Source organism: Cervus elaphus, chromosome 15 (genome assembly GCF_910594005.1).
Source record: "Cervus elaphus chromosome 15, mCerEla1.1, whole genome shotgun sequence".
In the NCBI taxonomy this organism is placed as follows: domain Eukaryota; kingdom Metazoa; phylum Chordata; class Mammalia; order Artiodactyla; family Cervidae; genus Cervus; species Cervus elaphus.
The window spans coordinates 6,193,061-6,481,418 of NC_057829.1; the positions used below are offsets into that span (position 1 = coordinate 6,193,061).

A 288,358-nucleotide genomic window follows, 5' to 3' on the forward strand; every position below is an offset into this window, starting at 1 on the left:
CTTAGGTACGTGATGAGGGATATAGTTCCCTGACCAGGGATCCAACCCAGACCCCCTGCATTGGGAGCACAAATTCTTAGTCACTGGACCACTGGGGAACTCCCCTCAAAGTATCTTATTGTAGTATATTCACCATTCTTCTGCTTGTGATGATGTGAGATGGTAAGATGCCTGCATGATGAGATGAAGTGAGCCAGTAGAATTTCCTAGAATAAGGGCATTTCAGGGAGTCTTGCAGAGACAGCAGACACTTCTTATTCGTTGTCAAAGCCGTTAGTGACTCTGGCTTTGCCAATTCCAGATTGGCCAAAGGATACATCTCAACATCCATGACCTCTAATGTTAACAGGGCGTTGGTATGGGGTAGACCCCTTTAGCACTGAGACCACCACCCATGAAATTCGATATGGTTGATATTGTGGATGGCATTTAGCATTTCCATGAAGCTGAAGAGGAAGTGGAGGACAGGACAGAGCAATACAATTCATTAAGTTTAAGAAAGGCAGAGGACTCACCACTAGGTGTTTGAATTCTGGCCCTAATCAAAACGTTGCAATTTTTTGTCCCCATGTTCCCTTGTAGGAAACTTCTTACTAAGTAATTGGGATTGAGTTGTAAAGTTGAAAAAAAACAAGTTATGTCCAGTCCTTTTGGGAGTTTTATTGTTTGTTTGCTTGTTTTAAAGCAACTGTTAGAATTTCATTTTCTTAATCTTTGTGATATATTTTCTAAGAGTTAAAATTGTAATAGCCTCATTTTAGTCTAGCTGTCTTCATGTTTAGAGGAGAGCAGGAAACATTTATCGACTTTACTCTTATGTTTTCTACTTTATTAATTAACTAATTTATTTCTTTTATTATTTTTGGCTGCAGTGGGTCTTCGTTACCGCATGAGCGCTCTCTCTAGTTGTGGCGAGCAGGGGCTCCTCTCGGGCTGTGGCTCGTGGACGTCTCACTGCCGTGGCTTCTCTTGTTGCAGAGCATAGACTCTAAGCGCGAGGCCTCCAGGGAGGCTTCCAGGGAGGCCGTATGCTGGGGAGCCGCAGCATACGGAATCTTCCCAGACCAGGGATGGAGCCCGTGTCCTCTGCATTGGCAGGCAGATCCTTATCCACTATACCGCCTGGGAAGTCCACCCATATGTTTTCTTATTCCATGTTCAAATCAATTTAATGTTCAAAGTATGCCCTGTGAGCCTCATTTCACAGATTAGGAATCTGAGACCTGAAGAGGTTATGTATTTTCCTTGCGCAAGGTCACATAACTCACAAATATGAATCTGGGTTTTGAACTCAGCTTTGATGGGCCTGCAAAGAATATTCTAATTCTGTCTTTTTCTCTTACATTTGTTTTCTGAATTTTAAGTCTTAAATTCTGCCAAGATGACTTAATGTGTGCTCTTTCACTTTATCATTTTCAACTTCTAAAATGTTTAATCTTTGGCTATCTCTTGTCTTATTTTTGATAAAAATTATTTTGGTATCATCTGTAATCATTTTGAAACATTTGTAGCCTCTCAATAGCCAGGTCCCCCAAGATCTATCCAAATTGGACTTGACTAAAAATTTATATGTACAAATAAGAAATGTATTCATATAAGCAATGCATGTACTGAATGGAACTGATGGCATTGATAGAAATTACTCTGTATTAGGAGAAAGAGAGAAGTTCATATTTTAAAGGTCAAATGACTCACTAAGAAAACACAACTAACATATTTTATAATTGCTCAGAGATTATTTCCTCTTTGAGGGCTGAGAGAGATGTTTCTTTTCATAAAAAGGTACAAAATCAATTTTCCCAATTTTTGAAATCTCCTGTTTGGAGCATATGCCTGGGGCTAAAGTAACCTTTCAGTTCAGTTCAGTCGCTCAGTTGTGTCCGACTCTTTGCAACCCCATGAATCACAGCACACCAGGCCTCCCTGTCCATCACCAGCTCCTGGAGTTTACTCAAACCCATGTCCATCGAATCGGTGATGCCATCCAGCCATCTCTTCCTCTGTCATCCCCTTCTCCTCCTGCCCCCAATCCCTCCCAGCATCAGGGTCTTTTCCAGTGAGTCAGCTCTTCGCATGAGGTGGCCAAAGTACTGGAGTTTCAGCTTCAGCATCAGTCCTTCCAATGAACACCCAGGACTGATCTCCTTTAGGATGGACTGGTTGGATCTCCTTGCAGTCCAAGGGACTCTCAAGAGTCTTCTCCAACACCACAGTTCAAAAGCTTCAATTTTTTCGGCCTTTACCAATACTTAGTTGCCTTTTCAAAAAATAATCTTTTTAAAGCTGCAAGCTCTTTACTGCCACCTACCGGTAGAAAATGCAATCGACTGCCAAGTGCACAGAGGACTGCCTTCAATAGAGAACCGGAGCTTTGGATGGAGCTCTGCCCCTGGTGGTTCAGCTGGTGAAGAATCCGCCTGCAGGGCAGGAGGGCCCGGTTCGATTCCTGGGTCAGTAAGATCCGCTGCAGAAGGAATAAGCTACCCACTCCAGTATTCTTGGGCTTCCCTGGTGGTTCAGACGGTAAAGAATCCGCCTGCAATGCTGGAGACCTGGGTTCAATCCCTGGGTTGGGAAGCTCCCCTGGAGGAGGGCCTGGCAACCCACTCCAGTATTCTTGCCTGGAGAATCCCATGGACAGAGGAGCCGGGCAGGCTACAGTCCGTGGGGTCACAAAGAGTTGGACACGACTGAGTGACTAAGCATAGCACAGCACATATCCGTGTTTATTACAAGTCCCAGGTGTCCTGGCATCTATCCAATTAACACTTGTCTGGTGTCCTTTTTCTCGCAAAACTCTGAAGTGGATGATAAATTATATGGTTATTACTGGATCTTTCCATACATCATATAAAATACTTGAGTTAGTCTGATCTCTCCCAACTAAGTACCCACACAGGTCGTTAATCTGAGCCTTCCTCCTAGCTCCCATTCTCTTTCCTGCCTTCACAATCAAGCTTCTTGAAAAGGTAATCTGTACACCATTTCTACTTAATTGCATTTTATTCTTCCCTCAACTCACAGGACACTCCCTTCTGCCCTAAGTAGCTCAAAATACTGCCGCTTACTTAAAACATCAAATCAGTAGGCCCCTTTCTGTCTTTGTCTTAATTAGTTCTGGCTGCTTTAACAAAGTACCATAGACAGAGCGGTTTATAGGCAGCAGTTTATGTCTCACAGTTATGAAGACTGGACTCTGAAATCAAGGTGCCAGCATGATTGGATTTTGATGAGAACCCTCTGCTGGGTTGCAGATGGCAAATTTCTTGTTCTAGAAATTGGTAGAAGGTTATGACCTAGCTCTCTAGTCTCTTCTTATAAGGGCACTAATCTTACCATGCGGGCTCCACCCTCGTGACCTTACTACCTTACAAAGGCCCCACCTCCAAATCCCATCACTGTTGGGAGTGAGATTTCAGTATATGAATGTGGGGGACACATTCACCCTTTCTTTTTAACATTTATTTATTTATCTGGCTGTGTTGGGTCTTAGTTGCAGCACGCAGGATCTTCCATCTTCCTTGCCACATGCAGGACCTTTTAGTTACAGCATGTGGGATCTAGTTTCCTGACCAGGAATTGAACCCAGGGCCCCTGCATTGGGAGCTCAAAGTCTTAGCCACTGGACCCTAGGGAAGTCCCCAGTCTATAAGTCTTTACCTTGCCTCGTATATGGACAGCACTGTTCTCAGTTGCTTGTCCTCCCTCCCCACCTCACTCTCATCTGTGACACTTTCTCCTGCTCTCCTCCTGTATTCTGACTTTCTTTCAGCATCCTTTGTAATCCCCTCTTCCTCTGCTTGTAGCTAAAACCTTGTGTCTCTATTAGACTATCCCTGGGTAATCACACATCATCATGGATTCTACTGCAGTCAAGTTGCTAAGGACTTCTTAACTCATCCACTCAGTCATTCATTCAGAAATATTTATGGAATGCCTACAAGTGTGTGTCTTGGGACATGGCAGCAAAAAAAAAAAAAAAATGGAAGAGGGAAGTTCTTGCTCTGTGTGGGAAAATAAAAATAAGTAGACTGGACAGTATATTAGAGGGTGATAAGTGATGTAGAATAGAATAATAGAGATTAGGAGTGGGGGGAGGTTGTATTAATACTTTTCAGTGGAAGGGATGGAGAAGGCTTCCTTGAGAAGGTAGCAATTTAGCTGAGTTGAAGGAAGAGAAAGAGTGAGTTATGAAGGAAATTGGAGACAGAGCCGAAGTGCAAAGATCCTGAGGCAAGAATGTACGTGTCATTCTCAAGGGACGGCAAAGAAACAAGTATGGCCCCGGAACAAAGGCAAGAGGCGGAGGGTAATAGGGATGAGGTTAGAGGACCCTAAAGGCCATTGTGAGGACTTTAGCTTCCCTGTGAGTGAACTGATAAGCCATTGTAGGCTTTTAGGTTGAGAAGTGGGATAGTCTTATTTATGTATTTTTTTCTTTAACTTATTTATTTGGCTGTGCTGGTATGCAGGATATTTAGTTGTGGCATGCAGGATATTTAGTTGCAGCATGTGGGATCTAGTTCCCTGACCAGGGATCAAACCTGGGCCCCCTGTATTGGGAACCCAGAGTCTTAGCCACTGGACTACCAGGAAAGTCCTTTATTTATGTTTTAATAGACTCACTCTGTTAGATCAGGTTTCCTGGGAAACAGACTTGAACTCAGAGTGTGCACAAGAGGTTTATTGGTTATTGGAGACACCTATAATGGAGTGCCTGTCTGTACTCACTCATGTCTGACCTTTGCAACCCTATGGACTGTAGCCCACCAGTCTCCTCTGTCCATGGAATTTTCCAGGTAGGAATACTGGAGTGGGTTGCCATGCCCTCCTCCAGGGGATCTTCCTGATCTAGGGATTGAACTCACATCTCCTGCATTGCAGACAGATTCTTAACTGCTGAGCCCTCAGGGAAGCCCTGTAAGTGTGACAGGGAAGCCGAATTGGGCAGGGGAAGAAGTTGAATTGGGATGCAATTGCAACAGAGGCCATGGGATGGCTTTTCAGAATGACCCCAGATCTCTTTACCATACTTAACTAGTCACTGTATGCAGGTGGCTTCTTGGAAGACAGCTGTACCCTTGGGCAAGGCAGCACCCTTTGTCTCAGAGTTATTTCCAAAAGGAGATTCAGTTGAGAGTCATTAGCAGTCCTCTCTCCATCCAGAAAGGGGGATCTTGAGGTATACCACTGCATCCTCTTAGCTCTACCTGGTCTATTTGGTTCAAGTCTAGAAACATCCCTCCACCTCCTGGTTGGCCCTTGCAGCTGCAGCCTGCCTCAAAGTGCAAACGATACTCATCATCATCCCCCTCTGCTACTCCTGGTAGGTACCCCCCGCCCAGTCCATTCTCAACACAGCAATGTGGATGATCCTGCTAAAACACAAGTCAGATCATGTTACTCCTCTTCTCAAAACCATCAAGTAACTACTTTTCATTTCAGAGTAAAAGTGAGAATCCCTTTCATGATTTATATCATATTCTCACTTGAGACTACATCTCTAATCTCATCCTGTATTCTTCTCCTCCTTATTCATTCTGCTCCCATTACACCAGCCTTCTTCCTCTTCCTTGAACATGTTTTGTGAAACAGTTTGGCAGTATCTGTTTTCCTACTCATCTTGGAGAAGCCTTAAACAAGTAGGACAATCAAAACACAAGATGCTTCAGACTGAAATGTTAAGAATTCCATCTGGTGGTATAAAAAAAGTTGTCTTCTACAAAGATTGTGTGATTGTTTATTATCATTTAAGCTAATTCTTAATTTAAAAGAATTCAACTATTGGCTGAAAAAAGAAAGAGATTCTAAAAAGAATCATTTAAATAGTACACATTATTTGAGCAGTGTGTGCCCTAGGCAAAGGCTGCCTAGTAGTCCTGAAACCCTTGAAAAGAACATCTGACTAGTTTTAAAGGTTTCCTAGCTATTAGCCTGGGCTTCCCAGGTGGCTCAGTGGTTGAGAACCCACCTGCCAACCAGGAGACGCAGGTCCAACCCCTGGTCCAGGAAGACCCCCTGAAGAAGGAAATGGCAGCCCACTCCAGTATTCTTGTTGGGAAATCCCATGGAGAGAGGAGCTTGGCAGACCATGGGGTTGCAAACAGTCAGACATGACTTAGTGAGTGAAAGCAGCAGCAGCAACTATAAGCCCAAAGAATTAAACTTATTGTTTAAGTGACTAAGCAAGATGGTTTCCTTAGGGAAGAAAGTGAATGAAGAGCTACAGAGAAACATTAATGATAAAGAATTAGAAGAAAAAATCCACAGATTTTTGCATACACAAAATCACACATACTATTTTGGCTATTTAAGAGATTTTCAAGGGTAATTTTTACTTCATTGGTTGGCAAATAAGAACTAGACTCTATTCAAAGGATCTGAATAGACAATTTTTTCCAAAGAAGACAAAAAGATGGCCAGTAGGTACCTGAAAACATGACCAATATGACTGATCATCAGGGAAATGCAAATCAAAACCACAATGACATGTCACCTGACACATGTTAGATGGTTATCATCAAAAAGACAAGAAAAAAAAAAAAGACAAGAAATAGCAAGTGTTGGTGAGGATATGGAGAAAAGGAACCCTTGTGCGCTATTGGTAAGAGTGTAAATTGATGAAAGTGAAGTCGTTTAGTCGTGTCCAACTCTTTGCGACCCCGTGGACTGTAGCCCACCAGGCTCCTCTGTCCATGGGATTCTCCAGGCAAGAATACTGGAGTGGATTGCCATTTCCTTCTCCAGGGGATCTTCCCGACCCAGGGATCAAACCTGGGTCTCCCACATTGCAGGCAGACGCTTTAACCTCTGAGCCGCCAGGGAAGCCCCAAGTCACTATGAAAAGCAGTATAGTTTCCTCAAAAAATTAAAAATAGAAGTATCATATGATCCAGCAATTCCACTTCCGGGTATTTATCCAAACCCTAAGTTGTGAGATGATAGTTTGCATTTTATAGCAACAAAATATTTGTTAATTAAACTATGAATATTCTTTTAGAGATAATACATTGCATGCTTAATAGGCTACAGCATAGTATAAACATAACTTTTATATGCACTGGGAACCCAAAACATATGTGTGACTTGCTTTATTGCAATATGAGCGGTCTGAGACAGAACCCACAACATTTCTGAGATACGCCTATATTGATCAGATCTTATGGTTAGAAATGTCCTAAAATATGGGAAAATGAAAATATTGATGATTTGAATTCATAAAAGTTTTAAATGTTTTATATATCAAAAGTCATTAAAAGACAATAAGAAAACTATTTTTAACAAATGTAAATAAAAAGGGTTAATATCATTAATATATAAAGGGCTCTTACAAATAGATTAAAGGCAAAATACACAGGTAATTTACAAAGAAATAGAAGCACCTAATAAACATAAAAATATTTAATTTCATTGATGAAAAAATACTTTGCTCCTTGAATTAAAAATTTTTTTAATGCTAATGTAGGTAGAATGAGATAGAAATGTACTTATTAAAGGAAGACATACATGTTGATACAATGCCAGCATGAACAAAGAGCCTTAAAATAATATTTAAAAAAGAAATCATCCAAAATGTGGGTGAAGTATTATGCACAGAAGTGCCAATATCATTTATTATAGGAGAAAAGTGGGTGTTACCTGTATGTCCAATAATAGGGGACCAGGTAGTGTAGACAAATGATTACTCAATTAAGTTATATTTTCTAAGACTCCTAATTAAATATGAAAATGTTTATATGTTAGGTGAAAATAAGTGGATGTAAATTTGTTATTTATAGTATGATAGCAAAATTTTAATGGAAAAAGCAATATATGATTTGTATTTGGTGTGATATAATTTCTTCTCTTAAAAAAAAACAGAAAAAGGAACTTTCTTTAACCAGTGGTTAAGACTCTGAGCTTCCACTTCAGGGGGCATGGGTTTGATTCCTGGTTGGGGAACTAAGATCCTGAATGCTTTGTAGTGCAGTGGGAAAAAAAAAGAATCTCTTCCTTATATTTTTCTGTATTTTCCAAACTCCCTTTTATAATTTTGTGCAACTTTTTGTAGTCAGAAAAAAATTCTTCCCCAGAGCCTTCAGGATAAAATCCAAATTCCTTAGCATAGCGTATAATCATGATCTAGCCTGGGCCTTCTCTTCACTTTCTCACCATTTCCTAGTCCAAACTTTCCTATGGTCCTGCCAAATTGCTTGCATTTGCCTAATTGCCATGTCAACACTGTCTTGGGGTTGTTTTCTTGCTGTTTTGTTTATTTTTGCCTGGGATGCTCCTGAATGCCCTTCTCCCCCTCTGGCCTGGCTAACTGGTCTCTTCAAGGCCCAGCCCTATGTTTTCAAGGGATAGCCTCCTCCGGGGTGCCTTGGGGTGGGCCCAATGCCTCCTCCTTTTTGCTGCCATCACAGTCCGGGTTCCCTTCTCGTAGCACTGCTCACTTGCTCACTCTGAATTGCAGTCAGAGTGAGCAAGCCTCGCTGGTCTGCCTCTCCCTAACTCTTATTCTCTGTTATCTTGTTCCCATCTTAGACGAGGAGCACCTTAACTCCACAGACTGTCCACATCATCTCTGCGTTTGACATTTTTTGTTCTTCCCAGTATACAGATTGTCTCTCTCATGATCTTTTTTTGACCAATTTTTTTTTTCAATTTAGAAAAATACTTATTTATTTTTGGCTGCACTGGGTCTTGGGTGCAGCGTGGGGGCTTTCTCTAGTTGCAGCAAGCTGGGGCTCCTCTCCAGCTGTGGGGCACGGGCTTCTCATCGTGGCGGCTTCTCTTGCTGTGGAGCATGGCCTCTAGGGCGCTCAGCCTCAGTAGTTGCTGCGTGTGGGCCCAGTTGTTGCAGCTCACAGGCTTAGCTGCCCTGTGGCATGTGGGATCTTCCTGGACTGGGGATCTGCTGGTGTCCCCTGCATTGCAAGCTGGATTCTTAACCAGTGAACTACCAGGGAAGCCCTTTTGTCAGGGCTTTTTGTTTTTTTTTAATTGAAGTATAGTTGATTTACAATGTTGCGTTACTTTCTCTTTTTAAAAAATATTTACTTATTTGGCTGCATGAGGTCTTAGTTGCAGCACTCAAAATCTTCCATCTTCGTTGGGGCATGGGAACTCTAAGCTGCTGCATGCACACTCTTAGCTGTGGCATGCGGGGACTCAGTTCTGTGGCCGGGAGCCGGAGTCTTAGCCACTGGACCACCAGGGAAGTCCCTGTTGTGTTAATTTCCGCTGTACGGCAGTGTGATTCAGTTATACATAAATAGGCATTCTTTTCTCAATGTTCTTTTCCATTGTAGTTTATCATCTCTTATGCGCTTTACTCACTTTAGTCTTAAGTTTATCAGGTGATAAAAGATAACGAGGAGGTAGAAGGGTGACTGGTCCTGTCAACAGGTGATACAGGCCACTCTCACTGTGGTGATATCTGAAGATGCTAAAAAGTTACTCATAACTCTGTTATAGGCCTGCCAGACACCAGTGACGTTTCCCCTGTAGGTTAAAGCATCTTGGTAGTTGGAAGGAACATGGTGATTAGTTAATATATTAGGATGCTTTGGTTTATTCCTCCCTTTAATGCTCACTAATTCTGAACAGCTGTTTAAATACTGCTATTTAATACTACAATCCGCCCCATTTCAGTCCCACATTCCCAATTTCCTGTCCCTGTTCTACTTTTCATATTTTCTGTAGCGCATGCTGGTAAAATGTGTTTCTTGATTATATCTATAGTCTGTCTTCTGCCCCCCGCCCCCACCATCACAGGACAGGGACCTTTGTTTTTGTTCATAAATTTATTGCAAGCACCTACAAAATTGCCTGGCACATAGTAGGTGCTAAGTAAGTATTTGATGAATTAATAGATCTACCTAAATTGGGGATTATACCTCTTTTGGGGTTAGCTCATTATAATTCTTTAATCACACAATGAAAATTTTAGGATTTTAAGAGAGGCATTTTACTGACTTTCTGAAGATTAAAAAGCAGGACGCCCTTAGTAACAACCAATTGTTACTTTCTGACAATTTCCTTAATTAAAATATAGAAAGCAGGTAAGCATAGTAGGGACTTACTTGGTGGTCTAGTGGTTAGGACTCTGCGCATCCACTGCAGGGGGCACAGGTTCAATCCCTGGTCTGGGAACTAAGATTCCATGGGTTGTGAGGAGCGACCAAAAAAAAAAAGAAATTCTAGACATGACATTATCTCCTTCCTTATTCTGGGACAAGGGCACACTGATATTGGTGACAATGATCACACCCTACTAATTCCATGTTTCCCACAGGATGACAAATTGTTCTTTCTTGTCTTTAGGGCTTTTAGGGGCCATGAAGAATATGTTGGTGCCCTGAAGCCTGGAGAATCCTATGAACAGAGGAGCCTGGCGGACTACACTCCATAGCGTTGCAAAGAGTCAGACACGTCTGAGTAACACACACACACAAAGACTCCCCGGACTGTTTAGAATCAGAGTGTGTGTGCGTGTGCGCGCGCACATTCAGTCGGGTACAACTCTTTACAACCCCAAGAACTGTAGCCTGCCAGGCTCCTCTGTCCATGGAATTTTCCAGGCAAGAACATGGAGCAGGTTGCCATTTCCTACTCCAAGAGATCTTCCTGACCCAGTGACTGAACCCATGTCTCTTGCATCACCTGCATTGGCAGGCAGATTCTTCACCACTGCATGACCTTAGAAATAGTAGTGTTTCTCAGATTTGCCCAGTATATTGCAGTACCCTGCATCTAAGGTGACCCTGTGGAAAATTCTTAAAAGAGATGGGAATGCCAGACCACCTTACCTGTCTCTTGAGATACCTGTATGCAGGGTAAGAAGCAACAGTTAGAACCAGACATGGAACAATGGACTGGTTCAAAATTGGGAAAGGAGTACATCAAGGCTGTATATTGTCATCCTGCTTATTTAATTTATATGCAGAGTACATCATGCAAAATGCTGGACTGGATGACTCACAAGCTGGAATCAAGATTGCCAGGAGAAATATCAACAACCTCAGAAATGTAGATGTTACCACTCTAATGGCAGAAGGCAAAGAGGAACTATCTTGATGAGGGTGAAGGAGAGTGAAAAAGCTGACTTAAAACTCAACATTCAGAAAACGAAGATCATGGCATTCCCATCCCACCACTTCATGGCAAACAGATGGAGAAAAAGTGGAAACTGATAGATTTTATTTTCTTGGGCTCCAAAATCACTGCAGACGGTGAACACAGCCATGAAATTAAAAGTCACTTGCTCCTTGGAAAAAAGCTATGACAAAACTAGGCAGCATATTAAGAAGCTAAGAAGCAGAGATATCACTTTGCCAACAAAGATCCATATAGTCAAAACCTAGCACATACATGCCCACTTGGTTTTTCCAGTAGTTATATATAGAATGTGAGATTTGAACCATAAAGAAGGCTGAGTGCCGAAGAATTGATGCTTTCAAACTAATGGTGCTGGAGAAGACTCTTGAGAGTCACTTGGACAGCAAGAAGATCAAATTAGTCAATCCTAAAGGCAATCAATCCTGAATATTCACTGGAAGGACTGATGCTGAAGCTGAAGCTCCAATACTTTGACCACCTGATTTGTGAAGAACTGACTCACTGGAAAAGATCCTGATGCTGGGAAAGACTGAGGGCAAGAGGGGAAGAGGGTAACAGAGGATGAGATGGTTGGTTGGCATCATTGACTGAATGGACATGAATCTGAGCAAACTCTGGGAGATAGTGAAGGACAGGGAAGTCTGGCATGCTACAGTTCATGGGGTCGTAAAGAGTAAGCAACAACTTAGCAACCGAACAACAACAAAGGTGACCCCCAGTCATCCTTGCCTCCTGGTCTCCACACTCATGTGGTCACTCCCACAGTGAATCAAGGCTGGTTTGTGTGACCAATAGAATCTTGCAGAAGTGACCGTGCATGTCATCCAGCACTCATCATAAAAGGCACTGTGCCATCTACACTGGTCTCTCGGGTCTCCAGCTCTTAGGAAGCAAGCTGCCATGGTGTGGAGACTCTGAGGCAGCTCGTTGGAAAGACCCACTTAGAAAGGTCAAAAGAGAGCACCAACTTGCCAGGCATGGAAGTGAGCAACCCAGGAAGTGGGTTCTCCAGCACCAGTCAGGCCTTCAGATGATCACAGCCCCAGCTGACCTCTGCCTGCAACTTTATGGGAGATCCTGAAGCAAAATTTAGTTCCTCAATTCCTGACCCACAGAAACTGTTCAGTTCAGTTCAGTCGCTCAGTCGTGTCCGACTCTTTGCGACCCCGTGAATCACAGCACGCCAGGCCTCCCTGTCCATCACAAACTCCTGGAGTTTACTCAGACTCATGCCCATCGAGTCGGTGATGCCATCCAGCCATCTCATCCTCTGTTGTCCCCTTCTCCTCCCGCCTGTGAGGCATAAGAAATGACTGTTGTCTTTTAAGAGTTTTGGAGTAATTTGTTAGGTAGCAAGAGATGACTGCTGCTAAGTCACTTCAGTCGTGTCAGACTCTGCGCGACCCCATAGGCGGTAGATGACTCATGAAGTGAAAGTCGCTCAGTTGTGTCCGACTCTGCGACCCCATGGACTATACAGTCCATGGAATTCTCCAGGCCAGCATACTGGAGTGGGTAGCTGTCACCTTCTCCAGGGGATCTTCCAACCCAGGGATCGAACCCAGGTCTCCCTCACTGCAGGCTGATTTTTTTACCAGCTGAGTCACAAGGAAAGCCCAAGAATACTGGAATGGGTAGCCTATCCCTTCTCCAGTGGATCTTCCCGACCCAGGAATCGAACTGGGTCTCCTGCATTGCAGACAGATTCTTTACCAACTGAGCTATCAGGGAAGCCCTTAATAAATAGAGATATAATAAAATAAGACAACTAACAAATATACAAATTCCTTTAAGATGAAAAAATTACTTCTGACCCTATATTAATTAAATTATTTTTATTATTTTACTTAAATAGTACAAACATACAGTATAAACTCCTTAGGCTTATAGCTTTTATACAACAATTAAAACAAATTTTAAACGTAATACAGACCATATTACAAGACAATCAAATAAAAAGTAATTTTAATTACTGAAGTTAAATTGCCACTCAGTGAGACTATGGTACTGACGGTGCCTAAGACCTCTCCTCCTGGCCTGTTCAGTGACTTGAATAAATTACCCTTTATCCCTTAAGCCTGTTTGAGTGGATTTTCTGTGGCTTTCAACCAAGGCTTTTTCCAACAATATATTGGGTTGGCCAAAATGTTCCTTTGGTTAGTGAGAATGTTTAATAGAGTCCTTGGTAGAAATGAAAAACGCGTCTTTTATTTTTACTTAAACCGAAATTTTTGGTCAACCCCGTAGTTATCTTCTGTTTCCACAATGTGGGAAACCTTAAACACAAATAAACGGAACACCATAAGCCAGGCGCTCGTTTTCACCCTCTCCTTCTTAACATCGGTAGCTTAACCCTCTCGCCCCTTCACTCACTGCTTCAACCACGGCACTCGTGCGTTTGACCAGAGGCGAGCCGGAGGGGCCAAGCCCTCAGGCCGACGGGCAGCACTTCGTCCCTAGGGAGCGCGGCAGGGGTCCTGCGCACAGGGGTCTCGGAGCCCGCGTTCTCCCGGCTCACGCACTGCAGCAGCTGTGCTTGCCTGCACCTCGTTCTACTTGCAACTTCCCAGCGCCAGTGGAATTTTACCGGGGCACGTGGAATTTTACCCTCGATTGGACCGTCACTGTCGTACTCCACAACTGAACTCCTAGGCGCGATCTTAGTCATACGGAGTTCCTAGAGGACAGGACAGGGCAAAGAGCCGGGGACACGCTGCACCAGGACTAAAACTGGATGATTCACAGCTGATGGCAACTGGGCTGCCTCGCCCCGATCTCCGCGCCCAGGAGACGTCAGCAAGATCCCATCGCCCACTCAAGGCTAGCATTCGGCATAAGGAAGCCCTGTGTGATTTAAAGGAAGAGTCTTAAGCCTCTACACCTTAGGCTGTCAGCACACTTCACCTCAGCTGTGTTTCCCTCTCTGGTTAAGGGCGGTCCCGCACTACCTCTGCTCGGCCATCGGGGGGCAGTAGGCCTCGAGGAAGGTTACGGGCATGCTCTATGTGGGCATGCTCGCGCTTCGCCTTCGCGACGGCCGAGTGACGGAAGCGAGCTCTTAGGATTATGGGAAATATGGTTTATCAGCCCCGGAATGATTGGTGCACTCCTTTCTTGAGCCCAGGGTGGGACTTCAACTCCCGGCTAGCTGTGGGAGCGGGTGGGGCTGAGAGAAGGGGGCGGGGCAAGCGAGAGAAAAGGTAGGCGGGGCTGGGGGAAGGCCCAGCGGAGGAGGCGGGGCTCCGACCGGCTGATCCTCCGCCGCCCGCGGTCGGAGGAACGTGAGTCGCGGGCCCTGGAGCCGAGAGGAACCTAGACGGCGGCGGGCGCGAGGGCGGGTGTCCCCGGAGTGGTCGTGCGGGAGTCGGCCGCTGCGCCTGGGCCTCCCGACTTGCAGGTCCCCTCTCTCTCCACCGGGACGCGGGAGAGCCCGGCGCGCGGCGGGGGCGCGAGGTGGAGCCGGCGGGGGCGGCCAATGCGAAACTGGCTGGTGCTGCTGTGCCCGTGTGTGCTCGGGGCCGCGCTGCACCTCTGGCTGCGGCTGCGCTCCCCGCCGCCCGCCCGCGCCTCGGGGGCTGGCCCGGCAGGTGAGGACCTGGGGCCGGGCCGGGCAGCCCCGAGGCGGGGAGGCCAGCTCCGAGCCTCCCGGCGGCTTCCTTCGCGGGTCCCGGACTGGGGGGAGGGCGGCCCGACGCGAAGGTCCGCAGATGAAACAAATAACCCTCTTTATCCGCGGGGTGTTAACATCGGGCAAATTTGAGGGCGCTTCCCACCTCCCCGCGTTTCTCAATGGCCACAAGGCCGGTGCACGCGACCGCGAGTCCTCCGGCTGTCCCCAGGCCTGGCCCGGGCCGCCCGGCGCCTGTCCGGGAGCAATGTCCCATGGGTCCTTCTGCCCCGAGCGGCTGCTGGTCAGCCCATCGAGGGGCTACCAGGTTGCTTTTTTCCTGCCCAAATTGTTGGTCTTATTCGGTCAAGACTTTGAGGTCTTCGGGCCAGGGATCACTTTTGTGCGTGTTTTAAAAGGTGGCTGGGTTTTGCTTTTAAGGAATAAGTTTGCTTTAAAAAGGTATTGCAGTTTGTATTCTTTGAAAACTCTGATGTAAGTCTGTTGAACAAATTTAGGCATGAAGTAGGGAATGGCTGTGAGTGGAGTTGTTCCTGGGAGTTTCCTTTGCAAAGCCTGCTAATGAAACATACACGATAGTATCGAGTTCTTTAACTATGTTAACCGTTTGCTCTAAAAGTTTTTCTTTCGTGGGAAAACCTTTATGTTCGCTTCACAGCCTGATAAATAGAATGCTTTGCCCACAGCCCAGTGGATTTGCTGTTAATGAATTCCACCGCTCCTAAGACTTAAGGTTTCTTTTTTTTTTTCTTGTCTTCTTTTTTAAGGGCTTGCCCTAGGACATATTATATAAAAAAGCCTGGAAGGCTGTTGTAAAGATGAGATAATAGTCATTTTGGTTTTTAACTACATTGGGAATTTTTTTCTTACCACTTCTTCCCAAGACAGTTGTTTGCTTGTGCAGTATTTTTAAGGATTAGAATTGAATATTTGCAATCCTGAGATGGCTCTGTGCCTTAACTTAGAAGTAGAAAGTATAGAAACTAATTTGGCAATCCTCAAAGCAGTCTCATTGTTATAATTGGAGTTCTTTATTCTGGTAACACTCTCTTAAAATCCTTTTCTCTTAGACAAGCTACAAGCTCTTTGAAAAGACTGTTTGTGTGACCTGAATAGAATTAAGATACTATTTAAATGATTTAATGAAAGAGCAGCATTTCAGGACATTTTACTTAACAGGTTAGGATTTTGTTTTTGTTTTCTTTTTTTAGACTTTTGTAAATGGGCCTGAGGAAAGAGTGCTATATATATAGAGCACATATATATATATATATAATGCTCTGTAAGATTCATTGTGTTTGTATTTTACAAGTTTTTTTTTTTTTTTTTTTTTGGTTTGATGAGTGAGCTCTACTGGAATTTATTTTTAGAGTGTACTTGGGATATTTATGACCTAAATATCTTTTAGGGTCCATAAACATGCAAAAACACTGTATTCTTTTAGATGATAGCCTTTCTGACAAGTGTGGAGTGATATCTCTATGTGATTTTGATTTGCAGTTCCCTAATGATTAGGGATCTTGAGCATCTTTTCATGTGCCTGTTGGCCATCTGCATTTCCTCTTTGGAAAAGTGTCTCCAGTTCTTCTGCCCATTTTTTAATTGGGTTGCTTTTTGATGGTGAATTGTATGAGCTGTTTATATATGTTGGATGTCAATCACTCATTGGTCATATTGTTTGTAAATATTTTCTCCTATTCAGTAGATTGGCTTTTTGTTTCTGTCAGTGGTTTCCTTTGGTGTGCAAAAGCTTTTAAGTTTAATTAGATCCCATTTGTTTATTTCTGCTTTTATTTCCTTTAGGAGATGGATTCAAAAACATATTGCTGTGATTTATGGCAAAGAGTGTTCTGCCTGTTTTTTCCTCAAAGAGTTTTATAGTATCTAATCTTACATTAGATTATATGTAAGATTATATACTGTGGTGTCGGAGAAGTCTCTTGAGATCCCTTGGACTGCAAGGAGATTCAACCAGTCAATCCTAAAGGAAATCAGTCCTGAATTTTCATTGGAAGGACTGATGTTGAAGCTGAAACGCCAATACTTTGGCCACCTGATACGAAGAACTGACTCATTTGAAAAGACCCTGATGCTGGGAAAGATTAAGGGCGGGAGGAGAAGGGGATGACAGAGGATGAGATGGTTGGATGGCATCTCCAACTCGATGGACATGAGTTTGAGTACACTCCGGGAGTTGGTGATGGACAAGGAGGCCTGGTGTGCTGCGGTCCATGAGGTGGCAAAGAGTCACACACAACTGAGCGACTGAACTGAATCTTACATTAGGTCTTTAATCCATTCTGAGTTTATTTTTGTTTATGGTGTTAGAGAATGTTCTGATTTTGTTCTTTTACATGTGGCTGTGCGATTTTCCCAGCACCACTTACTGAAGAGATTTTTTTCCCATTGTCTCATCTTGCCTCCTTTGTCATAGATTATGGACCATAAGTGTGTGCGTTTATTTCTGGGCTCTCTCTTCCCACTGATGCATGTGTCTGTTTTTGTCCCACTACCATACTATTTTGATGACTGTAGCTTTGTAGTGTAGTCTGAAGTCAGGGAGCCTCATTCCTCCAGCTCTGTTCTTCTTTCTTAAGATTGTTTTGGCTATTTGGGGTCTTTTGTGTTAAAAATTATTTGCTCCAGTCTGTAAGTTTTATGGCTTCATATCCAACCCTCTTGATGCTTGTCTTTGTTCCTGGAACTTGTCCCACCATGCTCACATTTTCTCATAGTGCTCCCAGCCCCAAAGGCACGCCCTTTGCCCTGAGTCTACACTGGGTCTCTCTTGTCTCTCTTGTGGTACCTTCCACTCAAGAAGCCAGTCTTCCCTGGACCACTCTTGGGGGTAAAGGGGTTACTCCTTCCTAGTTTTTTTTTTGTTTTTTTTTTTTAATTCCTGTGGGCTCACCTCAAAGTATTAAAAGTAACTTTGTAAACAGTTTTTTTCGTTTTAAGAGTTAAGTTTTACCCCCCTCCATTAGTTTTGATGCTGCCTTATCTGTCATCTTGTGAGACCAGGCTAGATTAAGGAAAGGAGGAAGGGGACCTTGGAAAGGGACACAGCTCTCAGTGAGGAGTTCAGTACTAGCTGTGTAAGTTAACTTTGACTTTAAATGGATATTGTACATCCAGTCAAATAGTAAATAGAGTATTTTAATCTAAGTGAAACCTTGGAGAGTCCTAACTTTTCCTTTTGCACTTTTGGTACTTTTGAAACTAAAAACAATAGAAGCATCTCAATTGCTAAAATTTCCCACAGATCCTTTTCTCATCATGTTGTCACCAGTTCAAACTAAAACATTTGAGCATTTTTACATTTCAGCCCTTATCCCTTAAGCCTAAAGTGAGAGAGAAAACCCAAAAGTTTGTTAGTATTCGTCCCTTGTATTTACATTTTAAGTTTCATTTTTGTTCTCTTTTCTGCCTCTTTGTCTGTCTTCAGTTTCATTAAGTCATGGCAGTATTTTTCAAAAGGGAGATTTATCTCCCCTGAATATTAAAAAAGCCTCTCTAACTTGCAGCTGACCCTGCAAATGTTTGAGAGCTGCCTCACTGCCAACTCCTGTTGTAGGTGTGGAATTTAAGCAGTAATCAAGATAATGTCCCTGCCCTCATGCAGTTTACAATTTTGAAGGGAAGACAGAACATAGGAAAGTAATTATTCACTGTCATAGGGGAGAGTGATGAGTGTGGTGGCAAAAATAAAGCAGCGCAAGAGGACAGAATGGTGTGCTCTTGTGTTAAGGAGAGCGGTCAGGGGAGGTCGCTCGTGGTCACAGTCCGGCAGGAAGCTGAATGCAGTGACTCAGTGGGTTAGTGTCTGGTGCTGTTCTAATGTGGGGCTTTCTAGGTGGTGCTGGTGGTAAAGACCCCGCCTGCCGATGCAGTAGACTTAAGAGACCCGGGTATGATCCCTGGGTCGGGAAGGTTCCCTGGAGGAGGGCACGACAACCCACTCCAGTGTTCGTGCCTGGGGAATCCTCCCATGGACAGTGGAGCCTGGCGGGCTGCAGTCCATAGGGTCGCAAAGAGTCAGACACGACTGAAGTGACTTAGCACATAGGCACGCTGTTCTAGAGGACCTTGAACAGGTGAAACCTGGTCAGGAGAACAGCTGATGAAGAGCAAGCAGCTCTTCTGTTGTGAAATCCCATGCATCTGGGGTGAGGAGAGGACTATGGAGGCACAGCCAGCCATTTGAGCTGGAGAAGAACGATACAGGATATCTCGATTTTCATGTGCTGCTTTTGGGTTGTGCCTTAGCAGGAATTAATTTAGCAGTTAACTTAGAAAAATGATGTGACAAAAGAAGTCTTCTCTCTCTAGGATATTTGGGAAGAAGGAAACCAAGAAAGGAAAGAAGCATAGCCGTTCAACAAATCCTTAGAGCGCTGGGTTTTTAGTCTCAGCCCTCAAGGTATTCATAGTTTGTTAAATGGAAACTGACATGGGGCAAGTAGAAGGTCAAAGACAAATTGAGCTTGCTTAGTAGTTTCACCTAGGGCTGGTTCATCTGAAATGATCCCTAAATGCTAATCTTGTCTCAGCGCTTCTGTGGTTTCCTTATTTATAAGATGATGACCTCATAGGGTTATTGTGAAGATTCTGTTAATAAAACACCCAGAACACTGCCTGATTTATGGTGAACACTCCGTGAATGTTAGAGAGGAGTGGTAGTTTGATGGAGGCTAATGCCCATGCTAGTGAGGTGGTTTTTTTGCAGGGGGAGGGGGGTGTCGTCTGAAATTGGTGAGAGCATGCTGGTAGTGTGTATAATGATTGTCCTAATCAGTAGATCTGTGGTGGACTTGCACGTTTTCTTCATTTTCTAGGTTTCTGCCTGTCTGTGGTTGATGTCATCTGAGAGCATGCACATAAGAGTGGAAATTTCAATCTCAGTTTTAAGGATCTTTGAGCTTATTTTGAACACTCAGTTTTGAATTCTACCTCCACTGGTCTTCAATAAAATTTCCGATGTCCACTTTCATTGCAGAGGCTAGCAGATTGCCAGACTCTCAGGGTATACTACATATTAAAGAAGAGAAATGGTCATTGCCTTTGGGGAGCTTTGTATAGTTTTAATGATTCTTGACATTATGAAGATTTGTTTATTGCTATATGTTTGCCATCTAAAGCAGTGAATGTAGGAAGTGCTCAGTAATTTAAAGGAATGGATCAAGAGGATAAAACTGGCAAAGTATGAATGGATTTGTCGTTCATGGACCATCTGTTCACATTCCATGATTTAAATTTTTTACTTATAAAAGTAAAACAAGCTTCTTATAGAAAATTTTGAAATTAGTTTTAAAAAAAAGAAAGAAAAATGATCTATACTGGGCAGTTTTTGAATGTACATACATAAAACAAGTTTGGGGAATTATTTAGTATTAAAATTTTTTTGATATATAATGTACATTCAGGAAAGTGCACATAAATGTAAACTTGATGTAATTTCACAAACCGGATTTGTTGTTCAGTTGCTCAGTTGTGTCCGACTTTGCACCCTCATGGACTGCAGCATGTCAGGCTTCCCTGTCCTTCACCATCTCCCGGAGCTTGCTCAAACTCAGGTCCTTCGAGTCCGTGATGCCATCCAACCATCTCGTCCTCTGTTGTCCCCTCTCCTCCTGCCTTCAGTCTTTCCCAGCATCACGGTCTTTTCCAGTGACTCGGCTTTTTGCATCAGGTGGCCGAAGTATTGGAGCTTCAGCATCAGTCCTTCCAATGAATATTCAGGAGTGATTTCCTTTAGGATGGACTGATTGGATCTCCTTGCAGTCCAAGGGACTCTCAAGAGTCTTCTCCAACACCACAGTTCAAAAGCATCAGTTCTTCGGTGCTCAGTCTTCTTCATGGTCCAGCTCTCACATCCATACATGACTCCTGGAAAAAACAACTTTACTAGACGAACCTTTGTTGGCAAAGTAATGTCTCTGCTCTTTATTATGCTTTCTAGGTTTGTCATAGCTTTTCTTCCAAGGAGCAAGTGTCTTTTAATTTCATGACTGAAGTCACCATCTGCAGTGATTTTGGAGCCCAAGAAAATAAAGTCTGTCACTGTTTCCATTGTTTCTCCAGCTATTTGCTCAGAAGTGATGGGACCAGATGCCATGATCTTAGTTTTCTGAATGTTGAGCTTTAAGCCAGCTTTTTCACTCTCCTCTTTAACTTTCATCAAGAGGCTCTTTAGTTCCTCTTCACTTTCTGCCATAGGGGTGGTGTCACCTGCATATCTAACGTTATTGAGACTTCTCCTGGCAATCTTGATTCCAGCTTGTGCTTCATCCAGCCCGGCATTTTGCATGATGTACTCTGCATATAAGTTAAGTAAACAGGGTGACAGTATACAGCCTTGACGTACTCCGTTCCCAGGCTGTAACCAGTGCGTTGTTCTGTGTCCAGCACCCAGATTAAAGACAGGAAGACTGCCGACACCTTAGAGGCTTCCTTCGTGCTCCCATGGCCAGGAGTGGTAACAGGATCCTGATCTTTAATGCAGAGATTTGCCGGCTTTATGTGCTTTATGTAAACGGAATCATGTAGTACATAGGGCTTCCCTGGTGGCTAAGGTGGTAAAGAATTTGCGTGCGGTGCAGGAGCCATGGGTTTGATTCCGGGGTCAGGAAGACCCCCTGGAGAAGGAAATGGCTCCAGTAGGAAGGAAGTTTCCACTCCGGTATTCTTGCCTGGAGAGTTCCATGGACAGAGGAGCCTGGCAGACTATAGTCAGGGAGTCACAAAGAGCTGGACACTGCTGCAACTAACACACTCTATGTACACATGTACATAGATCTCATATGTACATAGATCTCATAACCTGCTTCTCTTAATAAGATGTAGACAATATTGAATGATATGTTTAAAGCATAATGTCAGTGGCTGTGTAGTATTCTGGCATATGGATACACCATTATTTAACTAGTGCCTTGTTTGTTGTATTCATGTAGTTTGCAGTTTTTCATTATTAAGAAATGACTCTGTGATGAATAGAGATCTTTTAATGCATCACTGGTTATTTCTTTAAAATGTATTTTTAGCTAAGGACAACAGTTACAGAGTTCTGAGGTATTTGATGTATCCTGGGGAAATTTCCCGCAGAATACTGTACCAGAGTACATTCCCGTCAGCAGCATAGGAGAGTAGCCTTTTCCTGGTAATAACTGCCTGTATGAAAATACCAACCATCAGGGCATTGTCATTTAAGAAGATATTTGTCCGTTTGAATGTGAGAGAAGACTAGTGTCTTATTGCTGTCCTTCACACTTGACTTCCAGTGACGTTGAGCTGTTTTTCATAAGTTTGTTGGCTCTTTACATTTCTTTTTCTGTGCATTATCTTATTTTGCCTGTGTTTACTTTTTAGTTTGGGGTTTTTTTTGTTGTTGTTTTTTTTTTCCAATTTTCAGATGTGAGACTCGGACAAGCCACCCTGTGCTTGTAACAGTGAGCAGAGGGTGATGAAAAGTGCAGAAGGGAACTGGAAAGGGGCTGTGTTCTCACGTAGCGTCCACTTGGAGGGGTTTGTGTGTTTAATCTTGGTTGCGCCATGCAGCCTGGGCCACAGCAGTGAAAGCACTGAATCCTAACCCCTAGGCCACCAGGGAGCTGTCTACTTTGAGTTTTATACTGTCTAACACAGTATTCGCAGATCTGTTGCACTGATACACAGTGATGATATGTGGTAGAAGAAACCACAGGCTTTTTTTAAAATTGAGGTATAATTGACCAACAAACCTTAGTTTCAGTTGTGCAGCTGAATGATTTGATACATGTGTATATTCTGAAATATATATAGTAAGCCATAATATATTTAGTTAACATCTGTCACCACTCTTTTTCCTGTGATGAGAACTTTGAAGACCTACTCTGTTTAGCAGCATTTAAATACAATACAGTTTTGTTTTGCTTTTTTTTGACCCTCTTTGTGGAATCTGTTTTCTGACGAGGGTTTGAACCCAGGCCCCAGCAGTGAAAGCCTGGAATCCTAACCACTAGGCCACCAGGCAACTCTCCACAATACAGTATTATTAACTATTGTCATCATGCTGTACTTTACAACCCTGGAACTTAATTATTTTATAGCTGGATGTTTGTACCTTATACCATTATGCCTGCCCCCATCCTCTGGTGAACACCAATCTGTTCTCTATGAATTTCGTGTTTTGTTTTATTAGTCTGTCTTTGTCTGACTTACTTCACTTAGCATAATGTCTGCAGGATCTTGAGTGTTGTTGCAAATGGCAAGATTTCCTTCTTTTTTGTGGCTGAGGAACATTCCTTCGTGTATAAAGAATCCATTTTCTTCATTCATCCATCAGTGGACACTTAGGTTGCTTCCATATCTTGACTATAGCAAATAATGCTGCAGTGAGCATCCCCGTGTTCACTGTCATGCATATCATCTCCATTCATATGTCTTTTCTAGTGGAAGTTTTCATTTTCTTCAGATAAATATCCAGTAGTGGTTTTGCTGGATCGATTGGGAGTTCTATCTTTAATTTTTTGAGGAACCACCATACTATTTTTCATAGTGGCTGCATCAGTTTACATTCCCACCAGCAGTGCACGAGAGTTCCCTCTCCCCCACATCCTCTCCAACATGTATTATTTCTTACCTTTTTTATAATAGCCATGCCAGGAAGTGTGGTGATATTTCCTTGTGGTTTTGATTTGCATTTCCCTGATGATTAGTGATTTTTGAGCATCGTTTCCCATACCTGATGGCAGGCTGTATGTCTTCTTTGGAAAAATGTCTATTCAGATCCTCTGCCCAATTTTAACTAGGATCCTTTGTTTTTTTGCTGTTGAGTTGTATGAGTTCCTAATGTGTTTTGGATATTAATCAGATATATGATTTGTAAATATCTTCTGTTCAGTTGGTTGCCTGTTCATTTTGTTGATGGTTTCCTTTGCTGTGCAGAAGCTTTTTAGTACGATGTAGTCTTATTTACTTATTTTTGTTTTTGTTACATTTGCTTTTAGTGTCACATCTAAAAAAAATTATTGCAAAGATCACCGTCAAGGAGCTTACTTGCCTGTGTTTTGTTATAGGACTTTTATGGTGTCTGGTCTTACATTCAAGTTTTTAATCCATTTCGAGTTGATTTTTGTGTATGGTGGTAAGTTAGTGGTTCAGTTTCATTCCTTTGCATGTGGCTGTCCAGTTTTCCCAATATCATTTACTTAAGAGACTGTCCTTTCCTTGTGGTATATTCTTGGCTCCTTTGTTGTAATTGAATGGACCATATATGTGTGGGTTTATTTTGGGGCTCTCTGTTGTGTTCCATTGATCTGTGTGTCTGTTTTAATGCCAGTACTGTACTGTGTTGATTCCCGTAGCTTTATAATACGGTTTGAAACCAGGCAGTATGGTGTTTCCAGCATCATTCTTCTTTCTCTAGGTTGCTTTGGCTATTCAAGGTCTTTGTGGTTCCATACAAATTTTAGGATTTTTTTTTCTGTTTCTGTGAAAAAATGTCCTTGACATTTTAATAGAGATTGCACTGAATCTGTTGATTGCTTTAGCTAGTATGGACATCTTAACAGTACTAATGCTTCTGATCCATTAGCATGGGATATCTTTTGGTTTTATGTTTTTCAGTTGATTTCATTAATATCTTATACTTTTCAGTGTACAGATCTTTTGCCACCTTGGTTAAATTTATTCCTAGGTATTTTATTCTTTTTGATGCAATTAAAATTGGGTTTGTTTTCTTAATTTCTCTTTCTGATAGTTTGATATTGAATAGAAATACAGTTGACTTTCGTATATTATATATCCTGTAATCTTACTGAATTTGTTAATTAGTTGTAACAGTTTTTCGGTTGAGTCTTTAGAAAACTGTTTTCCTGGAAGTAGAAGTTCTCTAAAGGCCAAAATCTGCCGTGTACTTCTCTTCTGCAAGAAAAAGAGAAATGTATATGAAGTTACACAGTTCAATAGAAGCAACTTAGACATGGATTAGAAGCAGAGAGGATTGGCAGTGGCAGAGAGAGGTGAAATAAGATCAAAAAGTACTTTACAGTGATAATCTGTGAGATTTTCACATACCACATGGTTATCTTCGCGTCTGTTTGTTTATTTTTAGAAAAATCTCAAGAGGTCTGGGTGAAACCATTAGGATACCCTTGTAGGTCCAAGTGAAAGATAAGGAACTGAGTTGATGCTTCAGCTAGAATTAATGTCGAGAAAGAGAGATTTGAGAACAATTTTAAGGAGATTTTGTTACCAAGAAAAGGTTGAATTATGCCTCATGTAATCCATCAATAAAAGATCTATTTTGATTACTGATCCAAAATAAGGTAGTGGTGTTTGGCATTTAAAGAGATGTTTCAGTTATGTTGAAATTTTTGTGCAGCAGCTTTGTTTTCTCATGATGTCAATGATAGGCATTTGGGATACATTTAATTTTTCCTCTAATCTTTTAAAGCTTTTTAATCTTTTGAGAAGACATTTTGAAACAGATGAAACAGAGCATCTAAAGGCTTTTTGGTGTCAGTTTTCTCTGATTAGGAAACTGAGGCACAAGGATTTGAATAGCTTCTTACTGATACTGTGCAGCATATCAGCTATAGAATCAGTCAGTTATGTGTGGATGACTGCATTTGCCTCACTGCTGTCGATAAAATGTACTTACTACCAGTATTTCTCTGATAAAGGAGGAGGAGGGAATGGGTTGTCATTGCTAATTTTACATAAGCATTTAAATCATTCTCCCTTGAAGAAGTAACATAGTTTTGTTGTCTTTTGAATAACTAGATCCTATAGGATATAAAACATTGTGTTTAGTATAGTAACACTCTCTGGCCTTCAATGATTTATTTTTGAACACATTTTGGATCAGTTTTCACCACTGGAGAAAGATGAGATGGGATCCCTAATCAGAGCTATATATAGGCTTTTAGCTTACAAGCTTTGAAACTGCTGATGATAAATAGGGACAAAATATCTTTCTATCTTTTTCTGAGGACAGATTTTTAAAATGTAATCTTGTCCATTAAATGACAATAGAAAATGAGTCATAAATATGACAGTAAAAAAAAAAGACTTGTCACTTGATTTTTTTTTTTTTCAAACTAGAAGCATTTCAGGGACTTCCCTGGCAGTCCAGTGGTTAGGATTCCTGACTTCCATTGTAGGGGGTGTGGGTTCAATCCTTGGTCAAGGAAGATCCCATTTGCTCTGTGGTGCAGCCAAAAAGTAAAAGAAAAAAAGAAATGTTATTTCCCCTCTTCGTTCTTTAGACTATTAAGTGATAAATGTTTGCTGCCTGTAGAATTTATTGGCATAAATAAGGGTTCTGATTCTTTCCAGCATGGTAGTCCTTCAACTGTATCTCCCACACTTAGTCACCAATGTTCATGTGTGGCTGCACCTTTGGAAGCACACCTGTTGTTAGTTGCTTGATTGCTGCGGTTTGCCTGGTACCAAAGCAGGACCTTTATACACATTCTCTCGTTTAATTTTTACAACAGCTGTGTGAGAAGTATTAGTACACCCATTCCTGCTTAAGGAAACTAAAGCATAAGAAGTTAAATAACTTTTATAGCTAAAGAGCCAGGATTCTGACCGTAGCTTAATTGGCTCTTGCTGCTTGCTGTTGTGCGGTTTATGCCATATTGACCTTCTGAACTGATTCTCATGAGAAACATCTCACTTGTTTTTAAGAATTTACACACGTGCTGTGCTGTGCTTAGGGGCTCAGTCGTGTCCGACTCTTCTGTGACCCCACAGACTGTAGCCCACCAGCTCCTCTGTCCATGGGATTCTCCAGGCAAGAATACTGGAGTAGGTTGCTATGCCCTCCTCCTGGGGATCTTCTGAACCCAGGGATCGAACCTGGGTCTCCTGCATTGCAGGCGGATTCTTTACCAGCTGAGCTGCCAGGGAAGCGCATGAATACTGGAGTGGGTAGCCAATCCCTTCTCCAGGGGATCTTCCTGACCCAGGGATCGAACCCAGGTCTCCTGCATTGCAGGCAGATTCTTTACCAGCTGAGCTGCCAGGGAAGCCCTACATACATACAGTGTGAGCACAAATACATGTATAGGTATGGAAACACAAAGGCTACACCAAAATGTTAGCAGCGGATATCATGGTGAGTTTACGAGTGCTTTAAAAATGTTTTTCTTTGTATTTCTTTGTCTTTTTTTTTTTTTACAAGCATCAACATATATTTATATTATTTGTAATAAACATTTGTATGCTACATGTTGGACTTAACAGTAATTGAGACATGACATTTCAGCTTATTGTTGCTTATTTCTAGATCAGTTGGCCTTATTTCCTCAGTGGAAAGCTAATCACTATGACGTGGTGGTTGGTGTGCTGTCAGCCCGCAATAACCATCAACTTCGCAATGTGATAAGAAGCACCTGGCTGAAGCATTTAATACAACATCCAGCGTTAAGTCAACGGTAGGTTTCTTGAGTTCACACCTTGCCTGCCGTATTGAGTAAGTGTTCTGAAAAACCTCTTCTTGGATAGTCAGAGCTATTAATTCAGATATGTGGCCTCTTTTTCCCGGGAGAGAGGACTATCCCATTTTGCTTTTTCTCCACATAGTTGAGCCCCAAAAGTAAACTTAACCAGGATTTTAGGCCAAAAGATAGTTGGAGAGGATTATATTCCATATTTAGTGGTTCACATACCTAGTTTTTATAGATACCTAGTTTGGTTAGTTTGTTTGCTTTTTGTTTATTGGCTTTGGGGGTTTTTTGCTTTTATTTAGAAGACTAGTCCTTAAAAGGTTCTGTTTCAGAGTAGTTTTCTATTAGATGAATTTGTGTCTAAATATGCTTTTGACTGACTTCACAGAGATGCACTTAGTTTATTCTGTTCTGCGGTGGTGTTGAGTTGTGTGTGGTCTACAATTTGTATAGTTTGCCATCCTCTTTTTTTCTCAGCCACCCTTCCAGACTTGAGCTTTGATAGCACGTCACATGTTGCATTTTTTTTTATTTCATTTTATATTGGAGTACAGTTGCTATATCTGTTTTTTTAAATATTTACTTATTTGGCTGTTGGGTCTTAGTTGCATTACGCAGGGTCTTTTGTTGCAGTGTGCAGGTTCTCTCGTTGTGGTGCACAGTTTAGTTTAGTTGCCCCATGGCGTGTGGGATCTTCGTTCCCCAACCAGGCATCGAACCCGAGCGCCTTCCAATGCAAGGCGGATTCTTGGACCACTGGACCGTCAGGGAAGTACCAGCATGTCACGTGTTGGCATTAGATGGCTCAGTAATTGGTTAGGAGCCCAAGGTCTTTGAGTCTTCTCAGGGAAAGCAGCCTCTGAAGGTTGTACAGTGAGGGGCTAGTGAAGGAGAGGCAGAGAAGCCTGGACTCCTGGTGACTTCTCGTCAGTGAGAAGCAGAGAAGGCCCTCAGGATCGCACGCAGCTGGCATGCGTGTGACCGAGCAGCTCTACCAGGGAGCTGTGGTTGTGAATTTTCTCATCACCGGTAGTGACATTCATAGATTTCCTATCTTACTCACAGCAGCTTCCATTTCTTTTCAAGACAGGTGTCTCTAGTTCATGATCAAAATGCTAATAGAAGGGCCTCGGAATCATCACTGCTATAGAACCACCTTGGAAACCTGCACTTCTGATTGCCTTTCCCAGCTCAGAAAATAATGACCCCTCTCTCCCAGTTTCTCAGACCAAAAACTTTGGTGTTTATGTTGTGAATGGAGGCGTAAGTCTCCCTTGTGGGGTCTTTAAGGATCATTCCAATACAGCTGTGGAAATTACACTGGGAATTTCCTGAGGCATCGGAAATGAAAGGATTTATTATGCTCACAGGTCTTAGAGAGAGAGGTCCAACACCCCAATGCAGGGAACCATGTAGGAGGAGCGTCCAGGGAATGGACTCACCCAAGCAGGTGGGGAGCCAAGAGAGAGGGAGGACCCAGCAGCAGGCGCCTTTATTTGGGGTCAGGGAGGAGAGTACAAGCAAAAGGCGTGAGGGCGTTTCATTGCTGGGTTTGAATGTCAGTAGGTCACTGTTGGGGTCGGGGGTGGCAAGAGGGCGAATTGGTGGCAGGACCAACCTCGTCACCCGAGTGTACCTGGTCATCTGGGCAGGATGCGCACAGCCTGTTGGTGGGAATGTCGAAGCATCAGAAAAATAGGTTTTTGCAATTCATAGTACAGTGTTATCTTGACCCACATCCAGTCTACTAGCGTATCTTCTCAGTGTTTCCTTTCCATCAAATCTGGAACCCAGCCTCTCCCCACCTGTACCACTGCCGTCAGAACCACTACACTGGTCCAGGCCACCATCACCCCTCACCTAGGTTATTGCAGGAGCCTCTGTGTCTGAACTTTTCTGCTTCCACCTTTGATCCTTTATGTTCTATTTTCCAGACTGTAGCTAGAGTGAGCCTTTTAAAAATAGTCAAATTATGCCAATTTTCTGCTCATGCGCCTCCGCTAACTTCTCTTCTTGCTCAGAGTGAAGTCCCAGGCCTCTGTTGTGGCCTTTGGCCTTGTCTGTGTCTGCTCCCCCTGCACTGGGCACATTACTGTCTTGAATACCTTAAATGTGCTCCTGCCTCAGGGCCTTTGCACTTGCCATGCCCGTCGGTGCCGTTCTTCCGCTGCACGTCCTCGTGGCTCACTGCCTCACTGTCTTCAGGCCTCTGCTTAGAGGTCACCTCAGCAGGCCGTGCCGTGTTAAACAGTCCATTCCAGCTCTGTCCTCACTTACTGGACTTAATTTTTTTTTATAATACATATTACAAGCTGGCATGTTTATTATACTTAGCTGTATATTTACAAATTTTGTCTTGCCCCACTAGACTATGTTTTATGAGCATAGGGGCATCAGCTTTTTTCACTGGTGTATTTCCAGCACCTGGAACCTAACTTGGCAGAATAAGACACTCAGCTACTATTGAGGGGATGATTGAGAGCTACATATAATGAGTAGGTTTAACATTCAGGCTCTCATCAATAGTTTATTTGATATCATAGCATTAGTGCTTTAAATTAAGTAAGCTTGGTGATTTGTTTTATTAAAATGATGGGATATCTATATAAAAATAGATATTAGCTAAATGCTTTTTCCTGGGGCAGAGTAATTTTGTGGACCTGGTAAGACTAGGGTAGCTTAAATTCGGTAAATATCTGCGATAATTTAGCACATTTGTTCATTTCTGTTTATACCTTTATTCTAAACAACTATATCCTAGTTTGTAAAAAGGATTCTGGCATAATTGGCTGTTAGTAAAAGAAAGCCTTTGCGTTTCTGTGGTTATGGCTTACTTTCAAATCTTGTATTTTGCTGAAGGAGCCAGACTCCACATACATTTCAAGGACCCTATTTAATTAAAAACCTTTGTAGTGAAGCTGTAAATTGTCAATTTCTCAAGTGTTTATTACCCTGTGTGGAGGTGGCGTGCTGTGTATAGATAAATCCAGTCTAGCCCGAGTCTTTATGGGGGCTTGGAGTTTAGTAGAAGGAAAGAGATGTAGTAGTATAATAAAATGTTATGTGTGCTGTGATGTAAGTAAATGTAGAGTAGCTTGGAGTGTTTGGGAAACTCCGTACATTTCTGTGTGGTTCTGTAACGCTGGCATGCAGAGATTATGGAGGAGGGGGTGTATGTGTTTGTGAATGAGTGTGAGAGAGAGCACTGGGGAGGGAAAGAGGGGCAGAGAGAGTGAATATCATGTAAAAAGGGGAGGAGGGAGGGCTTATAACTGAGAGGTGGGCAGCAGCCAGTGTGTTGAGAGTTCGGGGGTGGGGGAGACCCATTTAGACAAGGACTGCTAAGGGCTGAGCTAAAGTGGTGACTTTTTAAGAAAATAAGGCTATGGAATGTAGAAAGAGAAGGAGAATGCTAGGATAATTGCTAGCTTTCTAACTTGGAGAATAATGAAATCATCCATCGAGACAAAGAGTACTAGTTGCGAGGAGCAGGTTTCATGAGAAAGGAGCTCAGGTGTAGACTGGTTGAGTTTGAGGTACCTGCAGTCAGGGGTGTGCTGTTAAATGTTTATCCACCGGCTGTCTGAAGAAAAGCATGCTTATTTGTATGTATATGTTTGTTATAAATTTTACTGACACAAAGGCTGTGTAGCATATCATTGACAGAAACTAATGTTTATGAAAGTCTCTGACTTCATATAGCCAGTTGATTCTCAGAGTGTTTTCATCATTTGCTAGACTTTTGTATCTGTAACCAGCTTGTTGCTGCAGTTGACAAGAGTATAATTCTGACATGAATATTTAAAGTGTAAAACTAAAATGGCAACTATGGTATGTGACAAAACTCTGAGTCAATGAAGTGAGTGACCTCTTTGCTGAATCAGATCATACATTTTGAACAATGGAAGATTATTTCCTCAATTTTTTGTACTGTTCACTGTGGAATGGCCACAAGTTTTCTGTGTGTGGTTTTGTTTTTTTTTTTTTTGAGGCTTTTTATTTTATCTTGGAGGATGAGATGGTTGGATGACATCACTGACTCGATGGACATGAGTTTGAGCAAGCTCCGGGAGTTGGTGATGGTCAAAGAAGCCTGGCATGCTTTAGTCCATGGGGTTGCAAAGCATTGGACACAACTGAGCAACTGAACTGAATCTTTATTGGGAGTATAGTTGATTTACAATGTAGTGTTACTCTGTTATACAGCAAAGTGAATCAGTTATACGTGTATCCACAAGTTTTAAGTGTAATCTGCATTACTAACATTTTCTCCATCACTTTAACTCTGGACAGTCAACAGAACAATAAATCAAACCTTTATTTGTAGTGCGTGCCAGTTTCCATGGTGTAAATATTACCACTGTGGCCAGTTCCAAGCTATGTATGTCTCTAGACACAGACTTGGGGAAGGTAAGCAGCGGCACAGCATCGTAATACCCCCGCCACACAGGTACAGCAGATAGGCATGACCTCAGGAGCAGAGGTGATAGTGAGACAGTGAAGACATGATGAATCTGAGCATTGGTTTCATTTGTTCTTAATATAATGTATTTAATTGTAACTTTATATAATTTAATTTTTAGTAAAATCTGTGCTTAATAACCAGCTCACAAAATTCTTGAAAATTTTACAGTTGGCCCTCATGGTACAATGGGAACAGGCTGTAGCACACAGCTGTTTGTGGGCCGTCTAGCTGAAAATGTACGATGAATTTGTGAATCTCTTCCTTAGAAGATGGGTCCAAGCTAGAGATGCTAATTCAGGAATCACTCCCAGGCTGGTTGAAGCCTTAGGAATAAATATTGTCCAGGGAGGGACTTCCCTGGTGGTGCAGTAGTTAAGACTTTACGCTTCCACTACGGAGGGCTTGGGTTTGATCCCTAGTCGGGGAATTAAAATCCCAAATGCTGTGTGACGAGGCCAGAAAAAAATGTCCAAAGAGAGCAAGGAAAAAGAGTTGAGTAAGAAGTGGTCCATGGGCAAAGCCCTGGGGTGAGGTCCACGCGGTGGACAGGCTGGGCTGGGAGAGCTGGGGAGCCACCTAGCAGGGCCACGGGAAAAAGGAGGAGACCTCTCTAAGGAGACCTGCCCCGTCCAGGCCCAGGAAGGCCAAGTAGGGGGGGGTAAGGAGTGTGGATCGAGCAGCAGGTCGCTAGTTCTACTCGTAGTAGACATCTCTGTGGGAGTGGTGCATGCTGAAACTAAAATTTTTGTGGTATAAAATGAGAAGGGAAAACCAGAGTCTGCAATTTTAGTTATTCCCTTATAGGACTTCACTGTAAAGGAAAGAAAGGATGGGGACACGGAGGGAAGGAAGGTGGATAAAGATTAACGTCAGGACTTCATTATATTTATTATGTGTAGGGAAGGAACCGTGGGTTACAGGTGGCTAGTGAAGCAAGATCTCAGAGAGGAGAAGTCCTCTCCTGGGATAGAAAGACTGCTTTTATTATTATTTTTTTTAATTTATTTATTTTTTGGCGGTGCTGGGTCTTTGTTGCTGCACGTGGGCTTTCTCTAGTTGTGGTGAGCAGGAGCTAATTTCTAGTTGTGGTGCACAGGCATCTCATTGCGTTGGCTTCTCTTGTTGCGACTCATGTGGGATCTTATTGGACCAGGGATCGAATCCGTGTTCCCTGCCATGGCCTAGAAAGGCTACTCTTGAGTAAAAGGAACACTTTCTGAAAGAGAAGGAAGTGAGTGAAGAAGCGTACTGATAGAGACAAGTTTTTAGGTGTGGGCATGAGAAGTTGTCTTTACCATGGCTTGCAGTTATATGGCCTGAATGTGTGCTGGTTGCCTGGCTTGCTCTAACATAGTCCTGTGGTAGAGGGCTTCCACGTCAGTCGCTTGGCAGTTAGCAACTTCTGATTTGCCTGTTCCCCCTTTTTGCTAGACCAGAAGAATAAAGTTAGAATTAATCCTAATAAATACAAGTTGTCTCAAAGTAAAAGCTCTGAAATGGGCGTGAAGAAGCATGCATGTGCGAGGTGAAGATCAGTAACTGATGTTAATGCTAACACATCTCTCAGTGTCCTTGTGAAGTTCATAATAGGTGCTCATGGCTGCAATGTGCCCGTGGAGGACAGGGAGGATCCTTATTCCTGCAAACTACTCAACATCACGAATCCAGGTAAGTCTTTTCCTCAGCCCTACCATTGCTGTATACAGTGGTCCTCCCTTACCCACGGGTGATACATTCCATGACCTCCCCCCAGCCCATGGATGCCTGAAATCTTGCATAGAACCAAATCCTATGTGTGCTGTTTTTCCCTGTTCATCCATACCTGTGATACAGTTTAATTTATGAATTAAGCACAGTAAGAGGTTAACAACAGTAAGTAGTAACAGAACAGTTATAACAGCATACTATAATAAAAGTTACGTGAGTATGATCTGTCTCCCAGAGTATCTTACTGTGCAAATTTAATGCTTTTTCCATATAACTAAGCACTGACCACACATGGCCGTAACTTTGGCAGTTTGAATTGTGACAGCAAAATTAACACAGATTTCTTTTTCCTTCTTCACAGTTTCACAGATAGACTATTGTTCTTATGGTAGATCTTAAGCAACTTCAACTATGACGTTTTTTTCTTCCCTTATTCAGTGGAGAGCTTTCACTCTTTCCCTTAAAGGAAGCACTTCTGCTCTGGCTTCTGTTCGGCACATCTGAGTTGCCAGCATCACCACTCTTGCCCTTGGAGGCCTTATTTACATAAAACAAGGGTCCCCTGAACACAAGCACTGCAATGCGTGGATGGTTGATCAGATAACCCAGACGGCTGCGGAGTGACTAATGGGTGGGGTGTGCTGGACAGAGGGATGATCACATACCAGGCAGGACCAAGCCTGATGGCTCAGAATTTCATCATGCTGCTCAGAAGGGCCCGCAGTTTAAAGCTCGCGAATTATTTCTGGAATTTTTCATTTAATGTTTTTGGACCGTAGTTAAATGTAGATAACTGAAAACTTGGGAAAGCGGAACTGCAGTTAAGGGGCGGCGGGGGGGCGGGGGGAACTACCGTACAAATTTGATGTTAAGAAGAGTTGTTGAGATGAATAGTATGGCAGTCTGTTTTTGGCAGACTAAAATCAAACTTTCATCGAAATTTATCTTTCATCCTTTCTGACAGACTAACCACCTTGCGCATCTGTGAAGATTCCTTATGAATATATATATGATTTTAGGATCCAGGAGAGTTTATTTTTCAGTATGGTTCCCACGCATTTCGAAATTCCTTGTGTGTAGATAAATCCTGAGTTAGAAAAGTTTGAACTTACAGAAAACTGCTGATTTCACCAGCCTGTTGATTTATAATAGCCTTGATACAGATCTTATGAATCACCTTTCTCTAAGAACTATTGCCTAAGCTACAAAAGAAACAAATAGTAAAAAAAAAAAAAGAAAAGAAAACAATAATATTTTTTTATTCCTTAGAGTTAAAAATTTGTGGGAGCTCTGATGAGATTAAAGACAGGTGGTCCTAATTAGGTTCTCTCTGTTGCCAGGGAAGCAATTTTAGGAAGGTGATAACTTTATACCTTTATTTATTAGCATTTCCTATTATGTTCAGCTCTGGTTCTGAGGGAGATGAAAGTTCCCCACATCTTGAATCTACTGGTTATGACTTCAGGTGTTTTAAGAGCTGTCATGTGTGTATAATTACGTGCACCTTGCTTGTGTAGGTAGCAGCACAGTAATGGTCAGGAGTAAGGGCTCTGGAGTCAGGCTTCCTGGCTTTAAATCGAGGCTGTGCCATTTCCTAGCTGTATGACCTTCAAACAGTTATTTACCACTTGCAACCTCAGTGTCCTGATCTGTAGACTGGAGGTAAAAGTGTTATACTGTCAGTATCAGGACTGACTTGAGCATGAAATAAGTTGATACATATGAAGTATTTAGTTCTGGGATATGTTCAGTGTTTAATACTGTTATGTTTTTAAAACCCACCTTTTTATAAAATTGGGTTGTAATCAGCTTTTCAAATAAATTGGACCATATTTTCAGGTCTGTATTGTAAAACAGAGGTTTCTTACTTAGGATGTCTATGAATTTAGTTAACATTGTAAGTAAAGTTTTATGTATAATTGTGTTTTCCTGGGGAGAGGGTCCTTTAACTTTCACTGAGGGCCCAAAGGGACCATGAACCTAACAAAATATTGTATTACTGATGATGTAAGAGAACAGATTAGGTTTGAAATTCAAATCCAGACCAAGCCAAATTTAAAGACACCTTTAACCAGACTTTCTATTATTTCAAGTGCTATTATTCATTAATAGTAAAGGAGTGGAGATTTTCATTAATAGAAAATTTTCACGTATGTAATATATAGGTTACCAATTTGTAAAAATAGGTATAGCTAAATTAGTTTTTCAGAATCTGATTTTATCGCTTTGATTTAAATGGCATTTAGATTTATTTCAGTACCTTAAAGTCATCATGAACATTAATCTTCATAATACCCTGGATGTGTAGAAGTTTGATTAATAGGATTATCAAAGCAGCAGGCTATCCTGTGTCCAGGTGGCTTGAAGTTCAAGGTACATTTGTTTTAGATAGAAAATAATTTTTCTAGATGGTTATAATTTTATTTACACATTCTCATTTATAAAATATATACATATTGTCAGTATATTCAGTATTAAGATTACATTTTATTTTCAGATAAACAGAAATTCTATTTTCTTCCCACAGGCTAACGGATCATTTGGGTAAATGTGGGAAGAAAACACTTTGTTTATCCAAAAATAAAATGTAATTTTTATTAAATATTGAATGTCTTGACTGACAATATGTGTATATTTTATAAATATATGTATGTTATAATCTTTAAATTTAATAGATGTGCTTCACTTTGGATGTCCTGTTTACTGAAAATATTAAAGAAAAAAATTTTTGTTACTGTCTAGTGTATTTGGAGTCTAGACTCTCTGGCCAGTGCTTGCCCCAACCCATGACAAAATCTGTACCCTCCTTTTTTCCCACCTGCTCATGTTTGTAAGTGGGTAGGAGCCAACACGACTGAAGTGACTTAGCAGCAGCAGCAGGAGCCAACAATTCCACTTAGTCATATTTTATTGAGCACCTACTAAGCATAAAATAGCACACTAGGAACTCTAAGGTAGGGATCCAAATGATCCTCTGGAGTGTGGGAAGGAAACGGAATTTCAGCTTATCTGAAAATAAAATGTAACCTTAATTAATATTGAATACATTGACTGACAATGCATGTATGTTTTATAAATATGAATAAATATGTTTATAAAATATTTTATAAACAATGCAAATGTTTTTAACTAATGGAACCTGTATCAGGGACTGTGTGACCTGCAGAGTTGGAAAATCATAGCTCTAAAACATACAAAGAATGTAGAATAATCTTTTAAAATAAGTTTTCAAATTATTTCTCAAGCTGGCATTGATATTTTCAGCCGTATTAACTATTTCCTGTAGTCTATCCTGATTCATTTATGGTAGCTGAGAAGGTTATCCCAAAAGGCCTGCTTTTGTCATTGATTAGACTCTGGGGAAATAGAAAGAGCCCTGAATCTGAAGTCAGTAGATATGGGTTTGATTTCTGCTCTGTCACTTTCTGTGACCTTAATCAGATACATCTCTGGAGTTCATTTTCTGAATCTGTAAACTGGAGATAATGCCACAAGCACATAGGGTAGTTGTAAAGATTAAATTTGATGGTATGTGGCACATAGGTGGTGGTCAGAAATGCTGTGTTTAATGTGTTTATCTTTGTCAGTACTATATGGCTAGAATTTTTTGGTGCTATTTGAATTGATTTCAGTTACTTCTGTATGGTGATAACTGCCCAACATCACAGAAATTGCTCATCGTGCAGTAGGATTTTTGGAATTTGCAGAGCAAGACTAAATGTACTCATTATTTATGACTACAGTTAGTACTGTATTTAATATCCCCATTTATCCAACCTTTAATATTCCCCTATAGTGTTTATACATACAGAGGCACATATGCATATGCAAAAGTTTATTAAAGTACCTCTAATAATTATTTTGCTAAGATGTGGCTGAAAATTTTGTTGTTAAAAAATAAAGTTTTTTTTTTTCTTTCTGAAAGCAGTAGTATTTCTGAAGCACTTAAAAAATGTATTGCCATTTGTGAAAGAATTATATAACAAATCTAGATTTTGCTATCAAGCGTACTTCATATTGGTAAAGTAAAAGATTGTGTTTGATTGTGTAAAACTCCTTTTCTCATTATTACTTCCTTAGTTCTAAATCAGGAGATTGAAGCATTCAGTCTTTCGGAAGACGCTTCATCAGGGCTTTCTGAGGACCGAGTTGTCAGCGTGAGCTTCCGGGTTCTCTATCCAATCGTTATTACGAGTCTCGGGGTGTTTTACGATGCCAGTGATGTGGGTTTCCAGAGGAACATCACTGTCAAGCTTTATCAGGCAGAACAGGAGGTATGCACTGCTTCGAACATGCTTTTCCCCATTTTTATTTTTCAAAATCATCAGCTTTTTCCTTGTGGCAGTGCTTAGGTTGGGAGACTTCCACCTGTTTTCCCTTATGATTAGATACATTGTAGTGTAATGTGTCATAATGCTGGTTTGAGAAGAGACTACTGATGAATAAACATGTTATACCTGGGAAAGGAGGAGTTGGACCAGATTAGAAATTTCCAACCTAAAATCCCTGAAAGCCTAAGGAATTTAAAAAGCTGTTGATGACTATTAAATATTTGGGACTCGTAGGTGTAAGCAAGTATGATTGCCTCTTCCTTCCAACCCTAAAAGTCTATCACCATAATACAGGCTAACAGATACGTCAGATCTTTTTTATAATAAGAGCATAGAGGAAATAAAAGTTTAAGACAGCTGGGGTTACTGTTTCTGATATTTGAGGAAACCCATTTGTTTCCTCAGATTTGTTCAGAGTTTGTCTGAAGGAGTGTAGCAAGGCATTATATTTGAAAAGATCTGTCCCTGGACTTTAAGCTATAAAAATCTTGAAAGAATTATACAGTGAGTGCCATATATCCAGAGAAGGAAATGGCAACCCATTCCAGTACTCTTGCCTGGAAAATCCCATGGACGGAGGAGCCTGGTAGGCTACAGTCCACTGGGTCACAGAGTCGGACACGACTGAGTGACTTCACTTCACTCACCACTTCAACTCACTTCATACTTTATCACTGGAGAAGGAAATGGCAACCCACTCCAGTATTCTTGCCTGGAGAATCCCACGGACAGAGGAGCCTGGCGGGCCATGGTCCATGGGGTCGCAGAGAGTCAGACACGACTGGAGTGACTAAGCACGCACACACGCCATATATCTACCAAGTAAATTCTACAGTAGTTAACATTTTGCCGTATTTGCTTTATGACATCTATAGTCATTCATCCATCTATCATCTTAAAAAATACGTATATTTTAGGGACTTTCCTAAAAAGTGGTGGTCTAGTTGCTAAGACTGTGCACTTCCAAGGCAGGGCACACAGGTTTCATCCCCGGTCAGGTAACTAAGATCCCACACACTGCAGAGCACAGCCAAAAAAAAAAAAAGTGTGTTTTAGATTAACTCGCAGGCGTCAGTAATATTTCAGCCCTAAACACTTCAGTGTGCTTATCATTAACTAGATTTTAATATTTGTTTATGGTTTGAAAAAATCACAGAGTGTAATGTGCATAAACTACATAAACCTTTGTAATCCAGCCTCCTGTCACCCTGCCCCATTCCCTAGAGGCAATCACTGTTCTCATTTCTTTTTTTTTTTAAACCACGGGCTAGTGTTGCCTATTGTAGAAGTTCATTTATAAATAGAAGCATATACTAAGCACTCTTCAGAGTAAGGCTTTCACTCAACATGATGTTTTTGAAACTCATCCATGTTATTGTATGTATCAGCAGATTTTTCCTCTTCCTTCTTTTAATTGCTGAGTTGTATTCCAACAATACATGGTATTTATCTGTTCTGTTGATGGGCAACAGGGATGTTTCCGGGGTTTTTCTCCTTTATTATTTTATTGTGGTTGAGTTACATTTATTAACTTTGGAGTATTAAAGCAACTTGCTATTCTTCTTGATCATGATGTATTAATCCCTTTTATATATGGCTGGAAATTGTGTTTCTTATGGGCAGCATATAGTTAGGTATTCCTTTTTATCCAGTCTGAGAATCCCTGCTATTTACAAGGGCTATTTATTCCATTTACACTTAAGGCAATTACTAAAGTGGTTGGATTTCAGTTTTTCTTTTTGTTATTTGTTTTCTGTTTATCCTGTGTTTTTTGTTTCTCTTTTCTTCCTTTTCTACCTCTTTTGGGTTGAGTATTTTTTAGAATTCCATTTTAATATTTCTATTTTCCTTTTACAGAGAAGGCAATGGCAGCCCACTCCAGTACTCTTGCCTGGAAAATCCCATGGACGGAGGAGCCTGGTGGGCTGCAGTCCATGGGGTCACTAAGAGTCGGACATGACTGAGTGACCTCATTTTCACTTTTCACTTTCATGCATTGGAGAAGGAAATGGCAACCCACTCCAGTGTTCTTGCCTGGAGAATCCCAGGGACGGAGGGTCCGTCTGTGGGGTCGCTCAGAGTCGGACACGACTGAAGTGACTTAGCATAGCATTTTCCTTTTAGCTACAGCTCTTTGTGTTATTTTGTGTCAGTCTGGTTGACATAAGAATTACAATGTATGTCCTGAACTTTTTTCAGTCTTCTTTAGCATTGTACCCCTTTGTGTAAAATATAAGAACCTTGCAACTATATAATTCCATTTACTGTTCCCCATCTTTTTGTTCTAATTGCCATATACCTTATATCCATGTATGCTATAAATCACACAACACAGTATTGTAATTTGTGCTCTAAACAGCTAAGTGTATGTTAGAGGAGAAGGCCGTCCTGGCTACTTTAAAGACTTTCTCCTTATACATACTTGGTTTTATGCTGTTTGGCTGTGTTATATCTTGGTGTGGTTTTTCTCTGTGTATTCTGCTCAGGGTTTGCCAAGTTTCTTCAACCTGTGAATTTATGTCTTTTAACAAATTTAGAGAACTTTCAGCTCTTTTTCCTAAAGAAAATTTTTTCCCAGCCCCATTTCTGTCTGTTCCTTCTGGGATTTCAGTTACGTGTAGTTTCCTTTTCTCCAAAATAACCCATTTTTGTAAGTTTCTTATTTTTCTAAATTCATGTTGAGCATATTTTCTCTGTGGCTTTGAGCTAGAGTATTAATGACTGCTTTAAAATCTGGTCTGCTATACTAAATTTGAGTCATTTTGGCTTGTCTTTGTTGATTATCATCTTTTCTCTTGCATACAGCAACATTTTCCTGTTTTATCTTACATCGCGTAACTGGATTGTATCCTAGATACTGTGAATAATTCATTGTAGGATTGTGGGTCCTGTTATAGTCTTTGAGGAGAGTTGCTTTGTTTGTTCCTTTTAGCTGTCAGTTAAATTGCTGGGCATAGATTCTGAACCCTCTCTCCCTTGCGGTGAGCAGCAGCTGACGTCTCTGGTCGGTTCTCTTGGACTTAGATGGGCTGCTCAGATTCTGCTTCAAATGTGTATTTCCTGACTCAGCCGCAGTCTAGGACAGGGTTCGTAGGAAGGACTGAGAACTCTGTGACCCTTTCCTTTCTGGGTTCTTCTTCCTCACTTGTTAGCCAGTGTGTTTGCCTCCACTCTGTCTTCTGATTTGCAACCAGAAAGACTGCAGTTCTTATTTCAGAATTATTTGCCCCCTGAGGTATGCCTCAGACAGAGAGCCATTAAAAAAAAAATAGGGGAAGCAGATCCAGTGACTTTCTCACCTTCTGGGTATTGCTTTTCCGCCAGTGTGTGTCCTTTGTGTATGTTCCAGTGCCTTCAGATCTTTTCTTTTTTTTTAATGTATTGTCTGCTATTCGTAATTGTTATCTATAGGAGACTTGGCTTGTTGTCACTGGAAGCAGAACACTGTACAGTTTTTTTAGGCATGTTTAAAAAATTTTTGTGTGTTAAGTTTGATTGTTATTAACATACAATGTCAGAGTCACCAATAAACACCCAGATCAATTTAATATTAGATTTTTTGTTTGTTGTATTCCTTCATCCTCTAAAGAACTTGTTTAGTTTGTAAATGTGTTTAATGACATGAATATAAGAGAGGGAGCAAATCTTAATGACGGTTCCAGCCATTATGATTCTAGTGAAGAGAGCTTTATTGCTTAAGTATAGGAGTTCATATATCATTGTGGTTAAAGGTTGCATTGATACTGAAGCTCAAATAGGTAACTGCAAGAGCAGTACTCTGAATTCCACTGTCAACCTTACCTAGAAATTAGGATCAATCCTGAATTTTTTTCATGATTAATTGTCTTAGTATATGTAGTGGGTTTTTTTTTTTTTAAACTTCTTTTATTTCTTTATCTATTTGGCTGCACCGGGCCTTAATTGAAGTCTGTGGGATCTAGTTCCCTGACCAGGGATCAGACCTGAACCCCCAGCACTGGGAGCATGGAGTCTTAGCCACTGAACCACCAGGGAAGCCCCTATAGTCTTTTTGAGTTGTCACTCAAGTAGTTTGATTCAGATGTACAATATTTTTATCATGTTGATTTAATTTTTAGTTGCCATATTTTTTTACCCAAAGAGAGGTTAAGGACTCTCCAAAGAGTCCAAAGAGTCTCTCCAAAGAGACTGAGATCTGGTGGACTGCAGTGGGTTCACAGTTAGTCACGGTATATAAAGTATTGCCACTGCATTGCCATAGACTGATGTTGATGAAAGAAATAGGCTTAATTCATTTAAACTCCCTTCATTCTGAACTTCTGCATGGTCTTGATAGCTTTAACAGAAGCATCTCCTGTAGCAAATTGGTATCTAAGAATAGCTATGAGAAGAAGGAAATGTTCTTGCCTAAAACAAAAAGGAAGGACCCAAAGAAAACAATAGACACAATGAGAATCAGTCTTTTTTTAATGTTCCCATTTTTGTTTCTGTTTGTTCTTCTAAAGGTTCTTTTTGAAGGGTGATTCCTGAGTACCTCTGTTCTATGTGGAAGTCTATGATCTTTCAGTTTATTCTTAACCCTTTGGAGTTAAGTTTACTAAGTTGGAGTTAACTAAGTTAAGTTAAGTTATGTTGGCTTAACTTAACACCTTACATTTTCCTTGATGCTCCTTATTTCAAGGTGTCATTTTTATTTTTTTAAGATTATGTGGCTTATATTTAGCGTTTTAGAACTTCATGACAGCCTTGGTGATCTTAAATAGCTTTACTTAATAACCATGACTGCCCTGGAAAGCCCAAATGATGTCTACGCCACAGTAGTTCAATGTTAGTAGCCATGGTTGGGGCCACTGAGAATTTAGAATGTCCGCTGTGTGAAAACTTGCTGCGTCTGATGTGAAGTATTTCTCCTTGTCTTCTCCCCACCCACCCTGTAGGAGGCCCTCTTCACTGCCCGCTTCAGCCCTCCGAGCTGTGGTGTGCAGGTGAACAAGCTGTGGTACAAACCCGTGGAGCAGTTCATCTTACCTGAGGTACTGTAACGGGGAGACTCTGGTCTTGCCGTGGGCCGTGACGCCCTGGGGATGTGCTTAGAGGCGGGCCTTTGATGCTCTCCCGCCAGGACAGCTCTCCAGCATGACAGATGCCACTACAGCAGGGGTGTACTAAGCCGCAGCCCTCTGCATTCCTCCCACCAACCAGAGAGCTTCATGGCGCCCCAAAGGTTCCCCACCACGCTTTGAGAAGCATTGCATGTCACCATGGCTGCTTCAGCGGAACCTGCATGACTGCCTTAGTGACAAAGGCCAGTAGTAGGTGTGGTTGTTAGAGAGACACTGATACTGTTCATGGTTGCTTATCTAAACAACAAGGAGGTGGAGGGAAGTGCGGACAGGCTAATGGCAAGGTTGGAACCGTAACTGTTCCTCTGCTGCCAGGGCCTCATCAGCCCTGGAGTTAAGCCCATATGTGGCTGTATCACATTGTGTACGACACAGTTAGACATGAACAGACCGTTAGCTGCCAGCCTCAGCCTTTCCAGGCTATTCCAGTCTGTCTTTCTGAGCAGAGTGTTTTGGAACCGCTGTGCAGGGCTCAGTTTCCCAGTCCTCTCTGGCAGACACTGTCTGTCAACTTCGGTGTTCACCCAGTGACACCAAAGCTGAGTTAAGATGTGGAAGCTGGATGATTGACCAGCCCTGCTGGCTAACCAGGGAGCCTTTTTCTGCCACTGGTCACGTGGGTGCTGTTCACACTTGAGCAACAGCAAAGTCACGCATTTTATAATGTGCTGCGGATCTTTGGAGCTGAGTACTGGTAATCAAACTGTGTATGTTAATTCCATGACAGTCAAAGCGAGCTCCTTTATCTCACCTATATGTGAACTTCTGTTGAAAAACATGTAAAGAAAAACAAAACTGAAACAGAAAAAATTTCCAAGTTTTTAGTGTTATAAAAAAGACTGTAGTGAACATCATTACACTCTCTTTTGGGTACCAAACTGCTTGTTTTCTTAGGATGAATTGTGGGTTCAAATTTCTACATATTTTTGAGGCGTATGATTTTCTTTTGGAGAATAGTTTAGCAGTTTGTATCCATTTGAATAGTCATCAGCATTATATGAGTGTACCTGTTTGTGTCCTTTTTAAAATTCATATATGAACTTTTTCCCTATTTAAAGGAAGTATGCACCATCAAAGGTATCTCTTAATTAAGAATAGTGGTTCAACTAAGGATTGGCCAAGTGTTGGATCTCAGTTTTTATTTTTTTGAGACATTGTTCATTTTCACCAAGAACTTAATTTTTTTTAGTTTTTAAAAATATTTGTTAATTTGTCTGGGTCAGGTCTTAGTTGCAGCACAGGGGACCCCTGTTGCATCATGCGCGGTCTTTCACTGCAGCGTGGGGACTCTAGCTGTGGCGTGTGGCCTCAGTAGCTGCAGGGCACAGGCTTAGTTGCTCTGCTGCATGTAAGATCATAGTTCGCTGACCAGGGAGCAAACCCACATCACTTGCCTTAGAAGTACGGACCCAAACCACTGTACTACCAGGGAAATGCCGGATTTCAGTTTTTGAAGGAAGTCATTCTTTGATCTGTTAACTCATTTACTCAGAAAATATTTTTTGAGCACTTAGTGTATGCCAAGCGCTGGGTCTGCTTGAGGACATAGTACAACAATCCCTACCCTTGAGGCAGCTTGTGTACTGGTGAGGGCTGTTGTTTAGTCGCTCAGTTGTGTCTACGGCCATACCACCCTGAACGCTCCCGATCTCGTCTGGATGAATTTTATTTTCTTCTATATATCTGTTTTTTAAATGTCCTGAAATAGCCTTATTAGCCTTATTGAAATAAAAAACTTTAAAAAAATAAAATACTTTCCTTTTATACAAAATCCTGGTTTTATTGCAAGCCTGTTTAATTTCACGTATATATTCATTTTTGCCGCATCAAGCCCTCGTTGGACTTAGTTGCACAGAAAAAAGTGATAGTGATGTAGGTTTGCCTATATATCATCAGCAGAGAATAACCAAAGAAAAACAGATCATTGATCCCAGTTGCGAGGGAGAAGTAGATAATTTGTTCATCATCATATTCTCTCTAGACTTCACAGTCTGCTGGAGTAACATGTCAGCAGTGTGGCTTGTCAGCTAATAAGCAGGGTTCTTGCAGAATTTTTGTTGTGTGACTCACTAAAGCAGAATTCTTAGTGGCGGGGGGCGTTGCACATTTAAATAGAGACTGCTGTGTGTTCCTCTTAAAGTATTTCTCTAATTTCATATTTCTCTTGGTAGTGCACCTGAACCTGGAAACTAATTGCAATAAAAAGACTGTTCATTAAACCCAAGTCACTAGAGACAGTATTGTCAGTATCATGGGTACTTACATACTTATTTTTTATGGACGTTGAAATTCTTCAGCGGTAGTCATCTCTGCAGGCCATAAGAAATTGTTAATGGTTACAGGCGCAAAAATACTGTGTATGTTTAAGCTACTCTGTTGGTTTGCATGATGAGTTAGAAATAGGACACAGAAGAAGGACCACATGGGTTGCAGATAGCTCACTTATGTTACAGGTGAGAGAACTTGAGAGCTCTTTTTTACAGTCTGCACTGTGCTGTTCTTTCCCACCTTTTACTTTTGTAATTATGTTTTTATTTTCAGAAGCAATTGCATATTTGATATGCGCTTTCAAGGGATACTTGTTTTGGGTCATGCTGTGCAGCATGTGGAATCTTAGTTTCCTGACCAGGGATTGAACCCAGGCCCCCGATTGGGAGCACAGGTTCTTAACCACTGGACCTCAAGTCCAATAGTCTCAAGACTCAAGTCTCAAGTCCAATAGACCTCAAGACCAGAAGTCTCCCTACCTTTTACTTTAATTTCTTGATCTTAGCAGGGAATTGTCATAAATAAGGTGTTACACATCTGTAGAGATTCCTAGCTTAGTGATTACTTTGTGTCAGAGAGTAGGAAGAAGGCGTTTGAGAGAAGTGGGGAACAGAAATGTAACAGTGACATGGAGCAGGTATAGGAGAGGTGGAGAAGGTAGAGCTCTTCCCTTCCCTCATAACAAAACAACTGGCAGGTTCTGTAAGTTGAGTGAATGAACCAGGATCACTTTTTGAGCCAATGAGTGTTTATGGTAACTACTCAATTTAACATGTTTAATATTTATTCATTTGGCCGCCCCAGGTCTTAGTTGCAGCATCAGGCAGGATCTTTCATTGCGACATGCAAACTCTTAGTTTCGGCCTGCGGGATCTAGTTCTCTGATCAAGGGTTTACCCTGGGCCCCCCTGCATCGGGAGCACTGAGCCGTAGCCACTGGACCACCAGGGAAGTCCCTGCTCAATATTACGGATCTTATACTGGGGCCCAGTCGAGGAAGATGGAGTTGGGCGCCAGGCGGGAGAAATAGCAGTCAGGTGCCAAGCGTCAGTCGAATGGACTGGACAAGAGAATTACTTGCTTTGTCATATTTGCCAGATTTCTATTTTCAAGCTGAAGCTTTTTGGGGTTACCATAGCTTTTTACTTTGATATGGTTCATTTGGAACTACAATCACAAAGATTCCTGGTGACCTAATTGCTACCTCCAGGGGACACTTTGAGTCCTTACCTGAGTTGACTGCCGTTTTCTCTTAGCTTATGTTGGGTTGGGCCAAAAAGTTTGCTGGGTTTTTCCGTAACGTCTTTTGGGAAAACCAGAGTGAACATATTGGCCAACCCAATATGATATACATCCTTCTGGTTCTGCTTGATCCGACCCTGTCCTTCTTCCCTATTCCTCATTTTTTTTCCTCTTAAACATTAATCATTAAGAGCTGATATCCAGCCTTCTGTTTATTTTATTCATTCTTCTAGGCAGTTTCATCTGTTACCACCTGTTTGTTACTGTCTGCAGCCCATATTTCTTATGAACTCTGTATGCACTTCAGCTGAACGCCTCCACTTGGAAGTTCCCCTGGGTGTTCTAGTGGTGATAGCATCTCCATCCACCCATTCTCACCTCCTGTATTTTCAGTCCTGGGTCATAGTATCTCCTTTTGTTTTTCAGGTATCCAAACCAGAATCATGAAATTTATCCTCAGCTTTCATATCCAAGCATTCACTAAGCCCTGTCAATTCTTTATCCTAAACATATTTGGTTTTCCCCATTTTCTTCAATTTAAGTCTGAATTTGGCAATTAGGAGTTCATGATCTGAGCCACAGTCAGCTCCCCATCTTGTTTTTGCTGACTGTATAGAGCTTCTCCATCTTTGGCTGCAAAGAATATAATCAGTCTGATTTCAGTGTTTGCCATCTGGTGATGTCCATGTGTAGAGCCTTCTCTTGTGTTGTTGGAAGAGGGTGTTTGCTATGACCAGTGCATTCTCTTGGCAAAATGCTATTAGCCTTTGCCCTGCTTCATTCTGTACTCCAAGGCCAAATTTGCCTGTTACTCCAGGTGTTTCTTGACTTCCTACTTTTGCATTCCACTCCCCTATAATGAAAAGAATATCATTCTTTGGGTGTTAGTTCTAAAAGGTCTTGTAGGTCTTCATAGAACCGTTCTATAAAGAAAGCTGAGCACGGAAGAATTGATGCTTTTGAACTGTGGTGTTGGAGAAGACTCTTGAGAGTCCCTTGGACTGCAAGGAGATGCAACCAGTCCATCCTAAAGGAGATCAGTCCTGGGTGTTCATTGGAAGGACTGATGAAGCTGAAACTCTATGCGAAGAGCTGACTCATTTGAAAAGACCCTGATGCTGGTAAAGATTGAAGGCAGGAGGAGAAGGAGATGACAGAGGATGAGATGATTGGATGGCATCACCAACTCAATGGACATGAGTTTGAGTAAACTCCAGGAGTTAGTGATGGACAGGGAGGCCTGGTGTGCTGTGGTCCATGGGGTCGCAAAGAGTCGGACACGACTGAGTGAACTGAACTGAACTGAAACATATTTGGTGTCAGTCCTTCCAAATTTTATCACTGTTTTATAAGAGCGTGATATATTCCAAGGGGAAGAGGTGGTTGTTTCCAGGAGAAAGACTCAGGATTAACCCAAAGCAGCCTCATATAGTTAAGAGTCTAGGACTTAGCTTTCAGGTCCTGTCGTTGACCTTGTAGAGTGTATAAACCCGAGTGTCTGTTGATTCATGTTTAATGGGTGTTAGCACATTAAAGTGGTTTGCATGCTTAAGGCCACTAGCTGGGAACCTTCTTCCTGGTATGTCAAGGCACCTAAAAAACAATCTGAACTGTTAGTTTGGGCGTTGAATTTGATTACAGCAGTGGGAGGTGGGTGTTTTTGAGAACTTTCTCATTCAAGTGGGATGTGACCAGAAGGCTTCATATCTTCTAGTTATTGTATCTTTCTCCCCTTAGACATAGCTGCAGTGCCAGAATTCTCTCTGAAACCAGCTTTCCTTTAGTGTTATAAGGTATTGATTTTACTAATTAAGCTTCAACCTTAGAGCTCTTCCCAGTTACTAGGAACATTTTTTTCTTTACTATTAGGATTTAATTAGTTCAACTCAGAGGGCAGTCTCTTTAAATTTATTTTTTAATCGAGATATAACTGACATTCATTTTATTAAAGTATATAGTATAATGATTCAATGGTTATATATGTTGCAAAATGATCAATGCAAGTCTAGATAATACCCGCGACCAGACAGAGTTATAAAGTTTTTTTGTGATGAGAACTTTTAAGATCTGCCTCGGTGTTTAGTCACTAAGTCATGTCCAACTCTGTGACATGGACTGTAGCCCCCCAGGCTCCCCTGTCCATGGGATTTCAAGGGCAAGAATCTCTTAGCAACTTTTAAATATGTAATACGGCATTATTAACTATAGTCACTGTGCTGTACATTACATCCCAAGACTTCTTTTTTTGTAACTGGAAGTTTGCACCTCTTGATCACCTTTACCCATTTTAGCTACCTCCTACCCCCCACCTCTAGCAGCCACCCATCTATTCTGTGTGTGTATGAATTCTGGTTGTTTTTGTTTGTTTTAGATAAATGAGATAGTATTTGTCTTTTTCTGTCTGACTTATTTCACTTAGCGTAATGCCCTCGGGATTTATCCGTGTTGTTGCAAATGACAAGACTTATTCTTTTTTATGGCTGAATAATATTCCATTGTATATAAATACCTTATCTTCTTTATCCATTCATCCCTTGATGAACACTTAGGTTGCCTACATGTCTTAGCTGTTACAAATAAAGCTGCAGTGAACATGCGGGCACATACATCTTTTCAAGTTAGTATTTTCATTTCTTTTGAATAGGTACCCAGAAGTGGAATTGTTGGATCATATAATAGTTCAAACCTTTTTTCACAATGGTTGCAACAATTTACATTTCTACCAAGAGTACCCAAGGATTCCCTTTTCTACACATCACATCAGCAGCACTTGTTATTTTTTGTCTTTGATACTAGCCATTCTAACATGTATGAGGTTATATTTTACTGTGATTCTGATTTGCATTTCCCTCATAATTTGGTAATATTGAGCACCTTTTCATGTACCTATTGGCCATTTGAATGTCTTCTCTGGAAAAATGTCAGATACTCTGCCCTTTCTTTAATTTGGATTCTTTGGGTTTTTGGCTACAGAGGTGTGTGGGTTCTTACATATTTTATGATTTGCAAATACTTTCTCTCATTTGGTAGGTTGTCTTTTTATTTTGTTGATAGTTTCCCTTGCTGTCTAGAGTTTTTTAGTTGGATGTAGTCCTACATGTTTATTTTTGCCTTTGCTTTGGTGTCAAATTAAAAAAATCATACCTAAGGCTGATGGCAAGTAGCTTACTGCCTGTTTTCTTATAGGAGTCTCACGGTGTCAGGTCTTAGGTTCAAGTGTTTAACCCTTTTGGGGTTGAGTTTTGTGTGCAGCGTCAGCGGTCCAGTTTTCCCAATGCCATTCCTTTTGGCACTTCCCGATTTCAGAGGTTAAGACTCCACACTCCCAATGCAGGGAGCACAGGTTCAGTCCCTGGTCAGGAAACAAAAAGCATGCATGCTGCATGGCATGACCTAAACATTTTTTTAAAAGACTGTCTTAGCTACCTATGAATCAGGAAGCTGGCTCTTATCAGACACCTTAATGTGCTGGTGACTTGATTTTGGACTTTCCAGCCTCCAGAACTGTGAGAAATAAATGTTTGTTCAGCTCAGTCGCTCAGTCATGTCTGACTCTTTGCGACCCCATGGACCTCAGCACACCAGGCCTCCCTGTCCATCACCAACTCCCAGAGTCCACCCAAACCCATGTCGATCGAGTCAGTGATGCCATCCAACCATCTCATCCTCTGTTGTCCCCTTCTCCTCCCACCTTCAGTCTTTCCCAACATCAGGGTCTTTTCAAATGAGTCAGTTCCTCACATCAGGTGGCCAAAGTATTGGAGTTTCAGCTTCAGCATCAGTCCTTCCAGTGAACACCCAGGACTGATTTCCTTTATGATGGACTGGTTGGATCTCCTTGCAGTCCCAGGGACTCTCAAGAGTCTTCTCCAACACCATAGTTCAAAAGCATCAATTCTTCGGAGCTCAGCTTTCTTTATAGTCCAAGTCTCACATCCATACATGACCACTGGAAAAACCATAGCCTTGACTAGACGGATCTTTGTTGGCAAAGTAATGTCTCTGCTTTTTAATATGCTTAGGTTGGTCATAACTTTCCTTCTAAGTAGTAAGCGTCTTTTAGTTTCATGGCTGCAGTCACCATCTGCAGTGATTTTGGAGCCCCCAAAAATGAAGTCTCTCACTATTTCCATTGTTTCTCCATCTATTTCCCATGAAGTGATGGGACCAGATGCCATGATCTTAGTTTTCTGAATGTTGAGCTTTAAGCCAACTTTTCCATTCTCTTCTTTCACTTTCATCAAGAGGCTCTTTAGTTCTTCACTCTCTGCCATAAGGGTGGTGTCATCTGCATATCTGAGGTTATTGCTATTTCTCCTGGCAATCTTGATTCCAGCTTGTGCTTCATCCATACCAGTGTTTGTTATTTAACCAAATAAAAAAAGAAAGACTGTCCTTTTCCCATTGTATATTCTTAGTCCCTTGGTTGTGAATTAAGTGACGGTGTATGTGTAGGTTTATTTCTGAGCTCTATTCTGTTCCATTGAGCTATGTGTCTGTTTTTAATGCCAGTACTATACTGTTTTGATTACTATAGCTTTGTAACATAGTTTGAAATCAGGAAGTGTGAGGCCTCCAATTTTGTTCTTCTTTCTCTAGATTGCTTTGGCTATTCAAGGTCTTTCATGAGTCCTTACAAGCTTTAGGGTTGTTTGTTTTATTTCTGTGAGAATTGCTATTGGGATTTTGATAGGGATTGCACTGAACAGTATTGACATTTTAACATTTTTAATTCTTCCAATCAATGATCATGGAATATCTTCACATTTATTTGTGAGTTTGAGTTTCTCAGCAGTCTTAATTCCTAAGATAGGTGTTTGCTTATTCTCACCTGGATTTTTGAAATAACTCGGTTACCACTCTCCGTACGAACCTCCACTCTCTTGCCTCTCTGAGACTGGAGTGACCTTTCTAAAACTGCAAATACGATTGTGTCACTCTTGTTGTTGTAACCGTCTGTGCGCCCCACTGCCTTCGGTAAAGAACAGACTCTGCTGTAGCAGACAGAGCTGACCTCAGCCTGTCTTTTATTCTCTTTCCTCAGCCTTGTGCTTTAGCAGTAGTGCACTGCTTAATATTTTTCTGACTATCTAGTGCTGTTTCAAGTCTCCCCTTTCATTTGTTATTTTATCTGCCTCCTTCCTATTTTTCTGGACTCAAACTCCTTTAAGATGTAGCTCAGCTCTCATAGTCGTTGAAGTTCTGTCTGACCTCCCCAGACAGTGACTTTCCTTTGTTATTGAGCATGTTATGGCATATTATGCTTGCTTAAAGATGTGGCTATTTCTTTTTTTCTCCTAATCTTCAAATACATAGCCCACAGCCTGGTACATAGTAGACATTGAGAAGTTTAAATAATGGCTCATGTCTGAGAGAAGATGGACCCCAAGTTCACTTAGTTTTATACATGTGTTTAGTTACAAAAAAAACTTTTCCTGATTATAAAAATATGAAAATGTTTGAAAGTAATACTTGTTCAGTGTTGAAAACCTGACAAAAATATAGAAAAGTTAAAAGAATATGATGTCATTCATCTGTTGTACAGCATAGTAGGCGTATTTCTTCACAGTCTTTTTTAAACTGCATAGGGGGTCTCTTAGTTGTGGCACACATGCTGTAGAGCATGCGGGCTTCAGCAGCTGCAGTGTGCAGACTTAGTTGCTCCATGGCAGGTGGGATCTTAGATCCCCAAGCAGAGATCAAATCCGCACCCCCTGCTTTGGAAGGCAGACGCTCAACCAGTGGGCCACCAGGGAAGTCCTCTTCCTCGGCTTTTAAGAATGCTTCTGTGTACATTATCTATTTGTGAGGACATTTTCTTGTTTTTACAGAAAGGATCGAGGTTAATGAACATCAAGTTTAATAAAGAGCTAAGGTCACCCGGGGAAGTGTAGAAGTGAGCAGGACCTAAGTAAGGACCTAAGAAAGTAAGCAGGACCTAAGAAAGTAAGATGAGGAAATGGAATCTTTTAGAAAGGCAATGCATTGTGTACTATACGCTTTATCACTGATCCTCCAGCAGCCCTTTTACATAGGCCCCATCTTCTCTGCTTTAAAGGCTGGGAAATGATGACACAGGCTATGTCTGCAGAGTCTGCTCTGAGGAGCCCTAAGGCTCTGCAACGCACACCAGGAGTTTCAGAGATAATGAAATTTAAGGATACATTTGCAAAATATAAAATGACACACTGCCCGAGGAATCCAGATTCTTTCAATGTTCTTATCTTTTGTGGTAGAGAAGTTTTATTGTCTTTTTTTTAAAAAAAGCTTGCAAATCATTGCCCTAGCTTATGGGACAAGTTCAGTTCTGTCTACTTCCCTTATAATGCTGGTTGAATGAAACACTACCATAAAGTATTTTATCTTTTAATTTTAATACATGAAATGTTTTTAGGATGCTAAAACTGTATCTTTTATGTCCTATTGTATACCAGAATTCTACTTGCTTTTGAGTTCAGTGTCATTCACCTACTTACTTGAGTAATGCCTGGTATCAGACATTCTAGATGCCGGTTGATAAGACAGACAAGATCGCTGCTCTCTGCTGTTTGCAGTCTAGTGGGAGGAGCAGTTAGATGGGCAATAGAAAAATAAATATCAAGAGTGGTAAGTGGTTTTAAGAAAATAAGACAGGCTGGGGACTTCCCTGATGGTCCAATAGCTAAGACTGGACCACAGTCGTAATGCAGGGACCTGGGTTCATCCCTGGTCAGGGAACTAGATCCCATACGCTGCAGCTAAGACTTCACATGCCACAACTAAGACCCGGTGCAGCCAAAGTAAATATTAAGAAAAGAAGACAGGCTGATGTGATAGAATTTGGGAATTGGCTGCCTTCTGTTCAGTCTCTAGAGAAAGCCTTCCTGGGGAGACGACCATGGAGCTGAGACCTGGGCAGGACCGAGGAGCTAGCTATGCACAGATACTAAAAACAGGAATTGTAGAGAGATTAAAAGACACTAGAATTCAAAAGAGGGACGGGAGCGTAATTTCCTAAGTTCCAATTTTAATAGTAATGATTACTAAGGAAAAGCTTGTCTGATTTGACAAGATAAAAATTACGGATTTTTTTTTTTTTAAACCTGGGAATCCCCTGGCGGTCCAGTGGCTAGGACTCGGCACTTTCACTGTGGTGGCCCAGGTTCAACCCCCTGGTTGGGGAACTGAGATCCACAAGCCTTGTGCCATGGCCAAAGAAAGAAAAAACAAAGAAACCTATAATATGAAGTGGCAAACAATTCTGGAAAAATAGTATATAAAATATTACAGGATTAAGGTAATTTATTACAGGCTCATACAGATTAATAAGAAATATATAAAACTCAGTGGTTAAATGGTAAAGAAGCATGACAAGGCAGTTCCCAGAAGAGATGGTATAATTGATACACATCATTAAAAATCAAAAGGAACAGGGATTTCCCTGGCGGTCCAGTGGTTAAGACTTCGTGCTTCCATTGCAGGGGGTGCAGGTTCGATCCCTGGTCAGGGGACTCGATGCCACATGGCACCCCTCCCAAAAATCAAAAGAACGCCAATTAAAAAATCATTTCTTTAAATCTACTAAATTAGCTTAAACTTCTCTTCTTTTACTAATATCCCATACTGGGAAAAGGAGAGTGAAACCAGGCATTCTTATAAATTGCTAATGACAGGCAATTTGGCTCTCTGTTATTGTCCTAGTAACTTCATCTCTTTATAGTTGGAGAATAATCACTTTACAGTATTGTGATTGTTTCTACCTTTCATCAACATGAATCAGCCATAGGTACACACGTCTGTCTCCTCCCTCTTAAAACCTTCCTCCCATCCCATCCCTCTAGTTGTCACAGGGCACCAGCTTTGGGTTCCCTGTGTCATACAGAAAATTGGGGATTTATTTTCAACAACAAAAAAAAACAGATTTATTGGGGAAAATAAACATTTACACCAGAACACGCCTCATGTTGTTTGAGTAGGTATTTGATAGGGTCCAAAAATGTGTGACGGTAGGGAGATGTCGGAGTGACTCAGGATGCACTTGCTCCGTGGCGCTGGAACCAGCCCTTGAAGAAGAGCAGTCGTAACAGCTGCAGTCACAGAAGGAAAAGCCTTTGATGCAGTGGGAAATGACAGAACAGCAGCATGTAAAACTGTCAGAGAAAGGTCTTTGAAAGTGTTGATTTAGATGTGCATAAAAAAAGACTCCAAGATATATACTAAAATGTTACTATTGGTGTGTTGGAGTGCACAATAAAAGTTCTAACTGTGTCTTAGAAAAACTTTTCCCCAGAAACTTACTTAAGACCTAAATGACAGCAATAAAGAAACTGACTCTGTGTTCATCTTTCTACAAAAGAGCTTTGAAGGTACGATCGTGTGGGAGAGCCAAGACCTCCAAGGCCTCGTGTCAAGAAATCTCCACAGAGTGACAGTTAATGATGGAGGAGGGGTTCTCAGAGTCATTACAGTAAGTCCTTCCTTTTTTAATTTAGGTTATTGAGCATACCTTAGCGTTCTTTAATACCCTAAAATGTTTTTAAGTTTATTTTGACACCAACTCATATGGAACAATGAATCTTATGTTTAGAATGTATGTAATAGAAAGTGTTGTTGAGTCACCAATAGTAAAAGATGAAAAACTGAAATGTTCCGGGATTTTATAGCTTCAACCTTCATAGACAGTTTGCCTTAAGATTAGTGCATTTTAGGAAGTATGATGTTTTATTTTCGCATTAGTTTTTAGGTTAACATCTTTTTAAGTTCACTTCCTCAGTATTTAGAGTATTCAGTCTCACTTAACATCAGTACGATGTCAGTTAGAATACTATGGATAAAAGTGTTAGAAGGTAAGATTGAATATTCACCGCCATTTATATTGCTGGGCTTTGTGGTTTTCCTTTTTCATTTGCCAGATTTTCTTAAAACTTAAAACAGACAGGTAGATTTCTCAGAGTAAGTGTAGGATGATAAAAAGGTATAAGCAGACTTAAAATGATGAACTTTAAATAAATAAGTGATGGTGTGGTGCGGTTATAGAATTGTTCTCCTTGAATTCTGGCCTAATGATTAGGAAAGCACTTGGCGTTTAAATTCACAGGCTTAGTACATTTCATTAAATATTAACCTTATTCACATAAATTAATCCTTGAATTTGAAATGAAAATCATGAGGTTTGTTATTATACATTATACATTCAGGAAACATTTATGGCATACTCATTGTGAGGCAAGCACAATCTTGGGAGATCCATAACTGTCCCACAGGGGAATTTACAGTCCAGTGAGGAAGAAAGACGTTAAACAGACAGACCCACACATTCAAGTGTAATTACAGCCTTAGCCTTGTAGGCCATGTTTAGGATTTCATCCTTGATTATGAAATGTCCCCTATTTAATATACAGTGTTTCATGGATTTGTAGGGTTTTTTCCTTATTTTCAAAGCAAGTGCCTTGAATTTCTTGTCTCCTTTTCTGTGTGTGAAACTTAAATATGCAAAACATCACAGAATTCTATACTATTCAGTTGATTGCACAAAAGGAAATCAGTTTACTTCTGAGTTTTGGGCTAGATTTAAGGTAAAGATTCACATGATCTGCTTTGGGAATAAATATGATTGTGGAGGGCTGTGAAAGCTCAGTCGTGTCCAACACTTTGTGATCCCATGGACTATACCCCGCCAGGCTTCCCTATCCATGGAATTCTCCAGGCAAGAATACTGGAGTGGGTACCCATTCCTTTCTCCAGGGGATCTTCTCGACACAGGGGATTGAACCTGGGTCGCCTGCATTGCAGGCAGGTTCTTTACCATCTGAGCCAACAGGAAGCCTTGTGGAGGGTTAACAGTAGCTTAAACACTCAGCTAACTGGAGGAAAAAAAGAAAAATTTGACTGCTTAGGAGCCTATTCTAAGGAACCCATGTGCAAATAAAGGTTTTCATCATAAATGCACAGAGCTGTAAGTTTTCCTAAGTCTTGCTCCCTTGCCAGCAAGTAATAACCTCAGAAAATTTTCAAAGGCAAAATAAAAGCCAAGATGTGACATTTTAGATAGAAGTTAATAAAGTACTGTCAAGTTCTACACAAAACAGTATAGTGTGTAGTTTTTAAAAAGAAGAAATAACCAACCCCCCCCAAAAAAGTGTGCAATCTTTTGAAAAAGATTTTTTTTTTCCTTTGAAAAAGAAAAAAACAACTCCTCCCACTCCCCGCAAAAAAAAAACCAAGAGTGTACAATCTTTTCTACAAAGTTGGAATCTGTAGCATTCACCTCTAGAAATTTTCTGCACGTTCAGCTACAAATCATATTCTGAATTAAATGGTGATTTACCTCAGTCACCCCAGAACACTTGTGTCTCTGCTGGCCTTAAAACATTACTTTGTATAGTAGAGCTCTGCTAGAAGGATCTGTTCAAAAAGGGACTAGGCAGGCAGTAAGGCCTCTTGATCGGGTGAGTATGTAGAAAAAATGCTGTAGATGTGCTGAGGCATGACCGACAGTCTGATCCAGCCTTCAGCAGCTGGTAGACATGCTGGGGGGTAACACCCAAAGGTGAGGCCCCTCACTTCAAGTAAGGGCCTTGGGTAACCTATGAGGTGAAAAGAGGCATATTTCTAAAAACAACAGCTCCTCCAAAGCTGAGAGGTAGATAGGACTGTTGTTGGCTGTTGGCACAGTAATCTCTGGGCACCTTCAACATCAGTAGTCTGGTTCAACTATTGGCTTAGACAGCTTTTCACTATATGGTAGCAGACACTTTAAAATGTGCCTGGTGTATTTGAACTCACGGGCATTTTCAATCTCCAAGTACTCAAACATGATAGTAATTTTATTTTTAAGTGTGGGAGTTTGGGGATGTAAAATAAAGCTGGTTTTGGTAATAATGTTGGTAGCAAGTTCAAGAATATGATTCTGTGTAAGCTGGAATTCTGAACACCAGTCTGGAGATTATTCGGTATACCTGTCTTGGACATTGTAATAATTAGACAACAACAGCAAAAGTGGAATGCTGATATCCTGATAGCATCTTAGATGGATTCATGTGCCGTGGAGTCACATTATGAATTTTGCAAAATTAATTTTCAAGTGTAAGGAATGTATTTATAGTCATGAAGCTTCAAGCACTTATATTCTCGTCTCTTTCAGACTGGGGAGGGTGCCTTGCCTCATGAATTCATGGAAGGTGTGGAGGGAGTTGCAGGTGGTTTTATTTATACTATTCAGGGTAAGTCAGCTGGTTGAAAGTTGAAAAGCATACGGAATCTCACCTACTTCATCTTCATACTTTAGTCATGAAAGGTAATCTTTTCCTTTTTTAGTTATCAAAAATAGTTTTTATTGACAAATAATTCACATACCATATAGTTTATCAAGTGTTTGATTCCATACTTTTTAGTATATCCTGCATTCTGCTATCATCTCCACTAATTCCAGACCATTTCTATCACCCTCAAAAAGGAGTCGCTGTGTGTGTCTTCAGTGATGCTTCTGGAAATACCCACATTTGTGAACTTCTGAGAATTCTGCATCAGTGACCCCTAAGAACAGCTGTTGTAGCTGCTGGTGGTCACTTGTCCTGATCATCACTTACAGATCAAAGGTGCCCAGTGGTGGTCCTGCCTGATTTCTCAGAGCTCTGCAGATCAGGCATTTCTAGGAAAGGATTTGGACCCAGCTCCCCTGAAGTCACCCTGAGGTGACTGAGCAAAGCAGAGTCCATACTCTGAGAGGCAGTTCTTCAGGGGGACTCCTTTAATGTGCAGGACTGAGGATGAGACAGAACGCTCTATTTGAGGCCACTGCATGTACTTTGAAGATGTGAGCAGGCTGTGGCACCTTTTTTTTTTTTTCTCTAGCATCTTTATTTATACAGTGTCCCCTCACTGTATTTACATCACCCCTAAGGGAAAGTCAGAACAGGTACATAGGTTTTGCCCACAAACTTGCCATTAAACATCAAGATGTAAAGTTTAGGGATCCTTAATTTTAGTCCAGAGATTTTTCATAAAACTATGAGACCGCTCTGCCAGGGGTGGTACCAACTTAGCTCACCAGAGACTAGCTAATGGGTCACCTGGGGGAAACTCAGGTCAGGAGGCCAGGTTCATAAAACAGCTCACACTTGGGGGCGGGTACAAGTGTACACACCATCTGACTTAATGTCTAGCAACTTTCTTTCTTGTGCCAGTTATGTCAACTCTGTACCGTCAGGAGACTTTAAAAACTTGAGGGGCCCATGAGACTTCTGGCACCGAACTATTCCACAGGGAGCAGCTACTGTGCCTTGAACAACTGGTTATCTTAAATTTTCTCTCTGAGGCCAAAGGATTAAGGTTTGGGTGAGAAAAACCCCTTTCAGACAAGAGAAAAATACCTCAATTTTAGGGTAAAGGAATTAGAATGAATAGATTTTACTTCTCATGTACTGGATATATCTGAAAAGCTGACTATAATTTTTTTTTTTTTAATCTGAGAATTTATGCACTGTTTACAAGAATCACATGCTACACAAATTCTCAAATTTTGTTGGGCGTTAGCATCTCTGGCTGGGCCCTGCCTCAGGTTGGAGAGTTAAGAATCTTCAGGATTGGAGCTCAGATACCTGTATTTTAACAGGCTTGCTAGATGGATTTAATGCCTCTAAAGTTTGAGAGGCTGTAAACTGTATGATTCTTGTAGATAGCACCTAGACAGATGGTCAGATTTAAAACACACAGATAGTATACTAGTTTCCAGATACATGCAATATAAGCCAAATTGTACAATCTGTTACTGGAAAAGCCTGTATTTAATTTCTGCTCTTGTTACCAACCGTTTTCCTACTGCCATAACTTTATAACACTTCTACTTTCCTCCAAGTGTTAAATTGTGTATATTTATCCTTACCTTTAAAGTGACAGGATGTTACAGTAAGAATTGAGAAGGGACCCAAGATCATTTAGGCCTATGCTTCTCAAAGGGTCCTTTGTGGTCCACCTACATCAAAGTTACAGGAAGTCACAGGTTAGAAACACAGATTCCTGGGCTCCGCTGGCTCTCTAGGCTTGGGGCTTAGACATCTGTATTCCATAAGCTTTCCTGAGAACCACAGACTTAGTCCAGCTCCCCCTTTTACAGATGAGAATGCTGAGGCCCAGAAACGTGCAGTGTGTCCAGGATCCCACAGACAGTGGCAGAATCAGAAACAGATCTCAGCCCCACCCCCAGGCTCTCTGTCTGCAGTTACAGAGTGGAGCACTAAATACTGCTCAGTTTACTTCCCTGCTGCTCAGCCACCCATTTGTCATTTTTCAGAGATTTTCTAATTTTCTAAGTTGACAAAATCCTGTGCCAGTGAAAGAATTGCTGCCTTATTTGAGGACAGTCCGTGCACAAATGTGACAAATGATTCATTAGCTTGTGAGATGGTAATTAAAATGTCTTTTAAGCACATTGGTAATCATTTTTATTATGGAATAGCACAGATAATCCAGAAATAGTGCTATAAGAAACACTCATGTCCTTGTTGCTTAGAACTAACATGTTTACATTTTTTCATATTTGCTTTTTTTTTTTTTTTGAGAAATGAAGCATTTTAGATAGAGTTGAAGCCCCTCCCTCCTAGGACTCCCTACCCCTGCTCCTCCTGCTCCCCTCAGAGAGGACACCACTGTCCTAAAGCTCATGTGCATCCTTCCCAGTCTTACTATCCTACTTTCTACTACATATGTACGTAACTCCTATGACATATAGTTTTGATTAAGTATTTCATAATTTATACCTATGGTATATATAGCAATTGGCAAAATACTTGTTTTCACTCAGCATTATTTTTTAGTGCTGTTCCTCTTAACATCCAAGATCAGTTTGATTTTTTTAAAATTTATTTTATTGAAGTATAGTTGATTTATAATGTGTTAATTTCTGCTGTACAGAAAGTGTTTCAGTTAGATATGTGTGTGTGTGTGTGTGTATGCTTCTTTTTCATATTCCCTTCCATTGTGGTTTATTACAGGATATTGAATATAGTTCCTTGTGCTACACAGTAGGACCTTGTTGTTTATCTATTCTATGTATGAAATGTTTGCATCTGTAACCCCAAACTCACAGTCTATCCCACTCTCTGCTCCCTTTCCCTTTTGGCAACCTCAGTTCTGTTTTCTGTGTCTGTGAATGTTTCTGTTTTGTAAATAATTTCATTTGTCCTGTTTCTAGTCTACATACAAGTCATGCTGTGTGGGATTTGTCCTTTGCTTTCTTACTTCGCTTAGAATGATAATCTCGAGGTCCGTCCATGGTGCTGCAAGTGGCTATATCCTTCTTTTCTGTGGCAGAGTAGCACTCCATTGTACATATGTACCACGCCTTCTTTACCCTTCACCCGTCAGTGGGCATTGGGTCGTTCCCCTGGCTTGGCCGTTGTGAGCAGTGCTGCTCTGCAGGTTAACTTTTTAACTGCTATATCCCATTATGTGAACATACCATGATTCAGCCATTCTCTTATCGGTAGGCATTTAGACTGGTTCCATTTTTCACTGTCACAAACAGTGCTGCCATAAATACCCTTGTGAGCGTGTGAAATAATGTCTCTGGGGATGTATCTACAATTGGACTTACACAGTCGGACACCTTCAGCCTAACCAGGTGTTCCTGAGTTGCTCCTCACAGTGAGTCCGTGGGTTTATCCTCCCACCAGCAGTGTGTGGGAGTTCCGGTTTCTCTCCCTCAAATTTCCTAACACATGTTTTCTGTTAGGTTGCCTTGGGAGGAGTGCTAGTGTGGCAATATTACAAGTTCTGGGTCTTACGCTTGCAGTAGCTCTTTTCTCCAACTCTTTTTAGAAGGCGACGCTCTTTTAAAAACCCTTCATTCTCGCCCTCGAAGACTTCTCGATCATATACATAATCTCCACGAGGAGGATGCCTTACTAAAGGAAGAAAGCAGCCTCTATGATGATATTGTGTTTGTGGATGTTGTCGACACTTATCGAAATGTTCCTGCAAAATTACTGAACTTCTATAGATGGTATGTTATAAAAATGTTGGGTAGGTGCTGTTTTATTTTTCTTTTGATGTAGAAGCAGTTTATCAATAACATCAAACCACTGAGATTTATTTTTATTTTTATTTTTTTCACTGAGATTTTTTAAACTAACCTAAGAGCCCTGAGCACCTGTGATGTGTTCTATCATACCCTAGTTCTTTGTGAGGACTAATTTTCTGAAATGCTGCTGCCTTGTTTCTCTTAGCAGATCCATAATGTGAGTGCTGTTAATCAAAAGCAAGGTAAAAGATGGTTCACTTTGCGTCATTCCTACTTTCCCATAGTTGTCGGGAGCCAACATTAGGTGAAAATCAGTGAGTTTGAAAGTGGTTTTCATCCCCACCCACCCAATATCTCCCACTGACAGTCACTCACACCCAGGTTACTGATCTGAGTTCTGTTCAGCTGAACATCCACATTGTATTTCTGTTCTGTCCTCCACTCATTGAAAAACTACCTGCCCTGATTCCAAAACTTTTAATACGATGAAACTCAACAACCCTTAGAGTCTACCATATTGTTACTTCCCAGACCCTCCAGTATTTCTTGGGTCTTGGTTGTAACTCCTTTTAATACCAACAATAAGTATACAGTAACTTATTAATTGAACACAAGTAGTTGTTAATATTACTGTTACTCTCGAGTCCGTAACTTTCTGTTGAGCCTCTGATACTGTCTACCCTGACTGTAGATGTAAAACCTTCAAACTCTGTCTAGATCAAACACATTAAGTATACTCACATCTTTTGTCTTTTTTAAAAAACTTTATCAGAGAGCTTGTTGCTTGATGAGCCCCAAAGTCTGTCCCTTCTGTTCTTCTCTGTTGCTCATGAGAAATTACCAACTTCTGGTCCTGAGGGGTAGACAGTTAAATTCATTTATGTAGGTTCATAGCTGGGGCAAGTCAGTATAATTTTGGGGTCCTCTTGTGGATAGAGGGGAGATATAAGTAAGAGTTGGAAGTGTGGGTATGCCCAGAATGCCAGGATTAAGTTTGACAGCTGCAGCAAGAACATTCTTTTAGCTTGAGGCCACTGATGGGGCTTCTGCTGGTTGGGCCAAGGTGAGGACATAAACAGGGGAGGAGGGGTAATGGAGGTCCAGGTGGGGATCAGGACTGCGGAGTTCTAGGGCTTTCTATAGGGAGCCGATTCTCAACTGTAGAAGTTCAGGTTTTGTCTCTTCTGCTTGCATCTCTCTGTGATCTTAGTCTCTCTGCCACTGTCTCTTCTGGGCCTTCATGTCTGCCAGGACACTGCAGGGACCTATTAACAGGCTGTGCGTCCAGACCTGCTTCCCAGAAGTCAGTCCCCAGTCTACCCTCCACACTGTAAATGACATCTTTGTTATTCACTCATCTTTATCCAGGGGCTCCATCAGTGACCCCAGTGTCCTTCATCACGGAAGTTTATTTTTGATTAGCAAGTAAATAGTATCTATATCTTCTGCTGTTAACTGAAAATAAAACTTTAGAAACATAGGGTTATGCTTTTGGTTGTGGATCTGTTGTTAAAATTCACCATTCTGTGACCTAATGAAACTTTTTCTCCAGATTTCTTTAGCTCAAATTTCTGTCATTTTACTGGTTCTTATAAAGACTGGGTTTTTTAACAAAGAGGTACAGGGGTTGGCAGTGTGAAATTGAAGAGTCAGTTTTGTCTGTAGTTGCCATTATATACTTTATAATGTGTAGATAAATGAAATCACCCTCTTGTGCCGTCCAGAAGTCATTTGTGATGGCTGAATTACTGAAGATCATTTCTAAGGGAAAATGTATTTCAGTGTTTTGACTCAGCCTTTTAAACACCATAAAACACCTGTGTATGGTACAGATAGCAGCAAAGGACATTCTCCTGTGTGCCAGTGTTCTGTGAAAGGCACCTGTCTGCTCACGCAGGCCTCCTGTTAGGAATGCAAGGGGCAGAGTCCTGCTGCTTGACAGACATGCTGGCCTGTCCTGCGCAAGGCCTAAGAAGCATTTGATCGTATGCTCCATCTAAGCCAAAGCTTTTCCCCACCGTGTTCTTTTTCCTTAACGCCTTTGCAGATTGGCTCGGCACCCGTCTGCTAGGCCACTCTGCTAGCACCAAGTGAGGACTGTAGCTGGCGGCAGTCTCCTCTTAGGGCAGAGGCTCTTGATGTTGGAGGGGCGCCCTGACGCCGTATCCCTTTTTTCGCCAACAGGACTGTGGAAACAACCAGCTTTGATTTGTTGCTCAAGACGGATGATGACTGTTACATAGACTTGGAAGCTGTGTTTAATAGAATCGCCCTCAAGAATCTGGATGGGCCTAATTTTTGGTGGGGAAAGTAAGTTAAACATTGTTAGCCCATCAATGTTCATTTCATGTACTGAGCACATGTAGTTAAGAAAAAAATGTGGTTGAGATAGGAAATTTCCTTGTTAGGCTCCAAAGTTACTATGTTTTATTAATTTACAATTAAAGGGGAAAAAACTATTTTAAATGGAAAACCTCAGGCTAATGTAATGAAGGGGGAAATTAATGTGACTTTTTATCACCATGCCCTACTACTGAAATTAGAAACTGCTATTCCTTAAATGTATGATACGTTTCTGAAACCATTTGCTGTGTCTCTAAATATGGAGTGGTAATTTATTTTTCATTTATTTTTTAATATATCTATGCAAGATGATTCAGAAACTCCATGAGAGAATTTAACATACCAGTCTTCTTTATAAAAACACCACTAGATACTTAATTCCTCAGGCCAAAAAATAAGCTTTTTCCTTTCTTTGCTTCTGTAACTTGTTCCTTTGTAGCATCAATTAAGGACTCGGGTTTAACCAGTGGTAGGTAGGGCCCGTGTCCGAACAACGCAAGCCGGCTTACTTTGAGTCTCAGTTTCAGGTTGAACTGGGCAGTTGATCGGACCGGGAAGTGGCAGGAGCTGGAGTACCCCAGCCCCGCATACCCCGCTTTTGCATGTGGGTCGGGGTATGTTATCTCCAGGGACATCGTCCACTGGCTGGCTGGCAACTCGGGGAGACTGAAGACCTACCAGGTAATTAAGGACTTCTGACCTAAAAGTACACTCATCAAGCAGGTTTCTTTTTTTTTTTTAAACTCGACCTAGTATTTCAGCCCTAAAAGCAGAGCAGCTTCCCTTGGAGAAAGTATGGTATTCCTTCTGTATAGGAATCAGCAGCCCTCAGAGGTTAGGGATACACTTCTATCCCTTAAACCTTGGCTGTAAATTTTATTCCTGTCGTCTTTGAATGTACTTCTTATGTTTTCAGCCTGTATTTAAAGGCATCGTCCCTGGAGGAGTGTAAAGATTTAGTCTTCGGCTTGCTTAGTCTTCCTTCTTATGAATAAAAGCTTTTTATTTTTGCTGATTCTGGTGACAGTATCAATAAAACAGCTCTGCCTGGGCCTTAGATCCACAGTATCTTTCCTGCTGTTGGTGCTGGAAGTTTAAGGTCCATGCAAAGAGGGGCTGGCCGCCTGCTTAGTATGTGGTCTCACTTCATTGTGGTGTGTGTGCTTCATGTTAATAATGGTCACTAGCTTGTACTTTGTGTATCCGTGTTACAACATGCAGCACTTCATAGTAGAGTAATCAGAAAACAAGTACAAAGAGTTCATGTGGGGGTGAGTGTGGCACTGTTCACCGACCAGACAGCACTGGAATTTTTACTTTCTGAACCTTCTGGGGCATGTGTAGGGTGAAGATGTAAGCATGGGCATTTGGATGGCAGCCATAGGACCTAAAAGATACCAGGTGAGCAAGCCTGAGCAGGGCTGGCCGCAGGGCTCGGAAGAGGTGAGTGAGGTTTCTCTTATCCAACCTTGGGCAGAAAGTGTGAATGGAAAGTCTTCTAGTGTCATCATAACTGTGCACTTGATTTAATTCACTATCACTGACCAGGGTCTCATAAACCAAAAAGGAAATGTTTTAAATGGAAGTTCTCCTACCCACAAAGAGTAAAGTGTTTATACATTTTTATACATTTCATTAAATTCTTTGCAGCTTTAAAACTTACAGGAATTGGCTGACTTCAGACCCTGGCTGTGCGACGGCTCCACAGAATGTGACTCCAGCAGTGTACCCACCTAAGTGGGGTCTCCCCTGAGACCCACCTGGGGTCAGGGCGGAGACAGAAGGCCTCCCATTTCCTTTACTACCCCTGGAGGTGCTCAGCCATCAGGGCCACAGCTCTCTGTGGGAAGGAGTCTGATTATTATGTCCCACCTCTTTATGTTCTTGAATTGAACGGACTCTGTACTCTGCGATATTCCTGGAAGCAGGAGCCAGTCCATGGAGCTGGGAAGTAGGCTGGTGGGTGAGAACCTGGACTCTGGGGTCTGATAAGACTCCATTTTAATCCTTCCTACTCAGCCTACCAGCATGAACGTCACTGTAACCTGGAGCAGGTTTCTTCACTCTTAGTTTCTCACTCATAACAAGGAAATAATTGCTAGCTCACAGGTTATCGTGAGAACTAAACTGGATAATACTTAGAAAGCCCTGGTACTGTCCCCACAAATACCGTAAACGGTTCTCCAGAGCACTTGCTGCTGTTCCCAGTACTGTCTGGCCAGCTTTTCTCCAGTAGCAGATACGAGACTGCGTTTATGGTTCCCACAGAGTCTCAGGCTCACTGCCCCACAGACACGCTCGTCTTTGAAATGACCGCCACCTTACTGGGCTCTGGAAGCGCCCGTGAACACCCGTTCTGTCTGCAGCAGAGGGTCAGCTTGCATTTTGTGTTTCGACAGGACAGCCTGTGGCTTTGTGAGAAGACCTGTGAACCAGGAATGCTGTCTTCCCCGCAGTATTCTCCGCAGGAACTCACGCAGCTGTGGAGACTAAAGGAGCTTTGCGGTGACCCCTGTCGGTGTGAAGCAAGAGGATGATGAGGTCGATCTGCTGTGTTAAAGGTCAGGGTGGGTGAATGACCGGCTGAGCAGAAGCCTGAGGTTTGGCCGCAGATTATATGGTCTTTCAGGGTAATTCTCAGCTGACACTTTCACTTCTCACCAATGTGGTATTTGACATTTGCGCAAAATTTCCTTTTTAAAAAACAACAGATAGCTATAGTGAAAGAAAAACTTATTTATATATTGGAAGGTGACTTGAAAAATACCAAACTGTTTGTAAAAACAAAAAATATTCCTGGGTCCTATTGCATCATTTCTAGTTTGTAATTCATTACCTATCATTTTGGTTAAAAGTCGGCCTCATTCAGAAATCTTGAGTATGCTAGTCTGAATTTCAGCTTGGAATGCAGACTAGCTCTGGATAGCTAAGTAGGATAATTACAGGCCAAAAAGAACTCATGCTGTGTGACCTGTGGTCACTTACACCAAAGTGGGGGTTTCTGGAAATCAGGTCAGATTTTGTAAATCTCTGAATGAAGTGGGCAACCTGAAAAGGAACCACTGTAATTCTCAGTTCTGTACCTTGGTTTTAAATTCATTTATTAAGTAGACTAAATTTCAAGTATTCTTTTGCCATTTAACATAAATCCTGAAGATCAAGCTATATTAATACTCCTTTTTTTAATGCTAAAGTTTTATGAATCTAAGTAAAATCGTACCTCTCAGGGTTTTAATGCCATAGGAAAGGATATTTCTAAACAGATGAAACTGAAATAATGTTGCTTTCTTCCATTGTAAAATGTTTACCTAATATAAGTGAATTTCAGTCAGAGCTGGAAATCTTCCTGAGAAAGAATGTATGCTCATTAGGGTATAACTGTAGGGAAAAGCACATAATTTTTGTGAGTACTCTAAAAACAGTGCAACTAAGAAGAGAGATCATAGCATACATATTACATAGAGGATATGCGTTCTTCAGTTTAAAGGAGACTTTCCCAAATCAGCCAAATCATTTTAACAATCTTTTAAACCAATAGTATGAATAGAGGATTCCATTAATACTGATCTTATGAATACATCATTAACTCACTTCAGATTTTTAGAGTAGTGAGGTTCTATTTAGTACCTACATCATCTCATAATGAAATATAGTCATGAACTATGAAATAAAATCTAAAAATCATTAGTAGGTGCAAAGCCTTTATTATTGCTGTTATATACATGCCTAGAAATGTTTTCTTCTCTAAGAAAAATACAGCTATTCTATACTTAGGGCAAGTTGTAAACTTCTTTTTTTTTTGGGGGTGGGGGGAGAATTGTCCCAATAAGTCATTTATTTGCAGTGAAACCCAGTCATGATACATTATCAAACCTCTGAATTTTATTAGTTGGCTATTACCATCGCACTAACAGACAGTCTCCATTTTCCACAGAATAGAACTGTAATGACTGTAGGTCATTTTCTAGTTCAATCTCTTTGCCCGGCATCTAAAATTAGAGCAAAGAGGTGGGGGTGATTAAGACAGATGTGACAAAACATATATACCCACACACACCCCAACAAAGATATATGGTTTCTATTCAGAATCAAAACATGTTACGTGAAGACTTAGCTTAACAGTGCGTCATACTGTGGGGAGCTCAGCTTGACTTTGCGTTTTTTTCTGGGCAACTTACTTTGGGACTTTCGTAGGACAACAGAAGTTCTGACACAGGAACTTTGAGGAGACGTGACAGCAAGCCTTTCACCTTTTGAACTGTCATGGATTCTGTCAAGGAAAAGAAAGAACATCAGTTCCCTCAGGCGACGGCCACGTGTAAGACGCGCTCACGCGCCGAGACCACACTGGCCATGCGCGCTGTCACCGTCGTCGCGTGCTCAGTCTGCCCAAGGGACGCCCAGGCGACGGCTCACCCCCAACGCGGGCCACCAGGTCAGGCTGTCACGCCACTTAGGGGCTTGCTTGGGAGGCTGTGGGAGAACGGAGCTGATGTCAGACCTAAGTGCCCTTTGATGACGACTTTTCATACCATGTCCGTGGTGTTTAATATTTCCTCCTTATTCTGAATAAACCAGAAATCATTCTCAGCACAGAAATAAATGTGAGTGAAATCGTTCACTTTTTACACCTGTGATGACTTGCTTAAAGGACGCTGGCGTCAGGTTTGGGCGCAGTGAGGACTTGTGCCAGTCTCTCTGGCCGTAGTTTCCTCCTCTGTGAAGTGAGGGGTGTAGACTAACGACCCACAGGCCCCACTTTCCAGGGCTCCCAGGCTGTAATCACTGTGGTGTGTGACGTGTGCAGCACACACACGCCGGGGACCGCTGGGCCCAGGGGTAGCTGAATGAGGAAATGCTTCCGTTTGTTCAGAAAGCAGTATGAACTTCTTTCCAAAGATGGGTTGTGATAAATATTGGGTATTTTGATTATGAGAAATAGTTTTTCTGGAGCTTTAGCTGGAGGTACAGCAATAGTGTGGTGTTCCTACAGATATCACATGTATTCAGAAAAATATTTTTTCTATCAAACATTTTTGTAAAAGCTGCGTCTTTATGCAACTTGTGATAATAAATGTTATCTTTATTTTAGAATAAAAACTTGCCTTTTCTTGTTTATGTATTGAATACTGACACTAAATGAACATCTATAATGTCAGTTAACAGTTTGTGCTTTGATTTGTGAATATGTGACAATCTTGTCCTTTCAAAGGGTTTAGGTGGACTGGCTTTCCTTGTTCAGAGGGTGGTTAGTGATGGGTTAATAACTCCGACTGCTGAGTTTAGAGAATATACAACTCAGATTTAAATTGCTTATAGCATAATTATTACATATATTTTCTCCATATTAGTCTAATCTGTTAATTCTACTTGAAGGTGAATAAAGCTCAGCCCATGAGCACGGTGAGTGTTCCAGGGGAAAGGACTGCCCCAATTAGATGAACACAGACCTAATAAGAGCATTCCTGAGCATTCCTGCAAGTTGAGTTCATGTAAAAGGAGAAGGAAAAATGCAAACATGTCCAAAATCAATTATATTAATTGATGGTCCTCTTCCACTTGTCTGTTCCCATTAGAGTCCTTACTGGCAAGTATTTAAGTTTGAAAACAGAAAAAAGAAGGGGAACCACTAACTTTAATTCAGCGTTATGTAACAGTAGCAAAGTCACGTGTTGCAGGAGTGGAAACTGGGCTGCTGGTAAGGAAAAGTGGATGATACTGTGAGCTGCTATCCGATGATGGCTTTCAGTCGTAAAGGTGCTTCTTGGGGCACAACAAAAGCCCTCCATAAGCAATACCAGGATAACCTTGTTTTATTTGATAAAAATGAATTAAAAAATCAATGTGAATTCACTGCACTGACAGGCAAATAGAAAGGTATTTCACTAGAGTCATTTATGATATTTTATTTCTTCAAATCCTCACTGTGCTAAATTTGAGCTGTTTATATTTTAGTATTTAACTGTGAATCAATTTTAATCTTACGATTCAGACTCTATTTCTCTCTTGAGTGAACAGTGAGTTACACTGATCTTTTGACAGAAAACTATTTCAAATGTGTCCATTAAACAGTGTCGACGAGCTGTCTCTGCAGGGGCTCCTGACTGGTAAGCAGAAGCAAGCACTCAAGCCAATGCCACTGTTGCTCTGGCCCAGAAAAGCCCCCAGAGCAGGCTTGTGAGAACCAGCCAGCAGAGGGCCTGTGGGAGCCCTGAAGGGCAAGCCCTAGGCTCCTGCCTCGGGTAAAGAAGTAACCACACATGGGCTCCTGATGCCAACAAAGATGTTTTCTAGAAAAGCCAAGAGGTTACAGGAGACTCGAACTTTCGGGGGGGAGGCAGGCGCAGGAGGAGTAGTTTTAGCATGATCAGTTGTATTTTAGAATGTAGAAGACTAGTGAAAGCCCACACTTTGAACTGTTCTACTTCAGCTGCCTCACGGGAGGGCCAGCGATTCAAAAGCAGAAAGAGAGGAGAGAGACATTCATTCTTACCCGGCAGTTGTTTCTCTGTGACTTTCTGATCAAGTTGATTGGGATATTTTATCTTCAGTGCTTGAAAATAAAAAGATTAACTGACATTAATTGAGCCCTGCTGGAGGAAGGGCTCCTAAATATCATACATATATTAACAGCACTGACCGAAGAATGCAGCTCAAATCCCACTAAAGGAACAGGACTTACTGATATTTAAAATTCCTTCTGTTACTACTTCACTGAATTACAGCAACAAAAATAGCTGGACCAACATTCTGCTGCTTTCCCTTTTCTCTTAAGTACTTCTTTCTTGACAGTTACCTAGGTTTTTAAGTTCATGAATTTCCAAATCACTATTAAGATACTTCCCACACTTAAAACACTGTTAAAAAAGTTTAAAGCATGGGGATTGCTAACATGTTCAACATTAGAATTTAGGTATGTTTGAGATCATTTCTTTAAAAAGTAAAGTGCATGTCTAGGTATTTACTTAAGAGAAACAAACAATCCTTATTAGGTCATCATCAGGGCTTCCCTGGTGACTCAGCTGGTAAAGAATCCACCGGCAATGCAGGAGACCTGGGTTCCATCCCTGGGCTGGGAAGATCCCCTGGAGAAGGGAACGGCTCCCCACTCCAGTATTCTGGCCTGGAGAATTCCTTGGACTGAATCCATGGGGTCACAAAGAGTCAGACATAACTGAGCGACTTTCACTCATCACCATCAGTTTTAGCATCTAAGGACTCGAATATAAATAAGCGGTCTTTGAATGTGGGGTTCTTACTTAGTAGCTGGTTTTTGAGCAAAAATGGTTGTTGTGTTTTCAGTTCCCCGTCTTCAGGTGCACCATATTCTGTTTAAGAAGAAATAAAAAAAGAAAAAGAAGGATGATAAACCAAAAAGGCCACTCTGGGAGGGTGGGAAGAAATGTATAGGTAAGTGTCAGCCTAGCCTTTTCTTTTCCCAGGATGAACCCAGCTGCGGCTGGGATGCGAACCTGGGCTCTGCTTCCGTTTATCTGGTTACTTGGTTAGTGCATTTTTTGGAGGGAAGGACAGACGGCAACCACTTCCAAGCCTGGAACCGTCCTGTCATCTGTGAATCACATCACTGATCCAGGGAGACACCATCCCGATAGACTGGTGACATAAGGCTGTGCCTGCAGATACTTAGATGCAAAATTTCACCTTTGGTCACAGTTCCTTTCCTTCTGGGTCCTGAGAAAAACTCCAGTCATGGACACTGTCACCAGGTTTCAGCCAGCATGCGCAGTGCTGGCTTGGGTGCTCAGAACCACCACTGGAAGCCAGGTACACTGCCAAGAAGAGCAGCCTCTACGCAAGGCAGGAGGAGGAGGAGGAGGGACTGCCGTCCACCTCTGGCCAGACCACGGCAGGAGACAAAAGGCCTATAAACACCCTGTGAGCGTCTGCCGTGTCTTCTGTGTTATTAGTCGGGAGACCTGAGCCATACCTGCAGGGCAGCTTTAGATCCTTCACCTCTCTGCCCCCGACTGATTTAGAATTCACCTCAAGTGGCCAGGAAATCGGGCCAGCTAATGGAGTAATTTGAAAGCAATTCCCACAGGCAGCTTTTCTTCCTCAAAGATGTTTCAGCCTGAAGCGTTTATGCAGTGAGCTCATATTAGGAAAGATGTAAAAGAGAAAATTGCATAAAAGTGAAATTTGGAATAAAAATGAAGTCAAAACAAAATGGTAAGTCCATCAGGGACAAGGAGTGCTGGAGTCAGCGCCAGTGTCCAGGGAGCCAGGCTGGAGCAGGTCAGGAAGCGCCGCGCACACCAGGGGCCAGGGCGGGCGTGCGCTCAGGAAGACCACGTGCGACTCTCAGGAACATTCAAGCTACCCGCAGAGCTTCAGAGAATGCCAGTGCCTAGGCTCCACAGTAAATGCTCTTCATTAAAAACACTCCCCAGGGTACAGCCAGGCTTGGGATGACCTGGAGTCCTTCCTGCCCTTCCTAAAAGGAGGAAGTGGTGCCCACCTCCTGAAACTGAAAGCTGGATGAGTACGTGGAGAGACGAGCTTCTGGTGAAGAGCTGCTCTCCCCTCCCCCTGCTGAGGTGCTGCAGATGTAAGTCTCTAAAGACAACTGTCTAGTTAATTATCTGTTCCCCGCGAGCTGCAGGAGCCCCTCTTGTCCATTTAGATGCCCAGCGGAGAATAGCAACAACACGGAGGACCTCCTCTAACACCCACGGGAAGCCCTGTCCCACTGGGGACTTCCCCAGCCCCAGGCCGGGGCCCTGGCACCCAGTACGTACTGAGGCAGAGTGCCTGGTATCTAGGATGGGCTTCGAGAAATTCCTTGTTTGGCCTGTTCTTCTCTGGATCCTGATGTCCGCCGGCCTTTTTCCATTCATTTCCAAATGCTTTTCGGTAATCAAGCTCAGCCCCACGCCTCTCCTCTGGTTCAATCTACAAGGATGTGAGAAAAAAGCAAATCTATCAAAGCAGTTTTCTCTGTGCCTGGCACCCTGTCCTCCACTGCCTACCCAGAGAGAATCATCAAACTGAGGCAACGAGACAAATTTCTACCTTTCCTTTTTAACATTCACAGATCCACGAGTGTATTCAAAAAGAACAATGGATTTCAGTTTTATCCTCTTCTTCATGAATGAATCTGCCCATGAACCAGTCTCTGGACGGTGCCTGCCTGAGGCCCAAGGCCACGGCATGAGGTGGCTGGGCTGGAGTAGCTGACTTCTGAGAGAGCACCTAGTGTTCTGCCCCCCAGCGCTGCTCAAGTGACAATAAATTGGACCGGGGCAGCTGAACAGTGGTTTCCCCTGCAGGCATCCAAGCGTAACCCCACCTGCTAGGCCGGAAAGAACTGCCACGACTCAAGTGCACACGGCTAGTACCATTTGAAGGAAACGATATCTGACTGCCTTTACGATCCTCAGCTCCAACGTCTCTTTGCACTGGACCGTGTCGTTTCCAGTTTAAGAAGCACCTCCCCAGGACACTGGCCCTCACCGCACACTTGTTCAGGGTCCTCAGCTGACCGATCCTGGCGATGATGAACTGCCGTGTGGTCTGGGCATCTTTGCTGCCTTCAGTCAGGGGGTTTCTCGTGCACGACAGCGCGTGCAGACTCTGCAGCTTATCCAGCTCGTTCATAAAGGACCACTGAAATCCAAAACACGTGAAGGCAAACATGTTTCAGGCTAACTTCTCAACAGATTATTTGAACCAGTAGCAGAAAAGCAAGCCCCCAGTTCCATCGGAGCCAAGGAATTTCATCACACAGCGAGCACCCACCAGGAAGACCACGTACTTCACAACTGTGCCATGGAAACTGGCATATGAGCTGCTTAAGTGAGAAGCTAATTCTTAATGTTTTGGGGTTTATGTGAGGAGCTTTACTCTGAGGAAGTGTTTCTCTTTCAACTTAAACTACTCCTTAAGAGCAGGAGCCTGCAAACAGCATCCTGAGAGTAGAAATAAGTAAAGATGTAGTGCACATGTTCTAAAGACACTCTTACCTGTGCTATCTGATTGTCATTTAGTACAAGGTACTGCAAGGAAGGAAACATGGAGGTTTTGCACCCTAGAAGAAAGAGAAGTAAATTACACTGCAGAAGGGAGAGAAAGCGGAAATGTGGGGAAGCTGGGGGAGGGGTGACTGAATAATCCTAGGTACCAATTCCAGCGTCCGGAAAATGTATAGAAGAAATTCCAATGTCAGAGAGGATTAGTTGTTCTAATCTGAAATGTAAAAGCATTCAATTTGATTACACAGAACAAACATAAAATGCTGAACAATATAAAATGCCGTGCTATCCGAGCCGACTAGATCTGCACATTTCTTCCCACACCCTAGGTTTTCATCCTGTGTGAACTGCTTAGGAACCATAAAGTCCCATGGAGGGCACACGAAGCAGACCTGCCGTGCTACATTCAGATGGATTCTGAGGCATCAGAACAACGCCTGGGGCCTCCTGCTGTGCTGGGGCTAACTGGGTCTCAGAGAGGAAAGGGACATGGACTTCCCCAAGCGTACTGGATGAAAACTTCTGATACTAGTATCAGGGCCAAAATATTCATCCTTCAAGTATCTGTTACAGTACAGGCATAGACTACATTGTACGTGGTTCACGAGTCAATTCTTGAATTCAAATAAAACTTTCCCAAAGGGAATTAACTGAATTTGGGATTTCCATCATCACTATCATATTTCCACTGAGAAAGTATATACAGCATAGGATTCATTCACTGAAAATCTACTAAATTCTATTGTAATAGGCATTTTAGGAGCAGGTTACCTGGGCAGATACGCTATGAGAAATAGCTGGTTTTCATCAATTAATTGATTAGAGGAAAGGTCTAACAACTTCACTGTCTGTAGAACATCAGTTGGCCTGTATGAAAGATAAAAATTTTTTCACACAGATTTGTTTTCAAAGATACAGCCTTAAAATACCTGCCTCTGGTGTTAAGGAGAGATCAGGGGTGCGGGGGTGGGGTGGGAGGCAAGTGTATGATATGACTATAAAAGGCACCATGAAGGATCCTGGCGGTGACGGGAATGTTCTTATCTTGACCGGGCCAGTGTCCTAGCTGTGATACTGACCGGAGCTCTGCAAGATGTTACCAGTGGGGGAAACGGGGGAATGGCTACAGGTGATCTCTGGCTGCTATTTCTTATAAATGTATATGAATCCAAAATTGAAAGTTTTTTATGAAACTGTGTTTGCCTATATAATAAATAAATAGAATCATTCTGAACAGTAATTTCATTTGACTCCTTGGAGAATTTGCTATAAACTTGTCCATGTTTATTTTACACACTAATGATATCAACAAAAGAGGAGGATTATGCAACAACCTATTTAACTGACGTAAGAGAACAAGCTTTTTTTACATACAGGGTCATCCCTAGGTATCCCTGGGGAATTAGTTTCAGGACCCCTAGGGATACCACAACCTGAAGATGCTAAGTCCCTTATATAAGATGACACAGTCTTTGCATATAACCGACATATATCGTCCCTATATTGTAAATCACCTGTAGAGTACTTAAAACACCTAATACAATGAAAACAGTTCCAATTCATGGCAAACTCAAGTTTGGCTTTTAAGGAACTTCCTGGAATTTTTTTTTCCTGAGTATTTTCGATCCGTGGTTGGTTGGATCTGTGGACGCAAAACTGGGGGTGTGGAGAGTTGTACATTGGTCCACTGAACTTGAACAGATAATGCTAATATAAAGTCCATTATTTAATCCTTACAGGTCATCCTGCAGAACTTCCACTTAGAAATTACATATGTTTATGTAAAACTAACACAATTCAAAGCTTAAAAGTATTTAACTTAAAACTTTTACTCTGATGGGGTTTCCCCAGTTAGAACCTCTTAGTGAAGTTTGAGTTGACATTCTAATTTGGGGGGGCAATGAATAGTATAAGTGTTTTTCTTATTTGAAAATTCTTCTAAAAATTAGTTAGGTATAATTAGCATTTATTTATTCAGAATGACTAAGTGATATATAGCTACTTCTCAGAGAACGTGATTACATCTCTTTACCCTTGATGTTTGGAAAAACTAGTATTTCAATAAACACAAATGTTTTGAACCAAAAAAAAAATAAAAAGAATGACTACATGGTGACAGATGCATTGATGTAAACCCTGGTTACCTTTCCGAAATGACGATATTGTTAGACTCAAGGTAGAGTTTCTCCAGGACAGGCCAGCCAGAGGCACAGCAGAGCACCTGGGGGGAAACTCGAGTCAGGGTGAAGAGGCCTCAGTCATTCCCCCCTGTGTTTATTACTAGAACTTCCACGTGAATTCAGTTTGGCTCCTGTTTTAGAAATAAATGCCTTTGGACATTTTGTTAAAGATTCTGTCTCAGGCCAGGAGTGCTGGTGGACAGCTGATAAAACTATGGTGTTAAGGGACCGAGCTTCAGTAACATGGGAGCACACACTTCAGGCAGCCGGAACCCATCAGGGTAGGCACCCACCCATCATCCAGGCAGATCCTGACCTGTACAAAGCAGAACCGGAGATGGTGACAGCACATTCTCATTATTGGACGCAGTTCACTTAACCAAAGAAGGAAACTGACGTTGAACACCTTTCCTCACTTCTCGATGCCAATCTGGGTTTACAGAGAATGTGCTAATAGGACAAACTTTCTCCGTAACTATTTTTACATTTTCTCACTGGATGCTGACTGCCACTTCCACTGTGCCCTTCCTTCCTGTTCTGCATGGAGAAGCTCTTGAGGAAGAGGTCAGGTGGTGGAGACACGGACGGCCCAAGGGCAAGGCCGCTTGTCTCTCCAGAGGTCCCCTGGTGGGACTTCACAGATGTACACCTTGGCTGGGGTGCACTTATCCACACTTGGTTGGAAATTGGAGTGTTCTGGGTGTGTGGAGTCAGTCAGCCTCTGACTGAGCCAAGCAGTACCAGATCTAGATTCCAGAGGCTGCCCTGCCCAGGACTCACAAGTCCGCTTTCAAACCCAGCCGTGTCCCTGAGCAGTGGCTTCTAGGAGCTGAACCCCAAACAAGAAAAGGGTATGAGAACCTTTCTGCGGCTCAGCCTCAGCCCTGAGAACACTCAGGGGTGTGTTCTCGCCCTGAGTGGGGAACACGTGGGGAAATGCGGGCAGCTGAAAGGCTTTTCCAAGCTTGGCATGCACTTGGTGCAGACTGCTCAGGGGACACCAGAACTAATCAGAAGAGCCAAGAAAGAGAAAGCAGGTTCAGAGAGAGAAAATTCCACTAACTACGAGGACTCTGTAACCCCTTTCTCTTAGGCTGTTTAAAAGAACCTTATTATCTGGATAACAGGATGATTAAAATGAAGCCACCACTGGGCTTCACTCCCTCATTTAACCAAGAATTTAAAACTACTTATAACTGGGTAAAAAGCAGAGAGTCAGACACAGCTGAGCAACTGAACAACAAAACCAAAGATACATAATTACCTCTGCCCATGTTATTCCTGTCCGGTTAAGGACTAAAACCTTCAGCGTAGAAAATGTTCCAGCTGGAGATGGTGAGCTCGAGGGAAATGTAAGTTTATTTTCACTGTGTAGAAAAAAAGACACAATGAGCTTATTGTGACAGCGGAGGCCCAACTGAGAAGGTCACTGAAGGCAACAGTTTGGGATTTAACATGAAGGGTCTGGTTTGTTTCAACCTTAAAATGCAATTGTATTAAAAACAAAATGCATCAAGACTACCTGATTTTTAATAGTTACAATACACAATTCACTGGTATCTGACATGAAAAGGTGCGTTCATAGGGTTAGTCTGCTGGGTGAGGCTGCAGATTATCTGAAACACAAGGCTCAGGCATCAATCTGTGAGGTCAGCTGCTGTTCTGGATGCTGTAAAATTCAGTCCTGCTCTCAAGAGTCTTACAGATGTGGATTGTGGGCTAGAATTTTGCTTCTGAACAGAGCCTGCTGTCAGTATGGATGAAATAAATTGCCGCCCTTTAAGTTCCCTCTCAAGATCCTAACCTCAAAAGTTACCTGACATCTTTTCCAGAAGGTACCCAGTATCTTGTCATTTTGAAGGAAAATACCACTAAATAAATCACATTAACCCTTATTTCTAGAGGAGGTGATACCATGGGTCAAAAATATACTCTCTGCTCTGTTTGGAAGAATAATTAATTTAGGCCTGTCTATCTGCTCTGCTGAACCTGCCTGAGTCAGGAACAACTCACCTGTATGTGTGGGGCTGGCTCAGACGTGAAAGGAGTAGCCTGGCTGAGGCTCAGTTAGCTCCTGAGCTTAAAACTCAGATACTCAAAATATACTTACTTAAATATACTTTAAATACTTAAATGCTTAAAAATCAGATACTCAAGAAGACTTAGCAAACATTATTTTACTAATGTTTGCTCGGAGAAAAGCCCTTATCAGAAGTGAATTATACAGTACCCCCACTGAAATAACTCATTCCTAAAGCAATTGAAGGCTAGAGGGTTCAGAATGAACAAGCACTTTTAATCACATCGCTTTCTCCCCAGTTTAATACCAAGGTACCCAGATGGCCCATCTTCTATGGTCAGGCTTGTAAAAAACCATGAAGACCTTCCAGTTTGCCATGGTAACCTAATGTTCTGTCTAATCAAAAGTAAAACACATTCCCTATTAATGAATCACCTCATGCGACCATTTAGAAAGCTAGAGTCAAAGAATATTAAAGAATACGTTAAACTTAGATAAATTCAACTCGGCTATCCTCCCCATCTCACTCCCACAGAGATGCTGTGAGGGAGCAGGAGAGATTAGGACTTTATATCATGTGCAGTTAGGCAACCACCAGTTCATACCTGAGATTAAGGACTTCCAGGTGCTTGAGCTGATTGGCAATATCTGTAACTTCTTCCCATGATGACAACAGGTTTTTTGACAAATCGATGCTTCTAATATCTAAATGCACATGTTAAGAAACAGTAATATGGAAAGATGCATAAAAGACAGGACAGTTGTTACCTCGGTTCTGGAACATGGGATTTTTACCTTTTCACTTTATTCTTCCTAGTCTGCTTGAAATTTTTTTCATGAGCACATATTACTTTTACCCCCTTTTAGTCATCCAGGTGTTCATCTAGAAACTAAAAGGTTCACTGTCACATACTGCACACTTGAGGCAGACGCAATCAAGTGAGTGGGAACCAAATGTCATTAACACTAAACCATTCCAGCGTTACTCCCCCATCAAAAAAAACGAAAAAGGAAAAGACCAGGAAAAAACCCAACAGTGATGGTAACTGATTTGTCCAGCACCCAAGGTGCACCCACATATATTGCCTTTGGTACTGTGGAGCCCCTGTAGCCTTACATCAAGCACACAAGTCTCCTCCCAGGGGGTACTGCTGAACTCTGCACCCCAGGAACCCCCAAATAAGGAGAGGTGCCTCCAGGGGGTCAATAGCAGTTACTTTGGAGACATGTTCAAAAGGGCTAAGAATGACCTGGAATTCTGAGGGTCTCCTGTAGACTGGATGGAGTCGATGTGATACCCACCATCCCTGGTACAGGAGTCCAGAGTGGGTAACCCAGCACAGAGAAAGGCCCCGGATGCCACAGGGGATGGCGGAAGCGCGTGCCATCACGAGGCAGAGGAAAGCCTGAAGGACCGGACCAGCTCAAGGACGACTGTACACACGACCCCAGTATGTATGGAGACTTCCTCTATCCTGCAAATAACGACTGGACACCAAGTGTCTAGCAGTGAACACGCCCATCAGGAAGCACGTGCATCTCTGGTGTGCCAGTCACAGACATGCCTCGGAGTAACAGAGCTGGGCCTGCAGCAGAGGAGGTGTGGGGGGATTTATACACAGTGCTCACGAAGGCCACCTTCCCGAGAAGCTGACCTGTGAGCAGGGCCGAAGGAAGTGAGGGAATGCCAGCCTGGAGGAGAGCATCAGGGCAGAGGGGACGACAGGAGCAAACGCCCTGAGTTGGAATGGGTTTGGCCTATGGCGGGGGACAGCAAGCTTGTGTCTGCCGGGGCAGGCAGGGTGGAGGCACGGGACGGCAGGCCCCAGAGGCCAGGTCAGATCAGAAGGGCTAAGTCTCTGCTCGTCTCTGCCCACAAGGGGAGCTGCTGACGTGGGCTGACCCGGGCCATTCTGCTGCCCTGCTGAGGCACACACTGCAAGGAAATGAAGACAGAGCAGAAAGGGGAGGCAGGAGGTTCCCGAGCCAGAGGGGCAGCAGAGGGAAGGAGCGGACGGGCCTTGTCAATGGATTCAGACGAGATTTGAGAAAAGGACGAGTTAAATTAACCCTGAGGGTTTTGGCTGGTGTCACTGCAACTGCCCTTTATGGAGAAAGACTAGAGAGGAGCAGGTTTGAGGGGACACACTCAGCGTGAGATGACCGCAGACACCCCAGCAGAGGCAGCACACGGCAGGCAGACAGGACGGGGACAGAGGCGGAGCGCAGGAGCCTGGCGTCTACAGGCGGGACGCGTCTCATCAGGAGGGGCCAAGGGTCAGAGGTCTGAGCCTGGGGCGTGCTGACCTCTGGCACCTCAGTCTGCCAGAGAGACTGAGGGGGGCAGCGACGGAGGGAAAGAACCAGAATCAAAGACCAGCCGCCCACGCCCCAGGTGGGCCACGAGGTGCAGCGAGCACTTTGCTTTTTCACTGAAGAAAAACCCGCGCAGTCAGTGACCGTGCTGCCCGGCGCGGACCACGGGTGTGAGTTAGATGCCAATCAGCCTCAGCCCCAAGCCATTTTCTTACAGCCCCCAATGCAACACGGCATCATTGCCCATAAAGCATGGTGACTGTCTCTCTTAATACAGATAGTGGTGTCCATCGACAGGGCTGGTTGGTGAGGAAAGACTTGCCAATGAGGAAGCTCCACGAGGAGGCAGGAAGAGGGGAAGGCAGGTGGAGAGAAGGCCCAGAAGGGGATGAACCCAGCGGGGCTGGCAAATCAGAGCCTGTGTCCTGCTCCAGCTGCTGTGGGCGTACTGAGGCCAGAGAGCTAAGGACGGTGTTCACGGTTTTAAACGGTCACCTCTGAGGTGGTCATGGAGGCATCCACACAATATCCCAGTTTGCTGGTTGGCCACAGGCCTAAGGTATTTATACCCTGGCTCTTTAGGGGACAGCCTGGCAGCTCCTGACCTAAGGAGATGTGAAAGAACAGAGTGCAGGAGGGCTCGGGAATAACCCTCAGAAAACCGGGGCAGGATTCTCACACCCTGACGATGAGACGCGGAGCGGTGCTTGTGCATGCGCCAGGGCTTGCCGCCAGCAGGGCGGAGGAAGCAGCAGGGAAAGCTGGGCCGCTACCCCTGGGAGAGCAGGGCCACCGAAGGTGTCCATCCATGTGGAAGGGGAAGGGCTACCGTGTGGGCCAGCTGGACGCCGCCTGGACACAGGGCGCCCCCAGCCCCCCGGCTCCTGCCCCGCCACTGGCCACTGCTCGCTCTGAGGGTCTCACCCCGATACGGGCCCTTCCTCCGGCCCCTGCACTGCAGCCCCTCAAGCTGCCCTGTCCCCACCGCTGCGCCACCCCGGACGCGGACCCGCCTGCAAGGGCTGGGCTGGGCCCTCTGTGCCTGGGGGTCAAACCCCACTGCCCTCCATTCTCAGCAGTCCTGCTAACTCCGGGCCAGCAGGCTGGTTGGAAAGGGTCACGTCCAGTCATTCTCCACTGGCTTGTGCTTCCCACTGTGAAGCTAGAGCCACACGTATTTCTACTAGCCTGTACAGGGCACAAGGACCTCCTGTATTCTGACTTCAGCCTGATGTGGTGGCCCCACACCTATACATGTGTGTGCGCGCGCACACACAGTCCTGGGAGCTCTGTCACGCTCGCTCCTGTGGGCAGAGGGTCCTCCCCAAGTTCAGAGACACCTCTTCCCAGCCAAGCTCTCCAACCTGACGTGCTCCCACCACCGTCAGTCCCAGCTCAGCGAAGGACCTGAGAGAAGGATCAGTCTAGAAACGATGACTGGATTAAATACACCAGGCAATCCTTCAACTTCGGGCAAGAATTCAATCAGCAAGCGCAAGGCATTCATCACTGGGTCTGCAAATATAGGCCGTGACTTGATTATCTCAGCAAACCTCACTGCCTCGTGTCCTGGGGGACGTTCTTGCCCAGGAGGAAGCGGCATAAACAAGCGAGATGCTGACTGCCCGGCACACTGCCGACAGCTCCAGTCAGCTGGTCTGCACACGGACACCCCTCTGCTGGCGAGGGCTGCTCTGTGCTGAAAGTGAGCCTCGGACCACCCAATTCCCAGTCTCCCGAAACCGTTAGGAGGAGGCCAGGCAGATGATGGAATGCGCCACGCACTTCTGTGGCACTTTGCCCCTTACCTAGCTCCGTTCCACACCCACCTCAATGCCCTGACTCTGCTGCCTACCTGCAGGGGGAACGACCACATCTGGGGCAAAGGTGGAGTGGGGGCGCTACTCACGGGCAGAAACGACCAGTGGTCGCAAGTCCCGGCAGACCCCCAGGGCCACGGGGCTGCACCTCTGAAACACTGGCTTGGGGAGCTATGCTTCAATTCTATCACCAGGTAGGTAGCGTCAGGGTGTTTAGAAATATTTTGCTAAAAGAAAGCTCTTCATCAGCCATCTCCTCAGTCGAGAAACCTATGAGCTGCTGTCTTTTGCATAAACTATTATGCAGAGATGAAGCAGACTTAAGGAATTGGGAGAAGACCCTTTAAAGTTAGAGAAAGTCAGTTTGACTTGCCCCTTTTTGTTTTTAACGCATTTACTTGGGGTTTGTTAGTACTGTAGCAGATCCAAGAAGCACCTGAACTATGCTCTACCAGACTACAAAATGGAGAAAGTTTATTATGATTTTTCTTTTAGACTGACCTCCTCTATTTTCAGGTGTGGGTGTAAGAGAAACACAGGGCAAAAAACAAAGAGCACACTTATAAGAGATAGATGACAAATTTGGAAAAGCTTGTTTCTGAGGTATGATTTCAAACCGCATTGCTGCATGAGCAGGAACCTTAATAAAGGAAAGAATTTACTTCCCTCCCTCTCAGGAAGGCCGTCGGGGCTGGTGCAGGGGCCCCGGGTACCAGCCAAGGCACCAGTCCCTCCCCAAGCCTTCCCTCCCAGTTACCCTGGGCGGCATCCATCCCACAGCCTGGCTGCCGAGCCCTGGGCCCTCTGTCTGTGCTCAGAGGCGGCAGGCAGGGTGGCGGGCAATGGAGAGAGGCTGGTCCAGCCACGTCTGACCCCCATGAAGAAGCGCCGTCCAGAAACTCCCATTTTACCTCTCCCCGGTCCGGGTGAGTCACACTTGAAAGCAAATGGTCTAGGAAGGTAATAATTTACCCGAGCGGTGACAACCTCAGGTGAAACCAAGTCCCCGTTAGGAGAACGGACACTGCATAGGGAACCAGGGTGTCTGGCGCAAGTGTCCAATCCAGCCCGACCCCAGTGACGAGTCCTCGTTGGAAAGGATACTAGGACAAGCTTTGGCAATTCCTCCTTTGTCACCAGCACCATTTACTGCGCAGTTCCTCAAAGAAACGTCTTGCAACTTGCTCAGCTGACTGTATGAAAAACACATAGTTCACATGCAGACATAAACATGTACGCTATCCATCGGCCCTTTAAAAAATTAAAAAGCGTTTTAGACACATAAAAAGGCACCAAAAATAACAGTATCCACCACCCAACTTAAAAAATAAAGCCTTACTGAAAAAAAAGAAAGCCTTGCAAACATCATACCCAACACCGAGATCCTCTCGAGTCCCTTTCCGTTGCTCTCTTCTCTCGTCCTCCACTCCCAGCCAGGGCACCGGGGTCAGTGGTGACTTAACCGTAAGCATTTCTTAATAGTTTTACTATTTTTCTATCGTTTACTATTTTATCCTTCTAACAGTTTTACGATATTTCCATGTCCCTAAACAGTTACTGCAGTTTTGAATATTATCAAATTTGGCACAAACAGTAGTGTACGGTGTTTAACTTTCTCCTCCTGTGACCAACTTTCTCCCTCAACACCACCTTGCTCAGCACTGAGATGGGACTCCATGGACACATGCTCTAGAATACACATGTTCACACCTGTAATCTGTCAGCACAGAGAGACACCACAGCTGATTTATTTGCTCCTCTGGTGACAAACAGATTATTCCCAACAGTGCTAAAGGACACACTACTGTATACTTTTTGCACTCATGTGGCAAAATCTCTCTAGGGATCTAGCCTAGAGAGCATGTGTGTGTATCTTTAGCCTTTTTAGATACTCTCAGAAGACACTTTAAGTGTAGAGAATCTGTGTTCTATTCATTCAAACAGCCCACGTGTTACAGCACTGGAGGGTGTTTAGAACACAGGATCTGGAGCCAGACTGCCTGCGTTCAGTCCTGATTCCACCCTTCCTCTGGCCTTGGGTGTGTTAACATCTCTACACGTCAGATGCCACATCCACACGCCCATGATCATGATGGCATTATTCACAATGGTCACATGTAAGCAAACCGAGTGCCCACTGACCAAGGAATAAAGTGCGGTCAATCCATACAATGGAGTATTATTCAGTCTTAAAAAAGAAGGAACAAGACTTGTGAACCTGGAAGACATTATGCTATATGAAAGAGGCCAGGCACAAAAGGACAAATACCATATGCCTGCATTTATATGAGGTACCTGGGTGAGAGTCAGCTTCACAGACACAGAAGTAGAATGGGGGCTGCCATGGGCTGGGGGAGGGAGAGATGCAGAGCTGCACTGTTTAAGGGCTGCAAGGTTTCAGTCTGGGAAGAAGAGAAGGTTCTAAAGATGGACAGCGCTGTTGGTTACACAACAGTGGGAATGTACCTAACCCTACCGAACTCTTACACTTAAAGTTAAGATGGGATTTCCCTGTTGGTCCAGTGGTTAAGAATCTGCCACGCAATTCAGGGGATGCAGGCTCAATCCCTGGTCCAGGAACTAAGATCCCACATGCCTCAGAGCAACTAAGCTTATGTACCACAACTGAGTCTGTATACAGCAACAAAAAGATCCCACATGCTGCAACTAAGACTCGATGCAGCCAAATTAAAAAAAAAAAAAAAAAAAAAGGTTAAGATGGTAAATTTTACATTATGTATATTTTACAACTTTTATATGCTATAATTTAGAGGGTTGGTATTTGTGAAACCCTCAGAATACAGTGTGACATACAGTAAGTCATTTTACAAGCACTTATAAAAGTAAACACAAAACTGACAACCTCTGGGGGAATACTAAGACCAACCTGCAAGGCATGAGCTTTTACAGTCACAGAAACTTGAGGGAAAGGCAGCAGCCAAGTCCTAGGGCATAGGCTGCCAAACTTTCTCAGTTCACGGGGCCCTCAGCACTTCAGTAATTTTCCAAAGTGCCCCGAGGCCAAAAGAAAGTACCATTTAGTAAGCAATTAGGGCCAAACAACTTTATAATTATTTATGTCCTGTCAAACTAGTGCCAGCTGGGCACTATACAATTTCTCAAACCCTGGAGTCTGAAAGGACCCCACCCTTCCTTTTCCTGTTCCATGATGATTCTCAGGAGATACAATACTGCTTTTCTTTCAGCACAAGAGTGACCAAAAACCCAGCTTTACAGGTATGTGACACCATGGAAAGAAGAGTAGGAATATCATGAAACTACCTGCAACTAGCAGTTCACGCCATGTCCGGCAGATGTCACTGTTTCCCTCTAAAATAAAAACGATCCTGCTGGACCCCAGTGAGTTCCACGTGGTGCCTGGAAGCTTAGGGACCCAGGTCTCAATTCAGACCTCAGTCAGAGCCACCGTCATCTCCAAAGAGAAACCATACACAGTGGTTTCCATTTGGTTTTGCTTCCCTCATTATAAGTCTTTTCTCAGTGCTGCAAACTCAAAGCTGGTCAGCTGTAATTATTAAGGAGATAATACAACGGCTTAAAGTTGAGGTTGAGTCGAGTGGTTAAGACTCCACACTCCCAATGCAGGGCGCACGGGTTGATCCCACATAAGATCCCATGCACGGCACAGCATGGTCAAATTAAAAAAAAAAAAAGAAAGAAAGAAAGCATCACTCCAACAGTGATGCCTACCACTTGTTATTCCCAAGAGTTCTAACAGCTTAGGTATTACTTTGGAAATAAGGAAACTGAAGCTTAGAAACCAAAGCTCTAACTGGTGTCAGGACTAGAAAGAAAGTGGCTGAGCTGACATCTGAAGCCAGCCTGACTGATTTCAACACTGGGTCCTTTCCAGAAAGACACTAGCTAATTAGTGAACCTGTTGATATGCAAGCAGTAGTCATTCACTAAAAAACTGAGTTATGCAGCTGTTCATAAACCAGGAGAGAAAAATCTGTTGGCAATTTGTTAACACTCACAGTGCCCACGATGTTCTCTGAAAGAGATCAACCAACAGGAGGAAAAAGTACCTCCTCTAGTGTAAAAAAAAAAAAAAATTAATATTTGTATTTTAAATGGAAAAAATTAAGCAAAGAACTTTAACCCTATGAAGGATACAGTTCTGTAAGTGTTAGTCACTCAGTTGTGTCCAACTCTTTAGGACTCCATGGATGGCAGCCCGCCAGGCTCCTCTGTCCATGGGATTTTCGGGACAAGAATGCTAAAGAGTAGCCATTCCCTTCTCCAAGGGATCTCCATGACCCAAGGATCAAACTCGGGTCTCCTGCACTGCAGGCAGATTCCTCACCATCTGAGCCACCAGGGAAGCCCCACAGTTCCATAAATCAACAGCAAAAATCATCCACATTAGTTGCCTCTCAGTGGTTCATCAGTCACGACTCTCTCCTTCAATGTTTATTTTCTAAATCCTCAACAATGACTGTATATTGTTTCGAATTAACAGTCAAGTTACTGCTTTTTCAAAAATCTTGATTTCTTTTGTGTGTGTGTGTTCTTTTTAAATGCTAAAAAGCAGAGGTATCGAGAAATGAATTTACTAGGAGTTCCTTCATGGTTTAGTGGTGAGGACTCCGGGCTCTCACAGTCATGGCCTAGATTCAATCCCTGCTCAGGGAACTGAGATTCTGCAAGCCACATGTTGTAGCCAAAATCTAAAAAAAAATTTTTTTTTAAATTTTAAAAAAGGAAATGTATTTACTCTTCAACCTTGTGCCCATGTGCAGCTAAATTCTGTATCATGTTAAATCATAATAATAACAAGAACAATAAAAAGATGGCAAAGAATTTAATTTTGAACAGAATCGCAGTTTAACTCTTTCAGAGACCGAAGGTGTCAATAGCAGCAAATCTACTCTCCAGCATATTAAAAAGCAGAGACATTACTTTGTCAACAAAGGTCTGCCTAGTCAAGGCTATGGTTTTTCCAGTGGTCATGTATGGATGTGAGAGTTGGACTATAAAGAAAGCTGAGTGCAGAAGAATTGATGCTTTTGAACTGTGATGTTGGAGAAGACTCTTGAGATTCCCTTGGACTGCAAGGAGATCCAACCACTCCATCCTAAAGGAGACCAGTCCTGAGTGTTCATTGGAAGGACTGATGCTGAAGCTGAAACTCCAATACTTCGGCCACCTGATGCGAAGAGTTGACTCATTGCAAAAGACCCTGATGCTGGGAGGGATTGGGGGCAGGAGGAGAAGGGGACGACAGAGGATGCAGAGGATGAGACGGCTGGATGGCATCACTGACTCGATTGACATGAGTTTGAGTAAACTCTGGGAGTTGGTGATGGATAGGGAGGCCTGGTGTGCTGCGATTCATGGGGTTGCCAAGAGTCAGACACGACTGAGCGACTGAACTGAACTCCAGAGTGGCCACCAGGGGTCACTACGAGGATGCCTCATCCAGGTCAGGGTCGCACACCACACACTGACCATCACTAAAGAAGGGCAACTTGGGAAGTCACACAAAACCACACAGCTGTGCATGGCTTTGTGTGAATATCAGTTTCCACTCTGGTTCACATGGTGCATCAGAATAAGCAATGAGGCTCTCTGCAGGGCACCACTGTGTTCAAAAGACTTTGAAAGTACAGAGAAAGTTCAAACACAGCAGTTTAAAAATGCATTTAGTGCCCCTTAGACACAGTCACTTCAGGGTACATTTTAAAAGCAAGAGCCCGGGAGGAGCCAAGATGGCGGAGGAGTAGGACGGGGAGACCACTTTCTCTCCTACAAATTCATCAAAAGAATAACTGAACGCAGAGCAAACTTCGCAAAACAACTTCGGATCGCTAGCTGAGGTCATCAGGCGCCCAGAAAAGCAGCCCATTGTCTTCGAAAGGAGGTAGGACAAAATATAAAAGATAAAAAGTGAGACAAAAGAGCTAAGGACGGAGATCCATCCCGGGAGCTCTTAGGCGCCATTGCTTGGGGTAGGGTCCGGGCCCAAGTGCCCTGAGGACAATCGGAGGGAACTTCTGTGAGTTCCCAACTTGAACTGTGGGAGACCAAAAGAGAGAGTAAATTAACCGGCCCGAACACACTGCCGGCCGCTCGCAGAACAAAGAGACCGAGAAAGTCCAGAGAAGAGCTCGCAGGCTGCGGACCGGCCCAGCCCCGCCGGAGGCAGGAGGCAGGGGGGAGAGGAAGGTCGCGGCGAGACACAGGGCGCAGGCACCCGACCGGCGCGGGCGGGGACTGGGGCTGGGGACGCGGAGGGCGGAAGGCGCGCGCACCCGACTGGCGCCAGCGGAAACTGAGACTGGGTCCGCGGAAGGGAGTGGGCGCGCCACACCTGGGGAGAGTGCGCCCACCAAGCCCCTGGCTGCCTGGACCGCTCTGACGGGGAAGGCACAGAGAGCAGGCGCAGCTTTACGTTCCGCGCTTTTGTGGAACACCCGAGGGCTGGAACCTCGCGCAGCGCGGGGCGCGCTCCATATAGAGCAGCCGGAAGCCTGAGCAGCGCAGACGGAGAAAGCAGCGTCAGCCCCTCCCGGCAGCGCCAGCCCGCCCCCGCAGGGCCAGCCCCTCCCCGCAGCGTCAGCCCCGCCCGGCAGCCCCAGCCCATCCCCGCGGCGCAAGCCCGTCCCCACAGCGCCAGCCACTCCCGACAGCGCAAGCCCCTCCCTGCCCGCAGAGCGACGGAACTAGCTACCTGAATAAGAGTCCACCTCCGCCCGCCTGTGTCAGGGCGGAAATGAGGCTCTGAAGAGACCGGCAAACAGAAGCCAAATAAACAAAGGGAACCGCTTCAGAAGGGACTGGTGCAACAGATTAAAATCCCTCTAGGAAACACTGACTACACCGGAGGGGCCTGTAGATATCGAGAAGCGTAAGCTGGAACGAGGAGCTATCTGAAACTGAGCCGAACCCACACTGACCGCAACAGCTCCAGAGAAACTCCTAGATATAATTTTACTTTTTTCTCTTTTTTTTTTAAATTTTTTATTTTTTATTTTTTTTTCTTTTTTCTTTTTTTTTCTTTTTTCTTTCTTCTTTTTTATTTTCCTTTAAAATCCCCTATTACTCCCCCATTACTCCTTAACTTTCATTTCCACAGACTTTTACGATTTTTTTAATTAGGGGGAAAAAAAAAATTTTTTTTTTTTTCTTTTTCTTTCTTTTTTTTTCTTTTTTTTCTTTCCTTTTTCTCTTCTATTTTCTATTTTTCTTTTTCTCTTATTTCTTTTAAAGTCCTCTAGTACTCCTCTACTACTCCTTAATTTTCATTTTCAATACACTATAACCTTACAAAAAAAAAAGAAGAGAAGCCCTATTTTTAAACCGAAGATTATTCTCTCCCAATCTTGACTCTCTGTTTTCTACCTCAGAACACCTCTATTTCCTCCTTTCCCCTTCTCTTCCCAACCCAATTCTGTGAATCCTTGTAGGTGACTGGGCTACGGAGAACACTCTGGGAACAGACAGCTGCGTAGATCTGTCTCTCTCCTCTTGAGTCCCCCTTTTTCTCCTCCTGTTCATCTCTATCTCCCTCCTCCCTCTCCTCTTCTTCATGTAACTCTGTGAACCTCTCTGGGTGTCCCTAACGGGGGGAGAATCTTTTAGCCATTAACCTAGAAGTTTTCTTATCAGGGCTGTATAGTTGGAGAGTCCTGAGACTACAGGAAGAAGAAAACTGAAATCCAGAGGCAGGAGACTTAAGCCCAAAACCTGAGAACACCAGAAAACTCCTGACTACATGGAACTTTAAGTAATAAGTGACCGTCCAAAAGCCTCCATACCTACACTGAAACCAACCACCACCCAAGAGCCAATAAGTTTTAGAGCAAGACATACCACGCAAATTCTCCAGCAACACAGGAACATAGCCCTGAACATCAACATACAGGCTGCCCAAGGACACACCTAACACATAGACCCATCTCAAAACTCATTACTGGGCACTCCATTGCTCTCCAAAGAAAAGAAATCAAGTTCCACGCACCAGAACACTGACGCAAGCTCCCCTAACCAGGAAATCTTGACAAGCCAATCGTCTAACCCCACCCACTGGGTTAATCCTCCACAATAAAAAGGAACCACAGACCTCCAGAATACAGAAAGCCCACTCCAGATACAGCAATCTAAACAAGATGAAAAGGCAAAGAAATACCCAACAGGTAAAGGAACATGAAAAATGCCCACCAAGTCAAACAAAAGAGGAGGAGATAGGGAATCTACCTGAAAAAGAATTTAGAATAATGATAATAAAAATGATCCAAAATCTTGAAAACAAAATGGAGTTACAGATAAATAGCCTGGAAACAAAGATTGAAAAGATTCAAGAACTGTTTAATAAAGACCTAGAAGAAATAAAAAAGAGTCAATTAAAAATGAATAATGCAATGAATGAGACCAAAAACACTTTGGAGGGAACCAAGAGTAGAATAACGGAGGCAGAAGATAGGATAAGTGAGGTAGAAGATAAAATGGTGGAAATAAATGAAGCAGAGAGGAAAAAAGAAAAAAGGATCAAAAGAAATAAGGACAATCTCAGGGACCTCTGGGACACTGTGAAACGCCCCAACATTCGAATCATAGGAGTTCCAGAAGAAGAAGACAAAAAGAAAGGCCATGAGAAAATACTCGAGGAGATAATAGCTGAAAACTTCCCTAAAATGGGGAAGGAAATAGCCACCCAAGTCCAAGAAACCCAGAGAGTCCCAAACAGGATAAACCCAAGGCGAAACACCCCAAGACACATATTAATCAAATTAACAAAGATCAAACACAAAGAACAAATATTAAAAGCAGCAAGGGAAAAACAACAAATAACACACAAAGGGATTCCCATAAGGATAACAGCTGATCTATCAATAGAAACCCTCCAGGCCAGAAGGGAATGGCAGGACGTACTGAAAGTAATGAAAGAGAATAACCTACAACCTAGATTACTGTATCCAGCAAGGATCTCACTCAGATATGAAGGAGAAATCAAAAGCTTTACAGATAAGCAAAAGCTGAGAGAATTCAGCACCACCAAACCAGCTCTTCAACAAATGCTAAAGGATCGTCTCTAGACAGGAAATACAGAAAGGTTGTATAAACGTGAACCCAAAACAACAAAGTAAATGGCAACGGGACCACACCTATCAATAATTACCCTAAATGTAAATGGGTTGAATGCCCCAACCAAAAGACAAAGATTGGCTGAATGGATACAAAAACAAGACCCCTATATATGCTGTCTACAAGAGACCCACCTCAAAACAAGAGACACATACAGACTAAAAGTGAAGGGCTGGAAAAAAATATTTCATGCAAACGGAGACCAAAAGAAAGCAGGAGTCGCAATACTCATATCAGATAAAATAGACTTTCAAATAAAGGATGTGAAAAGAGACAAAGAAGGACACTACATAATGATCAAAGGATCAATCAAAGAAGAAGATATAACAATTATATATGCACCCAACATAGGAGCACCGCAATATGTACGGCAAACGCTAACGAGTATGAAAGAGGAAATTAATAGTAACACAATAATAGTGGGAGACTTTAATACCCCACTCACAACTATGGATAGATCAACTAAACAGAAAATTAACAAGGAAACACAAACCTTAAATGACACAATGGACCAGCTAGACCTAATTGATATCTATAGGACATTTCACCCCAAAACAATCAACTTCACCTTCTTCTCAAGTGCACACGGAACATTCTCCAGAATAGATCACATCCTGGGCCATAAATCTGGTCTTGGAAAATTCAAAAAAATTGAAATCATTCCAGTCATCTTTTCTGACCACAGTGCAGTAAGATTAGATCTCAATTACAGGAAAAAAATTGTTAAAACTTCAAACATATGGAGGCTAAATAACACGCTTCTGAATAACCAACAAATCATAGAAGAAATCAAAAAAGAAATCAAAATATGTATAGAAATGAATGAAAATGAAAACACAACAACCCAAAACCTATGGGACACTGTAAAAGCAGTGCTAAGGGGAAGGTTCATAGCATTACAGGCTTACATCAAGAAACAAGAAAAAAACCAAATAAATAACCTAACTCTACACCTAAAGCAATTAGAGAAGGAAGAAATGAAGAACCCCAGAGTTAGCAGAAGGAAAGAAACCTTAAAAATCAGGGCAGAAATAAATGCAAAAGAAACTAAAGAGACCATAGCAAAAATCAACAAAGCTAAAAGCTGGTTTTTTGAAAAAATAAACAAAATTGACAAACCATTAGCAAGACTCATTAAGAAACAAAGAGAGAAAAACCAAATTAACAAAATTAGAAATGAAAATGGAGAGATCACAACAGACAACACTGAAATACAAAGGATCATAAGAGACTACTACCAGCAGCTCTATGCCAATAAAATGGACAACTTGGATGAGATGGACAAATTCTTAGAAAAGTATAACTTTCCAAAACTGAACCAGGAAGAAATAGAAGATCTTAACAGACCCATCACAAGCAAGGAAATCGAAACTGTCATCAAAAATCTTCCAGCAAACAAAAGCCCAGGACCAGATGGCTTCACAGCTGAATTCTACCAAAAATTTAGAGAAGAGCTAACACCTATCTTACTCAAACTCTTCCAGAAAATTGCAGATGAAGGTAAGCTTCCAAACTCATTCTATGAGGCCACCATCACCCTAATTCCAAAACCAGACAAAGATGCCACAAAAAAAGAAAACTACAGGCCAATATCACTGATGAACATAGATGCAAAAATCCTTAACAAAATTCTAGCAAACAGAATCCAACAACATATTAAAAAAATCATACACCACGACCAAGTGGGCTTTATCCCAGGAATGCAAGGATTCTTCAATATCCGCAAATCAATCAATGTAATACACCACATTAACAAATTGAAAGATAAAAACCATATGATTATCTCAATAGATGCAGAGAAAGCCTTTGACAAAATTCAACACTCATTTATGATTAAAACTCTCCAAAAAGCAGGAATAGAAGGAACATACCTCAACATAATAAAAGCTATATATGACAAACCCACAGCAAGCATCACCCTCAATGGTGAAAAATTGAAGGCATTTCCCCTGAAATCAGGAACAAGACAAGGGTGCCCACTCTCACCACTACTATTCAACATAGTGTTGGAAGTTCTGGCCACAGCAATCAGAGCAGAAAAAGAAGTAAAAGGAATCCAGATAGGAAAAGAAGAAGTAAAACTCTCACTGTTTGCAGATGACATGATCCTCTATATAGAAAACCCTAAAGACTCTACCAGAAAATTACTAGAGCTAATCAATGAATATAGTAAAGTTGCAGGATATAAAATTAACACACAGAAATCCCTTGCATTCCTATATACTAACAATGAAAAAACAGAAAGAGAAATTAAGGAAACAATACCATTCACCATTGCAACAAAAAGAATAAAATACTTAGGAGTATATCTACCTAAAGAAACAAAGGACCTATACATAGAAAACTATAAAACACTGATGAAAGAAATCAAAGAGGACACAAACAGATGGAGAAACATACCGTGTTCATGGATTGGAAGAATCAATATTGTCAAAATGGCTATTCTACCCAAAGCAGTCTATAGATTCAATGCAATCCCTATCAAGCTACCAACGGTATTTTTCACAGAACTAGACCAAAGAATTTCACAATTTGTATGGAAATACAAAAAACCTCGAATAGCCAAAATAATCTTGAGAAAGAAGAATGGAACTGGAGGAATCAACCTGCCTGACTTCAGACTCTACTACAAAGCCACAGTCATCAAGACAGTATGGTACTGGCACAAAGACAGAAATATAGATCAATGGAACAGAATAGAAAGCCCAGAGATAAATCCACGAACCTATGGACACCTTATCTTTGACAAAGGAGGCAAGGATATACAATGGAAAAAAGACAACCTCTTTAACAAGTGGTGCTGGGAAAACTGGTCAACCACTTGTAAAAGAATGAAACTAGAACACTTTCTAACACCATACACAAAAATAAACTCAAAATGGATTAAAGATCTAAATGTAAGACCAGAAACTATAAAACTCCTAGAGGAGAACATAGGCAAAACACTCTCCGACATAAATCACAGCAAGATCCTCTATGACCCACCTCCCAGAATATTGGAAATAAAAGCAAAACTAAACAAATGGGACCTAATGAAACTTAAAAGCTTTTGCACTACAAAGGAAACTATAAGCAAGGTGAAAAGACAGCCCTCAGATTGGGAGAAAATAATAGCAAATGAAGCAACAGACAAAGAATTAATCTCAAAAATATACAAGCAACTCCTGCAGCTCAATTCCAGAAAAATAAATGACCCAATCAAAAAATGGGCCAAAGAACTAAACAGACATTTCTCCAAAGAAGACATACAGACGGCTAACAAACACATGAAAAGATGCTCAACATCACTCATTATTAGAGAAATGCAAATCAAAACCACAATGAGGTACCATTACACGCCAGTCAGAATGGCTGCTATCCAAAAGTCTACAAGCAATAAATGCTGGAGAGGGTGTGGAGAAAAGGGAACCCTCTTACACTGTTGGTGGGAATGCAAACTAGTACAGCCGCTATGGAAAACAGTGTGGAGATTTCTTAAAAAACTGGAAATAGAACTGCCATATGACCCAGCAATACCACTTCTGGGCATACACACTGAGGAAACCAGATCTGAAAGAGACACGTGCACCCCAATGTTCATCGCAGCACTGTTTATAATAGCCAGGACATGGAAGCAACCTAGATGCCCATCAGCAGATGAATGGATAAGGAAGCTGTGGTACATATACACCATGGAATATTACTCAGCCATTAAAAAGAATTCATTTGAACCAGTCCTAATGAGATGGATGAAGCTGGAGCCCATTATACAGAGTGAAGTAAGCCAGAAAGATAAAGAACATTACAGCATACTAACACATATATATGGAATTTAGAAAGGTGATAACGATAACCCTATATGCAAAACAGAAAAAGAGACACAGAAATACAGAACAGACTTTTGAACTTTGTGGGAGAATGTGAGGGTGGGATATTTCAAAAGAACAGCATGTATACTATCTATGGTGAAACAGATCACCAGCCCAGGTGGGATGCATGAGACAAGTGCTCCGGCCTGGTGCACTGGGAAGACCCAGAGGAATCGGGTGGAGAGGGAGGTGGGAGGGGGGATTGGGATTGGGAATACATGTAAATCCATGGCTGATTCATATCAATGTATGACAAAACCCACTGGAAAAAAAAATAATAATAAAAAAAAATAAAATAAAAGCAAGAGCCCATGGTATTCTGATCCAGTAGGTCTCGGATGGGACCCAGAATTCGGCATGTTTCAAAAGCAGCCCAGGTGATGAGGGTGTGCAGAGACGGGAACTACTGGATTTTAGAAAGTGCCATTGTGCTACAGGGCACAGGTAACAAAGCAGACTTCTGTTTCCATTCCTGACTCATCAAATGTCCAACCTTAGCTCCTTAATAATTAGTCACTACAGTAGAGTATGGTATAAATAATAACAGGCAAATCAATGCTTTTCTTTCAATCTAGAAAAGTCCTGTGCTAAAATAAGAACTTTAATTTCCATAAATATTCAATCCTTGGATCCCTCTGATTGCAATCTGGTGATCTGCAGAAAAGAGACCAGCCTGGGAGCAAAGTTCTCAGCACTGACACACGGTCAAGTGAACTTAAATCCTGAACTTGGATGAAACTGTCAAAGTCAGCTCTACCATTATCAGTTTCACTTACCTTTGCTGTTTTATAACAGAGTCAAAACCAATGGTTTCTACAGGTTTATTTCCAATTATAACAATCTGCTCTGTTTCCTCTTCCTTTGGTTCATCTTCTAGCACATAGCGGTTCTTAATTGCCGTGAGAAAGTCTACTCCAAAATTTACTTTGTTTGGACGAATAAAGGATCCGCCTGTTGGGTGCCTGGAAATGGAGATAAACAGAACAGAAAAAATATCATCCGTGGGGACATTTAAATAAGATCATACGCACAAAAATCCTTTATAAATTGTCAGTCTGCCACAAATGTAAAATGCCTGCATTTACAAATATATTAGCAAATAAAAGCAAGTAAACAATTTTTATTTTTATTTTTCATTTATTTTTATTAGTTGGAGGCGAATTACTTTACAATAACAATTTTTAAAAAGAAGGAAAAAGCAAGTATCATCCACCAAGAATGGCCATAAAGCAATGTTCTGAAGGTTTTCAAAATTTTCCATATGCTAAAAAAGTAAAAACAGCATAAAAGGGAATATTAAAAAAAAAAAGTATAACTGATACAATTGATCATAAAGGGTTGACGGCTGACGCAAGCAAGTAAAATCCCAATAGATAAACAGATAAGAAATATAGAACAGACAATTCATGAAACAGGAAAGAATATTAAAACCATGGGGGAAAGTTTCATCTTGCTAATGATTATGAAATGCAGATTTGGGGCTTCCCTGGTGGCTCAGCGGGAAAGAATCCGCCTGCCAATGCAAGAGACACGGATTCGATCCCTGGTCTGGGAAGACCCCATATGCTGCAGGGCAACAAAGCCCATGCTCCACAACTACTGAGCCTGTGCTCTAGCCCAGAAGCCACAACTACTGAACCACAGGCCACAACCATTAACGCCTGCACGCCCAGAGCCCACGCTCCACATTAAGAGAAGCCACAGCAATGAGAAGCCCATGTACTGTAACTAGAGAGTGCCCGCCCCTCGCCGCCACAGCTAGAGAAGACGCTCACAGCGCAAGGAACACCCAGCACAGCCAAAAATTTAAAATTTAAAAAAGTAAATTCACACAATGAAACTATTTTCAACAAAACTGGCAAAAAATAAAGTCCTAATATTCAAAGACTGCAAGATTGAGTTAGTGTTTGATTGTACAATCATACTCCTGGGAATCTGTCAGCAGGCAATAATTTAAAAATAAAAACAAAACTGCATTTACAAAGATTCTATATAATAGCATTTTTTATAACTGAGGAATTCTGGAAACCATAAAAATGTCCAGCTGGACAGGAACTATTAAGTAAACCAGATAGATGAGGTCATTAAAATATTCTAGCTGTAATACTTAAGAGAACTACTTACAGAATAATGCTGAGATTTCTAAAAACTGATACAAATTGTAAATGACACAACTACAGAAGAATCTTATCTATGGCTAGACAAAGATTGAATAAGGACACAAAGAAATGAAAACATTTGTGGATAACAGGATTACGTACAAAATCTTTTAAATTATAACCTGAACTAAATGAAAGTTCAAATATGGTGATAAAATTAGAGCAAGAATATTCTATATTCTACAGAAGTATAGGATATTTTATCATAATTTATATTTACCACCATTTATATATTTTATATAAATTTATATTTACCATAATTCACATAATTTTAAATTATAAAATTGTTTTATAGCAATTTTTAGCAGTAATCTCTAGAATAATTTAATAAAAATATTAATCATATTGCCATATGTAAGGACTATTGTCAGGCTTTTCAAGAGACTCAAAACAGATCTTTATAGACATATTACATCTCACCATCAGCACAGGATCACAGCAACAAGACCTGTCAGGGAAATCCAAGTATGCTTATAAAACAGCTGAAAATGGTAGTATCATTTGATCACAGTAGAGAATAAATGATGAAATACACGAATCGCCGAAAATTATACAATAAACACTATTTTGGCTTATACCCTTTTAACTCTTAGGGAACTCAAACTTCCCTAGAAATCACCATAATTAAAGGGGATGAGACGATAAATTTTGTCAATATAAACATATATACATTTTCTTCTGGAATGTGGCTCTGGAGAGATTACCAGATTCTGAAAGGTATTTGTAACCCCAGAGTCAGAAGTGATGCCTCAGGCAAAAAGTGGCCCAGAGGTCGTGAGAACCCCAGAGAGGGAGGCATCCCAGAAGGCAATGGAGACTGGACAATCATGTCCAGGGCTTCTGGACACAGAATCTAGAAACTGGAAAGTGAGCCTGGAAGAAGTGGCTGGGGTGGGGCCGTGAGGCGAGTTCCAAACAGTGAGAGGAGGCTGGGCTTAGATTACTCTCACTCCCAGGAGTTTTATTGGAAAGGGGAGATGTTTTAAGACAGGACAAGGTATCAAACTTATACGCTGATGAAGATAACCCTACAGAGAGGGGGAAACTGTTGATGCAGGAAATTAAATTCTCTGTTGCAGCAAAATCACGTTCTGAATCTGTGTTGTCTGCTGGGATATCAGAGGATCACGGTCTACCAGATGCTGCCTAGAAAATCCTTTGGTTTTTTGTTTTTTCTCCCATGTTTCTTCATTGTGGTAAAAGTCACATAATATAAAGCATACTATTTTAACAAATTTAACTGTACACAACATTCACACTGTTGTATGGCTCTCACCACACCCATCTCCCAGATTTTTCTCCTTCCTAAACTGAAACTCTGTCCCCATTAAACACTAACTCCCCACCCACTCTCATCTGGCCCCTGGCATCTACCAGCGTCCTTTCTGACTCCATGAATTTGACTATTCTAGGTACCTCGTATAAGTGAAATTAAACAGTATTTGTCCACACCTAATGTAGTTTGATGGGGAAGGCAATGGCACCCCACTCCAGTACTCTTGCCTGGAAAATCCCATGGACGGAGGAGCCTGGTAGGCTGCAGTCCATGCGGTCGCTGAGTCGGATACGACTGAGCGACTTCACTTTCACTTTTCACTTTCATGCACTGGAGAAGGCAATGGCAACCCACTCCAGTGTTCTTGCCTAGAGAATCCCAGGGACGGGGGAGCCTAGTGGGCTGCTGTCTATGGGGTCACACAGAGTCGGACACGACTGAAGTGACTTAGCAATGTAGTTTGGAATGCAGAAATAATATTGCTTTAACTGTAGGAATTTAAGAGATTAGATCTGATAGACAGAGTGCCTGAAAAACTATGGATGGAGGTTCGTGACACTGTACAGGAGGCAGTGATCAAGACCATCCCCAGTAAAAAGAAATGCAAAACAGCAAAATGGTTGTCTGAGGAGGCCTTACAAATAGCTGAGAAAAGAAGAGAAGCGAAAGGCAAAGGAGAAAAGGAAAGATATATCCATTTGAATGCAGAATTCCAAAGAATAGCAAGGAGAGAGAAAAAAGCCTTCTTCAGTGATCAATGCAAAGAAACAGAGGGGAAAAAATAGAATGGAAACTCTAGAGATCTCTTCAAGAAAATTAGATACCAAAGGAATACTTCATGCAAAAATGGGCACAATAAAGGACAGAAATGGTATGGACCTAACAGAAGCAGAAGATATTAAGAGGTGGTAAGAACACACAGAAGAACTACACAAAAAAGATCATGACCCAGATAACCACGATCATGTGAATCACTCACCTAGAGCAATCCTGGAATGCGAAGTCAAGTGGGTCTTGGGAAGCATCACTACAAACAAAGCTGGTGGAGGTGATGGAATTCCAGTTAAGCTATTTCAAATTCTAAAAGATGATGTTAAAAGTGTTGCGCTCAATATGCCAGCAAATTTGGAAAACTCAGCAGTGGCCACAGGACTGGAAAAGGTCTGTTTTCATTCTGATCCCAAAGATAATCAATGTCAAATAATGTTCAAACTACTGCACTATTGCAATCATCTCACAAACTAGCAAAGTAATGCTCAAAATTCTCCAAGTCAGGCTTCAACAGTACATGAACCGAGAACTGCCAGATGTTCAGCTGGATTTAGAAAAGGCAGGGGAATCAGAGATCAAATTGTCAACATCGAAATAGCAAGAGAATACTGGAAAAGCATCTACCTCTGCTTTGTTGACTATGCCAAAGCCTTTGACTGTGTAGATCACAAACTGTGGAAAATTCTTCAAGAGATGGGAATACCAGACCACTCTACCTGCCTCCTGAGAAACCTGTATGCAGGTCAAGAAGCAACAGTTAGAACCAGACATGGAACAACAGACTGGTTCAAAATTGGGAAAGAAGTATGTCAAGGCTGAATATTGTCACCCTGCTTATTTAACTTATATGCAGAGTACATCATGTGAAATGCCTGGCTGGATGAAGCACAAGCTGGAGTCAAAATTGCTGGGAGAAATATCAATAACCTCAGAAACGCAGATGACACCACCCTATGGCAAAAAGCAAAGAACTAAAGAGCCTCTTGATGAAAGTGAAAGAGGAGAGTGAAAAAGCTTAAAATTCAACAATCAGAAAACAAAGATCATGGCATCCGGTCCCATCACTGCTTGGCAAATAGATGGGGAACAATGGAAACAGTGACAAACATTATTTTTTTGGGCTCCAAAATCACTGCAGATGGTGACTGCAGCCATGAAATTAAAAGACGCTTGCTCCTTGCAAGAAAAGTTATGACCAACCTAAACAGCATATTAAAAAGCAGAGACATTACTTTATCAACAAAGATCCGTCTAGTCAAGGCTATGGTTTTTCCAGCAGTCATGTATGGATTTGAGAATTGGACTATAAAGAAAGCTGAGCATCAAAGAATTGATGCTTTTGAACTGCGGTGTTGAAGAAAACTCTTGAAGGTCCCTTGGACTGCAAGAAGATCCAACCAGTCCATCCTAAAGGAAATCAGTCCTGAATATTCAGTGGAAGGACTGATGCTGAAGCTGAAACTCCAATACTTTGGCCACCTGATGCAAAGAACTGACTACTTCGAAAAGACCCTGATGCTGGGAAAGATTGAAGGCAGGAGAAGGGGACGACAAAGGATGACGGTTGGATGGCATCACCAACTCAACGAACATGAGTTTGAGTAAACTCTGGGAGTTGGTGATGGGCAGGGAAGCCTGGCATGCTGCAGTCCATGGGGTCACAAAGAGTTGGACACGACTGAGCGACTGAATTGAACTGAACTGAACTAAAGGATCCTAGTGTAAAGAACACAGTTCTGTTTAAATAAAATACATTTCTATCACTTGGCTAAAGAGATTAAATGTAGCTAGCCTCATTTTTAAAGGTTCAAAGGAATCTACCTAAGAGATGATCTAATGCAGGACTTCTCAAACTCAACCCAGTCAGTCACCTGGAAAACTTGCAACCCCATGGACTGTAGGTCACCAGGCTCCTCTGTCCATGGGACTCTCCAGGCAAGAATACTGGAGAAGCTGTGCTCTCTTCCAAGGGGATCTTCCACAGAGGTGCACAACCAAGACCAAACATCGTGGCGTCCTGATGACTAGTGCACTATCCTTTCCTGCATCTCTATCTCTCCTCTCCTCACTATCACAAATTTTAGTAGTTAGTAGATCTGTTAGTAGGTATTATTATTTAATGCTGTTTAGTAAAGAAATAAAACAAGCACTTTTATAATAAATGAGAAAACAACAATGCAAAACAAATACCATGGTTTTCATTTCTGTCCTTAATTTATACTTTTAAAAACTGTGGTAATGAACAATTCCATGGTATAGTCAAAGCTATGGTTTTTCCAGTAGTCATGTATGGATGTGAGAGTTGGACCATAAAGAAGGCTGAGCACCAAAGAATTGATGCTTTTGAACTGTGGTATTGGGGAAGACTCCAGAGAGTCCCTTGGACTGCAAGGAGATCAAACTAGTCAATCCTAAAGGAAATCAACACTAAGTATTCACTGAAGGACTGATGCTGAAACTGAAGCTCCAGTACTCTGGACATCTGATGCAAAGAACTGACTCATCAGAAAAGACCCTGAAGCTGCGAAAGGTTGAAGTCAGGAGGGAAAGGGGATGACAGAGGACGAGATTGTTGAATGGCATCACCAACTCAATGGACAAGAGTTTGAGCAAGCTCCGGGAGATAGTGAAGGACAGTGAAGCCTGGCGTGCTGCAGTCCAGGGGCTTGCAAAGAGTTGGATACAACTGAGTGACTAACAACAACGAACAATTCAAGAATAGACCTTTACTAGAGCGTAGTTTGGCTGCAGGCAGAGGAAAGGAGTCAGGAATGGTGTTGGATGGTTGCAAAGTAGACTCTGTGCCTTTTTCAGATCAAGGATAACATCCAAGGTCAGTCTCCTCTGCAACATTACTGGCAGGTCTCTCAGAAAATAAGACAGTGCTGCAAATACTGAAAAATACCAGCTGAATGAGTGCCCATCAATAACCATAAATCTCCAAAGGTAAACTAGTAATTCATAAAGATTCCAGTGAAATAGATTACTATCAAGATGTTGCATCTGAACACTGAAATACTGAACCCTGTCTAAAGAGAAAAAACTGGGGGAGGGGAGGGAGTGAAGGGGGAAGAGAACAAAATTTTTTGTCTTATAAACACTCAGCATGGTTCAAGCATGCCTGCTTCTGCCCACCAATTACAGAATGCAGGTAGCAAAATTCACATCCTGACCATGGCCCTTGCAGAAATGGAAGACTCTCACAAAGCACTGTAATCAAGATTAGGTCTGCCCAACAGAGTTCTCAGATAAAATTCAAGTGCCCAGTTAAATCTGGATTTCAGATAAACAATGGTATGTATGATGCATGTCCCATGCTTACACTAAAAAATGATTTCCTGCTTATCTGCAATCCAAATTTCACCTGGATTTTCTGTTTTTATTTAGTGAATCCAGCAACACTACTCAAAGGTAAAGGGAGACCAACAGAGCCCAAAAGTCCCATAGTAAACATTTTTTTTTAAACTGGGGATGGTTTAAATGCTGGGTGCTGGGAAAGACTGGGTCCCTGGGGCGTATCAGATAAATGTTGATCTCGATATCTTGCTTGTTACAAGCTTGCCCAGAGCCTACTCACCAAGATTGCATAACTAACCATTCACCCTGAGAGAACTATTCACTCATTTAACGTATAGGGAGACTTGACCTGGTGAACTCATTTTCCCAGCAGGGGGGAAAAAAAAAGGCCAGTAGATGGGCATCTTTTTGCACCTTCCTTCTGAACGTCACAATTTCTATTTTGCCCTGATTCATGGAAAGCTTCCAAAAATGAAATCTCTCTCTTCACCTTTTATGGAGGTTCACCCTACCTGTAACCTATTAGCACATTTAGTGATTATTTTATTTTATTTATTTTTTTTTTTTAGTGATTATTTTAAAAATTCTTCTATTCACTTTATACCACGTGCTCAGTCATTCAGCTGTATCCGACTCTTTGCGGCCCCATGGCCTATAGCCTATATCCTATAGAATCCGATATCCACGGGATTTTCCGGGTAAGAACAATTGGAGCAAGTTGCCATTTCCTACTCCAGGGCATCTTCACAACCCAGGGATCAAACCAGCGTCTTTTATGTCTCCTGCATTGGCAGACTGGTTCTTTACCAGTGGTATGGAAGCATTTTATACCATACCAGTAGAATATTTTACTTATTTTTTAATTAATTTTTATTGCAATAGAGTTGCTTTACAGTGTATATAGTCAATTCTCATTAGTTATCTATTTTATACAGAGTATCAATAGTATACATATATGTCAATCCCCATCTCCCAATTGATCCCAGTGCCCAGGGAGAATATTTTATACTGATTTATTAATGCTCATTCAAGAACTTCAAAATACTTTATGACAATCTTAGGCTACACACAGTAAATAAAGGGGTTTCCATTTGTTAACTAGTATCATGGATAAAGTTTGAGACACCATGTCCCCTCTGATGCCAAGTATAAATTCTATTTATGGTGCTGAAGAACACATTTTAAGATTTCTTGATCACCAGAAAAATCATATAATTACCTAGAAAGTGAACATTTTCAATAATAGCTGAGGGTAAAATACTGACCCAAACAGTTCTAAGAGTTTAGAGTATAGGTTGTTTAGGTTGAGAAAAAAGCACTGAAAATCCACCCACAGAGAACTTCAGGGTTCATCAGCTTAACTGACCACTCAGCTCCTCCAAAGACAAGAGACGGAGAAAAAGGAGCGGCCGAGAGAGACATTGATGACTGGTTCACAGTCGTTCATTTGGGGTAAACCTGTAGACTGCTCCTGTATACTGACAAAGTCACAGATATTAACTATGGGCACTTAATACTGTAAATAAGAGACTGCCACAAACTGAAACTAAAGATGACGTGAAATTACCAGCACCCACGTTCAGAGGGAAGAATGTACGCCCTGAGCTGGGCTTTGAAAACCACCCTATCTGCTCCCAAGGTCTGCTCTCAAGCGGCAGGGTGTCACCCCAGTAACCTGAGATGCTGGGGAGACTCAAGAAGTGGGGGGTTCAATATACCCAGTTCAATATACCCTGATATCCTGTTTACAATGCAGAGGCCGGCAAACTATAGTCTTCACAAGACATGTGTGCTACAGCACATAACCGCACTGTTAAACACCATGTCTGACACAGTTGGCCGCTTGATAGTAACACATGCTTCTGAAGAGATGGAGATCTGAGTTCTGCTATCAAGACGGCACTTCTGACTCACTTGCCTCATTTAAAATGGGTATGCCACCCTTTTTGTCATTTACTTATTTCACAAGTCTAAGATGAGAACATTTATCATCTGGCAACGTTAAACTGCTCTGGCTTCATGAAAACAGCATCAAAGCATTAGAATGCTTACTGTGGTTAAAAAAAAAACTTACTGTAATTATGGTTTTCCAAGTAAAATTGAAATATGAAAGAAGACTCCAATAAAGTTAGTAAGAGATCTGAATTAACTTAATAACAAGTACATGTGATATAATCTGTTTTGTCTGATTTAGAGATTCCAAGATACTGACATAATCTTTACTAGTTGAAGCCATGTTCAAACGAATATTCACATCAGTATTAACAACTATAAAGGAAAAGGTCATTCCTTTAGTTTAGATCAGTGGTTATCCACCATATCAGAGCCAATGCACCCTTTTACACTGCCCCCAAAACAACCTGAAATGGAATTACCTACCCATATAGGATTTCAAAGTCAAGAAAAATGCCCATTTCATTGAAACAAAAGTAATTTATAGTAAGATAATATGTATTTCGACATGCAGATGCTCAGGCAAGGCTGTGAGTAGGAGACACAATAAAACAAGGAGATGCATTTCAAGAGGAAGAATGGAACACCAAGCCCACTCCCTTCAGCACTTCAGGGCAAACACCACATCTGCCGGGACTGACGCCATCCTCAGGTCACTACTCAGAGACCGAGAGTATCATCACATCCAGAGACGACCGCGGACACGCAGCCGTGGGTGATTGGGAGGCAGTGGAGCAGGCGCCACAGGAAACATTCCCTCCACTGGAGGCTTGTGAGGCCATGGCCCAGGTAAGCCATCAACAGGCCCAGCTAAGAAATTTCTATTCCCACACCTTTCTAAACACATAAATGGCTCCCTTCATCTCCATAAACTTGAAAGATTCTGAGCTGGCCTTGTGACATATGTGTCATCACCACTGGCCTCTAGGAACATGCCAATACTTCCATCCTGACTTTTCAAAATTACAGACTGCTAAACTAGCAAACAGTTTGCGATTATCTAATTCTGACCTTCATTTTAGAGGTCAGTAAAGTTAGATTTGTTTAGGGTTCTAAAGATTGTTAAAACCAAAGCATGAAGCTGCTTGATTTCCAGGAATGTGTTCACTGTACAACATTTAAAGAATGATAAGCTTAATATTCCCCTTCAGGGATGACAGCCTTTCCATGGTGAAGGGGCTTGCGAAACTCAATGAAGCTATGAGCTATGTCATGCAAGGCCACCCAAGACGGACAGGTGACAGGGAAGAGCTCTGACAAAACATGGTCCACTGGAGGAGGAGATGGCAAACCACTCCAGGACTCTTGCTGCAAGAATTTCATGAACAGTATAAAAAGGGAAAAAGATATGACACCGTAAAATGAGTCCACCAGGTTGGAAGGTGTCCAATATGCTACTGGGAAAGAGCAGATGGAAATTACTAATATCTCCAGAAAGAATGAAGCAGCTGGGCCAAAGCAGAAATGATGCTCAGTTATGGATGTGTCTGGTGGTGAAAGTAAAGTCTGATGCTATAAAGAACAATACTGCATAGAAACCTGGAACAGTTAGGTCCATGAATTAAAGTAAATTGGACATGGTCAACCAGGAGATGACAAGAGTGAACATCGACTTCTTAGCAACCAGTGAACTAAAATGGATGGGAATGGGTGAATTTAATTCAGATGACCATTATATCTACTACGGTGGGCAAGATTACCTTAGAAGAAATGGAGTAGCCCTCATAGTAAACAAAAGAGTCCAAAATACAGTACTTGGGTTCAATTTAAAAAATGACAAACTATTCAATATCACAGTAATCTAAGCCTATGCTCCAACTACCAAGGCCAAAGAAGCTGAAGTTAAACAATTCAGCTACAGCTCAGCTACAGCTAAAGACCTACAAGACCTTCTAGAACTAACACACAAAAAAAGATGTCCTTTTCATCACAGGGGATTGGAACTCAAAAGCAGGAAGTCAAAAGATACCTGGAGTAACAGGCAAGTTTGGCCTTGGAGTACAAAATGAAGCAGGGCAAAGACTAACAGAGCTTTGCTAAGAGAATACACTGGTCATAGAAAACAGCTTCTTTCAACAACACAAGAGATGACTCTACACATGGACACTACGAGATGGTCAATACAAAATTAGGCTGATTATGTTCTTTGCAGCCAAAGATAGAGAAGCTCTACACAGTCATAAAAAACAAACAAACAAACAAACAAACACCTGGAGCTGACTGTGGCTCAGATCATCAGCTCCTTACTGAAAAATTCAGGCTTAACTTGAAGTAAGTTGGGAAAACCACTAGGCCATTCAGGTATGACAAATCAAATCCCTTATGATTATATAGTGGAGGTGACAAATATACTTGAGGGACTGAATTTATTCAATCCCAGATCTGGTAGACAGAGTGCCTAAAGAACTATGGATGGAGATTCATAACATTGTACAGGAGGCAGTGGTCGAAACCACCCCAAAGAAAAAGAAATGCTAAGAAGGCAAAATGGTTGTCTGAGGAGGCCTTAGAAATAGCTGAGGAAAGAAGAGAAATAAAAGACAAGGGAGAATAGGAAAGATACACCCAACTGGATGCAGAGTTTCAGAGAATAGCAAGGAGAGATAAGAAGGCCTTCTTAAATGAACAATGCAAACAGAATGGCAAAGATTAGAGATCTCCTCAAGAAAATTGGAGGTATCTAGGGAACATTTCATGCGAAGATGGGCACAATAAAGGACAGAAACACTAAGGATCTAACAGAACCAGAAGAGATCAAGAAGAGGTGGTAAGAATACACAGAAGAACTATACAAAAAAGGTCTTCAAGATCCAGATAACCATGATGGTGTGGTCACTCATCTAGACCAGAAAACTTGGAGTGTGAAGTCAAGTGGGTCTTAGGAAGCATTACTATGAACAAAGCTGGTGGAGGTGATGGAATTTCATCTGAGCTATTTAAAATCCTAAAAGATGATGCTGTTAAAGTGCTGCACTCAATACATCAGCAAATCTAGAAAACTCAGCAGTGGCCACTGGACTGGGAAAGGTCAATTTTCATTCTAATCCCAAAGAAGAGCAACCCCAAAGAATGTTCAAAGTACCGTACAATTGCATTCATTTCACATGTTAGTAAGGTTATCCTCAAAATCCATCAAGCTAGGCTTCTACAGCACATGAACAGAGAACTTCCAGATGTACAAGCTGGGTTTAGAAAAGGCAGAGGAACTAGAGATTAAAATTCCAACACTTTGATTATAGAGAAAAGAAGGGAATCCCAGAAAAATATCTACTATTGCTTCCTTGACTACACTAAAGCTTTTGACTATGTGGATCACAACAAACTATGGAAACATCTTAAAGAGGTGACAGTACCAGATCACTTTACCTGTCTCCTGAGAAACCTGTACGCAGGTCAAGAAGCAACAGTGAGAATCGGACAAGGAATAATGGACTGGTTCAAAACTGGGAAAGGAGTACAATAAGGCTGTATATTGTTACTCTGCTTATTTAATTTATATTCAAAGTACATCATGTGAAATGCTGGGCTGGATGAATCACAAGCTGGAATCAAGACTGCTGGGAGAAATATCAACAACCTCAGAAATGCAGATGATACCACTCCGACTGCAGAACGTGAACAGGAACTAAAGAGCCTCTTGACGAGGATGAAAGAGGAGAGTGAAGAAGCTGGCTTGAAACTCAACATTCAAAAAACTAAGATCATGGCATCCGGTCCCATCACTTCACGGCAAACAGAAGGAGAAAAAGTGGAAGCAGTGATGGATTTTATTTTCTTGGGCTCCAAAATCACTGCAGACAGTGACTGCAGCCACGAAATTAAAAGATGCTTGCTCCTTGGAAGGAAAACTATGACAAACCCAGAGTATAAAAAAGCAGAGACATCACTTTGCTGACAAAGGTCCATATAATCAAAGCTATGGTTTTTTTCAGGACTTATGTACGGATGTGAGAATTGGACCATAAAGAAGGCTGAGTGCAGAAAAATTGAGGTGTTCAAACTGTGGTGATGGAGATGACTCATGAGAGTCCCTTAGACCGCAAGGAGATCAAACCGGTCAACCCTAAACATTCAATGGATGCTGAAACTCCAACAGTTTGGCCAACAGTCGGCTGATGTGAAGAGCCGACTCACTGGAAAAGCTTGCAGACAAAAGGAGAAGGGGGTGACAGAGGATGAGATGGTTAGATAGCATCACTGACTTGATGGGCATGAATTTGAGCAAACTCTAGGGGATAGTGAAGGACAGGGAAGCCTGTTATACTGCAGTCCATGGTGATGCAAAGAGTTGTGCAAGACTTAGCAACTGAACAATAACAAAGCTTAATATTAAAAGATTCTTGCAAGAAATTGAAGCTTAGGGAAAATAAACACCAATAAAAATTTGAAAGACTGGCTGAAATTCCCCACCATCCTTTTCAGAGCTTCACATAGTTTCTCTGAAATCAAACAGGTAAAAATATCAGGAGCACTATAATGCATAATTATTTTCATGACAAGAGCTTTTAAAAATAGTGGCCTAGCATTCCACTATTTGGATGTTCTGTATTTCGTTTAATTACCTAGTTCTTATACGTTATCTTGTTAATGAATCAATAAGAAATGTTTATATCCATTCAATAAAAAAAGAAAAAATTGTCACAAAACAAAAACACAAAAAAAAAAGACAAAGAAAGCAATCCCACTTGTAAGGTTAAAACTGAGAGTCTTAAAAACAAGGAAAAAGGACTTCCCTGGTGGTTGAGCAGTTAAGAATCCTCCTGCCATGCAGGAGACACGGATCCAATCCCTGGTCCAAGAAGATTCCACATGCTTCGGGGCAACTAAGCTCCCATGAGCTGCAACTACTGAACCACACACGCCCTAGAACCTCCACTGCAAAGAGAAATCTGCGCGCCACAACTAGAGCGTAGCCCCCACTTGCCACAGAGAGAGAAAGCCCGCCCTCAGCACGAAGACTCAGCACAGCCAAAAATAAATAAACAAAAAGCATAACAAATTAAAAAGATAATAAAAACAAGGAAAAAATTCTACAAATAGTATGGGCTTTTTAGAATACACCAAATTCTACATTTTAACCACCCCAAGAGTCAAATGCCTCTTCTTCTCCATCCCCCTTTATTCAATATAACCATGTCAGGGACTTCCCTGGGGTTCAGACCCCCTTCCAATTCAGGGAACTTGGGCTCAGCTTCTGGCTGAGGAACTAAGATCCCACATGGCTGGGGGCAAATAAGCCTGGGTGCTGCAACTAGACGGCTTCGAGAGCGCCAAAACGAAGATCCCAGGAGCTGCAGCTGAGAGCTGACGCAGCCAAATAAACACATAAACAGTTTAAAGATAAATAAAGACAGACAACCAGGCCAATTCAAAATGGAAAGTTACCTGCATTTAAAATACACAGTCCCTTCGTGGCTTCCATCGTGCTTTCCCCGCTCAGGATTGTCCCATTCTACTCCTAACCAGAGTCCTGGCAGAACAAGAAAACCCAAATGAGAAATTAGAACAAGGTGAGGCTCCATTTTTCTGCAAGCAAATACAGTTTGCAATGGAAACCATATCACACAGACACCACTGGGGAAGAAAGAAGTCTTAAAAAAGTAACCTTGGACTCAGGACTTAAACAGCAAAGGCAAACAGTAAGTTTGGTTCAAAAAAATCAACAAAAAATACAACTGCAGAAAATAACTATAGCTACTGAGCACTTATGTGCCAGGAACTTTGCTTTATTTCATGTTATCCTTACAACAGACATTTCATCTTTACAAATGAGATATTATTATCTTTTTTTAACAGTTTCTGAACAAATACACACTTTTTTGAGTTCTAGCCTAGCAATATGCTGTTCATAAAGTAAAATTATATATATATAACTAGTATTCTTCTTCAATTTATGTAAAATAACACCCAAAGTCACACATCTTCACGTCATTCTAACTGCAGAAGCCAATACTTACTCACCATACTATGCCATGTATAACTCATATCTTCTATTTGCAAACCACATTCAGTTTTCAGAGCATTTTCTTACCTTCCCCTCTCCCTTCTACCTGTATTTATTAAGTACCCACTATCCCATGGACAGAGGAGCCTGGTAGGTTATGGTCCAAGGCAGTGCAAAGAAACGGACACAACTGAAGTGACTTAGTGCACACACACATGCACACAGAACTGTGCTGGGTGCAGAAGTATGTGAGGCAGAGTTTCACTTCTGGATCTACCCTCCTGTGGAGAACTAGAAAATCTACATAAGCAATTTTTAAAAATCACTTTACACCAATTAGAATGGCTTGTGTCAACAAAACAAAAGAGAAAATAAGTGTTGGCAGGGATATGTAGAAAGTGTTCATCTTATGCATTGCTAGTAGGAATGTAAAATGGTGTAGCCACTCTGGAAAACAGCACAGTGATTCCTCAGCAAGCTACACACAGAACTATCACCTAATCGAGCAATTCTACTTCTGGGCAAACACCCAAAGAACTGACAGCAGGAACTCAAATAGGTATTAGTATACTTGTCTTCATAGCAGCATTATTCAAAATAGCCAAAAGTGAACTGATGAGTAGATACAGTGTCCAACGACGGATCAATTACTAAACAAAATGTGGTCTGTCCATACAATGGACTATTATTCAGTCTTAAAAAGGAATGAAATTCTGACACATTCTACAACATGGATGAACCCTAAAGACTTTATGCTAAGTGAACTAAGCCAGACACACAAAAACAAACAATACATGCATGCTAAGTCATTTCAGTCATATCTGATTCTTTGCGACTCCATGGACTGCAGCCCACCAGGCTCCTCTGTCCCTGGGATGCTCCAAGAGAGAATAATGGAGTGGGTTGCCATTTCCTCCTTTAAGGGATCTTCTGGACCCAAGGACTGAACCCACACCTCTTACGTCTCCTGCACTGGCAGGCGGGTTCTTTACCACTAGTGCCACCTGGATTTTCTTCAGAAAGAGAGAAATGTTCAGTCCTTCACCCCAAAGTCCATGCACTCACCACCTGGTCCCCCCCATCACCTGGCACTTTAGACCCAGGTCCACCTGGCACCTGCCTGCCACTATGGGCCGGCGCACCTGAAGCTGACGCCCCCAAGGCACGTTCCCTAGGCAGCTGGCACACCGCCAAAGCAGTCTGCTTTATCTGTGTGCAAGCAGCTGTCCAGTGGTGGTGTGGCAGGGCACTGGGCTTGGCTTATTTGAAGTTGAATAAAATTGTATAAACTGAGTCATTTCTGATTAACTCTGCTAAAACCACATCATGAAACTAGAGCATAGGAAAGAACTGTTTTCAGAAAGAAACCCAGGTCTCTAGATAATAGGTTCATACCCAATACTGATGACTAGGCATCATAACTGGGGCTGATAAAAATTAACTCAAATACAGAAATCATGTCCTACAATTAAAATAAACCCCAATGCCCCTGCTATGGACTTGCGGTGGGGGAGGGGGGAACACTGAGTATTCTGATTCATAATGTATTCTGACTCCCATTGAAGTTAAAGGGGTCATACTGAAAACCTTGAAAACACGTGTGTTTACACCTCAGCTCATTAGGGCAAAACTGAGACCAAAGTTAGGTCCGAGTAGAAAAAACCTAGACATGTGGGAGAAGTGTAACCAGGTTTCCTTCGGAGTGAGGTCCCACGCTCAGCCCAGTCCAACCCAGAACAGACCATGGCCATGGAAAGGGAGCCAGCTGACCACATCTCGAGGTCATACACAAAGAAGAGGGGACGTGGTGTAGAATCAGGGTGGTCAATGGGACCCCCGCAGCCTCCAACCCCAGAGCCCCTGCCCCAAACCACGGAATCTGTCAGGATTTCTAACTTGGGGTGTTTCCACTTCCACACCCCCACTAGGCAATGGGGACAGAGGGGCCTGAGAACTTCTGGCTCCGTTTCCTGGGCCGTGATGGGGGAAGGCATCCTCGGCCACCCAGATAGGACCTCATCCCACCCCCAGTCCCTCCCCCCGCACAAAGGCAGCTGAATGTGGGGGGTAGGACTCAGCACTCCAGGTTCAGTGGGGTGTCCCGGGCCCCTGCTCTGGAAACCCAACTGTGTGTGTCGTTCAGCAGAGACGAAGTCTGGGGCCACCTATATGAGATGCCTAGAATACTCAAATTCATAGAAACAGAAAGTAGAATGATGTTTGCCAGGAGCTGAGGGGAGGATAGAACAGGAAGTTATTGCTTAATGGCTACAGGGTTTCACTTCCATGAAATGAAGCGGGTTCTGGATATGAATGGTGGTGATGACTGTACAACGTTATTCTACTTAAAATCACTGAATTAAAAGTGACTAAAATGTTCAGTTCAGTTATGTATAACTTACCACAATTTAAAATACACACACACACACACATATATCTTTCAAACCACCAGGGAGCTAAAAAGGCACTGAAGAATTATAAGGCCAAAATCTGAGAGAAGAGGGAAACCTGGAGTTAAGTGAAGCCTTGGAGCAACTTTTTTCCCTTGGGCATCTGCTGATTCTGGCAGAAAGGCTGAAAAGCTAAAAAGCTGAACAAAGCTTTGTTCAGCTTTGGATAGAGCTTTCGAGGGACTAAGGCTTCCCCAGTGGCTCAGTTGGTAAAGAATCTGCCTGTATTGCAGAAGACCCGGGTTTGATCCTTGGGTCGGAAAGACTCCCTGGAGAAGGAAATGACAACCCACTCCAGTATTCTTGCCTGGAGAATTCCATGGACAGAGGAGCCAGGCAGGCTACAGTCCATGATCACAGAGTTGGACACAAGTGTGTGACTAACTTTCACTTTTGAAGGAGTAAGAGATAAATAATGAAAATCAGAGTCTCCCAAGGAAGGTGGAGGTTGCCAGAAACTCTCTAGGTTTTGTTCTGGGCCTTGAAATACTTTCAACCTAAGAGCAAGAAGGAATCAACCTAAATAGTCTATCCCCTGTAGTGACTGAAGGTTAACGTCAAACAATCACATTCCCAGATGTGCTTAGGTGACCTGGGATTGCTGGGACCTTCTGCATCTGCCAGAGTTCACTTCAGTCCTCTCTGGAAGAAGACACCACCACTGCAAAGCTCAAATTATAACTTCACAACCAATACCTGGCACTCAAAGAAAAACAACTAAGCACAGAAAAAGACAAGCGTCTATGACTAGAAACCAAGAAAAACGACAGCCAAGAGAGACTGACTAAGAGATTGCACCCAACTGTGTCAAAAGAGGCTGCAACTTTGTAAAGAACTTGAACTTCATCCTGCTTCTCCAGAGAAACTTACAAGCATGGAGAAAAGAAGACATAACAGATGGGCAACAGGCACACAAAAAGATGCACATCATCACTAACTGTTAGAGAAATGCAAATGAAAACTGCAATGAGGTACCATTTCACACCAGTCAGAACGACAATCATTAAAAAGTCTACAAATAACAAATACTGGAGAGGGTATGGGGAAAGGGAAACCCTCTTACACTGTTGGTGGGAATGTAAATTGGTGCAGCTACTATGGAAAACAATATGGAGGTTTCTCAAAAAATTAAAAATAGAGCTCACATATGACCCAGCAATCCCACTCCTAGACATGTATCCAGACAAGAATTAAAGAATTTAAAAAACTCTTAATTCAAAAAAATACATGACCCCTATGTTCACAGCAGCACTACTTACAATAGTCAAGACATAGAAGCAACCTAAATGTCCATCAACAGATGAATGGATAGAGACGGTATACGTACACAATGAAATATTACTCAGCCATTACAAAGAATGAAGTAATGCCATCTGCAGGAACATGGATGAATCCAGAGATTATCACACTAAGCAAAGTAAATTAGAGAAAGACAAATACCATATGACATCACCTATATGTGGAAGCTACAACATGATACAAATGAACATATCTAAAAAACGAAAACTCACAGATGAAGAGAACAGACTTATGGTTGCCAGGCATGGGGGCGGAGTGGCAGATTGGGAAGGATTAGGAGTTTGGGTTTAGCAGTTGCAAACTATCATATGTAAGATGGATAAGCAACAAGGTCTTACTGTATAGAATGGGGAACCATGTTCAATATCCTGTGAGAATTAAGCCATAATAGAAAAAAATATACATATATATATGTAAAGCTGAATCACTTTTCTGTAGAGTAGAAAATAAACACAACATTGTAAATCAACTATAATTCAATAACATTTTTTAAAAATTCAGAAGAAAGAAAACTGGATACTGAAAGACCAAAAATCACTAACAGCAGCAACAACAACAAAAAAGCTGAAGGAGGGTAGATAAGAAGCATTAAAAGAGGACAGGAGAGAATAACTGAAAAAGTACTAGTCAAGTAGCTTTGAGTTTCCTTGCAGCAAAAAGAAAAAGATGCAATCTTCTTGGTCAGTAGTAAAACCATCTCAGTTTTTTCCTGTTCCCTGAGCTAACAGTAATTTGTCACGGAGTGTTTGTTTGTATAAAGGGCATTAAGATAATGAAGAACACATCTCACTTGATAGCATCTTTATAACATATTCACTGGTGTTTCAGAAGTGGCTATTTCTTAATTGAAGCCTCAGCCGAAGTCCAGGATAGAAAGCTTGGTTTTGTAAAGGCAGTTATACTAAGGGCTCAGATGGTTTTATTTTGCTTTCTGGTGGCTTCCTAGTGCAACCAAGGGAATAAAAACTTAATCTCAAAATGGGACATCAGAATCATCTAGGGAGCACATTTTATTTGTTTATTTTTAGCTCTACCACTTTATTGCTACCAACCCACCTCCCTCCACCCTCGTGCACACATGCTCAGTCATGTGACCCCATGGACTGCAGCCCGCCAGGCTCCTCTGTCCATGGACTTTTCCAGGCAAGAATACTGGAGTGGGTTGCCATTTCCTTCTCCATAGGGAGCACATTTTAAATGATGAGTCCTAGAACTTAACTCTGAAATAGTGAATTAGAATCTCTGCATGTCCAACCTGAGAATTCATATTTCTAACAAGACTCCAGGAACGCTGCATTAGCCTCCCTTTGCTAGACATATTACCTTGGCTAGACTTCTTTCTACAGTGAAATCACAGTGATTCAAAACTGAAGTCACTTATAATAAACTGAACAACAGATATTCTATTTATCTGTTACTAGTCCTACAACACATGGTTGATAAGGGCAATAGTTTAGCCAAACAAAGAACACATTTTCTGTCATTGAAGGCCAGTAATTACAGATTTTTATATTCATCACACTGATGACTGCAAAGTATTATGCTCTAAAAAAAAAAATATTATGATTTTCCTATAGATGAAAATTAACTGTTCTAAGAACACTTTAAAAAGTACTTTTTCCTAATTCATTGTAATAACAACAATAATCAGTCAGTCAGTTCAGTCACTCAGTCATGACTGACTCTTTGCAACCCACTGGACTGTAGCACGCCAGCCCTCCCTGTCCATCACCAACTCCTGGAGCTTGCTCAAACTCATGTCCATTGAGTTGGTGATGCCATTCAACCATCTCATCCTCTGTCATCCCCTTCTCCTCCTGCCTTCAGTCTTTCCCAGCATCAGGGTCTTTTCCAAGTAGTCAGTTCTTTGCATCAGGTGGCCAAAGTACTGGAGTTTCAGCTTCAGCATCGGTCCTTTCAATAAATATTTAGGACTGATTTCATTTAGGATTGACTAGTTTGATCTCCTTGCTGTCCAAGGGACTCTCAAGAGTTTTCTCCAGCACCACAGTTCAAAAGCACCAATTCTTCAGGGCTCAGCTTTCTTTATAGTCCAATTCTCACATGCATACATGACTACTGGAAAAACCATAGCCTTGACTAGATGGACCTTTGGTGGCAAAGTAATGTCTCTGCTTTTTAACATGCTTTCTAGGTTGGTCATAGCTTTTCTTCCAAGGAACTGGCGTCTTTTAATTTCATGGCTGCAGTCACCATCTGCAGTGATTTTGGAGCCCAAGAAAATAAAGTCAGCCACTGTTTCCATTGTTTCCCATCTATTTGCCACGAAGTGATGGGACCGGATGCCATGATCTTTGTTTTTTGAATGTTGAGTTTTAAGCTTTTCCATTCTCCTCTTTCACTTTCATCAAAAGGCTCTTTAGTTGCTCTTTGCTTTCTGCCATAGGGTGGTGTCATCTGCATATCTGAGATTATTAATATTTCTCCCAGCAATCTTGATTCCAGCTTGTGCTTCATCCAGCCTGGCATTTCTCATGATGTACTCTGCATATAAGTTAAATAAGCAGGGTTGACAATATACAGCTTGATGTACTCCTTTCCTAATTTGGAACCAGTCTGTTGATCCATGTCTGGTTCTAACTGTTGCTTCTTGACCTGCCTACAGGTTTCTCAGGAGGCAGGTCAAGTGGTCTGGTATTCCCATCTCTTGAGGAATTTTCCAGTTTGCTGTGATCCACACAGTCAAAGGTGTTGGCATAGTCAATAAAGCAGAAGGAGATGTTTTTTTGGAATGCTCTTGCTTTTTCTATGAACTAACGGATGTTGGCAATTTAATCTCTGGTTCCTCTGCTTTTTCTAAATCCAGTTGAATATCTGGAAATTCTTGGTACACGTACTGTTGAAGCCTGACTTGGAGAATTTTGAGCATTACTTTGCTAGTTTGTGAGATGAGTGCAATAGTGCAGTAGTTTGAACATTCTTTGGCATTGCCTGTCTTTGGGATTGGAATGAAAATTGACCTTTTCCAGTCCTGTGGCCACTGCTGAGTTTTCCAAATTTGCTGGCATATTGAGTGCAGCACTTTGACAGCATCATCTTTTAGGATCTGAAATAATTCAACTGGAATTCCATCACCTCCACTAGCTATGTTCGTAGTGATGCTTCCTAAGACCCACTTGACTTCACATTCCAGGATGTCTGGCTCTAGGTGAGTGATCACACCATTGTGGTTATCTGGGTCATGAAGATCTTTTTTGTATAGTTCTTCTGTGTGTTCTTGTCACCTTTTCTTAATATCTTCTGCTCTATTAGATCCAAACCATTTCTGTCCTTTATCGAGCCTGTCTTTGCATGAAGTGTTCCCTTGGTATCTCTAATTTTCTTGAAGAGATCTCTAGTCTTTCCCATTCTATTGTTTTCCTCTATTTCTTTGCATTGATCGCTGAGGAAGGCTTTCTTATCTCTCCTTGCTATTCTTTCGAACTCTGCATTCGGGATACTAAGAAACTCATATCTAACATAAATCAAGAAAAAAGTTAGTGTAAAATTTTGATGACACAAGCAGTACATTAAAAGACCTCTAACTACTATATCAAAACCTCCTGGTAACCACAAACCAGAAATGCACTATAAATATATAGTATATTTATATATATACATATATATATGTATATACATATACACACACACATATACATATAAACATATATGCATACATATATACATGGGCTTCTCTGATGGCTCAGTGGTAAAGAATCTGTCTGCAGTGCAGGAGACGGAGGAGAATTGGGTTTGATCCCTAGTTCAGGAAGATCCCCTGGAGGAGGAGATGGCAACCTATCCAGGATTCCTGCCTGGAAAATCCCATGGACAAAGGAGCCTGGCAGATTACAGTCCATAGGGTTGCAGAGTCAGACATGACCGAGCATGCATGCATGCATATATAAACACACACATAGAAAAAGGAATACAACCTCAACACTAAAGACAGTCATAAAATCATAAGAGAAAAAAAAGAAAAAAGATCTACAAAAGCACATCCAAAACAATGAGCAAAATGGCAAGAAGAACATACATATTGGTAATTACCTTAAATGTAAATGGATTGACTACTCCAACCAAAAGACACAGACTGGCTGAATGGATACAAAAATAAGACCCATATATATGCTGTCTTCAAGAGACCCACTTCAGATTAGGGACACAAAGAGTCTGAAAGTGAGGGGATGGAAGAAGGTATTCCAAAGAAAGTTGGAGTAACAATATTCTTATCAGAAAAAAAGGTCTTTAAAATAAAGACTGTTACAAGAGTCAAAGGAGGACACTACAAAATGATCAAGAAGTCAACCCAAGAAGACATTAACAATTGTAAATATAGACGAACACAGCATAGAAGCACCTCAATACAGAAAATAAATGTTAACAGACATAAAAGGAGAAATTGACAGCAACACAATAATAGTGCGTGATTTTAGCACTCCACTTACATCAATCGACAGATCATTCAGACATAAAATCAACAAGGAAACACAGGCCTTAAGTGACACATCAGACCAGATGGACTTAATTGGTATTTACAGAGCATTCCATCCTAAAGCAGCAGGATGCACATTTTTTTCAAGTACACATGGAATATTCACTAGGATAAATCACATCTTGGGTCACAAAGTGAGCCTTGGTAAATTTAACAAAATTGAAATAATATCAAGTATCTTTTCTGACCACAATGCCTGCAGATTCTAATCTAATCTTCAATTACAAGGAAGAATTACAAAATCTGAAAAAAAACCACAAAAATGTGGAGGCTAAACAACATGCTACTTAACAACCAACGGATCACTGAAGATGTTCAAAGAAACCAAAAAACACCTAGGGCTTCTCTGGTGGTCGAGTGGTTAAGAATCCATCTGCCAGTGCTCGCGACATGGGATCACTCCCTGGTCAGGGAAGACCTCACACGCTGTGGAACAACTAAGCCCATGCACCTCAACGACTGAGCCACCAAACCACAAGTACTGAGCCCACGCGCCCCAGAGCTGGTTCCACAACAAGAGAAGCCACTGCAAAGAGAAGCTCATGCACCACAATGAAAAGTAGCTCTCACTCTCTGCAACCAGGGAAAACCCACAGGCAGCAATGAAGACCTAGTGCAGCCAAATAAATCAACAATTTTTTTAAAAAAGAAAAAAACAATCTTCCAAGACTGAACCACGAAGATATAGAAAACAGGAACAGATCAATCACAAGTACTGACATTGAAACCATGAATTAAAAAAAAACTCCCAACAAACAAAAGTCCAGGAACAGATGGCTTCACAGGTGAATTTTGGCAAACATTTAGAGAAGAGTTAACACCTATCCTTCTGAAACTCTTCCAAAAAATTGCAGGGGAAGGAACACTCCCAAAGTCATTCTATGAAACCACCATCACTCTGATATCAAAACCAAGGATATCACACACACAAAAAGAAAATAGCAGGTCAGTATCACTGATGAACATAGATGCAAAATCCTCAAGAAAATACCACCAAACCGAATCTAACAATATATTAAAAGGATCATACACCATGATCAAGCAGAAATTATTCCAGGGATAGAACTTTTTCAACATCCCCTAGTCAATGAGTGTGATACACATTAACAAAGTGAAGAATAAAAATCATATTATCATCCCAACAGATGCAAAAAATGCTTCTGACAAAATTCAACATCTATTTCTGCAAACAACTCTCCAGAAAGTGTGAACAGAAGGAACATACCTCAACATAGTAAAGGCTACATATGAAAAACCCACAGCTAACAACATACTCAATGGTGAAAAGCGGAAAGCATTCCCTCTAAGATCAGGAACAAGACAAGGATGTCCACTCTCACCACTTCTATTCAACACTGTTTTGGAAGTCCTAGTCATAGCCATCAGAGAAGAAGAAACAAAAGGAATCCAAATTGGAAAAGAAGATGTAAAACTGTCACTGTTTGCAGATGACATGATACCATGCAAAGAAAATTCTAAAAAAAGAAAATTCTAATGATGCTACCAGAAAACTACTAGAGCTCATCAATGAATTTGGTAAAGTTGCAGGATACAAAATTATATACAGAAATCTACTGCATGTCTATACACCAACAATGAAAGGTCAGAAAGAGAAATTAAGAAAACAATCTCATTTATCATTGCATCAAAAAGAACAAAATACCTAGGAAAAAAACCTTCCTAAGGAGGCAGAAGACCTGTACTCTGAAAACTGTTAAGAGACTGATGAAAGAAATCAAAGATGACACAAACAGATGGAAACATACACCATGTTTCTGGACTGGAAGAATCAATATTGTCAAAATGAGTATACTATCCAAAGTAATCCAGAGATTCAGTGCAATCCCTATTAAATTACTAATGGTATTTTTTGCAGATCTAGAACAAAAAATCTTCACACATACACTGACTAGGGGATTTTTGCAGAAACTAATGGCTGTGGCCAGTGATTTGTTATGCAAGGGAATATTGAGATGTCACCAGTCAATAATGTTTGGGTAACAGATGTATTAATATAGCTCTGGTCTTTAAACTGTTAAGATTTGTATGGAAACACAACAGACCCTGAAGAGTCAAAAAAAAAAAAAATAGAGCTGGAGTAATCAGATTCCCTGACTTCAGACTATACTATAAAGCTATAATAAAACAATATGGTACTGGTATAAAAACACAAACACAGACCAATGGAAAAGGATAGAAAGCCCAGAATAAATCCACACAGCTCTTTGCAAACAATACAACTGACAAGGGCTTAATTTCCAAAATATACAAATAGCTCATACAACTCAGTAACAAAAAAACCCCAAGCAATCCAACTGAAAAATGGGCAGAAGATCTAAATAGACACATCTCCAAAGATGACATACAGAAAGCCAACAGACACATGAGAAGATTCTTGACACTGCTAATTATTAAAGAAATGCAAGTCAAAACTACAATGATATATCACCTCACAGTGGGCAGAATAACCATCATCGAATAGAAGTCTACAAACAAATGCTGGAGAGGGTGTAAAGAAAAGGGAACCCTCCTACACTGTTGATGGGAATGTAAATTGGTACAGTCATTACAGAGAACAGTATGGAGTTTCCTTGAAAAAGTAAAAATAGAGAATTCCCTCGTGATCCAGTGGTTAGGACTAGGCACTTTCATCGCTGGGGCCCAAGTTCAATCCCTGGTTGGGGAACTAAGATCCTGCAAGCCCCTGGGGAGCTAAGATCCTGCAAGCACCAGAAACAAACAAACAAAAAAAATTGTTTTTGTCTGACTGGCAGCCAGAAACAAAAATTTTTTTAAAAAATATTTAAAAATAGAACTTTACCATATGATCCAGCAATTTCACTCCCGGGCATATATACAAACAAAACCATAATCCAAAAAATACATGAGGACTTTTCTGGTGGTCCAGTGCTTAAGAATCTGCCTGACAATGCAGGGGACAAGGATTAGATCCCTGGTCTGGGAAGATTTCACATACTAAAGGGCAACTAAGCCCGTGTACCACAACTACTCAGCCCTTGGGCCCTAGAGCCCATGCTCTGTAACAACAGAAGCCACTGCAATGAGAAGCCTCACACCACAGCTAGAGAGTAGCCCCCACTTGCTGCAACTAGAGAAAGCTCATGCACAGCAATGAAAAACCAGCATAGTCAAAAATAAATAAATAAAAATTTTTAATTCAGAAAAATTGTTTAAAAAAATACATACACGCAAATATTCACTGCAGGACTATTTACAACAGCCAAGACACAGAAACAACCTACTGTATATATGTAGGAGCATATATAAATGGAATATTCCTCCGCCATAAGAACAATGACATAATGCCATTCACAGTGACATGGATAGACCTTATCATACTAAGTCAGAGAAAGACAAATATCATATGATATCGCATATGGAATCTAAAAAATGATACGAGGGGGTGGGAGGGAGACTTCAGAAGAAGAGGATACAATATATACTTATGGCTGATTTGCGTTATTGTAGGCAGAAACCAACACAACATTAAAGCAATTATCATTTTAAAATTTTTAAAAAAGAAAAAATAAACAAAAAATGAAAGGAATGAACTTATTAACAAAACAGAAACAAACTCACAGACTTAGAAAACCAACTTATGGTTTCCCAAGGGGAGAAGTGGGTGGGGAGGGATAAATTAGGAGGTTGGGATTAACATATGCACACAACTATATATAAAATAGATAATCAACAAGGACCAACAGTAGAGCGCAAGGAACTCTTACTCAATAGTCTGTAATAACCTATATGGGGAAAGCATCTGAAAAAGAATTGATATATGTATATGAATAACTGAATGACTTTGCCATACACCTGAAATTAACATAATAATGTAAATCAACTATACTTCAATATAAAAGAATTTTTTTTTACAAAAGAAAAAAGCTAGGGTAGAAGTCCGATGGCATCAACAGCAGATTAAAAGACCTATAATGCTGAAGGATCATGTGTGTGTGCTTAGTCGCTCAGCCGTGTCCTACTCTTTGCGACCCCACGGACTGCAGCCCAATAGGCTCCTCTGTCCATGGGGATTCCCCAGGCAAGAATACTAGAGTGGGCTGCCATGCCCTCCTCCAGGGGATCTTCCCAACCCAGGGATCAAACCCAGGTCTCCCACATTTCAGGCGGATTCTTTACCAACTGAGCCACCTGGGAAGCCCTGAAAAATCATATTATATGTAATTTTGAAGGACTATATGATTATCCATATTAAAGAATGTACCTACTCTACCTTGTGTCTTCAACGACTGTAAACCAAGAAGTTAATAAGAACACAGTTTTTCAATAACCTGACTTATTGGTTTAAAAGAACTCTATTCACCAATATAACAAAATGAATTGAAATTAAAGTTTAAAGTATACATACTGTTTTTAAGAAAATGTGTTTATGTTTTAGAGAAGCAGAGTGAAGCATCAAGGGAACATTTCATGAAAGGATGGGCAAGATAAAGGACAGAAATGGTGAGGACCTAATAAAAGCAGAAGAGATTAAGAAGAGATGGCAAGAATACACAGAAGAACTATACAAAAAAGGTCTTAATGACTCAGATAACCAAAGGTGGGTCACTCACCTAGAGCCTGGACATTCTGGAGTGTGAAGTCAAGTGGGCCTTAGGAAGCATCACTATGACTGTGGAGGTGATGGAATTCTAGTTAAGCTATTTAAAATCCTAAAGGATGATGCTGTTGAAGTGCTGCACTCAAAATGTTAGCAAATTTGGAAAGTTCAGCAGTGGCCACAGGACTGGAAAAAGTCAGCTTTCATCCCAATCCCAAAGAAAAGCAGTGCCAAAGAATGGTGAAACTACCGAACAACTGAGCTCATTTCACATGGCTTCAATAGTACATGAACCAAGAAATTCCACATGTTCAAGCTGAATTTAGAAAAGGCAGAGGAACCAGAGACCAAATTGTCAACATTTGTTGGATCATAGAGAAAGCAAGAGAAATCCAGAAAAACATCTACTTCTGCTTCATTGCCTACGCTAAAGCCTTTGACTGTGTGGGTCACAGCTAACTGTGGAAAATTCTTAAAGAAATGGGAATACCAGACCACATTACCTGTCTCCTGAGAAACCTATATACAGGTCAAAAAGCAACAGTTAGAATTGGACATGGAACAACTGACTGGTTCAAAATTGGGAAAGGAGTACAACAAGGCTGTATATATTTTTATTCTGTTTACAGAGTACATGATGCAAAATGTCAGGCTGGATGAATCCACAAGCTGGAATCACAAGATTACCGGGAGAAACATCAAGAACCTCAGATATGGAGATGATACCACTCTAATGGCATAAGGTGAGGAGAAACTAAAGAGCTTCTTGATGAGGGTGAAAGAGAAGAGTAACAAACCTGGCTTAAAACTCAACATTCAAAAATTTAAGATCATGGCCTCTGGTCCCATCACTTCATAACAAAGAGATGGAGAAAAATTGGTAACAATGATAGATTTTATTTTCTTGGGCTCCATGGGGTTGCAAAGAGTCAGACATGACTTAGCAACTAAACAACAACATAAAGTATCTGTAGAAAAAATAAAATATCAAACCTGAACCTGATCAAGCCTATATGTAACTACCAACCTACAGGGAATGTAGGGGACAGAAAAACTAAATATTAATGACTTCATGGGATGCAATCTAAAAAGTTCAGAATATGGGAAATTTTATAAGACAATTTTTTTCAACAAATAAATGGTAAGGAAGAAAAATAGAGAATCAATCCAGGAAATCCAATATCTAACCAAAGGATCACCGGCAGGGGGGAAGGTGGAGCAAGCAGGTAATATGCAAGGGTTAAATTATCAAAGGTAGCCTAGAAGAAAACGTCTCATCACTGAAGAAACTGCCTCAAACTGAGCAGGATTAACCAAGAAAACACACCAGGCAATGAGTCAAGAAACCCACAGCTGGACACAGCTGCTCTCATCATAAGGCTTTCTGTCCTATATTGTTACCATGGTCACATATTATGTTAATAAATACTAAGAAAGGAGAAAGAAAACACAGCAGCAAGGCTTCCAGAATGTCTCACAAGATCCGACACTCCCCACGAGGCCCACGTACTCTACTTTGCAGTAGCTATGAGATGCCCAAGGTGTCAGTCCCTGCTTTCTTGAGGTGAAGTGGGTTTGTGGAGTTTCACAGTTTAATAAGGGCTGCCTGGGAGGTGGCCCTCTGAGCATCAGGACCACCCTGGGGAGTGCAGAGAGGGGCTGGGATGAAGTCCTCCCCAAGTGGGTGGTCAGGGAGCTCACTCTTAGCTTGAGAGAAGGGTACAGCTGGCTGTTCACACTGGGGTGAAGGGAGGGGTTAAGGGCGTCACTCCCAGTCCCCTGGCATGAGGGGCTAGAGGGCCACTACCCATGCCAAACATGGGGGTCTTCCAGGGGCCTCGTTACTCTTCTGGGTTCCAGAGTTGACAAGAGAGCATGTCCCTGGCTCCTGAACAGTCTCATTTCCCCCCACCCTTCTTCCTCCTCATCCGTCCTCAATACTGAAGCTGGACTCGCCCAAGAAAAGAAGGCAAAGAAGTCTCTATCTACCAGCTGCAGACAACTGACCTCCCTCAGCTCCTGTTTCAATGGCAAGCTGAACAAAATCAGTTCCCCAGAGAAAGTGGCCTCACCGAGCAGGCAGGGAGGATATGGGTGGACTGAAGAAGGGGTCCCCTCAGCTCTCGCGCCCTCCTTCCATGGGCCTGGGTGCTCCTGGCTCCTCCTCTAAATTATGGAGCCACCATTTGTTAAATGTTCAGATTCTGGGTCTTTAGCAGGAGACGAACTGAAGCAAAGGAGTGAAGCTCTTTTTTGTGAACAGTGATTATTCCCCCAAATGACAGCCAGATGCAGGCAGGGCCACCTGGAGATCTTACCTGCGGATACCAGTGGGAGCCACCCCCTTGGACTTAACTGGACTCCATGTTAACAAGATTCATGCAGGTCGACCCTGCTCCCCAACACCGTGGCCTGAAGGAGAGGCCTGGGGAGGAACTGAGGATCAGCCGAGGCAGATGGAGCTGAGCTGCTTCAGCAATCAGCCCGGGTTGCGCTAGAGGCCCTGCCCAGATCCTCTGCGGGAGTTCCCGGCCCTGCCACCACCTGGGGAACCAGGTGTAGAGTGCTGGAATCTGAGCTCACAGGTCTGCCCACTGCAGCCCTAAAGCAGAGAAAACAAATAAAGCCCTAAAGCAGCAGAGCCCAGAAATCGGTAGCACAGAGCAGCAGATCAAATTCCACTCCATGGTTCATTCCTTCCCCCGAACTGATGCCTCCCTTCACAGCTCCAAATATGCCCTGACTTTGTGTTTCTTTCACACTCAGCACAGGGAGGGCAAGAATCTGCTTGCAATGCAGGAGACCTGGGTTTGATCCCTGGGTCGGGAAGATCTCCAGGCATAGGAAATGGCAACCCACTCCAGTATGCGTGCCTGGAGAATTCTGTGGACCAGAGGAGCCTGCGGGGCTACAGTCCATGGGGTCCCAAAAAGTAGGACACGATTGAGCAAGTAACACTTTCACTTCAGGGGTTAAGAGTCAGAATAATTCCTCATGGATTCCTCACCAGGTGAGCTCAGGTCTACTTAACCTTTCTGTGCCTCAGTGTCCTTGTTCAGAAAACAGGGATGATGCTGTCGACATCACTGGATGAGATCATCCTGTCATTCAACAAACGAACTGAGCACCTAACAAGCACTCTGAGGGCTAGTGTGGCTATTCCGGGTGCTCAGCAAACACCAGTGACTGGTCTAAGTGCTTCTAAGCTTTTAACTCACTGAGTTGTCACAACAGCCCTACAGCCACATCCAGTGAAATAAAATAACCCAGGAGTAAATACTAAATCTGTGTTCCATTTCTCTGCATCTTTGTACCTATCCCAGAGATGAGTTCTACAAGAAATCCAAAAGTAGCACCAGTTGAAGTAATGGAAAGAATGCTGCATACAATGATATAATTAATAAAAAGTAAACACACAGAAGCTCCCTCTTGGCAGAATTATAATTTTCTGGGGGAAAAATGCCCGATAATACATACATGAAAAAAGTGTCAAAGTCACAGGCAACTTAATAAGTGAAAATAATGTACATCCCTTCATATTGTTAAACTACCATTAAAAAGCTTCCACCTAACTTACTGTACTTGTGAGATGCCACTCCAACCTGCCTTTAGGGACTGAAATGAACTCCCCCCGGGTGCTGGCAGTACTGGCTTTTGGCAGTTGGCACTCAGCCGCAGGCCCTCTTTTAGAACTGTCTCCGCTGAAAAAAAAACCTTGTCCCAGAGCACACCTCCTTCCTAAGGCAGCCACAACCCAAAGATAGATCATCACATCTCAACTATGAAAGACTCTGCAGGGCCATCCTATCTTCAGAGTTCCCCCACAAGATGAGATAAATCCTTTATTTAGAATAATCATGGCACCTGGACTTTCCTGGCTCAGTGGATAAGAGTCCGTCTGACAATACAGGAGACATGGGTCTGATCCCTGGTCCAGGAAGATCCCACATGCCATGGAGTCACTAAGCCCATGTGCCACAACTACTAGCCTGAGCTCCAGGGCCTACGGCCACAGCGACTGAAGCCCGCTCACCCGGAGTCCCTGCTCGGCAACAAGAGAAGCCATCCACCACAATAAAGGGTATCACCCATGCTTGCTGCAACTAGCGAAAGCCCACGTGAAAAAATGAAGACCCAGCACGGCCAAAAACAAACAAAAATTAAAAATAAATAAAAGACTAGAACAATCATGGCCCAACTCTCCCTCTACCCAGTCCAGCTCCCTTCCTTTCCCTTGCATTACTATCAATTCTAAGAGGACTACCTGATACACTTTTTTGAATAGTAAACTTCCTAAATGTGAATCTCCATCTCCGGCTACTTCCCAGAGAACTAGGGCATTCGAAATTTCCAAGAATTGGACACTGATCCAATACTTTCAGACAGCAACTTGGCAATAAATATCAAGAATCTTCAACTATTCGTAGTCTTGAGAAGCAATAGAACAGAAAGGGTATGAGCTCTAAAGCACAGTTTCAAATCCCAGCTTTTTACAGGAAATCTTAGAGACCTAAGTCTCGGTCTCCTCATCTGTAGAAATAACATCTATATTCTAGAGCTGTTATAATTTTGGAGTTGTAATAATGTTCTTGTTCAAAGTAGAGAGCATATAAAAGCAACTGGTACACAATGCTGCTTAATTAGCCATGAAGGTTGCTAATCAGCTGACTTTAATGTTGTGCTCGCTTCGGCAGCACATATACTAAAATTGGAACAATACAGAGAAGATTAGCATGGCCCCTGCACAAGGATGACACGCAAATTCGTGAAGTGTTCCATATTTAAAAAAGAAAAAAAAAAAAGATTAATGTTACTTTCTCTTTCAATTTACCAATAATCGAAGTAAAACAAGAGAAGAAACCCTCTCCATACTAAATATTCTGGTAAATCTTAGGTCCATGAAGGCAGAGTCCATGTCTATCTAGTTCAGTGGTTCTCAGCCTTAATGAACCTAGTAAAATGCCCTGGAGAGCTTCTCAAAACACAGATGGCTGGGTCTCACCTCCAGAGTTTCTGATTCAGTAGTTCTGGGGTGGAGCCCAAGAATGTACATTGCTAACAAGTAATCAAGTGATGCTGATACTCCTGAGTGACCATATTTTGAGACCCTCTGGTGTAAATTTACCACTGAATACCTTGTATACATTTAAGCCAATTCCTAATATATAGAAGGCACTTAAATATTTGCTGATTAAGACATATAAATAAGTCTACTATACTACTGTCACTGACAAAAGTAAAAAAAAAAACAGAAATTAATGTCTAAAAAGGAGGAATGATTAAACAAACTATGTACTATACTAAATGTAACTATTAGGAAATATAAATACAGGAGTGCTCTGGGGGCCTTGTGGTTAGGACTTTGGGCTTTCACTGCCATGACTAGGGTTCAGTCCCTGGTCAGGGACCTGAGATCTCACAAGCCAAATACGAGTCAATCCATTTCTATACACTAACAATGCCAGATCAGAAAGAGAAACTCACTTACCACCTTATCACAAAGAATAAAATACCAAAGACTAAACCTAAGGAGACAAAAGAGCTATACTCTGGAAACTGTAAGATGCTGATGAAAGAAACCGAAGACGACACAACCAATGGAAACCCTGTTCATGGACTGGAAGACTCAATATTGTCAAAACGACCATACTACCCAAGGCAATCTGCAGATTCAATGCAATCCCCACCAAGTCACCAATGCCATTTTCCACAGAACTAGAAAATAATCTTAAAATTTGTATGGAGACACAAAAGATCCCAAACAGCAAAAGCAATCTTAAGAAAGAAAAACAGAACTGGAGGAACCAGGTTCCCTGATTTCAGACTATACTACAGAGCTACAGTCATCAAAACAGTATGGTACTGGCACAAAAACAGGAATATAGATCAATGGAACAGGATCGACAGTCCAGAAATAAACCCATGGACCCATGGTCAATTAATCTTCTCTTCAACAAATGGTGCTGGGAAAAACAGACAGTTATATGTAAAAAAATGAAATTAGATCATTCTTTAACATCATACAAAAAAATAAACTCAAAATGCATTAAAGATCTAAATGTGAGACCAGGTACTACAGAATTCCTAGAGGAAAACATAAGCAGAACACTCTCCAATGTAAACTGCAGCAATATCTTTTCTCAATCTTTCTCCCAGAATAATGGGAATAAAAACAAAAATAAACAAATGGGACCTACTTAAACGCAAAAGCTTTTGTAAGCAAAGGAAACAATAAACAAAATGAAAGGTCAACACACAGACTGGGAGAAAATATTTGCAAAGAGGACCTATAGGTGGCCAAGAGGCAACATATATAAACACTGAATCATTATACTGTATACCTGAAACTAATATGTTAATTAAATCTCAATAAAAAAGGAAATATGAGTAAAATAATGCTATAGAGTTTGGTAGATATATACCAAATCATAAGTGAAAAATGGTAACCCAAAATTGTATTCAGATCAATTTGAATTACATGTACATGTGGATTAATGATAATAGAAATTTCAAAAATATTACTTCAGTTTTGAGCTTAGGATTATGGGAATTCAAGTTTTGTTATGGTTTAAAGTTTACACTGAAGATATTTTAAGACTGACTTAATATAAAATAGTAACATTAAATAATTAGATAAGTGTATAATCAAATTAAGTCATGGATACCACAGGATATTGTCCCTGAAGTAAAACTGTATCAGAGCATATATAACTTGGTTGTCAGCATCCTCAAACTGGCATTATAGACCTCTACTGAGACACCTACCAGAAACAACTACAAAATAAACACGCACACACAAAATCATAAATTACCTGCCACAGGAGGGACAATGCCAGAAAAACGCACTGTTGCATGTTCCCCGTTAACTTCAACCCTCCGACCAATGACATCTGATGTCAAAGTGCTGTTCATTATAACATAGCCAGAATCCAAAATATGAGACCTAGGGAAAAAACACGACATTGACAAGAACTTAGTAAAATTCTTTAAAACAAATTTTTTTTTAACTGTATGCAGATGCTTACTAGGTCAACACTTCTACCTAATTTAGCCTTCCTATTTTGGTGAAGAGAAGAACCTAAGGGTTTATGTACCAGACTCTCAGATGTGATTTTGCTTTACTCTCCGTTTTGATAATTTAATGCATTAAAAAAAAAATCTTGCTTAACTCTAGTTAGTTCACATCACATGACTGTGTACTTTTACTAAGGATGGGAAGGGAAGGAAAAGAGGGGGATCAAGGTGACAGAGAAAAGGGAAAGGGAACATGCAACACAGGCATCATTCTCTGCCCAGGAAGTAGAAACACACAGATCTACAGAGGCAGGAAGGAACACATATAATGACAAATTCAGAATCCTAACAATAGGGAGCCCAAGAGAAAAGCATCATCTCTCAAGGAATCATCACTAGATCCAACTTCCACTTCAACAAGTCAGTTTCTTCAACAGATAAAAAAGAAAGAGATGGTAGGGGGAAAAAAAAGATTAAAGGAAATGTAAGAGATGTCAACTAATTGCAATGTATGAACATTATTTGGAACCTGAATGCTTAAAAAACTATAAATAATTTTCAAAATAAATTATGAGAAAATTGAACATTTGAATGCTGACTAGATAGCTGATGATATTCAAGAATAATTGTCTCCAGTAGGCTATTACAAAATCAATTTATTTTGGGGAAAAAATGGAAAGGGGAATTCCCTGGACCAGAGGTTAGGATTCCACGCTTTCACTGAAGGGGGCACGGCCTCAATCTCTGGTCAAGGAACTAAAGATCCCAAATGCTACACAGTGAGGCCAAAAAATAAAATTTAAAAAGTCAAAGAATAACTGTGAAATTTTTAGCTATGATAATGGCATAGTGGTTATGACTTTTTAAAAGATCTTATCTTTCAGAAATATACATTAAATTATTTACAGATTTTTAAAAGTCGTACTTTAGACATGTCACACAGTGGTGGTATAGACAACACACTGAAAGGAAGTAAAAAGCAGAGTGGCCAGTTAGGGAAATAGTGCTGTAATTCAGGAGAAAACCAGCAAAGAATGAACCAAGACACTGGCCTCCATCCGTTCATTTGACACATACCAGGCACTAACCACATGCGAGCTAAAACGCTGGACCCCACGTGACAAACAGTAAACCCTGCATGTATGATTCCTGCCTCAGAGCATAAGTGCAGTGAGTTAGACCTGAGAGAGGGTATGCGTTTTAGAGAAAGCTAAGAGCTAGAACAGGGTCTGGAGATTAAATGGATAGAAATGGTAAAACTGAAGACTAGGAAGACAAGATTGTGTCTGGGGTAGATGGTGGCACCAAAGACCAACATAAGTAATTCAAGAGGAGATTCAAGTGTGGGAGGGAAAACAACTTGTTTGAGGTGTCTATCGAATGTCATGATGGATGTAGGTCTCTAGTTCAAAGGACATGTTTTCACTAGAATTGTGTATTTGGGAGTCATCACCTCAGTGTAACAGTGGATGAGATCGGAAGTGTACTAGGTGAAAAGAAAAGAGATCACTGACAGAACTCTGGGGAAATATAATATTTAAAAGAGAAAGGGAAGAAACCTCTAAGAAAGAATCAGAGGAAAACCTGGTTTTCCTTTATTCTTTCTGGCTTTTCCTTCTGACTCTGCAGGTGGTGTTGGGAAAGTTGGACAGCCGCATATGAATCAGTGAAGTTAGCACACACAGTCTCATCATCTACAAAAATAAACACAAAATGACTTAAAGACTTAAATATAAGATATGACACCACAAAACTCGTACAAGAGATCACAGGCAAAACATTCTTTGACATAACTGTACCAATGTTTTCTTTCAGTCTCCCAAGGCATTAGAAATAAAAGCAAAAATAAACAACTAGAACCTAATCAAATTTACAAGCTTTTGCACAGCAAAGGAAATCACAAACAAAACAAAAAGACAACCTCCAGAATGCGAGAAAATATTTGCAAATGATGTGACCAACAAGGGCCTAATTTCCAAAGTACAAAAACAGCTCATAAAACTCAACAACAAAAACAAACCACCCAATCAAAAACTGGGCAGAAGACCTAAAGAGATATTTCTCCAAAGAAATACAGATGGCCAGTAAACACATGAAAAGATGCTCAGCATCACTAATTATTAGAGAAAAGCATATCAAAATTACAATGAGGTACCACCTCCCATCTGTTAGAATGACCATTATTAAAAAGTCTACATGGAGAAGGAAATGGCAACCCACTCCAGTATTCTTGCCTGGAAAAGTCCATGGACAGAGGAGTCTGGCGGGCTGAAGTCCATGGGATTACATGACTGAGCATGTGTGCACAAGGGTGGAGGGAAATGGGTTGGTAGCAATAAAGTGGTAGAACTAAAAAAAAAAAAAAAAAAGTCTACAAATAATAAATGCTGGAGAGGATGTGGAGAAAAGGGAACCCTCCTACACTGTTGGTGGGAATGTAAGTTGGTGCAGTCACTGTGGAAAAAACAGTATGAAGGTTCCTCAGAGAACTAAAAATAGGCTTATCATATGATCCAGCAATCCCACTCTGGGACATACAACCAAACAAACCTCTAAGTCAAAAAGTTACATGCACCCCTGTGTTCACGGCAGCACTGTTCAAAACAGCCAAGACATGGAGACAACCTAAATGTCCATTAACAGATGAACAGATAAAGAAGATGTGGTACACATATGCGATGGAATACTACTCGGCCCAGAAGAAGGAAATAATGCTCTTTGCAGCAACATGGATGATTATCCATGAGGTTATCATAACAAGAGATCATCATACTAAGAGAAGTCAGTCAGAAAGAGGAAAATAAACACCATATGATATCACTTATATGTGGAATCCAAAATATGACATACACGAACTTATCTATGAAACAGAATCACAGACACAGAGAACAAGTTGGTGGTGGCCAAGGAGGAGGCATGGAGTGGAATCCTTGGGTTAGCAGATGTAAGTTTTTATATACAGAATGGATAAACAACAAGGTCCTACTGGTATAGCACAAAGAGCTATATTCAATATCCTATGATAAACCATAATGAAAAAAAATTTTTTTAAAGTATGCATGTACATGTATGTGTGTGTGTGTGTGTTTAACTGAACCACTTTGCTGTACTGCAGAAATTAACACAACACTGTAAAACAACTATAGTCCAATTTAGTAAAAATAATAAATAAATGACAAAAAAAAATGATAGGCAAACCTCTTGAGATGTTGTGTTTGATTCCAGAACACTGTAATGAGGTGAGTACTGCAGGGAAAAAAAAACGGTGCAGGGGCAGGGAGGCTGAATTTTGATGGTTTGATCATCAAAGGGCAACAAACAAAACCAAAGTACGAAAGATAAATATGGGCGGACACGGCAGTCAGGAAGGGGCCAACATCTAGATCTAAACTTGCCTGGCAGGGTTGGAAAGCAAAAGAGAAATCAGCCCAGAGCCTCATATTGGTGGGGAGAATCAAAACAGTTCAGATAATTCGAAGAAAAGTCAAAGCACTGTTTATAATAGCCAGGACATGGAAGCAACCTAGATGCCCATCAGCAGATGAATGGATAAGGAAGCTGTGGTACATATACACCATGGAATTTTACTCAGCCGTCAAAAAGAATTCATTTGAACCAGTCCTAATGAGATGGATGAAACTGGAGCCCCTTATACAGAGTGAAGTAAGCCAGAAAGATAAAGAACATTACAGCATACTAACACATATATATGGAATTTAGAAAGATGGTAATGATAACCCTATATGCAAAACAGAAAAAGAGACACAGAAATACAGAACAGACTTTTGAACTCTGTGGGAGAAGGTGAGGGTGGGATGTTTCAAAAGAACAGCATGTATACTATCTATGGTGAAACAGATCACCAGCCCAGGTGGGATGCATGAGACAAGTGCTCGGGCCTGGTACACTGGGAAGACCCAGAGGAATCGGGTGGAGAGGGAGGTGGGAGGGGGGATCGGGATGGGGAATAAGTGTAAATCTATGGCTGATTCATATCAATGTATGACAAAACCCACTGAAATGTTGTGAAGTAATTAGCCTCCAACTAATAAAAAAATTAAAAAAAAAAAAAAAGTCAATAGGAAGATGAGGGTAGGTGTGGGCAAGCCATGGTTTAGCAAGCTCAGACACACGTGGAGTCCTGCAGCTAAGAGGTCTAGTCAGTAGGTAGGGCCCTGAAGTGAAGTTCTAGTCCCCAAGGAGAAAAACTAGTAAGGTCACTATCGACCACCATTCCTATAAGAAGTTACAGCAGAAGTCCGAATCCTGGTTCCTTGAACTAGAGTGCATGGGGGCTATCCAAACCCAGACACTCACAGCTAAGCCTCACAATCAGTCTGAGGTTCTTGATGGGGCTTGGCCTGAGACCACCTTAGAGATCATGCTCACAGCAAGGCTGTCTGGAAAAGAAGAAAGGGGCAGTAGTCAACTGGTGAGCAGGAAACCAAGGGGCATAAATGGTAAAAGTGAGAAAAGGAGACATCAGGAAGTCATCCTTATTTTCCTTTAATATATATAATTAATTTATAAAAGTTTAAAGTTCCTTCACCTGCTCAATTCTACTTGATCTCTAATAACAATTCTTTTCATTCCCATCTGTATGCTGTGCCCACAGGATCTGAGATCATTAGGAATATGGTATCAAAGGTCAGTTAAAAGCTGGTTCTACATCATGATTTTTTCTTTTTGGCAGCATCCTGCACCTTGTGGGATCTTAGTTCCCCAACCAGGGATTGATTCTGGGCCATCAGAAGTGAAAGCGTGGAGTTCTAACCACTGGACCACCAGAGAATTCCCCGCATTATGTATTTTCGATGATTCTGTCTAGTCTCTTAACTCTTTTAGTAATTGGTTCTTTATACTGTGACCTTCTGTAAGGAACTAGAAACTGGCTCCTTGTCTTGGTGACCTATGCCTTGGTTTCTCCCCACTCTGGCCAGTCACCCAATCAGTCGCTGTATCCTGTTGCCAGACCCGCTGGACATTAGTTACTGGTCCACCCTGGACCTCCACAGCCTGTTGCTGTCATTTCCACCCACTGATTTTAGTACTGCCCTCTGCAGCTAGAAAGAAACAACTATTCCCTTTTCCAGCTGACATTTAAATATTTGAAGGCCCCATTATGTTATTACTTCCCCTTTCTCCTCTTCCTGTCCCAACCTTCTAAAACCCATTAACCGGGTAAACATTCCCACCTCCATCCTCATGTGAATTCCAAGATCTCCTCCATAATTAATTTACGGATTCTTTTCTTAATATTATAACGCCTGTACGCCGGAAACTAACACAACGTTGTAAACTAATTACACTACAGTAAAAACAAAAGCAAAACACCTAAAACTGAAAACCATATTCCAAATGTGATGACTTGTGTGGGTTAAATGGTCTGAACGTCACACCTCTAATAATATAGCCTAATACTACATTTCACTTTTTCTCCTTTTCATGGGAAACACTGCTGCTTGCTATTAAGACTGCAATGAAATAAACTATACTTTCTAACCATAAAATTAAAATGCTTACATTTCACTATTTAATTATTACTTTCCGTGTAATAGGAAATGGCAACCCACTCCAGTATTCTTGGCTGGAAAATCCCATCGACTCCTAGGAGCCTGGAGGATATACTCCACAGGGTTGCAAAGAGTCGAACACAACTGAGTGACTGAGCATACATGAATTATTACATTACCCTAAAAAACAGCTTTCAATAGTTTTAAAAGTCCTTTCAAGTCTCATTAACGTGTAAATAGAATTTCATTATAATAGAAACAGATATATAATTTCTGTTCTATTACTTTTAACATTCTGCAAACAGTTTTCTATACAGCCACAGAATCATAGTAACTAATTTACTCTTGACACGTAGAAAACACAATTTAATCATTTTTCTGTTGCTATGTTTTTATTATTTACTATTCCAAAGAAAACAGCTAAAAATATCTTTTATTTTAAAAGCATTAGTATCCTCTTAAATATTTTCATAGGACAAATTCTTGAAACAATTATTCCAAGTAAATAAATACTCTTAAGATTCTAGAAAGCCATGACCAACTTATTCATCAAAAAAGAAATACTAACACTGACACCAAAAGAAAATCTACTTGTTTATTTCTCAGGAATTCTCATCAAGAGCTTTCAAATCAGGCCTTCTCTATTCTCTCTTTGTATAACTAATGTTTGAGGTAGGTGTTTAACACACTATATCATTATTATAAATGTAGAACTTTACATTCATATATAGTAAACATGAAATAATCCAACATATTAACTATCTCTCCTGTGTAGTTTTGTAAAAATGAAGACAAAAAAGAATATGACTCTAACCAAAGACAGAAACCATGGGTAACACTTTCCAGTTACAAGCCTTTCGATTACCCACCTCACATTCAAGAATGTCATGAACTTTGTGAAATGTTTCACTGAAATAAAAAAACACTGTCAGTCAGGAGATATAATCCTGTCAATCAAACAGAGGAGGAATGGGGTAGAACAAGGCTTCAGATCAATTCAGTCGCTCAGTTATGTCCGACTCTTTGGGACCCCATGGACTGCAGCATACCAGGCTTCCCTGTCCATCATTAACTCCTGGAGCCTACTCAAACTCACATCCATCACGTCAGTGATGCCATCCAACTATTTCATCCTCTGTCATCCCCTTCTCCTCCCACCTTCAACCTTTCTCAGCATCAGGATCTTTTCCAATGAGATGGTTCTTCGCATCAGGTGGCCAAAGCATTGGAGTTTTAGCTTCAGCATCAGTCCTTCCAATGAATATTCAGGACTGATTTCCTTTAGGATGGACTGGCTGGATCTCCTTACAGTCCAAGGGACTCTAAAGAGTCTTTTCCAACACCACAGTTCAAAAGCATCAATTCTTCAGCACTCAGCTTTCTTTATAGTCCTACTCTCACTTCCATATGCGACTACTGGAAAAACCACAGCTTTGACCAGATGGACTTTTGTTTGTAAAATAATGTCTCTGCTTTTTAATATGCTGTCTAGGTTGGTCATAGCTTTTCTTCCAAGGAGCAACTGTCTTTTAATTTCATGGTTGCAGTCACCATCTGCAGTGATTTTGGAGCCCCCAAAATAAAGTCTGACACTGTTTTCATTGTTTCCCCATCTACTTGCCATGAAGTGATGGGACCGGATGCCATGAACTTAGTTTTCTGAATGTTGAGCTTTAAGCCAACTTTTTCACTCTTCGCTTTTAGTTTCATCAAGGGGCTCTTTAGTTCTTCTTCACTTTCTGCAATAAGGGTGGTGTCATCTGCACATATTTCTCCCAGCAATTTTGATTCCAGCTTGTGCTTTGTCCAGCCCAGCATTTCACATGATGTACTCTGTATAGAAGTTAAAGAAGCAGCATGACAATATACTGCCTTGACATACTCCTTTCCCAATTTGGAACCAGTCTGTTGGACCAGGTCTGGTTCTAACTAGTGCTTCTTGACCTTCATTCAGGTTTCTCAGTAGGCAGCTAAGGTGGTCTGGTATTCCCATCTCTTTTAAGAATTTTCCAGAGTTTGTTGTGGTCCACACAGTCAAAGGTTTTAGTGTAGTCAATGAAGCAGAAGTAGCTGTTTTTCTAAAATTCTCTTGCTTTTTCATGATCCAACAGATGTTGACAATTTGACCACATGCATGATAAGTGCTTAAATGAAAAAGGCATTAAACTTTTACACTAATAAGATATCTTGAGACTGAGAAACTACATTCACACAACTTTTATTACTTTCATATGACTACAGTTGTTCTATTTTATCATTATTGTTAATATTTTACCGTGTCTAATTCTTAAATAACTTGAGGGAGAAACAATATAATTAGAGGTACTATCTGCAGCTTCAGGAATCCACTGGGGGTTTTGGAACATAACCTCCACAGATAAGGAAGACTGTTGCATTTTTCTTTTTTTATATATATCTAAAAATGTTTAGGATTTGGACCCCTGGCAGTCTAGTGGGCAGGCCTCTGACCTTCAACTGCTGGGGGCCCAGGTTCAATCCCTGGTTGGGGAACTAAGCCTTCAGGCTAAGTGATGCAGCCAAAAAATAAAGTTTAGGATTTAAAGTTTAAAAAATATGTATTACTAAAAGCAACAAAAAAGAAAAAAATGTGTTACTATACCCAAGGAGTTGGTTTTCTTATACTACTTTTTAGTCTAAATCAATCCTAAAAGCTTTTGTGTTTAAGTTTCTTCACATGTTGATTTTGAGGTTCTGCTATTTTTCTTAAGAGGTGTGTTAGAGGGTCTAAGTCATTGGTTTAGAACTGTCTCTTCCTCTGTTTTAGTAACCCTCTTTGCTTTTTTCTATGCATATCTTTTTCACCTAAATTTTGAACAGCTAGTCATTTTCCTTTCCCACTGACAACAGCTTTACTTGTATCTTATAGATACTTCCACACATATTTTATGCACATAAGCAAATATATTTTTTCTTTCTTGACACAAATGATGGCATACTATATATGTGATTCTATTCCTTGTATTTTCATTCAATAATACATCCTAGAGACTTATCCAAAGCCATGTCAGGAGCGTTTAAATTTTTTATACCTGCATAGGATTTGTATAGATATAACAATTTATATAACTAGTCTTCAAGCTGATGGACATTTAGGTTACTCCCAAGTTTTTGCTACTGCAAACAATTTGTCAAGGATCCTGTACATTTATCTTTTACAGCTATGCAAAAATATCTGTAGGAAACATTCTCAAAATGGGTACTGCTAAGTCAACGGGTACGTGCATTTTTAATTCTGATAAGTAATGACAAATGCCCCTTTCTAGTGGCTAACCCTATTTACAATTCCATTAGCTGTATATAAGCCCCCATATCATCACAACCTTGCCCTTCACAGAATATTAACACCCTTTTAGTTACCTGTCAGTCTGATAAACGAAATATGTATTTTATTTGCATTTCCTCTTATGAGGAGAGCTAAGCATCTATTACTTTTGATCTCCTTTTCTGTGAACTGCATGTTCAGAATCCTTTGTCAATTTCCTATTGGTTTATTGATCTTTTTCTTTATTGGCTTTTAAAATCTAAACTGTTTTCTCAAGGTCTTAATGATGAGATGCTACACAATTCCTCAAATAAAATAATTTGGAAAAAACTGAATGGAGGGACATAAGCAGACATCTGCACACCCACGTCCACACGAGTATTATTCACAACAGCCAGAAGGTGAACATAACTCAAATGGCCACTGATGGAGGAATGGATAAAACAAATATAGTATATACACACACTGGATTACTCAGCCTTAAAATGAATTAAATTCTACCACATGATACATGAACCAACCTCAAAAAAACTACACCAAGCGAAGTAAGCCAGTCACAAAAGGAAAAATACTGTATGATTCCACTTAAGAGAGGTACCTAGGGTAGTCAGCTTCAGACAGAAAGCAGAATCTTGGCTGCCATATGCTGTGGTGAGGGGGAAAGGAGTTGTTCAATGGTGGCAGTTTCAATTTGGCAAAATGAACAGTGTTCTGAAGACGGATGGTACTGATAGCTGACCAATAATATAAACGTACTTAACACTACTAAACTATACATTTAAAAAAGGTTAAGACAGTAAATTTTATATTGTCTGTATTTTACTAGAAATTTTAAAATAAGTTACAATTTAATCCCCAAATTTTACATCACTTTGATTCAGCTTTAAGTGGGACACTGAATCCAAAAAGTATGGTAATTCTCTATTTTTAAAATATACTTTCCTGGGACTTCCCTGACGGTCTAGTGGTTAAGACTCTGTGCTTCCAATGCAGGGGGGCACAGGTTCAATCCCTGTTTGGAAAACTAAGATCCCACACGCCGTGGGGCATGGCCAAAACAAAGAAACAAAAAACACTATCATAAAATATACTTTCCTCATACCCAAAGACACAGTTCGATTATACTCAACATTTTGTCTGGGGAGACTCAAAAATAGTAGTTTCTTGTCCCACAACATTCAGGGTCTCCTACTTCACCTGTTTCATCCTCCTTGTTAATGAGATTTTGAACCAAAGGAATCTTTTCTCTCATTTTGTTTTTTCCAAGAACTTAAATGATCAAAAAAAAAAAAAAAAAAAAGTCCTGTCCCTAGGAAGGAAAGGATCTCTGGCAGAATTTAAGATCACTGAATTTTCCATCACACCTCTATGTTATTTTTGTGCTACTTTTACAATCTAGAGAGCAACAACCTTCCTCTCCTTCTTACCATATGATCTATAGATCTCTTCTCTCACTCCTTTTGTCATTTATGCTTAACACTCTAATGCCAATACTCTTGGCTGCAAACAACTATATGTATCTTCCTGATATACACTATCAATCTCACAAATCTTATATTGGGTTGTTTTGAACAAAGATATATTTCCATTCAAATAGTAAGCCTATCCCAGCAAGTTTTAGTGACATTCACAGTACTGCATATATCTTCCTAGAAAGGATCCTTGAGACCACAAGTTCAGTTACTGAGCTTTTGCCACAATCTCTCTTCCTAAATAAAGTGTATGCTATTAAAGCTATCTCAAAATAAATGTTACATTCATCACCACTTCGAAATTATACTATTTATTACACCTGCTACCAGAGTGTTACTTATTATATTAGTAAAACACACACACAGTGAAGGGACTTCTCTGTCAGTTCAGGGCTTAAAATTCCGCACTTCCCCTGCAGGTGGCACCAGTTCAATCCCTGGTTGGGGAACTGAGCTCCTACACGCGGCACAGAGCGGCCAGGAACAAACCAAAAAAAGAAACACACGTAGTGTTATGCTACCATTTGCAAAGCATTTGGATAACTTTATCTCACAAAAATGATTTCATATGAAATTCTAGGGTTTTTCCAGCTCTTTTTAAAAAATGTTTCTGGCTGTGCTGGGTCTCCCGGCTGTATGCAGGCTTTCTCTAGTGGTGGTAAGGGGGTTCTCTAGTTGCTTATCATTGCAGGGGCTTCTCTTGTTGCAGGGCACAGGCTCTAGCGTTCGCGGGCTTCAGTAGTTGTGATGCTTGAGTTTAGTTCCCCCATGGCATGTGGAATCTTCCCAGACTACGGATCAAACCCACATCCCCTGTACTGGCAGGCGGATTCTCAACCATTGGACCACAGGTAAATCCTGAAACCCTCTTTTTTCTGTATTTAAAAATATTCTAAGGAGTTCACAGGCTTCATCAGACTGTTAAGAGGTTTTTACCTAAATAATCAATTAAGAAAAACAGAAGGATATGAGAGGAATTCAGTGGTGAATCTTATAAACAACAAAGCATATGACTAAAAATAAATTACTGCACCATACAAAGTCCTTTCACTTTCCTTATTTTAACTGCACAATATTCTTTCAAAATTTTAGCAATTTCTCTAAAATTAACTGCTATCTTTTACAACTGGAAGAATCTTGACTTGGGAATGGTACCTAATGAAAGAACAAGAGTCACTGCTATGTTGCCAAAATGGTTTTTCCTATTTTCTGCCTCCTTTAGCCCAAACATTTTCCCCTTTTGGGAAGTGTATTTTCTTTGTCTAGAGGGTTACCCTTCCCCCACTACAGGAGTAGACACACAGCGAAGGATGGCCAGTCTGATGACTTTTTATCCCCATTTCTTTGCACACAGCAGTTGGTCCATGTATGAAGATCCCTGCCCAGGCAAAGTCAATCTTCCAGGAAATGACATCGCAAAAAAACAAAACAGAAACGTCAATTAAATAAGAGATCAGAAAGGGGGAGTTCTCATGCCCTGCAATCTTAGCACAGCCCAACAAGATGAAAGACTCCTTTTCCTGAAAGGCCTCAGCCAACAGAAAACAGCAGACCCTGTTTACTTAGCCCTCCCAACTTCCCTTTATAAAAGCTTTCTCCTTTCCATCCAGTGCAGGGACTTGCACATGGCCCGTCTCAGAGCTGCCATTCCCTGCTGATCCCAAATAAAACCCATGTGGAGAGAAGTGGCAGTCTACTTGTTCTGAGTCAAAATTGGACCGTTGAAGAGAGGATTCATCTCTCTCTTTCTCAAAATCTTAAAACAAAAGGACCACTTAAACCTGGACAACTGAGGGACACCTTTGCCACTATGTGGAAAAAACTTGTCTGAAAACAAGGCCAAACAGAAAAGCAGAGGTGACCCAGCCATGCTTAAAACCTTTCATTACCCATCAGCAGATGAGGATAAGGAAGCTGTGGTACATATACACCATGGAATATTACTCAGCCATTAAAAAGAATTCATTTGAACCAGTCCTAATGAGATGGATGAAGCTGGAGCCCATTATACAGAGTGAAGTAAGCCAGAAAGATAAAGAACATTACAGCATACTAACACATATATATGGAATTTAGAAAGGTGATAACGATAACCCTATATGCAAAACAGAAAAAGAGACACAGAAATACAGAACAGACTTTTGAACTTTGTGGGAGAATGTGAGGGTGGGATATTTCAAAAGAACAGCATGTATACTATCTATGGTGAAACAGATCACCAGCCCAGGTGGGATGCATGAGACAAGTGCTCCGGCCTGGTGCACTGGGAAGACCCAGAGGAATCGGGTGGAGAGGGAGGTGGGAGGGGGGATCGGGATTGGGGATACATGTAAATCCATGGCTGATTCATATCAATGTATGACAAAACCCACTGGAAAAAAAAATAATAATAATAAAAAAAAATAAAAAATAAAAAAAAAAAAACCTTTCATTAGTCCAGTTCAATGAACCATGAAATTATGTTTTGTTCATATAAGTTTGAGCTGGGATTCTTTGCCCTGCAACTGAAAGAATACTGAAAAATAAGTTAGAATTTAGGTTTTATCTGTTCCTATTTAATGTTATATTATATGCAGCCAGTTGGCTGGAGAAAAATCTTACATGTTAGCTAGGGGAGAACTGGACAACTTAACCTCAGTTTCCCCATCTGCAAAATACAGGAATATTAGCACAGGGCTGTTGTAAGAATTAAATGAGTTACTATGTGCAGAAAGGTTCAACACATAGAAAATGTGTTAATCATTTAAGATCATAAATCAAATTCTAGTCAGTCATGTCCAATTCTTTGTGACCCAATGGACTGTAGCCTACCAGGCTCCTCTGTACATGGGATTTCCCAGGCAAGAATACTAGAATGGGTTGCCATTTCCTTCTCTGCAGATAGAAAAAAATATTCCACAAATCAAAAGAAATACAAGTTCAAAATAACAGAAACTGAGGCTGGAGACAAGATGGTAGAGGAGAAGTACTTGAGCTCAACTCCTTTCACGAAAACACCAAAATCACAACTAAGGGCTGAACAACCATTGACAAAAAAGAATTGAACATAGCAAAAAAGATATTCTATACCCAAAGATGGTAGGAGGGGCACTTTTGCAATACAGGCAAAATCCCTACCTCCTGGGTGGGCAACTCACAAGCTGGAAAGTAATTACATCCCAGAGGTTCTCTCACAGGAGTGAGAGTTCTGAGCCCCACATCAAGCTCCCCACCCTGGGGAGTCTGGCATCAAGAGGAGTCCCCATAGAATCTAGCTTTGCAGGCCAGAGAGGTGTCAGTGCAGGAGCTCCATAGCACTGGGAGAAACACAGGTTCCACTCTTGGAGCACACACACAAGTTTTCACATGTACTGGGACCCGGGGCAAAGCACCAACTCCACAGAAGCCTTGGCCAGACCTACCTGCGAGTCTCAGAAGGTCTCCTGGGGAGCAGGGGTTGGCAGTAACTCAACTTGGGGGCAAAAACACTGATTGCAGATGCCCCAAGGAATACTCACCAGTGTGAACTCACCCAGAGATCACCATTTTGGCAGCAAGACCCAGGCTCCACTGCTGGGATACCTCAGGACAACCAACCAAAAAGGTGGGACACAGTCCAACCCATCAGCAGACAGGTTGCCGAGTCATCCAAAGACAACAGTCACCTATAAACACACCCACTGAGATGGCCCTACCCACCAGAGGGACAAGACCCAGCTCCACCCACCTGTGGGCAAGAACCAGTCCCTCCCACCAGGAAGCCTGCACAAGCACCAATATAAACTTCACCCACCAGGAGGCAGACATCAGAACCAAGAAAAATTACAATCCTGCAGCCTGAGGACAGAGGCCACACAGAGAAAGTTAAGACAAAATGAGACATCATCAGAGAAACAAATTCTAGAGGAAGCAACAAGGTAAAACCCGAGAAGAACAGCTAAGCAAAGTGGAGACAGGCAATCTACCTGAAAAAGAACTCAAAGTGATGATAGTAAAGATGGTCCAAGATCCCAGAAAAAGACTAGGGGCACAGACTAAGAGGATACAACAAACGTTTAATAAAGAGCTAGAAGCTTTAAAGAACAAACTGAGATGAACAATACAATAACTGCAATGAAAAGGACACTAAAAGGAATGAATAGAATAAATGAGACAGAAGAACAAGTAAGTGAGCTGGAAGACAGAGACTGATGGAAATCACTGCTGTGGAACAGAATAAAGAATGAAAAAAAAAAATGAGGACAATCTAGGAGACCTCTGCTGCTGCTGCTAAGTCGCTTCAGTCCTGTCCGACTCTGTGCGACCCCACAGACAGCAGCCCACCAGGCTCCCCCGTCCCTGGGACTCTCCAGGCAAGAACACTGGAGTGGGTTGCCATTGCCTTCTCCAATGAGACCTCTGGGACAGCAATAAATGCACCAACATCCGTAGCATAGGAGTCCTAGAGGGAGGAGAGAGAGAAAAGGCCTGGGAAAATATCTGAAGAGATAATAGCAAAAACTTTCCTAACATGGGAAAAAAAACACTCAAGTCCAGGAAGTGCAAAGAGTCTCATTCAGGATTAATTCAAGGAAGAACACACTGAGACACAAGTTAATCAAACTAACAAAAAGAAAATATCAAAATCAACAAAAATATACAAGGGAATCCCCACAGGCTAATAGCTGATTTTTCAGCAGAAACTCTGCTGGCCAGAAGGGACTGGCACAATATATTTAAAGTAATGAAAAGGAAAAACCTACAATCAAGAATACTTTTACCTAGCAAGGTTCTTGTTAAGGTTTGCCAGAGAAATCAGAAACTTCAGAGACAAGCAAAAAGAAAAAAAAAGCTAATTGAATTCAGTACCACGAAACCAGTTTTACAACAAGTGCTAAAGAACTTTTCCACATGGAAAAGAAATTGATACAATTAGAAACAAGAAAATTATAAATGAGGAAGTTCACTGGTAAAGGCAAACATACAGTAAAGGTAGGAAAACATTCACACATAAATATGGTATCAAGATCAGCAATCATGAGAAGACTTCAAATGCAGAATACTGGAAACATATTTGAAATTAAGTGACCAGCAACTTAAAACAATCTAGTATAGTAGACCGCTAGATCAAAACCTCATGGTGGGAATTCTCTAGTGGTCCAGTGGTTAGGACTCTGCTTTCATTGCAGTGGATGCAGGTTTGATCCTTGGTCAGGCAACTAAGATCCCACAGCCAAATGGCATGGCCAAAAAATAAAACAAAACAAAAAACGTCACAGTAACCACAATCTGAAAACTTACAATAAAAACACACAAAAAGAAAAAGAAATCCAAACACAACACTAAAGTCAGTCACCAAATCACAGAACAAAAGAGGAAGGAAAGAAAACAGACCTACAAAAACTAATCCAAAACAATTTAACAAAACGGCAATAAGAAATACATATCACTAATTATCTTAAACAAAAATGGATTAAATGCTCTAACAAAAAGACACACTGGCTGAATGAATATAAAAACAACTCTTCTATATGCTCTCTACAAAAGATACACTTCACATCTAGGGATACATACAGACTGAAAGTGAGGAGGTGGAAAAAGGCTTTCTATACAAATGGAAACCAAAAGAAAGCTGGATAAGCAATACTGTTTTCAGACAAAATAAATTTTAAAATAAAGACTGCTATGAGAGACAAAGAAGGACACTACATAATGATCAAGGGATTAGTCCAAGAACAAGACAAAGCAATTGTAAATATGCATCCAACACGTGAGTATCTCAAGAATTATGACAAATGTTAAGAGACATAAAAGGAGAAATTGACAATAACACAATAACAGTGGGGGACTTTAACACCCCACCACTCAGACAGAAAAATCAATAAGGAAACACAAGCCTTAAATGACACATTAGGAGGAGAAGACACATAGGAGAAGGGGGAAACAGGATGAGATGGTTGGATGGCATCACCGACTCAATGGACATGAGTTTGAGCAAACTCCTGCAGATAGTGAAGGACAGGGAAGCCTGACGTTCTGCAGTCCACGGGGTCACAAAGAGTCTGACACAACTGAGCGACTGAGCAACAACATAGAGCATTCCATGCAAAAGCAGCAGAATATGCATTCTTTTCACGTGAACATGGAACATTCACCAGGATTGACCACATACTGAGCCACAAAGCAAGCCTCAATAAATTTAAGAAAACTGAAATCATATCAGGCATCTTTTCTAACCACAACGCTATGAGATTAGAAATCAACTACAAGAAAAAACTGTAAAGCAACATGGAGGCTAAACAATATGCTACTAAATGACCAATGGATCACTGAAGAAATCAAAGAGGAAATAAAAAAATACCCAGAAACAAATGAAAACAAAAACATGATCCAAAACCTATGAGACACAGTAAAAACAGTTCTAGGAGGAAAGTTTATGGCAATACAACCTTACCTCAGGAAAAAAAAAATCGCAAATAAACAACCTAAACGTACATCTAAAGCAACCAGATAAAGAAGAACAAATTCTCAAGTTTGCAGAAGGAAAGAAATCATAAATATCAGAGCAGAAATAAATGAAATACAGACAAGGAAAACAATAGAAAAGATCCATGGCACTAAATGCTGGTTCTTTGAAAAGACAAAACAGACCAGATAAACCTTTAGCCAGATTCATGAGGAAAAAATGGGAGAGGGTTCAAGTCAATAAAATTAGAAATGAAAATTGAGGAGTTAGAACTAACACCACAGAAATAAAAAGGACCATGAGAGACTACTAAACACAAATATATATATATATATGCACATATATATATATATATGCCAATAAAATGAACAACATAGAAGAAATGGACAAATTCTTAGAAAGGTATAATCTTCTGAGACTGAACCAGTAAGAAAAAGAAAATATAAACAGACCTATCACAAGGACTGAAACTGAAATAATGATTAAAAGACTTTCAACAAACAGGGACTTCCCTGGTAAGATATGTAAAGTCAAGTCGCTCAGTCGTGTCCGACTCTGCGACCCCATGGACTGCAGCCTACCAGGCTCCTCTGCCCATGGGATTTTACAGGCAAGAGTACTGGAGTGGGTTGCCATTTCCTTCTCCAGGGGATCTTTCTGACTCAGGGATCGAACCCGGGTCTCCAGCATTGCAGACAGACACTTTACTGTCTGAGCCACCCTTATTCCTGGATAAGACTCCGCACTCTTAATTCAGGGGGCCCAGGTTCAGTCCCTGGTCAGTGAATGAGATCCCATGTGCCACAACCAAGAGCTGGTGCAGCCTAAATAAATAAAAATTTTAAAAAAGAAAAAAAAAAAAAACTCTCTACAAACAAAAGTCCAGGACCAGATGGCTTCACAGAAGAATTTTATCACACATTTCAGTTCAGTTCAGTTCAGTCACTCAGTCATGTCCAACTCTTTGTGACCCCATGAATCATAGCACTCCAGGCCTCCCTGTCCATCGCCAACTTCCGGAGTTTACTCAAACTTATATCCATCGAGTTGGTGATGCCATCTAGCCATCTCATCCTCTGTCGTCCCCATCTCCTCCTGCCCGCAATACTTAGAAAAGAATTAATACCTCCTGTGGTGCAGGAGTGGCTAGCAGCAGAGAGGAGATACCCTATGTCCAAGGTAAGGAGCAGCAGCTTCACTTTCCTGGGGCAGCCGTGAAGAGATACCCCTTGTCCAAGGTAAGAGAAACCCAAGTAAGACGGTAGGCGCTGAGAGAGGGCATCAGACGGCAGACAGACTGAAACCACAATCATACACAACTAGCCAATCTGATCCCATGGACCACAGCCTTGTCTAACTCAATGAAACTAGGCCATGCCATGTGGGGCCACCCAAGACGGACGGGTCATGGTGGAGAGGTCTGACAGAATGTGGTCCACTGGAGAAGGGAATGCCAAACCACTTCATTTTTCTTGCCTTGAGAACCCCATGAACAGTATGAAAAGGCAAAAAGATAGGACACTGAAAGATGAACTCCCCAGGTCGGTAGGTGCCCAATATGATACTGGAGATCAGTGGAGAAATAACTTAAAAAAGAATGAAGGGATGGCGCCAAAGCAAAAACAACACCCGGTTGTGGATGTGACTGGTGATAGAAGCAAGATCTGATACTGTAAAGAGCAATATTGCATAGGAACCTGGAATGTTAGGTTCATGAATAAAGGCAAACTGGAACTGGTCAAACAGGAGACGGCAAGAGTGAATGTAGCTAATCTAGGAATCAGTGAACTAAAATGGACGGCAATGGGTGAATTTAACTCAGATGACTATTTTATCTACTACTGTGGGCAGGAATCCCTTAGAAGAAATGGAGTAGCCATCATGGTCAACAAAAGAGTCTGAAGTGGTACCTGGATGCAATCTCAAAAATGACAGCATGATCTCTGTTCATTTCCAAGGCAAACCATCCAATATCACGGTAATCCTAGTCTATGCCCTGACCAATAATGCTGAAGAAGTTGAAGTTGGACAGTTCTATGAAGACCTATAAGACCTTTTAGAACTAATACCCAAAAAAGATGTCCTTTTCATTATAGGGGACTGGAATGCAAAAGTAGGAAGTCAAGAAACACCTGGAGTAACAGGCAAATTTGGCCTTGGAGTACAGAATGAAGCAGGGCAAAGGCTAATAGAGTTTTGCCAAGAGAACGCACTGGTCATACATAGCAAACACCCTCTTCCAACAACACAAGAGAAGACTCTACACATGGACATCACCAGACGGTCAACACCAAAATCAGATTGATTACATTCTTTGTAGCCAAAGATGGAGAAGCTCTATATACAGTCAGCAAAGACAAGACCGGGAGCTGACTGTGGCTCAGATCATGAACTCCTTATTGCCAAATTCAGACTGAAATTGAAGAAACTGGGGAAAACCACTAGACCATTCAGGTATGACCTAAATCAAATCCCTTATGATTATACAGTGGAAGTGAGAAATAGATTTAAGGGACTAGATCTGATAGACAGAGTGCCTGATGAACTATGGACAGAGGCTCATGACATTATACAGGAGTCAGGGAGCAAAACCATCCCCAGGAAAAAGAAATGCAAAAAAGCAAAATGGCTGTCTGAGGAGGCCTTACAAATAGCTGTGAAAAGAAGAGAAGCAAAAAGCAAAGAAGAAAAGGAAAGATATATCCATTTGAATGCAGAGTTCCAAAGAATAGCAAGGAGAGATAAGAAAGCCTTCCTCATTGATCAATGCAAAGAAATAGAGAAAAACAATAGAATGGGAAAGACTAGAGATCTCTTCAAGAAAATTAGAGATACCAAGGGAACATTTCATGCAAAGATGGGCTCAATGAAGGACGGAAATGGTATGGACCTGACAGAAGCAGAATATATTGAGAAGAGGTGGCAAGAATACACAGAAGAACTGTACAAAAGATCTTCATGACCCAGATAATCACGATGGTGTGATCACTCACCTAGAGCTAGACATCCTGGAATGTGAAGTCAAGTGGGCCTCAGAAAGCGTCATTTTGAACAAAGCTAGTGGAGGTGATGGAATTTCAGTTGAGCTATTTCAAATCCTCAAAGGTGATGCTGTGAAAGTGCTGCACTCAACATGCCAGCAAATTTGGAAAACTCAGCAGTGGCCACAGGACTGGAAAAGGTCAGTTTTCATTCCAATCCCTAAGAAAGGCAATCCCAAAGAATGCTCAAACTACCACACAATTGCACTCATCTCACACACTAGTAAAGTAATGCTTAAAATTCTCCAAGCCAGGCTTCAGCAATACGTGAACTGTGAACTTCCAGTTGCTCAAGCTGGTTTTAGAAAAGGCAGAGGAACCAGAGATCAAATTGCCAACATCTGCTGGATCATCGAAAAAGCAAGAAAGTTCCAGAAAAACATCTATTTCTGCTTTATTGACTATGCCAAAGCCTTTGACTGTGTGGATCACAATAAATTGTGAAAAATTCTGAAAGAGATGGGAATCCCAGACCACCTGACCTGCCTCCTGAGAAATCTGTATGCAGGTCAGGAAGCAACAGTTAGAACTGGACATGGAACAACAGACTGGTTCCAAATAGGAAAAGGAGTACGTCACAGCTGTATATTGTCACCCTGCTTATTTAACTTATATGCAGAGTACATCATGAGAAACACTGGGCTAGAGGAAGCACAAGCTGGAATCAAGATTGCTGGGAGAAATATCAATAACCTCAGATATGCAAATGACACCACCCTTAAGGTAGAAAGTGAAGAGGAACTAAAGAGCCTCTTGATGAAAAAAAAAAAAGCCTCTTGAAGAAAGTGAAAAAGTTGGCTTAAAGCTCAACAGTCAGAAAACTACTATCATGACATCTGGTCTCATCACTTCATAGCAAATGGATGGGGAAACAGTGGAAACTGTGAGAGACTTTATTTTTGGGGGCTCCAAAATCACTGCAGATGGTGACTACAGGCATGAAATTAAAACACGCTTGCTCCTTGGAAGGAAAGTTATGACCAACTTAGACAGCATATGAAAAAGCAGAGACATTACTTTGCCAATAAAGATCCATCTAGTCAAGGCTATGGTTTTTCCAGTGGTCATGTATGAATGTGAGAGTTGGACTATAAAGAAAGCTGAGCGCCAAAGAATTGATGCTTTAACTGTGGTGTTGGAGAAGACTCTTGAGAGTCCCTTGGACTGCAGGGAGATCCAACCAGTCCGTCCTAAAGGAGATCAGTCCTGAGTGTTCATTGAAAGGACTGATGCTGAAGCTGAAACTGCAATACTTCGGCCACCTGATGCGAAGAGTTGACTCACTGGAAAAGACCCTGATGCTGGGAAAGATTGAGGGCAGGAGGAAAAGGGGACAACAGAGGATGGGACGGTTGGATGGCATCACCAACTCAATGGACATGAGTTTGGGTGGGCTCTGGTAGTTGGTGTTGGGTAGGGAGGCCTGGCGTGTTGCAGCTCATTGGCTCGCAAAGAGTCAGACACGACTGGGTGACTGGACCGAACTGAATACCTATCCTTTTGAAACTCTTGGGAAAGCTTGCAGAGGAAGGAATACCCCCAAATTCATTGTATTAAGCTACCACCACTGATGCAAAAACCAGACAAAGATACCACAGAAAAAGAAAATTACAAGCCAATATCACTGATGAACATAGATGCAAAAATCTTCAACAAAATACCAGCAAACTGAACCAAACAAGGCATTAAATAGATCATACACTAGATTATTAAGTGAGATTTATTCCTGGGATGAAGGATTTTTCAATATCTGCAAATCAATCAGGGTGATACACCACATTAACAAATTGAAGAACAAAAACCATATGATCATCTCAACAGATACAGAAAATGCTTGTGATAAAATTCAACACTTATTCATTCATGATAAAAACTCTTCAGAAAGTGGACATAGAGGGAATTTATCTCAACATAATAAAAGTCATATACGACAAGCCAATGGCAACATCATACTCAATGGTGAAAAGCAGAAAGCCTTTCCTACAAGATCAGGAACAAGACAAGGATATCCACTCTGTCCTCTTTTATTCAACATACTTTGAAGTCCTAGCCATAGCAATGAGAGAGGAAAAAGTAAATAAATAAAAGGAGCCCAAATTGGAAAAGAAGTAAAACTGTAATGGTAGATGACATCAATTCAGTTCGGTTGCTCAGTCATGTCCAACTCTTACTATGAACTCTTACATATGAAACCATAAAGATGCTACCAGAAAACTGCTGAGCTAATTAATGAATTTGGTAAAGTTGCAGGATAAAATTAATACACAGAAGGGCTTCTCTGGCAGTCCAGTGGTGAAGGCTCCGTGCTTCCGCTGCCAGGGTCATGGTTTAATCCCTGGTTGAGGATGCTACGATCACATATGCCGTGCAGCACATCCAAAAAACACAAACAAACATACAAAAAAATCTAAATTAATACACAAAAGCCTGCTGCATTCTATACATTAATAAAAGAGAAATTAAGGAAATAATCCCATTTATCACAACATCAAAAGAATAAAATACCTAGGAATAAAACTACTAAAGGAGGCAGAAGACCTATACACTGAAAACTATATGATGATGATGAACGGAACTGAAGATGGTGCGGGGCGTGGTAGAAAAAGAAAAAACTGAAGATGACACAGAAAAATATACCATGTTCTTGGACTGAAGAATCAATTCAGTTAAAATGAACATACTACCCAAGGCAATCTTCACACTCAATGCAATCCCCATCAAATTACCAATGGAATCTTTCACAGAACTAGAACAAAAATTTTTGAAATCTGTATGGAAACACAAAAGGCCAGTAATAGCTAAAATGATCCTGAGAAAGAAAAACAAAGGTGGAAGAATCAGGCTCCCTGACTTTAGAAAATGCTGTAGCAATTAAAAGAGTACGGATGGCACTGGCATAAAAACAGCAACACAGAACAACAGACCCGGACAGAAAGTCCAGTAACAGAGGTTTCCCTGACGGCTCAGTGGTGAAGAACCAACCTGCCAATGCAGGGTTTGATCCTTGGTCCAGGAAGACCCCACATGCTGCAGTGCAACTTAGTCTGTGCATCACAGCAACTGGGCCAGCGCATCACCACAACAGAGACCACTGCAATGAAAAGCCTGTGCACCGCAACTAGAGTAGACCATGTCACCGCAACTAGAGACAAGCCCATTCAGCAACAAAGATTCAGCAGAGCTAAAAAATAAATAAATAAATAAAATAAAAGCTTTTGCGGAGCAAAAGAAACCATAAACAAAATGAAAAGACAACCCACAAAATGGGAGAAAATATTTGCAAATGAGACAACTGACAAGGGATTAATCTCCAAAATCTACAAACAGTTCATGTAGTTATATTAAAAAAAAAAAAAAAGTCCAATTAAAAAATTGGCAGAAGATCTAAATAGACATTTCTCCAAAGACGCACATATGGCCAAAAAGCACATGAAAAGAGGCTCAACGTCTCTAATTATTAGAGAAATGCAAATTAAAATTATGAGGTATCACCTCACAGCTATCAGCAAGACCATCAAAAAGTCTACAAACAGGGACGTCCCAGGTGGTCCAGTGGTTAAGAATGGGCCTGTTAATGCAGGGGACATGGGCTTGATCCCTGGTCTGGGAAGATCCCACATGCAGCAGAGCAACTTAAGTCCATGTGCCACAACTACTAAGCCCATGTGCTGCAACTAATGAAGCCCACACACCCTAGAGGCCAAGCTCCACAACAAGAAAAGCCACCGCAATGAGGTCCATGCACTGCAACCAGAGAAAGCCCACAGGCAGCAACAAAGACTCAGCACAGCCCAAAATAAACAAATATTTTTAAAGTCTACAAACAATAAATGCTAGAGAGGGTGGGAAGAAAAGTGAACCTCCATACACTGTTGTTGGGAATGTAAATTGGTACAATTACAGAGAACAGTATGGAGTTTCCTTTAAAAAAACTAAAAATAGGCCTATCGTATGATCCAGCAATCCCACTCCTGGAACGTATCTGGCTGTCCTCAGTTGTGTCTGACTCTTTGCAACCCTATGGACTGCAGCCCACCAGGCTCCTCTGTCCATGGTATTTCCCAAGCAAGAATACTGGAATGGGTTGTCATTTCCTCCTCCGGGGGCCTTCCTGATCCAGGCACTGAACCTGTGTCTCCTGCATCTCCTGCACTGGCAGGCAGATTCTTTACTACCAAACCTCCTGGGAAGCCCATGAATATGGAGAAAACTATAATTTGACAAGATACATGCACACAATGTTCATAGCAGCACTATTTCAGTTCAGTTCAGTTGCTCAATCATGTCCATCTCTTTGTGACCCTGTGGACTGCAGCATGCCAGGCTTCCCTGTTCATCACCAACTCCCGGAGCTTCCTCAAACTCATGGCCATTAAGTCAGTGATGCCATCCAACCACTACCGTCAAGACATGGAAGCAACCTAAATGACCACTGACAGAGGAATGGATAAATAAGATGTGGTACATATAGGCAATGGAATATTATTCAGCCATAAAAAAGGATGAAACAATGCCACCTGCAGCAACATGGATGAACCTATATATCATCATATTAAGTGAACTAAGTCAGACAGAAATATTATATCCTATATCCTATGTGGAATTTAAAAATAAAATGATGCAAATGAACTTATTTACAAAACAAAAACAGAACTCCAGACTCTGAAAATACTTATGGTTACCAGAGGGCAAAGGAAGGGGGAGAGAGAAAGAAGAATCTGAAAAAGGATAAATGTATAACTGAATCAGGTGCTATACACCTGAAACTAACGCAACACTGTAAATCAACTAAACTCTTATATAAAATAAAAATTTAATTAAAAAGAATAACAGTAGTTGACATGGGGAAGTCTAATCCCAGTGAGCCTATTCCACCAGTAGGTACTGATTCAGTTACCACATCTCCTACTTTGTTCAGCCACCAAGGGATCCAAAAAGATGCTTGATGCCCAACAAAAAAAGTGAGAACACTGGCACTTTGTGAATTAATTTTAGAAAAAAGCTTTTCAATATGTATTGTTATCTTTCTAAACGTATTTTGCTTTATCTTTCCTGCTCTTTGTTCAAAATTGTACTAAAATAATTTAGCATGAGGTCTGAAGTATCATTCACATGTTGACATTTATCAAGTGGAAAACATCAACAGGAAACATTCTTCACTGAGATTCAGGAGCTCTAGGTAGTAATCCTGGTTCAGGAACTTACAAGCTATGGATTCTGACACTCATTAACCTTTCTGTCACCAAGATTATAAGCAAGTAGAAGACGGTCTCTTGTAAGGAACTTAAGAGTTTAATGAGGAGAGATAACTAACAGCAAACAATTAAGACCTAGAATTAATAATGTAAAGATCAAATTCAGTAACTCAGAAGAAACAGGAGGGTTAAGAGTGAGGCAGATTCCATGTGGAAACCATTCTGATTAAGCTGATGGAAATATGCAGTGGAAATTAAGAGAACAAGCTTTCCAGGTCGTGAAACCTAACAGGGTTTCACTGATTGGAGATTCAGGCTGGGAAACTACAGAAAGTGGGAATGCAACACCTTTGAATAGTATGGGCAAAAATGACCACCTAAAATGTAACAACTTCTGAGTTTTAATAGCCAAATTTTATTTTATTTTATTTTTTTAATAGCCAAATTTTAAAGAAACCCATCTGTGGTCCTTTTTAAAAAGAAATTAAATTGTTGTAAAATACACATACCATACAATTTATTACCTTAACCATTTTTAAGTGCACAGTTCAGTGGCATTATATACATTTACCCACTGCTGTGCAACCAATCACCAAAATTTTTTTGTCTTGCAAAACTGAAAATCTATATCCATTAAACAACTCCTGTAACCTCCTCTCCCCAGCTCCCACCTTCCATTTCTATTAACTTGCCTACTCTAAATATGTCATAGAAGTCAAAGCACACAGTTGTCTTTTGGTGACCCGCTTACTTCACTTAGCATAATGCCCTGCTGTCCTCTATGCACATCATACCTAATGTCAAAGACCATGTCAAAGTTCTAGTACATCCTCACAGTATTCCTTGGCCCTCACACACTGAACTGTCTCACATCATTTTAAGTAGTGCCTCCAAAAAGTTTTAGGGTTTCTGAAGAGGCTGTAAACATATCTTCTCTCTCAAACACCAATGACTTAAATCCACATCAAACCTACAATTTTTATGACACAACTATACGAAACAGAACTAATAAAATCAATGAACCAGGTTGTGCCTTTTCTCCACATACTTTCAAATACCACCAAATCTTCCCATATAACTCTTCCACAAATTCATTCCACCTGCTCCTAATAACCAGCAAACTGTTAAAATTCCCTTTCTGGTAGTCTCTACTACTTTCTAGGCAAGATTCATTTCATAATAACATCTACCATATTTTCTAGTGGACTCTTTTGCACATTTCAGAGCAAAAAGGTAAGGGAGGAAAAGTATATTTAAAAACAAAACTTTGAGCGCTAAGTATACAGTAAATATTTTATTAATGTATATGACAAATTTACTTTGTAATAAACCAAAAAGGAAAAAAATGAAGGCCACCGAAAGTAATAACTACTAGTTTTATTGAACATTTACATCTTACAAAAATAAATATTGAGATGATCCAGGAAGCCTGTTAAAAAACCAGTAACTTACAGGTAAAAACAATACTGTTTTGCAAAGTTTTCTGATTAGTTTCAATTATGCACGGTAAAATTAAAATTAACTACATTTATTTTTAACCACAATAAAATTTAAATTAACCACTATAAGAACAGAAATAAAGTACATAGAATAACATATCTTCAAACAAGTAGAAGGAAAAAGAGACGATAAAACAAGACCTCAATTCAAAAAAAGGCAAGGAAAGAGAAAGAAAAAGAGCAGAAAGTACAAATTATAAAACGGCAAAAAAAGGTTTTTCAACAATTATAGAGAGCCCACTAAAAGCCAGGTATTGTTTTAAGAACTAAGGATACAGCTGTAAACAAAATACAGAAAAATACCAGCTCTCATAAATAAGCTTCTATGGTAGAGGGGTAAACACTGCTGATCCAGAGAAATGAACCAATCCCACAGCAGGTCACACGGTGATATGCAGGAGAAGGATGAGTACAATGGAAATGCAAGGGAAGCCTATGGCCAGGGAAGTCCTCACTGAAAACGTAAAGTTAAAAATATATATACGAAGGAGGTAAGGGATTAAACCGTGTGGACATTCAGACAAAGGAACTGCAAGTGTGAGTATCTTGACGTTAGGATGTGCCTGAGGCATCGGAATAAAGGGGGAGTGGAGCTGGAGATTAGATCAGAGATATAGCAAGGGCGGGATCAGAAAGCACCTTGAGGGTCATTCTAAAGAATCTGGCTTTCAATCCGAGTGAAATGGGAAGTCCGTGGAGAGTTCTGTGCGAGGAGGAAGATAATCTGATTTTTTTTTTTTTTTAGAAGAATCACTTTAGATGTGATGGGGAGGCTGAAATAAGAAAAAGCAGACTGGTTAGGTGCCTACCGCAGGAATCCAGGTGAAAGATAGCTGCAATTTCGATAAGGGGAGGTGGTGAGAAGGGCCTGGGTCTCCGGATAGATTCTGAAGGTTGAGTTCCTGGATTTGCTGCTGACAGATTCCATGTGTGTGAGAAAGAGATGAGTCAAGGATGACTCAAACGGTTGTGGCTTGAATACCTCAGAAATGACTTTGAATATAAGTACAATAAGGCTGCCAGTCAAAAGGCTCAGGCTGTCCACTTAGGTTTAAAAAAAAAAAAAAATACCCAGCAATATGCTATTTATAGAAGTATACAAAAAGGTTAAAACTAAAAAAGATGAAAAAAGCTGAGACAAATAACAAACAACAGTCCTCATGGCTATGTTAACGCGAAACAAAAGAGAAGTCTGTACTCTGATTCTGTCTGCTCTTTCTGTAACAGTTTGGCATTTGTGAGTCCTGTTTTCACAACGGGACTGTAGTTTCTTTAGGGACAGGGATACCACACCCTCATTTGGATCCACCCACAACCTAGAACAGTCCTCTTGTCAGTAGTGAATACTAGGTAAAACTTGTAAATACCTTCTCCACCCACTTAACATTCTTTCTCCTTCATCATAAATGTTAAACGATTTAAAAGGTCAGAGTTGGTTCTCTAACCTGACACCAAGTCGTGGGTCGCCTGTACCATTTTCACCTATTTCCAAGTGACAAGTCAATAGGCTTTTCGGTGAAGTGCAATGCAGTATGCCCCGCTCGCCCGCAGCAGGCCCAGGCCCGAGACCCCGCCCGCCCCCGCGAATGCAGGGGGATTCGGTCAAAGACTAAGTGCAGATGGATTCGGTCAAAGACTCAGGGAGCAGACCGCGCCCGGCAATCTGGTAAGTTCTAAGAAAGGGAAAAAAGACCGAGAGCCCTGCAGGGTTGCACTGGTCACGAGCCAGCTAGCAATGCATGGTTCCTGCGCTACCCAGACTCACCCCCAAGCTCACCTGCCTGCAGCCAGTCAGGGTGGTCTGAGCGACAGCCCCGGGCACGCGCTTTGCCCCAAGGCAGCTTCCGGCTCTGGTCGGAAGTGCTCCTTTAGGAAGACAGGAAGTCCCGCCCTCGAGGGCGGGAGCTGCGGCAGCTGAATCTCAGCGATGAATATCAACTCTAGAGTCTGGGTTGCTGGAGGTGTGGTCAGCCCTTCGAAACCCAGCGAAACACTCGGCCCCTGGGCTGAGCCCGCTATGCCCCCGAAACTTGCGATGCCAGAAAGAAGGAATGCGCTCCTTCCAGCTTACTAGTTATCACGGAAGCGAGTTACAAGTCCCGTATGAGATTCAGTTCCATGTTCGTGGAGAATTTACCACGTAGGAAGCCTGTGGTGGTCATAGAAAAGAAACTAGTGTTGATGCCTCAAACGCCAGGGGAAAAAAATTTAACGTGCTGAATCGTAAGGCAGAATGAAAGTAAACGCAGTAATAGAAAAAGGAAATTCCATAGACATGTTAATTTCTAACAGTTTTCTCATGTATCAAGAGTTGTGAAGATCAAATGCTGCTGCTGCTAAGTCGCTTTAGTCGTGTCCGACTCTGTGCGACCCCATAGACGGCAGCCCACCAGGCTCCTCCGGCCATGGGGTTTTCCAGGCAAGAGTACTGGAGTGGGGTGCTATTGCCTTCTCCGGAAGACCAAATGAGATGACGGATATATAAACGTTTCCCCGTCGCGGAGTCTGGTACATGATTAAAGCGTATCATGTCCACAGTATAGTTATTGCTTTTAAAAGGCCTTTATTCCAACCAAAGTGAAACTGAATAACGCTTCAGGGAGGTAGCCTTCAAGCTGAATGTCAAAATTAAACAATTTCAACACATAGAGATGCCCCTTATGAAGCTGTAAAAACTGCTTTTGTTGATTAATGAAAGGACATAGGTTAAGAAACCTTGTTCCAAAAACAAACTTTCAGAAGCTTTGTTGTATGAAATCACATCAGTAATCATGGAATATCGTATGTCTGCCTGGCAGAGCTGAGTCCTGGGGATCATTCTGACACTTTGCCAACCCAGGCATACTGCTTCAAATAAGGTATTTTCAAATGTAACATTCCACTTTTAACTTTATATTAATAGTTTTCGAGAACACATGACCTTGGAGTCAACTTCATAGCTCAGTCTTGAGCCTGCTTAATTCTTATCTACACTCCACCAAATTCTATGCTATGTCTGCTTCTGCCTGTTTTCCCCCCTCCCCTTTTTGTGAGTTAAACTCCTCCAATTCCTCTGGTGTGTGGTTTCCCTTATTTCAGCAACTTAATAAATTTTGTTAGACTACAGGTTTGACACAGATGACTTTATCAGATAGGCTTTATCACTGTTTATTTTGATTAAGCCTCCTGCACCCATGAAGGTTGGAGGACACCATTGACCCCAATTTAGACAAAAACTGAAGCAGAATAAAGATAAGTTATTTACTGACATTCATCTGTGTCCTGAGAAGAGCTGTGCCCTTTTTAAACTTGAGAGTTTTAAGTTATCTTTTGGTAGAGAATGACCACAGTTTTTGAAAATTATTGGCATCCACCAAATTCAAACCAGCCCCATGGATATAGAAGCATGCATATTCCTTTTCTTTGTAAAATATTTCCTGTCTCCACTGAGCTGCGACAATAGTTGGCTGGTTTTGCCTAGAATGAAAGAATGACATGTCTCTGCCTTCAGTCCCTTTCTCTAGACAGTGACCCTATACACTGCTCCCTCAACCATGTTATCTTTTTGAAATGTTTTCTCTGCTAAATTTTCCCCTGAAAGAGATCTCTACATTCTGTCTCTCATTCCTCACCCTCCTCTCACTTTAATCCTTTTTAGCCTGGCCTTCTGGCTGCTCTTTTCCCTCCAGTTCTTCCACAGCTATCTTTCAAATATCAACACTAACTTCAGGTTGTCAAGGTGATTTTTTAGTCCTCATATCCCTTGATTTCTCAATAGAATAGATTGATACAGTTACTTACCCACCTTTGCTGTATAAATCATATTTAAAGCACTGTATCAAAAAAGCGCAAACTTAAAATATAAAATCTTTGCAATGCAATTCATTTTGAGTGTCATCATTCATGCATCAAGTCAGCAAGTGCCAGTTCTGCACCAAGCACTATTTTTAGACACTCCAGGTCTAGCAGAGAAAAAGAGATGCAATGTTCCAGTCCTGGGGAAAAAAATGCATGTCTTAATGATATGAGGCAAATGACACATAAATAAAAAGAATAAGACAATTTCAGATTGTGTGAGGTGCAATTTAAAAAAAAAATAGATGGTTCAATGATAATGTTAGCAACCAAAAGTAGGAAAGGAAGAGGAGGATAACTTTCAAGGTGACATTTGAACTGACAAATGCAAGATAAGAAGGATCAAACAAGGTAAAAAAAGAAAAAATAATCTGAAAGATCCTTCTAGTTCTATAGGATAACAGGAGTGGGAGGCAGGGTTGAGGGAGGGTTAAGAGGGTCATTCACGGGGAATTTCCTTGTGGTCAATGGTTAGGACTTGGTGCTTTCACTGCCGGAGCCTGGGTTACATCTCATGATGGAGAACTAAGATCTTGCAAGCTGCACGGCCAAAAAAAAAAGGGGGGGGGGGGAGGAGGAGTCACTTATGGGCTATTGTAGTCATTTCATCTAGGGCACAAAAGGAAATGGTGGCTTAAGCCAGAAAAGTTGAAGCAGACTGGAAGACTGTGGAGTCACAGCTACTGAGAAGTCATATAAGATGAGAAGACAGAACTATTCACTAGATTTCACAAAATAAATGTCAGTGTCACTGACAAGAGCAGTTTTGGTAGAGTAGTGGCCTCAGAAGCCAGACTGCAGTGGAAAGGAGGTTGAGTGAGCACAGTTCAATGACCATTCAAAGAAGAGACCTTCTAATTGCCTACTGATTGAACATTTTTCCGTTAATATCCTATTGGGTATCTCTGCTGCACTATAGCAATACTATAATGGTTCACTTCTTGAAACCACATAGTTTCTTTCCAGTGGTTATTTTTTCCTTTTTCTTTTCTTTGTTGATGTTGTTTCTATTGTTGACAGGGAGTGAAAAGTCACATTGGAAATCTGATGACAGCTATCCACATACGTGTAAATTTTGCATATAGTTTCAGGGAGTTAATTAATCCTTTGAAGATTGTTAATGGGCCCCAGAGAAGACCATAGAGTGCAGATTAAGAATGTCAACTAGCTGTTCTCTTCTTCCTTCATGGTTTCCTCATTCCATTAACTGCTCCCTCCTTGATAACTGTCCTTATGGTACATACTCTCTCAGTGACTACATCTACTTTCTTGATCTTTTTATTGGGACCATGATACCTATTTTACTTTCAAAAAAAAATGACTGAACTAAAGTTGATTTACAATGTTAATTTCTGTGTACGGCAAAGTGATTCACTTCTACACACACACACATATATATATATACATTCTTTTTCGTATTCTTTCCCATTATGGTTTATCACAGGATATTGAACATAGTTCCCTGTGCTAGACAGTAGGACTTTGTTGTTTATCAGTTCTGCATATAATAGTTTGCATCTGCTAATCCCAAACTCCCAATCCAGCCCTCTACCAGCTTCCCTTCTCCTTGGCAACCACAAGTCTGTTCAGTCCGTGGATCTGTTTCTATGCTGTAGACAAGTTCATTTGTGTCATTTTAGATTCCACATATGTGATATCATACAGAATTTATCTTTCTCTTTCTGACTTACTTCACTTAATATGATAATCTATAGACCCATCCACGTTGCTGTAAATACATGGTCCATTCTTTTTATGACTGAGTAGTATTCCATTGTGTATATATGCCACATTTTCTATACCCATTCATCCGTTGATTCACACTTAGGTTGCTTCCATGTCTTGGCTATTGAAAACAGTGCTGCCATGAACACTGGGTGAATGTAGCTTTTTTCCTTTCTTTTTTTGGCCATGCCACAAGCCTTGTGGGATCTTAGTTCCCTGACCAGGGGCTGAACCCTGCTACAGCAGTGAAGTACCAAGTCCTAATCACTGCATGCCAGGAAATTCCGAACATTTAGTTTTTGAGGAACCTCTGTACTGTTTTGCATATTGGCTACACCAGTTTACAATCCCACCAAGAGTAGATGAGTTCCCCTTTCTCCACAGCTTCTCTAGCATCTATTATTTGGAGATTTTAATGATGGCCATTCTGCCCAGAGTGAGGTACCTCACTGTAGTTTCGATTTGCATTTCCCTAATAATTAGCGCTGTTTTATGTACCTGCCGGCTATCTATATGCATGACACCTACTTTAGTACAGAAGCCCCTTAGAGTTGTGGGGTAACTTAAGAGAAAATCAAGATCAGTTAAACCCACTCAATAGCCATAGATTTATTTGATTTCACAGTGTCTAACTGGACACCATAGGAGTTGAGGCTGTAAGTAATTGCTCATAAGGACATCCTGAAAAAGATTTTTATAAGAAAAATAAAATAAAAGGCTAGTACTTTTCCTGTAACATTTTACAATCTTCTTCCATATCTGTCTTCCTCACAGCTCTATCACAAGGAAGTCAGATTTCCACTGGGAACTTCACAGTGGCAGATGTTTACCATGCAAAGTTCCCTCCAGCCTTCTTCCTTCCTTCCTTCCTTTGGTACCTCCTAACATGCAGCTTCTCATCCTAGCAAGTAGTTGTGAAGGTTAATTTTATATGTCCTCTTGGCTAGGCCATTGGACCCAGATATTTCTTCTAACACCAGTCTCCATTTTGCTGTGAAGGTATGTCTTAGATGAGACCAACTGTTAAATCAGTACACTCTGAGTCAAGGAGATTGCCCTCCATAATGTGGGTGAGCCTCACCCAATCTGTTGAAGAACTTATGTGATGAAAACTAAGCTCCCTCATGTGTGCATGCTAAGCTGCATCAGTCAAGTCTGACTCTTTGCAACACTATAGAGGTAACCCACCAGGCTCCTCTTCTATGGTATTCTCCAGGAAAGAATACTGGAGTGGGTTGTGATGTCCTCCTCCAGGCGATCTTCCCAACCCAGGGATCGAACCCGTGTCTCTTATGTCTTCTGCATTGGCAGGTGGGCCCTTTACTACTAGTGCTACCTGGGAAGCCCCCTCAAAGAAAAGAGAATTCTGTTTTCCCTGAAACACATGGCCATGCAACATGGGGAAAATATCAGGGCTCTTTTCATAAGGAAGAATTGAGTAATGACTGTTGAGTAGATAAACAACAACTCTGCCATAGATTCAATTCAGTATCTTCTCAAATCTCTCCAATGATATTACTTACAGATTATGGTTTGTCTTATTTTGTTTTAAGGTGTTTTCTGCTTCCTTAATTGTTCCTGTTTCCTCTAAATTAAGTTTTTCTGTGTTTTTCTTGTTCTGTTTTTGCTTTTTTTTTTTTTTTTTTGGCTGCAGACTACAGCATATGGGATCTTAGTTCCCCACCCAGGTATTGAACCTGCATACCCTGCATTGCAAGGCAGATTCTTAACTACTGGACCACCAGAAAAGTCCCTTTCTTTTTTTTATCTTGGTCTTTCTCTGTCATACTTCAGGTATTCTATAAATACGTAGGCCTTTCTGATTGTCCATTTATGTTTTAGATAGAATGAGGCAGGAGGAATGCTAAGCATGAACTAATGGGAACTCAGCTTATGCAGGCAGAGCTGGCTGGCTGACTAGTTAAGTTTCAATGTCATGTGAGTGGGAAGAGAGCAGCCATCATGCTCCAGGAAGGCTACCAAATGCATGTAGCTCTTTGGCATCAATACCTTCCCTATTTACTCAAATTCTTCCTATAAACTTAACTTGTAGTTCTCTAAAAAGATAAACATCTGACAGTGATGATGTAGTTTGCCCACTGGAGTATAACAAAGAGGTAGTGTAAGGGGATATACCCTTCAATTTACAGACTATCAGTTAATTTCTGTTTTCGTCCACATTTATCACTCCAGCAAGTACAGAGCTGTTCCAGTTAGTTTCCTGCTACCACAATCTTAGTAGCTTAAAACAACATCTATTTATTATATAGAGTTCTGGAGAAGCCCATCACTTCTCAAGGTCTCAGCAGGGCTATGTTCCCTTCTGGAGACTCCAAGGGAGAAACTGCTTCCTTGCCTTTAGTTTCTAGGAGCTGCCTGCATTCTGTGGCTTATGGTCCCCTTCTTCCATATCCAGCGGTGGGAGGGGGGATCGGGATGGGGAATACGTGTAAATCTATTGCTGATTCATGTCAATGTATGACAAAACCCACTGAAAAACTAAATAAATTAATTAAAAAAAAACAACAAAAAAAAAACAAAGTTAGAAATGATGGGTTCAGTCCTTCTTATCACACCACTCTGTCTTTGGTTCCAACCTCACATCTCATTCTCTGATTCTCCTCTTCTTCCTCCTCCTTCCACTTTGAAGAAACTTGTAGTTACTGATGGGTCCACCTGAATAATTCAGGATAATCTCCCTATTTTGAGGTCATCACTTACCAACAAAAATTTCTCTCCAAACTTATTGCTCCTTTGCCATATAACCTAAAATATTAATCATTTCTGGGGGTGAGGATGTGAACATCACTGGGGGGAGGGACCCTTATTCTGCCAAGCACTTCTGGTTCTCCTGAGCCTGCTGGGTCCACAACCCCTTCTCTACATAGCCTTAGCTCGGACCATATCCCCACAGCTTTCATCAGTCAGCAGACTTTCTGCTTTCTGTTTTCCACATATTTTTTTTTAATTTCTCATCCATTAATAAAGTCCTTCCATTATCAATGGTATTTTGATATTTTAGTCTTTATATTCTCTTCCTTTCCTTTCGGTATTCTCCCAAGAGGGAGAAAAGATAACCATATACTCAGTCCAGCATCTTGAAAAGGATGAATGTTCTTTTGGAACTTCCTTTTTCAGGGCTAGAAGAAAATTTAATCTCGGTCAGTGTTGGCACCTCCTTACCTCTCATAGTTAGAGCAGCTTCTAGGAGATTTAAGAGGTGCCTGAGGGCATCTCGACTCCAGGCATCATAGACACCATTGGTTGGTTTATTGTTGAAGCCCATAATGATCCCTCAAAGCCTGGCACCTTTCTGCTGCCTGTCACAGGAAGAGAGGGGAAATGTTACTGTCTAGTTCATCTTCTGTGAAGTATTGTTTACCTACTTGAATACCATCCCATTACATGGGAACTTCTGGCTTTTTGTTCCCTTCCCAGCAATCTCTCCTCTCTCCTCTATTCTGTTTGCCCTTATAGTCTCTGCTCCTTTCCTTTGTGTCTCCCTCCAGTACACCTAGCCTGATCTCTTTAACAGGCTCAGGTTGTAGAAAAATTAATTCAGAAAGGGAAGTGTCTTACAAGAGACTTCTTTTAGCTTTATCACCATAATATTTCCCTGAGGCAAGAAAGCACAAAGTGGCTTGAATACCTTTCTACAACTAAAGATGAAAAAATAGAGGAAAATGGTGGTCCAGTGGTTAAGGCTCCATAGGTTTGATCCCTGGTCAGGGAACTAAGATCCCACATACCACACAACGTGGCTAAAAAAAAAAAAAAAAAGAGGGAGAAAAAAAATCTTAAAAATTAGTTTGCTACTATACACTTAGAGTATACAGTTGGTTTTGCCAGAGTAAATCACTGAAGTGTGATTTAATCAATTACCTGTTGCTACTCAGTCGCTGAGTCGTGTCTGACTCTTCACCATCCCATGGGCTGTAGCACGCTGGGCTTTCCTGTCCCTCACCATCCTTGAGTTTGCCCAAGTTCATGTCCGTTGAGTCGGTGGTGCCATCCAACTGACTCATCCTCTGTTGCCCTCTTCTCCTTCTGCCTTCAATCCTTCCCAGCATCAGGGTCTTTTCCAATGAATCCACTGTTCACATCAGGTGGCCAAAGTACTGGAGCTTCAGCTTCATCATCAGTCCTTCTAAAGAGTATGCAGGGTTGATTTCCTTCCAGATTGACTGGTTTGGTCTCCCTGCTTTCCAAGGGACTCTCAAGAGTCTTCTGCAGAACCACAGTTCAGCACTCTGGCTTCTTTCTTGTCCAGCTCTCACATCCGCATATGACTACTGGAAAGACCCTGACTATATGGACCTTTGTTGGCAAAGTGATGTCTTTGCTTTTTAGTACACTGTCTAGGTTTGTTATAGGTTTCCTGCCAAAAAGCAATCATCTTCTAATCTCATGGCTGCAGTCACCATTGGCAGTGATTTTGGAGCCCAAGAAGAGGAAATCGCTCACTGCTTCCACCTTTTCTCCTTCTATTTGCCATGAAGTGATGGGACCGGATGACATGATGCTAGTTTTTTTAATATTGAATTTTAAACTGGTTTTTTCACTCTCCTCCTTCACCCTCATCAAGAGGTTCTTTGGTTCCTCTTCGCTTTCTGTCATTAGGGTGGTATCATCCGCATATCTGAGGTTGTTGATATTTCTCCCAGCGATCTTGATTCGAGCTTGTAACTCAACCAGCCTGGCCTTTCACATGATGTGCTCTGGTATAAATAAACAGGAAAACAATAAACAGCCTTGTTATACTCCTTTCTCAATCCTGAACCAGTCAGTCGTTTCATACAGGGTTCTAACTCTTCCTTCTTGTCCCGCACACATGTTTCTTAGGAGACAGTTCAGATGGTCTGGTATTCCCATCTCTGTAAGAGTTATCCACAGTTTCTTATGATCCACAAAGTCAAAGTCTTTAGTGCAGTCAATGAAACTGAAGTAGATGATTTTCTGGAATTCCCTTGCTTTCTCTGTGATCCAGAAAATGTTGGCCATTTTATCTCTGGTTCCTCTGCCTTTTCTAAACTCAGCCTGAACACCTGAAAGTTGTCGGTTCATATAATGCTGAAGCATAACTTGGAGGATTTTGAGCATAACCTTACTAGCGTGGGCGATGACTGCAATTGTCCAGAGGTCTGAACGTTCTTTCATACTGTCCTTCTTGGGAATTGGAATGAGGACTGACCTCTTCCAGTCCTATGGAACAAATGTACCATACGACTCAGCTGAGTATTTAACTTTCTTAGTTGGCTTGGGTTGCTGTAATAAAATACACAGATTGAGTGGATTTTAAAACAGATATATATATTTTTTTCTCACAGCATATTTTTTTTCCCTCTGGAATCTGAAATTCCAGAAAAACATCTACTTCTGTTTCATTGACTATGCTACAGCCTTTGACTGTGGATCATAACAAACTGTGGATGACTCTCAGAGAGAAGGGGATACCAGGCGGTCTGGTTCCTGGTGACAGCTCTCTTCCTGGTTTGCGGTGGCTGCCTTCTTTGTGTGTCCTCGCATGGTGTAAAGAGAAGAGGGCTCTCTCGAGTCTCTTCTTATAAGAAAATTAATTCAACTGGATCAGATCCTCACCCTTACGACCTCATTTAGCCTTAATTACTTACATGAAGATCCTATCTCTAAATACAGAAATACTGAGGGTTGAGGCTTAAACATATAAATTTGGGGGGGACACAACCTTTCAGCCCATAATATTACCCAAGAGAAATGAAAATACACATCCACAGAAAAACTCATACACAAATGTTCATAGCAGCATTACTTATAAAAACCAAAAGTAAAAATAACTTAAAGGTCCACCAACTGATGAATAGATAAGACAAAATATGGTATTTTCATACAATAAACTAATTCAGGCTTAAAAACGATTGAAGTTATGGTATAGTATGGATGAATCTTGAAAACATTACGCTAAGTGAAAGCAGCCAGTCACAAAAGGTCATATAGTGTATGATTCCATTTATATGAAACATGCAGAACAGGCAACTCTATAGACACAAAAAGTAGATTAGTGGCTGCCTGCCTAGTGTGGACATTGGGGCTTCCCTGGTGGCTCAGACAGTAAAGAATCCGCCTGCAATGTGGGAGACCTAGGTTCAGTCCCTAGGTTGGGAAGATCTCCTGGAGGAGGGCATGCAACGCACTCCAGTATCCTTGCCTGGAGAATCCCTATGGACAGAGGAGCCTGGCAGGCTACAGTCCATGGAGTCGCAAAGCGTCGGACACTACTGAACGACTAAGCATTGCACAGAGTGGGCGTTAAGGACGGAGACAGGGAAATGGGGAGAGAATGCTAATAGTGATGGAGGTTTCCTTTAGGGGAAGCAAAAATGTTATAAAATTAGATTGTGGTGACGGTTGCTTAACCCCATGAATATGCTGCTGCTGCTGCTAAGTCGCTTCAGTCGTGTCCGACTCTGTGCGACCCCACAGACAGCAGCCCACCAGGCTCCCCCGTCCCTGGGATTCTCCAGGCAAGAATACTGGAGTGGGTTGCCATATCCTTCTCCAAAGCATGAAAGTGAAAAGTGAAAGCGAAGTCGCTCAGTCGTGTCCGGCTTGTAGCGACCCCATGGACTGCAGCCTACCAGCCTCCTCCGTCCACAGGATTGTCCAGGGAAGAATACTTGAGTGGGATGCCATTGCCTTCTCCGATGAATATACTAAAACCCACTGAATTGTATACTTTAAAAAATTTGTGACGTGTGAATCAATACAGCTGTTTCCAAAAAACAGGAGTAGCAGTGCCCAGGAACCAGTGCTGACCCCCTTCTTTTCCTTATTCACACACTATCCGTAGGTGGTGAGCTTATTCAATCCTATGACTTCATGTCAGTGGCTCACAAATCCAGCTTCCAGCCTTTCTTGATCTCTTCTCTGAACCCTATCTAAGTCTGTGCCTGCAGATACCTTCTTGACATCTCTCTAGGATATCTCATAGCCATCTCTAATTCCCCTCTAAAAGTTGTTTCTCCCCTGCCTTTCTAAATCTATGATATTACTATTTAATAGCTTAAAAAAAATCTAGCAGTCATCCTTGATTCCTCTTTTTATTAACTCTATTTTGTATCCACCAGTGATTCTTATCAGCTCCACTTTGAAAATCGTCTCCAGCTGAACCTCTTCACATTGTGTCCTGTGCTATAATCCTTGTTTCAGCTACCATCACCTCTCATGGGATATTCTAACACCCTCCTTATAGGTCTCTTCACCTCTTCTCCTTGCCCTCTATAAACCCATCCTCTACTCAGATGCCAGAACAATCTTTCATAAAGGTAAATTAAATCCAGTTACTCCCTTTCTTGAAACCTTCCACTGGCTTCCCAACTGTACTTAATTAAAGCCCCAAATCCTTACTCAAGTGCTTTCCTACCTTGAGATCTTTGGATTCCTTTTGCTTCGATTGCTCTTCACCAGGATTGTGGTATAGCCTTTTTTTTTTTTTTTTTTTAAATCACTCAGAGCTTAACTTACATCTGCTTCCTCAGAGAGGTCATCCTTTAACACCGAATGCTAAGTAGCCACCTTTGAAAAAGTATCTGCTTAAGACTTTCCGATAGTTCTTGCTTATTGCTTTTGACTTAAAAAATGTTCAATATTTGAATATATAATACAGCCCCAAGCTTCAAAAGTCAAAAGCAGTCAATAGGTGTACAGTGAAAAGTCACTCTTGCTACTCTGATTTTCAGTCTCTGTCCCTCAGTTCCTACCCTAGAGATAATCTATGCAAATACTTTTCCTTTATTCCATTTTCACACAGTTGGTAACTTACTATAGTCTCTTAAACAACCTTGTGTTTTCTTTTCTCTTCCTATACCTTGGAAGGTTTAGTTGCTCAGTCATGTCCAATTCTTTGCGACCCCATGGACTGTAGCCCACCAGGCTCTCTGCCCATGGGATTCTCCAGGCAAGAATATTGGATTGAGTTGCCATTTCCTTCTCCAGGAGATCTTCCTGACCCAGGGATGGAACCCGGGTCTCCTGCATTGCAGGCAGATTCTTTACCATTGGAGCCACCAGGGAAACCCCCATAAGCTGCAGATCTGTCTAATTTAAGAACAAAGGGGACATATTGGGAGGATACTGGATAGCTCACAGTGTAACAGGTGGGTTGGAGCACCAGGCTCAGGTTTAGGACAAAGAACCAAGATAGAACTAGAAGATAGAACCAAGAACTGGAACAAGACAGAACAAGAACTGGACAAGAACCAAAACAGCAGGTACTATTTAGTTGCTTGGTCAGATTCCTAGCAGGTGAGTGAACTCCAGCAGTTTTTTCCACTCAAGAATGGAGACCAAAAAAAAAAAAAAAAAAATGGAGACAGAATCCAGCTGGTTAGGATCAGGTCATGTTCAATTCAGTTCAGTTGCTCAGTCACGTCTGACTCTTTGCGACCCCATGGATTGCAGCATGCCAGGCTTCCCTGTCCATCACCAACTCCTGGAGCTTGCTCAAACTCATGTCCATTAAGTTGGTGATGCCATCCAACCATCTCATCCTCTGTTGTCCCCTTCTCCTCCTGCCTTCAATCTTTCCTAGCATCAGGGTCTTCACCAATGAGTCAGTTCTTCGAATTAGGTGGCCAAAGTATTGACGTTTTGGCTTCAGCATCAGTCTGTCCAATGAATATTAAGGACTGATTTCCTTTACGATTGACTGGTTTGATCTCAATCAAATGGTCATGCATCACCTTTCAACTATAGCTAGTCAGTGAGCAGAAGGAGACAGCAACCTCCTAAGATCCTTTGGCTTCCATATTCGAAGGCAGGGTACCTTGGCTGTAAACAGCTGGCAAGACATAATTCCCCAAAATGAAACAGGAATATGATCAGGTACAATTAGGATAGGAGAATGGCTAATTAACAACAAAGGTGCCCCTGGTAGCAACTTATGATTTGACACACATAACAGTCCAACATGCTTCCCTGGTGACTCAGTGGTCCTAAGTCTAATCCTGCCCACAATACAGGATATGGGTCCAGTCCCTGGGTTGGGAAGATCACCTGGAGGAGGAAATGGCAACCTACTCCAGTATTCTGGCCAGGGCAATACCAAGGACAGAGAAGCCTGGCAGGCTACAGTCTGTGGGGTCACAGAGTCAGACATGTTTGAGCACACAACAGTGTTAACAAAAATAACCTAGGTCAAAAGTAGAGGCCCAGGATAATTTTCCTTTAAAGGAGATGGTATAGTATTCAAGTTGGAGAAACACTGTTACATATCTCTTTTAAAGAAATGTTTTCCCGCTGCCCCCCAGAGGAGTCAGCACCTCACTCGCTATAGGAGAGCAATGGGTCTGCTGAGAGTAACAAAAGGACTTTATTGAGTCAATCATACGCCGTTTAGTGGCTATTTATTAACTTAATTAATGACCATGTTTAAGCTTCGCTTTAGAGGATCTCTACTAAGTACTTCGCTAAGGCCATCCTCTGACTCATTTTTTATCTGAATGGTGGGAGTGGCTTGTTTCATCTAGTGGCATTTTTAATTAGTATAAAGACATTTTGATTTGGAACAAAAATCTTCAGTTAGGCTTTCAGGGATAGAGCAGATTTAATGGGTGGCAGGGGGACATTTCAGAAACAAGTATATGAGTACAAGGATGAAGGTGGGAATGTGTTTAATGTTAGTAGGCAAGAATGAACAGTCAGGCTTAACTGAAGTGAAGGGATAGTGGGAGATAAGATGAGAAACAGATCATAGGGAGCTTTGACTGTGAAACTAAAGTGTTTATTCTATAAGGAAGTGATTTATGAACAGAGGCACAAAATGAAAGCAAATTAAGATTACTTTGGCAGTTGTGTGCAACATGGACTGAAAGAAGAGGAGATTCCAGTAAAACAAGCTGGCAACATTAATTATCCATATATGCTACGATGATACTCCAAGGCAAGAGGAAATTATTGGTTTGATCTTTTGTTTGTTGCAGCATTCACTAGCTAAATGATACACCTGTCTCAGTCATGTAACACAGTAAACTGCACTAAATTCTCCCAACGACGTCCTCATTAAATTGATAATCATAGGTGACTTGTGGCCTCAATAAATTGAGAATTTCTCCTAAATAACAGTCTTTATGGTGCTGAATCCTTAGTTCCTTCTGAACTATCAGCAATTATACTCAAATTTTTTCTAAGCTTTATAAGTGTCTAAAATTGTGCATTTTATACCTTTACTGCTAAGTCATGTAGTGAATGTTATTTTATTTTTGTTCATCTCCAATTCAGAGCTTTGCAAAATTAAATGGCCAAGTTTCAAGATGCAATAAATTGAACAAACTTTAAAAAATCACACTTTCAGGACTTCCTTGTTGGTTCAGTGGTTGCGAGTCCATGCTCCCACTTTAGGGGAGCACGGGTTCTATCCCTGGTAGGGGAACTAAGATCTCACATGTTGCACAGTGCAGCCAAAAAAGAAAAAAATTACACTTCCATGTCTGTTATCAAATCACAAATGCATGTTCATAAAATGTATTAGAAAATTTGTTAGTTTATCTCCTGGAATAGCTAGTTTGCCTTGTTTCAATAATCTTCTGCTTCATTTTCAGGTTCTTTTGGTTTTGTCTAATTCTTTGTGGTTAATTGACTTAATCTGTCAACTTCAATAAATCCTTTATTTCTTGTAAAATATGGACAGCTGTTAGAATTTACTAAAGCTAAATCTCTTTACATTTTTACTTTTCAAATATTTAACTATTCCAAATTTACACTTCCTACTATGTGACTTCACGTTTTGTTGAGATTTATAAATTACTTTGGCAGCTTACCACTAGTACTACTTTGCCCATTGAGATCTAAATATCTTCATTATACCAATTTTCCAATCTTCAGATATATTTTTGTGTACAGTAAGAAATAGAGAGCAAAGGTAATAAACTGGTCATTCTCCTAAAGCACAGAGTGCTTTATATGTGCATGCCATGGCAGGTAGTACTGCAAATGCTTCCCAGATATCTCTATGACAAGATGCCCATTAAACATTCTACACAATTAACTTTAACTAATGGGCTAATATTGAAATTTCTATTGAAAACTCTAATGGGTTAAACCTTTGCTTATTGCACTATTACAGCATCTACCCAGAGTATTGTAAAATTCTGCCATACAACTGTAAGGTCCAATATATTCAATCACATAAAACCTGAGGTTGCATTATTCTAAGACTTAATCAAATAATTTAATCAAATAATAAGAGTAAGTTTGCAGTTAGCCAAACTGGAGGTGGTGGGAGCTTAGGGAGCCAAATGCTAATTGTATTATGTCTGAGTTCATATTATTATGGGGTTCATCATCATGAGTTATTTTCTGTAGTCCAACCAACAGATATCAGCCCTGCATGAATGGCAATAAAGGTTGTTGTAAGTGCCATAGTGAAAATGAAAAGGAAGTGAAAACGCAGAGCTAGAAAAGAGACATCTCAAAGGACAAGTCTCGGGAGGACTTGGCAAGGCTAAGGAGGCAAGGCTAAGGAATAAAAGATACTACTGGATCACTTTAAGAATGACAATAGTGGACTTGCCTGGTGAGTCAGTTGTTAAGATTCTGCACTTACACTGCAGGTGGCCTGAGTTCAATTCTTGGTTGGGGAACTAAGGCCAAAAAGCGGGGGTAGTGTGAGGGGTGAGGGTATTAAAAAAAAAATGACAATGGTGAGAGAAAAGGCAGAGGTAGAAGCAGTTTCATTCCATCATTTTGGTTGGTAAAGGGATAAGAAGGGAGGTCTAAGTTGATTTTAAATATGTTGATTTCAAGCTAACAGAAAACTCAGATGAATAGGTACTTTAAAAATATAGGACTTGAATATAAGGTCAGGGTTCTGACACAATGGTAATTATGGACAGAACTGAAAGTAAACAGTCTAGAAATGCTTTCAGAAGGAAAAACATTCAGTAAGAATCATTAGAGGAAGAATTAGAAGTAGAAGAACCACATTAACATAAAAGCTAACATTTGAAGTTTATAGTATCTTTTCACATACATATTTAATGGAACCCTTGAGAGGTGGGAGTTTCAAGTTGATTTATTCATTCATAAATATTTATTAAGTGCTACTGAGAATAGGAGGGCGAATCAGTCACAGTTCTTGCCCTTAATGAGTTTCTAATCCAATGGGAGAAGCAGACATGTAAAGTAATTAGGGGCTCTGATTCCAACACTAACAATACTGTTTAGTAATTGGCTATTTACTTTCCAGTCTCCATTACAGGAAAATCACATGAGGCTAAGCGATAGTATTTGTCACTCTTCTATCTCCAAAGCCTAACAAAAGATCTAACTCATAGGCACTCAAGAAATATTCTAAATGAACTGAATGAAAAACAGGAGTATCTCAACAATGATGAGCATTATTTTCTGGCAGGGAATGTGTGTGGGGAGAGTAAAATATTAGAAAATATGGGTAAAGTTGGCTGGAGAGATCAGATTTTGGAAAACCTTATATGCCAAGGAATTTATAGATGGCAGATGGGGATTCAGAGAATTTAATACATGGGAATGATACAATCATATTTGTGTTTTGGAAAGACAGCTTCAGAGTGTACTGGATAGACTGGAGTGGGTAGAGGTTATAGGAAGGGAACTGTTTAGTACTTTACTACAATGGATCAGTGCTTTCTAAACTTAAAACATATTTACGTGTGCATACAGAATGGGAAGCCAATAGAAGAGCAAAGTGCTTTGATCTGTATTCAAGGCCCTGGCTCTGTTCAGTAAATGCTCCAGGAGAAAAACATAAAACAGGGGGTATCTAGTAGAAACTTCACAAATGGACATTTTCTTCTTTCTTTCCTCTCAGTATCATGTTTAAAAAAGAGCCAATGGATAAATCTTGAGGATATAAAGTAGGGAATGAAACAGGCCCTCAAGAGACAGAAAAGGAGGGAATGAAGAACAGGAGAGCTTGTTTGGCTGAGGGCAGGAGGACAAACAACTTCTCTTGAGATGAAGGCAGACTATTTGAAGACATACCTAAACTAGTACAGTGGAGGCAAGTCAAGAAGAGTTTATATTTAAATGGGAGAACGCAGAAGCTGGGGTGCTAGACTGAGATTTTAAATCTTCATCAGGATTAGATGGAAAATAAAAGGGCTCTTGAGGCTTTAATATATTCACTTGCAATGGCTGCAATAGTGGTTTTGAAAACATCCTCCTAGTAGCACTAGGCAACATTGGAAGGGCAAAGCATGAGAACCTTGGATTCATCCTGGGAACTGGCAGGATAGGCAGGGCCTAAAGAAAGGAGGAAGGTGACTGAAGAAAGCTCTTGAAAAGGTCCCTGAAGTGAATGACTACAAAGTATAGGTTAGGAAGAGAAGTCGTCAACTCAGGAAGCTGACAGTGAGAAGAACTGATGTATTTAAAACCTTGCTGAGATCAGAAAGTCATTTCTGTCAACCTAACTAGCCTTCATTCTTTTGCTTTTGCCAACAAATAAAGTCAATTTCGTTTTCTTGTGTTAACCATCTTGACTACAGTTCAAGTGAAAAAAATTTTTGATTATTTAATACACAACTCTTTGCCAAGCATTTCTGTCACACTGAAAAGCAAGATAAAAATGACAAAAGAATCATGAGTTGTACCAGGCCAAAAATAATTTGATTAGGTAAGGAATAACCTACCTAAGCAATCTTTATACTTACAGGTAATTTGTCGATACAGTTAGCATTAGATCTTTCTGAGTAATCCAGTTTAAGTTATAGGTTCATAAAAATAAAGTTCAAACATCTGTAGGGTAGCACAAATATGATTTTCAGAAGAGGCTTCCTTGGATCAATTAAAATGGAAGATTCAAATTTTAAGTTAGTAAAGGCAATACCCAACTTTTTCAAAAAAAGACTTAGGTTGAGTGCTTTGGTGAGTCTCTTTCACACAAGTATATGGTAATTTGACCTGACATAACATATTGCACAACAAATCAAGCAAAATGTAATGTTACTGAGAAAGACAAACTTTGGGATGTCAGTGACACCTCTTACTACAGAAACTAGAGTCTCTTTTTCTTCATAGCTCTTGGGCCACAAGATTGCTCCAGGAGCTTAGGGTTTAAAATGAAACAAAGGGATAGTCATGGTTAAAGCACTATAAAGCTAATTGTGCCTGAGTCTAGCCTTTGAATACTCTGGCTCTCAGGTTAACTCTTTTCTTTCCTTTAATCACAGAGATTAAAGATGCCTACTTCCTTTTTCCATTCAAGCAACTGATTGCCTTGTGGCGGGGCAGGCGGGGGTGGCGGGGAGGGGGTTAGTGATGTGTGTGGGAAGGAAAAGGTCAGTTCCCCCAGCTTTTCACTTGAGGTGAGCCAACAACTCTTTTATGGTTTTTACTACAAGGAAAGGTTTAAAGACTCCTTCCTAAAATACTTTCTGCATGTACCTTTTCTTTTTTCCCAAATGGAAAGACACCGCTATAACCAGACACTAGTTTTGAGGCGGGAGTTATATTAGGGCTTCCCTGTTGGCTCAGTGGGAAAGAATCTGCTTGCAACGCAGGAAATGCAGGAGACTCAGGTTTGATCCCTGGGTCAGGAAGATCCCTTGAAGAGGAAATGGCAAGCCACTCCAGTATTCTTGCCTGGAAAATTTCATGGGCAGAGAAGCCTGGCAGGCTACAACCCCTAGACTTGCAAAGAGTCAAGACATGACAGAGCACTGAGCACGTGTCTGTGTAGCAAGTTACATTAGAAGGAAAAAGGTATCTGGGCTAGTGTGTAAACTTCATTCAGTGAAGACTCCTTGGTTAAAACAGCAGAATTTGCTGGATAGGGAGGAAGGAAAAAACGAGTTGAAACAAAGGGCCAGAATGCTGACTCTCACGGTCAGCTTCTGCATGGAAGTAAGGGAATTTCCAGGGAGGAGGAGAATGAGTTATTCTAAGCAATGACATTTAGGAAGAAAGAAGAGTTCCTGTGATCTTTGGGCCAGTGAGCTATAGAAACTGGTCCCAAGTAGTTGATGGCTCAGAAATGGGGTAGATGAATTGTGAACTGCCCATGTAGTACAGTTAGGAAGTATGTGGATAAAAGTTCCTGGAAGCTGAAGTCTTCTTTTATTGACAGAATCTACACATGTGAGGCAGAGTTGGCCACAAGGTCCCAACATAGCACATTCTGACATTCAAATTAGACTTATTTAAATGTGGCTCCTTTTGATTCCTACAACTTTGTACTATGATGATTATCTGTACATAGGGATTCTAAATTGAAACAACTTTACTCACATAGTCATCATCACTCAATTTTTGGAGACTAACAGCTTGGTCCAATTTTTTTAAAAGGTAATAGGCTAAAAGACAAAAAAAGTCAACTAAGTATCAGGCCTAGTCGAGAATGGCTTAACATTATTCATTCTCTTCTTTGAACATTTTACTCAAGTGTTTTATTAGAGCTACTAGCTCGGGGTTCCCACCACGAGCATCAATTTGTTTATAGGCTTTAGATTCAAGCTCTTTAAGAGTATTCCGAGTGTATTCGAAGGAACCTACATTCTCAAGGTAATGTACACAGTATTTTTTAATATCTATGTTTTCGGTTCTCTGGCGCAAGATATTCTGCACCTGGGTGCTTTCCGGCCTCGACCAGATAGCATGAATAGTAGGGAATGAGAACTTTCCCTCTGTTAGATCTTCACAAAAGCTTTTGTTTTCACTGTATTCTTTGGAGTGTAGATTAGCGTAATCATCCCTGATTTGGAAAAAGAGCCCAAGTGTATCAAGTAGTGGTTTTAAATCTTCTTTGTAATCAGAGAACAACTGCATGAGACCTACTGCTAATCCAAATAGTCCACCTGTCTTTTGCAGCACCATTGCTTTATATTCTTCTTCAGTGGGACAAGTGTAATTATCCCTCCAGTAGATATCTAGGCCTTGTCCCTGATGGAGTTCTAAAAGCTGGCGGGTAAAGAGCTTTACTGCATCCGGGTGATCGAGGGTTAAGACTTTCTCTAGGCCAAGAAAATATACATAATTGGCAGAATTGATGACAGATGGAATTCCATAGATACTGTGTGCCACTGGAAAGCCACGTCGGAGTTTTGAGTTGTCTTCAATATCATCGATGAGTAAACTGGCATTATGCAACATTTCTGTCACTTCAATGATGATCTAGTAAAAAATACAATTGGAAAATTTCATTTTATTTGAATTATTCAACAGAGCTTATCAATACTTATTATATAACAGATTATCAGTGTCAGGTATCTTAGTTTTTGCAATTAATTACTATCTAGAGATCTCAATAGAAATAGTGTATGATCATTAAACTGAGTTAAGAGCTAAGAGTATTTTTACATCTATCTATTAATTTCTTGGGATTAAGAATGAGGTTAGAGAAACTTTCCTGGTGGTCCAGTGGTTAAGAATATTTCAATTCAGGATACGTGTGCTCAGTCCCTGGTCAGGGAACTAGGATCCCACATGATGCGGGGCAACTAAGCCTATGCCACAACTGGAGAGACCACATTCTGCAGCAAAGATGCTGTGTGCCACAACCAAGACCCGATGCACCCAAAAATAAATAAATACTAAAAAAAAATGGAAGTTATAATCGCCTAAATACCTGTAGCTTGTCTTCTGGAACTTTTAGCCAATGATTAAACGCCTGTGAAAGTTTGGTTCTTACTTGTTTACCTGCATTTAAAGAATACAATTTGGCAATAAATTAATACTTTAATTATAAGAAACACATTCACAAACTTCTAAAACTAGTAAGACTTGATAAATCCAGCCCCGCCAATCCATTACCTACTATAGAGCTTAACTTCTACTGCTGGGTCCCTACTGCCAAAACTCATATCCTAAAGACACATAACCTTTTAAAATTAAGGCAGGTGAAAGAGATTTATAGTACTCCAGTGGCCCATCACTGAGCCCACTCCTTTCATCTTAACTTATATCAACAATTTTGAAATGGAATGACTTTTAAGGAATTATGATCTAATTCATTCCTTTCTTGAAAAGGGAGACAGTCTAGTTAGTGGCAGTTAATTAGCCTATTTCACAGACTACAGGTATTTATTTAATTGAAATATAGTGGATTTATAATGTGTTACCTTTCTACTGTACTGCAAAGTGATTATTATACATATATATATTCTCTTTTTTAATATTCTTTTCCATTATGGTTTATCATAGGATACTGAATATAGTTCCCTGAGCTATATACCAGGACCTTGTTGTTTATCCATCCCTTACATAACTATAGGTATTTCTAAGTAAAGGTACTTTGCTACTGAATTACCTTATAAAATGACCTCTTAAAATTATCTACCTTTCCTTTAAGATTTTAGAGACTGGACAGCTCTGTTTCTTTTCAAGCAAAAAGTAAGATTACCATCCCATGAAGTATTCTTTTTTAACATCTTGAACTTAGTCAAAAGTTAATTTCTTTATTTTGACTAGGGCCTTTAGTTTTTCAATATTATCTTTTTCTTTTTCTTTCACACGCATTTTATTCAAAACTCTTTCTCACCAGTGTCCCCAGGTAAGAACTGATGCTAGGCAAGGACTTTCTTAACCTTTACTCAAATTCCATTCTGAAATGTATCACTTCCCATTGGGCTCAAATCTGATCAAACTCTGAAAGTCAAGACCCCTGATAGCTCTCTTTTCTGCATTCTTTGATATGTATAATAGGGCAACAGCATATTAAAAAGCTGAGACATCACTTTGCCCACAAAGGTCCACATAGTCAAAGCTATGGTTCCTCCAGCAGTCATGCACGGATGTGAGAGTTGTACCACAAAGAAGGCCGAACGCCCAAGAACTGATGCTCCAGAACTGTGGTAGTGGAGAAGACTCCCGAGAGTCCCCCGAACTGTAAGGAAATCAAAGCAGTTCAGTTCAGTCACTCAGTCGTGTCCGACTCTTTGGACCACAGCACACCAGGCCTCCCTGTCCATCAAGTCGGTGATGTCATCCAACCATCTCATCCTCTGTCCTCCTTTTCTCCTCCTGCCCTCAATCTTTCCCAGCATCAGGGTCTTTTCCAATGAGTCAGCTCATGGCATCAGGTGGCCAAAGTACTGGAGTTTCAGCTTCAACATCAGTCCTTCCAATGAACACCCAGGACTGATCTCCTTTAGGATGGAGTGGTTGGATCTCCTTGCAGTCCAAGGGACTCTCAAGAGTCTTCTCCAACACCACAGTTCAAAAGCATCAATTCTACGGTGCTCAGCCTTCTCCATACTCCAAATCCCACATCCGTACATGACCACTGGAAAAACCATAACCTCGACTAGACGGACCCTCGTTGGCAAAGTAACATCTCTGCCCCGCCAATATGCTGTCTAGGTTGGTCAAAACTTTCCTTCCAAGGAGTATGAATCTTTTAATTTCATGGCTGGAGTCACCATCTGCAATGATTTTGGAGCCCAGAAAATAAAGTCAGCCACTGTTTCCCCATCTATTTGCCATGAAGTGATGGGACCGGATGCCATGATCTTAGCTTTCTGAATGTTGAGCTTTAAGCCAACTTCTTCACTCTCCTCTTTCACTTTCATCAAGAGGCTCTTTAGTTCTTCACTTTTATCTTTTTCTTACACAGAAAGCTCAAGAGAGGTCTTTGGTTAATAGTCACCTGTAGAAGCTGTTTAGCCCAGATATAAAGGAATGGTAGCTAAAAACCACAATCAGTTCATTTAATGAAAATGTTCTATGAGCTTCCTGCTAAAGTGAATGGACAGTAACATCCTAATTTCAGATTAGGCTTCAGGGAAATAGTTACATAAAAAGTTTCAGTAAACAAAACAGTATTTTCTGAGTCCTATCTGTTTTTCTCTGCACCAATCATCCAAACAAGTGGATACATACACCCTCATCACATACCCAAATGGAAAAAAGTTTCACTTTCTGTGAGAAGTCTAAAAGGGAAGGCTCTCTTAGAGTTCTGGAAGTAGTATCCTCTATTAACCCTTAAGGTGAACATGGTCTGAGTAGCAATTATACCCCTAACTTCTGATATATTTTCCAGTTTGACAAAGGTCAATCTGGGCTACAACGAGAATGCACAATTGTGCAAAGAAACTTCATCACTTTAAAAAACCAAGCTTCAAAAAAAAAGAAAAACAAAACAAAACAAAACAAAAACAACAACCAAGCTTCATTTTCATTAGAAAATGAAGAACAGAGCAATGTACAGTCACATTTCTGCTTTCATTTCAGAATGTATTTGGAAAACAGTCAAATGAAGGGCTTAATTTACACATACTCAAGTTTTGTTTTCAGGTTTTAATATTACAATAATGACTATTTCCTCTTTAAGACCATAACATTACTGACTCCCTTTCTGCACGCTTACTTCTTCCTCAGCTTCCAACCGCAAAGGCCTGGGGACCTACACTTCTGCACAGGTAAATAAACAAATATAAATACAAGTCATTCTATTAATACTTCACTAATTTCAGAACACCCTAATGTCAACAATTATTATTACAACCTTTTATTAGTAAGAGTAAGGTTACAATAAGTGGTCTCACCCACCTTTAAGTCACTTTAGTAACTCTGAAGCTCTCTGTGAAAAATACTTTATGCATAACATAGTTTCCTATTTCTTTAGGAAAATCTTTTCAGATTATATTCTACCATGAATGCAAGAGTGTATTTGATTAAAAAAAAAAGACAGGATAGCTCAGTTCAGCTCAGTTCAGTCGCTCAGTCATATCCGACTCTTTGCAACCCCATGAATCACAGCACGCCAGGCATCCCTGTCCATCACCAACTCCCGGAGTTTACTCAAACTCATGTCCATCGAGTCGGTGATGCCATCCAGCCATCTCATCCTCTGTCGTCCCCTTCTCTTCCTGCCCTCAATCCCTCCTAGCATCAGGGTCTTTTCCAATGAGTCAACTCTTTGCATGAGATGGCCAAAGTACTGGAGTTTCAGCTTCAGCATCAGTCCTTCCAGTGAACACACAGGACTGATCGCCTTTAGGATGGACTGGTTGGATCTCCTTGCAGTCCAAGGGACTCTCAAGAGTCTTCTCCAACACCACAGTTCAAAGGCATCAATTCTTCGGTGCTCAGCTTTCTTCACAGTCCAGCTCTCACATCCATAAATGACCACTGGAAAAACCATAGCCTTGACTACTTACTTTGTTGGCAAAGTAATGTCTCTGCTTTTTAATATGCTGTCTAGGTTGGTCATAACTTTCCTTCCAAGGAGTAAGCATCTTTTAATTTCACAGCTGCAATCACCATCTGCAGTTATTTTGGAGCCCCAAAAAATAAAGTCTGACACTGCTTCCACTGTCTCCCCATCTATTTGCCATGAAGTGATGGGACCAGATGCCATGATATTAGTTTTCGGAATGTTGAGCTTTAAGCCAACTTTTTCACTCTCCTCTTTCACCTTCATCAAGAGGCTTTTTAGTTCCTCTTCACTTTCTGCCATAAGGGTGGTGTCATCTGCATATCTGAGGTTATTGATACTTCTCCCGGCAATCTTGATTCCAGTTTGTGCTTCTTCCAGCCCAGCGTTTCTCATGATGTACTCTGCATATAAGTTAAATAAGCAGGGTGACAATATACAGCCTTGACGTACTCCTTTTCCTATTTGGAACCAGTCTGTTGTTCCATGTCCAGTTCTAACTGTTGCTTCCTGACCTGCATACAGGTTTCTCAAGAGGTGGGTCATGTGGTCTGGTATTCCCATCTCTTCCAGAATTTTCCACAGGTTATTGTGATCCACATAGTCAAAGGCTTTGGCATAGTCAATAAAGCAGAAAGATGTTTTTCTGGAACTCTCTTGCTTTTTTGATGATCCAGCCGATATTGGCAATTTGATCTCTGATTCCTCTGCCTTTTCTAAAACCAGCTTGAACATCGTTGGAAGTTCACAGTTCACGGGATAGCTGTGAGTCTTAAATGAGTCTTAAATATGTTATCTAAAGGCCTAAAACATTTCTTCTGAATAATGAGGATTAAAACAAAGCTACTGAAGTAGTTCATTAGGTAGATAAGCATTATTATTAAAATGTAATTACAGGCAGTTCTTGCTTTGTACAGTAGTGGAGTGGGAGACACTGGGTGATGCTAGTTAAGATTCTTATCATCACTGATAACTGGCATATTTTACGGTAGCCCAGTTCCAACCAGTGTTTGCCAGCTTATAACAAAATAAGCCCAGCAACAGGCGGGGAGAGTTCAGGAGCAACAGTGTGACCTTTCTCAAATCGAGACCCTAACATAAGTGAAGCTACTGGCAGCTGAATAAATGTCACCCAAAAGCAGGCTCTTGGCTTTTTCTTGAACAGTTGGCAATGTTCCCTTGCTTTCTCCACTTGTCTCTCCCCCATGCTTCTGAAGCATTGACATTAGCAAGTGTGTCTCCATTACAGTCTGCTAGAGTAGAAATATCACTCATCACGATGGTTTCCAAGGTGGAGGTAGAGCTACCACTCTTCTGGCTTAGGACAACCACACTTACCCTCCCCCGGCTCATAAAGAATAGAAATGCCCTAATTCCCACTGAGGTATGCTCATCAAGAAAAGTGTGCGCTTTATTCATTTTAAAATGTTTATTTATTTTTGGCTGTGCCGGGTCTTTGTTGCTGCGTGAGCTGTTCTCCAGTTGTGGTGAGTGGGGGCTACTCTAGTTATGGTGTGCGGGCTTCTCACTGTGTTGACCCCTCCTGCTGCTGAGCATGGGCTCTCGGCCACGAGGGCTTCAGGAGCTGCAGTTACAGTGCTCCGGAGCACAGGCTCAATGGTTCTGGCACATGGGCTTAGCTGCTCTGCGGCAGTCAGTTATCTTCCCAGATCAGGGATCGAGCCCACATCTCCTGCACTGGCAAGTGGATTCTTTACCACTGAGCACCAGGGAAGCCCAAGTGTGCACTCTGGAACAGAAATAAAAAGTCTTAACTGTGACTAAGTTGAGGTCATCACTACACTATAGCTGAGACACAGTGTGAGCTAAATACGTCTTCCTATGGTTGTCAACTTATCACCTTATTTTTTTTTTGGCCACACTGCACGGCTTGTGGGATGTCAGGGAGTAAACCCAGGGCCTTGGCAGTGAAAGTGCAGAATCCCAACGGCGGGATTGCCAGGGAATTCCCAACTTTTCACCTGTGAGTAACTGGTTTGAATTTTTATTGAGAAGCCACATTTATCAAATGCATACATTTTTACTTGCTACTATCACTTCTCAGAAAAGCTAAGGAAAAAAAATTAGCAAAATAAAACACACACATATATATGATTAAGCCGTGTCCAAGTGACTCATCTTTGTAGAGGAATAATTTAGGTTATGGTTCCAAGTAATGTGCTTTGAATGTTTTGCTATTTGTCTCTTACAGGAAGTAGTAGTGTAAGAAATGCTGTCTGGGGTTTCCCTGGTGGTCTGTGGCCAAGGATCCATCTCGCCATGCAGGGAATACTGGTTCAGTCCTTCGTCGGGCAAGATTCCACATGCCATGGAGCAACTAAACTCATATGAGGGCCACAACTGCTGAGCTTGTTCATCTAGAGTCTGTGCTCTGCAACAAGAGAAGCCACTGCAGTCAGAGGCCTGCACCTCACAGAGGCCCTGCTCATTGCAACTGGAGAAAGCCCACGTGCTGCAACGAGGACCCACCGCAGGCAAAAAATAAAAAGTTAAGTGTAGCTTTTTGTTGTCATACAAATTGGCATAACACCCCCTAATATCAAAACAGTAGGGAATAAAAATGTGTCGCATCCATAAAGGATAAAATTTCTAATGAGATACTCAAATGTTTTAAGTATTTTTATTTTTAGTTACGTTATAAAATTGGATATTTTTAAAGAGGTGCCTTAAAAACGTCCCTTTTAAGAAAAAAAAATTGTAAAAGTTTATAATTATTTTCCTTATATGTATCTCCTTAAATAGAAAGTCTCAAGAGCTGACAATTCTAACCTTTTCTGTATGTTAATATTTAAATGACCACTACTCTATATAAATGACCCTATATGTATTATGACTAAACTATTACCTGGTAACTGAAGTAAGTACTTGTAAGGTTCTAGAAGAATTCGTTGGACCGTTTCTTGAGTCTTCTCCATTGTTTTTAAATTTCAAAGCTGATCTGTAAAAAAGGAGAATCATAAAGATGAAGTAATTCAGTATCAAAAGTGGGAAGGAGTTTGTATTTCAAGATGTTTTAGTAAACTTTCAGTTGGGTTTTAAGTGAAAATTCTACACCTATGAAACCTTAAAAACAAAACCATAGAATTAGATACTTCTATATTTGACTGATCATATAAATTAGAAAACATACTTTTTTTCCCAAGAGCATTAAAATGAGTATGTTTTATACATGTGACCCTTAAACAACACTGGGGTTTGAGGCACCAACACCCTCCCCTCTGCAGTTGAAAATCTTGAGTGCTATCAATACTTCACAGTTGAACCTCAGTATCCCTGGTTCTGCATGCACAGATTCAAGTCTAACCACAAATCACGTAATACTGTAGTATATATTATAAAAAGAAATATGAGCATAAGTGGAATCTGAGCAGTTCAAACTCACATTGTTCAAGGGTCACATTATATTTAAAACATAAGGAGAATATAAGGAGAAAATTCTTTTATGCATTTTCTTCACAATCCATTTTAGACACTCTGATTAAGACATGCACTAACGAGCGCAATTACAAAAGAAGTCTTTCAAAAATTAGTTAATTTATTAATTTTGGCTGTGCTGGGTCTTCGCTGTTGTGCGTGGACTTTCTCTAGTTGTGCCAAGTGGGGGATACTCTTCCTTGGTACATGGCTTCTCACTGTGGGGGCTTCTCTTGTTGTGGAGGACAGGCCTCAGGGCATGTGGGTTTAGTTGTGGTGCATGGGCTGTTGCCCTCTGGCATGTGTGATCGTCTTGGACCAGGGATGGAATCAGTGTCCCCTGCACTGGTGGGCAGATTCTTATCCACGTACCACCAGGGAAGTCCCTTGAGTGCAATTATATTAAAAATATTCCCCGGAGGAGACTTATTATTCTGAATTTTATATTTACTTCAATATTTCCTAAAAATGCACTCACAATTTTATTGGAATCCTCCTTTACTGTTCAATCTCCACCAGCTCTTTATAAATATCTATTGCTACTTTTGTCCTCTTATTAGGAATTTTCATTTCTGTTTTTGTTTTTTTCTGTTTCTTTTCTTTGGGCGGGGAAGTCTTCATTTTTAATCTGGACATTTCAGAAGGTTTCTCACCTTTGTCTACCTTCGTTTCTTGGGACAATGATTTGGTCCCAAGGATCATGCTAAAGGATTGAAAGGTGTGTTTTCTGTAGTCTACTCTTAAATATCTAGGTGAAATGATCATAAAAATCTGCACTTCCCAAAGGACATCCTTTTAGCAATATGAATCCAAAGAGAAAACTTCCACACAGAAAACTGCTACATCTGCTTTGAACAACAATTAATGTTAAGTATGTCCCAAGGCAAAAAAAGTTCAGAAAATACTTTGAAATAATCCAAATACCAGTTTGGTAACCTGATGTGTGCTAAGTCATGTCTGATTCTCTTGACCCCACGGACTGCAGCCGGCCAGTCCACGGAATTTTCCAGGCAGGTATACTGGAGTGGGTTGCCATTTCTTTCTCCAGGGGATCTTGCCTACCCAGGGTCTGACCCTGTCTCCTGCATCTCCTGCATCGGCAGGCTGATTCTTTACCCCTGTATCACCTGGAAGTAATCTAATAACACCTATACTGTTTAAAGTCTGACAAAGATTATCTTATTCTTAAGAGATTAAAAAAGAAGATGATACGCAGGAAGAATAATCACTTAGGTAAAAGATTACTGAACAGAATTAAAAGTAGAATTTTAAAAATGTACCACATATATATATTTTAACCAATTTTATTTAAATAAAATACTTTATTTAAACCAATATTTTATTTAAACCAATTAGTAGCCATCTCTTCTCAACTAGGTTGAAAACAAAAATTCTGTTTTATCTTTTTTGCAGCCTCCAGAACACATAATTTAAAAATCAACATGGACTTCCCTGGTGGTCCAGTAGTTAAGAAACCATACTTCCAATGCAGGGGATAGGGTTTGGATTTCTGGTTGGGGAACTAAAATCCCACATGCCATGCGGTGTGGCCAAAAGAAAAAAAAAACCTGTAAGACCAACTTTGAATAATTCTGTTTTGTTTCTGTCTAGTTTAGTAGCAACTATACACTGCTGGATAGATATCAGAGCTAACCTGTTTCAATTCTGTGGGTTTTGGTTTCTTCAACTTAAAATATCAGTTATGAATCTTTAAAAAAATCCTTTCCTTTGATCATTCAAGAAAGTTTAAGAATACTCACCAAACAAATAAGTCAATTAATGTTCCTTCCCTGGTGGCTCAGCCGGTAAAGCATCTGCCTACAATGTGAGAGACCCGGGTTCAATCCCTGGGTTTGGGAAGATCTCCTGGAGAAGGAAATGGCAACCCACTCCAGTGGTCTTGCCTGGAAAATCCCATGGACGGAGGAACCTGGTAGGCTACAGTCTATGGGGTTGCAAAGAGTCAGACACGCCTGAGCGACTTCACTTTTCCCAAAAAACGTTTATTTGAAAGTATTCTCAACAGTGGGAAAACATAGAAGCCTCAATTTTTCTAGGTCCTGAAAACCAGTCTGTTTCTTGTCTTGTGTAGTTTAACTGTTGCTACCCTACAACCCTGTGGCAATACTTATTACAGTGGCAATACTCTGACTGACCTTTTTCTTTACCCAAAAGACTGCAATTTATCACATCTAGAAATTTTAGCTGTCACATAGGAGACCTGAATATAAAGAGGCATTACTGTGTTACATGAACTCTACTAATTTTTAAAATATTTTATTGATGTACAGTTCATTACAATCTTGTGCCTAATTTACTTTCAGAGTGAACAACCACCACAGAATGCCTCTGTTCAGAGTCCAAAACTACTCATTTTCACAACTGGGAAGCTGCCTTAAATTTGTTCAAACAATATATGATGAATATTAATTAACAAAATCAAATTCTCTTCTCCCTGGAGACAATAACCCCCAGGTTGGACTCCCTGGTACCTGTCCCTCTCATCTAGTCCTCTACTCTTCACCCTGTGACCTTTTCTAAATTCAAATCTGGTCCTATCTCCTCTCGGATTGGGAACCTTAGACGTTATCCCACAGCTCTTAAACAAGAACAAAACTCCCTAACAAAGCGTGTCACGTTCGGACAGTCAAACCCCCAGCTCTCCAGCCTCAGTTCTTCATATTTTAAAAAGCTCCCCGCTGGCACAAGGCTTCCCAACATGATACCGTTTCTGTCTGGAATGTTCTTTCCTTAGTTAACTCCTGGTAAACCTTCTGCTCTCAGCTCGATCTTCACTTGCTCGGGAAAGCCTTCCCTCATTTCCTTAAAGCAAATTCCCTATTTCCAATTCTCATATCACCGTGACACTCTCTTTCGTAGCAATCACACCTGTTGCAATTTCACACTGACGTGTGTGTCCATCCTAGTTAATGCTCCTGTCTTATGCTCCGATTCAGGAAGGCAGGGGCCATACCAGTTTTTTCACATGGTAGGCGCTCAAATATGTGAAATGAACGACGGAACCAACGGCAAGTGCCTTCCAACGCGTTAGAGGTTAAACTCAAGGCACACTCCCGCATTGAAAAGTGAAAATATGCAAAGTGTTTTTTTTTTTTTTTTCTTTAAAGGGAAGGATCTGGTTTCAGTATTGCCAAATCGACAAACAAATATAAGGGCGGCTGCGGAGCGCAGAGCGCATCCGTCCAAACTCCGGGAGATGACGGATGGGTCTGAAGAAAACTGCCGGAGAGATACAGGGAGGAAATTTAAATAACTTCGAGTCAGATTTTTAACACAGGCTTGGCAGAAGAGCTTCAGACGTCGACTCCCCTAGCACAGGGTCGGTGAGGTGCCTGCTTCCTCCCCGCCCACAGGGCCCCTTCCGTCCTGCTGGGTCCCTTGCGGCTCCTCCCCTTCTCCAGCCAAAGGATGGAAAATTCATACACAATCCGGTTCAGCATCCGGGTCCTCACCCTCCTTTCTTTCTTCCGTCTCAGCTCCGCCTCCCAGCCTCCCCCACCCACCTCCCCATCCGGGTTCCCCCCCAGCCGCCACCACAGCCACTCACAGTTCGAGGATGATATCACAACTTTCACGCCGCGGGTCCGGGAGTAAGCTGTACCCAGTATCAGCTTCCCACCTTATAGTTCAGAGTAAGGATCCCTCCGATGCCTACATGAATACTTCCCCCTATTTCATCGCAGAACTCTCCGCCCTCCTCGGCCACCGGCGACACCGCATTACTCGGTGCAATAAAATGCGCCATCCCGGTCACACTGCGCAGGCGTCGTTGCCGCCTCCCCTCTGCTTTGTTGCTCCTCCCCCTTTCGTTTCCCCCCCGCCCGTTTCACGGAGGCGCGGGGCATTGCGGGTCTTGCAGTTCTCTGCGGGAGAGGCCTCGCGCATTGGCCCGAAAGGCTGGACTACATTTCCCGGGGAGCTTTGAGGCGTAACTTTCTGTTTCCATAGAACTGGTGGGAAAATGGCGTCGTTGTTTGTATCGCGGGGACCAATAGGAACAGGGTATAGGCGGGTTCTAAAGAAGCCTAACCAATCCGAGGTCGACTAAGTAGCCATCCGGGAAAGAGGTAGGGGAGGGGGAAAAAAGTCTAGGGGAGGGGAGAAAGGAGGGAAGGGGGGGACTTGGGGTGGGGGGGGAAGCGATGTTTGCCCGTCAGTCGAGTCCGGAGTGAGGAGCTCGGGCGCCGGAGCGGAGGGAGACTCTTCAGCTTAAGCTTGCCGCTGCCACGGCCACCGCTTGGACTTTTGCTCGGAGGGAGCCGCAGAGGGTCTGACGCCGCCGTCCTCTGGAGGGCAGCGCGACTGGGGGCCCAGACCTCCAGTCGGGGAGAGATTTTTCGTCGTCCCCCCTCCCCCCAGCGAGGGAGCCCGAGCGGCCGCCAAACAAAGGTACCAGTCGCCGCCGCGGGAGGAGGAGGAGCCGGAGCTTCAGCCTCAGCAACCGCTGGACCCGCCGCCCTTCTTCCCCCATCTCTCCCCCGGGCCTGCTGGTTTTGGGGGGGAGCAGGGGAGGGGACTCTGGACGTGCCGGGGTCGGAGCTCGCCTCCGAGGAAGGTAGGGACATTTTCTGAGGCTTTCGCGGTCTCGTAAGGGGGTCTTTAAGGGAGTCACTGGGCCCGGCCGAGGAGCCGGGGGAAGGTCGCCCTGGTGGTCTCCCCGGGCACCGAAATTCGGGGCCTCGGCCTCCGTGGAGCTCCCCGCGCCCCCCGCAGTTGCCGAGTCCGAGTCGCCCCCCAGCCTGGCGGCCGCACACTCAGCGCTTTAGCGTCCCTCGGCCGCGGTGGGGGGCCCGGGTCGGTGGGGGAGCTCTGTCGCCTCCTGGCCCCTCGGCGCTCTCGCCGTCCCCTCGGATCCCGCTCCCACTTGTCGGGTGTCCGTCTCGGAGCGGGACGTGAGCTGAGGCTCTGCGGCGGGTCGGTGCAGCTCGCGGCCCTCCGGACCTCCCGGCCCATCCGCCGCCCCTGCTGTGCTCCCCCAGGCCCGGCTCACGCCCGCTTGGACTTGGGGTGCGCGGCCCTTTCGAGGGGGAGCTGCCGGAACGGCACGGAGGCCCTCGGGCAGGAGGGCGGCCGGCCCCGCGCCGGCCCCCAGGCTTGTTGTGAGTTTCTTCTCTGACAGAAATGGCGTCATTGTCGGAGACGGGAAACTCCGTCGGGTCCCGACAATGGGGACGGGAAGCTGTCGAGCTGTGTAGGTGGCAGGGTTTGCGGGGATGGCGGGGCCAGAGGGGACCCTGGATCGGCGTTTGGTGGTTTGGGGGCTGACGCCTCCTTGAGTCCCTTTTCGGCGTGCAGGCTTCGCTGGAGTCCCTCCGCCTCCGCCAGTGCAGAGGGGTGCCCGTGATGTTGACGGGGTGTCTTTTGTTTCTTCTCCAGGTGCAGGTGAATCTGGTATTTTCGGGGAGTTCGCGGCCCCAGGATCATCATGAAGGTAAGATCACCTCCAGAAGACGAGCCTCGGGGGCTAGAGAATCTAGGAAGTGGGGGCTTTGATCGAGTTCGGGTAGGGGGCCCCTCCGAGTTTTCCCGAGGAAGGTGTGTGTGGTGGCTTGGGGCCCAAGCTCGTCCCCGGAGACGACGAGGGTCAGCTGGTGTGGTTATCGGTGGGCTTTTCTGTGGAGTCGGAGCCGGTTATAGGATATCTCGCTGAGGATGATTTTTCCCTTGTAGAACCTCTCTTTTTGCGGGGAATGAGAGAAATAGCTGCGTGAATTTAAGTGTTTTAAAAAGCAGGTCAAGTAATCTGACTCTAGGAACTGAACTGTATTGTGGTTCTATCGGTTACACTGATGAAAGAACATCTCATTTATTGTGTGAACAGTATTGTGAATTTTTAACAGAAGACCTCCTTGCTTAGGGAAGTTAAATATAATCTTAATTGAAAGATTTTTTGAAGAGAATGTTGGTGATCTTTACATAATTCAGAGATAGCAGTTTTTCCTTGTATTTCCGGGGATTTAGGATTATATGGTGTGTTTTCCTCTGCTGATCCATTAGGTCTATAAGTTAGCAGATGCTGTATTGCATTGTGATAAAACCTATGGCCAGGTTCTTTTTAAATGTAAACATGTTAACTGAATGGAGGATATTGTCTAAAAGAGTACAGTTTGCTTAAATGGTTGAAGAAATTATAGTCATAAACTTAGTACAGATTGTTTTTTCACTTTAGAGAATATGTGATTGAATGTTGTCATATTTTTTAACGCACTTTAGGATGAAAAGCCTTAGATATCTGAAATGTTCAGATTCAACTGGTGGAACTTAGAGACTTGCAGGTATTTTTCATCCACTACAAATTCAGAAGAGCTTGAAAAGAGTAGAGGGTTTTCACAAGGATAGAAATGCAACAGTTAGTATGTTAAAATGTAAATGACATCTACTTTTGACAGTCCTTTGAATTATGTTTTTAAAATTTTAATTCTCTTCAGAATCAGGACCACTTTTATAGTACTGCATCCAAATTAAGATTTGCAGTACTTGTTCATGGTAGAAAGTGAAAGCCATGACTACTTAAATATTTATCAGTTATACAAAGTAGTTAAATTCAGTCCAGTTATTTTTTTTTAGGTTTTTTTTTCTTTTTGAGTTTGAGGTGCTATAAACTCCTACATGAAATAGTTTAAATCTGCTGAATTACTATTTCACCTTCATATAAATAAAAAAACAATCAGTGATGTTTCAGAAATGAATCCCTTTTGTTAATCACAGATGCTAGCTCGGTCACCTTCTGTCTGACCTGTGTGAAACAGTGACAAGTAAATTTTTTAGAAAAAATTATATTTTTGGCATTGGACAGCAATTTCTGTAGAAAAGTGTTGGGTTGAATGATTTAAGTTTATAGAGTGAATAATAACAGGAGTTAGTTTGGAATAAATGTTGTAGTCTGTCAAAGTTTCCAGTGGCGTGCCTGGCACATCTAGGGTACTATGTTAATTTTTGGTTAAAGGAAATGTAGTAAGTTGAAGGTCTTAGATTTTCTTTTACTCTCTTCCTTTCATTTTCTTTTTTTTTTTTAACCTGTTAAAAAAATGAAAGTACGTTGGAAACTTCAGCTTGAAAGTTTCATAGTATTAGGCAAATGCAATTTTTTGGTGTTATTTTAGAACTACTCATTTTAAAGATTCAGCATTTCCATTATTACTGCCTATAAAGTTACTAGTAATGTTAAAAGGAAAGAATTGTTAAAATAATCTTCTAATTTTATACAAGAACTGTTTTTATCAGTACAATAAGTCCTGTCTTTGGGACTCTACTAGTAATCATAAGTTCTAAAAACTTAGCTTATTTCTTTCAACTTAAAAAGTTGAGAGGCTGCTCATGATTGGTATTTGCTTTAACAAAATTGTAATTCAGAAAGTATGTGGTATTGATTATATTAGACTTTAGATTTTTTCTTATGTGTGTTCCCAGTCTCTATATTGTAATGACAACTAAGCCATGGAAGGATTTAGGCCAATTATCAGATCTCCCAAAGAAATTTGTACTTTGTAGCAAGCTTTTAAATTTGTATTATTTGTCCTCCTAGTCACAGATTTAAATTTTATTAAGTGACAGCATATTGAGGTAACTGAAAAAGTGTGTAGTAATACACTTTTTTGGTTGTTGCTTTAAAGTCCCAAGGCAAGAAAAAAATAGACCCATCATTTTAAATGTTGTATGTTTTAGAAGCAATTTTCCTGTAGTACTAACTTTAAGAATTTATTTAAATAAATAAAGTCTCTTTACCATATCTCGTGGTTCTGCCCGGTGTGTTTTTGAGAAATATGGCTATAGTATAAAAGCGGTTTTGTGCTTTAACATAGATCATGACATTGGTGTTACATTGGGTTTACTTTTCATACTTGTGATAAACTTTTCAATGTCATTGATAGCACATTGTGAGGAAATGATAGATTATTGAAGTCTGTAAATAATTCTAAGACTTAATTATGTCAGATAGATTTTCTGTTTTTTTCTAAATTTTTAATTTTTTTTTGCTTTATTTCCTGCATGTTATTAACATTTCTCTTTACACTGCAGTAAATTTTCAAGTGGAAATGAAACAGAGTAGACATTTCAGAATCTTTAGGGGATAAGTGATTCAGATGGTTGTGCTTAGGATCTGGGGAGATAGACTTTTTCAGATGTACCATTCTCTCCTCAGTAATCACTGTCTGAGACCACATAAAAATAATGGATTGATTGCACGTCCCTTTTGAAATATCCTTTGTTTGTGTGAGTGTTCTTAGTCCCTCTCTCCCCACCCCACCCTTCTCCTTTCCTCTCTTTGGCTCCTTCTCTCCCTCCCTCTTGCCCTTCTACCTTTTCTTCCTCTCTGGTTTTTTTCCCTTCCTCCCTCTCCCCATCTACCCTTTTCTCTCTCCCCGTTTTATAAATCATTCAATTAACAACAACCCCTTCCATGTGTCAGGGAGTTTGACATGAAGGTAAATAACATTGTCAGTCCTGTTCTCAAGGAGCTCATAATTTAGTTGAAGATACAGAAAAAAAATAAAGCAAACAGTACATATTGAATTATACAAGTATTTTTTGCTGTACAGTATTTGTGATAAGTGTGATGGGAGGACAGAAGAGGACATCTAAAGCAGAGAGCCATGGAAAGTTCTCTGGTGGACTTGGCATCTAAGCTGAAAGTTAAGGCTTTCGCTAGGTAAGAAGAGTAGAAAAGAGTGTTTCAGAGAGGGAACAACATACTGGAAAATAAAGGAAAAAAACAAGATGATGTATCTGGAAACTGTGAGTAGTTCACTGTGGCTGAGGTTAACATAAAGTGTGATGTATTTGGGGTAGGAATAGGATGGGCAGTGATGGGAGATGAAAGTAAGTCAGGGAGCTGAAAAATTTCTGGAAAGCTACATGGAACCACTGAACGTAAGGATACTGAGTTTATACTGTAGAGAGATCACTTTGGTGGTGTTACAGTGAAATATCTAAAGGGAAATCCGAATGGAAAATCTGGAAATTCCAGGTGATAAGTCAAAGTGAGACGTGAATAAGGAGCTGATTCATGGGAGACTTAGTTTCAGGTGATAAATCAAAGAAAGAAGTGAATAAGGAGCTAATTCCATGGGAGTAGAACAGAGGGAATAGATCTGAAATATTCAGGAAGTAAAATTGAGGACTAGTAACTCACCCTGGGATAGAAGGAAGATGGAGGTTTCTGTCTTGGAGCATGAGATAGATGTTATTTTATTCTGAATTAGGCTGTGACTGGAGTAAACATGAATAAGGTTTTGAGTATTCAGGGGACCTATAGGAGGTCCGAATCCAAGTGGACTTAACTAATTATTAAGAGTAAGGGAGCAGGTAGAATGAAATCGGAGGCTTGGTTAATCCAGTGTGAACGTTAACCTCATAGTTAATATTTATGGTATTTCAGGGTACTTGGACCCATATTACAGCAAATGTATTTTGTGCTATAAACTTGTGATCTTTTTGATGAATAGATAATTTTGTAAAACACTGACTTGTTTTCTGTCAAATTTCTAATCCTTTGCTTATTGTAATTCTTTAAAATGTGGTACATATATCATGAAAGAATGTGTTTTTGCTAACTTACCTTGTAAATTCAGTCACTGAGGAGATACCATGTGTCTTGTTTATACTAGATGTGACTGTCGGTATTGAGGATACAGCAGTAAACAAAACAAGAATTCTTAAGCCTTGTGGACTTTACTGTCTACAGTTGATGCTTGACCTGCACTTATACATGGGTTTTTGATAAATACATGTATATGTAGTGTAAATGTATTTCTTCTTTCTTATGATCTTAATAATAATTCCTTTTCTCTGGCTTACTTTATTGTAAGAATACAGTGTAAAATACATATACAAAATATGTGTTTATCGACTTTGTATGTTATTGGTAAGGCTTTTGGTTAACTTTGAACTATTAGTGGTTAAATGTGGGGGGAGTCTGAAGTTATACATGGATTTTCCACTGCATGGGGAGAGTGGGGCCCCTAATCTTTGTGGTGTTCAAGGGTCAACTGTAGACACCAAACCAAAAGAAAAAAGTGGTAAGTTCTATGAAGGGAGATGAGGCAAAATCAGGATAAAAGGGTAGAGTAACCGAGAGTGTGACTTTAGGTTAGATTGTTTGATCTTGCAATGTTTAAGGAGCAGGAAGGTGTCCTTTAGGGCTGAAGTGGGAGGAGATGAGGCTTGAGAGCTCAGGAGGGCCAGAAAAATGTAGGGCGGTGTAGGCCATGGTAAAGACTTAAAGTCTGAGTGTGCTAGGAAGTCACTGAAGAGTCTCAAGCCAGAGAGTGAAGTGATTGAGTAGGGAGTCAGCTGCAGGGGAGTGGGCGTGGAAGTAGGGAGGTGAGTTGCAAGTCAGTTTGATGAGAGATGGAGGTAGACTAGGGGTGGGAAATGGTTGTATTGAAGGTGGGGATATAGGAGTGTAATGAATTGGGCATGAGCTTTCTGCTTGCTGCTGTTTATAGATGACTAACCCTCCCATCCCCAGTCCCTTTAAAAAAATCTTCTTGCTGTGATTTGTTGGAGAATAGATTCTTGGAACTGAGTACAGCCAAGGAGCCATTCCCAACCCTTTGTTGTTGTTCAGTCACTCAGTCGTGTCCGACTCTTTGCGACTCCATGACTGGAGCACGCCAGGCTTCCCTGTCCTTCACTGTCTCCCAGAGTTTGCTCAAACTCATGTCCATGGAATCGGTGATGCCATCCAACCATCTCATCCTCTGTCACCTGTTCTCTTCCTGCCCTCAGTCTTTCTCAGCATCAGGTCTTTTCCAGTGATTTGGCTCTGTGCATCAGGTGGCCAAAGTATTGAGGCTCCCAACTCTCAGCCTCCCATCGTTAGTGGGCAGTGAACATTGAACTGAGCCGTCCTTTCTGTTATTTTGTTTTGCTTCTGAATTTTAGGAAATGAGGTAAAATTCACCCTTTAAGAAGGTATTTATTTATAAGTTTTGTTAGGCCAGGTCTCAGTTGCAGCATTGCAAGGTCTTCAGTTGCAGCGTGCCGTATCTAGTCCCTGACCAGGGATTGAACCCAGGCCTCCTGCACTGGTAATGCAATCTTAACCTCAGGAGCACCAGGGAAGTCCCGAAACTCATCCTTCTACAGTATACAATTCAGTACCTTCCACAGACTGTTTCCGTCACTACTGTCTTAACTCCAGAACATTTTCATCTTCCCCAGAGAGACCTGTTATCCGTTAGTAGTCACTCTTTCTTCTCCCTTCCCTCCATCCTTCCTCTGGCAATCACTAATCTACTTCCTGTCTTTAAGAATTTGCCTATTCTTGACATTTTCTAGCAATGGAGTCATTTAATACGTGACCTTTTGTGTCTGACTTCTTTCACCTATCATAATATTCTCAGAATTCATTCATTTTGGTATATGTCAATATTTCATTCCTTTTAATTGCTGAATAATATTCCATTTCCCTGGATAGATCACATTTTGCTGCTTCATTTATTTCTACTTTTGCCTATTATGAATAATGTTGGTGTTAACATTTGTTTCAGACTTGTGTGTGAACATACATTTTCCATTTTGGGGGTTCTTAGGAGTGGACCTTTCAGTTTTCAGAGTAGTGATACTACCTCTGGTAACCCTATTGAGAGCTGAGTGTTTTGTGTTGTAGAAAGTGGCCACTAAAGAGTTGGCCATTTAAAAAATTCACTCAACATTTATTGAATCCTTGCATGCTAGTCTCCAGTCTAGCCATTTAGGATATATCCAGCGAACAAAACAGGTAGAAAGTCCTGGCCCTGTGGATCTTACCTTTTAAGATGAGGTGAGGGGCAGACAAGTAAGAATAAACATAATAAATCAATTATCTAATTTGTTAGGTGGTCAGTAGTAGAGAAATACGAGGGGAGCTTGGTAAGGAGGACAGGGAATATGAAGTGGATAGGTTGTAGCTTGAAGTCAGGTGGTCAGGTAGGGTTCATTGAGAAGATGTGTGTGTGAATACTTGACAGAAGGATGTAAGGGAGTTAGTTAGTCATGTGGCCTCAAAGGCAGCTGGGTGTGTTCGGTGACCTGCACAGAGGCCGGGGAGCTGGAGTGGATGAAGGAAGGAAGGAGATCAGAAGTGGATGGGGTCAGACAGGTAAAGGGGGTGCACGCTGGGGATGGAGCACATCAGAGCTGATCACCTGGGCCCTTGAAGGCCTTTGTAAAGATTTTAACTTTCACTCTGATAGAAATAGGGAGCAGTTGTGGGTTTTGAACAGAAGAATGATGCAGTCTCATTAGAGAGTGGCCAATTTTCCTTATATTTTAAAGGATCACTAACTGCTGTGTTAAAAACAGGCTGTGGGCAAGTCTACAAGATGGAAACCGACCAGTTAAAAGCTCTAGTCATAAAGAATGGTGGCTGCCCCAATGAGGGAGGTGTGGAGTGGTCAGCTTCTAGGTGTGGTTTGAAGATGGAGTCGAAAGAAGTTCTTGTCGGATTGAATGTAGAGGAAGGTCAAGGAGGGTACCAAGATGTTGTAGATGAATAACTGGAAAACTGGGATTTTATGAGGAAATTAGGGCTGCATAATTTTTGGAAATAAACAATTATATTGAATACATTTATAAAATATATTTTACATTTGTGGGAAGTGCTGACTGGTATATTGCTTGGTGAAATATGACTAAACTCAAAATATGGATATGCTGTATGGTGGACCCTTGAGTAACATGGGTTTGAACTGCTTGGGTCCACTTACACAAGAAGTTTTTTCAACAAATAATACAGTCATACTATACAGTGCATGGGTAGCTGAATCAAAGAATGTGGGTCTGCAGATACAGAAGGCAGACTGTAAAGTTATATCAGGATTTTCAGCTGTCCCTCCAGTCCCCCCACCAGTGTTGCTTAAGAGTCGACTCTATTAGGTTTTTAGTTACAAATACTTGAAAACTTTGCCGACTTCCCTTTCTGATGAGTTGTGTACAAACAGGACTGCTGGTGCCTTCATTAGGTGTTACAGGACAAGGGTGTTGCTGCCTCACGCGGAGCAGGCTCTCTGTTCTGTGGGAGATGACACGAGCAGTCATCTGTGGGGCAGAATTATTTAAATATTGCAGGTTCTAGAAGGTGTGGATTTTGATAAGGCACATATTACAAGTAGGATTACTTAAAATTTTTTATTGATACCTAAGTGCAGAGCATTACTTTTTAGCTTGTGACTTACTTTGAATACAGGAGACAAAAGAAAATACTAAAAAAAGTCTGTTTCTTTCAGAAAAAGAAAGAAAAAAGAAACTTTTGGGACTTCTTTACACCTAGTGGACATTAAATGAAACATGAACTGTAAATAACAAGCTTTTGTTCCCAAGATGACTGAAATATTTTCATTTAATTACTTTACATGAAAATAAGTCAGTATATTTGTTACCTCTTAAACTGCTAATTAGTATGTTTAATTTTAAGAGAGAGCTTTTGTTAAATAAATTGAGGAGTGCAGGAAATCTTAATGGTCACATTTCCCATGGAAGATAATGTGTTTCTAGAAATTTGATAATTTTCATACTAAAATTGGAGACAGCATTCAAGTTTGGGGAGGAAAAGTGAGTTTAAATAAGTATGTAAAGTTTAGCAGAAAGTAAAAGACAAATCTACTAGGGTCAGTTCACAGAGACAGAGAAACCAAACTTCCTGTTCACCTCACATACTAACAATCATGTTTTAGGTTGGTTAATAGGACTAAGGGACAAAATAAAAGAGGCAGAAAAGAAGTTTTAAAACAACGCTTGGCTTAATGAGGATAATATCTAACTGTGAGTAACTAGATGTACTGAGTGTTAGGACAGTTGAAGATAAAGCTACAATTCTGCATTACTCTGCCTGCTGTATCTTTCCAGCTTAACACTGGTGTCGGCAGTCTGGTGGGCAGTCTGGTAGTAGACACGTTGATTCTTTGCGGCAATTACTGTCATTTGAAGGAAGAAAATCTTTACAGAAAGTAATTTAGCTGTCACTTGAGAGAATAATAATTAGTACATAGTCTTTTACTATTGAAATGTGTCAGAAAACAGTCTATATGGGACAGTGAGATAGATACTTTATGTAGACTTTTCTTACTTAAGCCATTTTTTTCCCCTTAATTTATAGATGGGTTTTTGGCAGTGTGACTTAACTCTAGGAAATCTGAAGTCCTATGTCAAGGTTTTGACAAACAATGGACTGCTGTCTCCTAATTTGATAATCTTGCAGGGCATGCTTGCATAGAAGAGTGTCATTGGTAACTTTTAGTAAGTTTCACTTAAAGTCACACTAATTTCTTATCATTTTCTTTAATAGCAGAAATGAAGATTATAAGTCGTCAAATCTTAGACCAAATGGCATTTAAAGAAAAGACTCACCTTATACTGATAGTAAAAGTTATACTTGAAAATGACTATGAAAGCCACCTTTTTTTAGTGTAAGTGCCCAGGAAATAGTGTAGCTTAGTGATTAAGAGCATATGGCTTGGAAAGAGAGAGGTCTTGTTCCCAGGCCTGTCTTTCTGTGTTCTGGCTGTTGAAGTTTGGGGAAAGTTATTTATTTTTGAAGTGAAAGTAAACATCAGATTCATTTTCTTGCAAAGTGGGGTGGTAATATTGATAGTTACCTTACAAGGTTGTGTAAGTACTAAACGAAATAACATTTAACTTAAACTGTATGTGTTCTGAGTAGTCAGTGCGTGGTAGCTGCATTATTCTGGTAAAGGCTGTCACTTCTTTTATAAATGGGTAGAGTGAGGGTTCTTTCATTGAGACTGCTTGGGATTAAATTGGGACTCTCATGCTTGCCAAGTTGTGGGCAGTTTTCTTTAACTTTCTAGGAAGGCTGGTGTCCTTGTCTTAGATGAGGAACGGTGGTAGCGCTTACCTCATGGGGCTGTTAGGGGTGACTCAGTGTAATAACAGGATCTACTCCATAGTAAGTTCTCACTAAATTGGAGCTGTTATTGTTAGTTCATGGAAAGAATGTGTAAATGCTTATGAGTTTAAATGCTTTGGGGGTGATAGAGTGACTCTAGTCTCTTTTAACTTACAGGTTGATTTGGAAGTTGGGGGAAGAAGTTATAGTTTTGTGATTAAGATTGAAGCCTGTTATTACTGCCTTTGTGAAATCCTTAAAAAGACTGTTCAAGGGAAAGTGAAAACCAGATTTCTTTATTCCAAGAACTCTGCCTCCATTTCAGACCTTTATTTATTCTAGCCCTTCCTGATGCAGAATCTTCTCTTAGTAAATACTGGCCCTCTCTTCTAATTTGCTGCTGGCTTGCCTAGGTGGGATTCTTTCAAGGGAAAAGTAAATTTTACTTCCAAGCCTAGAGGTTTTTTGTTGGATTAGGTGAGCCACTGGAGATGTTCATTTTCTAGGCAAGCATCCACATCCAGCCTTGCTTATATAGGGAAACGTCTTTTTCCTTCTCACGATCTGATCTGATCACTGTTCGGATGTGGCGGTTAGTCACCTGAAGCTGCTCTGCCGTGGCAGAGCTGTGGGGGTGGGGTGTACGAGGCCTGGGGCCCTGCCAAGCCTGAGTCTGTCTCTGCCCGGGAGAGTAAAAGGAAAACTGAACAGGCTCAACGACAAAGAGCTACTATTGCTGTCAGAGTTTAAATGAGGCAGCTTGGCTTTTACCTCTTTGGGAGTTTTAAAAAATTTAGCTTTTTATATTTTCAGTTTTATCTTGCTAAGTGTATCTCATCCAAGGTCCCATTTCATTTTTTTTAATCTGAATATCCTTGTTGAAAGTTGTTCAGTGATTTCTTTTTTTCTTGTCTGGGCTGCTTGGCTTGTGGCATCTTAGTTCCCGGTCCCGGGATTGAACCCTGACCTCCTGCAGTGAAAACGCAGAGTCCTAACCACTGGACTAAGAGGGCAGCCCTAAGTTCAGTGATTTTTTAAAAAAGCTGTTCAGTGTCAGAGGGCCTCACACTTAGTAAGTCAGCTAATTTTGCTTTGCCTCAATTTGGAGAAATACTTTTCTAAACTAATCTGTCCTGTTCCTAGCAAAATTAAAGAATTTTTTTTTTGTTAAGTATAAAAGCAGTTGCAGTTTGCTGTAAATGTTAAAAAATTACAGAAAATGTGTACAGTGAATAGTAAAAGTCATTACCTTCTTCCTGTTGGTAACTTGATTTAAAAGTTTGGGGTATATTCTTCCGTAACTTTTTCCTTGCACGTATAAACTTATATATGAGTATTTTTTGATATGTATGGTTTTACAAAAATGGGCTTATACTTTGCATATTGTTCTGTGGCTGTTTTTACATCTTCCTATATCAGTTTATAACAGGTCTATGTCATTCTTTTTTGATGCCCTCAGAAACATTTTATTTGTGTTCAGTATGCTATCTTCTCTACTACCAAATGATTTACTTAGGGCAGTGCCATGTTTCGTTCGCTTTGCGTTAATGGCAGAGAAGTGTAGGCCCTGCTTAGCGGTGTTTAGCACTCAGACGTGCAGTGCATGCGTGCTCGGTTGTGTCCAAGTCTTTGCGACCCCATGGCCTGCAGCTGGCCAGTCCCCTCTGCCCAAGGGACTTTCCAGGCAGCAGTACTGGAGTGGCTTGCCACTTTCTCCTCCAGAGGGTCTTCCTGACTCAGGTTTCGAACCTTCGTCTCTTGCATTGGCAGATGGGTTCTTTAACGTTGAGCCGCCTGGGAAGCCCAAGGACTCAGTAGGTGTTATTAATTTATTTGAGTATCTAGTACTACGAGGTGGTGAATAGACCCATTCATCTGTAACATTTATGATACTCTCTCATAACTCTATAGATTATTATTACAGCTACTGTTAGTGAAATCTGATTGCATGAGATTGCTCTTAAAAGGTAAGCCGTGGGAGGTAGTGAGGGAACATCCCGTCCTATATGGCTGTTTCTGAAGAAGCTAATGTTGTTCTTGGGATCTCTAGTAGCGTTTATTAGAAAGGTTACTTTGGGACAGACCACTCTAGGTAATGACCCCAGCAGATGCTTAGTCAGAACATGTGGTTTGTATAGTATTTTTTTTTAAGCACTATAGTTAGGTTTTTAAATGGCACATTACGTCTGTAAAATTTCTTAATCATTAGTTATTTTTTACAACATCCCTTTGAGGCAGGTCAGCAGCATTTTTCCTTTTATATGGTTGAAGAAGCAGATGCAAAGATGTTGAGTGATTTGCCCACGGGCACACTAAACTTATGGCAGAATCTGTTCTTCTGTTAGTAAACTGAACCATGCTGCTTTCTGCTAGGTGTGTGTGAGTTATAAAGGTGTTATCATTTTGTGACCTTTTGATGAGTTTATGTAATAGCAAGTATAGCTTAGAAACCATTTCTTACTTTGATCGAAAGGAACAGTTTTCAGGCTAAAACTTAATTTGCATTATGATATTAAATATTTTAGGGAAATTTATCCTATTCTCTTAAATGTAGAAGAAATTATATGAAAATATATTAAAATGAACTACAGTGGACTTAGTTTTTCTGGGAGAGCCTAGTCTAGCTTGAAATTGTAAGTAAGAGGAAAATAGTATGGGCTTGAAGATATTTTAAAGTAGGAGAAAAATGAATTGTCAGGTTATATTTTCATGAGTAATTTGAGTTGAAACACTATGGCTCATAGAGTCAGAAGAGATTTTTAAAGATCATTTGGACCTGTGGATTTAGATCCCAACTCTCCTGCCATGTAACAGCATGGAAGGTTGTCTAGGCTAAAAAAGTGTCCTACATCTTCCTTACTCATGCCCACCCAAAAACAGTATCTATAATTTTGGTAGCATTCCTTAAGTTATAAGTTCGCTTGTCTGAAATATCCTCTATTTACTTGTTAGGACTTGATGCTATTGTTCCATAAATTGCTGGTGTATTTTTATTTTATTTTATTTTTTTTTGCTGGTGTATTTTTAAAAAATATTAAAAAATTCAGAATTAATTCCTATGTATTTTTTTTTTAAGATGTCAAGAAACTATTATGTAAGAGTTTACAAGTTGAATTTTGAAGCATTGAACAAGACAGAGGAAACAATCACTGCTAAATTTTACTTCTACTACCTGTGTTGTTCACAAACTTTAGCAAATTCTTGCAGAATGGTGACAGATTTAGGCTGTATTTGTTTCATATTGCTGCTGTAACAAGTTGCTAAATATTTAGTGACTTAAAACAACACAGAGTTATTATTTTATAGTTCTGTATGTCAGAAATCTGAACTGGGTCTCACTGAACTGAATTCCTTCCTTGGTCTCTCCAGGAGAATGTTCCTTGCTATCTCCAGCCTCTGGGGGCTGTACACATACTATTGGTTGTGTTGGCGCCTCTATCTTCTAAGCCAGCAGCTAATATCTTCAAATCTCTCTGGCTTTGACACTACTTCTACTCCCCTCTTTCATTTATATTAGGGCCCTTGTGATCTCATTGGGCCCATTCAGATAATCCAGGATAATCTTCCCATTTCAACGTCAGTTGGTTAGTAACCTTAATTCTGTCTGCAACCTTAATTCCCTCTTGCTATTTAACAGCAGTTTCACAGATTCAGGGAATTAGGATACAGACATTTTTGGGGAGGCCATTATTCTGCCTACTACAGACTTCTTAGTTCAGCAGGATCTATTTAACCTTTTAGGCTGTCCCATGAAATGAGATTAATATTTACTGTTTGCTACAAGGAAATTTTATGGAAATGGAAATTATATGCCATTGCAGACAGACCATGCATAGAATACACTCAGAAATATTAACTGATGCTTTCTGGTTGGTCTTTTGTATTATGTAGATGCTTAACTTGTGGATAGGTCGTCTCCACGGTAAGCAGTGAGTGGGCTTGGTAAACTCCAATCTGAATACCTGGAGTTACACTTGGCCTCTGGAAGCAGAACAGGGTGTCAGTGACTCACAGGCTTTCCAGAGAATGAGCCTTCCCTACTGTTGTTTACATTTAATTTGACTTTTATAAAGGCAGGCTTTTGTCTTAGAATTCAGCTTTTCCAGACCTTTGTTTGTTGAGGATAGTGTTAATTTATAGCATAGGGTTGAAAAAAAGATGAATGCTTAACTGTAATTTGTTTTATGGTTTGAAGCTGTTTCAGTCTCAAAGATACAACACATTTTTTTAAGCAGTATGCTTTTCTACTTGCTAGGATTTTTCGAAGAAAGTTATGACAATAATTAATGGAGAGGCCTTGAGTAATTGTAGTTTTAAATCTCAGCTCCTGGTGATTGATTGTTTTGTATGTGCCAACTTGATATTCTTTTTTGAAGTTAAACTTGAATAATTGCTGTGTTTAGTGTTGTCATTTCCTGAATTTTCTTTTGAGTCTTCCAGCTCTCAAAACTGTAGTGCTGTGAGGCAGGATTCGCAGAGCGGAGTAGTAGATAGTGGGAATGGCTCTTAGAAAACCATTTCTAAAGTCGAAGGGAATTTTAAGGGTAGATATGTCATCTCTGTTATTTCTGTCTCCAGGTTAAAATTTGAGTTACATTTATCTAGGGGCTCCCCTGGTAGCTCGGCTGGTAAAGAATCCTGCAGTTCAGGAGATCCTGGTGCGATTCCTGGGTTGGGAAGAAGGGTTCCTTGAAGAAGGGATAGGCTACCTACTCCATTATACTTGGGCCTCCCTGATGTCTCAGCTGGTAAAGAAGCCACCTGCAATGTGGGTGACCTGGGTTCGATCCCTGGGTGGGGAAGACCCCCTGGAGGAGAGCATGGCAACCCACTCCAGTATTCTTGCCTGGAGAATCCCCATGGACAGAGGGGCCTAGTGGGCTGCAGTCCATGGGGCTGCAAAGAGTTGGACACGACTGAGTGAGCACACAGCACAGCTCTAGAATGAACATAACAAAACATTCCTGTGTGATCATTCGCTGGGTTATCTTGTAGATATAGATGGAAAGAGGAATCCACTGATTGTCTTATTGCAAATATGTTTCAAGGAAGAAATTGAAATTTTCGCAGTTCTGTGGTAGGAATAAGTTGGTTTTTCTCTGCATTGCATTATCATGTATTTCTTTGCACACATAGCTGCTGATTGAGTATGATTTAAGTTAGAATGTGTCTAAAGATATGAGTTGTAACCAGTCATTTGGTTCTTCTAGCATTAGAGGATCCTCTGATTCTAACTAACCCTTCTATCCTTTGTCCTCTTGTTATCCTCTACATAGTTCTAGCAGTGTCCTCATCACACTCTAATGACAGACAGGCAGTAAATCCTGGGCAATTATTTATTTTCATACATGCATCAGTACAAAATAACTTGCACAAAGTTCTGTCTGCCCTGAGTTGTAAATTTATTCTCTCAAAGTTTCTATTTTACACATATCAACTATTTCTGTTTTATAAATATCGAATAGTGTTTTTTAGAATGTAGATAAATGAATGATTTGAGTTTGGTAGCACATATGGTACTATATTCAAATTATCTAGCTTTTAAAAAATTAAGTATCAGCACCTCATTTTAATGAAGGTGATAAATTCAAGCACCACCCTTCATTCTCAGACGTCATTACAGGTGTGTTAGAAGCAAACAAGCACGTGTTTCAGGATGTGCTGTTGCCTGCCTCACCACCCTCATGATGGAGTAGCAGTGGAATGGAGTTGTTAGGTTTAAATTCGGCACTGCCCCTTAACTAGTTGCAAGACCCTTGGCAGTTATGAAAAGTGGGGAGAACAGTATTTGTTCCAGACACATCATACATTTAAGAACTGTGAGGGACTCTCAAGACTTCTCCTGGTCCTAAAAGAAGCCTTAGACTCCTTTGCAAGCTAAGGCTTTAGGCAGCTACCACCTATGGATAAGAATTATGAATTCAATCTGGTGTAGACCTGCCTCCTCACTTGAATCTCTTGACTCATAATCCAGTGTTCCTTTCCATTATATTGTAGAGAACTGCTCTACTGAGAAAATAACTCCTTGATGTGTTAGTGTCTGATGTTAATTTTTGACGAGACTGAACTCTCAGGATTTGTTATCGTTATTAGGATATTAAACTTGGAAATTTTAAAAACAGAGTTTATCCCCTTGAAGAACACTAAAAGCTTCTTATGTATATAAACTTGGATTAAGTTCAAACTTTAAGATGTACAATGAGAGACTTACAAGACTGCAGTTTTCAATGAATGAAATGCCTCTGTGTGTGGATCCAAGCCAGCTTTCTTGGTAAGTATGAACAGTGTGGTTTAGTTCCCCATCTCCATGCGCGTCCAGTTACAACTCAAATTGCCTTTATTGCATATTAGCTCAATTAAGTGTTGATGAAACAAATACAGGGTCCTAATTAAGCACAATGAAGATCTTACATTAGTGAAGCAGTGTATTACCTAAGCGCAGATCTGCTAAACAAATATTTAACCAGTCCAGTGGATAGGCACAGTGACCATCATGTAGGTAGTAATTTACATGCATGTTTAATATGATGTAGTAATTGGCATTTGGATTAATATAAATATGTTATTTGAAACAGTATTTTTATTTTTTGGAAAATTGAATGATATTCAATCTGGGGACTCTAATAAAAACAAGATTGTTAGAGATGAATACACTTGAGGGGAGCAAGCACACTGGTGATACACAGCTTTAAAACTTTATTACGGAAACTTAAAACATGCTAAAATGAGGTTCAGTCAGTTTTCCCCTCCTCAGCCTCAGCCGTTGTCAACGTTTTGCCATTCTTGTTTTTGCCTTTGTACTCTGCTGCTCCTTCTCTCCGCTCCCCATCACACATGGGATTTTACAGCAAATTCCAAGTATCATTTCACAGATATCTTTATCCAAACATAGGTACAATGCTGTTGTCACAACTAATAATATTAACAGTTTCCTAAAGCTGTCCTATAGTTAGAAATTTTCAGATTTCTCTGTTTCCAAAATGTTTTTCACAGTTGGATTGTTTGCATTAGGTTCCAGATAAACTTCTTATGTTGCAATTGAAAGTTATGTCTCTTAAGCCGAGTCATTTATTCTGTAAAGTCTCCTCCCTTTTCATGCCTTACATTTGATGAAGGATCCATGTCATTTAATCTTTCTTTCATTCTTTGTTTGGCTCATTGCATCTTTTTGATTTTGTTTAACCCCTAACTTTCCTGTAAGCTGGTCATTAGTTCTAGAGGCTTTTTTAGTGAACATTCTTCATAGTAGGTGCGGCATTCTCTCTACTGCGTATCATCAGGATACTGGGTTGATTCACTGTTACTAACGCTGTGATTGGTCGGTGATTTTAGGTGTTGTCAGTCTTATCTGGCTACTATAAACATCCTGTCAGCTTTCACCCAGTGACTTTAGTCCCTACTAGTGATTGTTGCCTGCTCCATTGTATAAGGATTACAAAATAGTTTTTTAATTATATCACTCCTACTACATTTATTAGTTGAAATTCTTTATATTTAGTGACTCTGCAATACAGAAATGCAAAATAAATGATCATTTCCCCCTGACTTTGCTGGTGTTCAGAATAATAGGTTGGTGCTACAGGAACCTCTTAAAATGACCAATGAAGTATTTTGTTTGTTTTTGTTTAGTTGTTTTAGTGTCATGGATTTTTGTGTATTATTTGTGTGTTCACCCATTGTAGTTGCTGTTGGTGATACTTTTAATTGTCTCATCTTTGGGCGTTTGGGGTCTCTTCAAATGGACTCCTATGTTCTTTTGATAACTTCATTACTTTCTGTCACAAGGAATCTCAGGTTCATTTTGTGCATTTCTTGTCTCAGACTTGGAATCAGATGTTTGTTTAGGAAGCCCTGGTTTCTTCAAGCAAGAAACGGTTTTTAGAAATCACAGTCAGGATATTAGGGGCATTACTTGCTACTGGTTTTGTTATTGCTTTTAGATATTTTTAGTGCTTAGGCTCAGGAAATGATTGTTTTTTGTTTGTTTTTAAAGAGGAGAAATAGATTACTTTTACTGATATTTCCAATTTCCATAAAAATTACAGACTTTAAATATATATATATTTTATTTATTTACTTTTGATTAGGAAAGTTATGACCAACCTAGATAGCATATTGAAAAGCAGAAACATTACTTTGCCAACAAAGGTCCGTCTGGTCAAGGCTATGGTTTTTCCAGTGGTCATTTATGGATGTGAGAGTTGGACTATAAAGAAAGCTGAGCGCCGAAGAATTGATGCTTTTGAACTGTGGTGTTGGAGAAGACTCTTGAGAGTCCCTTGGACTGCAAGGAGATCCAACCAGTCCATCCTAAAGGACATCAGTCCTGGGTGTTCATTGGAAGGACTGATGCTGAAGCTCCAGTCCTTTGGCCACCTCATGCGAAGAGTTGACTCATTGGAAAGGACCCTGATGCTGGGAGGGATTGGGGGCAGGAAGAGAAGGGGACGACAGAGGATGAGATGGCTGGATGGCATCACCGACTCACTGGGCATGAGTTTGAGTAAACTCCGGGAGTCTGTGATGGACAGGGAGGCCTGGCGTGCTGCGATTCACGGGGGTCGCAAAGAGTCGGACACACCTGAGTGACTGAACTGAACTGATGTTGGGTTTTTGTTGCTGTACAGGCTTTTTTCTCTAGTTCTGGCCAACAGGGGCTGCTGTACTGGGGCCAAGTGGGGTGTTGGGCTTCTCATTGCAATGTCTTCTTTTGTTGTGGGGCGTGGGCTCTAGGCTGTGTGGGCTTAGTAGCTGTGACTCCTGGGCAGCAGAGCACGGGCTCAGCAGTTGTGGCTCATGGACTTTGTTGCTCCAGAGCATGTGGCATTTTCCTGGGCCAGGAATTGAACCCACATCTCTGCATTGGCAGGTGGATTCTTTTTTTTTTTAATTCATCTGTATTTGTTACAGAATGTGACTTGAGCACTGAGCCACCAGGGAAGCCCCAGACTTTTGATTTTGACTTATTTTATGTTTGTATCTTTTTATTTTATGCTGAAAATCCTTTATGCTAAAAATATTCCTAACAATTTAAGCATATATTGCATATAACATGTATACATTTTTTTTACATGTATACATTTTGAAATAATACCAGTCTTACTAGTCATAAGAAGACTAATTAATGCAACTTAAGATTCATTTATGTTATTTTTGTCCTTAGGCTATATTACTCCACTAGGAATATAAGAACAGAATACTTACTTTAAATTGGCTTGAAATAATTGTTCCTATGTGCTTATCCTGCCAACTTGAAAAACAGGTCATTTACTTCATTTTGCTTTTGCAGTTTCAGGAATACTCCAATTTTTCCTTATTAATTTTTTGATATAAAATGTTTACATTGTTTCAAAATGCTAGGGGTATTTTTTTAAAAGATGCTGCTGTTTGACACATCATAATTCTCCCCATATTCTATCACTAACTAAAGAAATGTATTGTTTTATCGTACGTTTTAAAATTTAATGTCTGCTTGTATGAGTTTTTAAGGTTCAAATTTAAAAGTCCAGTGTAAATTTCCCAAGTCATCAGATGGCTGCTAGATGGCAGTAAATAGTTCTTGTTTATATATTGCTTCTTAGAATTTCCAGTGTTTTACTGGATTTTGTCATGAGAAGGCAAATGGATATATAATTGCTTAAAAGTTGTGATTGTGATGTTTCCAGATAATCAGTAGATAATTCAACCCCTCCCTCCCTAGTCAAGTAACAACTATTTAAAGATGTTTTACAGGCTGATGTATTGAAATCACAACATAGATTCAAACTTTTAGATTATGTGGCTTAAATTTGCCAGACTGGGTACTTTCCTATCGGAAGAGAAAGAAGAAATCTTACCCCAAAAGTTTTTTGTATGTATAATTTTGCTGAATTCCTAGCTGCCATGGAAATAGATGTTAAAATGAGCTCTTGAGTAGGTAGGTGGTGACAAAACTGGCTGTGCTGGGCTGCTGGACTGTATTTGGCCCTGTCTCCTCGCGCCCTTCCTCTGGGTCTTGTTTGTTTTTTCAGGATCTGTGCTTTTTAGAATATTCTGTGTGCTGGCTTACATAAGTTCCATGAGTGGTTTGCTTTTGCTTACATTGGTACTATTTAGATAAGTAAGATATTTTATCTCATAGGTTATTGAATTGGCTTGTTTTGTTTTTTTTTAATGTAAATTCTTACTGATTTACTATGGTTAAGGGGTATAGAGACTGGTATATTGATGGTGTTGGGTTTTTTTTTTTTAATTTTTAACAGTTTTATTGAAGTAGGCACATTAGGTGTTAATGCTTCTTGGAAAAGGTCTGGAAGGACCTGTATCAAGTTGTTAATGTTGGTGGGAGTAAAGAAAATGTTTAGTGTCTACTTCGTATTGTTAAAATGTTTGATTTTTTTTTTAATCAAATGTGTACTGCTTCATTAACTTTAAAAATTTTCCACTTCCAAAAAATTTGTTAATGATCAGTAATACAAATGTATAAAAATCTGAGGAAAAGTAGAAATCCTCTGTTATTGCATATATTTATTTATTTGGCCTTGACTCTGACAGTGAATTGTGTAATGTTGGTCCTTAGTTACTGTACTTAGATAACAAGGCTGACATTGCTTACGTCACAGTGTTGTCATGAGGTTAATGGGATAATATTACTGAAGCATAATGCCCGGCACATGAGGAGTGAGCAGAGGAGTCTTCGTAGATGCTCTGTAGGTCTTAGGAGGGATGGAGCTGTGTACATATGAGGAGTGTATTGTGGAATCTTACAAGAACTTTGTCTTCGTTTGAACTAACAGCCTTCTCTTGGCACTTCAACTTTTCTTCCCTGTATGTATGTTCCCAGAGGACTCATTTCCAGTTTTTCTGCCCAAGAGAGATTTTGGGTCCACTTTGTACCTATTGTGTTACTGTTACCTACAAATAGGTATATTCATTTATCTTGCTCAGTAAAATGTAAGAAGTCAGAATTCAGGTTTTATAGGTATCCTTGATGAATTGACCTCCTCAATATCAAACTGGGTCGTGTGATTTTAAAAAAGGATTTTTTGGTTTGTTTCTTCCAGATGTCACTGTAGATATAACCTGGGAAGTTTGGAATTTTCAAGAGCCTTTGTCTATACGTAAATCAACAGCTTTAGAAATGAATGTTTGGAACCACTCCCAGAATATTAAGGATATGAGGTTTTTGTAGGCATATGTCTACAAACACTTCACAAAAGCAGACTCTTGGAGATAATTAGGATGACTGCAAAACTATATTGCATGTAATACGTAATGAAATATAGAAACATATAACTTATTTGGGGATATAATATTCATATTGTTGAAGTCCAAATATCTATTTTTTTCATTTAATTTTCCTAATGGTTAAAACACTTACATGGCTGATAAGTTTTTAAAAATATATAAAGTGATATAGTAAAAAAAACTTGCATCCCATCTTTTCCCTCCATTTTTTGAATTTCCTTTTTTCTGCTATTGTTTATCATGCATCATCATCATTCCAGTATTTCCTATGCAGAGAAAAACACACACAGACTTGCCTTCTCATTCCTCTCTCTCTTCTTGCTTTTTACCTTCAGTTTTTAAATCATACATACTATTCTGCACTTTTCAGTTTTGTCACTTAACACATTTGGGAAATGTTTCTCTACCAGTACATAGAGAGTGCCCTCATTCATGTGTTCCCTTATCACTTTTTTGAGGTATAATTTTTACACTAAAAAAGTAAACCATTATAGATGTAAAAACCAATGATTTTGAAATAAATGCATGGGGTTATGTGTTCATCACCACAGTCCAGTTTTAGAACATTTTTATCACCCCTAAAAAGTTACTTCCTGCCCACGTGCAGTCATTGCTTACTCCCATCTTTAGCCTCTTTAACCACTCTTTAAGAAAAAAGTCCGAAATGCAGTATTTGGATGCAATCTCAAAATGACAGAATGATCTCTGTTCATTTCTAAGGCAAACCATTCAATATCACGGTAATACAAGTCTATGCCCTGACCAGTAATGCTGAAGAAGCTGAAGTTGAATGGTTCTATGAAGACCTACAAGACCTGCTAGAATTAACACCCAAAAAAGATGTCCTTTTCATTATAAGGGCCTGGAATGCAAAAGTAGGAAGTCAAGAAACACCTGGAGTCAGTGGCAGATTTGGCCTTGGAGTACGGAATGAAGCAGGGCAAAGGCTAACAGAGTTCTGCCAAGAGAACGCACTGGTCATAGCAGACACCCTCTTCCAACAACACAGAAGAAGACTCTACACATGGACATCACCAGATGGTCAACACCAAAATTAGATTGATTATATTCTTTGCAGCCAAAGATGGAGAAGCTCTATACAGTCAGCAAAAACAAGACCGGGAGCTGACTGTGGCTCAGATCATGAACTCCTTATTGCCAAATTCAGACTGAAATTGAAGAAACTGGGGAAAACCACTAGACCATTCAGGTATGACCTAAATCAAATCCCTTATGATTATACAGTGGAAGTGAGAAATAGATTTAAGGGACTAGATCTGATAGACAGAGAGCCTGATGGACTATGGACGGAGGTTTGGGACATTGTACACGAGACAGGGAGCAAGACCATCCCCAAGAAAAAGAAATGCAGAAAGGCAAAATGGCTGTCTGAGGAGGCCTTACAAATAGCTGTGAAACGAAGAGAAGCGAAAAGCAAAGGAGAAAAGGAAAGAGATTCCCATTTGAATGCAGAGTTCCAAAGAATAGCAAGGAGAGATAAGAAAGCCTTCCTCATTGATCAGTGCAAAGAAATAGAGGAAAACAAGAGAATGGGAAAGACTAGAGATCTCTTCAAGAAAATTAGAGATACCAAGGGAACATTCATGCAAAGATGGCTCAATAAAGGACAGAGATGGTATGGACCTAACAGAAGCAGAAGATATTAAGAAGAGGTGGCAAGAATACACAGAAGAACTGTACAAAAAAGATGTTCACAACCCAGATAATCGCAAAGGTGTGATCACTCACACTCAATTAGAGCCTGACATCCTTGCATGTGAAGTGAAGTGGGCCTTAGGAAGCATCACTACGATCAAAGCTATTGGAAGTGATGGAATTCCAGTTGAACTATTTCAAATCCTGAAAGATGATGCTGTGAAAGTGCTGCACTCAATATATCAGCAAATTTGGAAAACTCGGTAGTGGCCACAGGACTGGAAAAGGTCAGTTTTCATTCCAATCCCTAAGAAAGGCAATCCCAAAGAATGCTCAAACTACCGCACAGTTACACTCACCTCACACGCTAGTCAAGTAATGCTCGAAATTCTCCAAGCCAGGCTTCAGCAATATGTGAACCATGAACTTCCAGATGTTCAAGCTGGATTTAGAAAAGGCAGAGGAACCAGAGATCAAATTGTCAACATCTGCTGGATCATTGAAAAAGCAAGAGAGTTCCAGAAAAACATCTATTTCTCCTTTATTGACTATGCCAAAGCCTTTGACTGTGTGGATCACAATAAACTGTGGAAAATTCTGAAAGAGATGGGAATACCAGACCACCTGACCTGCCTCTTGAGAAACCTATATGCAGGTCAGGAAGCAACAGTTAGAACTGGACATGTAACAACAGACTGGTTCCAAATAGGAAAAGGAGTACGTCAAGGCTGTATATTGTCACCCTGCTTATTTAACTTATATGCAGAGTACATCATGAGAAACGCTGGCCTAGAGGAAGCACAAGCTGGAATCAAGATTGCTGGAAGAAATATCAGTAACCTCAGATATGCAGATGGCAGAAAGTGAAGAAGAACTAAAGAGCCTCTTGATGAAAGTGAAAGAGGAGAGTGAAAAAGTTGGCTTAAAGCTTAATTCAGATGTCTTAATTCAGAAAATTAAGATCATGGCGTCCAGTCCTATCACTTCATGGCAAATACATGGGGAAACAGTGGAAACAGTGGCTGACTTTATTTTTCTGGGCTCCAAAATCATTGCAGATGGTGATTGTAGAAATGAAATTAAAAGATACTTGCTCCTTGGAAGAAAAGTTATGACCAACCTAGACAGCATATTAAAAAGCAGAGACGTAACTTTGCCAACAAAGGTCTGTCTAGTCAAGGCTGTGGTTTTTCCAGTGGTCATGTGTGGATGTGAGAGTTGGGACTATAAAGAAAGCTAAGCACTGAAGAATTGATGCTTTTGAACTGCGGTGTTGGAGAAGACTCTTGAGAGTCCCTTGGACTGCAAGGAGATCCACCCAGTCCATCCTAAAGGAGATCAGTCCTGGGTGTTCATTAGAGGGACTGATGTTGAAGCTGAAACTCCAATAGTTTGGCCACCTGATCCGGAGAGCTGACTCATCGGAAAAGACCCTGATGCTGGGAAAGATTGAGGGCAGGAGGAGAAGGGAAGACGGAGTATGAAATGGTTTGATGGCGTCACTGACACAATGGACATGGGTTTGGGTGGACTCCTGGAGTTGGTGATGGATAGGGAGGCCTGGCGTGCTGTGGTTCATGGGGTCGCAAACAGTTGGACATGACTGAGTGACTGGACTGAACTATGGCCTCAGGTAACTCTGGAGCTCCACACTTGTTTTTGCCAGCTCTGTGCTAGTCAGTTTTATGGATGTGATGTAGCTTTTTAAAACCACTCCCCTGTATTTGGATGTTTGGGTTGCTGTTGACCTTTTGCTTTTACAAACAGTTCTGAGATAAGGTAACTTTGTACATGCATTATTTCATACCTGTGCAAGAGTGTGTATAGGATAAGTTTCCAGGAGTTGGGTTACTGATTTAAAGGGTGTATATACATTTTTTATTTTGATAATTATTGCAGGTTTTCCCATGTATAGGTTATACAGACTTATATTCTCCCCTGCAGCATAATTGTTTGTTTTCCCAAACATTACCATCCAAGTATGTTACTAGATTTCTGAACTTCTGCCAGTCTGCTATGGGAGAATGGTATCTTGGAGTCATTTTATTTGCATTTCTCTTATGAATGACTTTAATCTTCTTTTTATACGTTTAAGGGCCATTTACTTGTATTTATTTTTATGTCAACTCTCTCTTCTTATAATATGTTCATTTTTCTGTTGAGTAGTTAGTCCTTTTAAAAGTGACTCATTTCTAGGTGTTCTTTAAAATCAGAGATTAACTCTTTGTAGAGATAAGAATTATAATCCTTTTATTTATTTATTTATTTTTTTAATTATTACATCAATGTGCATTTAATTGCTTAGTTGTTAGTTATGTAAAACTGAATTCTTGAACAAACTTAATCCTTTTAGACTTTGTCATTTGTGTTTCGATTTGCTTGCTCTGTGTAGTTTTTGTTTGTCATGTAGTTTTTTATTGCTAAATTTATCAATATTTCCTTTTATAGCTTCTGAACTTTGAGTTTATTAATTATTTAAAGTAAGGCCTATATTGAATATCCTTCCAAGGTCATTAACTCATCATGAGTTTGAATTAAGTTAGAGATTTAGCCAGATCTTCTGACTTGCATCTGTGACAAATACCTTTGAACATGGCATCTGACAGGTATACAAGTATATCTGTTGGATAAATTTTGGTTTATATTCTTGGGCCTGTGGATATGCATGTTTTTTAAAATTTTGACAGTTACCATCACACTGAATACATGTTTTTTCCAAGACCATTAAGACACATAATTGCAAATAAGTGGTGAGGAAATTAATGGTGGTTTGTGTTCAAGGTGCCAGATTGTGAAACTCCTGCAGTACTACTAGAAAAGCGGTGGTCAAAAATAGAATGTGACAGTGTGAAATTGTTAGTTGCTCAGTCATGTCTGACTCTTTGCCACCTTATGGACTGACTGTAGCCCATCAGGCTCCTCTGTGCATTGGATTCTCCAGGCCAGAATACTGGAGTGGGTTGCCATGCCCTCTTCCAGGGGATCGTGTTGGACTAGTGTCTCTTACATCACCTGCATTGGCAGGCAGGTTCTTTACCACTAGTGCCACCTGGGAAGCCACCCAGAATAGTATACTAGGCTGTAAATAATAATCTCTTTTCATTATGTATTGATCTGCAAGGCAACAGAATTAAATTTCAGAAATTCTTGAAGAATTTCCATTATCTCTTAAAGTACCAGTTGCGCATCGTCCTTCCTGCCATTTGCCCCGGAGCGCCACTTGCACGGGTGCAGGAGGAAGCACGTGCTAACCACGCTTATTGCGGCCGGTTTGTGACAGTGACAAACTGGACACCACCTGCGTCACTAGTGGAAAAGGGGACCCTGGCACATCCCTGCAGTGATCACACCACAAAAGTGATTTGATAGTGTTTACTGATTGGAAAGATCGCCAACGCGTTTTTTCTGTGAAAGAGACAAATTTGAAAGGCAATGTGTTAAATATAGTACCAATTATGAAAAATATTTTCACAGAAATCCTATATATGGACACACAGGCATGTATATAAATGGAAAATTCTGGATAAAATCTGGAAAGACATATCCCCAAATGATAAAAATGATTACCAGTGGGAAGTGGTTTGGGCTTGTGTATGGTAATTTAGAACTCTCTTTAAAGTTTTATCATTTATACAAGGATAAGATATTCATAGATTGTGTAACTAAAAGCTAATTTTACACATACTTTGGCAATAAAAGTATGTTGTATTGTACATGTATCCTTATAAATGCAGAGTAAGGGGCCTGGAAGGATATTATGAATAGAAGACAGTAGTCGTATTGATGAGGGATGTAAGAAGAGGAATGAAGAAAAACTGCGTGTACTTTTGTGTACTTCTGAATTTTCATAAAGCAAATGATGAATTCATGTATTAATGTCTGTGATGGAAAAAGGACTAAATTCTTTGATACCAAGAATGCATATGAGAATATGATTTCCTTTTGTCAGGCTCATTTAGTAGTTCTTAATGAAAATACTAGCTGCTAGTTGAATCACTAGGTAGAAAATAAAGATATATGTTACTAGTTTGCTGATTTATTTATTTGATGTGTTTTCATCACTTTAGGGCAAATACAAGAATAAAAATGAGTAAACCTTTTCCCGTATGCCATCATGAATACTAGTTGTTTCTAACGTCATGCAGGATGGTAAATACAGAGTTGTTCTCTTCAGTTATATCCTCTGAAATTTTCTTTTCTTCTCCCCTTTTCTTCCACAACTTCTCCTACAGTCTGGATATCTCTCTAGTTCGGTTTTCTTTATTTACTGGCCCAGGATCAGATCTATTCTTATGAAATGGGAATTAGCAGTGATGTTTCCAGTCAGTCCTTCTTTCTCTATCTGCTTTATATTTCGTTCCAGCTTATGGCAAGAAATACCTGGAGTAACAGGCAAATTTGGCCTTGGAGTACAAAATGAAACAGGGCAAAGGCTAACAGAGTTTTGCCAAGAGAATGCACTGGTCATAACAGACACCTTCTTCCAACAACACAAGAGAAGACTCTACACATGGACATCACCAGATGGTCAATACCGAAATCAGATTGATTATGTTCTTTGCAGCCAAAGATGGAGAAGCTCTATACAGTTAGGAAAAACAAGACGGGGAGCTGACTGTGGCTCAGATCATGAACTCCTTATTGCCAAATTCAGACTGAAATTGAAGAAACTGGGGAAAACCACTTGACCATTCAGGTATGACCTAAATCAAATCCCTTAAAATTATACACTGGAAGTAACAAATAGATTAAAGGGATTAGACCTGATAGAGTGCCTGAAGAACTGTGGAGACAGAGTTTTGTGACATTGTACAGGAGGCAGGGATCAAGACCATCCTCATGGAAAAGAAATGCAAAATGGCTGTCTGAGGAGGCCTTACAAATAGCTGTGAAAAGAAGAGAAGTGAAAGGCAAAGGAGAAAAGGAAAGATACACCCATTCGAATGCAGAGTTCCAAAGAATATCGAGGAGAGATAAAAAAGCCTTCTTCAGTGATCAATGCAAAGAAATGGAGGAAGACAATAGAATGGGAAAGACTAGAGATCTCTTCAGGAAAGTTAGAGATACCAAGGGAACATTTCATGCAAAGAAATGATATGGGCCTAACAGAAGCAGAAGATATTAAGAAGAGATGGCAAGAATACATGGAAGAAATGTACAAAAAAGATCTTCACGACCCAGATAATCACGATGGTGTGATTTCTCACCGAAAGCCAGACATCTTGGAATGTGAAGGCAAGTGGGCCTTAGGAAGCATCACTACAAACGAAGCTAGTGGAGGTGATGGAATTCCAGTTGAGCTATTTCAAATCCTGAAAGATGATGCTGTGAAAGTGCTGCACTCAATATGCCAGCAAATTTGGAAAACTCGGCAGTGGACACAGGACTGGAAAGGGTCAATTTTCATTCCAGTCCCAAAGAAAGGCAATGCCAAAGAATGCTCAAACTACCACACAATTGCACTCATCTCACACACTAGCAATGTAATACTCAAAATTCTCCAAGCCAGGCTTCAACAGTACGTGAACTGTGAACTTCCAGATGTTCAAGCTGGATTTAGAAAAGGCAAAGGGACCAGAGATCAAATTGTCAACATCTGTTGGATCATCGAAAAAGCAAGAGAATTCCAGGAAAACATCTACTTCTGCTTTATTGACTATGCCAAAGCCTTTGACTGTGTGGGTCACAACAAACGGTGGAAGATTCTTAAAGAAATGGGAATACCAGACCACCTGATCTGCCTCTTGAGAAATCTGTTTGCAGGTCAAGAAGCAACAGTGAGAACTGGACATGGAACAACAGACTGGTTCCAAATCGGAAAAGAAGTACGTCAAGGCTGTTTATTGTCACTCTACCTTTTTAACTTATATGGAGAGTACATCATGAGAAATGCTGGGCTGGATGAAGCACAAGCTGGAATCAAGATTGCCGGGAGAAATATCAGTAACCTCAGATATGCAGATGACACCACACTTATGGTAGAAAGCGAAGAACTGAAGAGCTCTTGATGAAGGTGAAAGAGGAGAGTGAAAAGGTTGGCTTAAGACTCAACATTCAGAAAACTAAGACAATGGCATGTGGTCCCATCACTTCATGGCAAATAGTTGGGGAAACAGTGAGAAACTTTATTTGTTTGAGCTCCAAAATCACTGCAGATGGTGACTACAGGCATGAAATTAAAAAACGCTTGCTCCTTGGAAGAAAAGTTATGACCAACCTAAGACAGCGTATTAAAAAGCAGAGACGTTACTTTGCCAACAAAGGTCCATCTAGTCAAGGCTATGATTTTTCCAGTGGTCATGTATGGATGTGAGAGTTGGACCATAAAGAAAGCTAAGCACTGAAGAATTGATGCTTTTGAACTGTGGTGTTGGAGAAGACTCTTGGGAGTCCCTTGAACTGCAAGCAGATCTAACCAGTCCATCCTAAAGGAGACTGGTCCTGAGTGTTCATTGGAAGGACTGATGTTGAAGCTGAAACTCCAATACTTTGGCCACCTGATGCGAAGAGCTGACTCATTGGAAAAGACCCTGATGCTGGGAGGGATTGGGGGCAGGAGGAGAAGGGGGATGACAGAGGATGAGATGGTTGGATGGCATCACCGACTCAACGGACGTGAGTTTGAATTAACTCTGGGAGTTGGTGATGGACAGGGAGGCCTGGCGTGCTGCAGTCCATGGGGTCACAAAGAGTCAGACACGACTGAGCGACTGAACTGAACTGAATGGTCTTTCGATTCTGTGTTGTGTTCTTCTAGTCCATTTTCCACATGGCAGCCACAGTGATCTAAGACCTACATCAGATTATGTCAATCCTATGCAAAAAATTTTGTAATGGTTCTGTTGCTTTCAGGTCTTTCTTGTCCGTTGGTGGTCAAAATGCTTCTCTATATGATCATTAATAATTACAACTTCTGTATTGCCACATTTCACCTGCACTCCAGCTCTCCAGACTGTATTTCTCATTTCAGACTGTCTGAACATCTTGGTTCCTTTTCCTTGACCACCTTCCCTGATACCCTAAGACTGATTCATCTCCCTTTATACAGAACGAGTCATCTATGTGCTGTAATTGCTCACTTGGTTAACTGATGCCTCCACTAGACTTCACCTCAGATTGTGAGCCCCGTTCCTATACAGTTCCTGCATATTATCAGCTTTAGGTCAAATATGTGAATCAGTGAATGGTTAATCTTATTATGCATGCCCCTCTCAGCCGTTTTCTTCTTACCCTTGTCTTGTTCTTTCTCTAGCTAGCAATAGAGGGAGTAGAGGAAATTAGGAAAGGGGCAGAGGTAAAAGGAAACTTAGGAAAAGAGAAGGAAAGTTTGCTGCTGGGTTCTTGTATTCTATACCTAATCCTTTTTTTCCCTCACAATCCAAGGATAAAATAATCTATTATCATTATTACAAAGAATGGACAGTTGCTATTTCAGTTTCAGATTTCTGGGCAAGTGATGTGGTTTTTAGTTTGAAAACTAAAAAGGCAATATACGTATGCTGAAATATTAAGAGAAATTGTGCTGATGCCTGCCATTTACTTTAAATTCCCTGACCGAGAATTCCAGCATCTGCTGCAGGTGAGTCAGGTTCTGATACATGGTCTCTTTCTTCAAACCCGGTTAGCATGCTTTGTAATTTATATTAAAGGCTGACATGATGTACTGGGTAAAAGGAGCTGAGGCCTTTAATAGGTGGGTTTATGTTTATTGTATAAAAGCTAAACTGTGTTTACTTTTGGCATAGCTGTAGATGTCAGGCTAAAATTTCCTTTGGTGTCCTTGCTTTTGTCTTTGGGTTTTCCTAGAGATTTCATAAGTGAGTTTGATATATGCAGTTCTTTCATTTGTAATGTGCTGTTACTATGCAGGAGTTCTACGGATATCAGCCAAGGTGTGGGGGGAGGAGACGCGTTCCATAGCCCTGTGATCAGGTCTCATTCTTTGGTGCACTGGTGTCCCTTGGCTATGACCTTAGGTGCTTCTCCTTAGATGAGACTGGAAGGCTTGAGGGGGCTGGAGTTGGGTATTTTACTTACCCAGGTGAGTTAGGCTCTGGTAAAACCCAAATAGATTAGGCTCTGATCATTTCTCTTGAGGGCAAGTTTTGTTAAGAATAGAATGCTTTGGACATGTTTCAAAACGGGTAAAAAAGTTCTGTCTCTCTCCCTGCCAGAGCATCAGGCAGATTTTTCTCTGATCTTCTCTGTGAGAACCTCATTCCTCTGTGAGTCCTCATTTCAAGTGCCTGAAAGCGTGGGGGCTCCCTGCATACTGAGTCCCCTTGGAGGTTTTCACTCTGACGATGCCCACAGTGGGCCTGCAGCACTCCCATCACCGACACCTGACGAGCTCCCCAGGGGTCTCTTTGCCGGCACTCCTGCCCCTCTGATAAATGGTGGTTTTCTGTATTTGCCTGTGTGTCTCTCCAGCTTTGGGCGCAGTGGTTGCTTCTGTCACTTCGGTTCTCTAATGGATCTGAGAAGACTTGCTATTTAGTTTGGTTTTTTTCTTGTGGGAATGGGAGTGATGACTACTGATCTCCTTACAGGCTAGATGGGAAACTGCAAGTCTTTAGCCATTTTCTTTAAATATGAGTGGTTCACAGATAGGTGGAGGGATGGTGGAGAGATATATCATGAAGTAAGTAGAGTAAAAAAAACACTGGTGGAGAATCTGTGTGCTCTGACCAACAAAAGGTAAGACCAATACAGAACATTGTCTAGAAACTCAGAAAAGCCTTTATATTTGAGCAGAACTTTGTCAAATGAATAGGAGTTTCCGGATGGAAAACTAGAAGGCGGGATGCTCCAGGGTCGGATAACACCGCGGCCAGAGGCCCTCTGCACTGGGAGAATTGGAAGTGGTGAAAGCCTGGCATGACTGGAGCACAGGGCCTGTTCCTGCCCGATTCTTGCTTCGGAATATTTGATTAGAATTACACTTCCCAGTACCCACACCTCTCTAGTTCCTTGCTTCAGGGCCAGTACTTGCAGTTGGAGTGCTCATCTTTTACTTTGGTCTAACCCTCAGCCGTGCATCTTGGTGTGGGGTTTTCATTATGAAAAAAAATGTTCCAGGGGTTTTATAATACAGTATAAAAGACTTTCAAACTATTTTTGAACACAAATTTTGTGTAACAGCCCCATATATACATGCATAAACAATGGAAACACACATTTCACAAAATCATAATTATGCCATGTTTATTTCACTCTGGTATTTTCTGATCTTTTCTACTTCATCTTTACAGTGAGGACCCACCAGATTCCATTCACAGTCCGTTAAGAGGGTTTGACTCATAGTTTGAAAATCACTTGTGTAAGGAAATCTTGATACATCAGGTAGTACTCAGAATGAGAACTTTCATCTTCTGCCAGAATTATCCCCCAATTTTTTATTCAATTGTAAATGGTATCATTTTAAGATTTTAGTTTCTGATTGTTTTGTATATAGGAATACAATTGATTTAGCTATGTTGATTATGAACCCTGTGATCTTGCTAAAACCACTTATTATTAGTTCCATGGGTTTTTTCTGTAGATTATCATTTCTGTTTTAAATGTTTCACAGACTTCACCACTAAAGCTCTTTGGGTGTAGTTTCCTTTGTGAGAAAGTTTTACACTGCAGATTGAATTTTTAAAATAGATCATCTGTTTCAGTTTTCATTTCTTACCGAGTGTGCTGCTGTTACAGTTTCTGTCTTTCAAGGGATTTGTTCATTTTCTCTAAATTTTTGAATTTACTGACATGAAACTGATCATAATATTCCTTATTATCCTTTTAATGTTTGTACACTCTGTAGTGATATCACTTCCTTTATTCCTGATAATGGTAACTTGCATCTTTCCTCTTTTTTTCATGATCCATTTGTCTAGATTAGCAGTTTTGTTGATCTCAAGAAGTCAGATTTTGTTTCTTGATTTTCTCTATTTTTCTATTTTCGTTAATATTCATGTTAACTTTTATATCTTCTACTTACTTCTGCTTTAATTTGTTGTTTTCTTCCTAGTTTCGTAAGGTACAAGTTGAAGGTCATTGATTTGAAAAGTTCCTTTTTTTATGTACATGGTTAGTGCTATAAATATACGCCTAAGTGCTGCTTTAGCAATGTCCCACACTTTGCAGTGTGTTGTGTTTTTGTTTTCATTCTGTTCAGAATACTTTTTAATTTTCCTTTTTATTTCTTCTTATACTCATGGGTTATTTTGACACGTGTTACTAAATTTCCAAATGCTTGTAGACTTTTCAGAGATCTTTCTGTTACTGGTTTCTAAATTAATTCCATTTTGGTCATACTTTGTGTAACTTAAATGCTTTCAAACTTATTTGATAGTTAATTGTGACTCAGAATGTATTCTTGGTAAATGTTTTGTGTGCGTTTGAAGAGAATGTATATTTTCTTTGTGTTGGGTTCAGGTTGAGTTTATTGATAGCGTTATTTACTTTTGCTTGGGATTTGTTGAACTTCTTGGATCTCTACCTACATTTATAGTTTTCGTTTAGTTTGGAAACAATTTGGCTATGATTTCTTGAAAAATTCTTTATTTTTTTTCTCTTTCTTTAGGGACTCCAGCAACATGTTTGTTAGACTTTTGAAAGTTGTGCGGCACCTTCCTCATGCTCTTCTCATTTTTTGCAGAGAGGTGGGGGTTCTTTTTTCTTTATATTTTGAATAGTTTCTATTACCGTGTCTTCAAGTTCACTGATCTTTTCCTCATCTAGTGTTTTTTAATCTCAGACTTTGTAGTTTTCATATCTAGAAGTTTGAGTCCTTTAAAAATAGTTTCCATTGTCTCTGTTTGACTTTTTGAACATTTGGAATACACTTAAAAGTAATTGATGCCTTAGGTGCTAATTCTGACGTTTGTGACAGTTCTGGATCAGTGGATCATGTTTCCCTACCTCTTATGCCTTTTAATCTTTGATCGGATGCCAGATATTGTGAATTTTGCCATGTTGGGTACTGGATATTTCTACAGTTCTATAAATCTTCCTGGACTTTTTCTTAGGATATAGTTAAGTTACTTGGATACAGTTTGATCTTTTGGGATCTTGCTTTTAAAATGTGTTAGGCAGGTCAGGAGCTCAGACAAGGGTTATTTAATTATTCTCTGCTACTAAGATAAGATGTTGGGTACACTACCCAGTGTCCCATAAATTATGAGTCTTTTTAGTCTGGCTGGCAGGAACAAACACTTTTTTTGGCTCCATGCAAACATCAGGCACTGTTCCATCTAATCCTTTCTGGTGGTTCTTTGCATGGCCTTGGTTGGTTTCCTCCTGTGCATGTGCTGGTAAGTCCTCTGCTGAATTGTTGAGGGCGACTCTTTGCCATTTCCAGGATTCTCTTTCTGTGCAGCATTCTCCTTCCTGGTAGTCTGTTTTATGAATTCTGGCTACTTTGGTCTCCCTAGACTCTTATCTCTGCTTCTTCAAAGAAATCTTAGACTTTTGCCTCAGTTCCCTCTCATTGTTCCATGGCCTGCTAGCTCCCAGGGCAGTAAAGTAAAAAAGTGAAAGTCGCTCAGTCGTGTCTGACGCCTTGTGATCCAGGCCAGAATACTGGATTGGGTAGCCGTTCCCTTCTCCAGGGTATCTTCCCAGCCCAGGGATTGAACCCAGGTCTCCTGCATTGAAGGCAGATTCTACCGTCTGAGCCACCAGGGAGACTTTTACTCACCTTATTTGTTTTTTCTGTCTTTTGAAGAATCTCTGTCCTTTTTTGCCTGAGGTTCAGTGACTTGAAAGCAGTGTGTTTAAAGAATTTTGTTTGTTTTTTGTGTTAGGCCGGAGAGTGAATCTGGTTGCTTGTTACTCCATTTTGGCTGAAAGAGGAGACTAATAAGTTCTTTCAAAGAAAATATCTTATACATTAAAAAAAAAAAAATCAGTAAGTCAGGATTCCAGAAACCACAGAAATGGTGCATCAAAATTTATGCCGAGTGCCCGTTGAAGAAATTATCAGTTTAGGGTATTCTATTTGTGGGATTGGGGCTGATAATATTAAGTTTGTGAGTTAGACAAAAGATCAGGTTGTCATTAAGAGTTTCATTCCTTTATCTATTTATTCCTCTGTTTACTTGTACCTTCTTTTACATTATCTCATTGAGACTATGGAAACATTTAGGTTAGTGTCATAAATGTTACTTTAGTATTTTATGCTGATTATAGTTAATAGAAGGTTTGCATTTTTTGGTAATAATTTGAATAGCTGACAGAGGATGAGATGGTTGGATGACATCCCCGACTTGATGGACATGAGTTTGAACAAGCTCCAGGAGTTGGTGATGGACAGGGAAGCCTGGCGTGCTGCAGTCCATGGGGTCGCAAAGAGTTGGACACGACAGAGGACTGAACTGTACTGTACTGAATAGCTGTATTACTTGAGGATACTGTAAAACTTAGGTTTTGGGGCACTTTTGGGAAAAGTGAGTGACTTCTAGATACTCAGTACATTTTGTACCTTTTGCTAACGTCAGGCCTTAAAATTTTTGACTGGAACTCTTAAAAAATGTCTTGGTATTTCAGTATTGTCTAAAAGATTGTTGTAAACTTAATTTAACCCTATTCTTGATGATAGTGACTGTACTATTGATAAACCTTCGTGCCCACTTAAATCTGAGATGTAAGAGTAAATACAGTAGTATTTATACATTGCCTGTTCTCTGGTTAACCAAATATAGCATTTTAATCTTTGTGGAAGAAGTGTAATTACTTTCTTTTGATAACCAGGGTAATAACAAATGGGCCTGTTGACAATAGGGCTAATGACAGTAGGTTATGCAGTAAATAGGGAAATTTTGGCAAAGTTAAGGTAAAAACCAAGTTGAGGTGAAAATGTAAGTCATTTACAATTAAATCACTTAGTATTTAGTTAAAATAATGAGCAATAGTCACATTATATTTTTAAAGATATTCTTGTCATGTAAGTATGAAGAGGTGAGAAAGTCAGTGAAATAACTAATTGAATTTCACTGTCAGATCAGTTTATTACATTGCACCTTAAGATGATTTTACATTGTACTTGGAGATAGAGTGTTAGGCCTTATAGTATTAATGGGGGATTCATTTAAAATACGGGATTAATTTCATTTCCTTAGAGTCTAACTTAATTTTTTTTTTAGAAAGTACAGTGTTGACAAGAAAATGCATAATTGATAACCTTAAATTAAACATTAAATACTAAAGTTTGATGTTTATAACTATAATAAAATAAACATTTCACTTGGTTTCTGGTTATTATAAAAATCTCATAGAAAATATGGAAAATTTAGAAAAGTAGACAGAAAAAAGATTACTTATAATTCAGACATTGTAGAGATAACTGCTATTAACATGTAATTATATCCTTTTAAGCCTTTACCTGTGTTTGTGTCTGTGTGTATTTAGAATGGTTGTTAGTAATAATTTTTCTTTTAACCATTTTTAACGGTGACTCCTAAATGAGTAGATAATTTTAATTTATATATTAGTTATAGATAAATTTTCAAATGTTGGTAGATTGTTATTACCTGATAGCACAGAATGACATTGAGTAAAAATCTGAATTTAAGCTCTGATTAGCTGTGACCTTAAAACCACTTAAAGTTCTGCCTCTGTCTGCTTTATTATATCAGTGGGTAATAGTAATTTTCCTATTTGCCTACATAAAGAAAGTGAAAGCATTAGTCATCCAGTCATGTCTGACTCTTTGTGACCCCATGGACTGTCGCCCGCCAGGTTCCTCTATCCATGGAATTTTCCAGGCCAGCATACTAGAGTGGGTAGCCATTTCCTTCTTCAGGGGTTCTTTTCAACCCAGGGATCGAACCAGGTCTCCTGCATTGCAGGCAGATTCTTTACTGTCTGAGGCATCAGGGAAGCTGACGTTTGCCTACAGAGGTTTTGTTTTTGTTTTTTGATGGAAATAAAAGTGCTTTTAAAAGATGTGTTGTCAAATGTGTTATTTTGTTATAATATTGAATAATATCTAGGTAGTAAATATTTCTATATCTGGTTAAATCTGATTAACTTTGAGGTTTTCTTGTTCTCTCCCTTTCTCCCATTTTAATTAGGTAATCTTTTTGAAAAACCATGCCAAAATAGAAATTCGTAGACTTTTTAAAGTCTCTTGGAAGCACAAGCTTTACTGTGTCTATGTATGTATCTATCTAAAAATACGTTCATATATGTGTATATACATACACACACACACACACACACACACACACACACACACACATATATAGGTATATCTATATATTTGTAAAAATTCTGTCTTTAATTGCAGGGTTTTCAGAGACCTACAGAACACTTTTGTGACTTTCAGGATAACTATCCCTGTATATAAAGTAGTCTTCATCCATTGTTTACAGCATCTTTGTTTACCTGCTTGTGCTTCCAAAATCTGACACATCCATTGAACTAATTTTCTGTTGACTAAATTTACATACTGTTATCCCAAAGTCTAAAGAGCAGAAGGTTGCTGTTTGCTGGTTGTATCCTCTGGAGTAATCTAGAGCAAAATACTACCTTCTGTGAGTTAGAGACAGCAATGAGGGATAAAATCAGTGCAGAGCTAAAGTAAGGTCTTAGATTTACTAGACCTTGTTAAAAAAATCTTCGTTTGTTGAGAATATGAATACGTAAAGTCAGGGATGTGAGCAGTTTCACGTGATGTCACGGTGTTAAGGGCAGACCCTTGTTAAGTACCATTATGCTTTACGTAGTGATTGTGTTTTTGATGACTTTAATTCCTAACATGCCACAAATTCTAGTATTTCAGTGTTTGTCTTTATTTTAAACTAGATCCCCTTTCCTCAATTGTGTATATCTATCCCAAGGCTATTATTTTACCCGAATAGGAAAGTTTTTTTTTTGTGTGTGTGAGGCAAGAATATATATTTTAAAAGGCATTGTAAACTGCAGTGCATTGGGAAAATAGAAGATAATTTATCTTCAGTAAATAGTAAAACTCAATAAATGGCTTTTCACCTTAAGTTTCTGATATATGTGGCACAGAGAATCTGCAGTTCCCATGTCAGCTTTACTAGGAATACACACAATATCTAGCTTTATTTTCATCTTGAAGTCTGCACATAAAACCTTCTGGACTTCCCTGGTTGTAATGCCAGTGACTTCTTCAAATCCTGCCTGCTCAGGCAGGTTCATTGGGTACCGAATTAAAGGTTTGTTGCCACCTAGAAACAGAGGTTTGGGAATACTGGAGGTCAGGTCTGTCATCCCAGTCCCTCTCCAACTGCCATTACTACTGCTTGAAATTTCATTTTTACAAACTCGAGGCCCCGTGTGCCATGCCACCACCACTTCCCCCAAATAGGAAAGTTTTAAGGATCATTTTTGTGCCTGAGAATTATTCCCTTATTGACAGTATTGATACATAGCAGGATTAGTAATATATTACTTTCTCTTCATTTATGTCTAGCTCTAATATTTAAAACATTTCTCCTTGGTCTTTAAATGATAGAAAGAAAAGATGTGTTAGATATCAGCCAGCTTTCCTAGAGTTGCTGACCGCTGAATTAAATATAAGAAACTCCTGCTTGCCTTGTGGCATGCTGTATAGGGTTGTCTTGGTGAGAAGTAGTCTGGTGGCAAGTTATCCCTTCAGTCTGTAGAGTCTGTGACTTTTTATTCTGGGCCCACATTTTATATTATTAATGCATCAAGTAAGAATAATATAAACATGGCAGATTTGTTGGTCTGGTCAGTGTTTTTAACCCTGTTACGTGACTGTCAGAGAACTCTGAATTGAAGTAAGAGTGTATTGGAAATCCTCAAGGCCACCCTCAGGTTTGGTAATTGGTTGAGAGAACTCACAGGACTTGGTGTATAGTTGTACTTAGGCTTAAGGATACAAAGCGTAATCAGCAAAAGGAAAGGATGCTTGGGGCGAAGTGTTGGGGAAGCCAGGTGCAGGCTTCCAGTCCAGTAGTCACAGGACGCAGGTAATTCTTCTAGCAGTGAATTGTGCCAACATATCGCAACTGTTGCCAACGGGAAAGCTTGTTGGAGACACAGCACCTAGGTTTTTTTACCGGGGACTAGTCACTTAAAAAGCCCATACCGGGCACATACTGGAATCAAAGCAGATGTTTAGCATAAACTATTGTTTGTACATACTGTTTAGGTGCAGTGAGCCACTCTTATCAATTAATTGTGAGAACCGTCTGGAAATTCAGGTTCCCACAACCTCCCAGATGCCATCCAAGGGCCAACCTTGAAAGTAGGCCAAAAATAGCAGTCAGGCCTGCTGTATTAACTTTTCATAGAGATGTCTTAACTTTCACTTTTCTTAGCCTTTTCTTTTTACATTGATAACTTCATCTCAGTTTCTGATTTCTTCACTAGAATCTTCTTAAGCCATTTGTCTATACTCTGCTATTTGTTTATTGTTTGGTCACGCCATGCCATGCAGCACATGGGACCTTAGTTCCCAACAGAGGGATAACACCCATGCCCCCTGCAGTGGAAGGAGGGAGACTTAGCCACTGGACCACCAGCGAAGCCCTGATGTTATATTATTTTAAATGCATATTTACATGGCGTCATTTCATTCTGTGTCTGTGTTAGCTGTTTTTTTTTTTTTTTCATTATCACCATCATGGCATCTCTCAAGTCTTTAAAGTGTTAGTTACTCAATTGTGTCTGACTTTTTGTGACCCTGTGGACTGTAGCCCGCCAGGCTCCTCTGTCCATGGAATTCTGCAGGCAAGAATAGTGGAGTGGGTAGCCATTTCCTTCTCCAGGGATTCTTCCTGATCCAGGGATCGAATCTGGGTATCCTGCATTGCAGGTGGAGTCTTTACCACTGAGCTGCCTGGGAAGCCCCAAGTCTTTAAATGGTAGCTGTAATTTCCCAAATTGCTTTCACCTTGGGTGTTCCTCCCATGTTACCTCATACTGTATTAGTCAGGAAACCAAGTAGAGAGTCTGTTAAGTTGCTGAATATATCTAGTACAAGTTCCTAGAGAAATAACCTCTAGATCAAACTGTGGGACATCTGAGTTCTCTGGAAAATTTGTTAAAACACAGATTGCTGATTCCGTCCCCCAGAGTTTCTGATTCAGGATGCCTAGAGTGGGGCCTGAGACTTTGCATTTCTCACAAGTTCCTGGGTGATGTCAGTGATGTTGGTCTTGGTGACACACTTTTAAAACCTCTTTTCTAGCTTATGATAAAATGTAAACTCGTGTGAACAAGCATACTGTAATCTGTAGAATTTCTACGTGTGAGCATACCTAACGGTGTGGGAAAGTGAGTGGGCAGTTGATGGCACTGTTGTCAACCTGTGTGTGTTGTGCACCTGCTGCTTTTCTTTCAAGATGTTCCTAGGACACATGCTCATGTAGATCAACGTAAGGAATGGTTATTAGAAAAGCATACCTTCTTATCTGTTTTTAAGGTAAATAATAGAGCCCTTATTTTTTTATGTGCTCAGGGAATCTTCCCCACATCACTTGGAATTTATCATGTCACCTGGGTAATTACAGTCCAGTGGATTCTTTCTTCAGTATTTTCTTGGGGACAATCGATTAGCAAGGGAAGTGCTAGAATCTAAGAGCCCTGTTGGCTTCCCTCTCCAGTTGGGAATGCTTTATGGAAGGGAGTGCCATTGGAATGTTTTTCATGACTTCAGTCGTGTCCGAGGATCATAAAGTGGCAGAGTTTAGCTGGTGACAGGATGGGCATGGTCATCATAAAAGACAGCAAGGCGGGTTTCTTAATGAAATCCTGAGAATGTACTGATCCATCTGGGGTCTTATTTTCACTGCGATCTATCAGAATTGTGAATCAGATTAGTTTGAGGTTTCTGAGATTTTAATTTGAAAGTTTTGGCAGCTCCCCAGCCCCCATCCAAATCTTGCTGTCTGCAGTAAATGACATTAAATGTGTCCAGTTAGTCGTCTCACTGTCACAGCCCTTGAAGAGTTACTTTAAAAAAAAATTCTTTTTGACAACATTGCTGAACTTGGAGAGCATTGTACTAAGTCAGATAAACCTAACATTTATTAGATATTATCACTTAAGGGTTAGAATATTTTTAAAAAGTAAGTAAATATATAGATTAATTTGAACTTGTAGGGGGGAAATTCTTTTGTCTTTAAACATTGATTTATTCTTTTGCTCATTGTGTCCAATGGGATAATGAATTTTTGAAGACAGGAAAAATATATTTTGTTTTTTGTATATTCTGGGCACCTCACCAGGAACTGCCTACTGGTAATTCAGTTTTGATCTGGTTTGACTGATTGATCAGTTCATTCATTCACTTAACTAGTATTTTATTGAGTAGTTATTATTCCTACTTTATTTTTTTTGCACAGCTTGTGGGGTCTTAGTTCTCCAACCAAGTATCAAACCCAGGCCCCGGCTGTGAGAGCACCGAGTCCTAACTGTGGGACCGCCAGGGAATTCTCTGTTCCTTACTTATTCTTGATTAGTGCTCTGTTTCTTTCTTCTGATTTGATAAGATATTCTAAGTTTTCAAAAGTGTGACTGGAAAAAGGAGAAAAGTCTGTTGAAATTGGAAACTGTTGTTTTTTAGTATAAATATATTTTTAATAAGTTGATAAGAGTCTAGAGCCAGACCTACAAAGGCCTTTCAGTTGATTTTTAAAAATCAAAGTCCAGAAGTTGTGTTTTAGTGCTGGCTTCTAATGCTGCTGTAATAATGACTGATGACTCTCAATAACTTTTTAAAATGTTTTTGCCACAGGAAAGATAACCTAAATGCACATAATAGTGGTGTCCTTGTAGAGGAAGCAGGGTCAGTGGTGTTGGGAGTTTTATAGTTGGTGGTAATCTCAAGAGATGTTTTATTATGTTTTTTTCACATCTTAAACATTCATGACAAATATTCTCATATTAAATAATAAAGTTAAAATGACCATAAAAAATCTGGTGTTTTACTTTGTATATCCATTATTTCATTATTCCTTATTGGTCTTCTATAATTTTATATATTGTGACAATTTTACTTAAAATTTGAAACTGGAATTGGTTTCCTATTTGTATGAATAGGCTCTAAGTCCTAAATAGCCCAGGACGTTATGGATGCTTAGTAAATGTAGACTTGATACTACATTTTGTGTCGTCTTTCTGATGTGTTTAGCTAAGGCTATTTTGGTTACAGTAATAGAAAGCATCTGAGATTATTGAAAGCCGAAAAGAGAGTTTATTTTATGGATACTGAGTGCCTGCAAGTAGAGAGTCCAGTCATGTTTGAGGAGAGATTTAACTTTGGGAACGCTGGCAGAAACTGAGTCTAGTGGTTCTCTCAGTCACTGAGCGGACACACGCGCTCACCTGTGTCCCTTATTTTCTCTGTATGTCTGTCCTTTTTCTTTATTACTGTTTCTCTTTCTTTGCAGACTGGTTTTCTCTCCTCCCTACACATGCCAGAAAATGGCTAACACAGGTTTTTATCACCTTGCTCTACTGAAAAATTGACAAGTCTTTCAGTTTTGAATTCTTAACAGGGAGAACCTGCTTGGCACACTTTGGATCAGATTGCTGACAATCAGTATAATCAAATTCTTGATGGCAAAGCGTATGGCCAGAACATACCTGTTTTGTTAAGAGAAATAATCTGATAATTGATGCTTGTCACATTAGCAGCTTATTCTTTGTAAAACTATATGGACTCTTTTTAACAGTAAAAATTTGATAATCTCATAAGTTATAAACTACATTTTAGATTTACCAGCATATGACAATTTTATGTGCAATAGGTAATTTTATTATGTGTTTCTATATTATATAATTTATTTATAAAATATATAAATACATGTCATATGTTTACTTTATTACTGTTATCAATTCCACTTTACAAATGTGAAATTAGGCTCAGAGAAGTTAAATAACATGTCTCAAAGGTCACATGCGGGCTTCTCTGGTGGCTCAGTTGTAAGGAATCCACCTGCTAATGCAGGAGACCCAGGTTCAATCCCTGGTCGAGAAAGATCCTTTGGAGAAGGAAATGGCAACCCACTCCGGTATTCTTGCCTGGGAAATCCCATGGACAGAGGAGCCTGGAGGGCTACTGTCCATGGGGCTGCAAAAGAGCTGGACATGACTTAGCAGCTAAACAGCAACAACAGAGGTCACATGGATGAGGAGTTTGAAGCCAGATACTCTTGATTCCAGAGCTCATGCTTTTGATCTCTTAGTATATACGATTCCTCCCAATTTATGTGACCTTTGTTTTTGAAATGTGAATAATTTTTACCTTAAGAAAAATACCGTTTAGCAGTGCTTAACTAATGTCTAACTTCTGTGGTTCAATAAATGATTACTGAATTCTCTTGTATATAGGTACAATTCTAGGGCTGGGATATCTGAAGATAAATATATAAGATGCTGTTTCTGTTTTAAGTTCCTCAATCTAGGAGAGAAGACAGACAGAAATCACTAAAATACAGTGTGAAATGTGCATCTTCACAGAATGTCCGTACCCGTTTGGGCCAAGCGCAGCCAGTGTGTGGTGTGGCGGGGAGTGTTGCAGCGCCGGTTTCCGAAAGGGCTGCCTTGGCTCTGAAGTTAGAGTGCGCTCGTAGCCTGAGAGTTCTGTCTGCCGTGCGTTACGTGGTTCAGTTCCTTTTGCTCACTAGACAATGGATAGATTTTTCAAGCGATCAGAGATTATGGTTTGCTTTTGATGGTTTCTTTCAAGGTCGTGTCTATCTGTGTGTCTGTCCATCTGTATTTTTTTTTTTTTTTTGGCTATGCTGTGTGACTTCTGAAAGCACAAAGTCCTAACCATTGGACTTCGGGGAATTCCCAAGGTCGTATTCTTGAGAACATAAAAGCGGACAGAAACGTGGTTGGTGAACCAGACAGCCATCAGGTGGGAAAATAGCTATAGCTTCGTTAGTGGTGTAACGAGTCCACCGTTGGTTGGCCCAGGACCTAGGTCTCTGTGTGAGGCCCGGTTCTCCGGCAGCAGGAGTTGACATACAGAGGTGGAGTCCTGCAAGCTGCAGAATGATCCGTCCTGCAAAACTCTTGTCTTGCGCATGAATAGAGCAGAAACTGTGTCTGAGCGGCTTGTGGAACAGGACTGTTTTGTTTCTTGGGTGTTGGTCTGTGGTTTCCCAGCTGCTTAAAGGAAGTGGAGAAAATCAGTATGAGATTGAACCTAATATAAAATTGCCAATATTTGACCTTTTTTGATTTAAGAAAAATAGCAATTTCATATGGCTTCATCTGGTATTTGCTAAGTGTTTTACTCAGGACCTGTCAGTCTCCAAAAGTTTCTGAACATGCTACCTAATTTAAAACTCTCAAGCACCCTACAAGATCAGTCTACAGAGAGGAAACCAAAAATCAAAGTGGTGGGGTGACATACACCCAAAGATATACCCAAAGTTATTCAGTAAATGAATTGCAGTCTCTCGTTCCAAAACCAGAGTGTTCAAATTTGCCAGTGTCTTAATCTGTATATTCAGTAGTTCAAGTAGACAGCAACCATTTTAAAATCAGATAACAAATAAGTGATGGCTTGTATCCAGAGAGCTAGTGAACCAAGACCCAAACCCCAAATCCACATGGCCAGATGTAAATTATTACAGTGCCAGTTTATGGTTTTTCTTTGTGCTTCTGATTTTTGAACTGGCTGTAACCTTCGCTTTTAAGCTGTTGTGTAAGAGAAGACTCTTGAGAGTCCCTTGAACTGCAAGGAGATCCAACCAGTCCATCCTAAAGATCAGTCCTGAGTGTTCATTGAAAGGACTGATGTTGAAGCTGAAACTCCAGTACTTTGGCCACCTGATGCGAAGAGCTGACTCATTGGAAAAGATCCTGATGCTGGGAAAGATTGAGGGCAGGAGGAGAACGGGACGACAGAGGATGAGATGGTTGGATGGCATCACCGGCTCAATGGATATGGGTTTGGGTGGACTCTGGGAGTTGGTGGTGGACAGGGAGGCCTGGTGTGCTGCCATTCATGGGGTTGCAAAGAGTCGGACATGACTGAGTGACTGAACTGAACTGAACCTTCGAGATTATTAAAGTTTAAACATTATAAATAAGCATGGTATGTTCTGAGTGATGTTATGCTAACGTAGATTCATTTGAATAAGGTTTCGATTTCACTAGCAAGATAACAGATAAGTTTAACTACTCTGAGGGCAAAATAAATTGTTTGCCTTTATGTTACATGGAGAAAGTGCCTTTGCTTTTTGGCGCGTAGAATAATGTCTTAAATACAGGTGGCACTTAATAAATGTCCTTCCCAGTATATTTCTCTCTTACCTCTTTGCAGATGATGAGCATTCTAGTTAGAATGTCTTTTTTGAATTATTTAAGTTTCCAGGAATATGCAGACACCCCTCTGAATATGTAGGTCTCTCTCTGGTTAATAGACATGGGCCTAAAATTTACTTATAAATAATTTGTGGTTCCATCTCACAAGGTAACCTAAATTTTAGGAAGAAAATTAATAAATATAAATATATACCATCCAGAGGATTCTTGTGCTTGGAGGAAAGTGTTAAAATTTTCTTTTAATATGGAAGAACTTTTACAGTTCAGTTTTTAAAAAAATGAGTAACTCAGATAAAGAACATGTATGAGCAGTTCCTAGAAAAAATATACAAATACCCAATAAATACATACTGTTTAAAAATAATTTTTTTCATATATTTCAATTTTATAGTACACAGAATTCATATAATCTCTATACATGTATACATATATTGGGTTGGCAGAAAAGTTCTTTCAGATTTTTCCATAACATCTTACTGCTATCTTCAGACTTTGAGAGCAAGCTGCAGACATGATGTCCTTTCATCCCTAAATACTGCAGAGCATAATCCCCCCCAAAAAGGACACTCTTCTCCTTATTGTGCATTCAACTGTCTAAATTGGAAAATCAGCATTGGTATGATACTACCATCCTAGTCTCGAGCCCGTTTCAGAGTTCACCAACTTTCCTAATTAGTCTTTTGCCTTTTCTGGCCCATGCTCAGTTCAGGAATACATGTTACATTTGGTTATTACGTCTCTTCAGAGTGCTTCAATTTGAAAGTCTTTCTCAGTTTTCACTGTATTTCATGTCCTTTAGAGTGTTAAGGAATACAGACCTTACATTCTATGCATCTAATTTTTCTCATCGTCAAAATCATTCTTGGCATGTATATCACAGAAAGGATGCGCTTTTATTCTCAGTGCATGACATCATTCTACTACTGATAATTGAATCATATGCCAGGAATATGTCAATATCCCGTTCTTTATCACACCTTCGCTCATCAGTTTAGGATCTATTGACAACTCTTATGAAATCAATCACCTTCATGATGGTTGCTAGAAGATAATTCTGTTTCTATCATTCCTGCTACGTTTATTAACATTTTACTGTAAGGAAGAGCTTTCCTCTTTCTATATTTTTTTATTTATTCATCATTCATTCATTTCCTTGTCAATATGGAATCATAGATGGAAGTTTTACTGAGTGGGTTTTAATTTTTTACCTGAATATAATTTACTTACACATCTTAAGTCATTCAATTTTGACATATGCATATATCCCTAACAAGATTATGGGACAGCCAATACTTATTGGCTGATGCTGATGGTTTCCCTCATTTGGCCAGTAGGAGCCCCTTCAAGGTGGCTCCTGTGTCCCTTTGAAATGTTCCAATTATTCACTGAGCATTTCTTTACTTATCTGGCAGAAGATGTTTTAGATTCTTCTTGTACTTTCTCTGCCCAACTTTGCAATTAGCTGTTTCTCCAAGGATCCTTGGTACCTTTTGATGTAGGATGGGTTCATCTGTTTGAATTATCTCTGTTATTGTTTTAATGCCTCTTTGAGATTGTTGCATATAAAAAGATGGTTTTCATAGATTTATTATCATACTGTGTGTTTAAATACATTATTCACTGAGAATTTTAGTATCAAATTTAATATCTTGATTCTCTTGGCTACACTGGCACTGCCTTAGTAATCAATTTGAATGCTTACTGTTTTTAAAAAATCTACCTCAATAAAATGTCATCTAGCATGTTTTCCTTTTTGAAAAATACATCTTGAGTAACTGAGTATTTCTTAGGCAGTGTCAACATTAGTCATTTGGAGCATTGATTAAACTGTTATCTTTCTGAAACTTACATATATCGTGTACTGTAGCCCAAGGCACATAAGAGATTACTGTTGATTCATTTGAGTACTTATATATTTCCATGGCATTTTAACTTCTTGAAGGATTATTATCCACCAGTAGCTAATTTAAAATTTGCTTATGCTTTTTAGTGTTTCCATGGAATTTAATGGTTTTTAGGTGCCAGTTAGGACACTTGGTAGATTGACTAGAAAAATAATTCTTTAAGCAGTGCTGAGATAACTGTGAGGTAGCTGTTGCCTTGACAACTGGAAAACTGTTCTGTTTGCTAAACAAAGGGATGGTAATTTAGTCATTTAATTTCCTTTTTGGCATGGAGGTAGTATAGAAATACATTTTGTTTTAGCCTCTGAGATGGTCTGTATTTTTTTACCAAAAGCAGCAAAAGAGAACAAAAAAAGAAGGTAAGAGGTTTTTTTTTTTTTTTTTTTTTTTTTTCCTGGTGATATACATTGTACACCTAACACGGTTGGTGTTTGTCAAAGGTATCTTGGTAAATCTGCTGACATGCTTCTTTGTATATCTCTGCTTTGGATCAAAGTACAGTAGCCTCAAAAGAGAGGTGTATAATCTTGGTAATCTTCCTGCTACACTAAAGGACTTTGATAGACTTTTTCTAGCATCCACACAAACACTTAACCTCTCCTTCTACTAAAATTCAACATGATGACTTTATTTCTGAATTAAACAGGGGGATACTATTTTAAAGACCCCTTCTCCATATACACAGTTATACTGGAATCTGTTTTATTTATGTGGGATCTCTTTTGTATAGGACTTAAAAACATTTTTTAAAAAAAACATTTTTTAAACTCATTGTATCTCCAGAATATTGAGTAATAATAACAACCTTTATTTGGTATTGTATGCTGGGTCCTGTTCTAATAAGTACTTTAAATGTAGCATTTCAAGCTTCTCCCTGTGAGATAGTCACTATTTATTGTGTCTAGAGGCAAGGTTATCTGGCTGCTCAGTGGTAGATTTGAATGTAAGCAAGAGCCTGTGCTCTTAATTACTGTATTATACTGATTCTCATTAATAGAGTCATTCTAAACACACTGGAGAATATAGACATTAGTAAGAATGTTCAAAATAACCCCTCTTCCCAGTGACCAACAGATTATAATATTTTGAGTATTATAGTTGAGTTGATAATTGTGGGAGCCAGATTATAAGGGAGAGTTATCACACAGTTATGTCTTTTTTTTATATGTGTGAAATGTTCCTTACTATGTATATTAAAAAGTAAAGAGCTACATGCCAAATGTAAAAAACAAAAAAGAAACTTTTTTTTAGAGCAAAACAGGAAAACATACTTTGAATAAAGTATTTTCATTTCTATATACCTCCTTTCCAGTCCCTTTCTCATAGGTTAATCCCTCTTTAATAGTTGTTTTTAGCTTTAATGTGCATGTTTTTCTGTGTGTATATTGTATCAAATGTATCTTTGATTATTCCTGCATTTCTAGAAGCATAAAAAGTATAATAGTTTAAAGACATGTACATATTACGAGTTACTCTGTACTGTGTTCTCATTGGATTGAATGCTAAAGAAATGCTATATTCTGAGGAGTAGTGACACTGGTTGAAAAAGTGAGAAAAGTGGTTTAACTTTCTCTTTGCACTTATTTATGATGAGCAGTAATTTAAAATGAGGTTTTGCCTCTCCCATTTTAAAAAGAAAAACAAGGAGGGGGGTGCCAAATTCGAATTTACATTGGTTTAATGACTTGTTTGCCCACACACACAGTGTTTCATAATAGTAATTGTGAATAGTTAAGTACTTTCGGCATCATAACTGAGTACTTTTAGTACTAGCCCTATTTTTCTGATATGGATAGACACTGAAGTTTAGGGAGGTTCGGAAGCCTATAAAGATGCACCTATGTAGCATAATGAATAGAGCTGGGATTAAGACCGTGTCTTCTGCTTTGAGAACCTGTGCTATTAGTCTCACATCACACTAATTATAGAGTGATAATTTGTGCTAAAATTACATACGGGCTTCCCTGGTAGTTCAGTGATAAAGATCTGTCTGCCAGTGCAGGAGACGGGAGTTCAATTCCTGCGTTGGAAAGATCCCCTGGAGAAGGAAATGGCAACCCACTCCATATTCTTGCCTGGGAAATCCCATGGAGAGAGAAAAGCCTGGTGGGCTACAGTCCATGCGTTCAGAAAGAGTCAGGCACAACTTAGTGACTAAACAGCAAAATTACGTATACAAATCTGACCATGTACATTGTGAGTTTCATTTGTTTTTCTGTAGAAATTCATATTCTGGTTAGCATAGTTTCACTTCTAGACAGTTAATGTGTTTCAGAGTATCCCATTCTGACCATCTGTGTTGCTCCAACCTGTGTTAAAACGCAGGCTTGCTGAACAAATATATACAGAATTCAGATTATTCATCTGAATAATTAAGAGAAATTAGAGACAAAAAAGTAACTTACCTATGATGATACAAAAAAAAAGAGAGACAAATTAAAATCAGGGCATAGATCTTTGCTTTTCTTATGCCTGTTTGAGAAATTAACATTGTCCTAACAATGTATTTAGCAAGGTTTTTTAAACTTTGACTTTTCTTTGCAAGTATTTTTCTAACAGACATTTTCTTTATGTACTTTGCTAATTCCATTTCCTGTGTTCTAGTGTGAAGGAAGGAAAATATTACTCCCTAAAAATAATAATTTGCCCTTATGAAATCTGAGCTAATTATTACTCTTTTCTATCTACATGGATTTCCATGTTGGTTACAATGTGGGATGGGCTTTGATTTGGAGGAAAAAATCACCTTTCTCAGATTCAAGTTGAATAAATCTGCTCAGTAAGCATAGTTATTGTTTGCTAATGTTGGAATGTGACCAGTGTTTGATATGAACATTAGTGAAAAGAATACTTAAATGAGTTTATATATACTAGTAGTCTAAATAATATTACTGTTCTATCCACCCCCCCTTTTTGGTTTAAAATTGTTTATAATAAAAGTATCTAAAAAGCTTATCATTTCTTAAGTATTTATTTGTTCCTGATTGGGCACGAACATGCACTTTTAGATGACCTCTCATTCTTTTCTATATTTCACAATTTCTAGTTCCTCATTAATTTTTATTGAACCAAACTATTTGTCTATGAAAATAAAATTTTACTGGCTAATGCGGCAGGAAGTGTTAATGGGAGAGGTTGAGAGTTATGGAGGTTAATGGGCCTTATGGTCATGAAGCAGCCCCTTTATCTGGGCTTCTCTGGCAATAACACAAAATTTATCAATTGAATTGATGTCGTTTTGACAATTTCTGAGTGAAGTGCTGCAAATCCTTTTCATATTCTTGCTAAAATAAAGCCACTAGCCTGTCTGAAATTAAATCAAAATTTTGAGCAAGAAAGATGATATTTTAATAGGGCTAAGCCATAAAGTAGAAATGCATTTATTAAATTTAGGTGCAAGACTAGTACAGAGTTATCAAATTGTAGTTCATGGTATCAGCATATTTTAAAAATAACCATGCAGAAATGATTATCTTTCTAGTGAGGGTACACTTCTGCTATAGCATAAATTGAAATATAGGCATTTTCTTAAGTAGATTTAGGAAATCATATACTAGATATGTTTTAAGGGTTTTTTTAAAAATATGTGAGGCAAATGGCCATTAAGGAGGGTGACCTGATATGTTTAGTTGTAACCCCTTTTTTTGGTTTCTGATACCTCCCCACCTTTCAAAAAGTTAAAATTGTTTGCTATCTTTATGATAATTTTTGTTATACCATTAGAATATTTTTTTAGAGATAGATCTCTTCTATGTGTATTAGCCACAACTGTTAGGGGTAAATTTATTTTAAGATCCAAATGAAATTGATCTTCTCATTGGTTATTGCTATATAATAGTATTTTTCCACCTTGTATTCTTTGGAATTTCTGCAGGATGTTAATAGATGTTAATTTTAAAAAAGGGTTCTTTGGACAAATAGACTGGGAAATGATGAGACAGAATGGGAATTCATTCAAAAAACTGATTTTCCCAGACTCCCAGCTCTTTTTTTTTTTCTGGTGGCACATCTTGGTATATTAGTATTTCTTGTAAAACATTTTGGGAGAAGTTACTTGTATAATCTTTCTTTGTCTGTGGAATTGATTAATGTAAGTAGAACCCGTTAGAACTATAGATCCTGTGCAGAAAAAAAACCTGATTATTAAAAAACAGCTAGATTAGGACTATTAAAAATTAAATCACAGTGAGAAAGCTTAGAATAATATTTATTGTAGATGGGAAGTAAGCACTGAATTCATGCCAAAGCAGTTGAGACATTTTGGCTCATTTTTACTTGAGATTTTTCAAATTGCATTTCTTCATACAGTTTTCCCCAGTAGTTTGAATCCATGTGGTTTTCCCTGCCCCTTTTATACTGTTCTACTTTAGAGGCATCTTGATAGGGGGCTGTTCTGAATTTGGGTGGCTGCCAAGATAATAGCCTAAATACGAAAAGATATTTTCTTTGAGCTTTAAGGATGTTCCTTTTCTTTCAGTGGTTATTTAGTAAAAAAAAAAATTTGAATAAAAGGGTGGATAGAATGATACATACTTGTGATTGAGCTAATTCATATCATGGACCATGTGTGTTTTATGTAGAGAAAAAAGATGCCTTTGTATCTTCTTTGATGTACATTTTGGTACGTGTAAATAGACCTTATGATATATATTTTACTTATTTTTAAGTTAGAGTATTTTATAGATTGTTCTTGTTAACAATACATTCTTGTATTTTAACTTTTATAGCTGAAACAGGATATTAGATCTGCCATTCTGAAGTCTGATTGGGGGAAAGAACTCGAAAGTTTAAATCTAATGATAAGTTTTTGCATTTTTAGGCGCTTGATGAACCTCCCTATTTGACAGTGGGCACTGATGTGAGTGCTAAATACAGAGGAGCCTTTTGTGAAGCCAAGATCAAGACAGCAAAAAGACTTGTCAAAGTCAAGGTACAGTATATGTAGATGTTATAAATTATATATTTAGTATTTGATATCTGAACTTTTATTTGGTGAATGTATTAAGAATTTTTTCTTCTGCAAGTTGAGTTTAGTTTCTAAGAGTAAAGATTGTAAGAATAACTGAAAACAAAGAATTATTTGTGATTCTTAAGTGTTCTAACTGGAATGAAATTAGATGATCATAATTGGTATTTTGAATGCCATTTCACTACAGACATGGTATTGTTTGTATTGTTAGCCTTTTAGAACTGGAAAGGACCTTAGAAGTCATGTAGTCTAATTTCTTAATTTTATCCTAAGGAAAATGAGGCTCAATAAAAGGTCAGTGATTTGTCCAGGGTCATTCTGGAAAATTAGTGACAGAATGGGAATTAGAATAGTACATCAGTTTTAAGACCCTTCCCCATTTTAACCATGAAATTGAGATGTGGTTTATAACTGATGATGGTGGATCTAGTTGTTGATTCCTTATCTTCTACTTTTCTTGAAAAAATCTTGCTAATAATTATTTATTGAGTTGCAAACTGTGCAGGTGGGAAGGAAGATGGGGATATGAGAATAACCTCATCTCTTTTCAAGAGATTTATAATCTAGGTTAGCAGATACTCCATAAAATATTGTTTTGAACATCACCAGGAAAACAGCCATAGAGGTGTTATACTTGAGCTATCAGAGCTTCTTCCATGCTTGTGTGCCTTGGTTCTTTCCTTATGCATGGCTGTGTTGAAAAAAGCTTCGGGGGTGATTCTAATTTACGCTGCTAGTTAAGAGCCGTTGTGACAGGGCCTTTAAATTAACTGGAAGCCTGTAGGATGTCGATTTTGTCTCCCTCCCCACCGTCCGGTTTCGCATGCTTGGTGTCCCTAAGCTCCTGTAGTGGCTTTTCCTGCTCTAACTTCACATGCTGGCGTTCTCTGAGCACTCATTTTTGCCATTACTATCTTGTAGATGAAGAGAAAGTTTTTTTTTTTTTTATCAGTTTTCTCACTCTTTCAGACAGAGCTACTGAGAGCACACGTAATACCTTAGTGTGAATTAGACCGGAATCTCTCCCTTTGGAGAGAGGTGGACCTTCTCCTCAGCAGAACTTGGCCTCCAGATAAGCACCTTCTAAGCTGTGCTGGTTAGAAAAGGTGTTCCTTTGGGCAGGAGCCGTGTGTTACTGCAGGAACCGGGCTTCACTGGCATTCAGCTGTGATCTGTACTGTCACCTGGGTGTCTCTGTAATATATGAACCTGCAAAATGACACGCAGTAGTTCTGCCATTTCTTGCTGCCGGTGGAAGGAGGAAAGCAGTCCGTGCTCCTTGTGCTGACAGCACAGGGTTCCAGCGACACCTTGTGTCTTACAAGTAGTGGCTGTCTAAAATCTGTTCTTAGTTCTTTAGACTGCTCTAAAAATCTGTTTATAAATCAAAGCTAATGATTTTCTCAACAGATACTGTAGTATATTTCTGTATCAATTTGTTTATGATTCAGAGTTAACACATTTTCAACAATTTGTTGGTACACTTCTTCCCCCATCAGTTTTTATTTATCAAACATTTATTACATGCTAAGCATTGTATCAGGTATTGAAACTCTAGTATTAAGACCTTATCTCCATTCTTAAGTGGTTTACTGTCTAAGTGAATGACACAGATGTGTAAACACATAATTTAAATAAAGTGTAGTAGTGCCATTGTGAGACAGAAATGTATGGTATGCTGTGAGTACAGGGCAGCTCCTTTCATAGCTGGTCTGTGAGCCTGTTTCGTAATTGATAACCACACACGCCAGGTAAGACCACAGTAATGGTCAGTCCTTGGAAGCTCTTGCTTTATATAGGGAAAACCACCTTTTTTATACTGAGTACTGGAAGCTATTTTGTTTTTACTAACTAATTAAATATTTAAACTTGATCCCTTTATTTTAACTTAACTTTATTTTAACATCTAGTGTCCCATTCTCTGATGTCTGTACTAACAGAATACAGTAAAGTTCTGGATCCGGATGGCCTGAGTTTGAATCTCAGCTCTACCATGTACTAGTTCTGTGATCTTGGACCAGTTGCTTACACTTTGTGTTCCTCTGTTTTCTTACCAACAAAATGGGAATAGTCACACCTACCTAATAAAGTTTTTGTGAAGATTATAGGTTCAATGCTTGAGCTTGATGCTTGACTCTTAGCAAATGTTTGTTGCTACTGCTTGTGAACCAAGGGCTTCACAAAAGGGTAGAATACCTAATAAACTAAGATCACCACCTCCTTTTTCCTCATTTTTTAGGAAAACAAATTATATGATTAAACTCATAATTAATAGTATTGAATAAACTATAATAAGTGAATCATCAAGTAAATTAGTCTGGGAGTTGTCTGTTAAATAGTAAGTCTTTCAGTTAATCTACTTAGGGATTGAGATTTTGTATAAACTAGGCAGTCATTTGTTTAGATCACTTATTAAAAGAATTCATGCATAATGAGCTTGTGCTGCTTTTTTTTCTTTTTTGGTGGCTAATTAAATTTATAATCTCTAGGTAACATTTAGACATGATTCTTCAACAGTGGAAGTTCAGGATGACCACATAAAGGGCCCACTAAAGGTAATTCATTTATTCATAATTTATTCATAATTACTGTTTCCCACTGAAGCACTAGAAGTAATAATCTTGATCTTTTAAAAAATTCATTGGTTACTTTGCTATTCAGTTGATAAATATGTAATTCTAAGTAGGAAAAAAGTAGACTTAATGTGCCATAAAACCTTTGTGACAGTAAAACTTGTGTTCAGAAGTGAAATGAACATCAAGGAAAGATTGATTGCTTTTTATTCACTCATCTGTTTTAGTCTCACCATGTTTCACTTATTAAAAGGGTGGAGTTTCCAAAAATACAAAGTGGTAAACTAGGGATTGAGTGATATGAGTTCCATGATGATGTGAAAAGTGAGAAAACAAAACATAACAAAACAAATCTTCAGAGCTTTCAATTCTTTGAAGCAACTACTGGCCTATGAAGTTTTGTAAGGATCATTAGGCAGTTATAAGTGATAAGCATGTTCGTACATACATGTGGAGAGTTTAATGTCCTTGCATTAGTTTCCTCCATCGGCCAGCTGTGACTTGAGCGCTGCTTTACTGCCCACTGGTGAGCAGGCCTAAAGGAGACACGTGGGCAGCCGCCAGGTGCCGCTCGGCCGTTCTGAATGTCTGAAATGGGCATTGGCCTAGCTGGGCAAATTTTAAGAAATGCTAACATAATTGAAAAAACATTTGTAGATGCAAGAAAAATCCTTTCCTAATGAAACAGTACTTTTCAGAGAATTTGCTAGATGTCTGTATCTGCCAGTTTTTGTTGGTGGTTGATTTGAAAACTTTTAATTGAATCCTCAGGGCATTAGTACCTTGCTTATATAGTAGGCACTGTGGAAGACTAAGGGCTTCCCAAACAGCACCAGTGGTAAAGAACCCGCCTGCCAATGCAAGAGATGTGGGTTTGATCCATGCATTGGGAAGATCCCCTGGAGTAGGAAATGGCAACCCACTCCAGTATTCTTGCCTGGAAAATCCCATGGACAGAGGAGCCTGGTGGATTACAGTCCACGGGGTCTCAGAGTCAGACATGACTGAGCGTATCTGCACAGGGAAGACTAAACCCTGTAAGGTTTAATATTGCCTTGGGAAAATTATTTTCCACTTTTTCTGTTTTATAGGTGCCCTCTCTAATGTTATATGCACATGTGTATCACTTGTAGGGATAAAAGGACAAAGACATGCACATGTATAATTTGATGTTGGGTTTCCCTGGTGGCTTAGATGGTAAAGAATCTCTGTGCAGTCCGGAGACTTGGTTCGATCCCTGGGTTAGAAAGATCCCCTGGAGAAGGAAATTGCAATCCATACCAGTATTCTTGCCTGGAGAATTCCATGGACAGAGGAGCCTGGTGGGCTGCAGTCCATGGGGTCACAAAGAGTCAGACATAACTGAGGGACTGACACACACACACAGTTTGATGTTAACTGCCATTCATTTACATTTAGTATGTGTCAGTACTGTGCTGATTCCTCTGCTCATATTATCTTATATAGTCCTCATAACAACTCTTTAGAGATGAGGAGGTTGGAGGGAGATGGGAGGTAATGTAATCTGGCACAAGGTCTTACAGCCAGTAATGAGATGGCAAAAATAAAAATTCTCATGGACTCACAGCCTGTAGTTTTGAGCATTCTGCCCACTGGATGATCAGAACACACGCATCTCTATGCCTTATTTGTATTTTTGCCTTATGAGCACACCAGTTAGCTCTTCACTACCTGACTACCTTGTTCACCTGGCACATGCTAGCTGGTACCAGTTACAAAAAATGCTCAGTGTTGTGGGGATAGGAGAGACAATTTGAATCCTCAAGTCATCTCTCCTTTTGGTTCAGCCTGTTTGATTGTGGCATAGTTGGTTTAGTTTGCTTGTTTGATTTGTCTTATTAAAATTTTCTTTGTTTTTGATTAGGCTTGGGATCATTTTGATTTTGACATAGGCAAGTGTATTAAATTACAGTCTCGAAATTGTTGAAATATTTCTCTTGCTTATGGATTTTTTTTTTTGTATGAAGATTTTCAGTTGTTTCCTAATATACTTTGTAGCTTTCTATCAGCTGATAGAGAGGATTAGCATTTGGATAAATGTTTCTCCTAGAGAAAATAAACTTCCTATAGTGGTGGTTATTTGATTTCAGTATATTTTCAGTGAGTTGACATGAAAACAGTACTGGAACATTTGAGTATTCTATTTTAAAAAATGCACCATGTATTTATTGACGGTAGTCTCTGGTGGTCCACTGGTTGGGACTGTGCAGTTGTACTGCAGGGGGCTTGCGCTTCATCTCTGGTTTGGGAACTAGAAGAGAGAGAGAGAGTTTCCTTCCCTTTTTTGGGCATCGTGTGGGGCTGACACTCTAAACAAATTTAGTTTTGTTATCACTGTAAAGATCATAGACATTTTCTTTTAATTGAGATAAAACTAATATTATTACTAGTTTCAGTATACAGCATAATGGTTCAATATTTGTGGATCACCACATAAGTCTAGTTAACATTTGTCACCATACATGGTTGTAAACAGGCTTCCCAGGTGGTGCTAGTGGTAAAGAACCCATCTGCCAGGGCAGGAGACATAAGAGTCTTGTGCCCGATCTTTGAGTCGAGAAGATCCCCTGGAGGAGGACATGGCAACCCACTCCAGTATTCTTGCCTGGAGAATTCCATAGACAGAGGAACCTGAAGGTCTACAGTCCATAGGGTCACAAAGAGTTGGACACTACTGAAGCAACTTAGCACACACGGTTGTAAAAAATTTTTTTTCTTGCGGTGAGGGCTTTTAAGACTTAGCCTCTATTTTCGATCTTATTCTCTGTATCTTATAAAGTTGGCTTTCTGTTTTGTGTTTTAGACTTCATGTATAAGTGATATCATATGGTAATTGGCTTTTTCTATATGACTAATTTCACATGGCATAATGCCCTCAATGTCTGCCCATGTTGTTGCAGATGACAAGATTTCATTTTTTTTTTTTTTGGTAGTTTTATTTTATTTATTTATTTTTTCCATTTATTTTTATTAGTTGGAGGCTAATTACTTTACAATATTGTAGTGGTTTTTGCCATACACTGACTTGAATCAGCCATGGATTTACATGGCCGATCCCCCTTCCTACCTCCCTGTTTTCATTCTTTTTAATGGCTGAATTATGTGAGCGTGTGTGCGCACATGCACACATCTTTATCTGTCATCCATTGATGGATACTTAGCTTCTTTTCATATCTTTGCCATTGTAAATAATGCTTCAGTGAACTTGGGGGTGCATATATCCTTTCAAATCAGTGTTTTCATTTCCTTCAGATAAATACCCACAAGTGAAATGACTGGGTCATGTGGTAGTTCTCTGTTGAATCTTTCTGAAGCCCTGCATTCTGTTTTCCATAGTGCTGTATCAGTTTACATTCCTACCAGCAGTGCACAGAGGTTTCCTTCTCCACATCCTGGTCAGCACATTATTTCTTGTCTTTTGATGATAATAAGCCGTTCTCAGTAGGTGTCAGGAGATACCTAATTGTGGGTTTGATTTGCATTTCTCTGTTGATTAGTGATAGTGAGCATATTTCCATGTACCTGTTTGCTGTCTGTATGTCTTCTTTGGAAACATGTCTATTCAGGTCTTCTGCTCATTTTATAAATGGAGCTTTTTGCTTCTTTGGATATTAATTTTGTGAGCTGTTTATATATTTTAGATTTTAACCCCTTGTCATTTGCACCATTTGCACATATTTTCTCCCATTCAGTAGATTCTATTTTTGTTTTGTCAATGATTTCCTTTACTGTGCAAAAGATTTAAGTTTAATTAGGTCCCATTTATTTATTTTTGCTTTTGTTTCCTTTGCCTTAGAAGACAGATCCAAAAAAAACACTGCTACAATTTATGTCCAGGAGTGTTCTGCTTGTGTTTTCTTCTAGCAGTTTTATGGTTTCCAGTTTTACATGCAAGACTTTAATCCATTTTGAGTTTGTTTTTGTGTATGGAATGAGAACCTTTGCCAATTTTTCAATTGGATTGTTTGATGATTCTTCTCTTTTTCTGTTGCATTGTATGAATTCTTTATGTATTTTGGTTTTTAACCCCTTATCAGATAATGTGATTTGCAAATGTATTTTCTCCCATTCTGTAGGTTGCCTTTTCAAATTGTTGACAATTTCTTTTGCTGTGTAGAAGTGTTTTAGTATGATGTGTACACACACACACACACACACACACACACACACTTATAAAGACCATATACATTTATAAACCATATAAACTATCAGCATTTTCTTGATCAGGTGAAAATATTTCGAATGATTTTCATTATTGGCACATTATAACTTAAGGAGAACCTCAGAATTATTTGTTAATTTTCCCCCAGCATCCTTTAAAGAAGAGTTGTAATATGAGGCAAAGATATGCAATTTCACAGGCAGGGATCCCCAGACCTGTGAGAGTTCCCTCAGAGAGGTTGTAAGGACAAAACTATATATTTTCGTAACAGTACTTAGATATTACTTGCTTTGTTCATTATGTTGATATTCTCACTGATGATACAGAAGCAGTCGTGAGTAAAGTTGCTGGCCCTTTAAGACAAAGCAGTAGTTACTTTATTCTTCACCATCATGAAATCAATTTGTCAAAAAACAGCCAGGTTTTAGTTCGTTCATTTCTCTTCTAAAAGTTTTTCTAACTTTTTTTTTTTTTAATACTTTAGGTTGGGGCTATTGTGGAAGTGAAGAATCTTGATGGTGCATATCAGGAAGCTGTAATCAATAAGTTAACAGATGCTAGTTGGTACACTGTAGGTAAGGGAATACATATTCTTCTTAAAATGTATTTTCAATGATGATACAAATTAGGCAGAGTTTTTTCTTGATTTACTTCTTCTCATAGTTGCCATAGTTGTTACTACTATTAATAGTTTTTATCTTTCCAGATCTTTAAAATCTTTATTTCATAAATATGTACATAATGTATAATTTAAACTTAGTGTATATATTATACAATGGATTTCCAGCTTTTCACTTCAAAGTGTATTTTAGAGTATTTTCTTTCATCTTAACCATTTTTAAGTGTGCATTTCAGTAGCATTCCGTAAATTCATGTTGTCATGCAACAGATAAATTTTTTAAACTAATATTCTTGATGATGATGTTGCCAGTTTTCTTGGTGTTACATAGTAAATTACTATATTATGGATTGAATGTTTTTTGTACATGGACATTATTGTAGTATTTCGCTAGTGTGTGCATTGAGAACTAGGCATAGATTGAAGGGAAATGTCCTTTTAAAACTTCAGTAGGTTATGAAAACCACTTTCCTAAAAGACTGTTAATTTACACTCCCATAAACAGTAGTGTATGAATATACTTGTTTTCCCAACCCTTGTCAAATTTGATGTTACTAGTATTTTTAAATTTGTGCCCATCTGGACGCAAAATAGTATCTCAATTTGGTTTTAATTCGCTTCTCCCATGATTAGTAGTGAGATTGGACGTATTTTCATACATTTATTGAAAGGAACATTATTTCTGTTATATTTTCTCTCTTCAATTGCCAACGTATAGTGTCTTCCCAGTCCCATCTTTTCCTCTTGGAAATGTTGTCATCTTATTTTTAGGATATGAGTTTATATATTTAAATAAAAAAGGGATTGTTAAACCTTTCCCTCTTCAGTTGCAGGTACTCTCCTATTGCTGTACTCTTATCTCTGCTGTCAGTTTTCATATGATAGTTCTCCTGTGGTTGCCTTTTCCTTTGCAGTTTTAGTTTGAATCTTGTTTAAGGAGGCTTTCCTGCTTCATCTGGTCCAAAATGTTAGTAGTGCTGAGATTGAGATTAGAGGAATTTATAAGGGCAGTCTGAATATATAAATTTATATTCTTCTTTTTTGTTTCTTAAATTTGTCATCATTTACCAATAGAAAAGCTTCCTTTTTCTCTACCCCATTGAGAAGGATTAATCAGCATTTAAAAGTTTTCTTTCTGAAATGCTAACTTCTTTTCATTTGGTGTTTTCTGTACCAGGGTAGATGTTTTCATTATATTTTTTTTTCCCTAGAAATTGGATAAGATACTCTGCATTTGAAGTTGTTTGTTACAAAACTTAAAATGTATACTTAATGTCAGATCTAATCTTTTAAAGCAGTAGCTCTCTTTGCACTGATAAAGTTAAATGATAACTTATGTCATTTTGTTAATCTTTGAAAATCCCTTCAGTAGTTTCCTTTTCTACCTCTTCTCACAGTCTTTGATGATGGTGATGAGAAAACGTTGAGACGATCCTCACTGTGCCTAAAAGGAGAGAGGCATTTTGCAGAGAGTGAAGTAAGTAATCACTTAATGAACAAACATGTCGGAGTATTTTGTATTGGGGGTGGCAAAGTTTTGCTTTCTTATTCAAGCAACTTACTTGTTCATCAGGAAAACTTATTAATACATAAAAGTATTAGCATATAGTCTGAGAAAACGTTAGGGCCTTGTGTTTGAGTTCCATGTGCCTTTTTTTTAATGTATTTTAGCAATTAGCGTTTGTCCATGAAGAAAATACAGTGGAATTGTTTATTATCCTTAGGCAACTTTCATATAGAGTCCTTTAATTTATAAATAATTATAGAATAGAGATTCCTCATTTGTAACCTACTTGAACCCCCATAATTGTTAAAGGGACCTCCTAACTACTCTTAACTACTGCAAACACCTCCTAACTACTGCTGCTGCCAGCAGCTGACGTTTATTATAGCCTCTCTTTGGAGAAGGCTTGCCTGACTGCTCTTTCCAAAACGGACGCTTCCATTCCTCATAATCTTCTCAGGTTAATTTAATTCTCTTTATAGCACATACCTAGCTCACCACTGTGTTTATGTGCTTGTTTACTGTCTGCCTTCCTCACTGCGGGGTGCGTGTCTCAGCGGCAGAGGCTGTGTGTGTCTTCTGCACCATTGTGTTCCCCATTCCTGCAACAGTGCCCGGCACAGAGCAGGATCTGAATGAATGTTGGCTGGGTGAATAACTGAAGTGCTTACATCTGCCAGGGACTTTGCTTAGTGCTTTACATACAGCCTCACATGTACAGCATTATGAGAGAGATATAGTTCTTATTTTTAGCTTACAGTTGATGAAATTGATGGTCAGAACCATTTCTCAAACCAGCACTTCCTAGTACCAAAATCATACTCTAAAATTGAAAGATGTTTTAATAAATGTGGAGGCTTCACAAAGTTTTGAAAATCAATAACTTGCAATTCAAAATTTTTTTCATGGACATATTGTTACAAATAGTGTTATATTCTATAACACTATAAATATTAGTTAATACACAGTGTGACCAAACCAAGATTTCTTTTTTCTAATAACTATTTAGAATGATGTTATCGTGGGGAATTTTAGTATTTCTGTTAAATTATTAGACTTTATTTTTTTTGTTGTTATTTTTCCTTTCCCTTAAATGATTGACTTCCCATTTCAATTCCGAATTTGGGACAGATTCTCTGTGTAATAATTCTGGCCTATCTTTTCAGTCTCATGCTTTATTATTGCCCTGTACTTCTCATTTGTAAGACTTTCAGATTATGGTTCATACTTCCTTTTCTTGGTTTCTTCTGAGCCCTGTTCCTCTCAAGACCATGAGAAATGCTTCCTCCTTCATGATGTCTTTCATGAGCTCTCTAACCAATTTTGATCTCAGTATTCTTTGATCCTTTTCCACTTCTCTTACTTTTTTTTTATGGTATTTTTTTTTTTGGTTACTTTTATCATTTTTCTCTTTAAAATTGTAAGCTGTTTTGGCGGAATAGCCAAATTTTTGTCATCTTGATGAATTCTTCTTTTCCTAGTAGTGTTTTCTACACAAAAGCCTCAGTAACCATTTGGTGAATTAATTGTGAAGGTTTAAATATAGGAAATACATATAACTTTGGGACAAGTACAGTGAATTTGGCTTCTTTGACTGATGACATTAACAGAATTCTGAGTTTATGGAGTTCCTAGAAATAATTTCATTTTCCTTAGAATATGTGATAATTATAGTCTATGGCCATACCACCCTGAATGTGTCTGATCTCAGAAGCTAAGCAGGGTCTGGCCTGGTTAGTACTTGGATGGGAATACCGGGTGCTGTAGGCTTTTATGAGTTTGAGTAAACTCTGGGAGTTGGTGACGGACAGGGAGGCCTGACGTGCTGTGATTCATGGGGTCGCAAAGAGTCGGACACGACTGACCGACTGAACTGAACTGAATGATTATGAGAACTTGAACACTTGATTTTTCACCTAAGTGAAGGTATATGTTTTATTTACTCATTCCAGTGAAGTATCTTAAGGAACTAATTTTGTCTTTGCCAGGAGAATTTTAAATTGGGATAATTTTTAAGATAGTTGTGGTATGAAAGCCGAAGCAGTGATATCTAGTAGCTCAGTGTGTCCACCTTAATTTCAGGAGGCATCAGTTTTAGTCTATGTACCTCAGCATGTTAAATTTCATGTTTTGCTAGAGGATATTAGATGACTGGTTTATTATTCCCTACCCACTGCCACTCGCAGATGCTCTGCTGGGTACATGGGTAAGTTAGGCAGACATGGAATTTATCCTTGGCATCTGTTACAGTGGGTATTTCTGTAGAGCATTCATAATTGGAATAATATTCCAAAGTAGTTTTATCAACTGGCATTCTCTTTGTGCATTTACTACATGGAATTGAAAACGCTGAAGAAAGTTTAGATGAAATCCTATCTCCATATTTCCTGCAGCCCATTTTAGATAACAGGGCTATCAGCATGTTTCCCCTATGCCTGTGGAATTTTCTTCAGCATTTAATATAGCCAGGAGTTTCTGGTTTTGCTCTTCAAGTATTTCTTGTAGTTGTTTAGTTGCTAAGTCATGTCTGAAGGCATGAGGAGATGGGGACGACAGAGGAGAAGATGGTTGGATGGCATCACCGACTCGATGGACATGAGCTTGAGCAAGCTTGGGGAGATGGTGATGGACAGGGAAGCCTGGTCTGCTGCAGTCCATGGGGTCGCAAAGAGTCGGACACGAGTGAATGACTGAACTGAAGTCATGTCTGACTCTTTTGCTACCCCATGGACTGTAGCCTGCCAGGCTCCTCTGTCTATGGAATTTTCCAGGCAAGAATACTGGAGTGGGTAGCCATTTCTGTCTCCAGTTCCTGACCTGGGATCGAACCTGCATCTCCTACACAGGTAGGCAGATTCTTTACTACTGAGCTACCAGGGAAGCCCTCTTAATTCTGACCGTCCTTTATTCTTTTGTGTAAAGTGAGATAAAAGGGCTCCTGCTTTCCAGGATTGAGGCCAGGGACACAGGTCTGCTTTTAACAATAAGACAATTGCTTCTTATTGTTCTAATTTTTTTTTAAATACTAGGGAGAGATTGTGGTTTATTTGGGTATTCCTATATGTGAATCCTAGATAACTTTTCAGAAATCTGGATATTTTCTTTCTTAAACCAAGTAAAATAACTAGCCGATACTTAAAATAGAAATAAAATAGAAAACTGATAGTTAAAGTTGCTCAGTGGCTTCCAACTCTTTGCAACCCCATGGACTATGTTCCACAGTTATATATATATATTCCACAGTTTGTGGAATTCTTCAGGCCAGAATACTGGAGTGGGTAGCCTTTACCTTCTCCAGGGGATCTTTGTCTACTTTTAAGAGAGTGGCCAATCTTAGGGGAAGGGCATTTAATTCTTCTGTTAGCTTAGGAGAAACTGAGCCAAAATAATTTATTTTCCCTATTTACCAAATAGAGTGCTTTGAAATTTTCACACTTGGGAAGCATAATTAGGAGTTAATGACAGGTTACTTCTGAAGAGATTTTGTCTGGCATATTATTGTATTTGGGCAAGTTTTTGTCTTCAAATATTTTTTTAAATGCATGACTTACAAGCTACATATGAAAGATTTATATTTTTAGCCGTATAAAAGTGACGATTTTTGTCTATCATTTCAAGGAATCAGTTTTTATTTAATGCTTTGTGGCTAGTGCCTTTTTACTATACTGTATTCTTCATTGTTGGACACGTGTATGTGTGTGTGTGTGTGTGTGTGTGTGTGTGTGTGTGTATGTATCCCTAGAGGAGGAAATGGCAACCCACTCCAATATTATTGCTTGGAGAATTCCATGGACAGAGGAGCCTGGCAGGCTATAGTCCACAGGATCACAAAGAGTCGGACACAACTGAGCAGTTATCACGTGTGTGTGTATGTGTGTTGGTGTGTGTACCTTAAACATATTTACATATATTCTAACAAATTATGTAAATGAATTAATATACATCCTCCTTTCATGTTTTAGTTCACTGTTTCAACAAAATTATCTCAGTTTTAAAAATAAAAGTTCAAATTTTTCTTTTAAATATTGACATTAGTTTATATTTAAATATCTGATCTTAAAGGTAATGGACACCCTTTCATATAACATTCTTGTTTGTAACTTTGAGACTTTTTATCATAACTAGTTCCTTGCCCTCACTTCCACTGTGACAGTTTTCCTGGGATCTTTTATTCCCCTTGTGTTCATAAAAGTATCTGAAATAACAAAGATTCTATTGGAGGGATAAAAGGAACAGTAACTGTGGAAAATCTTTAAGATGCTGAAAAAGTTTGATTATTATCAAAATGATATTCAGAGAATTAAGTCAGTTGGGATAACATCTTCAGATTGATACTTTAACTTTTTAGATATATAAACCTTTTAAGGAATTAATGGCACAAAACAACCCAAGAAGTCTCTGATATGGGGAAACGAAGGAATTTCAAATTCCCTTTTTTCACTGTGCTTTTAACCAACAACCAGTTCCTTCTCTGGAAATCAGTTTTTTTTTTGAGCAGGGTGAGAGACATGAATTGCCAGTTGATAACAAGAAGGAAGTGTTCACTTATTGATTATTGTCTTCATAGCAAGAATTGAATGTTGCTATATTAAAAAGAAAGGGAAAATTAAAATACTAACTTTAGAAAAACTAATGTTTACATTTTCTTTAAAAGTAGAATTTATTGCAGGGAATTCCCTGCAGGGAGTCCCAGTGAGCAGGACTTTGCGCTTTCACTGCCAGGGCCTGGGTTTGATCCCTGATTGGGGAAATAAGATCCTGCCAAGTGCACGGGGGTCGGGGTGTAGGGGGGTGCGGTTTACAGAAAATGTTTGCAGAGTCATAATGTCACCTATCTGAAGCCCTTTTTTCAGGTAATTGATGCTTATCCTGATAATTTAGTTTCCATTACTTACTAAGAATTCTGTTTTGTAGATTATGATTCCCTAAATGCAAAGAAAAATTTGAGATACAATTGGCCTCAGTCTAGGGATTAGGTACTTACACATAGATTTCTCATCTCTCAAATCTCTGTTTCCACTGAGCTGTATTTGTTTTGTTTTATATTTTAATCACTCTTAGAAGTCTGTCAACCCTCAAGTAGATAATGAAATTATCTAGAGAGAACACTAAATTTCTTTTCCTTTTTTGCAGTTATGAGCTCATTCATCTTTTAATAATTCTTTGAAGTGAAAGTTTTTAATCTTTAGGAAAGTTGTATTTTTGTCTCCCTTGGGAAGTTTTAAATCTAAAAATCTAAGGATATTCTTAAATTGATTTGATTTAAACAGTAAAAAAAAGAATGTGCAACTTAATAACTTTTGATGGGTTTATGTTCCTACCCACAGACATTAGACCAGCTCCCACTCACCAACCCTGAACATTTTGGCACTCCCGTCATAGGAAAGAAAACAAATAGAGGAAGAAGATCTAATCATATGTAAGTCCATTTCCATAACTGTTAGTTGAACCTGAATTCATTTCTCCTTCTAGTGTTGTTTTATAGTTGTCAATTTTAAACTGTAATTTTAAATTTAAATGCTAACTGAATCTTAAGAGTAACTTCAGACTCTCCTTGGCATGGGTGCTTGAGGGTCTCCTTGCTCAGCCAGCCTTAACAGCTATATTATTTATCTGCCTCCTGGTTCTCCTGACATGTATCTTATGCCAGAGTCAAAATGGATTTAGTCAATATTTCCTGAGTATCCTGAGTAATACATCCTCTGTTTTCCTGATACCATGTTTTTTATTCATGCTGTTTTTTCCTTGTCTTAAATGCCACCCTTCCATGCCACTGGCTCATTCATTCTTCAGTTCTCAGCCAGAAATGCCCAACCTTCCTGTGAACCATTTTATGCCTCCCCTCTCTTTCCTTGGGCTTTGCTGGTGGCTCAGCTGGTAAGAATTCACCTTCAATGCGGGAGACCTGGGTTCGATCCGTGGGTTGACAGACATGTTTTCTTCTCTGCTGAATCCTCTAAATTCTTTGCATTTATCTAATGTCATAGACAATATTTCACCTGTTACTATCATTGTCATGTTTGCTTTTCCTTCCTAATAATTTAAATCCTCCTGACAACGGAACTATCTTACTTGTTTTTATGTCTTCTTACTGTTGTGACACATACTGTACATATTTAACAAATTACTTTCAATGAAATATGCTTAGGTTCTTAAAGGCTTTAAATTAAAAGGGATCACAGGATCAAGGAGTCATGAAACTTCAGGTCATCAGAGATAAAGAAACAACCTTCTAACAGTTCCAGAAAGAAAAAGTAGTTTATTGCTAAGGACTGAGAAGCAGAATGGCAGGCATCAGACTACTCAGTAGTAACATTAGATGCTAGTGGTCACTAGACTGCAGAGTGGAGAAAGGAAAATTGCTATTAAAGGGAGGACTTGCTCTCTCCTATGATGGAACATTAGGGGGAAATTAAAGATAACAATGGTAACAGATGGAAAAAAATAACAAAGGCATTAAGTTACTCCTCTCAAAAATTATATTAGGAAGAAACACTGCATTAGTAGGATGGAGGGTAGAGAAGTTGCTTAAATACAAAAGTCAAGTCCTTACAACAATGGGAAATAGATAGAATAGTGTCTTAAAAGTATAAATATAGTGGGATAAGAATATTACTTAGCGATGAGGTTTTAACTGTCAGAGCTAAAAGAGTTAAAATTAAAAGCAGTTGTCTCGGCAGAAGAAAATGGGAAAGGATGCGGCAGGAAAAAGTTTTTAATTTATTCTATTGGAGGTTAAATTGTTTAAAAATAGTTTTGAATATTTTACTTGGATAAAATTTTTAAAATATTAATGTGCCTGAGCTAAGTATTATCAGAGTAGGTATGAAAAATACTGAGTTGAATTATTGTCTTTTAAATGGAAATGAATGCTTTCATTCAAAATATAGAGTCAGGTATTAAGTCTAATAGTGGCTAAGCTTTGGCAATAAAAATTGGGTAAACATGCTCTCTCATATAGCTTAGTTTCAGCCTGACAGCAAACTCATAAAGGTAGGTATTATTTTTATCCCTGTTAAAAACTGGGAAAACTGGCCTCCAAGACAGTAACTAATCCAAGAAACACAGGAAGGAAAGGACCATGTTGCATAGTCCTTTTCCCATTCAGTTGATTGACTCTTTCTTGTTTAGAGTATCACAGTTAATTTTCCAAATGAATTTTAACAGGAAATGAATAAGGACTCATTTGAGGGAGGAAATGAAAAGACAAATCCTTGCATTGAAAAGATATTTAGTATTGATTATTTTGCTACTAATGATTTGGGCCATGCATTTCTTTTTCTTCCTTAACTCTTTGAATCTTTTAGAAAATGTTTTCTCAATTAATAGGTGAAAATTTCTCTTACTTGTGATATAGCTTGCTGGTGACTTGATTATTTTTAGGATACTGAGTTTGTGATTATTATTTACTCTTTGTGTAACATTTAAAATATGAGTATTCTACCTAGAGAGAAAAATAAGTAAAAAATGTACAATGACATTATCAGCTTAGAAGAGTCCTGTTGTGATTAATAAATGTTACTGTGATCTGATACTGTTTTCAGGTTTTTCAGAGGGCTATTATTTGCCCTAACATATTCACTGAAGCACTTATAAGTTAAATATTTTGATATCATTTGAAAATTAATAATTTCAATTGTGAATTAAAATTTTATCTATCATTGATCATTATAGTCTTCCCATGCTTTATAGTCAACTCTTAATTAACTGTGATTGATGATGTTGAAGTAGTGAGGTGTGGGTGTATTTAATGTAAAATTACTTGATTAGCAAAGATTTTCCACTTTCCTAGCTCTTAAGAGTGGAAGTGTGGCTGAGTTGAGAGTGTGAACAGTGGAAACTTTATTGGTGGTCCAGTGGTTAAGACTCCGTACTTCCACTGAAGGGGGCAAGGGTTCAATGCCTGGTCAGGGAACTAAGATCCAGCATGTCTCGAGGTGTGGCCAAGAAAAAACAAAAAGAGAGCGATCTTAAGTGGGAACAGTGAAGCACAATAGCATGGGTTTGAATCCTGCTTCTGCCACTTCCTTGCTGTCTGACTTTGGGCAGCATGCTCAGTCTTTGCACACCTTAATTTTCTCATCTGTAAAATTGAGGTAATAGCATTCCCTGACTCTTTAATAAGAGTTTAGTTTCAAAGAAAGAAAGTGAAGTTAGTCGTGTCCAACTCTTTGCGACCCCATGACTAGAGCCTGCCAGGCTCCTCCGTCCATGAGATTCTCCAGGCAAGAATACTGGAGTGGGTTGCCATTTCCTTTCCCAGGGGATCTTCCCAACCCAGGGATCGAACCCAGGTCTCGCACACTCCAGGCAGACTCTTTACTGAGCCACCGGGGAAGCCCACAGAGTTGTTTCAAAGGTGAAATGAATTCACACCCTTAAAAGGTTTATATAGTAATTACTATAATCACATAGCAATCCCTAAGACTTCCCTGTAGCTCGCATGGTAAAGAATCTGCCTGCAACACAGGAGACCCAGGTTCGATCCCTGGGTCGGGAAGATCCCCTGGAGAAGGAAATGGCAACCCACTCCGATATTCTTGCCTGGAGAATCCCATGAGAGGAGCCTGGCCGGCAGTAGTCCATGGAGTCGTAAAGAGTCGGACACGACTAAGTGACTAACACACACACACATATATGTACTAGATATCATCATCATGTATTGGATGAAAAAACTTTCATGAAATATCAGTATGTAACATGACTTCATTTACATACAAAATTTATTTTTTAAGTATGTAAAAATTCTGCTTACTAGTGTTTATGTCTGGCAGGAAGGACTGTTTGGGGCTCTGTTTTGTGAATTTAAAAACATCATTCCTTTGTTTTATATTATGTACATACTCTAGGGAAAAATGTTTTTGAATCAAGAATCCTTTTAATTTTGAAACAAATTTCATCTAATATTTAGACAGTATTTTACTTTTCTACAGATGTCATCCAGAAGTGTAAAAATATTTTAAAATAAGGTAATTTATGGACTATCACATAGATTGATGTACAAAAATGACCAAAAAGGAATTCCCGAGGGCCCAGATCCAGTTGAGAAACTTGAGATTCCACAAGCTGCGCAGTAGACACACACACACACACACACACACACATATACACACACCCAACAGACCAAAAACTATAGTATATTAAAATATCTGTTATGATTTTTGGCTGAGGTCTCCCTTTCTTGTATATGAGAAGAAAGCATGCGGTTGTCACTGAGCAAATTGATTTTTGTTTTCTAAAGACTTCAGCAGACATTGAGTTAGTGATTTTCCTGTTGAGAATCTGTGTACAATGAAAGATTTGCTGTAAATACGTGAAGTGTGAAGGCAGAACAAAGGTCAAGAATTACTGCTGCAGGAGATGAAGTGCTGTCTGTCTGCAGTCTTACTTCACTTGCTGCTCCTTCCGTCTCACCACTGTGGTCATTCTTAGCGCCTCCTTGGTGCTCTGAGCATTGGCTTGTAAGCACCACAGGTTAAAATGCCCAACTCCTTAAATTACACTTCCTTGAAGGTCTTTCTTCCCTTTCTTCAGAGTGATTTTCTGCAACAAAATCTGGGACCTGCATCTTAAGGTCATTTATCTGACCTTCATTTCCTCTTCCATTACTCAATTTGAAAAGGTCTTCATTATGGTTCTCTGATTGCCATTTAAAATTTGTACAAAGATAAATAAGGTTATCCTTCCCAGGACTCCCAGGACTCCATTGTTGCAGTGATATATCACTACCTTTGTTTTCTTTTTAAGAACTGTTAATCCACATACCGGTTAATCGGCCTTTAGTTATTCCAAAATTGATTGTTTTTGATACCTTCCTTTAATTATTTTATTTATAGTCTGCTTTTAATCCTAGTATATTCAGATATGTTTGAAAGATTATCATCCTCTAGCTTAATTTTTTAAAAGCAAGTTATTGATCCTTTTGATAATGTATAACGTGAGTGAATTTTCCCCTTATAATTTATATTGTATGCAGAAGTTTTCTTTGATTCTACCTAAAGAATAGTATAGAAATATTTGTGCTCCTCCAAAAGTTTTTTCCAGTAACGTGGCCAGAGTATATATGTAACACTCTGTAGCAAAGCACTCTAGGCTGTTACCCTTCAGAAAAAGAATAAAGCATAATAAGGCTTGTGATGATACTTGTTAGTATTATTTGTGGGTAGTTTCTACCCAGTAACATTGCTAAGATTTACCCAATAAACCAGTGATTTGTACCTGATATTTACTGGTCTGCAGATCGATCTTGAATAATATTTTATTGAGATATAATTCACATATAAAGTTCACCCTTTTAAAGTATTCAGTTTTCAGTGTTTTTTAGTGCATTCACAAAATTTTACAACCAGCACCACTACCTAGGTCCAAAAGTTCTTTTTATTATTCACTGCTTTATTTTGATATGAGAATTTAATTCTAGTTTCCTTCTTGATAAAAACTGGGAAAAAATCTTTCATTGATTGAGTTCATACACGTTCGTATGATCTGTATATTTTAATCTCTTAAGAGGCTACACATTTTCAGTCTTCCTGATACTAATACAGATTTTGAATTTGCAGTACAAAATTTGAAGCTGAGTTAGTTGTTTGAAAGAATAAGGATCACTGAAGTCCAAATTGCATTTTAAAGATTGAGCCTCTGAAATTTCTGGCTCAGTTTTCTATTTGTACCTCATCATATGATATTCTTTGGCACATGTCTAAGTTGCCAGATTCTTACTTGATTTACAATTAATTTATAATTAAGATCGATGTGTGATCAGCTTTAAGTGACTAGCTGTTCGTTTGTTTGGTAAACATCCCCATGTAATTAGCATTGTTTCCAGTGGCATCGTCACATGTTAATTCAGCAACACTAGTTATTTTGTTGTGGCTCTATAAACACATACCTGGTACCAGAGAAGCAACAGTGTCAGAGGGGGGTAAACACTAAGCAGATTCTCTGCTTATTCCATCTTTGCTCCCTTAAAATATTTCCGATGCTCATTTATTTTGTGTATCATTTTATTGAGTACTCATCTTATATAAACAATTTCCTGGCTACATTCCACTTTGAGGAAAAATTAAAGGAGTCTTAGGTATAAAGGTATGGTTTAAACTGGTTGTATACATTATGTTGATTGTATACATTATGTAATTTCAGGAGAAATAGAAATCAGAAGTACCACAGTAGAAAGAAATAAACCAGAGAAGGAAATGGCAACGCACTCCAGTATTCTTGCCTAGAAGACTCCATGGACAGAGGAGCCTGGCGGGCTGCAGTCCATGGGGTTACATGACTGAGCATGTGTGCATGAGGGTGGAGGGAGGTGGGTTCGTAGCAATAAAGTGGTAGAACTAAAAAAAAAAAAAAGAAACCTATCTAGTTCACTTACTTAGTCAGCAAATATTTATTGAGCATCTGTGTTGTGCCAGCACTGTTCAAGTCCATGGGATATATCTGTGAACAAAACAGGCATTCATAAAGTCTCTGGGAGACTTCCCTTGTGGTCCAGTGGTTAAGGCTCCACACTTCTAATGCATTGGACATGGATTCCATCCCTGGTCAGAGAATTAAAATCTCACATGCCATGTGGTGCAGCCAAAACACCTCCTATACCTTTCATTCTCTCATATGGAGAGAGATGGGCAATACAGAAAAAAGAAGAATTAAGTAAGTTACATAGTATGGTAGATTTGTCAGTGCTGTGGAAGTAATAAAATAAGATTGGGGGATTGGGATGGGCAGGTTGTAAATTTGAATAAGGTGATCGTAATTGAAATGACATTTGAACAGAGACTTAGAGGAGGTGAAAAAGTTTCTAAGTGTCTGGGGATAAAGCATTCCAGGCTGTTTCTCTTCAAAGAAGAGTAGTAGCTGGTGGAGAAAGTGAGGTCAGCGGACCTTGTGTGTGTTTTTTTTAAGTGGAGGAAGTAACAGCATTTTCTTAGAAATTACAGTGCTAGTAGGACTCAAACTAGTAGAGGTAGAAAAACTGATAGAGGGGAGAGGTAGGAACATTGCTGGAACAATCCTCAAGTGTGAGAGTGGAGAAAGGGTGTCTAGTCCATGAGTGGGGAATGGTTTTGGAGTGGAACCTAGACAGTAAAGTGGATGGATGTTCTATGTAGCCAGTCAGTTTATAGTAGATAGATAACTTTCTCCTGTCTGAAGTCTTCACATTTAAGTCTTATGAAAGAAATTAGAACTTTTATACTACCGCAGATGATTGTGTTAACGGAGTAAAGCCCATTTTTCTCTTTCTGTGTTTTACAGATTTGATTAATGTTATTTGTGACATTGTGATTTTGTCTTGCTAATGATAATGGCATAGAGGACATCTATAGCTGAATATGTCCTCTGTGACTATTTTGAAAAAAACAATAATTATAATTTTAAATTTGGTTGTGTTCTATAATCATTAGAAAGTGGAGAAATAAAAGTCCTTGTCTGTGAGAAGTTCTTCTAATCAGGTAGAAATCAGACTTGTGAAGGTCTGTTATTACTATTCCAAGCTGTGTGCCTATTTGTAAGGTTTTACGCTCCGCTAATATGAAAATATGTTGGTTTTTCCTGCTGCCTATTACCTGCTTTCTAAGTAGGGGTTGATCTGCTTTAAGTGCCATTTGAAGTACAGTATTCTCAGTAGCAAACTTTGATGATGTGCTTTGTTTTTTATCGAGGGACAATTTTTAGGTTAATTGAATGATCACTGGAATCAAATCATGATATTCCTGTTACCACTATAAAATGTTTAACAGTGTTATAATAGATTTTGCTTCCTTTACATTTATGTTGGAATGTATAGATATAATGAAAAAGGAAATGGCAACCCACTCCAGTATTCTTGCAGGGAAAATCTCATGGACAGAGGAGCATGGAGGGCCAGAGTCCATGGGATTGCAGAGTCGGACGTGGCTAAGCACGCAGCACATATAAATATGAGGGGATGACATTTATATTGTCATGCTTTTTATTTTACAAAAATAGCATATGTTTTTATTTCTCATTTTGTTGCAGTCTATTTATTCCACATTTCTTAATTCTTTATTCTGGGCATTTTGAACATAGTAATTAGAATAAATTTCTTTTAATTGGAGTATAATTGCTTTACAATGTTGTGTTAATTTCAGCTGTACAACAGAGTGAATCAGCCATTTGTATACACATGTCCCCTTCCCTCCAAGCCTCTGACCCATCCCCCCATTAGAATCCGTTTTCTTTACTACTGACGGTGGGTTTTTTTAAAACCAGATTGAGAAATTTGTTTTGTGTGTTTGTGATTTTTTTCCCCCTCTCTTTTTAAGTTTTATTTTTTACTATACTTCCCTCTAACATCAAATGGATGGTTTTGAGTTCCTTTTTCTTCTTTTTAATTTATTCAGAATACAGTGTAACTGAAAGGAATTTTTCACATAATACAAAAGAACCATATTGTACATCTTATGAATACTTAGTTTTTATGTATCTGATATTAAGCATGGCAATGGTGATGTCTTATCAGATTGTCTCCTCTCTCTACCCTGACCCTCTGTTAGTAAAGATCTCCCTTCCCCCTTTTAAAATTTGTTTTGAACTGGGAAAGCATTACCATTTCTAGAATTCCTTTAATCTGAGAGGGGAATGTAGTATATTTTAGTTCAGTCCTCGGATACTTAAAATGGGGCCTTCAGGTTTTGAGAATTTGGGAACCAGTACTATTCTGTTTTGATCTTCCCTGTAATCTTTTAAAATAGCACTAAATAAATTCAGGACATTTTTAGGAAAATGCTGTGCTTTTCCTCTAGTGATAACCTTTTTTTAAAAAATTATTCTTTAGCAATTTAGAAAACTATTAAAAAATTTAATTTAGTGAGTTTGTAGGGTGTAGGAAACAGGATAGGATTTCTAGAAAACCTGTATTCATCAACTTGGCATGTTTATTCTTTGTGAAGATAAATAGGAATATCTCATTTTTTCTCTCCCTAGACCAGAGGAAGAGTCGTCTTCATCCTCCAGTGATGAAGATGAGGATGATAGGAAACAGATTGATGAGCTTCTGGGAAAAGTTGTATGTGTAGATTACGTTAGTTTGGATAAAAAGAAAGCACTGTGGTTTCCTGCATTGGTGAGTAACTTCAGTATAAGAGTTTAATTTTCAACTATGTAAGTTCATGAAGAAAGCAGTTGATTATCTTAAAAATCAGTATTTTTCATAGGCACAGAATGGGAAGTGGGGTTAGCATCATTCAGTTCACACAGAATTACTTTGAAAATTGTTTCTGAGTATAAAGAACTTTCTAATTCATCCATGAAAAGCAAAATTATGGTAATTTTAGAGGCTTGGTATATTACACTGCTGAATTTTGGATAAAAAATTCGTTGTGCAAACTTTTAAAACTTCTAAATCTACCATGCAGAAGACTGCTAAAGAAGAACGGAATCTTGTTTTGTACTATTGTCTGCAAATGGCATCTATTTGTCATCATTTTGTTGAACGTTTTGTATTCTGTATCCTGAGTATTAAAAGTGTTTTGCACAAAATAAGTGCCCAATAAATGTCAGCTCTTATAATTTAAACTAATGAGGGCAATTATTTTCATAAACGTAAATATTGTATAATACCTTTGTACCTCTTCGTATGTCCATCTATCCATTCCTCATTTATTGGATGCCTGCTGTGTGTAAGGATTGTGCTAAGATCTTTTGAGGATTATGAGGTATGTATTATTTATCCTCATTTAAAGATAAGGAAACTCAGAGTTAGAAGGGTTAAATAACTTTACAAGCTTTGGGTTAATGGTAAGCGGAAAGCTTAAGTCAGTGTATGTGGTCATTTCTTATTTCCTAAAGCTCTAAGATTCTTTGTGAGCATTTCTTTTGAAAACATGTTTTAAAAGAGCTTCGTGTGTCTTTTTCTAAAACAACAGGAACATTAAAATTTTCACTTTAGTATTTTCAATATTGATTTAACATTCTCATCATCATTTCTAAATAGTTTCCTGATGATGAGGAAAAGATTTACGATACCAAAAGGTTAGTAATCTGCTTAGTCAACCATTTCATTATTATTTTTAACATCTTAGCATTATTGATACGTGTTATCCTCCACGCAAATTGGAGATCTCTTGGACAGTAATGGATAATTTTTATCAACTAGAGTGTGAAATTATGTTCTGAATCAAACAACCTTGACATAATTACATAAAATATTTGCATTTCTATTTTTGAAAGAGTTTATAAATTGAGTAATGTTAACAAGTGTCTGATAATGTCATGTTAGAAAACAATTGCATACTCTTAGGAACAATAAATAGCTACCAGGTTTTGAGTACTTCCCCTGGCCAGGCAGTGTGCTAACTTGTTAAGGTAAGTGCACAGTCTCATTTCATCCTAATTGAGGCTGAAACATAAGTGATATTTACTCCTATTTTAAGGGATGGAAATCTTAGCTTCCCTGATTCACACTGTCCTGTTTTCAGTTTCCGTCATCATTTTTCCTCTAACTGAGCTTTAAATGTTGTTGTTTAGGGTTCAGAATATATCACTCTATGTTTTTTCAGCATGATCTCATCCCCTTTAATAACATTGGTTGCAGAGGTAATAAACTGAAATGTCTTAAGGACCGAGAAAATCAGATGCATGGGTAAATGGGATAAAATATGGATTTTAATTCCTGTAACAGAATGGAGAGTGGACCCGCTTACTTACACACAATGTCAGCAAAGTCTGTCATGTTTGTTTTTCAAAATCCAATCTCATGAGAAAGAAAAAAATGGGTGATTTGGCTCACAGTTTGAGACCTCTATTTAGGCTGTTTACTCCCAAGTTTATATCTTAGCATTCAGACCTCTACTCTGGAGCTCTAGACCTGAGTATCTGTCTATTCAGTATCTCTACTTGGTTGTCCTTTAGTCATCTGAAAACTTAACAAGCTTAATAAGCCTAAATTTACTCTCTCCTCCCTGTATTCCCAAACTTGACCCCTCTCCATTGTTTCCTTTCCCTGTGAACGACACCATTTTCACAAGGTAGAAATGTAAGCATCCTTTTCTGTCTCACCTCTTCACTTTCCTAATTTTCTCTAATACTTCTCATTCCTTTAACCTGCCATCGCCACCACTTTATATGCAGGTCACCGTCTCTCACCTGGATGATTTGCAGTAGCTTAATCTCTTTCAACTCCTGCCCTTCTCTGGCCCATTTTCTTTATGACAGCCAAAAGTCATTTTAAAAAAGGCGATTCTGCTATGACATTGTCTTGCTTCAGATCCTTCCCTGAGAGACTTTAGAGTTCTGTCCTCAGAATTGACATGGCTTACAAAATGGACAAATCTAAGCTCTGCTTGTCTTTCTTACTCAGCCCAGGCAGAAAGTTAGCCACGTTGACCTTCTACTTCCTAGACTGGGTTTCACTGCTTGCTGTGTCAGGCCCTTCCCATAATGTTTCCTCTTCTCACAGTGCAGCCTGGCCTACAGACATGTGTATATACATCCATCCTTTGTCACATCAGTTACTACTCAGTTTACAAAGCTTAGTGTAAATGTTGTGTCCTCAAAGAAGTGGTTTCTGACCACCTAGATAGTAGCAGTTAAATACATGTGCACATAACTTGGTTAGTGCTTGTCTTCCCAGTTAGAATACAGGCTCACTGTGGGGAGAAACTAGGGCATAGAGGCCAAGTGACTGTCTTGGCCTCTATGCCCTAGTACGCAGTACCTTGATGAAATAGTTTGTATTTGTAGAGTGACTGGATGAATGAATGGACAGATTAAGTATTTACTTCAGGACCCTTTTGAAATGATAGGAAAGTTTTCCTAGATGCTAATACATGTAAAAGCCTTTTCTTAGTGAATTATTTCATAATGCCATCAACATTTAAGCAACGCTTAATGCAGTGCAGTTACAATTATGGAAATTGTTAACCTTTTAGAGACTGAATTAGGTGAATTCCCTATGCTATCCAGTGGTTAGGACCAGTGCTTCCACTGCGGGAGGAATGTTCAGTAATTGGTTGAGAAACTGAGATCCTACGTAACACACGATGCAGCCAAAACATTAAAAAATAAATTAGAAAAAAAAGTGAATTAAAGACTGAATTAGAACTTACATATTTCTGGCTCCTCTCAAACCTGTAGTGAGAATACATGCATTTAAGTACCGTTCTGGCATTTTTCAGAGCTAATGAGACAATCCTTAAATCCGTCATACTTATTTAGCCCATTTTTTTTTTCATAAAAAAACCGAACTAGGATGTTGTTCTTGGTATATATAGTGAACTCTCTTGGAATTAAAATAACAACAATTTATAGGTGTCTTGAATTAATATTATCTTTGAGAAGGCATGCCTTAGCCTTACTTTCAGTAATAGCTGGAGTGACTTCAAATAAAATCTTTTATTTTGGTAGTAGTAAATGTTATGTGGATTCCAGGAAAGTACTCACTTTAAAATAATTTATTTTCAGAATGGATAGTATTATGGAGAAATTTTAGTGTTATTAACATACATGTTTAGATGTAAATAATAAGCAGCACATCATCTCTGTCTTTTTTAAGATAGAGGCTGCTCTGATTAAGATTCTGATAGCCCGCTTTGGTCCCTGCCGTTCTCCCAGCGCTGCTGCAGACCTTCTGTTAAGCCTGGCTCCCCCACCCCCCCCCCGCCACTCTCATCCAGTTTTCTGTTTCTGCCTAGACTTGGTCCATAGCATCAGTCTAGTCAGAGCCATGATTGTGCTCTCAACATCATGCCTGTGTCAAAGAATAACGTGGATAATCCAGAGAGCTGGAAGGATATAGAAAATAAAATTACTTGTGTGCATTCCCACATATGTGTGTGTGTGTTTTAGGATATAAACTTTAAATTGCTTGTGTATATTGTTACACATGTGTATGTTTTTTTACCCTCAAACTAAAATTAGTTTTTAAATTTTAAGCTGAAACTATTTTTTAAGATTTAAATAATTGATACTTACGTAACTATCTATAAACAGTGCTTTTAGTTATAATAGTTTCATACTTTTTTTTAAAAAGGTGGTATGTCCTGATTGTAGTGATGAAATTGCTGTGAAAAAGGATAATATTCTTGTTCGATCTTTCAAAGATGGCAAATTGTAAGTATAATTCACTTGGTATGAAAAATAGGCTGCTTTTCCAAATTAGGATGATAAATTATAAATTAGTTATTTCCAGTGATGTTCTGCTTTTCCTTTTTATATCATTCAGAGTGTTTTAAAGCATGATCATCTTTCATATTGTCATTAAGTGTAGTAGCCTTAAAATATGTCTTGTTCAGTTGGTCTTTTCTAAGCTGTACTCTCAATGCTAATTTATCAATATTTGCCTATATAATAACTGATGGTTTATTGAGGAAAATTCAATAAATCTACCACATCTAATACTTCATGGATATATTAATTGATATATATTTATTGTTTTGAATATCTAATTAGGATTTTCTAACATTTTAAATTATTTCTAAATGAGTGTGGTAATACCTGTTTTGTAACGTTTGAATTTTGCGGTAGTCTTAAGGATTAAAATGAGTTACTATAAATATATGTTGGGTATTAAGATAATGAATTTTCATGTAGAGCTTTTCTAAAACTGAGTTATCAATTTCTGTGGGTGTTTTTTCCCTTTAAGAATTGTGTGACTAGAAAATCCATGTATTTTATGTTGATATTTTGCCTTATCGGGTGAGTGCTTTAAAAAGATCATCATACTTTAAGATTGGTTTTTGGATTTTCAAGTTCTGAAACATGACTTAAAAATAATCTATGTGAAACCCACTTTCACAAAAGTTTGAGCACTGAAATTGAATACTAGTTTGTTGATATTAAGAAATTACTATGAATTTTTAAATGTGTGATGATAGGATTGTATTTTCAAAAGAATAAAATATTATAAATTATATAATGTCTGAGATTTGCTTTAAAATAATCCACTTGGTGTGGGAAGAGGTAGATAGGGGTGTAAATGAGACACTGACTCAGTTAATGATTGTTGTAGTTGGATGATGGATTCGTGGGAGTTCATTTTACAGTTATACTTCTGTATATATGTGAAATCTTTAAAGTTAAAGTTTAAAAAGAGGCAGGCTGAAAAATGTATTTGGAATAGTTTTTAGACTTCTGTGGATTGGTTGAAACAAACCAAGTGCAGAAAAGCTTTAATAAGATGATAAATAATGATTTATTCATGTTAAGTAAAAAATAAATGTGACATATATGATAAAATGACCTCTCCCAGTTGCTTGCATCCAAACCCTTCTTATAGTTTCTACATGAGAGAACTTCAATTGTATATTAGAAGTTTGCTTTGAACCTAGGATTCAGTTTACACAAAATTGTCGAACATTTTACATTATAAAATAGTACATTTTCTTCCAATCTTAAATTTATTTATTTCTTGAGATTATCTTAAGATGACGGCAAATGCTTGCTATTTAACTTATTTTTTTTATTGGATTGATGCATTCTGCTATGTAAACATTTTAATTGATTATTTTCAGAGTTTCGATATTTTTAGTATTGCATTTAACCAGTTACTCTGAGAATTCTTATAAAACATCTGATTAAGGTGGGGTCCTCTTGGAGATGATTCCGTTTTTAATGTCCTGCCTAGTATTTTGTTTGAGACTTGCAACCCTGTGTGCAGTCATTTCCATCAGTGTTCCCATGTTTTCAGTATCTTTCTTGTGGTAGGTAATTGGACTGTTAATTAATCTTTGTTGTATTTTTGTGGGTTTTTTCCTTTAAAATTAAAAATAACACAGTACTTCAGTACCAAGAAAGGATGTCCATGAAATTACTAGTGACACTGTACCAAAGCCTGACGCTGTGTTAAAACAAGGTAAGGATACTTTTGGATTTATACTTAATTTAAATTTATACTTAATTTAAAAACTGATGAGGCATGCCCTGGTGGTCCATTATGGACTCTGCGCTTTCACTGCTGGCGCTTTCACTGCTGGAGTTCTGGTCAGGGAACTAAGATCTCGTAGGTCGCACAGTGTGGCCAAACAGAGAGAAAAGAGAAACTAATGAAGTGTTTCTGAAGATTAAATATTCTTTTGGTCTTAAAAAAAATTTTTTTTAAATGAAGTTTTTGAAGTTACCTTTGGTCCCATGCGACCTCTGCTTTTGTAAACCAAAGTGTCTTTTGTTATCATAGTATTCTCTTTTTTTTTTTTAGTTTATAATTGGGACAGTAATCTAAAAAAGATCAAGAACAAGATCATCAGCTATCACTGTAGTCTGGCCTAGTAAATAAAATATCAGTTCCTGAGGATGGTAAAAACAGGAATCAAAGTAGTCTTGATTTTTGTCATTTCTTGTACCAGTAGTTATATTTTATTGGGGAATATGCTGTCATTACATCTCTTACTTGATTTTTGGCACTGTAAAGAACTATTTTTTCTTTGCTCATGTTTACCAAATTAGATAATACACTATATAGACTGGTTAAAAATCATTAAGATTTATGGTTGAGAATTTATTTCTCTGTATTGTAAAGTGAGAATAACTGTGTCTAGGTATTTATAGTTATTATCATTAATTTTATAGTTATAATCATTAATTTTAATTCAGAGTTAACTGAAAATGTAGAGTACATATTTATAGTATATTTTCAGATACTTGTAAGTTACTACAGTGGCTCTGTGCCTGTTACATAATACTGTTTAATAATTTTTTGATAAAATGATTATAAAGGTTTAATGTTTACTAGATTTACCTCAATATTTAATGTTTACTATTCATTCTTAATTTTTGTTTAAAAGAATATATCTGCCCCTTTTCTTGTCTTTGTTTGAACCTAAGTCACCTGAGTTTTGCCATCTATAAAATAGATACCTAATGCCTAAGACTGTTAAGATTAATGGGTTGCTACACCGAAAAGCAGTTAGCCCAATGCCTAGCCCAATGCAACCGCTTCATAAATGTCAGTGGTGGCAGCACAGTAGTTTTTATTTCCTTATCCTGTTAATATTTTTAGACAAATCAGTTCTTAATTTCTCCAGTTGATAGTTTATGACCTCTTTCCAGCCTTTGATCAGGCACTTGAATTTCACAAAAGTAGAACTATTCCTGCTAACTGGAAGACTGAATTGAAAGAAGATAGTTCTAGCAGCGAAGCAGAGGAAGAAGAGGAGGAGGAAGATGATGAAAAAGAAAAGGAGGATAACAGCAGCGAAGAAGAGGTGAGTAAAAAGAGTTAATGCCTTTTACAGTGAAAACCAGTTGAGTTCCCTTTGGGATTTGGCATGAAGTCATTAATCACTTAAATATTTTTAGTATCAGAAGTATTTCATAATACAATTGTTGTTGTGTATTCATCATAATCAAATAGTTTGCTTACTTATCCTTAAAATAGAAATATGGTTTTGTGAAATTAAAAATACTAAGTGTAGTTATTCCTCTAACCTCAAAAATATTTCTTAATCTTCAGTCCATAATGTATATAAATGTCAAATCAATATGTCATACACCTGAAATCGATACAGTATTGTGTGTCATCTATATTTCAATTAAAAAAAGGGAAAAAGTGTTTCTTAATACAGCAAAACTCTACTTTCATATGCTTTTTACCATCACGTAGACAGTTGTGACCTCATACTGTGTGTACATCTGCATATTTTATTACAGTATCTCATAAAGAATAAAATGTCTTTTATCTAATGTTAAAGGAATAGTCAGCATAAAAGTCAAGATTAATATCTTTGATTCAAAGAATCAATACAAAGATTTTTGTATTAGATTTTATCAGATACAAAATAAGACATCTGTGAATTTATGTGGATCAAGGAGCTAAATTTAGATTTTATTGTAGCTGGTACTTTAGGTCCATCAATGACATGTACTGACAAAATTGCCCATAACATTACTAGTGACAGTGCGCCACTGTGCTCTTTAATGGTTTGCCGAATGGCTTTATGAAAGTTATTGGGGGAATAATGATGCAGATAATGATCGCTGCAATACATGACCATTGTATTTAGTGTTTTCAGGAAACATCAAAGATAAGTTAATGTCAATATGTAATATTTTAGGTAAGTTATGAAATTTTTCCATGTAACTGCAGTAAACAACTATTGATGAAGTAGGAGCATTTTAAGGTTTGTGTTTTATAATATAGTGATCTATAATGACAGTGTGTAGTGTGAAAGCTTCCCTGGTATCAGTCATCTCCATTGCTTTCTATTTAAAATGTTAAGAATAAGCCATCAGTCCCTTGCTTCTCAGGTGGCACAGTGGTAAAGAGTCTGCCTGCAGTGCAGGAGACGTAAGAGATGGCAGGTTTGATCCCTGGGTCAGGAAGATCCCCTTGGATTAGGAAATGGCAACCCACTCTAGTATTCTTGCCTGAAAATCCCTTGGACTGGCAGGCTACAGTCCGTCTGAGTTATTACTCTGGAAGTCAGGCTTTACTTTCAGAACCTCCCTTTATAGCCCAACCTGTGCTCTCTTTTTTCCCATCACTTCTTCTGGTATATTCTCCTACTTTATTTTTTTGTTTATTTGTTTTTGGTGGTACCACATGGCTTTCCAGATCTTAGTTCCCCAACCAGGTGTTGAACCCGGGCCTTTGGCAGTGAAAGTGTGAATTTCTAACATTGGCCCTCCAGGGAATTCCCTGCCCTCCTACTTTGAACTAGGTTGTAGCAACATCGAATTACAAACCTTTTGTTTCTACTCACTTCTGTACAAACCAATACCTTTCTGTGCAGTGCCCTTCCCCACCCCGCCCTTTGTCAGCATGACACACTCCTGTTGAGTTTTTTAAACCTTACTAACCTGTTTTCTCTGTAAAGGAGAGAACCATCACCTTCTGCAAGAAAAGTTAATCACTCCATTTGATAATCTAAACAGATACCACCCCTTGTAGAAATTTTTGCCTACATGTATACATGGCATTCGGAGAAGGCAGTGGCACCCCACTCCAGTCCTCTTGCCTGGAAAATCCCATGGACGGAGGAGCCTGGTAGGCTGCGGTCCATGGGGTCGCTGAGAGTCAGACACGACTGAGTGACTTCACTTTCACTTTTCACTTTCATGCATTGGAGAAGGAAATGACAACCCACTCCAGTGTTCTTGCCTGGAGAATCCCAGGGACAGAGGAGCCTGATGGGCTGCCGTCTAGGGGGTCGCACAGAGGCGGACAGGACTGAAGTGACTTAGCAGCAGCAGCAGCAGCATACATGCATTACATATGTGCATGTATTTATTTTCTATTTGTTTTTTGCCCTGCTAATCAGTAAGCTCGTCAAGGGTCAGGAGTCCATCTTACTTGTACTCATACTCATAGTGTCTGTAATAGTGGGTAACATGCAACAGATGATCAGTAAATATTAGTTACCAAAACTTTTGTTACTTAGATTTATGTTTTACAGATGTTTTCATAAAAGCAAATCTGGTTTCCAGTTTAAACATTTTTTTTTAAGTTAAATACAAACTTCACTTAAAATTTTGGCAGTAGGAAAAAATTTGGTGATTTATGAAAGTTACATATTGTACCATGGGGGCATTTAAGAAAATACCTAGAAAACAGTATTCCTTAGACTTAGGTCTGACTGCCTTGCCAAAATGCAGTGCATTGGATCATGTTTAGGTTGAGAAAAACAAATTTTATCATAAGCAAACTAATAATTGTCATTTATTCTACTCTGCCCAATTATTAGCAAGCATAGTAGTTTTATCGATACAAGTTTTTGTTGTCTTTAACTTCCTTTTTTCTGCTTGCTTTTAAGATAGAGGCAAATCTCACTCCAGCAGTGATTTTGGACACATGATTTTTAAAATTAGAATGATATATTTAGGCTATCAGTTGAAAAGTATTCTCCTGGCTTTTACCACTTGGAATACTTTTGTTTCAACCAGAGTAACTGTGAAGCCTCAGTGTGTATTTTGAACCGCTTCCTCTGCAGTTACTGCTGATCATGCTCTGTGATGGCAGGCACCATCGCTTGCTTCTCTTTGGACTCAGCACCTTGCATAGTGCCTACACTCACTGGTGCTCATTAAATGTTTGTTGATGGTCACTGAATTGATGAGTTCCTCCATCTCACCTACTACCCTGCTCCTTGCAGGTTGCTTCAGGACCAGCTCCCTACTGCCACAGCCCCTGGCCACAGCAGCAAGAAGCTAGTCCCTCCCTTGTAATTGATAAATCGGGGAACTATTTTATTACTTGAAGATTTCCCTAAGTCTGAATCTTCAGGTATTGTAGATCAAGTTTGTTCCCCACTTTACTGATTTTATAAGTTTGAAGTACTATACTGTGGGGCCGAATATAATGAAGGATAATTTTAGTTGCAGCTGATGGGGCCTTCACTTGTTTAGTTCCTGGAGGAGCGAGAGTAGAGTCAGTTTCAATGTTAAGCCCTGACCCAATTTAATATAAGTGAGAGTAGGTCTTCTTGAGCCTGTGACCGTGATTTAAAGACTAGATCTCTGATGTGGTAAAAAGTTCATGAACCATCTTGTTGGTCTCATTTCTTATATGAGCATTTACATTTGGGATTGTCACTACTGAGATAACCTTTTAGGACTTATTTCTCTGTAAAGCATAAAATGTCTAGACTTTCTGGTTTTGAATAGCTTAGTGTTAAGTAATGTTTTTCTTTTTTTTTTTTGGTAAAGAGCCTTTGAAATATTCTAGTGAGTATTAGTCTTTGCTGTTGGTAGGAAATCTGCTTGTGTTATTAAAATGCTTAACTGAGGAAAATAATATTTTATTCTTCTGTAACTAAAATTAGGAAGAAATAGAACCATTTCCAGAGGAAAGGGAGAACTTTCTTCAGCAATTGTACAAATTTATGGAAGACAGAGGTGAGTGTTTTTTCTTTGATTCTTTATTAATGTAGCTAGCAGATAATATCTTAAAAATAAGAATTCTGTTTATTAAGGTGCGTGTCACTGGTAGTCATGGCTATCATTTTGATTACCAGTGTCACCAGCATCCTAGTGTAATGTCTGTCACGTAGTAAGTAGAATGTGGGATTTGACAGTATTTTGATGGATGTTATGGCCATGGACCTGTAAATAACTGTGTTCTGTCCTGTCTATCCCACCACTTCTTTGGGGGACCCCAAAGAACCCTTATATTAGAAAACAGTAACAGAATGGGAATCATAGCATCATTTTATTTGAGCCTCCCTGCATGCCTGTAGAAAAGCCTCTTCTCTAAAATCACTGCCAGCCGCAAGTTGTATGTGTGTGTGTATGTGAGTAAGAGAGAGACACACAGACAGACACGGCATTCGTTCTGAGATGGGCCATAAGTCTTCTTATGACTTAGCCACGTAAAACTAAGAACACCATTAAATCAAGTGTAGAGAAAGGTGACCAAGTCTCAAGGTGAGCCTTGTCTTAGCTTTTTGAATATGCCTCTGTGGTTCAAGAAATATGAGCATGGGTAATTAGCACTAACTTTTATTTATTTATTTATTTTTTGTTTTGGAAGGAAACTTTATTTTTTTTTTCCCATTTATTTTTATTAGTTGGAGGCTAATTACTTTACAATATTGTAGTGGTTTTTGCCATGCATTGACACGAATCAGCCATAGATTTACATGTGTTCCCCATCCTGAACCCCCTTCCCACCTCCCTCCCCATCCCATCCCTCTGGGTCTTCCCAGTGCACCAGCCCCGAGCACTTGTCTCATGCATCCAACCTGGGCTGGTGATCTGTTTCACACTTGATAATATACATGTTTCGATGCCGTTCTCTCAGATCATCCCATCCTCGCCTTCTCCCATAGGGTCCAAAAGTCTGTTCTATACATCTGTGTGTCTTTTTCTGTCTTGCATATAGGGTTATCGTTACCATCTTTCTAAATTCCATATATATGCGTTAGTATACTGTATTGCTATTTATCTTTCTGGCTTACTTCACTCTGTATGACGGGCTCCAGTTTTATCCATCTCATTAGAGCTGATTCAAATGTATTCTTTTTAATGGCTGAGTAATATTCCATTGTGTATATGTACCATAGCTTTCTTATCCATTTGTCTGCTGATGGGCATCTAGGTTGCTTCCATGTCCTGGCTGTTATAAACAGCGCTGCAATGCACATTGGGGTGCACGTGTATCTCTTTCAGATCTGGTTTCCTCGGTGTTAACACGAACTTTTAACTTGCAGTGATCTAGTCATCTAGTAACTGTGGCCCTGTTTCTTTCTTACCTGCTGTTATGAGTATAGTTTCTCCTTTCCTGTAAAGATGCTAGCAAGGTAGAGGGCAGAGGCTGAAAGCTTTCTGACTTGAAGAAAAAGACAAAATGAATGAATGACACTTAGAAGTGCTATTATGCTTTGTGAATTCATGTTTTTTTAATCCAGTTTTGTATTGTTGATGAGTAGCTGCGGGCTTGGTCTTCTTTTTGCTGTCATAAAGCATAGTGGCTACTACAATATAGTTATCTTTTTATTCTTCAGTACAAAATGTCCTTGATTTATGTGTTTATTTGTATGCATGGAGGCTTGGCCTAAGAAGGCAGGCTATTTCTTAAGCTTTTTTTTATATAAGCTAAATTAAAAAGTGAAGAAAATGAATAAAATCTAATATATGTTTTTTGGAAAGGGCAATAGATTGTGTATCTCTATCCTGTTACTTTCTCTTATCACATTCTAACAGTCTGATAGTTTTAGTATCGTACTTTTTTACATCCTAGAATAAACAACACTATAACTTTACTCTAGAATTACCTACTTTGTATAATAGTAGTAAATTAGTAAAATACAAAGAAAATAAAAGGTAATTCCCATTGTGACGCAGTTGCCCATCAATTATCTCAACACTGTTTTCAGTTCTACCAAACATTGTTACACTGATGTTTTAAAATTTTTTGTTGGTGTTTTATTTTGCTTCATTTACTGTTTATTCTTTTGCTCATCAGGGGAGTGAAAGTGAAATAAAATATAAATAAAGTTTCAAAAATCTGATATAGGAAAAAAGTTTTTGATAAAACGAATTTAAGTAGATATATTTTTTATTAACCAGGGCTATTTTTCTCATATAGACACAGATTGCACTGTACATATTTGATGGTAATGTTTGAATCTTTTCAAAATTTAAGTAAATATGAAGCATGGTTCTTATATATTCGTGTTTTCTTTAATAGGCACACCTATTAACAAACGACCTGTGCTTGGATATCGAAATTTGAATCTCTTTAAGTTATTCAGACTTGTACACAAACTTGGAGGATTTGATAATGTAAGTATTATGATCAGAAGTGAAACATGTTCTTCATACATGTTTTCTCATCTAAAAATCATCTAAAATAGTGTCTGTTAACAAAAACTTAAGAATAAAAGGAAAAGAAAATGAAGAGTACAAGTTAGAAATTTGGTCTTCCTCAGACCAAATTTAAATTTGAAGATTTTTAATTGACTATTAAGTTTGTCAAACTTTCATAAGCTATCTGAGTCATAACACAACCATGTTAGTGGAAATTCTTTCTGTGTCTCTTTTCCATTAGACTGTAAGATCAGTAAGAGCAGGGATCTGTCTTAATATTCTTTATATCCTTGATCTCTACCACTGTGCCTTACATATATAGAAAACATTATTTGCATATATATGTGTGCATATATGCAGAAAGTCTCTGTTGAACTGAAGAAATTATCTTAAGGTTGCCATGATGTATGGTACTCATCCAGTTAAGATTATTTTGGGGGGAGAAAGGTACGTTGTGTTACTAGGATTCATGAAACGACTTTATTAGCTTATAGGAAATCATACGTCATGGAAAATTTTTTATCTGCCATTTCATTAAGATTTTGATTCAGGAATGTAGATGTTTTCTTATTTACCATAGCAGGGTTTATTTAAACGTCAAATGGGGACTTCCCTGGCTATCCGGTGGTTAAAACTCTGAACTTCCCCTGTAGGGGAAGCAAGCTTGATCCCTGGTCAGGGAGCTGGGAACTGCATGCCTTGAGGCATGGCTAAAAAGGTAAAACGTCAAATGACCTAGGATTTCAGCATTTATAATTCTCTGAGATTTGTTAGAATACCAAAACTTACTTAAAAACATTGCTGTAAACCAGATTATTTTATTTAGAATTTATCAAAATTGGTATTTTTCATTCCTTGAGACTAGAAACAACAAATATAGAACTACATAATACACAGACAAACACAGGCACACACATTTGGTATTTATCAAAGTTTTATCATATTCCCTACCTTTTAATTTTTGAATTTTCATTTTACTCTGTCAGATTGAAAGCGGGGCTGTTTGGAAACAAGTTTACCAAGATCTTGGAATCCCTGTCTTAAATTCAGCTGCAGGATACAATGTTAAATGTGCTTATAAAAAGTAAGTCCGTGCACTGGATATAGCTATGTTCAACAGCATTTTACCTAGAAAGCAGGATGGAATTTACCATATCACTGAGGCTAGTAATTTCAAGGAAGGTTTACTAGAGTAATCACTCTATGATAGCATTTTCTAGAGTGTAGTCTATGAATATTCAGTTCAGTCGCTCAGTCGTGTCCAACTCTTTGCGACCCCATGGACTGCAGCACACCAGGCCTCGCTGTCTGTCACCGGCTCCCGGAGTTTACTCAAACTCAGGTCCATTGAGTCGATGATACAATCCAACCATCTTCATCCTCTGTTGTCCCCTTCTTCTCCCGCCTTCAATCTTTCCCAGCATCGGGGTCTTTTCACATGAATCAGTTCTTTGCATCAGGTGGCCAAAGTATTGGAGTTTCAGCTTCAGCATCAGTCCTTCCAATGAATATTCAGGACTGATTTCCATGAATATTAGATCTGTGAGATAATCTGTGAAGAAAGTTTTTGTGCTCAAGCAAATTTGGAAAGTATTGTGTAGAAGTTAAAATGCCAAAGTTTTAAAGTCACACAAACCCAGGTTCGAATCCTGGTTCTGCCAGTTACTTGTTGCTTATGCCCTTCGGCCATTTATTTGTTCTTTTAGACCTTGATTTTCTTGTTTTTAAAATGAGATAATACTATTTGTCTCATAGTAATGATTAGTCTGATCAGCTAGTGAAATTTTACATATACTCAGAGGTCCAGTACCTGATGTATAAATAAATGCTATTACTAGTTCTTCTAATAGCTACTATTACTACAGTTACTGCATTTAAGATGATGACTTTCTTTTCACTTTTAGCATTTTTTTAATGAAGTTTTTTTCTTTGAAAAAAGTTTTTATTTGAGTAAAAAGATTGTAAAGAACTGAACTAGAATAAGCTAGAGTATTAAGGTAGCTCAATATCTGAGAACTTAGAAGAAGTGCACACATATTTTAAAAACCACAACTCTACAATAACATTTCAAAATGTTTTCCCAAATATAACTTCTTTCCATGTTTCCAGATACTTATATGGTTTTGAGGAGTACTGTAGGTCGGCCAATATTGAATTTCAGATGGCACTGCCAGAGAAGGTTGTTAACAAGCCTTGTAAGGAGTGTGAAAATGTAAAAGAAATAAAAGTTAAGGAAGAAAATGAGCCAGAAATCAAAGAAATAAAGACTGAAGAGGAAGCGAATATAATACCAAAGGAAGAAAAGCCTCTTGAAGAGGGTATTGAAAGAAAGGAGAATACTCAGCCCTCTCAGGTAAATAGGGTACTGTTAACAGTCCTTTGTTTTCTCTGGTACATTGTTTCCATCCTCTCTAAAGATTCCTTATTTAATTTATCTTATAAATTTTATTGTTCATGCATTTTCTTTATTACATACTATTTTTGTGTTTGAAATAGCCGTTAGCTATTTTTGCCATTGTTTTAGGGATGGCAGAAGATTGTTAAAATAACTTTCTCAGTACTGGTTGGTACCTCCTGTGCTAGTAATTAGATAATGGAATTAGGCTGACAGTTTTTACTTTTGTTGGTTTAGTTCCTCTGATCTTTTTCTAGGGGAGTAAAAAGAATTTATTAGAATCTGTGCCTCCACAATCTGAACAGGAAAAAGAAGTTAACATGAAAAAAACAGAAGAAAATGAAAATCTGGAAGATAAAGATGGTGAGACAACAGGAGCAGATGAATCCCTCAGCATAAAGGTAGAAGCTGAAGAAGAAAAAGCAAAATCTGGGTAAGAAAGCTGTTTTTGGTTGAGATGCGTTTTATAGCTGAATGAATTCTTGTAATTTGCTCTGTGTGTTTGTATGAATCTAAATGTGATTGACAAAATAAATGAGTGATTTTAATTTGTATTTATTATGCAGATAGCATTTGCCTCCTTCAGAGACCCTACTAATGCAAATTTGTAGAAAAAGATCATATTTCTGATCCATTATTCTTGCTCTCATCATGGAAATTTATGAAATCTTGAGCTAGAGAAGAACAGTTCTTACTGCATTAGCCTCTGCTGCATAACTAGATAATACAAATTTGGGAAGATGGCTTTCTCCAGTGTTTTGTAGATGGTATGTTGGGTATAGATTTTGAGAGTTGTAATCATTTTTTAAGCAAAAAATAAGAATGGAAAACTGCTAGTACTTAGTTTATAAAAAGTCAAAATTGTTATGTTGCATTTTACGTGATAGTAGCATTTACTTGGTTTGGTCAGTTTGAGAATTATTTAGCAATGTATCAATAATACCTATACTGACAGTGGACCCTGCATTTCATAGGTGATCTTTGGCATTTCATCTTGTTTCTGAGGCTTAAAAAAAATCTAAACATCCCCATTGTTAGTGATTCTTTTAAATAAGTACAACTATATATTTTTTTGATCATTTTCGTATTTTCTAAAATTTGGCCACAGCATGCAGACAAGCAAGGAAGAGGGAAAAACGATGCTTAGATGACTATAGTAAAATGTGTTTATTACACTTTGTAATATATATGTCTCTCTGGTGTACAAATGTATATTTCAAGTACTCCTTAGTGATACTGGAAATTATTTCTACTTTTAAGAAACTTGGTATCTTTTTGCTTAAAATCTCTTGCTCATTTTGGTGGTGGTTGGTGGTTTAGCCACTAAGTTGTGTCCAACTCTTATGACCCCATGGCTGTAGCCTGCCAGGCTCCTCCGTCCATGGGATTCTCCAGGCAAGAATACTGGAGTGGGTTGCCGTTTCCTTCTCCAGGGGATCTTCCTGACCCAGGGATTGAACTCCTGTTTCCTGCATTGCAGGCATATTCTTTATCGACTGAGCCATTTTAGTGTTATTTTAAAATTTTGACCACAACATGCAAATAAACATGGAAAAATGAAACAAAACTGGCTTTAGATGAATATAGTTTGTTTGTTTATTATACTTAGTTATGTTTCTGTGTGTGTTAAATGTATATTTGAAGTACTCTTGCTGCTACTTGAAGACTACGTCAGCTATTAAGAAATTTTGTAAGGATTCAGCTTTTTGCCTAAAAATCAGATTTATAAATATGCATCTATTTCTGGAGCATTTACTGTGTGGAAAGCCCTGTAATAAGCCTGTATTTTCTCCTTGTGACTAATAATTGTCTTAATTTTTCACGTTGGTACTTCAGCTTATTTTATGGTATAAACTGTATTTTGTAGGTTTTTTTGAATTCTTCAGCTATATGGCTTATGTATTTATTTATTAAATTTTTAACATTTTTACACACTTTTTTAAAGTTTAAGTTTTTGTTTTTGATGCGTCAGGTCTTGGTTGTGGCACCCAGGCCCCTCTAGCTGCAGTGCGTGGGCTCCTGAGCGCGGGCCCAGCAGTTGCGGCGCACAGGCAGAGTTGCCCTGTGGCGTGTGGGGTCTCAGTTGCTTGACCAGGGATTCAACCTGTGTTGCCCGTACTGCAAGGACCACCAGGAAAATTCCTATGGCTTTTTTATTTACTGCAGGTATTTATAAATGTATCATACCACAGACACCTTTTCCTGATGTGGCTGCTGTAGAAGATTATGGGTTATAAATATCCAAAACTCATCTCTGAATTTTATTAGATCAGTGCAACAGAAAATTTTGTGATTGTAAAGAATTCATATATAAATACTTACCTAGTATATAAACTGTCTCTGAGTAATTAGCTGGTACAAGACCTTTCAGTGTCCTTTCTTTGTAGTTCAGGTGTGGAAGATTAAATAATTAAATTTATGTAAAATATCTGGTTCAGTGCCTGGCCCATAGTAGGTACTAATAAACTATAGTAGTTATTTTGTTCTTAATTTTGGTCTATTGTAAGGAATGTGATCTCAAACTTGGGAAATTTGATATTTGTGAGTTCAGATGAAAAAGTCCTTGTGGATACATTTGGTTTCCCAAAATGTAAAAGATAACTGATGCAATATGTGTGTGTTTTGTGTTTATGTTTGTATGTAATGCATACATCTGCTTAGTATACTGGCTACATTTTATCTTTGAAAGGCTCTCTTTCTTGGCATTCTGTGTCCTGTTTGGTGTGTCTACCTCTGATTTTGCCACTGAGCAGAGAAAGAGGGGGAGAATATTTGCTTCAGCTGACAGCCAGTAATTTTGTTGTGTGCCTTTTTGTAGTTCAGTGTGCTATTGAGTGACTCATTTGGTTTGTGTCTGAGGATGACATTAAATGAGAAATTCTAATTTTTAATTGCTTTTAAAAATTGATACAGAGTATTAGGTTTTTATTCCAGATTACATAAAAGATTGCGCTGGCTACCACCTAAAGTAGGACTGTACTAGCTGTTACTGGCGTTTGCCGGTTGGCTTCAGTGCTGCGTGTGCGTGTGTGCTCAATCGCTCAGTTGTGTCTGACTCTTTGAGACCCCATGGACTGTAGCCCACCAGGCTCCTCTGTCCATGGGATTCTCTAGGCAAGAGTACTGGAATGGGTTGCCGTTTCCTCCTCCAGGGCATCTTCCTGACCCAGGGATTGAATCTGTGTCTCCTGCCTTGGCAGGTGGATTCTTTACCCTTGAGACTCCAGGGAAGCCCTCGGTCCTATATAGTTTTGGCTTAATAATGTAATGTACAGTTTAGAGTTAGTTTTCATTTAAAACATTTTAGACTTTTAATCGTCTTATATCTCTTTTATGTATTGTACAGTGATTCTGAGATGCATGATAAATCTCTTTGGTGTATGATCCATCTTTGTTGTATCTACCATAATATACTTCCTTTTCTCCCTGATGAGCAGTGATATAATCTTCTGATTAAACAAGTAGTATTCTTTCTGAAAAAGCATTGCTGTTTTAATTTTACATGTTTATTACATATATATAAATCAATTAAAGTTAATAGTTTATCTGATGGTTTCCTAGGTTATTTCAGCCTTTCTGATAGTTTCTTAAATATTTCAGCCTTACTTACAATTTTTTCATTATAGAAATGTTAATAGATTTTCAGTAGTAGAGTTCATATTTTTTATCTCAGATTACAGCTGGATTCATTTAATTTTTAAGTACCTATTCGACTATAAACAAGTCTTTAAAATAGGAGTAATTCTTAAGAATCTTTGTAGACTTTGTGATGCATTTCAGAGAAAATTGACTCATTTGGTACTTTCGTGAACTCAGACTTAATTTCATAAGTGTATTAAGCTTCCCTTCATCCCTGCTTGCCTCACTGTATAGAAGGAAAGGGGTAGGAGAATAAAAAAGCCTTATAGTTCTACTTGTGACACTATTTCTAGTTTATTTTTTGTTGCTACATAATTGTGTAATTAGGAATGATAAAGCATGTTATTGCTAAAAAAGTTTGCATATAAGAATATAAAACTGAAATTATTAGTGGAGGAAGATTTTTTTTATCTACATATTATACCCATTAACTTTTAAGGGTTAGTTACTTATCTGTCTTATGGTTCTATTTTATGACATTTATTCATTTGTCAGCTATAAAGTGATGGATTCTTTTTGAGAGCAAACTGTTGTAATAAGGATAGACATACTGCAGAGTAAATTAAAACTAGTTGAAGTTTTTTAAAAATAAATCTAGCACTTGGAAAATTTATAATTCAGGATTTTCCTCCAATTTATTGAATACAAATTTGTGGTCAATATAAAATGAATATGATTGTTTTAGAAAGTATATGATATTGAGAAGACCAGAAGCACTGCTGCTTCTAGAATGCAAATGACTTTCAGTTTCATATTTGCAACTGGTCTCTCATATGCCTGTTTCTTCAGAACTTTAAAGTTCAGAGAATTGGTAGAAGAGGACTTGTGGTAAATATGGAGAAAAGAGAGCAGAAATTGTGTTGAAGTTTAGAAGAACAGAAAGAAAAAACTTGATGTGATTTTAATGTGAACTTAGTAGGATATTCCTATAAAAGGTGAAATAATATTTCATTTAATACAACTTCAGAAAATCTGGTTGAAATTATTTTAATTATTAAGACTAGCCATTGGCTAGTAAAAACTTGTTTAAACATCTGGAGGTTGGAAATATTTGAATGAAAAATATTTTTTAGTCAGAAAATGGCTATGAGGTACGATGATTTTTGTTTTTAGCTGAGTTATAGAAAACTTCTACAATAAAACATGAGAAAAATGTTAGCGTCAACCTTACTAGCTAGTTTGTTGCTGATCAGCACAACTTCTGTTCTTCTGCCTGTTGGACATTTTCTTTTAATACACTTACTTTTCAGTTTTCATTTTCTCTGAATATATCTTTCTGTAATCATCCATGGTCATCTTATGCAGTTTTAGTTTTTAATATTAAATTGAAACTCAGAGAATATCATACGCTTGGAACCTGCTATTCCCGGAACAATCACAGCCACGATTTTTATCAATTTATGTGGTTTGGAACTGAAAAGCTTATGAAGTGTCTTTTATTAACTGCAGTTTTTTAAACCTTTCAAGAGATGAAACGAATAAAGAGGAAGAGGAAGATGATGAAGAAGTAGAGGAGGAGGAGGAGGAGGAGGAGGAAGAGGATGAAGAGGATGATGACCACAATGAGGAAGAGGAGTTTGAGTGCTATCCACCAGGCATGAAAGTCCAAGTGCGGTATGGACGAGGGAAAAATCAAAAAGTGTATGAAGCTAGTATTAAGGATTCTGATGTCGAAGGTGGAGAGGTCCTTTACTTGGTGCATTACTGCGGATGGAATGTGAGGTAACTTGAGTTTCAGCTGGTGATTGCTACCTGAAAAGTCTCGTACGGTGATTTCCTGTTTTAAAATTGAACGAATTACAGATTTATTAGTATTCCAATTGAGGTCATAGTATACCGTATAAAAAACGTGGGGTTTTCGCTTGTAAATACATCTCTCTCAGTGACTTCCTCCTTACTGTTTTCAGTACTTCAAAGATATCCTTAGTGTCTAGAAAACTAAAGTCTGTGTAGTTGATTTTAATGTTATGCATGTAGATTAATAGGGGCAACATTGTTGGTAAAATGATAGAAAATTTTCTTTAAAAGTTAAAAGGAATTTGAGCTTCTTGAGGTCTACAAGCCAATTATGAGGCTTCTGACTCTCTTGCATTTTCATCTACCTTTCCATGGTAACCTCTTCCTTGTTATCTTCTTAAATCATCACATTTCTTTCCTTTAGTAGGCAGGATTTTAAAGTGTGATTTCTTAGGAAGCTTTAGCTATTTCAGAAAGGCCTTATCTCCTCGTTAGCAGCTCTTGCATTACACCTTGTTCAGAAGCCTCAGAAATTAATTTTTATGTTTGAAGCAGTGATTGAAATATTATGAGCAAGTCTGCTTGACTGAAATAGGGCGCATGGTCCAACTCTACTTACCTAGGGAACTGAAAAGCGGGACTGAGTTTTCTTCTTATACAGGTTTCCTTTGGTAATATCTGAATTTTATCCAACGTTGACAAGCTAGTTTTGGGATCTGAGCAGCTAGATATCTTTGAGAAAAACCTTATTTATTTTGGAATGTCTGATACTGTATTTGGAGTAGCCTGTGATGAGTTGTAGCTTTTGAAAAGGTTGCCACTGGAGTTTTCAGTGGTGGTGGTATGGTGTGCCTAGCGTTTTCAAGGAGGAACACAGTTCTCATGATTTATGTTTACATTGTATTCTGTGGTTTGGAATGTGATTAAGAAAACATCATCTCCAGAGTGTCTGTTTCTTAAAAAAAATACACTCTCTGTTTCTTAAAAGTATAATTTGTGTTGTCCTTTTGCAGCAGTAGGAAGCTTTGGAAGCATGTCTAATCTGATTACCTTTCCTAATTTGAGAATGGTGCAGTTTTGTTCCATCCTGAAGCTTGGAAGAAAATAGCACTTAAGTCATAAGGAAATGTGTGTAGGAGTTTTGTTTAGGATGTTTTTCTTTTATTATTTCTAACCAGAAAGATTAACAAAGTTTTGGATTTTAAGAATGCCTATCAGTATTGTTCTGATGAAACATAAGCTTCTCCAGAGACCACTTTTTAACATGTGTGTAATTTATCCTTTTGACTGTCGGTTCTTGTGCTGTCTCTGTGGTGCCTGACTTCCCTCACCTGAAGGGCTGACTATTAATATCATGTTCAAAGGAAGATACTTGAGATTACTGAGCTGCTATCAGAATATTTTGCTGTCTGTGATATTTAATTATTTTGATTTTATTAAATATAAATGTAGAGGGAGTTCCACTTTGACCCAGGATGTAAATGTTAAATATGTTAGTTTAAAATTGGGAAGGAAAGATTGCATCAGTGAAAATCAATAACTACTGTGTAAGGCCCATTTAATCTTAGATACATCATCTTTTATGGTTTTTTGTTTGTTTCCAGTTCTTCTAGTTATTCTGCTAGGTTATATAATGAGGCAGTTTTCCTGGTAGTCTTTATAAAATGCTTTAATTCTGTGACCAGTGGGTAGAATTTAAGCATTCTCCAAGTTTAACTATAATGCAGACTTGATTATTTTCTAATTATTTCATTAAACAGAAGAGGCATAGATAAAATTGAAACATTCATGAAATTATTCTGCAGTTAAGTTGCAACTTTGGTTTGTTAAGAAAAGATTGAGTAAAAGTAAGAGTAATCCTATCCTAGAAGCAGTTGGATTTTAGAGGATAGAAGGAATGTTTGGTGCTTGTGCTTTGAATTAGATGGAGGGTTGGGTAGAGTAAGGGAAGATTTTAAATTGAGGCAT

General features: G+C 39.9%; 4 protein-coding genes, 1 long non-coding RNA gene and 1 other non-coding gene across 20 annotated transcripts in view; 3 read left to right on the forward strand and 3 right to left on the reverse strand.

The window, feature by feature from the left end:
- Window positions 1-14,328: 14,328 nt before the first annotated feature.
- On the forward strand, window positions 14,329-70,038 carry B3GALNT2 (beta-1,3-N-acetylgalactosaminyltransferase 2). Of its 4 annotated transcripts, none has more exons than XM_043924948.1 (13): window positions 14,329-14,690; window positions 27,003-27,150; window positions 33,195-33,295; window positions 37,415-37,608; window positions 42,582-42,677; window positions 54,613-54,723; window positions 57,400-57,478; window positions 61,074-61,257; window positions 63,460-63,585; window positions 64,140-64,299; window positions 64,963-65,019; window positions 66,018-66,179; window positions 67,813-70,038. In XM_043924948.1, the coding sequence occupies exons 1-12, from the start codon at window positions 14,579-14,581 to the stop codon at window positions 66,153-66,155; spliced, it is 1,506 nt and encodes a 501-aa protein (XP_043780883.1). In that variant the 5' UTR covers window positions 14,329-14,578; the 3' UTR covers window positions 66,156-66,179; window positions 67,813-70,038. The 4 variants fall into 4 exon arrangements, 3 of the variants coding, with proteins under 3 accessions (XP_043780883.1, XP_043780884.1, XP_043780885.1); XM_043924949.1 differs by having other exon boundaries at window positions 14,434-14,690; window positions 64,146-64,299; XM_043924950.1 differs by lacking the exon at window positions 42,582-42,677 and having other exon boundaries at window positions 14,434-14,690.
- Window positions 54,154-62,224, reverse strand: LOC122708644. Its single transcript, XR_006345238.1, has 3 exons — window positions 62,017-62,224; window positions 59,140-59,229; window positions 54,154-54,365 (listed from the first exon to the last, which is right to left on the reverse strand). It is a non-coding gene; the product is annotated as an uncharacterized LOC122708644 (long non-coding RNA).
- TBCE (tubulin folding cofactor E) lies at window positions 67,307-158,465 on the reverse strand. 4 transcript variants are annotated; one of them, XM_043924946.1, is made up of 18 exons: window positions 158,344-158,392; window positions 134,457-134,539; window positions 129,938-130,068; window positions 109,744-109,828; window positions 95,679-95,864; window positions 83,051-83,139; window positions 78,416-78,515; window positions 77,055-77,157; window positions 75,755-75,831; window positions 74,382-74,477; window positions 73,760-73,824; window positions 73,602-73,666; window positions 73,093-73,245; window positions 72,378-72,531; window positions 70,878-70,946; window positions 70,112-70,171; window positions 67,797-67,888; window positions 67,307-67,607 (listed from the first exon to the last, which is right to left on the reverse strand). In XM_043924946.1, exons 3-18 carry the CDS (start codon window positions 130,035-130,037, stop codon window positions 67,515-67,517), a joined length of 1,587 nt encoding a protein of 528 aa, XP_043780881.1. In that variant the 5' UTR covers window positions 130,038-130,068; window positions 134,457-134,539; window positions 158,344-158,392; the 3' UTR covers window positions 67,307-67,514. The 4 variants fall into 4 exon arrangements, with proteins under 4 accessions (XP_043780881.1, XP_043780880.1, XP_043780879.1 ...); XM_043924945.1 differs by lacking the exon at window positions 134,457-134,539 and having other exon boundaries at window positions 158,344-158,465; XM_043924944.1 differs by lacking the exons at window positions 134,457-134,539; window positions 158,344-158,392 and adding an exon at window positions 157,376-158,073.
- Window positions 127,804-127,910, forward strand: LOC122709684. The gene has a single exon (XR_006345659.1). It is a non-coding gene; the product is annotated as a U6 spliceosomal RNA (small nuclear RNA).
- Window positions 158,466-177,171: 18,706 nt separating the features above from the next.
- Window positions 177,172-189,456, reverse strand: GGPS1 (geranylgeranyl diphosphate synthase 1). 3 transcript variants are annotated; one of them, XM_043924954.1, is made up of 5 exons: window positions 189,233-189,456; window positions 187,425-187,482; window positions 185,096-185,188; window positions 178,702-178,772; window positions 177,172-178,247 (listed from the first exon to the last, which is right to left on the reverse strand). In XM_043924954.1, exons 3-5 carry the CDS (start codon window positions 185,163-185,165, stop codon window positions 177,486-177,488), a joined length of 903 nt encoding a protein of 300 aa, XP_043780889.1. In that variant the 5' UTR covers window positions 185,166-185,188; window positions 187,425-187,482; window positions 189,233-189,456; the 3' UTR covers window positions 177,172-177,485. The 3 variants fall into 3 exon arrangements, with proteins under 3 accessions (XP_043780889.1, XP_043780888.1, XP_043780891.1); XM_043924953.1 differs by lacking the exon at window positions 187,425-187,482 and having other exon boundaries at window positions 189,233-189,455; XM_043924956.1 differs by lacking the exons at window positions 178,702-178,772; window positions 187,425-187,482; window positions 189,233-189,456.
- A 362-nt stretch (window positions 189,457-189,818) lies between these two features.
- The window catches only part of ARID4B (AT-rich interaction domain 4B), a 134,316-nt gene continuing 35,776 nt past the window's right edge, over window positions 189,819-288,358 (forward strand). For 2 of the 7 annotated variants that reach the window (XR_006345236.1, XM_043924937.1), the window contains exons 1-17: window positions 189,819-190,240; window positions 191,062-191,116; window positions 242,390-242,500; window positions 245,029-245,094; window positions 249,780-249,870; window positions 251,312-251,391; window positions 256,746-256,837; window positions 265,366-265,504; window positions 269,411-269,490; window positions 271,155-271,231; window positions 272,425-272,579; window positions 276,135-276,207; window positions 278,501-278,595; window positions 279,606-279,703; window positions 280,729-280,972; window positions 281,272-281,447; window positions 286,121-286,375. Coding sequence is in view for 6 of the 7 variants with exons in the window: in XM_043924937.1 (XP_043780872.1) it covers window positions 191,111-191,116; window positions 242,390-242,500; window positions 245,029-245,094; window positions 249,780-249,870; window positions 251,312-251,391; window positions 256,746-256,837; window positions 265,366-265,504; window positions 269,411-269,490; window positions 271,155-271,231; window positions 272,425-272,579; window positions 276,135-276,207; window positions 278,501-278,595; window positions 279,606-279,703; window positions 280,729-280,972; window positions 281,272-281,447; window positions 286,121-286,375 (1,838 nt within the window). In the remaining variant the exon portion in view is untranslated. The remainder of the gene's footprint in view (window positions 190,241-191,061; window positions 191,117-242,389; window positions 242,501-245,028; window positions 245,095-249,779; window positions 249,871-251,311; window positions 251,392-256,745; window positions 256,838-265,365; window positions 265,505-269,410; window positions 269,491-271,154; window positions 271,232-272,424; window positions 272,580-276,134; window positions 276,208-278,500; window positions 278,596-279,605; window positions 279,704-280,728; window positions 280,973-281,271; window positions 281,448-286,120; window positions 286,376-288,358) is intronic. The other 5 variants (XM_043924939.1, XM_043924941.1, XM_043924940.1 and 2 more) reach the window with 5 other exon arrangements.

Coding starts and splice junctions, on each gene's coding strand:
- GGPS1 (XM_043924954.1), bottom strand. CDS start 185,165: ATGGAGAAGACTCAAGAAACGGTCCAACGAATTCTTCTAGAACCTTAC. Junction 178,773..185,095: donor GTACTTACTTCAGTTACCAG/GTAATAGTTTAG, acceptor CTTTAAATGCAG/GTAAACAAGTAAGAACCAAA. Junction 178,248..178,701: donor TTCCAGAAGACAAGCTACAG/GTATTTAGGCGA, acceptor ATTTTTTACTAG/ATCATCATTGAAGTGACAGA.
- B3GALNT2 (XM_043924948.1), top strand. CDS start 14,579: ATGCGAAACTGGCTGGTGCTGCTGTGCCCGTGTGTGCTCGGGGCCGCG. Junction 33,296..37,414: donor ACTCAACATCACGAATCCAG/GTAAGTCTTTTC, acceptor TTACTTCCTTAG/TTCTAAATCAGGAGATTGAA. Junction 61,258..63,459: donor TTACTGAACTTCTATAGATG/GTATGTTATAAA, acceptor TTTCGCCAACAG/GACTGTGGAAACAACCAGCT.
- TBCE (XM_043924944.1), bottom strand. CDS start 157,494: ATGGAATCTGTCAGCAGCAAATCCAGGAACTCAACCTTCAGAATCTAT. Junction 77,158..78,415: donor CTGGAAGTCCTTAATCTCAG/GTATGAACTGGT, acceptor TTTTCTACACAG/TGAAAATAAACTTACATTTC. Junction 74,478..75,754: donor AATATCGTCATTTCGGAAAG/GTAACCAGGGTT, acceptor TCTTTCATACAG/GCCAACTGATGTTCTACAGA.